Source organism: Cucumis sativus, chromosome 6 (assembly GCF_000004075.3).
Source record: "Cucumis sativus cultivar 9930 chromosome 6, Cucumber_9930_V3, whole genome shotgun sequence".
Lineage (NCBI taxonomy): Eukaryota > Viridiplantae > Streptophyta > Magnoliopsida > Cucurbitales > Cucurbitaceae > Cucumis > Cucumis sativus.
Genome location: NC_026660.2, coordinates 1,004,960 through 1,285,323, shown reverse-complemented (window position 1 = coordinate 1,285,323; position 280,364 = coordinate 1,004,960). Strand labels below are relative to the sequence as shown.

At 31.8% G+C, this 280,364-nt stretch overlaps 33 protein-coding genes, 1 long non-coding RNA gene and 1 other non-coding gene across 50 annotated transcripts; 12 read left to right on the top strand and 23 right to left on the bottom strand.

Annotated features, from left to right (window-relative positions):
- Positions 1-6,286: 6,286 nt before the first annotated feature.
- LOC101203137 (protein ESKIMO 1) lies at positions 6,287-9,725 on the bottom strand. Of its 2 annotated transcripts, XM_011658113.2 has the most exons (6): positions 9,370-9,725; positions 8,637-9,244; positions 8,382-8,553; positions 7,892-8,091; positions 7,649-7,807; positions 6,287-6,858 (listed from the first exon to the last, which is right to left on the bottom strand). In XM_011658113.2, the coding sequence occupies exons 2-6, from the start codon at positions 9,206-9,208 to the stop codon at positions 6,510-6,512; spliced, it is 1,452 nt and encodes a 483-aa protein (XP_011656415.1). In that variant the 5' UTR covers positions 9,209-9,244; positions 9,370-9,725; the 3' UTR covers positions 6,287-6,509. The 2 variants fall into 2 exon arrangements, with proteins under 2 accessions (XP_011656415.1, XP_004138419.1); XM_004138371.3 differs by having other exon boundaries at positions 8,637-9,725.
- A 5,414-nt stretch (positions 9,726-15,139) lies between these two features.
- On the bottom strand, positions 15,140-19,946 carry LOC101216395 (protein SMAX1-LIKE 7). Its single transcript, XM_011658112.2, has 3 exons — positions 18,526-19,946; positions 17,559-17,802; positions 15,140-17,281 (listed from the first exon to the last, which is right to left on the bottom strand). The coding sequence occupies exons 1-3, from the start codon at positions 19,695-19,697 to the stop codon at positions 15,368-15,370; spliced, it is 3,330 nt and encodes a 1,109-aa protein (XP_011656414.1). The 5' UTR covers positions 19,698-19,946; the 3' UTR covers positions 15,140-15,367.
- A 3,525-nt stretch (positions 19,947-23,471) lies between these two features.
- Positions 23,472-29,017, bottom strand: LOC116404794. Its single transcript, XR_004217871.1, has 2 exons — positions 28,600-29,017; positions 23,472-23,954 (listed from the first exon to the last, which is right to left on the bottom strand). It is a non-coding gene; the product is annotated as an uncharacterized LOC116404794 (long non-coding RNA).
- Positions 29,018-36,322: 7,305 nt separating this feature from the next.
- On the top strand, positions 36,323-39,986 carry LOC101203383 (serine/threonine-protein kinase ppk15). 2 transcript variants are annotated; one of them, XM_011658111.2, is made up of 7 exons: positions 36,323-36,874; positions 37,224-38,022; positions 38,258-38,537; positions 38,687-38,794; positions 38,879-39,157; positions 39,256-39,399; positions 39,490-39,986. In XM_011658111.2, the coding sequence occupies exons 1-7, from the start codon at positions 36,583-36,585 to the stop codon at positions 39,664-39,666; spliced, it is 2,079 nt and encodes a 692-aa protein (XP_011656413.1). In that variant the 5' UTR covers positions 36,323-36,582; the 3' UTR covers positions 39,667-39,986. The 2 variants fall into 2 exon arrangements, with proteins under 2 accessions (XP_011656413.1, XP_031743823.1); XM_031887963.1 differs by lacking the exon at positions 36,323-36,874 and having other exon boundaries at positions 37,884-38,022; positions 38,211-38,537; positions 39,490-39,728.
- Positions 39,987-42,016: 2,030 nt separating this feature from the next.
- Positions 42,017-46,896, bottom strand: LOC101216638 (NF-X1-type zinc finger protein NFXL2). The gene is made up of 13 exons (XM_004138515.3): positions 45,709-46,896; positions 45,464-45,577; positions 45,335-45,390; positions 45,016-45,082; positions 44,725-44,817; positions 44,299-44,384; positions 44,034-44,196; positions 43,744-43,917; positions 43,384-43,574; positions 43,203-43,284; positions 42,863-43,069; positions 42,542-42,631; positions 42,017-42,454 (listed from the first exon to the last, which is right to left on the bottom strand). The coding sequence occupies exons 1-13, from the start codon at positions 46,837-46,839 to the stop codon at positions 42,296-42,298; spliced, it is 2,613 nt and encodes an 870-aa protein (XP_004138563.1). The 5' UTR covers positions 46,840-46,896; the 3' UTR covers positions 42,017-42,295.
- Positions 46,897-48,427: 1,531 nt separating this feature from the next.
- On the bottom strand, positions 48,428-53,396 carry LOC101203631 (phosphoinositide phospholipase C 6). Its single transcript, XM_004138373.3, has 9 exons — positions 52,841-53,396; positions 51,770-51,966; positions 51,525-51,660; positions 51,222-51,437; positions 50,604-50,827; positions 50,387-50,504; positions 49,865-50,017; positions 49,698-49,784; positions 48,428-48,920 (listed from the first exon to the last, which is right to left on the bottom strand). The coding sequence occupies exons 1-9, from the start codon at positions 53,171-53,173 to the stop codon at positions 48,624-48,626; spliced, it is 1,761 nt and encodes a 586-aa protein (XP_004138421.1). The 5' UTR covers positions 53,174-53,396; the 3' UTR covers positions 48,428-48,623.
- A 1,518-nt stretch (positions 53,397-54,914) lies between these two features.
- On the bottom strand, positions 54,915-60,204 carry LOC101203869 (DNA replication complex GINS protein PSF3). 2 transcript variants are annotated; one of them, XM_004138374.3, is made up of 8 exons: positions 59,591-60,204; positions 59,166-59,234; positions 57,467-57,556; positions 57,324-57,392; positions 57,144-57,244; positions 56,249-56,341; positions 55,330-55,469; positions 54,915-55,233 (listed from the first exon to the last, which is right to left on the bottom strand). In XM_004138374.3, exons 3-8 carry the CDS (start codon positions 57,521-57,523, stop codon positions 55,124-55,126), a joined length of 570 nt encoding a protein of 189 aa, XP_004138422.1. In that variant the 5' UTR covers positions 57,524-57,556; positions 59,166-59,234; positions 59,591-60,204; the 3' UTR covers positions 54,915-55,123. The 2 variants fall into 2 exon arrangements, with proteins under 2 accessions (XP_004138422.1, XP_031743815.1); XM_031887955.1 differs by lacking the exon at positions 57,324-57,392.
- Positions 60,205-60,345: 141 nt separating this feature from the next.
- Positions 60,346-65,104, bottom strand: LOC101216868 (putative ABC1 protein At2g40090). The gene is made up of 12 exons (XM_011658109.2): positions 64,855-65,104; positions 64,335-64,489; positions 64,120-64,245; positions 63,794-63,889; positions 63,585-63,685; positions 63,364-63,400; positions 62,854-63,072; positions 62,324-62,435; positions 62,092-62,183; positions 61,801-61,980; positions 61,338-61,451; positions 60,346-60,940 (listed from the first exon to the last, which is right to left on the bottom strand). The coding sequence occupies exons 1-12, from the start codon at positions 65,036-65,038 to the stop codon at positions 60,740-60,742; spliced, it is 1,617 nt and encodes a 538-aa protein (XP_011656411.2). The 5' UTR covers positions 65,039-65,104; the 3' UTR covers positions 60,346-60,739.
- Positions 65,105-67,783: 2,679 nt separating this feature from the next.
- On the top strand, positions 67,784-69,658 carry LOC101204114. The gene is made up of 3 exons (XM_004138375.3): positions 67,784-68,224; positions 68,306-68,574; positions 69,437-69,658. Exons 1-3 carry the CDS (start codon positions 67,948-67,950, stop codon positions 69,515-69,517), a joined length of 627 nt encoding a protein of 208 aa, XP_004138423.1. The 5' UTR covers positions 67,784-67,947; the 3' UTR covers positions 69,518-69,658.
- Positions 69,659-71,889: 2,231 nt separating this feature from the next.
- Positions 71,890-77,229, top strand: LOC101217107 (anthranilate synthase alpha subunit 1, chloroplastic). The gene is made up of 11 exons (XM_031886653.1): positions 71,890-72,419; positions 73,839-74,011; positions 74,331-74,520; positions 75,078-75,229; positions 75,408-75,523; positions 75,599-75,845; positions 75,944-76,000; positions 76,079-76,231; positions 76,385-76,465; positions 76,554-76,640; positions 76,890-77,229. Exons 1-11 carry the CDS (start codon positions 72,188-72,190, stop codon positions 77,211-77,213), a joined length of 1,812 nt encoding a protein of 603 aa, XP_031742513.1. The 5' UTR covers positions 71,890-72,187; the 3' UTR covers positions 77,214-77,229.
- A 1,085-nt stretch (positions 77,230-78,314) lies between these two features.
- On the bottom strand, positions 78,315-82,235 carry LOC101217345 (probable LRR receptor-like serine/threonine-protein kinase At3g47570). Its single transcript, XM_031886718.1, has 2 exons — positions 79,213-82,235; positions 78,315-78,943 (listed from the first exon to the last, which is right to left on the bottom strand). Exons 1-2 carry the CDS (start codon positions 81,908-81,910, stop codon positions 78,570-78,572), a joined length of 3,072 nt encoding a protein of 1,023 aa, XP_031742578.1. The 5' UTR covers positions 81,911-82,235; the 3' UTR covers positions 78,315-78,569.
- Positions 82,236-85,040: 2,805 nt separating this feature from the next.
- LOC116404745 (probable LRR receptor-like serine/threonine-protein kinase At3g47570) lies at positions 85,041-88,692 on the bottom strand. The gene is made up of 2 exons (XM_031888111.1): positions 85,995-88,692; positions 85,041-85,669 (listed from the first exon to the last, which is right to left on the bottom strand). The coding sequence occupies exons 1-2, from the start codon at positions 88,690-88,692 to the stop codon at positions 85,275-85,277; spliced, it is 3,093 nt and encodes a 1,030-aa protein (XP_031743971.1). The 3' UTR covers positions 85,041-85,274.
- A 3,424-nt stretch (positions 88,693-92,116) lies between these two features.
- On the bottom strand, positions 92,117-97,300 carry LOC101204600 (endochitinase A). The gene is made up of 5 exons (XM_004138377.3): positions 96,575-97,300; positions 96,326-96,440; positions 94,393-94,504; positions 92,798-93,847; positions 92,117-92,612 (listed from the first exon to the last, which is right to left on the bottom strand). Exons 1-5 carry the CDS (start codon positions 96,768-96,770, stop codon positions 92,355-92,357), a joined length of 1,731 nt encoding a protein of 576 aa, XP_004138425.2. The 5' UTR covers positions 96,771-97,300; the 3' UTR covers positions 92,117-92,354.
- Positions 97,301-106,497: 9,197 nt separating this feature from the next.
- LOC101204837 (arginyl-tRNA--protein transferase 2) lies at positions 106,498-112,117 on the top strand. 2 transcript variants are annotated; one of them, XM_031886714.1, is made up of 8 exons: positions 106,498-106,604; positions 106,997-107,602; positions 107,932-108,142; positions 108,651-108,692; positions 108,949-109,099; positions 109,581-110,717; positions 111,030-111,351; positions 111,543-111,689. In XM_031886714.1, exons 3-8 carry the CDS (start codon positions 108,001-108,003, stop codon positions 111,567-111,569), a joined length of 1,821 nt encoding a protein of 606 aa, XP_031742574.1. In that variant the 5' UTR covers positions 106,498-106,604; positions 106,997-107,602; positions 107,932-108,000; the 3' UTR covers positions 111,570-111,689. The 2 variants fall into 2 exon arrangements, with proteins under 2 accessions (XP_031742574.1, XP_004138426.1); XM_004138378.3 differs by lacking the exon at positions 111,543-111,689 and adding an exon at positions 111,750-112,117 and having other exon boundaries at positions 106,500-106,604.
- Positions 112,118-112,590: 473 nt separating this feature from the next.
- Positions 112,591-115,900, bottom strand: LOC101205086 (protein yippee-like). Of its 2 annotated transcripts, none has more exons than XM_004138379.3 (6): positions 115,343-115,900; positions 115,062-115,216; positions 114,617-114,660; positions 114,149-114,257; positions 113,998-114,053; positions 112,591-112,873 (listed from the first exon to the last, which is right to left on the bottom strand). In XM_004138379.3, exons 2-6 carry the CDS (start codon positions 115,155-115,157, stop codon positions 112,774-112,776), a joined length of 405 nt encoding a protein of 134 aa, XP_004138427.1. In that variant the 5' UTR covers positions 115,158-115,216; positions 115,343-115,900; the 3' UTR covers positions 112,591-112,773. The 2 variants fall into 2 exon arrangements, with proteins under 2 accessions (XP_004138427.1, XP_031742575.1); XM_031886715.1 differs by having other exon boundaries at positions 115,062-115,161; positions 115,343-115,897.
- Positions 115,901-117,265: 1,365 nt separating this feature from the next.
- LOC101217814 (probable zinc metalloprotease EGY2, chloroplastic) lies at positions 117,266-122,614 on the bottom strand. 2 transcript variants are annotated; one of them, XM_011658107.2, is made up of 12 exons: positions 122,313-122,614; positions 122,152-122,221; positions 121,707-121,838; positions 121,142-121,192; positions 120,934-121,047; positions 119,804-119,878; positions 119,607-119,712; positions 119,418-119,511; positions 119,080-119,233; positions 118,371-118,578; positions 117,684-117,844; positions 117,266-117,519 (listed from the first exon to the last, which is right to left on the bottom strand). In XM_011658107.2, the coding sequence occupies exons 1-12, from the start codon at positions 122,468-122,470 to the stop codon at positions 117,271-117,273; spliced, it is 1,572 nt and encodes a 523-aa protein (XP_011656409.1). In that variant the 5' UTR covers positions 122,471-122,614; the 3' UTR covers positions 117,266-117,270. The 2 variants fall into 2 exon arrangements, with proteins under 2 accessions (XP_011656409.1, XP_004138568.2); XM_004138520.3 differs by having other exon boundaries at positions 120,934-121,044.
- An 860-nt stretch (positions 122,615-123,474) lies between these two features.
- On the bottom strand, positions 123,475-127,197 carry LOC101218050 (hypothetical protein). 4 transcript variants are annotated; one of them, XM_031886663.1, is made up of 7 exons: positions 126,947-127,197; positions 125,962-126,141; positions 125,707-125,804; positions 125,469-125,564; positions 125,115-125,216; positions 124,132-124,258; positions 123,475-123,979 (listed from the first exon to the last, which is right to left on the bottom strand). In XM_031886663.1, the coding sequence occupies exons 3-7, from the start codon at positions 125,731-125,733 to the stop codon at positions 123,720-123,722; spliced, it is 612 nt and encodes a 203-aa protein (XP_031742523.1). In that variant the 5' UTR covers positions 125,734-125,804; positions 125,962-126,141; positions 126,947-127,197; the 3' UTR covers positions 123,475-123,719. The 4 variants fall into 4 exon arrangements, with proteins under 4 accessions (XP_031742523.1, XP_004138569.1, XP_011656408.1 ...); XM_004138521.3 differs by having other exon boundaries at positions 123,475-123,994; positions 126,947-127,190; XM_011658106.2 differs by having other exon boundaries at positions 123,475-123,994; positions 125,707-125,772; positions 126,947-127,190.
- A 1,208-nt stretch (positions 127,198-128,405) lies between these two features.
- Positions 128,406-135,047, bottom strand: LOC101205492 (auxin transporter-like protein 1). 2 transcript variants are annotated; one of them, XM_011658105.2, is made up of 9 exons: positions 134,680-135,047; positions 134,274-134,455; positions 133,871-134,056; positions 133,645-133,757; positions 132,540-132,723; positions 132,061-132,158; positions 130,996-131,203; positions 130,657-130,914; positions 128,406-128,969 (listed from the first exon to the last, which is right to left on the bottom strand). In XM_011658105.2, exons 2-9 carry the CDS (start codon positions 134,439-134,441, stop codon positions 128,760-128,762), a joined length of 1,425 nt encoding a protein of 474 aa, XP_011656407.1. In that variant the 5' UTR covers positions 134,442-134,455; positions 134,680-135,047; the 3' UTR covers positions 128,406-128,759. The 2 variants fall into 2 exon arrangements, with proteins under 2 accessions (XP_011656407.1, XP_004138429.1); XM_004138381.3 differs by having other exon boundaries at positions 134,588-135,046.
- A 16,303-nt stretch (positions 135,048-151,350) lies between these two features.
- On the top strand, positions 151,351-153,192 carry LOC101205729 (nematode resistance protein-like HSPRO2). The gene has a single exon (XM_011658104.2). The coding sequence runs from the start codon at positions 151,488-151,490 to the stop codon at positions 152,931-152,933; it is 1,446 nt and encodes a 481-aa protein (XP_011656406.1). The 5' UTR covers positions 151,351-151,487; the 3' UTR covers positions 152,934-153,192.
- Positions 153,193-154,360: 1,168 nt separating this feature from the next.
- On the bottom strand, positions 154,361-154,433 carry TRNAK-CUU. Its single transcript has one exon. It is a non-coding gene; the product is annotated as a tRNA-Lys (tRNA).
- Positions 154,434-154,526: 93 nt separating this feature from the next.
- LOC101205957 (eukaryotic translation initiation factor 3 subunit F) lies at positions 154,527-157,816 on the top strand. The gene is made up of 6 exons (XM_004138383.3): positions 154,527-154,892; positions 155,343-155,422; positions 155,989-156,218; positions 156,686-156,807; positions 156,956-157,069; positions 157,473-157,816. The coding sequence occupies exons 1-6, from the start codon at positions 154,671-154,673 to the stop codon at positions 157,560-157,562; spliced, it is 858 nt and encodes a 285-aa protein (XP_004138431.1). The 5' UTR covers positions 154,527-154,670; the 3' UTR covers positions 157,563-157,816.
- Positions 157,817-167,744: 9,928 nt separating this feature from the next.
- Positions 167,745-169,068, top strand: LOC101218288 (WUSCHEL-related homeobox 7). The gene has a single exon (XM_031887810.1). The coding sequence runs from the start codon at positions 167,998-168,000 to the stop codon at positions 168,388-168,390; it is 393 nt and encodes a 130-aa protein (XP_031743670.1). The 5' UTR covers positions 167,745-167,997; the 3' UTR covers positions 168,391-169,068.
- A 401-nt stretch (positions 169,069-169,469) lies between these two features.
- On the bottom strand, positions 169,470-171,103 carry LOC101206202. Its single transcript, XM_004138384.3, has 2 exons — positions 170,880-171,103; positions 169,470-170,615 (listed from the first exon to the last, which is right to left on the bottom strand). Exon 2 carries the CDS (start codon positions 170,426-170,428, stop codon positions 169,832-169,834), a length of 597 nt encoding a protein of 198 aa, XP_004138432.1. The 5' UTR covers positions 170,429-170,615; positions 170,880-171,103; the 3' UTR covers positions 169,470-169,831.
- A 6,048-nt stretch (positions 171,104-177,151) lies between these two features.
- On the bottom strand, positions 177,152-178,991 carry LOC101218527 (uncharacterized acetyltransferase At3g50280). Its single transcript, XM_004138523.3, has one exon. The coding sequence runs from the start codon at positions 178,927-178,929 to the stop codon at positions 177,433-177,435; it is 1,497 nt and encodes a 498-aa protein (XP_004138571.1). The 5' UTR covers positions 178,930-178,991; the 3' UTR covers positions 177,152-177,432.
- Positions 178,992-202,698: 23,707 nt separating this feature from the next.
- On the top strand, positions 202,699-208,058 carry LOC101206438. Of its 2 annotated transcripts, XM_011658102.2 has the most exons (5): positions 203,284-203,426; positions 203,540-203,582; positions 203,779-203,894; positions 205,856-206,096; positions 206,389-208,058. In XM_011658102.2, exons 2-5 carry the CDS (start codon positions 203,565-203,567, stop codon positions 207,739-207,741), a joined length of 1,728 nt encoding a protein of 575 aa, XP_011656404.1. In that variant the 5' UTR covers positions 203,284-203,426; positions 203,540-203,564; the 3' UTR covers positions 207,742-208,058. The 2 variants fall into 2 exon arrangements, with proteins under 2 accessions (XP_004138433.1, XP_011656404.1); XM_004138385.3 differs by lacking the exon at positions 203,540-203,582 and having other exon boundaries at positions 202,699-203,426.
- A 4,094-nt stretch (positions 208,059-212,152) lies between these two features.
- On the bottom strand, positions 212,153-216,174 carry LOC101218762 (laccase-22). 2 transcript variants are annotated; one of them, XM_011658101.2, is made up of 6 exons: positions 216,043-216,174; positions 215,801-215,952; positions 215,073-215,317; positions 214,862-214,990; positions 212,741-213,661; positions 212,153-212,648 (listed from the first exon to the last, which is right to left on the bottom strand). In XM_011658101.2, the coding sequence occupies exons 1-6, from the start codon at positions 216,130-216,132 to the stop codon at positions 212,518-212,520; spliced, it is 1,668 nt and encodes a 555-aa protein (XP_011656403.1). In that variant the 5' UTR covers positions 216,133-216,174; the 3' UTR covers positions 212,153-212,517. The 2 variants fall into 2 exon arrangements, with proteins under 2 accessions (XP_011656403.1, XP_031742849.1); XM_031886989.1 differs by having other exon boundaries at positions 215,124-215,317.
- A 4,324-nt stretch (positions 216,175-220,498) lies between these two features.
- On the top strand, positions 220,499-223,245 carry LOC101206678 (LIM domain-containing protein WLIM2b). 2 transcript variants are annotated; one of them, XM_011658099.2, is made up of 6 exons: positions 220,499-220,637; positions 221,325-221,550; positions 222,002-222,101; positions 222,197-222,231; positions 222,342-222,431; positions 222,720-223,245. In XM_011658099.2, exons 2-6 carry the CDS (start codon positions 221,416-221,418, stop codon positions 222,927-222,929), a joined length of 570 nt encoding a protein of 189 aa, XP_011656401.1. In that variant the 5' UTR covers positions 220,499-220,637; positions 221,325-221,415; the 3' UTR covers positions 222,930-223,245. The 2 variants fall into 2 exon arrangements, with proteins under 2 accessions (XP_011656401.1, XP_004138434.1); XM_004138386.3 differs by having other exon boundaries at positions 220,637-220,991.
- Positions 223,246-224,703: 1,458 nt separating this feature from the next.
- Positions 224,704-229,593, bottom strand: LOC101206922 (probable sugar phosphate/phosphate translocator At3g11320). Its single transcript, XM_004138387.3, has 6 exons — positions 229,439-229,593; positions 229,138-229,331; positions 227,365-227,838; positions 226,601-226,704; positions 226,254-226,482; positions 224,704-225,245 (listed from the first exon to the last, which is right to left on the bottom strand). Exons 1-6 carry the CDS (start codon positions 229,542-229,544, stop codon positions 225,093-225,095), a joined length of 1,260 nt encoding a protein of 419 aa, XP_004138435.3. The 5' UTR covers positions 229,545-229,593; the 3' UTR covers positions 224,704-225,092.
- Positions 229,594-231,861: 2,268 nt separating this feature from the next.
- Positions 231,862-235,079, top strand: LOC101218990 (O-fucosyltransferase 19). The gene is made up of 8 exons (XM_004138525.3): positions 231,862-232,443; positions 232,535-232,607; positions 232,744-232,814; positions 232,895-232,983; positions 233,073-233,205; positions 233,283-233,515; positions 233,607-234,083; positions 234,418-235,079. The coding sequence occupies exons 1-8, from the start codon at positions 232,075-232,077 to the stop codon at positions 234,647-234,649; spliced, it is 1,677 nt and encodes a 558-aa protein (XP_004138573.1). The 5' UTR covers positions 231,862-232,074; the 3' UTR covers positions 234,650-235,079.
- On the bottom strand, positions 234,911-238,575 carry LOC101207161 (syntaxin-81). 3 transcript variants are annotated; one of them, XM_004138388.3, is made up of 8 exons: positions 238,312-238,575; positions 237,658-237,751; positions 237,304-237,387; positions 236,990-237,094; positions 236,440-236,583; positions 235,770-236,009; positions 235,342-235,473; positions 234,911-235,169 (listed from the first exon to the last, which is right to left on the bottom strand). In XM_004138388.3, the coding sequence occupies exons 1-8, from the start codon at positions 238,404-238,406 to the stop codon at positions 235,026-235,028; spliced, it is 1,038 nt and encodes a 345-aa protein (XP_004138436.2). In that variant the 5' UTR covers positions 238,407-238,575; the 3' UTR covers positions 234,911-235,025. The 3 variants fall into 3 exon arrangements, with proteins under 3 accessions (XP_004138436.2, XP_011656400.1, XP_031742433.1); XM_011658098.2 differs by having other exon boundaries at positions 238,180-238,317; XM_031886573.1 differs by lacking the exon at positions 238,312-238,575 and having other exon boundaries at positions 237,304-237,524.
- A 3,513-nt stretch (positions 238,576-242,088) lies between these two features.
- LOC101219233 lies at positions 242,089-243,498 on the bottom strand. The gene has a single exon (XM_004138526.2). It carries the CDS (start codon positions 243,398-243,400, stop codon positions 242,408-242,410), a length of 993 nt encoding a protein of 330 aa, XP_004138574.2. The 5' UTR covers positions 243,401-243,498; the 3' UTR covers positions 242,089-242,407.
- An 18,771-nt stretch (positions 243,499-262,269) lies between these two features.
- LOC101207404 lies at positions 262,270-265,492 on the top strand. The gene is made up of 2 exons (XM_004138389.3): positions 262,270-263,022; positions 264,810-265,492. Exons 1-2 carry the CDS (start codon positions 262,622-262,624, stop codon positions 265,054-265,056), a joined length of 648 nt encoding a protein of 215 aa, XP_004138437.1. The 5' UTR covers positions 262,270-262,621; the 3' UTR covers positions 265,057-265,492.
- A 4,568-nt stretch (positions 265,493-270,060) lies between these two features.
- On the top strand, positions 270,061-272,660 carry LOC101207651. Its single transcript, XM_004138390.3, has 3 exons — positions 270,061-270,590; positions 270,694-271,077; positions 271,783-272,660. Exons 1-3 carry the CDS (start codon positions 270,282-270,284, stop codon positions 272,434-272,436), a joined length of 1,347 nt encoding a protein of 448 aa, XP_004138438.2. The 5' UTR covers positions 270,061-270,281; the 3' UTR covers positions 272,437-272,660.
- Positions 272,661-275,850: 3,190 nt separating this feature from the next.
- On the bottom strand, positions 275,851-277,112 carry LOC101207899 (17.8 kDa class I heat shock protein). Its single transcript, XM_004138391.3, has one exon. The coding sequence runs from the start codon at positions 276,526-276,528 to the stop codon at positions 276,070-276,072; it is 459 nt and encodes a 152-aa protein (XP_004138439.1). The 5' UTR covers positions 276,529-277,112; the 3' UTR covers positions 275,851-276,069.
- A 70-nt stretch (positions 277,113-277,182) lies between these two features.
- On the bottom strand, positions 277,183-279,533 carry LOC101219470 (UDP-glycosyltransferase 76B1). Its single transcript, XM_004138527.3, has 2 exons — positions 278,656-279,533; positions 277,183-278,174 (listed from the first exon to the last, which is right to left on the bottom strand). Exons 1-2 carry the CDS (start codon positions 279,137-279,139, stop codon positions 277,306-277,308), a joined length of 1,353 nt encoding a protein of 450 aa, XP_004138575.1. The 5' UTR covers positions 279,140-279,533; the 3' UTR covers positions 277,183-277,305.
- Positions 279,534-280,364: the final 831 nt, after the last annotated feature.

Below are 280,364 nucleotides of genomic sequence, written 5' to 3'. Positions count from 1 at the left end.
GTGTGTTGGGTTAGGGAGATTTTTTTGGACCAACCCAAAATTTCGAGTTGGTCGAGTTGACTACCCAATTAACCCAAATAAGATCTTCAACTCAACCCAACCCTCAAAATTCAGAAGCTTATAAGTAAGCTATTTTGTGGGTTGGACGGCCCATAAATAAAAAGTTGTCTGTTGAGTTTGGTTGGGTTTAGGGTTATTTATTTATTTTTATTTCTTTTTATAAGTATATCGTTAATTATTTATTAACTTCAAATGAAGCTCAAATATTAAATATCAAAAATCAACATATCTATTACAAACATTAAAAAAAAAAAAAACATCATAACAATATGTATTATAACATTTATAAGTTGTATTATATATTTTAATAATATTAGAAATTTGAGTTAGGTTGAGTCAATTCATATTTTTAAAATTGTAACCCAAACCCAACCCAATTCGAAAAAAACATTAAAAAACTCAACCAAATCCATCAAAATAAATACCAACCGAAATCAACTTTTACAATTTGAGTTGGGTAGTCCGGGATATTCAGGTTGTTGAGTTATTTGAACATTTCTAGTGACAGCTGACAAAAACTTAGCTTAACTGATATTTATACGTACTTGAGGACGGAGAGATCTTGGATTCTAATATCCCTACCTCAATTTATATTAAAAAAGATATTAAAGAAGAAAGTTGGCAATGGAAATTCTTGATAGGCCTTTTACCTATTATATGCTATGACAACTAAACTAAGTGTATATGTAATTTTGATGAGAGGAAAGATTTTGCACACAACCGTGTGCCTTTGCAAGAAGAAGAAAAAAACAATTGTTGAGCCTTGTCAGAGAGAAGAAAGTACACTAGATGAAATTTTGTTATAGTGTGTTATTTTTTTTTGTAGAGTACTACGAAATTGAATTAATGTTCTTCTTGTTGTTTATTTTAAGTTACTGAGTTGTGGTACTTGAATTCAAATAGTTCTTGCTCGAAATTTATGCAAGAATAAATAAATGTAAAACAGACTAAACAATATGTCTCAAACTCTCACTTCACATGTTAGAGTCATATAAGCAATCAAATCATAAAAAATGTAAATAATAAGACAAAGGGAAAAAGAAGAACGACACAAAATATATATTGGTTTGTTGCAAATTCAGGACTACATACGTCCAGACTTCTACAACTACAGGTTTTACCATGATGGAGATTGAAAAGAAGCCTCTAGCATTTTCAACAATGTTTCTACACTATAAATATTGAGTTTTATATCATAAAACTTGTGATTTATGAATGTTAAACTACTTTATTACTCAATAATTTTGTTATTGGGGTATTTTTCAACAAATTGTTGTTGAACAAGAGATCTCCTCGTTATAGATTTATAATCCAATATACAAGATTCATTGACCATAATATGAGTATTTGAATTTTATGTAGATACATAAATATGAATCAAGTTTGAGCAATAGTCTAAATAGTCTATAGTATAGGAATAAGATTGAGTGTCTTAATTCTAAGGACACTATGAATACGATTCATGTTTTATTTAGTGCAAGTGGAGTCATCACGAGACGCTTATGTAGAGACATGTGAATGAGCGAATCATATGCAATGATATTATATAATAAACACTGGCCATGAAATATTCACTTTTACATTATAACATCACTTATCGTTTAAAACTTTATACTTTTACTTTTGATGACCTAGGTAACTCGATCTTAATCCTTAACTGACTATGAACTCTTATTTACCTTGAATTATCTTTAAATATATATAGGTGATGACAAGCTCAACGATGCTGACCCAATAGACCTCCCATTTTAGGGATAAAACTGAGTTGGTATCTAGGGACATATAGTCCAAAATGGAATTTGCCCTTACCCACTTCTAAAGTTCGTAGAGATCTTGTTTCCTTAAGCGCTAACTCTATGTCTTGAACATAGGGGCTCCACCCTTTCACTAGTTCGAGAGTAATTTTGATTATAGGTTGGACCATAAACCAATTGTTCATTAGAATATCATTAATTTTATAAAGTTATATTATCAATAAGAATGAAACTTTATGTTGCAAAGTGATGTGAATTGACCAAACATCAAACTATTAATTAAATTGTATTTAATCATTTTGATGTAATTTTAGTATTTTCTAGTTTTATCCTTTTTAATAAGATTTAAGTAAGGTTAATTTAGTATTTTCACATTGCATTGAAATTCTACTGGGAAACTATCCAGTATTGCCTTTAGGTTGTTTATGGAAGGTTAGTATTGCCTTTAGGTTGTTTATGGAAGGTTTTTTGGCATATTGAATTTGGAATGAGATTTTCCTCCTAGTTGATAACGAAAATTCATCACAACCTTTGCAATTCTTGATCTAAAGGGTTGCATGCTTGAGCATTCTAGTAAGTATGATCAATTTGCTTGTGAAGTGTTCAAACCTTGAGTCTTATCTCTTGACCTTCGATTAAAAAGTAATTTAATCATTTTCTTTGGATTGTTGTCAAATTGATTTTGGGTATTATAATTTGTTATTAGGGATTCACCAATTGGTTTCTGATTTTCAAATTCTAGGGTTTTCATATCAAAAGCGATTATTAAATACCAATAGTAATAGCCCATTCAATGGTAAAATACTAGGGAAATTGTTAAAAATAGAAAACGGACAAAATATTTACACTTAAAAAATCAAATGTAATTAATTTTATTTTTAGTGATATTTCTACAAATGTTTTGTTTTTTGTTTTTATTGTATTTGTGAAAAAATCCCCAAAATACTAATTAGCAATCAGCAGTTACCATTTGAAAAGGTTGATAATTCAATGTTTTTACCATTTCAAAAAGTTGATAATTCAATTTTTTATCATTATTTATTTTATTTACATTTTGTCATTCATCAACATAATTGTTAAACTTAAAAAGTATGAAAAAATGAAAATTCTGCCTATATTATAATTTTTTTTCTCTACTATTAAAATAGGTATATAGGAAGAATCTTTACAGCTTAGTTTTTCATTTCATTTTTCATAAATTCTCGTATTACCTTTTGTTAAGTGGTTGTGACATTTCGAATGTTGGTGTTTATTTGAAAAATACTAGAGGTAGCGTATGAGAGATAATAGATGTGACTTTTTCAATTTTTAGTTTACATAATAAATTTATATATTTTAAAAATGAGTACAATTGATGTTGACAAGATCGTAACTCTTCAAAATAGAATGTCATATGTGCCATTTGGATGCATCTATTCGGAGTTGAAGTTTTTACGCACATCAAGTGTATTGATTCTTCTAAAATATATGCGACATGTCAATGAAAAAAGAAAAAGAAAATTGCATCAGATGACAAAAAATTGGTTTTAAATTTGTTATTTTTACAATTTAAAAATTGCAAGTGACGTGGATTCTATTATCATAGATTATTTCGTCGGTTTTGCAAACTCCAAAATATATATATATATATATATATATATATGAAAATTTCCCCTGGTTTTAACCAAGTTTTTCTTCTTTTGTTAATTATTATCAATTCTTTTTCTTTATTTATTAAAAAAGACTTTTCTTAGATAAAAACAAAACCATAAATTTATAAATTTAAAGTGGAAAAAATGTAGACGATATGATGATGTGTCATAGTCTTCCTCAACTACTCAATATATGGTCCTAGTCAGCGGTTGGCAAAAGGGAAGTGACGCATCTGGCACTCAAAGTGGAGACCTTTTTATGGGCAAAGGCTTGGGCCGAAAGTGAAACATATAGCCCGGCCCATCTTTCCACCTGGGCCATTTACCCTTTATCTAATTGTCATGAGTCAAAGAATTCAGTGCAAAGCGATAGACATACATTCCTATATGTCCATCATATAATAATATTCAATTAAATTCAAAATTGAACCAATGATTACAATAAAACTCTAAGTTTAAATTCTCCTAAAATTGTAATGACAAACAGAAAAAACTTAAAAGAAACCCAATCTAGAAAGTGTACCTTACCCTCTCATCAACATGGTTTTTGTTTGATTACATAAATAAGATGGAATCAAATCTAAAAACTAAAAACTAATGTTGTAGGTGGATAGAGAAAAAATGAAGAAAATGACTAGTCTGGTCATACGTCCAAAACGACCACTCAGATAAAAAGATATGACCTAACTAAAGACAAAGTTGTGAATTTATAGTCGTCCGTAGGTGCTTCGACGCTATGGGACAACGCTACAATGCTCTAATTTTTTTTTTATTCTATATTCAAGTGTTGCATCGCACTCCCTCCCTTAGTGGCAGTTACGTAATTTTGAGTTTTTTGCCAAATCTCTTCGTAAGGACTCCAAATTGGTCTGTTTTAGCTCCATTTTTTTTTCTCGTAATGCTCTATCTTACCTCTTTGGTGCTTGAAACTGTAAAATAGTCAATTAAGAATGTAAATTCAAGGAACAAACTAAAATTAAGTAGAATATGATATCGTATTTTCAACCTTATTAGATACGCTTATGTTTCATGCCTTTATGAATGTATATGACCTAAGTTTATAAATATGTTTTTAACCATATTTAGTTTTTTTTTTTCTTTTAAAAAAAAATTGAGCTATGCAATGTTTATAAGAAACAAGAGAGTGATTTTTCCATAGGTCATGTGAATGTATTGTCGTAGTGTCAACCTACGGTTGTCAGAGGATTTTAGGCTGAAAGAGGTCATAACAGAAGATTCTAGAATCTAAGCCTAAGTGAGAACATGTATATGTAAATTTTGGTATTAGTTTAGGCCTAGATTAACCCTTGGAAGGTAACTCTATGTGTACAAATGAGTGTGGATATTGCGGTTGAGTTGCTACTGTTGTAGGTACCTGAATATGTGTGAGCTCAGTTTAGCCTTATATTTCCTTTGAATCATGTGTGAGCTATTCTCGATCGTATATTCAACGTGTTTTGTTATGGTGGATCGATATATGGCAAGAGTTTGATGGCGCCAAATACGTGAGCTCATGTTTTATTATATATTGTTGAGATTGAACATGTGTGAGAGCTATGCTTGGCATATTATATTTGTTATAGTTTGTGGTGTTTGAAATATGGATAGTTTTAGTGTCTTTCTAAAGAATTTGTAGATGTTTAGCAATTTGGGATTATGAAATCTCGTTTATGGTTTCACTCTCAAAACTATATTTAAATCTTTCTTATTTAAGTTTTATAAGCTAAGTTTTATGTTATTGAAACTTGCTAGTTGATAGACTTTAGCTCATACTTTTAAATGTTTTTCTTCTCCCCTTAGGTCACGGTCTAGTTTTAGGTGTTCGTTGGACATGACACCACTTATTTTGTAGAGCATTATAGGCATGTGTATTTTGAATGCATCATGAGGATAGTTAGGAGTGGTGATGGTTGTAGCAAGGATGTCTGTTTTTAATCATCTTGTAACTATTTGTAGTGTAGTACTTCAAATTAGTTTGGAAATCTTGCTATATTGATGAGAGAGTGGTGAGACACACTTGATGTTTATTTTGAAATGGTTGAACTTAGAAGTGTATTATGAGTTAGTCTATTTTTTTATGGGAGATTTTGTCGAAATTTTTACATAATTTAATTTTATAAAAGTAGGTTTTGCAAATCTTTGTTTTGAAGAAAAATATTCAAAATGTAACTTCATGTCTCCATCTAGGTTAGAGGAGTCATATGGAATGGTGTGTGACATTTTGATTGAAGGATTCTTGTTTCCACTATAACTTTTCGTGAAGATCGATGTTTTGTTAGAAATTTGATTAAAGCAACTCAATAAAGTTTTGTGATTTTTTTTCCTTTGATGATAGTTGGTGGTGAAAGGGAAAGGAATATCGACAAACAAATTTTAGATTTTTTTTTAGATAATCATAAATTCCATGTGATAAGGATGTTGATCATTTGTGTTTGGATGGTTGATAGTGGTACATCAAATCGTATTCATATTAGTTGTGATTTGTGAATTGTAACTAATGCGAGAACAATGGATAGCTGCTTGATCAGGTTGTCGGATGGAAACTATGTCATTAAATGCAATGGAAAGGTCATCGACAAAGGGATTTGACATTTTAATTAAAGAATGCCTTCTTTATTTTCAACAATGGACGAGCAATTAAATTCCAATACTAACAATTGTATTATGGTGTTCAATTACAAATTCTTTAGTCTCACTTTTTTAATTTAAAATAGTTTATATGCTACACAAACGACGTATATAAATGAAACGTAACTAAAGATGAGATTAAAAGAAAAATAAAGTTGAAAAACCAAGCTAACTGAAACAACTTTCAAAAGAACAAGTGTGTTACCGTAAATATATGCACAATGAAGAAAGGGCTTACGCATGTTTTATTTAGAGAGATGAATGAACTCTTTGCCTTTTATAATAACTCAAACAAAAAAGGGGTAAAATCAACAACAGAAACCCCTAGAAGATTTTCATATGAAGAAGAAATTATACAAAAAGAAAAAGCTTTTAGGAAAAAAAAGAAAAAAAAAAAGAGAATTTAATTGGATGTATGAATTATAATGGAGCAGTGTTAGGAGTCGGAAATGATTCGTGTGTAAATAAACTCGTTCCAGGTGTCGGGCAAGCCAGGCAAACACCAATGGATGCAATCGGCGTAGGTGGAGGGATCGGCCTGTTGGTCGGGGGTCAGCATCTTGCCCTGACGGATGGTGTAAACGGATGTATGTGCATCTTTACGGTATTCGGAGAGAGCGGTGATGTTGATGAAATGGACAGGTACTTTTATTGTTTGTGTTACGTTCATAGCGATGTAGAATAGACGACGGTCCGTTCCCACTTCTAAGGGTGTCGTCATGTTTAGTATTGGCATTGTCTCTTTCGCACATTTTATTCCTTCTGGGTTGTTCCAATCCAAGCTCCTGTGTTTGTTTCATAAACCCAAACACAATTATAATTATTTACAAAACATCAAATTTAAGTTAGACATGGAAGAGAGAGCCAACAAAATTGAATAATTAGCGGAGGTACTTATGGCTTTTTTCAGATTAAAGTTTGTCTTTTTAAAGGATTCTTGTGACTTTTGCAATGATTTACGTCATATTTCTATGGGCTCCACTCCAATCAAATTCCTACTAACTCCAAATTATATGACAAAAAACTGTTTTTAATAAACTATTTAATAATATAAGATGGACTCAACATTAAAGATGAGGTGAAGAATAAAAGAAAGGAAACTTTTCCCCACAGACCACACATAAAAGGAGTTTTTTCCCCTAGAAAAATAATGATTTAATTTAATTTTAGTACTATTGGTATAAAATAACATCTATAGAACAAAATTATTTGTCACCTTACCATTATTAACCCACGCGAATTATTATAAATTTAGATAATTCCCAACTTCTTCATTTTAATTAATTGGTTGAATTAGCTATTGATCTACTCCACTTACAAGTTACACATATATTATTGTAAAACAAAACTAATGATTTGGTGGATTAATAGGCAAAAGCCACAATAATTATGATGTTTCTTTCGCTTCATTATTTTAATTGTACACCAAACGGTATTAGGTATTTTCTTGCGTAAGAATCATTAATATTGGTTAAACAATAATAGGTTGATGGTGTTGTAAAGTAATAAAAAAGAAATTAAATGTTATATTTGTAAATATTTTTATTTAAAAAAAAAGAGAGAGGAAAGAATTACTTGATATGAAGAGGAGACATGCTGCTAAAGAAGACGGTGGTTCGATTAGGGTTCACATTTTCTTCAACCCATTTCTGCCACGTGGTCAATACTCTTCCATAAGCCAACGGCCTCTCAACTTCATCATACTCCGTTGATCCTTCATCAAACGATCCACGCCTATTCACATCAAATTGACAAAAGACTTTCAAAGATATGCTATTTGTGGAGAAGGTTATGTTAATTTGAGAAAGAAATACTTACAGAACTTTCATGGAGAAAGTATTCATCCACCAAATGTAAGTATTAAAGACGAGATAGTCAACATTTTTCCAATTCTCTCCATGCTTATTGATGGACTCAGGCATGATTATACGGTTCAAAATGCTATGCATTTTTGGATCATCAGAATTTGACTCTACCAAAAACGGGGCCCAGTAGAACTCCACTGTAGCATTATAGTCCTGCAACACACATGATCCAAAGTTTTTCTAGTTTCTTGGAAACAGAGTAAACCCAAAGCAATAGGTCCACCAAAAAGATACCAATTTTCAATTACGAGAAACGATTCCTCACTAAAAATCTTACACAGCCCCTGATTTGGTTTGTTTATATCGTTAATTACTAAGATCCGTCCCAATAATTGAACCGCCCGCCGACGATTATGGACCGACTGGAAAACACACTGTTTGAATATATTGAACCTTCAAGACAAAATTAAAGAATTTTAAAGAGAGAGAGAAAGAAATTATACGTCAATTTTGAAGATAGCGAGAGAACCAGTCTTGTTCAAGCTTTTTCTTCCTGGAGGAATCACTGATTGAACCAAACAAACCATGGATTCCCATTGGTTTCTGTTTAATGAATCTCCCACAAACATCAACCTCTTTCCTCTTAGTTTCTCCAGAAGTAATCTAGCTTTGAATCTGTGAAAAAAGAAGCCCGTTGATTTAATGATTGAATTGAAGTATTTGAATCTAAAATCTTTTTAAAGTTTAGTCTGCCTTACTTTGGTAAAGAACAATCTCTGGGTTGCCATCTCCAATTCTGGTAAAGAGAATCCTTTCTTCCATTTCTTAAACAAGTAACTTGCGCTGTGAGAAATTCACATTCATCTTCTTTATACAAAGGATAAGAAGTGTTGTCGAAAACCCAATCCCCGTTGTAAAGATCGCATTCTTCGGGGGGTAATTCAACATCGTCGTCATCATCTTCTTCAAGTATAGGCAGTTGTTCGACCTTTTGATTGCTTTGTTCTTCATCTTCCTTCAAAACAATCGATTTCAAATTAACAGATTCATCCGTTTCTGTTTCTGATTCCGATTCTTCCGAATTCTCCACCTGTTTCGTTCCGATTTGGGATCTTGAGTTCTCCGAAACGTCGGTTTCAATAGCGTTGTGAACAGGGGAGCTCTGTTTTTGAGTCTGTTCTCGAACATCCTCTGTTTTAGAACCGGAAAATGGGAATTCGGCAATAGACTTAACATCTTCATTGTACATGAAAACCCCAAATAGAAAAACGGAGAAAACAACTGCAAATATGGAGAGATTGTTGTTTTTTCGAGCTTTCATTGCCGCCATTTCCGATGAGAAAAGAGAGAATTTACGACGAGATGGCTGCATTCGAGAAGAAGAAGAAAATTAGTAGTGGGTTCGAAGAAGAGAAGGGAGTTGAAATATATCGACGACATTGATTGAGGTTTAGAGAGAGAGAGAGAGAAAAAGAAAGAGAGAAACTTTACGTTGAGAATTAGGTTTTTGTTAGTCTAATATGAGGTTTGGTGAAATGGGATTATCTCAGAAGAAAAAAGAAATGGCTCTTCCTTTTCTTTTCTGGTAGGAAGAGGAGATGTCTTTCTCAGTATTTTCATTTGATTTTCTCTTTTCTCTCTTCTTCAAGTTAATAACTTCAGATAATCTTCTTTAAACAATAGCCATGGAAGAGAGAGAAAAGGGGAGAGAGAGAGAGAGTGAGGAGTGATCTCAAAGTTTAGTTTTTGGGAGATTGTTTGTTCTGAGTTCTTTTTCGAATCTGAGTTAGTGAAATGGATGGGAAAAAGAAAAGGAAGTGAGAAAACAGTTGGATGCTTGCAAGTGAAGTTCTCTCTGTAAAATGTCGAGAACATGGAATGGCTTAAGTAATATTGCTAGCTTTCATCCGACGGCCATACTCTCTTTCAACTTTGGTGGGTCCTTTCAAAATGGAGGGTCCTGATTCTTTTTCACCCTTATCGATGCCAATTTCTGTAGGGGATGACTTTGAACTTCTTACAATAGATGCATGTTAATCTAACTTTACTTAACTCTACTTTTTATTTTTCCTCTTATTCAAATATCATATTCATTCAATTACGTTTTTACTTTATGGAAAACAATAGTCCCAGCAAGATATAGCTATAGAAAGCGGTTATGCAATTTAGTATAAGTAGAAGATTGGATTTTATATGTTAGTAAAAGACAAACCATTGATCATTGAATAGGCTATTTTATCTCTTATATTATGACCTTGTACTTTGCCATCTGGGTGGGTCTCCTAATGGATATGATGTATGATCTTATAGCATGTTGTGGCCACGAGTTGTTGTTGAAATTATAGAGCTTTGGAATTCCTAATTAATGCACCATTTTTTTTTTAAATTTTATTTTAGTGATTTCTATTCAAGTTGTAGGCATCACAAAATTTCCAAATGAAAGAATATATATATAAAAAGTTATCAACTAAATAGGTTAATTTATTGACGTGGAATTGGAAGGAAAAACCAAACTAATGTATAAAACGCGATCTTGCCGTCCTTGAATACGTAGACTATTTGTTTTGTTTTGTGCTCATTATAATTGAAATTGTATTTCATTATTACAAGTCTACTCTATTAATTTTTCATCACATATTCTTTATTATTTAACAATCTTTCACGTTTATCTAATAAGTTCTTTATTTTGAAAAAAAAAAAAAAAGTTTGATAAATCTTTAAGACTTTTCTATCTAAATGATGTATGTTTGATCCCTACAAACACTTCAAATATTTAATATAGTTTCTTATAATAATTTGTTATAGAAAATATTGTATTAGAATATGTTTTTGAGGTTGATAATATACATTTTATGTTAGTTGCATAATTATGATAGTTCAACTTTGACAATTAAAATTTTAATGTGTGATATAGTATTAACTTGTTGGGTTTTATTAAAACTACTGGAGGGAATGATTTTTTTATAGTGTTTAGTTGAGAGTTATAAAGTATGGAAAGTTGTTTAAAGATTCTTAAGACAACGAAATAAATGAGGTTAAGAAACAAGGTCTTATTTATTATATTGGAAGACACAATAAAAAGTCTTTTTATAATAGCTCATTAAGGAGTCAATGCTCATAATAAGATCCTATATGCCTTTTGAATTTAATTTTCTAACTATGCCTCTATGATTGGATGTTTGGAGCTTATCAAATTTTAGGTAGAAATACCTTTTACTTGTCGATAGTAATTTTAGAAATAATAATTAAGTATGTAGTAATGTTTTAAAAAGTTGTAAATATAATAAAGTATACTAGTGATAGACTTCTATTGTTTTTTGGTCTATCAGTGACAGACCAATATTTGTAACATAATCTATCGGTGATAAATTTTTATCATTGATAGACTTTGCAGATTTTGTAATATTTATAATTTTTTTTTTAAAATGTTGCTATATATGTTAATATTTTGAATTTAATTACTGTATTTACAATTATCCCTTCATTCATTTAGAAGAACACGACAAGTGTTGTAAAATTATAAAAAAATGTATGTGAGCTTTAGACTTTGTGATATGAAATTCTTGCCAATTGGATTTATGAACTCACTTGGGACGAGAATTCCTAATTTTCAATCACTAAAATTCTCAAATCAATATGATTCTATCCGTAAGGATTGGCTTTAAACACATATTGCCTTATGATCAACATCTTAAAATAACAACACACATTCTTTACCCCAATATTTGAACATTATATAAATAGGATGATCGATCCCACTTGAATGTATTGCTTTAATTCTAATCTTGAAACGAAGCACAAAGGTTAAAGCTTAAAGATGATGGAGCGGGACAGGGACGGAGATGCCACTCCCCGTCCCCAGCCCCTATTCTACTTTCCATCTCCACAAATTTTACCACAGAAAACGGGGTAGGGATTCTTCTCGGGGATCAGATTGCTGCGGGGAAATATTCTTCAATTTTAATCATGTTTTTGTGAATAATGTATTCCCCGGCCCCGATCCCAAAATGTAAATGGGGTAAAAAATAATCCCCACTCCCTCTCTCATTTCCTGCCTTCATTTGGAGTGGGTTAAATGGATATCTCTATTAAAACTTAATTCATCCTTAAAACTTAAAACAACTTGAAGGTGTAAGTTTTAAAGGTTGATGCATGTTGTTGGAATTAGATTTAGGTCATTGGATGCATTGTGGTTATTGGTCATTACTAGCTAGGATTGTGTTTTGGTTGCCATTCATCATATTGAAGTGTACTCAAAGGTTTTCAGTTCACATGGTGTTTTGATATTCATAACAACTATTTCTAAGTTTAGGATATCTCATTCTCATATATTCCTAAAACAGTAATATATATTTTTGAAGCTTTTGCAAAAGATTCTTCTATTTGTTATTTAGTAATTAATGATGTAGTGCATGAACGTACCAATTACGTTGAAATTGCAGTTATTTGATTGCCACTCTATCCCTTGTGCTCGATCCAAAGTATTAACTTAAATTATGTTTATATGAGTTATGAATTACATTCAATTAATTTGTGCTAACTTTTTCTTTTGTTATGGTCTTTATTGGTGTATAAATCTTAATTACTACTATATTTCTTTAATTTTGTAAGGGGAACTACTTACTTTAATATTCAATAAAGCAGTAAAATAATTGAAAAAAACAAAAATGTTTTTAAAATATTACTATATTTAATTGAGTATAGTTTCATCTAACAAAGTAAAATCTAATTTTTCTTGTTATTGGTTGATAATTAAAAGTTAAAAAGAAGAGAGAAGAGAAGGAAAAAGTTTGAATGAACACAACCCAAATGAAGGTAGAAGTGAATAATATAATGTGAATACAAAGGGGGGTTGGTAGAAGTAAACATCTATATCAAATTAGAAGGTTCAATCTGCCCAAACCCAATGGATATATTAGAGAGAAAAGAAAATCTTCTTTTTTTTTGGGTTTAAGAGTGATGTTATTTTTGACCTCAACAACCACAATGAATGAACAACATTTGATGCATAATTAAGACTCATACATCATAATGATCTATTTTAGGACAAATTTTTATTGGGAAATTATTAGAAACTTTATGTATGAGAAAAGTAAATGCTAAGGAAAGCAATGACCTATTTCTCTTTCTGTTTGACAGAGAGTATTGAGAGATTTTTTTTTGAGTGTCAATCCCATTTCTTTTAAAGGGTAGTTTGATGGTTAAAACATCACTTTTTTTCCAAGCTAAGGCAGCTTTTGATTGGTCTCCTAGTTCTTTTGAAACTCTCATTATCAACTCAACTTTGCATGACAAAAAGTTTGTTCTTGATCTTGTCCTTTTGGTTTCATTTTAATGTTAAAAAAAGATTGTGGATATTTTGAATACTACTAGCTAGCTAGGGGCTACAATGTTGAACTTGAAGTAGATCCTTTTTTTTTTTTAATAAGGTGAAATGTTGTTTGTGTTTTGTGTTTTGAGTTTGGACTTTGATTTTTATATCATACTTTTCTTCATTGCTTTGATTTGCTTCCTTATGTTTAGTGGATGGATAGAATTTAAAAAGAGGTGGAAGTTGAGATGATATGTGGTTGAAGTTTGTTTTGTTAAATGCTATAAAAAGAGGTGGAAGTTGAAAGAAAAGTTATAGCATTTAACAAACTATTTTTTAATGAGTTGAACCAATGGGAATACACAAATACAACAAACCCTTAAATTAATTTAGTAGGGGATAATGAAATTTATTTAAAAAGGAAAAGGAAGTGAAGAAGTGAAGAAGTGAGATAAGAAAAAAGAGATGTAAAGTTGGTGATGAAGCTGTTGGGAGTATGGAATGGAGGTGGAGGTGGAGGTGGAGGTGGAGGCGGACCCCTGGGTTTAAATATGGAGGAATGGTTAGGAGACTTAGGAGACTTAGTTGCATTAATTGTCCACTCAGAGCCTCTGGAGTTTGGCCCATTCCTTACCACCTCATTGCATTCCATTCACCAATAGTTTTGGGAAGCAAAAGGAGGTTGCCTAAAACTCAACATTGCTTTCTATTTTGGACGCAAACTGGGGAACCAATACTAAACCAAACCACATCTACGGTTAATGGACTCTAACCAACTCGGCCCCTGCGACTACCACAGCCCAATCTGGACTCTAACCAAATCTTCCTTTTCCTTTTTTCTTATATCTTTGTGTATTCTATATGGAAGATTGGTGGAGAGTTGGTTCAGTGGATAATTAGAGGAAGCCCATTTACACAGCCCAGCACAAAGGCTGAAATCAAAGGCCCACAACACTCACCATCATTTATAATCCATTAAATATTATTAGATGCTGAAATTAATGTTTAAATGATAAAAACATGATATGAAAAGTTACACTGACAAATTAAACAACACACTAATAGAAAGTCCCCTAAGTATTCTTCATTTGCAAAGATTTTGAAACCATAAGAGGAAACAGTTTGATTTTCTCTTCTCAAAAACCTGCAAAATTTCACCACAAAACACAGCAATAACCAAAATGAACAACAATAACCAACAACATTCAAGTACAATATCATTTGAAATATAAAATGAAAAATAACCAACAACCCTACCAAAATCCAAAATAATTTTATTGACGGGAGGTTAATAATTTAGTAAAAATAATATGGAAAAATGCAATGAGTTAGACTTAAAATTAAGTGTCTAAAGGGGATTTGAAGAAACTTACCATTAAGCTAGCTCTTGGTATGAGTTAGACTTTGCAAATTATTATTTCAAATAATTTATGATTTTATTGAACATTTCCATTTGATCGAAAAGACATTTTGTTTATAGAGTTATCCTAAATACAAACTTGACCATAATGTTCTACAATATTGGATATAGTTTATTTAATGCGAGGGATTAGAGAGTTGAATGTAACCCATTAGCACACTAATCGTGAAATCTCAATAAAGTATATGAATAATATAAATTATTGTAATTTTTAAAAAAAAATTCTTCGAAGTAAAGTGTATAGCTGCCACTATAAGTGTAACTTACTGAATAATAAATAACTATATGTATCCAAGATAACATGGTAGGACATTGGAAGAACTCAAAATCTCATATTAAGAAGTATGAAAGTCGAGTCATTTTCAAAACATAAGAGTGAGAATGTCCAATGAATTAGAAGAAAACCTACTAATTGATATACTTGATGCTTCTATCAAGCACAACGACAATTTGCCCATTATCAACGTTGAAACTAGCTAAAACTCGAAAGATGAAAACAATAAACAGGTTCAATAATCTCTAGTTAATAGTACGTGCAATGCAAATCCTTGTGGAATCCATTGAAATCCAAACATCAAACTGGGGAAAAAATGCAAGCAAAAACAATGGTGAATAGCTAATAACTTGTTGAACTTTCAGCACTCAACTACATATCATATCTTACATAACATAAACTGGAAAAAGAAAACCCAACAAAATTATGGGATTTACAGGCTGAGCAAGGTTTTACTAAATTACATGACACTACATTTTACATCTTAGCTAGAACATGACTTCGGATCGAAAATGATTCTCTGAGGAAGACATACTTCTGCTGTTTTTTCCTCCAATGAAAGCTCCTGATCACATGTAGTAAGTTCGATAATGGAATAAGAAGAGAGTATGTGTGTTCTTTTTACTTCTAAGAATTTTCTGCTTAGAACTTGCTCCATCCAATCATCAACATCTTTGTTCCCATATGAAATATAAGCAGCTGCAAGCAATTGTTCCATGACCATCGAGTCAATTTCAAGCATGTATTCTGGTCCAAACACACTGTGGAATATCTTCTTAACGTCCTTTTGAATTTTCTCAGCAAGACCATCAAAATCAAATGGCTTGAAAACTACTACTTGATCAATGTGGTTACAAAATTCTTGTAACCATGTTTTGGAGATCTCAGAAGTGGAGTCGTTATCAGTCCAATCACCATCAATGTCATGTTGGGGATTCTCTTCAGCAGGCCGATTCAAATCCGGGAATTTGTTTGACGTTGGCGTCTTATTACTCCGTTTCACCATTTCAGATATTTCATGATGATCTGAAGATCCATCTATGACATTGAGCTTCCTTTTGCTCATAAAGAAGGGGTTAGGAGTGCTCTTTCTCTCTGTATCAGAGACCGTCTTGCTTCGGTTTGTTTGATCTCCAAAGCTTGAAGCAACTTGTATGCGCAATGGCCAACTTTTTGCTTTCAAGAGTCTTTTTTCAGAATACTTCAGCATTTGCTTGTTGGGGAAAGTTATTTGATGTTCTGTAATCAAAGACGTTGTCGTTGTCATGAATATCGCATTTTTAATGCTAACTTCTCTTCCTTGCAGATCTGAAAGTTTACCAGTTTGAATAGCTTGTGACAATCTATTTTGATCAAGAAGTTCAGCTTTGTCGACATTTTCCAGCATAACAATGGATAAGGGTTGCTTTCTCAACTCAGCAGCAACGAAATCGAGAACAGTTTTCCCTCGGAATTCTGCACTGTAACTTCTAACTCGTGGGGTATTGGGATTGACCATCCCATCTTGGGAACTCAAATCAACACATATGAACTGATCCTTATTGCCATACATTATCTCAGCAACTGCAATACCAACTCTTTTTTTACCAAACTTATCAGGACCCACAAAGTTGAACCATATGTCTCCCCTCAAATTAGATCCATGGCGTTGGCGTTGGGATATTGTTTGACTAATGATACTCACAGCCTGATCTTGCCAGAAAACTCTTTCCTTGAGCAATCGAAAGAGTGACTTGACATCCATAGCATTCACCTGTCCTCTTTGTTCAGGAGAGCTGGAACAGGACGAAGATGGTGTGAAGCCATTACAAACTCTACCATTAACCAAATCAACATTTGTCGAGCAGCAGCCTGACAAGTCAGATGGAAAGTCTGCACTCTTAGGATTTAATGGTTTCTTCAGCTTATAACTTGTAGGCAAAGAAACTATCCCCAATCCTAAATCTGTTGTCACAGAACCCGCAGATGGGGAAGATGTTCGATTTTCATCGTCCACACTGGAAATGGACAGGCTGAAAGGAGAGTTGCGGCTCCTTAACTCAAGGTTTTCAATTTTAGGTGTTCCTTCCTGAAGTTTGGACAGGAAATTCTCGTTACTCGCCTTGCCAGATAAAGGAAAAGTATTTGATCTCAAGAGAGAAACCTTGGGCAAATCCATGAAGTTTCTGGAGTTCAAATCTGTGGGTGAATCCTTGTGAGATGAAGCACAGGCACTGGTGCTGGAGTTGATGACAGCAGCATCTTCCCTTTTATCTTCAGTGGCATGGAAACCAACAACCGTTGGAAACATGGGTGCTTCTTTTAATGGTGGACCGTGATGAAGACGCTGACATATATTGTCCCATTTCTTTTGGAACCCTGCAATTTTGGCACTCAGTACCAGTCCATCATCTCTGGTCTGCACTGAAGACATATGAACTAGCTTTTACACAAGAAATGTACAGGATTCTCTAAAGTCTAAACTAAACTACACATCCGTCCTTGCAATGGGTTGTTATAAAAATCCTCGATTACCAAAGCACCATGAAGAGTGTGAAATAAACAGTATAGAAATAGACAAGTATATAGCTTCTATCTAAAACAAACATATCTTAGAGCATGAAAAGCACTGTCATAGCATCGGAATACTGAACTCCTTTATAAACTGATAATTGAATTTGAAAGCAAACACTCACCTTTGCATCAAATGCATCGAAGTTGCTAAGCTCAGTCATTTGCATCCAAGAAGGCAGGCTAGATTGGTACTGCTCGGAAAGCGGGGGAGTAAAAACACCCTTTGAAGCAGCAATTACTTCTTCTTCACAGCTTTTGTCACATTGAAGACAGCGAGAAGGATGTTGGTATGAAACATTCAAAGGGATAGTTGCATCAGAAGGTGTGGAAAAGAATCCACCAAGTGGTACAAATGATCCCATCAAACTGTAATGATCAATAGGATAATTTATAAGATCCAAAGATACAATATAATTAAAATGAAACAGAAAATGGAAATTTTAGAAAAAAGATCAAAGTTGGCTTCTTCTCAAGAAGAAAACATCGATATCTGAAGTACTAATTGACTAGTTACTACCTCTTAAGTAAGTTGAATCTTCATCATCAGTATTTATTTAAATTCATATTCATATTAACAATATATCTATGATATCTTAGAAGGAAAAAAAGAGAGAGATCACCATATTTCTATGAGGATTATTATTATTATTTTTTAGTGTGATCAGACTTCTGAGAATTGAAGCGTGATCCGTAAAGTTGGGGTACACTTCATACCAAAGCTTGTAATTAAAAAATAAAATAAAATAAAATAAAAGCCTCTTAAGAGATATGAGACAATTTTTTATATGCCATCAGCAATCTTGTTTTAATCAAATTTTTAAGTGATGCTCCTCCAGAAACCCTAAAAAACAGAAAATTAGACAACAAAACATATGAATTTGTAAATAATTAAATTTCACTATGTGTATGGCAGATTACAACATAAAGAGAAAAGGAGAATGATCCAATAATGAAACAACTGTTCTTCTCCCTACAGGTTGTTATTATATCTGAACTACTCCAGTATTGACTTTTAAGTCCTTAAAATTCATGAACAAGGTCTTTATGAAAAAGTTTAAATCAAGTTCTAAGAAAGATTTAGAGACTAACCTGGACCTGGGATATGATTCAGGTCTAAGAGAAGTGATGGGCAAAAGATGCAAATCCCAATCCTTCTCAATCGAAGGAAATTTCGTTACAAAACTCAAATAAGTTTCATAGCTTGAAGCGGCGCCGATCAGCCAAACTTTATCACCATGAACGTCGACTAACTTTTTCAATTGGCCAACAACATGGCTTGCTCGATCATCAGTAGAATTTTCGCCAACAAATGCCTTCAAATCTCCGAAATTCACTATCAATCCAGGCTTCGGCGATTGTTCAACCATCTGTACAACTTCCACAAATTTCATATTCAAAGACCCCATTTCGGAATTCTCAGATAAATACCTAGAGAAATCGTTCTCAAGACAAATAGTTCTAACACCGGCAAGTTCCTCCGGCAAGAAATTATCGTTTCGTTTCTCAATAGCGTTAGTGAAACCCTTGAGCGCAACGTAAGCAGATACTCCAACAAGCAAGGGATTCCTTCCCCTGTTTCTCCCCAAAACCTCTCCAATTCTGCGATTGTTGTCGTTGTTATCCCCATCGCGAAATCCAGAAAGTGGAAACAAGAAACCCCGGCGATTAGGATCGGAACAATCCATCAAATTACAGAGGAACAAAGGGGGGCCTCTACTACGAGAAGTATAACGAAGAAGCTGAGGAAAAGGGCGAATAATGGCAAGCTTAATTTCGGAGCTCCGGAATCCGGCTTCACCAAAAACCCTACTGACGACAGGATCGTCGAGTATGGAGAGAAGGAAATGCTGGAGCTCGACTTTGACGCAAGCAATGGAGGATTGGTGAGATAGTTGGTGATACAAATGGAAATTCTCGGGCTGACGGCGCTGGTTGGCCTGAGAGCGTTTAATGGCAGCCATGAGGGAGTTGGAAACGGGAGGGTCATCGGAGATTTGAGTGGAAGGGACTCGATCGAGAGAGACGCTGAGACAGAGCTCGAGTGCTTTGAATTGAAGACGAGGAGAATAGGCGGTGGTTTTACGGGCGCGTGCACAGGCGTCGCGTAGGGCGGAGGAAGGGAGAGAGAGAAGAGCGGATATGGCATGAAGCGACGTCGTTTGAGCATGTCCACGGCGGTGGGCCACAGCCACCGCCTCGTCCAGCGCGTGAGCTGCATCTGGTGCTAAACATTGCCGAGCTAAACTTACCGCCGTTGGCATCACCGCCGAGCATACAAATTTAAGATATCAAATTCTTTTTTTTTTTTTAATATTTATTATTATTATTTTTCCTTTTAACAATAATAATATGCAACTTTCTTTTTCTCTTTTTTTTTTATTTTTTATTTTCTGTTTTTGAGAAAAAGAAAAAGAAAAAGAAAAAGAAAGAGCCTCTATCTCACTCACTCTCAGTGTTTCTTGGAGAAGGAAAAGAAAATGAGATGAAATTGTAAGAAGAAGAGAGAATTCCAAATATAAATGAAATGTGTATATATATATATATATACACAATAAAAAAGAAAAGAAAAAGGGGGGATGACGTGGCAAGAGGAATGACAATGGTTGTGAAATGTGGGACCCGAGCAATAAGTGGGGGCCATAGGGATATTGAGAAGGCATTTTGACAACAAAGAAACGCTATAGAGAGGAGAAGGGTTTAGGATGGCATAGATTCTACATATCTTACGCCAAGATCTTTCACTCCCTTTCACTTTTATTTTCGTTCTTTTTCACTTTTTATTTTTTTCTCTAATTAATTTTATTACTATTTCCCTAAAAACAAACCTTTCTTTTTTCTTCTCTTTTTTCTTTTAAACCCTTCCACAAATCCCAAAAATTGCCTCTCATAATTCTAATTACATCCTCACCCCTTCCATAACAACACCTCCAATTCTAAACCGTAATTAAAATGTCTAAACACAAAAGTGATGATAATTTAATATTCTTATATAATCAAATACTATTTGTATAATTTTATAAGTTTGATGGTCCAATTTTAAATTTGGGATGGTTTCTCCAACTTCATTTCTAATTTTGGAAGTTATCAATTATCAAACACTTTTAAAAATAATTTACTTTTAAAAAAATTAGGGAGTAACTGGTTTTAGTTTTTTGAAAAAGTTTAAAACAAAGTTTTTAAAAACTATTTTTTATTTTTTAATTTTGACTAGACTTTTTTAAAATATGAATAAAAAGTAGTTATCGATAAAAAAAAAGATTTAAAAGCTAAAGATAGATTTATAAGCTTAATATTATTATATTTAAGTAGTACTTTAATTTCTTGCTTTTTTTTTTTTCAATCAATTTTCCTATTTGGTTTTTTGGAACATTAATAGATAGACAGTGAAAACAAAATAAAGAAATTTATTTAATGGAAGCAATGCTTGTAAGTTTAATATTTAAAAAACAAAAAATCAAATCTACTTTTTTTTTTTACTCAGATTTTAAATTCTTAAAGCAGTAGTTTCTAAAATGGGAAACTAACAACAAATTATATATCTGGAAGAAAATCTAAGTGTACAATTAACAATAATTTTGACATGACTGAAATCACTTTTCTTTCGAATATTAGATATTTGAAAATTATTAAAATGACTAAAATCACTTTTTCAAATATTAGATATTTGAAAATTATTAAAATGACTAAAATCACTTTTCAAATATTAGATATTTGAAAATTATTAAAATTGATTATAGAAAAATCTAAACTCATTTTAAATTGATTTTTCAATAATTAGTTAGGAAGTGATTGACCCTCATTTTATTCCTTTGTTAAAATACCAAATTTGCCCTTATGTTTAAGAATAAATTTTTCCATTTTTAGATGCTTGAAACCAAACATCAATATGTATCCATAAAAATTAATTTTACAAAGTTTATTGTACTTAAATATCTTTTTTTGAGATTGTTGTATCACTTTCAAACATGCATGGAGTAATTATCAAATGCAGTGACATTAAAATAAAACAGGGTTGACAAAATTAGGGCTAGGCCAAAATAGTTAAGAGAGGGAAGATGGTGACATGATTCTCAATCATAAAAATAAAATCTATTATAACTTAAGTCTCAAACATGAAGTAGAGAGTAATAGCTCACTCTACTCAAACTAAAGTAGAGAATCCAAACGACTGCAGATAATTATCAAACGAGACCTAACATATGAACGAAGAATGATATTAAAGTAAAACACACAGTTAATAGAATTAAGGTGAGGCAACAAAATATCAAAGAGAGATGAGAGATGGTAGTGATTCTCAATCATAGAAATAGTGGTAAGAGAGAGAGAGATGAAAGGAAAGATGGTGTAATGTAATGTATCCACCAACTAAGGGGTGGGGGCCAAGAGGACACACAACATTGGTGAGTCACACTCAGTGTCTGCCTACACTCTTATATAATTTTATTTCACTTTTGATGTTTACTATATTGGGTGCTTCTTCATTGAGTTGACTCACCAACCAACTTGTACCCAACTCGGTATTCCATGTTGCTGTTTATGCCCACTCCCCAACCCACATACACAACACACTATAAAGTTAAACTTAAACTTAAACTAAAACTAAAGTAAAACCCTTCCCTTTCTTTTTTCTTCTTCCTTCATATCATTTCATATCATATCATATTCATATTCCTTTTCACTCCACACAAAATTATTATTCAAAAAAAGCTTGAAAGTGACACAATTCAGAAAGTAACACTCTCAATTCCAACCACCACCATACACATTCCATTCATATGCAACATAGGGTTTAATTCATTTTGAAACCTCCTCTTTTGGAATATGGACCCCCCCTCCTCCTCTCCCTTCTTTTTCTTTCTTTTTCTCCCGTCCTACTCGTCTTAAAAGTGATTCATAATAAAGGCCGACTTAGATATTCTATCACCTAAATCTTACCTTCTAACTCCCTTTATTTATTTACTGTATTCTAGTACACTATACTGAAGGAATTTACTCTTTTCTTTCCGCGCGAAATCACTCCTTGAATTAGAGAGTAACATGTGGGGATGATAATGTGAGAAAGGAAAGGAGGAAGGGGTTAAATTTATAAAGGTGTTTGATTTGATGTGTTTTTTTTGTTCCTACCTGCTTTCCTTTCCTGTGCTTTTATCACTTTTCCAAAACCTTTTCAGTTCCCCTCAATGTACCAAACAACCTCTTCTTAGATCTAACCTTTTTCAGCCAAACTCCCAATGACCAATCCCCCTCTTCTCTCTCTTCTCCATCTTTGCTCACCTTAATCTTTTAATATATATATATATATATATTATTATATAGAGTTGACTCAACCACTCAAATTCTTCATTTATTTTTCCTCTCCAAATACACACACACATATATAAAGCAATGTCATGATGTATGAAAAACAATATTTACCTATGCGTTGTAAACCTGTAACACAAACAGTCTCCTTCAAGATGTTCTTACAATTTAAAAATTAAAGCAGAAAAAAAATTTAGACACTATACAGTCACGAAAATTAGAGCAAGGAAGAAGTTAGCCCTATGTGTCTCAACTTTTACAGAAAGCAAATCTTTAGAGGAAAGGGAAGGAAAATGAAGACCAAAAAACATAATCAATGTAATAAGTTTTTCACTGGAACACGTGGTCTCCCATGAATGGATAAAATTCTAGTGGGCAATACAGAAAAAGTTGTAAGGGAATCGTATCATGTAACTTTTCTTTCTTCTAATTCCGATTTTGTTGGAAGTGAAGAATCAAACCATCAACTTTTGGAATGGTAATTGATGTTTTTATCTATTACACTAATACTATATGTATCATATCAACGACATGAAAAAGAGAGCATAAATACGAATACCAATTACATCAAAAACTGATAACTATAAACAATCATTCAAATATTTTCAAGTCTTGACCATTTTAACTCTCATAAGCATAATTTTCTAAAATACTGACGCATGTGTATCTTTACACACAAAGCACTATGCATAAATTCTCAAAACACATAAATCAAGCCCCCTTTAACCAAAAACTAAGCAAAAAAGGACGGATCCTTATCCCATTAATTGATGATATCTGCTCAAATCTATGAAAAACAATTGATTATAGTTCGCACTTCAAATACAAAGTAATAGCCAATCTCAGGCAGTCCACATGCATCTTTTTGGCTACTGATGTTTGAGTTATTAAAGATGTAGGGCCAATTAAAACAATTATCTCTCTTCCAACAACTCATCATCAAACTCTCAGTCTACAGAATCTCATCCCATAAAGGGAGAAAAAAATCCTAAGCATATAATTTTTGCAATAACAAAGGGTATAACGTATTTTCCACTTTTGCAGCAGTGTACATTTATTCTGCATAGAAGCTAACCAAATATAAATTCATAGGTTCTCTGCTCCCACTAAAGCAATTGGAGAGAAAGAAAGTGTGTGTGGAAGTAATCAGTCTGCGATAGAGATGGGAAAAAGATAGATTCTAGGAATAGAGGATCCACAAGACTTTGCATTATTTTCTGCAAAAAAAAAAAAAGCATTTGGCTTTTAGCTACACGTTGTTTTCTTTTTCTTTTTTCCCTCTTTTTTTTTCATACCTTTTCTGCTTTGCTTCTACCTTGTATCTATGTGCATAATTATCAGGTGTCAATAATTAAGGTAGTCTGATTGAATTTTAAGTACAACTGCCTAAGCAATTGAAATTGAACCCAAAATCACCCAACCAATTAGCTAAAATATTCAAACAACTAATGCTTACTCAGTTTTACTAAAGTTTAAGTAGACCCAAATAGTAAATCCTATTATTTCATTTTTTGGACAAACCAGGACATGGGGATAACAAACGTTTTTGTTTGCTTAACCCAACAAGGGAGCAAGTTTCATTTTATTTCACACACTTCATCATGGGAACAATCTGATTCATAAAACTGGCACCTATTGAACGTCGAGTTGTTATTACTCGAACAGAAAAACCAGGTCTACAAAGTACCACACACCCACAACAAGGAGGAAAAAGAAATCCAAATGAGATCTTCAATACCATAAATTTAAGCATATATGTAAGATAAACAGAAAGAGACAAATATATATAGCCTTGGTAAAGTCTCACAATACAAATACCTACACAATCTGTTCTGGATTCTTGTTCCTGACAATATGTTAACTCACTTGAAAGTTTGGTCATTTTCTCACTGTCCATTCACAAGAAAAGAAATGAAAAGGTTGATCAGGTAGGTTTAACCTGAAGGTTTTACTTATTTAATTCTCTTGAGCTATATCTCACAAAAAAAGCTATGAATTCCCCCTCATGAAACCATATTCTCTACGCATCAGACAACAATAGTGGAGTTGAAAGGACTGAATGAAGTGCTCAAAAGAAGTTTGAGGCTGAAAAGTGGTGGGGGAGGTGGAGGTGGAGGGGGGACTATGCAGATCTGCAGCAGTAGCTGTCATTCATGGCAATATTCAATAATGCCATGTTAAAGGAGATCGAGTGGGGCTGTGAAAATAAATGAATAAATAAATATATTAGAGAAGAAAGAAAGTTGAAAAGTTTGGAGAAAATCCAACAAACACATTTGGATGGACAGTCTAATATCCAACTTCAACTTCATTTCCATATATATGGAGCAGTTAGCTTTTACACAAGTTAGCTGTTTATGTTGATCTTCTATCTGTTTTCTCTACTATAAAAAAAACAAACAAGAATATATTTAGGGTTTCCAATCTTTCATATGTTCGTTAAAGGTATATTGCCGGTGTTCTATCAATTAGATCTTAGGCAAAAGAACATCAGAAATTCTTGGCCTCAATCCCTCCTTTAAACATTTGAATAAATAAGATTTTCAACCAGAAACTGCAAGAGCTAGACAATAAAACGAGGAAAATAAAGTCCCAATTAAAAGAGGGATTAGTTGCTTCTTTAGGGGACCAGAAACACTGCAGAAATTCCCTTTCAATAAATTTCCACTCAACAAATAAAATTAAGAGAAAAAGATGATAGAATTTTATAATATTTTGGGAAGATATTCAACCTTACTCTCACTTTTGCAGTTGAAAACTACATAACATCATTACTGAATAAGCTTTTTCCAATAAAGAGTGATGGGATTTGACTTTCGTCCACTAATGCACAAATATTTTATTCCTCACTCTCATACGTATCTACTTTCTCATTAAAATTGCAAGTGGCCAATTTCCAATTAGTTATGTTATTCAATCAGATTGCCAACTACTAAACGTCTAATTGGTCAATTAAAAAGACAGCTAGAGAGTAATACAAGGTGTATATCTGGTAGTAAATGGACCATTAACAAATGGGAAGGGCAATTATTCGTGCTTATCACACTTTCATTTCTCCATGATCCTTAGTTTCCTATAAATGATACTCGAAATAGCAGAATAATAGTTACTCTCAATTTATTGGCAATAGTTGAACAGTATGGTTAGTGCTGATCATACATTTCTATGTGCATTTCCATGTACTAAGGTCTAAGGTTAATTCTAAGAGAAACAAAAGTCCAAATGTGTCAAACGAACAAGCTGTTTTAGCCTTTCAGTGGGAAAACATTCATAAAAAGCCAATGGTCGTGCAGAAGAATAGGTCCCGATGCCTAAATGAACAAAAAAGAAAGAAATATGATATAAGAAAAAAGTAAGTGAAAATGGCTTTCATATTGAAGTGCACGCTTAGAGGTTTATGAATTTATGGAAAATGAAACAAAGACATCAATCAAGAGACCCGGCGAATAAGCCTTGTAAAATGGAAGTTTCAAGTAGTTCTACAGAACTGCGTTAAGATAAGTATAAAACATTCTACAGGCTAGGTAAACACCAATAAGGAAAAAAAATTGAATCGATATACGTACTGTTCCCTACTTTATTAGATAAACATAGTCCATAAATTAATTTATCCAAATTTGTTCAATAGGTTTTGTCACAATTTTCCGTTAATTATGAATTTTGGTCAAAGTGGCCACAAATATATTCAACCCCGTGTCATCTGAAATTATGCAATCCCAGCACCATGATTTAACGTGCTTGTCGCATAAAGGGTGGTGGATATGACTGCACTCTTTCATTTCCCTTTATATTTTTTTGACACTTGCAGAATTTCTTTGGTATTGTAGTAATTGTTTTGATTCGTAATGCGTTAGGAACAAGGTTGTCATAGTTGGAAAATCCATCTTTGCTATAAATGGATGTTCTATTTCTGACATGACACCAACGACTACAAATTTCATGAACTTTTGAACAGAATAGCCCACTAGGCAATAATGACCGAGCTACAATCTACCCATCAAAACAAGCTTGGGGAAAATCAAGCTTGGTAGTTTTTGGTAAGAAGGGCAATTAGATGCTAGTTCCACCCTTTAGTAATTTCTGACACATAATTACAGCACATACGAATGCCAAAAGTGGTGATAGCCAAAAGTGGTGATAGCCACTACGCCTTAGCCAAAACTCAAAATTACTTGAGCATAAAAACTCAAAATAAAAGAAGAACGATGTGTGGCATGGAAATATAGCTTAGGCGAATTGGCATGAACAACCTTGGCCATTGCATTTAAATAAAAAGACGTAACCTATGACACAAGGATGAGTGTCATAAGATTAACTAGCATTTGTGCCATCAAGTGTAAAACATAGTCAAACCTTGTCTAAGGCAAAAGGCATTGCAACTCCACACCTTTTTTAAAAATCATAAATGACAATGCCAGTTTACTGAAGGGCCAAAGGGCCCCTTTGATTCATTGTTATATATCACAACTCAAAACTAGTTAATTTTTAGCATTTAAACTTAATCCTAATATCTTATTTTGACACAAGTAATTTTATTTTATCAAGTTCGTTCAATAAAATAATCTAGAAAAATTTAAATAAAGAATACAGAAATCAAATCTATAAGTTTTCTAAACTCACCATAATAATTGAAATAGATTCTAAAAGAATTCAATGTTCCACTCAAACACATTTTTTTCTATTCAATGAATATCATGTATATTTGAATCACAACCAAACAAGATCTTAAGCATCACTACTACCCAAACCTGCATAAGGTATATTTTTCTTTTAGTTACTATAGTTGTAAATAATTTGAACAAAATAAACTCCCCCACTTAAAAAAAAGGGGTCAGAAATAACAAAAAGTGAAGTAATAAAGTATATTCCACAAAGCAAATAATTTAGGGTAGAGTTGATTAACCGCACCAAAGCCTAGCCTAATCTCTACATAGAACAGTGGAAGAACCTCTTCCCACTAGTATCTTCTTTTCTAAATTAGTACAGAAATATGCTGGTAGCCTGCTTGTTTGGCCCACCAATGACCCATATGCTTTATAATGCTTCAATCACTACAAAAAAAAAAAGTCTAGCAAAATACTCAATAATATCCCCCCCACCCCAAAAAAAAAAAAAAAAGAAGAAAGAAACAGGAATTTCAATTATGTGATTATGGTATGTGGGGATGGCTATTCCTGAGTAGGAGATGCGTATGACTCTGTCCAAGCACAGGAAGCGATCCCTGGACTGTGGAAAAAGTTTTTTCTTTTCCACGTAAAGAAGAAATTATAAAGTTGTTGAAATTATGGAAGGGAGAAAATTCTTTTAGGAAAAAAAAAAAAATTGAAAAGGGAAACAAGAAGGGGATATTGAGGTGCGGTTGGTGGGTGTCTGAGTGGATTACTTTGTCTTGATCTTTAGATTTTACCATAAATAGTAAATATATGTGTGTTGTGCTTAGTGGAAGAACCTGGTTCTTACTCCATTACCTTCCCTGATTTGGACATACTTACACTTTGAATTCAGACTCCAATTCTTAATAGCGATTTCTTTTCTCGTTTTTCAAAAGTTTTTGCCCACTTCAACATAGCATTTTGAACATAAATCGAACTTTACTTTTCAACTTTCGAAGTAGTAAAGTGAGACAAACAAAGAGACAAAAAAACGAATCAAATAATAACTTTGGTTGAAAAATCCTCCGATTCTAGGGTTAGATATTTCCCTGTGAAATTCGCATATCAAAATTATATTCAATGTTGCAGAGATTTCACATAATTGTATCAGTTAACAGGAACAAGATCCAAGACGCAGTAAAAGCTCCAATCTCTAATTGGATAACCATAAAAAAATAATAATAAAGAAATAACATAAAGACATACTAACCTTCTTGCTTCTCCGGCGGCTTCCATTCCGTCTTCAAAAAATCTCTAATCAACGCAGAGCAATTTGATAGATCAGTTCTAAAAAAAATTCTGTTCAATTGCCTCACGTACGAGTTGGTTAGAATTCATTAGAACACATTTCTTTTCCCTTCGTTCCACAAATGGAAAATTCAGATTTCATCAATTATACAGGTTAAAAGGATAGTATGAGCGCATATATATATATTTAGAAAGCCTTGTTTGAATTGAACATCAATCTTCAACCTTGCTTGGATACCCTCCAACACAATATAAATAGTGATTAACCCATGTTCATACATACAGCTTCTGCAGCAGTTGTTTGAAAGAGGAGAAACTAGATTGAATCCTTAATTACATACATTTTGTTTGGTTACCACCACAGTTATGATCTCTTTGATAATATGAGTTGAAATTGTATATGTTCTTTGGGTCATAGAGACACACAAAGATTTGGACTCTACAAGAAAAAAGTTGCTTAAAATATGATAGAGCCCAGCCCAAGCTTGACATCATGAGTCTATCCCAACTCTAATATTTGGGCTTAGCTTCTTTATTTTCCTTTCGTAAACAAATCAAATACATCATAATCTAATAAATCCTAATAATATCTCCAAGGCTAAATTATTTAGTTTTTTTACTTAAAATATTTCCTTAAAACTTTTTATAAAGCTCAATTGCAATACACACCAATTCGAGGGATAATAAATATCAAACATTTAAAAAAAATTACAAATAGAACTATGTATATCAGTCTATTTATTTGATTGTTATATTTCTAACTACATCCTTCATAGACGTTTCTAAACTATTTTTGGATATAAAAACGGACTAAAAGTTGAAATTTTGAATAGTGTGTCTACGACCTAGAATAAAAGAGAAACTACATATTACCCCAATTTCATGTCACTGCTATTCATATTCAGGTTTTAATGATTATCTAAAATTTTAATGTATTTTTATATTAATTTGAAACATTTATGAAACCTGAATAGTAGTATTGCAATATTTGAAAGAGTAAGTTTATGATGGAAATAGATAGGAAAGGTAGTGGTGTAATTTGTTAATTAATTTATTTTTCTAAAACAGAATAGCAATAATATGAAAGAACCCAAAGAAGAAAAAGAAAGTGAGGGAGTTACATAGAATGATTAAGAGACCCACATGGGGTATAGAGTCAAATCAATGCTCAAAGTAAGGTTATAATGAAGATTATTGGTGTTTCATGTTAGTGTTGAAACTCTCCACATGAAAGTAAGGTGGGTTCTACTTCCCATGTGACCTTCTTCTACATCATAATCTCACTTTCTCTTCATCCTTCATTCTAATTTTACATTACTTAAAAAAAAAAAAAGAATATTATGGTGTCCGCTCTCGAAGTAGATTTCTTTTTTCATCTTCACAATTATTGTAATAATAAATGTGTATTACTAGATTTCAAATTAGATACAATTAAAGTAATTGTTTTAGATATATGTCGAAAAAGTTATATCAAAATAAGACCAATACAGTTTTTAAAAAAATATTTAAAATTTGATAGCATTTTCTTTAGTGTATTTTTTCTTAGTTTAACAACATATGAAAATGAAAATATTCAAATTTATGCCCTCTTGATTGTTGTACGCTTTTAACTAGCTAGTTGAATTAATTGGGTTTAGGTTTGACTTTTTAATAACTATTTTTATTGTATTTTTGAAAAATTAAGCCTATAAACATTAACTTCACTCGTGGATTTCTAAGTTTTATTATCTATTAAGAAAAAACATTTTCAATATCAAACCAACTTTTGAAAACTACTAGTGTATTATCACGTGCAATTACATATGTATTTTTGTATCAATACAATTACACATTTAGTTCTCACATAAATACTAAAATTAGAACATTCATCCAACACAATAATTGATGTATAAGTATGTTCCATTTTTTAAAAAAAAAATAGTAAAGCTTTTTATCTTTTCTTACTTTATCTTTTTTTACATTCTCTAAATCTCTACTAATTGACCGATATAAGAAACTAGTTAAACTAAAAGTTTTTATATAGTAATTATGAGCTACATTTTAACTTTTTCAATTACTAAACTAAAGGATATTGATTAAAATAATATTTGACATATTTATATTTTAAAGTTTACATGTTTCTAAAATATAAATGTGATGTAACTAATTTAATTAGCTATTGTGATATTAGAATTTATTTTATGAGAATCGAGAGTGTGACATATTGATCATTTGTAAGGAATTTTAAGAATTCTTGTTAAGAAGGTTTTCAACGTTTGGACGCATTTTAAAGGGTGAAGAAAAAAACAATATTATTATTTTTATATAATAATGGATTTAAACAAATACATTATTTAGTTATAAATCTATTTAATTGTTTAAATTAATTTAATTATATTTCTTAATTACTTGTTTAGTTGGTCGAAGCATTTATTTATTTATTAAGAAAAAAAGTTTATGAGTATATTTTTCTATTCACACTTCTTAATTAATTACTAATGATACAGACAAATAAATTTATAAATTATTTTTAAATATAACTTTTTCCCTTTTAGCAAATAACTCGTTGCTTTTATTAATTAGAAATGCAATAGTACTTGGAGTATTTATTTAAGAATACCAAACAACTCTTGTAATATATATATATATAAGATGATTTATAAATAAAAATTATTAATAGATATTCGAAAGTTAATCAGTTTTTAAAAAAACATTTATATATGTGATTTTTTTTGGTTTATTAATTACCGATAATTGTGTGGTGTTTTTTTTTTTTTATTCTTTACATTTTTATTTGTCATTTTCTTTAACATTTTTATGTATATTAAATAACTTTCCGAATTTCTCATTTTAAATAGACTTTTACCTTTTAAACTTACTAAATTACTTTTGCATCCATACTTACCATAAACTTCATTTTAAAATTATTGAAGAGTGATTTAAATAAGTTATAGGTTTTTGTTTCAATAATCGTTGAAAAATCAAAGTGTACAGTAAACAAATTGACACAATTTCATAACATTTGTTAATTTTTTAAAACTAATTGTTCACAAATTATCAATTAATTTATATATTAATGTTATTTGCAAAACTTAGATTTTATTGGAATTGTGGAATAAAAAAAATGTGTTATTCCCCGTCAAATTTTGTCCACTAATTTTTTCAAAATAGTGTTATTTTGAAATGAAATTGTCAAAAATAACAAATTTGACAAAATATTCAAAACATATAGCAAAATTTTAAATTATATTAATAATAGATATTTGTATAAGTGACGTTGATAGACAATGACAGAGATTGAATTTATTTTTTATAGACATCGTAGCAAAATTTATTTTTGATTTGTTGTGACATAAATTTTTGAACAACAATTGAAACTTTTGTCAACAACCTTCCTAGAAAAACTATAAACTTTATTAATTACAACTTTTGTCATCATATTATAGAAAATGAACTAAATATTTAAATCAAAATAACGCGTCTCATTCTTGTTGGATAAACTAAAAGTTTAAGAAAGTGAAATTACTTGAATGACAAAAAAAATATTATGAGTTTAGATTATTAGAAAAGTAGAAAGTATAATGAACACACATAAAATATAAACAAATAATATTTTTTATCAACAATTTCTATCTTCGTATCTTATTTTCGAGAGAATTAGTAAATTAAATTTTATAAGATTTTAATTTAAAATATTTATTTATTTTAAATTAGAAAAAGAATATAAATATAATTAATTAAAATGTAGATGGACAAAAACTGTCCAAAATAAACTTTTGGATTCTGGTTTTCTTTATATACTAGAGATATAATTAGAATATTATTTTTTATTAGTCAACCAATCTTCCACAGCTTCCACAACTATTTAAAACATTTGTTCAAGGACCAAAAGTGTTCATTTCAAAATTTGAAGGATCAAGAAATGTATTGTACTCTAAACGTAATATCAAAATTAAACAACATAATATATATATAGATAGATAAATAGATATAGATACAAATAGATAGTTGAAATAAAAAAAACACCCTATAACCAAAAAGTATCAAATAAGCATATTCATTCATGATTCCATCCTTGATCAAGTCAAATTGATTGAACTTTAGAGCTTTGAAGCTTATGAAAGGTATAAAAACGACTTCATATATATCTAAATTCAAATGGTACTAAAAAAAATAAACTAAATTCAACTCTAAAATTTCAAACTATGAAATATAATATATATTAATCCAACATTAAATAATAACATAATGTTTGAACATACATATGTTTTCAAAAATGATTGTCAACCGCATGCATTATTTTTCCATTATATTCAATACTATTCATTGTCTAAAATAATGAAGTATATATATCGTCCATTATAATTTACAAACATTGACTTTAATACATTCTGTTCCAAACGTTATACATCTCATTAAATTCTTTTTCTTTTTGTTATTCTCATTAAATTTAATATTATTGAAATACTAAATGAAATAATTGATACGTCAAAAAAGCCAACATTAATTATTGGCATAGGTGTTGTGAGAAAACTTTCCACAAAAATAATAAATAAATTAAACAAAATACTATAAAGTTAAAAACACAATCATTTATGTGAAAAAATACACTGGATGAAAAATGGTTAAGGTACGTAAAATAAATTTTAAGTATAGTTAACACACCCAAGTTAAAATATTTTTTTTCAGGACAACTTAAAAACCAACAAAAAGAAAAAAAAATAGAAACACAATTGTACTTTTAATATTTTTTAAAAATTCAAAAAAATTAATTATTGATATTTTATTATATTTTATATATCTCTCTCAAGAAACATTATACCTACCGTATGATATTTTAGTTTAATCATATTCGTTCAAGAGAAGGAAAGAATGAAGTGTTCAAAATCTTTTATAATCAAAATCTTTCAAACGATGAATATATGGTATTATAAAATATGAATAGGTAATATTTAAATATGCCTCCAAGATTACAACTTGGAATCTTGCCATCGGCCACTTGTTTGTTTTTATTGTTTTTCTGATTTTAAAAATAGTCAAATAAAAAAAATTAAAAATGGGATAGGGAATCCAAAAGTTTCTATTGAAAGTCCATTAATTTGTTAATCACTTGAAAAAGATGGTTTTATTTACGAGTAAATAGGTTGTACATAGAAATAATCTTTTTGGAGCTAACCCATTCAATAATAATCAGATTATTATTAAATTATAATGACTAAAGTGATAGTCAAACCATGTGATATAATTAATTAATATATGCATTCTCTTTCTTCACATTTGGAGAAGAATCTTCTTAATTTCTCCATCTTTTACTAATATCTAATCTGCAGATTAAATGAGAAAAAAAATACATTTTGAGTAATTGAGTATATAAATATTTATTTAAAGAGTTCTTTTTTTAGTATAAAAAAATTTTCTTTTAGAAAAAAATTCCATCAAACACTTAACTATAAATATAAGCTCGAATTAAAACGAGAAGGAAGTCAACAAGTTTGTTGATCTTATAAAATATCAAAAATTTTAGCAACAACGATTACACTCAACAAAAGAGTGATAATAAAATTACACTAACTTGATTTGTTGTCTCGTTGGTTCTTGCGTACGTATATAAAAGATTTATTTAGAATGATTTAATTTCTTTCTTTATGCATAGTTAAGTCTCATTTGTATTAAACAACTTACTATACATGAAAATTTAGTTGATAGATAATTTTCGTAGGTAGATAAATTGACCTAAAAAAAACTTTCATTATATGTTGTTAAGTCACACGCTCAAATACGCAAGTAAAATATTGAATATGACTAAGAACATAGTTTTTCATATACGTGATGTAGAGGCATTAACATAAATGTGACTCATTAGCTAACACATACTAAGAGTTTACACGTTGTAGAGAATGAATATAATAGAATGTCAAAATGGTAGCGTATGAGATAAATAGTTAGTTTGGCTCACAAACTACCCATGTCGTAATATTTTGGTTCGAGTATTACTTTATCTTTTTGACAATGCACGGTCTTCTAAAATGGACGTAAAGAAAAGGACTCTGGTAGCCAATAATAAATTGACGAAAAAGAAGAAAGGAAGAAAAGAACCAAATAATTAATCCTCAACGCATAATCACATGGAGAAAGAAAATAGAAAAGTGATGTAAAAAAAGAAGAACCATAATGGCCTTGCGGTTGGTGTAATTGCTTCGTCACACCCACCCCCCAAAAAATTCGGTTCCACCTGCTAAGTTATCCTCTTCTCAATTATTCATTTCTCCATTTATTGTTAACTATTAATTCTCTTCACAACTCATTAATTATTATTTTTATTACTCTTCATTTCTCCACGTTCTTAAATAAATTCATGAAAATTTATTTTTATTTGAAAAACCTTTAAATTGGCAATTGAGTTGATGGTTTTAGAAAAGGGATAAAGAAAATTAGTGTTGGTGAATATTATTGAATCAGTTCTAATTTCATTTTCATTTGGTAAAAGCATCATATAGTTGCTGTCTTTATTCATTCATCTAACCTTTGTTTTTTAGATGGAGAGAAGAAGTGGACGCTACAACCTTAATGCTCAAAATAAAATTGGATTTTATGTAAATAAGAGAGACTTAAGTTTTTAAATCTATATGATTGTGTTGTAATTATTAATTAAAATAGTTTTTGTTGTAAAAAAGTTATAATAAATAAGGAAAACATTAAATGTATAAACATCTAGTTGAACTAAAAGAAAAAATATATATAATATTTAAAATCAGCTTATAAAATATATTTTCATTTTCATGTTTATAATAATGATAAAATTTTAGTTAATTTATAGTATAATTAAAATTTAATATTATTGGTTGCATTGATACTATGCCAGTCAAATAATATTCCTATCATTATTGTTTGTTTTTCATTACATTTAACACCATTTATAATGCTAAATACCTCTAATCCAACTATCGTAAATTTGTACTATTCATTATGGTAGACACGTTTTAAAATTAATAATTAAAACTTTCTTTTAGTAGAGATAAGTAAATATTATTGATATTGAATTGTGTTTGAAGTACATTTTTACATGATTATTTTTTAAGAAAATAAAAGAAATTTGAATGTGTACCATTCAAAATAATTTCTAAAGCATTTTTTAAATAATTTACTATAAAAATATTTAAATAAAGGTTAATGTTTTTATATTTAAATATTTTTATAAACATATTTTTTCAAATATTTAACCCAAACAAACCTTTAAAAAAATGTAACTAGGAAAGGAAAGTCAAAATAGGCAAATAATGTTTAACCTGTTTAACCTATTCACTTTGAAATTAGAAGTTGGATTATGTCTAATAGTCAATAAATTAGAGAAAAATCAACAAGATTTTTTTAAAACTCAAATGATAAAAAGTGAGAAAATTTTGAAAGACGTTGAATAAAAGAAGCTTCTATTAAAAGTAAGTGTAAAATACTAATATATATATATATATATATATATATATATATAATTTAAAGATGAAGAATCAAAAAAAGAAGAAGAAAAAGGGAATGGAAAAGTTAAAATAAATTCGGTCCCCAACGACTACTAAATCTTGTCGATAAAAAAATAAGAACAAGCATTAGGCATGTAAGGTTATGATTTGGCCACGTGGAAAATCATACGATGGATAATGAATTTGGACCCAGCAATCAAAACCCCATAAAAACCCAAGGCTAATCACTTTTCAAAGTTGGTACTCTGTAAATCAGCATCGCCTCTTTGATCGCTTCAATTTCACAGAACATTGTAAAAGAAAAAGAAAAAAGGGAGAGAGTGGGGGAGGGAGAGAGAGAGAGAGACAGAGAGATTTCTCTCCAGCATGCAAACTCCGAGTCGACCCAAAAAATTTTCCACTTTTACTAATCCAAATCTTCTGAATTACCATTTTGAGTCGTCTCTCTCATACCCCCACCATCCATTTCTCTCCAATTTTGAGCTTGCTCATCCATGGCGGGTTCAGACGTGGAAGCAGTGCTTGATTTTCTGAAGAAAAATGGGTTTGCAGAAGCAGAGTCAGCTCTCAAAAGGGATGTGGTTGAAAAATCCGAGTTGGGTTCTTTTGATTTTGAGAAATTCTTCTTTCCTATGGTTCCTGCTCCACCTCCGGTCCGAATTCCGTCTACTTCCCGGAAGTTTGCGGCTCTTGCTGACGTCGACGATCGTTCTGGATCGAACTCTGTTTCCTCTGACGATGAGTTTGTTAGCTTGAGATCTTCTACTTCTGATGTTTGCTCCTCTGGTAATGATTTTAATCGAATTGGGTCAGATTTTAAGTTTTGACGGATGTTCATGAGCTTAATTATAAGATTCTTTGCTTGTTTAAGAAATTCTGATAGTTTCTTCAAGTTGTCTTAGTATTGAGTTGGAAGTAGAAAGTAGAAACAGTATCTTGCTTTGCTTTCCTCTGTTGTTTGATCCAAGGTTTGAGAAATGGGGTTTGAACTGATGGGTGAGAGAGAATAATTTCTTAGTGTTCTTGATTACTTGCTTTCATTGTCAAAATACGAAACCCCATGATCTTATGTCACGATTGGGATCTTTGTGTTCTGTTTGGGTATAGATTTCTCAGAAACCCTTTACTGTTGCAGAATTCATCAATCCTTACGGCATTCCTTCAGATTCTTCTTCAGATATTGCCTCCCAGTTCGATACGGCGCGTGATTACCATGAATTTGATTTGCAGAATGACCTGCTTTGGTATGATGAGAAAGAGGATGTGAATTTCATGACACCTTCTTTTGAGGGTCAGGATTTCTTTGGCTGCCCAAGTGAGGATAAGTTTATAATGACTACCGAGAGTGACGAGCAATATAGTAGTTTGTCAGCTCCGGCAAAGTCGATCCTTTGTCATTCAGCTCCATTGAGTGATGAAAGTTTGATTGAGGTTGCAGACCATCCTTACGGTGTCGATAGATACAAGCAACTTGAAGGAAGCTTTGTGGGGCTCTCTGAGGGTTCTGTTCCTTTTTGTAAATGCTGTGTTGCTAATGAAGAGTTTTATAACAAGAAGTCTGCAGATTGTAATTATTTGAATCCCAGTTTTAATGAAATGGATTCAAATGATTTCCAGTTGAATGTAGTTAAGGACATTGCCGCTAACTGTGATTTGGTTCCTCAACGTAATTCTTCAACTGATATATATTCAACTTCTAACTTCATCGAAGGATTTGAAGATCACAATGACTCCCAAAATAAGATCCTTGAGAAAAGTTATTTACTTAATGCAGCCGACAGCTTTAAAGTTGATACTCATGGAGAAGTAGAGGAGGAAACCAATGAATCTGAATCAGGAGATGGTGCTGCTGCTGACGATGAGCTCCCGATGTATTACACTAACGATGATGAATTTGAAGTATTTGATCTGAGAATTATACATAGAAAGAACAGGTTGGCTACATTTTTGTAGAAATTTCCCATATGTTGAGAAACAATGTTTAAATGATTAGGCAGTTGATTGCTCTTACATTTTAAAATGGTGATAGAAGTTGTTTAATTCAAGTGAAGTGAGATTTGTCGCAAAAATCTTCACTTTCTACTCTCTGCTTTGATAGATATTTAAAGCTTGTGTGTTGCAGGTTGATATGTTGCAATGAGTTGTTCTCATGTATTATGCAATCTACAGGACTGGATTTGAAGAGAGCAAGGATTTGCCTATTGTGCTAAATACAGTCCTTGCAGGCAGATACTATGTAACCGAATACCTAGGATCGGCTGCTTTTAGTAGAGTTGTTCGAGCACATGATCTTCATATGGGAGTAGACGTTTGCCTAAAGATCATTAAAAATGACAAAGAGTTTTTCGATCAGAGCTTAGATGAAATCAAACTTCTAAAGCTTGTCAACAAACATGACCCTGCAGATCAGTGCCACATTTTACGGCTTTATGACTACTTTTATCATCAGGTCTGTTTCATCTGTTGCCCTCATACTCCCTTGGAAAATTCGAGTTGGTTTAGTTCTTCTAACATCTATGCAAGCTATTCCTTCCCTTTATACGAACTTTGAGTATTTTTTAACCATGCTCACTCATTCATTTAATTGTAATTTGACAGGAACATCTCTTCATTGTTTGTGAGCTACTTCGAGCAAACTTGTACGAATTTCAAAAGTTCAATCAAGAATCTGGTGGAGATGCTTATTTTACATTCCGTAGGTTGCAGGTATGTTCATTTAAGGCTAGAACGACACTGTGATTTCTCGAGTTAAAAACTTAGAATTAAAGTCTACCGATTTTCTCTCGACAGGTTATCACACGCCAATGTTTGGAGGCATTGGAGTTCTTGCATCATTTAGGAATCATTCACTGTGATCTAAAGCCAGAAAACATTCTTATTAAAAGTTACAAACGGTGCGAGATTAAGGTTATCGACCTTGGAAGCAGTTGCTTTCAATCAGATAACTTGTGCTTATACGTTCAGTCTCGATCATATAGAGCTCCCGAAGTAATGCTGGGTCTCCCATACAATCCAAAGATTGATTTGTGGTCCCTCGGTTGTATATTAGCTGAGCTATGGTCTGGAGAAGTAAGCTTTTCTTTCTCATATCCAGATAAAACTCCATTTCGAGCAAAACCGATCAAGTTTATACATTTTATTTACTTATCTGCTATGTTCTTTCCCAGGTATTGTTTCCAAACAATGCAGTTGTAATGATCCTTGCACGCATGATCGGATTGTTCGGTCCCATCGACCTGGAGATGCTCCTTAAAGGACAGGAGACGCACAAATACTTCACTAAAGAATATGATCTGTTTTATATAAATGAGGTTGGTTTCAGATTCCCTTTGGAAATGTTGAGCCATAATGTTTTGTTTCATCCAAAGAAAATTGATAATATTTGAGAATTTCCATTGCAGGAAACTGATCAAATGGAATTTATCATCCCTGAAGAGTCTTCCTTGGAGGATCATCTGCAAGTTTTCGACCTGGGGTTCATTGATTTCCTTACAAGCTTGCTTGAGATCAATCCAGAAAGACGACCAACTGCGAAGGAAGCTCTCGCACATCCATGGCTTTCGCAGTCGTATGAATAACCATATTGTCATTAATTTTTTTTGAAAAATTATTCATTACTCATCAAATAAATTAAAGAAAAGTAATAAAAAGAGGGCAAGAAAAGAAAAAGAGAAAAAAGAATTGGTTTCTGGTTTTGCTTTTTACATACATGTATATGCATGGAGGTTCTTGAATTTGTATATTTGTGTTTTTGTTGAGTATAGATTGAGCCCTCCTCTTCTTTTTTTTTTTTTTTTTTTTTTTTTTTTGTAAATTTATGGAAAAAAAAAGAGGTAGAGTTGTTTGAAACTTATATCAATTTTGTGATAGAGAAATGAAAGTTTTGGTTTTTGTTTTACTTTTTTGTGTTTTAATTAAGGAACCAAACCTTTTGTATTAGATGATATAACAATATTAGAAAATCAAGAGCTTAATTGCCATTTCAAGAATGTAGTATATTTATTCACTACAATTCATTAAAGACCTACTACATCATCATATTCCTCATCCATAACTAGAAGAGGAATTAAAGGGTTGTAACAAACTACAACTATTTACATTTAATAATTGTGTAATGAAAGATGCAACCCTTTTACACTACCCAATTATATTTGTAAGCATAAGCTAAAATCAATAAATTGATTGAAAAGTTGGAAGAAAGTGAGAAGACGGATATGTAAATTTGAGGGAATAAATGGTTGGCAGGTGCTAAGTGGGAAGGAAGAGGTTTGCATGTGATTTTGGTTCAAAATTGGATTCATATTAGTGTTTGGCAGATTTTGACTCTGAAAACTATGAGCACACAATATAAGTCAAAATAGCATAAAAGCAATGGTGGGTTCTTCCATTATTGGATAACTTTTTGGAAGTAGCAATGCCAATCACCACTGCACCTCACCCTCTCTTCAAATATCAACCTCTTACTTCTACCAATATTTGCTTAAACATATTCATTCATTAAATATTTGATATTTACTATGCTTAACAATTTTAAGAATAATAATGTTGATTAGATTTGGACAGATTTTATATATTTACAATTCTTTAAAAATGTTGTTATATACTTAATTATTTCAAATTCAATGGTTGTATTTGCAACTATATATCTCCAGATATTTCTAGAAAAATTGTAAAAACAAGAAAGGAAAATTGTAATGGACAAACTATTTACACTTTGTAGTAAATTCTAAGTGTAGTGAGTTTTTGTTTTTGGTTTCTTTTTTTTATGTAAATAGTTTGTAATTTTATTATTCTTGAAAAATTCCATCAAAAAAATCAAAACAAAATTTTTATAATTTTTAAATAACTAAGGATGTCTATTATTTATATTAATGATCTTTTTATTTTTTGCAAATTTTTTAACGATATTTTTCGATTCATCTCTTGTCGATATCAAATTTATTGAAATGCAAAAAATATCAACGTATCAGTGCAAATTTAATATTATGACCTCAACCAACCACACTGGTGTTGAAATAAATTTAAGGTAATTAATTACAGGATGTTTTTGTTTTTCTAATTTAATTATTTAATTATTATTGTTATTATTATTATTATTAATATTTAATATTTAATGTTTGCTTAAATTTGAAGTGATTGCTATGGTTGGTGTTAGTACAATAATTTGATTGATTTTGAGTTTCTTTAATTGGGTTTGCAACGTTCAAATAATGAGTTGCCTAATTAAGAAATTGAATATAATTCCTTCATCAACTTGAGAATTAACATTTTTTTTAAATTGCTATTAAAATGGAGTTAAGAATTTCTCAACGGAAGAAGAAAAAAAAGTTAAAAGAAATGATAAGAAAAATGTGTTTAAATTTCGATATCGCAAAAGGAAAAAATATGAAAAAAAATATTTACAAAATATACCAAAGACTTATATTTTATCATTGATAGAGAGTGATATTAGAAATGATACAAAAATCTAGATAACACAAAGATCAAACCAATCCAAAGCGATCATTCGTATATTGGTTTGGTTCGGTTTTTAAGTATAAATTGAACTTCTTGATTATTCTTATATTGGTTTTAAGTATCAAATTGAACATCTTGATTTGTATTTGGAGAACAAAAAAACTATTAATTTAGATTGGATTTGAAAATCAAATCGAACCAATCGTGTAAATATACACTTAAAACTAAAATTTTCATTCAGTATTTGAATTATTAGGAAGCATGTATAACTTTTGTTTAGAAAAAAGAAGACTTTTGTTTGTTCGTGTGTTACTTTATTGAAGTAACCTTGAGAGTTAAAAGATAGATTGAAGTTAAATAAAACTTAAGAAATTTTCTTTCTTGTTTTTTATTTAGTTATAAAAAGTATCCTTAAATGTGAGGCTTGATTCAATTGTAATTTAAACCACAAACAACCCTTCAGGTTTGAAATTTATTTCAAAACCCATGATCATAAAGGGGGAAAGTTATATTATTGTGTCTCATATCAAAGTTTACAGAGCCATTAAAGAACTCATAAAATTTTATTACAGAGCTCTGCTACAAAGCTTTTCCACAAAGAAAAGCTAAAGAATGTTTAGAAACAGATAAATAAATCGTGCTACTATCTACTTTACAAACTCAAATATGTAAAGTTCTTGTGATCTAAACAGAGCAAGTATACTTTTTCCTGGGATGGAAGACTTAAAGGATAGAAAGGACCTTCAAACATTAGATTCGAGGGTATCTCCTTCTCGGTCTTTGATTTTCAACTTCATTCATCCAATCATTTAGCCATAATAGCCCCTTATAACCATACAAGGATATCATGACGACAGCGATCAAGACAACGATTATTAGAAGAATATACTTCAAGGCAGCAAAGAATTTCTGTACACAAGGATTTCCAGTTGAACCAAGTAAGAAACGAACTACAGATGTTATCCATTTTGTCCAGAACTAGGTTAAAGAGAGTACCTGTAGTCTCGAGATCTGCTTAACTTGCTGAGCCGAGTCGCGCCTTCTTTTTCGTTTTGATGCTTGCTTCTTGGTGTCAGGCTCCTTCACCTTTAATCCAAGTAATTGATTGTATTGGAATTGGAATCAGTAATGGGCCATTGCATTTACTTAATACTAAAAAAATAAATAAATCTATACTAAAAGTAAAACCATCGGAGCTTTTATTATTTCAACGGTTCACTGCGTGGATTCTTTCCCAAACTAATTTTTTTAGAGAAAACTGGAACATACATTTAGAAGTCAAATACAAAACTTCTGTACTGGTATGAAAGACATTACCCCGTTGACTTCAGGTTTCCTTTGAGTTAATTCCGACTCAACAGCCTGTAATTTACTCTTGCAATCAGAACCACAAGGTAGAAGTCCATATCCAAATTGGGTTTTCGGTATGTCTTTTGGGTCACGTTCTGCTTTGCGATAAGCTGCTTGCACATCCTTGCACAGCCACTCCTTTTTCAGGGTTTGGCATCCACAACGAACAGTAACCTTTGAAAGATTTCAAATACAATTTGGATGAATGTTGTTAAGGTAACATTGTGCACGCATAGTTATAAAATATTTATATAAATAGATCCTTGTCATTAGTGTTCAGCAAAAGATGAAAGATGTGAGCCTATACCTTTTTTGAACAGTTCTCTGGGGATGGGCAGTCCCCAGGATGACAAGTTTCCGGACACAGATGTGTGCAATAAGGCAATTTTCTGCAATGGCAAACACCCCAATGTTTTTAAGATTTGTTTCTTTATTAAGGAAAACGAAAAAGCAAATTATCACCAACAAGAAATAGTATCATTGACTACCTGTGGCAAGGTCCACTGCACGATCGTATAGTTATTTGCTCTTCCAGAGACAGACTAATGTAATACATACACTCAAAAACATGGACCATTGAACCGCAGTGGCATGAACGTTTTAAAAGCACTTTGCAGGGAGGACAATCTCCAGGATGGCATTTTAAGGGACATGGATGTGCACATTTAGGCTTCCTCTCCTAGGAAAATAAATTTTGAGGATTGAAGAAAACTAATTATTGTAATATAAGACGATAAAGTTGTAAAGCTTTCGTGTTGTGAAAAAAAAACTATGTAGACTTCCACGTCAAAGGTGAAGAAAGGGAAAAACAGAAGATCACACAATATATCAAAAGTGATGATGCCAACCTTTTCACAAGGAAGATTACACTTTTCGCATGGCTCACTCAAGTCTCGAAGGGATGGTGATGGATGTTGGCTCTTGAGTGCATGGCAAGTTTTTGTACAATAATGATTTGTACAGGGAAGAGGATTTCCACACAAATTATCGCAAGAAAATTGTGTACTGTTTGAGCAAACCATCTGAGGAAAAGAAATTTAAAACAAAAAGGCAATGGGGTTATTAAAATCAATTCAAAGGGAACTTGCAAGAAAGTGTTCAAGTTAAAATTTAAAACTCCTTGGAACCTACAACTGACCATTCTATCAGCACCAATGTGTTGACCTATGCATGGTCTCCACACTAATTCTGGGCACGGAGGACATAGAGAACCAGGGGCAGGTTCCTCTGGATGAAACCCCTTCTTTTTCTTTGGTTTCAATGTAAACTCTGGTTTTGGAGGAGGCTTGGGACCATGGCATCTAAATGAAGGAAGGGAGATAAAAAGGTTAAAAGAAGAAAATCACATCTTACCTCAATCATTGTCCAAAGAAAAGATTTATGCATCAAAGCATTTTGCTAACCTTAATTGGCATTTATGCCCACATGAATATTCTTCCTCACAAATTCTTCGACAAGGGGGACAAGCTCCGTAGTGACATTTGTGTGGCTGAATAAAGACATTTAAATTGTCAAGAAAAAAAAATCATTTCCTTAAAGATATGGGAGATAACTGATACTTCATTCATCCATAAAAGCTGTGATTTTTCAGAAAGGAAAAAAGAAAATGCAAAATTACAAAGTATGTTGATGTGGATTTGAACCCCAACCAACTATTCAACCATGCAGAGTGCATATCAGGTTCTAGAATATAGAAGTCAAGTAATATTGTAGCATTGGCAATACAAATATCATGTGAGAAATGATGGTGAGTTATTTATATTCTAATCAGATTCGACAGTAAAACACAAATAGCAAGAAATCAAGTCATATTTGAAGCACAAAATTACCTTTTGACTTAATCTATGATTGCATAGAGGTGAGACAGGACACCGTTTAGGACATTTTGGAGGCTTCTGATCCATCTCAGTTCCACAAGGAACCTAATTTAGTTAGCAATGCAAAACATCTCAATTATTGATCGAATAGATTGTTGTAAAAGAAAATTACGCACGAACTTAGATTTCATTATTTCAGCTCCAAGTTAAATATAATTCACCCAAGAAGATAACAATATAGTATAAAATGAAATAGGATATCATATATCACTTGGTATGAAAATTAAAGAACCAACATTTCACCTCAAAGTGTGTCTCACCACATGCACATGATATCGTTACCATCACTGGACAAGGAGCACAAGGACCTCTGCAGTACCAAATTGATTATTTTCAAAAAGATCATCAATCAAAATAATATACAGAAGAAGAATCATTAGAAAGAGCTTCATGATTAAGCTTCAGCCATTAATAAAGCTCTAATTCATTTCTAGGAAGTAATTAATTTGTTAAGGGAGCATATCTCTTTCAGATGAAAAAGTAATTCAAAATGGTCTTCCAAACATCATGAACATATTAGTACTCTAAACAATCATAACATATAAAGATAACAATGACATACCTATGACATGGGGACGGACATTTGTGGTTCTTACATCGTAGCCTTCTGCCACAAATCTAAAATTATGAAAGGTTAATAATCCTCAGAGATGCAGAACTGAATGTAAAATCCCAAGACAGTAATAGGCACCTCTGAGCAGGGAGGGCAGTCACCATCACAGCAGCGACGTCTACAAGCATGGCGTCCACAGTCTCGCATTCTGTTGCACTTCCTCTCACATGCTAAATCTTGATAACAAGGAATCTACTCTAGACTTAGTTACATTTTAACTTTACCATCTCCAAATTCATTGATCATTAAAATTATAGTTCATTTCAATCAATTTCAAATGCATTTAAAAGTAAATAACAGAAAATTTGAAAAGAAAAAGTTACCTCTTTCCTCAAGCTTCCACACCTGCAAGACTTGAAGACAACAATCCTGCAAGTACCAATACATGGGCCGCGGTGGCATCGCTCTGGACACCTATGGAGGCCACAAGCAAGCATCTTATCACATGTAGCCCCACACAATGGCACAGCAACATCACAAGGCATTCCTTCATACGCTTTTTTCCCACAAGGGCAGGTTCTTTTCCCTTTAAATGGACACTGCCCACATTCTCCGGAATGACACCCTTTATTGCAAGAATGTTTCCCACATCCCAACAGTTTATTGCACTCATCCTCGCACCTAAAACTCCGATCCCAGCATTCCCTCTTCTCCTCAGTCTTCCCACATTGACATTTAAATACACCCTGAATTCGACACGGCGGACAAGAACCCTCATGACAAATCTCCGCACACTTATGCCTACCGCAATCCAACACTTTCGAACAGACATTGTTACAAGAAAAATTCTTAAACCCACATCGGCGAGCGTCCCGAACAGACCCACAATAGCAACTAGCTTGCACTATCTTTGGACATGAGGGGCAAGGCCCGGGGTGGCACAAGAGCAAGCAATGATGACCACAGTTATGTTTCAATGGCCTACCGCACACCTCACCACATGAATGGGGTAAAATCCATGGATCATCGCTTGGTGGATTTTCCAATTTCCCACAGAAACAGAAGTACCTCTTAGGAATTGAAGATTTGGAATACTCGACTCTGCATTTGGGGCAGTTCCAAACAGAGTGTTCATCGGGCTTATCGGGGGAGATGAGAGAGCGTGTGGCAGCTCGAGCAGCGGCTAGGTCGGAAGCTTGGCGAGCCCAACTCTGAATGCAGAAGAGATGAAAGACAGCAAAACAGAGAGAAGAACAGGACCAGGTGGGGTCGGAGAGCCTGATACGTTCGAGGCATATCAAGCAAGACAATGCGCCAGAGGAGGAGGAAGTGAGGAAGGATTGGATCTTAGAGAGGTCGGCGGTTGTAGTAGATCGGCCGGTGAATTCGAAATAGGCCTTGAAAATGGAATCGGAGAGATCGAGATGGCGGAGGGATTCAGATCCGCCGTTGTCATCGTCGGAATTAGAATCAGAGTCAGAGGTGGTCCGCCGATGGTCGTGGGTTGAGATCATCGTTAAGAGTGGGGGAAATTTTGCACAATGGATTGTGTACTTTTTAGTTTTATTTATTCAATTGGAGATACTTATATAGCCCTCCCCTCTCTTTCCATATGATTGCAAAGTGAATAAATTGAATTCAGAATTTGAGAATAAATAAGTGTAACATTTAACATTACCTCAATTTTAAAGTTAATTTTAGGTCTAGGGTTTAACTCACTATTTTGTTAAAAATAAAAAATTAAAATTGGTTCTCATTGCTTTGGGAGGTGTTTTACTTCCTCTCCTCTTGTTGGTCTATGTCAATGCATCTTGGTTGAAGGAGAAAGGAAGAGGTGGCGTTGGGTATATTGTGACGGGATCACCAATGTCGTGTAGTTTCTATGTGGTTGCAAGTTTATCAAAAAAAATTAGGATATAGTCCTACTTGAAGTTGATGCTTTGCTCAATAGTTTTGAAATGGTTAAGATAATGGTCTAACCATAACTCTTCGCTTGAGGTTAAACGTGTTTCTTTTTAAGAAAAAAATGAAATTCAAATGAAGGATATATGTTTGGCAGAGAAAGTTATTAATATTGTACATTTTTGTCCATACTCTCAAGAGGTGGACAAATTTATATATGTCTTTTTTTATTATGTTTTCTTTTTTTTAAAATATTGAAAGATTACTTTTTTTGTCAATCCCTTTCATTCTTGACATAGTGGATTGTAGTATTATCCTCTTGTCATTTGTCATCCCCATTTGGTTCTTTTAAGGTGAATTTTGATGTCATGTTTGAATGAGGACGTGAGTATCGATATCACTATTACTATTCGTGTAATGTCATACTTGCTATGTAGAGTCACTTTTCTTTGACGAGTCATGTAGAGCTTACTAACGTTAATCATGGTCATGTTTAATGGTAATTCTCTAGAGCTCTTAGGGCTTTGGGTTGAAACAAGATATCCATTTTATTGAAATTATAATTGGGTTCCTTTTAAGCAACAATAAAGTCACTGTGTTACTCATGGAATTTAGCTTAAAGTAATTATGTTTAATGCACGCATGCATGTTTTGACATTCAAATGTGACTTAAAAGACAACCTTCTATCACTTTTGTCATGCATATTTGATTTCATCCCATAATTTTTCTTTCCTATGAGTTCGAGTCTCAATAAGAAGGCTAGTTCAATTATGAGATTTAGACTGACCAGTCAAGTCAAGTAATATATATCAACAAATAACCTAGCCAACACCCTACTATCTCAAACATTTGAAACGTCTTCAATACTATCACCGTTGCACATAACTAGAGACATGCATCAAAAGACAAACTTATAAATAGCTTCATTCGAGCACTCAAGAAAGAAGAGTAAGTAATCTCAAAAAAAAAAAATTGATATTACTTCTTTTCTACTTAGCTGACTTAGCCACTTCTTGTACTAACTTAAACATTTGAATGTCAACATAACACATCTCTTGCACAAGTTCGCTCGGAATATCTAGAGAGCAGACTGCAGGAAGTGGATAAGAGATGAAAGCTACCAGAGACCCGCAGCAGAGCCCAAAGCAGACAAGATCCAACCGTAAACATTGTATATTATCAATTATATACTATAACGATTTTGACTTGAAAACCGACATTTTTATTAGCATTTAAACAAACGAGAAATTAATTTTGTTAATTCCACGAAAGAGAGTGGCAGCAGTTCAAAAGAAAAATCCAGTAGCCAAAGAAGGCCAGAGGTAGTGAGGCAGGCAGCTATAATAAGTAATAACACTTGTAATTGAACAAAAATGGAAGGAATCATTTGTTTATTTAATACAAAAACTGGAAGCGCATAAGAAGCCTCACAGACTTGAATTTCTCACCCTTCTTGTCGTAAAGAGGGACAGCACGAATCCCAGGCTTGAGCTCTGATATTGGCAAACATGTCTGCCCACCAAAGTCATCCTTCTCTGACCTGTCGAAATCTCGAACTTCAATTTGCAACAAACCAAGCTCTGGAACTGTCAACGGAAACTTGAACTCTTCGTTCCATACTGGCACCCAATTGTTCTCAACAACCTTTGTCTTCTTCTTCACTGCATCTGCTGGCACCCCAACTATTCGAATCTGCCATTCATTCCACATTCATACCTTCAGTCTAAACCAGCTCTAGGTTGAGACTTTGGAGGAGGTATCTCTCAGGCTTACTTGAAGTTTGGATTATTAAGGTCTCATTTAATAATTATTTACACTTCTTTTTGTAACTATTTGGTTGTTGGTCTTTTTGTTTGGAAAAGTCAAGTCTAATTTCTCTCAATTTTTTACGACGATTTTTATCTTTCTTTGAGTAAAAGTCTTGAATTCTTAGCTAAGTTTCAAAAATAAAAACAAGTTTTTAAAACTACTTCTATTAGTTTTAAAAAATTGGACTTAATTCTTTTTCATGTCCGTGTCTATTCGGGCCAGCTTATTTCAACATCGACTAATCTCACCTGACAACGCATTTGACCCGTTATTTACAGGTACCAAATGAGACTTTATTTTTTTGTTTTTGAAAATGAAGTTTATAACAATACTTTTCACCTCAGTTGTCTACTTTCTAGCAATTTTTTCAAAATTCATGTCAATCTTAAAACTAAAGAAAGTAGTATCTAGTTTCATTTTTGTTTTTGTAATTTGGGCAAGAATTTAGATGTTAAATTAAGAAAGATAAAACAATGGTGAGAACTCGTAAGAGGGATATGTTTGACATCTTCTATTCTTCTAAGCTATTATATTAATGCACTTGGTTATATAAATCTTGACATCCTTGGTTGAATTCTGCGTTATTCCAGAATTAGCAAATTCCAACAGAAGATGGTGAAAAAGTCACGTTGGTGGGAGGAATAAATTGTCAGCACTAACCTTTGTGTAGAAGTCTGGTGGGGAGTAGTTATCAAAATGCGTTTGACTAAAGTCAGAGCTCCATCCATCTCCCAAATATACAGTTACCTGTTGGATAATAACATGAAGGTTAAAACTGATGCCAAGGGAAAACCAAATTTAATTAAAAACCAACACAATTAGCTTACTTTTAATGTTTCCTTCACTGTTAAAGGTCTCTTGGGATCAAAGACCTCATTTTGTGGGCCTTTAAGTAATAGAAAGTCTGGTTTTTTCAAGTAACCACACCCTCCATTGGCTCTAAACATCCCATGCATCAACCACAATGATCTCCCGTAGCCCTGTCGAAGGAAAATAAACAGGTGCTTCATTGGATCATTCCTTACAGGTTGAACAAATAGTGAGCGATATCAAACAAAACAGTTAATTGTATTTCTGTTGCAAAGAACATAGATTTATAAGAAATTTTGTTTAAAATTATCGATTCATGGCCTAATTATCATGTAAGATTGTAACAATTGTAACCTTAATTCAACATTTGAACTCATTCAGAGAACTGTTCTTTTTTCTTGGTGCAAAAGATATATCTGGTTTGCATGCAGCATAATAATTTTAAGTTGTGTAATGCATTTCCTTACTAGATGCTACCAGTAAAACAATCTTGGTCAAAAGAATGTAAAGAGAAAAAATGTCAAGAGGTCAATCAGCACCTGCATGTTTAAAGCTACCATCTGAGCTCCATGTGTCCACCCAATATTTGGCCTGAAATTTGAGGACGTGACACGTGTTCCTTTTGGGTAAACTCTCAAGATATTCCTCTGGGTAAACCTAAAGATCACACAACTATAAGTATCAATCACCAGCAAAAGTAAAGGAAGTTTTTTATGAAGAAACAAATCTCTTACACGTTATAAGTTGAATAGTTACCTTACAACATCAGATCCACTAGAGACTACGGCCTTTTCAAGTCCCTGCTCACTCAAGCTAAGGCGCCTGACCTTGTCACCTTGTACGTTCAATGCATCCTTTAAGCAGCCACCCTTTGGTTTTCCTGCATGGATTGTAATTAGACGTTTGTACTCGAGAGCACCTTGTTGGAACGTTTTTAACTCGCCTACTATGCTTTCGTCATCATCTTGATCACTTTCGCTCTGTCATCAATGAAAAGTGTCAATCAACCCAGTATGTACTTCAGTATAAGAAACAATATGTTGTAAGACCCCTAGTTTTGGAAATAGTAAGATTATTATTATTAGTCTAAATATTTGTTCGGTTATTAGAAGGGTCACATTAATAAGTAGAGAGTAAGTTTGCTAGAGCTTCTAGTTATAAATAGACTATAGAGTAAGTGGGTTGGGAACAAGGTATGAATAACTTTATGTGATTTCCATTGAGTAATTAGGGAAAGAATATTCCTCCTTCAAAAGGATATGGTACACTATAGTTTCTTCTTTGATATTATAGTATAAAAGTTTCTCCTTAGTGTTCTTTGTATTTCATGAGTGTTTTTATTAGAAGGTATCTTGTCTTTCATTCCTCAATCACCTGCTCTTCAGCTTCGAGATCTGGAGTCTCCAATCCTGACGTTTCCTCTTCAGATGACTCTTTTCCATCACTTAAAACCTTGTCCTTTTCAAGGTACTCTTTTGGTGGCTTTGTTGAAATAATTATTCTATATTTTAGGGATTCTGGAGAAGGGAATTCTGACAAGCTCGCTGCCTGAGGATAGAACAATGTATCTCCAAATATTCCAGTCACCATCTGCAAGTAATTCAGAGGGTGAGGAAACAAGAAGCATAAAATCTTTAACCAAAAGTAAAGACAATTATTTTGAGTAGGAAAGAAAACCTCTGCAACTTTAGCTTGAAGGCTAGGAGTAAGATGATCTTCAAGAGTTATAATAACAGGATATGGAGATTTCTCAAAAGCATGTTCTTTTATAGACTTCAAACACTTCAAGAGTGTCACGGGGCTGGTTAAAGTCCTACAGTCATCCACAAAATGGTTCTGTCCAGTGATTTCCTCTTTTAAATTTTAACATCGGCTAATAATTTCATTAGTTGACTTGATGATATTGAATGATCTGCTAGTACCTTCCATGAAGAACATGAACATCATCTTTTGCTGAATTTGGCCATAAATCAAGCTCAACTACCCGCAACCCACTCTTCAAACCTTTTATGATGGGAGCATCGCTACAATCACTACTAAGTTGATTCCCTGTAAGGTAAGAGTTGTGCCCTGTATATATGAAATAATGTGACAATGGAGCACTCATATCATGATGTACCTGTGAAAAGTATTGTTATTACAAGCATTACTGACTGTATGCAAATGATGTTCATTGCAATTGGATTGTTGCAATAAGCAACCTATTGAATTGACAATCTAATCATCTTCAACCAATTGTCTAACCGCATTTATCATCTTGTTATACTCTCCGAGTAACTTGACATGATAAAGTTCTTTAAAATTCTATCATAGTTATAGAGTGGTATGATCCAAACAGAACTAAAAGATAAAAATGAAAAACAAAAGATAGAAGTTAGAAGATAACCCAAGCATTCAATGTATTTGGAACCTCACATCTCTGTAAACTAACTCAATCCTAAAATCATCTGAAAAATCCCTTCCTTTCCTCCTCCACTTATAACCCAATAGCATAATAAACTCCTTCATTAATTACTAATATTATCTTAGTAACATTCCTATCACAGAGTTCGTTGCATTAGTTTATAGCCAAAAGGCTAAATTATAAATATGGTGATGAATATTCAGAGTTATTTACTTACATTGTAATTTGAAAAGTTTCTAAAAGGTATAACACTCAAATTAGCTCGCCACATGACCAGACACAATATGAAAAGTTAAAAAAAAACCTATTTAAAAACCAAAAGAATAGAAGCTAAGCAAGATGATATAACCATGAATGAGTTACCTGCTACAAACTTTTTACAACCTACAAAACTTAGGCACTAAACTTTTAATTTACCCTTCAAATCTGATTACGCTGCTAACTGTACAAAGAAAAGAACGAGAAATGGATAAGAACTGATTCTTATATTCATTTTTTTTCCCCCCACAAAGGCACTATCCAGAACAAATTATTGCAACATATAGGTAAAAACAAAGGAAGCAACAGAGGAAGGGGAAAGAAAGGAAACCTGAGTTTTAATGGGGCCATTGAAATCATCCATGAAGAGATAGTGGAAGAAATCATCAAGGGTGAGACCCTGAACCAAATCATCAGAGGGATTATCCGAGCTTCGTCGCTTGTGCAAGACCTGTTGGAGAATCTGGTCGGCCTCAGATGGGGTACATTCCACATCCCCTTGTTGATCGACAAGAAAACGGAGGAATTGATCGGGCGACATGTAGTCTCGGCCATCGGAAAAAGAGGAGAAGAGATTTCTGACGTCGGGGGGTGGTTCAGCCTCAGTGGATTTGAACTTCCGACTGAAACAGAGAACCTTGTAACTGCTGCATCCACCTTTCATATCGAATGAATGAGAGGTTGAAAGAAAGGAATTCGAAAAGGGGTTTCCGGGTTGAATGAGAAAAATGGAGAGGCAATCCTGGATGACAGAATTGTTGAGTTGAGAGAGAAGAAGGCAAAATTGTCGGGGAGTTGAACGGTGAATCGCACGGCCGCGTCCACTTTTCAAGAGTAGAGAAATAAATCAAAGTTGTTAAGGAAATATTGCGCCATTCCTCACCGCCCATGTGGTTTATTCTTTTGTCTTTTGCATTTGAGTCAACTCCCATCAATTTTATTTATTAATGTCACCAACGTTCTCTCGCTCTTTCTTTATCAAATCAAATTTATCCAAATAATACAAATTTTGTCACAGTCTTAGTTTTTTATTTCATTTTTTAAAGCACTTTTTTTCTTTGTTAGCTGTTAGATTTTTACCATAAACTTTGACAATATAGTTCAAATATGGATTTTCTTGAAAATTATTATCATTATTACTATTCAGAAAATTATTATTATTATAAATACATTGATGAATCAACTACAAGAAGTCTCTCAATAAAAAATGTAACTAGATTGTTCTTTTATCATGTTGTAAACATATAACTTTATTACAAGTGAGATTGTTGACCTTACCATTCATTTGGTATCATTTAGGCCACTTTGATTGATAGTGGATGAAAAAAAATGTGATAGCATATGAAAAGATTGATCTTGTACCATTTTGATTGGGGTTTAGAAGAAGTTTAAATATACTTCATACCCTCATTTGTTTTACTTGAGAATAAAGAATTTGTTTCTTGTATTTATCATAAATATATTCTTTCAATTATTAATTAAGGTATTAAAAAAGTTTCTCATATTAAAATCTCTACATCTTTGTTTTTATTATATATTAAAACCCCTGTGTGTGTGTGGGGTCGTGGAACATTGTGTGCATCCACCATGTTTTGTGAACCTTCAAGAAAAATAGTACCATAGTATAATGTTATTGTTCATTTTTATATATTAGAAAATGAACTTAAAATATGGTGTTCTAATTGAAAAATAAATAGCTAAATCATTGTAAAATAGAAACAGATCTCAACCATGTTCCTTTTTAGTAACTGCAGCATTAAATTATACTTAAAAAAGACTAATTACTACAATTTTATTTTGAAGTTTTCTATAACTATAACCAACAAAATCAAGATTAGGAAGAGTTTTCTTTTGAAGGATATTGTTTTGTAGATATTATACTTCTCAATAAATGAATAGAGAACAATCTAAATTAACACCTTGTTATGTTTTTGGTTTAAGAATCTATCTAAGAAGTTTAATGTTTTTGGTTTAAGAATCTATCTAGGAAGTTTAGATTTGAATGCATATTTAGAAATTTAAGTTTTGATTAGTTTAAGTTATCGCCTAATCATTTGTTTATTTATACTCATTGATTTATTGGTAGATTTCAATGATGTTATTGGTTTTTTAAATGTTTTTTTTCCATTTTGACATTGCATAGAACAAAAGAATTGAAGTGATTGATTTTTGTTGTTTAAATAATCAGTCAAATCTAATTGCATAATTTGAAATTTAACTTATTAAATTTGATAATGTATATTATCCAATAAAAAATTCTAATTCAACACATCTTTTAACGAAGTTGACAAATTAGGATGATGCCATGTGTATGTGTGTCGACCATTGGATTAATTTAATTATTTTGATTTAATTAAATATTAATTTTTTTTTATTAAACTTCAATTAGCCATAAGTCCAAATACTAAATAAGATTCAAATCCAATATAGTTGAGTCCAGGGGTCATAAGAAAATGGAAGGGTAAAAAGTAGTACGAAGAATAAAATAAAATAATAATGATTGTAATTTAATTTATAAAAAAGAAAGTAAACATCGAAATTACTCATGAAATAAATATAAGCAAATTAGGAAAAACTGACTACTTTTCCAGGAAGGGGGATACAAACTTAGTGGCTACTCAGTTGACTTCCTCTTCCTGCTTAGAAAGGATGCTCTCTGGAATCTAGGTCCACCCATTCTCCATTTCTTGAAGGCTGTCATGGAGGATTGAGCTGCTTCATACACTGCACAAAATATGGATTGTTATATTGATTTGAGTTTGAAGAGAATTACTAAATGTGGAAACAAGAGACACACGAAACATCTAACAAATATCTCACTTTTGGTTTCTTCTTTTGACAGAAGTGCCAAATATTTTGAACTTGCAGCAAAGACTGCACTGTGAGCCTTCGTAAGAACTTCCTTGTACCTACTCTTTAACGTTGATAGAAGCCAAGAACCGATTGTTCTATCACCAACCCTGACAATGAAGTTTGTAATGAGAAGTTAGAATAATCCACTTTTAAGTCACCATGAACTACCTCAACTATAATTGATCTATACTCTTGAGCTTGAAGGTTCAAATCCTCGTACTCCGTTGTTTGTACTAATAAAACAAAACAACATTTGAAAGAAAAACGAGAGATATATTTAATCTACTGTGTTCTCTTCCATTTAGGTACACTTAACAAATCTTACAAACCACAATTTGGTACAGCACACCCCAACGAAACAGACATCCTACATGCACTCCAAGGCAACAAGCGCTACTTACAAAATAGTTTAAAATCTGTGCATATTTATCAATCTAAATAAACAAGTTTAAATAGATCGTTTTATAAACAAGTTTAAATAGATCGTTTTATAACAGGATGTCCAACCAACATGCTTAATAAACAAGTTTAAATAGATCGTTTTATAAGTCAGTTAGACTGCAGTAAATAACTAGTCACATCTCCAGATAACCTAATTGTTATGTTTGAGAAATGATTTTTTAAATGCCATGTCTCCAGAAGGCTACTTCTGGCAAAGGTGAAAACAAGTCATGCTTATTAGAGTACAAATGTATTTCAAATGAAAGGGCACATAAACGCTTTCAATTTCAATGGCCATAAGTGTGAGGGCACATAAACGCTTTCAATATCAATGGCCATAAGTGTGACTTCACCTAAATTAATAGGCAAGGCAGCAATATAAAATTTTCTTCTCATAAAAGAATCATGATTTACATCCTGAAGTGTTGGATCTCAGGATACTCACAAAGGTGCAATCTTGCATCCAAATTCATAGAAGAATTGACATCTAGACCGTAGATCAACAAATGCAGCATCAGCCTGAATTTCCAGTCGTGTTCTAGTAAGAGAACAAGAGCACTGGTCAGCTACAAATATCATCATATTTTCAATATATATAAGAATAAATGTCATCATCAGAGTCTTACTGATTCCTTTAATCATGAGATTCTAATGCAGGAAGTTTCTACTAGTAATAAAGTAGTGAGTAAATGGAAAATTTGAGCCACACGAAGGTTTGGAAAACAACACCAAAAAAAAAACTTTTCTTTGGGCGTGATCTCTTATGCAGCAAGTGCGAGCATTCTAAAAGAGATTATATAAACTAATCTCAAAAAGTTTGGAATACGACAATTTCATGACCAAAACAGATCATCAGGACAGTATCAAGGAGAAAAAACCATAACTTTTGTTTTGATAAATGAAATTGGAAGGTAAGGCCATTAACATCATTTGTCTCCCATGTAAATGTAATTCATCAGCAAGCGAAAGGAGTAATGAAAATAAGTTAAAAATAATAACAGGATTAACTTTAAAAACGACCAAATCGAATCTTACTAATGTCTGTACTCTACGGATTCCAATTCACAAGTTCATCCTCAAATAATTAGCAGACCAAAAAAATGCAATCCATGAGACCTACGCACCAGCCAGATGGGAAACAACACAATTACACATAATAATGAATTATGCAATCACAGAATTAGAGGAAAAAGAACAAAAAATCAGTATCTTTTCGTGTCAGCTATTAGGAAATGGGGACATAGTAAATAAAATCCTCCTCTTAAGCTCCCAAAAAATTCCAGAACACCCGAAGTTACTGAAATTATTGGTTGTAGAGCTTAAATGTAGTGGCTATCTACCTTTGGTTAAAACAGGAAGGTAAGGCCATAACTGCCACTTGTCTCAGATGAAGCTCTTGTGCAAGCCAAAAGGGTAGCTCTACTTTGGATCCAGATTCAACCTGAAATTACACCAAATAAGAAAATATAAGTTTTTTATTCAACATTCGTAACATACCTCTACTAATCTCTGGAACTCACAGAATCTGTTTCAGAACTGGGATCAATTCCAACTCCATTAACAGCTTTTTGGAACACAACTGAGACAAGCTGTCAAGACAAAGACTCAATATTGATTTTGCAAGTTGATTAAACTTTATTAGGTAAAAGGATAAGATATTGACCTCTTCCTCTGCAAGAATGTCATCAATATCATAATAACTTGTCATTTCTGAGAGCATTCAACACGTCCTCCAATCCAATGTTCAATACCTCTGCAAGAGATTTACTCAAACTTCCAAATTAATATATTATTTTCAACCATCACCAAGTACTTCTATATTAAATATTTAGTTGGAAATCAACCGTTTCGTTTTTGAAAATTAAGCTTACATCCACTACTTCCACCAATGAGTTTCTTTGTTTTGCAATCTACTTTCTATCAATGTTTTCAAAACTCATGCTAAGTTTTGAAAACTAAAAAAAATAGTTCATAAAATTTGTTTTTGTTTTTGAAAATTTGACTAAAAATTTGAATGTTACCTTAAGAAAGATGAGCATCATTCTAAGAAAAATGGAGAGAAAACGAACACAATGTTCAAAAATCAAATGGTAAGTGTGTAACAGATTATACTTTCCAAAATGCAGACTATAACAACTTACATTACTCGGCAAAAGCAATTACTTGCAAACAATTTCTAAGATAAATTATCAAATTCAAACATTTAAAAATAATAAAATATTTATCAAAATAAATCTTCCGGTGCCTTGTGCCAAAATACTTTACTTCTTCCAGAACAAGCCACTGATCCCGCATTTGCAAACACTTAGAAAAAGCAAAAGACGAGAACAAAAATGTTCCATAAGGAATTCCCACATCAAACTTTGAAATTTATTTTCTTTCATGCAAGCCAAAAATACAAATCCTTGAAAAGCTTTCAAATAAAAACTTCGTTACAATCAAAGCCAATATCTTTCAATTAGTTAACTTTCCTAAACTGAACGTTTCAAACTAAAGCTTTCAAAACCAAATTTTTAGACTAAAACTTCCAAATAAACTTACAACTTCCGCTAGAAAAAAGTTCAAATAGACTTCAATAGAACAAAATTTTCATTAGTTTTAACAAATAAAAACATTCAATCGATCAGTATTTTCAATCAGACAAAACTTCCAATTGATCAATACTTCATTTAGCATAGCTTTCAATCAATCAATTCTTTCATTTAAGAGAGTGGAAAATATGCATAATTGGAGTAGCCCAGACAAGTGTGGTTACCTGTTGGTAACACCAATCCTCTAGTCGTTCAATCAGATTATGTCAATTAAAAATCGACCAGAGTATTCAATTCAACACAATCAACCAGAGCATTCAATACAACTACTGAAATATTCAATACAAAGGAATGCCAAACCACAATAAAGTGCCTTTCTACAAATAAGCTTCAATCAAATCATTTACCGTCTATCCCAAACTTGGCTGCTACATGAGCATACGATCCCAAAACAAAGTTTGGTATATCCAATAGTCCTTATTGAATTGATAAAAATAATCATAAAAAATTGAAACGTAACATGTAATTTCAAACAACAATTTAAAAAAATCTATCTTTCAAACTTTTCAATAACTTTCATATCATATATATCAAAACCAAAAGGTCCAAAACAAACTTACTTTCAATTCTGAAATCAATGGAAACGATTTTATTTCAACTTATCCAGAATGACAAACATACTTTCAAATAGTAAAACCGTTAAAGCATACAAATTAAATTCGATGAATTTCAAATCATACAAAACAACTTCCAAACATTTTTCAAATCGCAATAGTCAAAACATAATTAAACCAAAATTTATCTTCCGGAAAGTATGTGGAGACTACTTACCCCGATCAACGGCCAACCATTCTCAATCCAAAAATTCAATTCCTTGAACAAACGTCAACTTTTAGAAGCCTAAACAATAAAGACAAGGTTTAGAGGCTAGAACTCGGATAAATAACAGTAACCATAATTGAAAGACTGTTCAAGAGAGATATTCAAATCCAAAATCAACCGTAAACCTCAATCGACCATCTCAAATTCGTCCAGAACCACAAACAAAAAATACCCACAGATTGAAGACTAATGTAATATACTTCAATAGAGTTCGAGAGGGTTCAAAGTGCATTAATATTAATTGAACCTTAATCCAATAATTCGAAATTGACCCAAACATAACAATAGAAAAATTCCAAGGACTTGTAGTCTAATTCAAACACCTAAATCTAATTCGGAAGCAAATTAGAGCAAAGTTACTCAGGGAATCCTACCACTGAAGAGCTCCGATCTTAGTTGGTCGGTGTTCGAAAGTGTCCAAACTTGCAGATCGGAACCTTATGGACTGTGGGTAATTCGATTTGAAGCCACACTAAGTGAGGGTAAATGCCGGGGTTCGACAAAAAGAAGAGAAATGCTGCTGCTAACTCGTGCCACCGTGATTCCCCGGCGAAAGGAAGATAATCCAAGTTATCGACACGTGAACCACAAACCTCCGAAGGAAACCAGTCGTCGCGAGGTGGTTCAATTGTCCTCCGAAAGAGAAACTTGTGGGAAAGAGAGAAATCCAGTAGCTCCCGCGCGAAGCATAGGTTTGGGTTTGCTGCGCGGGAAATTTGATTGTTTGATCCAAAATTTTGGGCTCAAATGAAATGAGACCACTTTGTATATTCTTTTGCTGATGTCAGCATCTGTGTAAAATTATGCTTTTACCCTTTAGTTGCACGGTGGCCTGGGCAGTCACCGTTGCCGGAGAAGACGAATGCTCGTCGTCCCCGCTGCCCCTGAGTTTCTGGGAGGTCGTCGCCGGAGAAGAAAAACTAAGCTAGGGAGAATTAGCAGCTGCCATAGAGAGACCGGATGCTTGAAGCCCATGGCCCCCTACGGTTTTCTCTTTTCTTTTCTCTAAATACATTGTTTTTAGGAACCGTGGAAATGGCAAAATTTACTATAACAAACTCAAAATATCTAAATCTCATAGCTATAAAACCTAAATAAAACAAAATTCAAATTGAATATATAAAGTCCGTTCTTTATGAGATAAATTTTATTAAAATTCAATAATAATGATACATTTATAATTTGTTATGAGTTACAATTGTAACTTCTCCAAATCCATAATATACCCCAAAAAAAAAAAAAAAAAAGATTGTCTCTTACAACTGCACTCCCACTCTATAGAAAAATTTGACAAACGATGAATATGTATACGTATTTTCTATCATAATAATTAATATTACAATCTGTCCCGTAAAACACTATATTTCAACTCTTCTTCTTCGCCTGTATAGTCGATCCGTGTTCAAGAACCCAGCAAGAAAAGAACGGGAAATTTGATCACGGAGAGAAAGAATGAAAAATCCTCAGAAAGTGTATGTTGATGAAACTGCTTTTCCTCATGTTAGTACTAAGCTTTCACAGTTTCACCAAAGTAAAGCTTTTTTGAGATGTAAAAGCCATAAAGCAAGCTGCAATGTGAAAAATCGAGCTTCCAACATTACTTCATCCAACCAAGCATTTAGCCAGCATGTCAATGATTTATTTTCGGATAATTTTGCCTCGATAACTGCTTCAGATGATACCTTCCCGATTATGAGGAATGTTTCCAGTGAAGATCCCTGCAACTGTTAACCAAACCGTTTTAATAATACTTTTTTTAGACTATCCGAAAAGTTTTGACAATATTGCTAAAGCTAATGTTACATTAAGAACTATTTTAATTTATTCACAGTTAAGTCAAAACGAGTATAGCTCAATTAGCATGCAAAAATGTTAGTTATCATGAAATTTATAATCTGAATTCAGAAAGTTGTCCCTCTTATCTAGTACTAACAACTGCTGAAACTAGCATAAACACCAGAAAATTGCCGAACAGAACCCTTCCTGTTTCCACCTTAGTAACTGAACTATACTCAAGTTGGCCGAGGAACTTTCACAATGCCCAAAATAAAGTATAATTATTAAAAAGGCTGCATAGAGCTTTACAAAAGTAAATCTTTTTACAAAGAAAAAGCATATTACCAGACAATTGTTAACCGCCCTCAAACAATCATTTGTCTTCAGCATCAACAAGATCACACGTGGTAATTTCCTAAGTAGCTCTGAGATTTGGGGGAAATACTCTGAAGCATACGTCTGAGAAGAAAGAAAGATCATATGCCGTCAGATGGCCAGTTGAGGAGTTTACTAAAGTAACTGCAATCGTTAAAACTTCCTCGAGGAGAGCAAAACTTATGATAAGAATAAGTTACTTCATTTTAAGAGAGTTTTTCCATACTTTCTAGGAATAATGATCGTAACTGTTTCACCAAATAAGTAATAGTGTTTCAGGATGGGTTTTATAAGCCAGCTGTGTAAGAGTATATAAGAACTCCCTTTATTATTTCTCAAAGAAAAGAAGAAAAAAAACTTCCTTTATTATTATTCTTATTGTTATTATTATTATTATTTGTTGGGGTTGTATGTACTATCTAAGAGAAACTACCTGTAATTCTGAACGTTCGTTGTCAGTTCCTTGAATGACTAAATGGTCAACTGCTGGGTCAATGACTCGATTCCAAGGTTTCATAGTAAGAATTCCAGCAAACAATGCATAAAGATCTTCCCCAGCACCCAATTTCTTACTGTTTTCCTTTATTGCTTCAGCATCAGAAAATATTAAAGCCTAACAGTAAGGGAAAGAAAAGAAATAACATCAGATGACAAGCGAAGACAGAGCCATGCTAGCAACATGAATACATTTAGACGACACTTCGATGAATTATGAAGGAAATACCTTCCAAAGGGAAGCATAGTTAAATCTTATGTTGAAGTCAAGATCTTTATACAGCCCATGGTCCAAAAGTACCAACTGTGGCTTCCTCTTGCCTGTGTGCCGACAGAAGAATTGACATATCAACATTAGCATTCCTTTTATCTCCTAAAGAATAGGCTAGGCTACATATTGACATCCCAAGAAGGTTATCGATGGGTTTGGCAAATCAAACGATCATTTAGTAACAGCTCACCAAAGATGTTCCTTTTATTAGAAGGCAAGGGACGGACGAGCAAGTTTGCAGCATGAGGATCACAGTGCACAAATCCATGCTTATATATCATCTCAGCAAATGCATGACTTACCTATATAATAAGTTGAACGTAATTTAATCAACAAGTGACGGAAAACTCATATCATTGATTCATAATAAGGTCAAGGAAGTATTATCAAAGATTTTCAAAGAACGTCTCAATAAATGGTCTGAATTCCAAAACCCGCAATACATCTTCTAGCTAGTCAATCTACAACTGTATAAATATATAAATAAAAGTACAACCCAACTCTAATTAAATTGTATATCCAAACAGTAGATCAATTTTGCGCGGTTACACTCAAAATACTTTGAGGTGCAACATGTTTAAATACATGCAGTTTATAAACCACGTGAAAATATAGGACTGTCAAGTGGGTAAAGAAAGGAACACTCAGTAAACGAAGGCAAAATACATAAATAAGCCTAATTTTCCCCAATAAACAGAATAGTGAAATCAGTGGTCTTACTAATTTTGCAACTTCTGACGGTTGAACTCCAAGCTTCTGAATGGCCTTAACATCATTTATTTGAGCACCATCCATAAACTCCATGGTCAATAACTTTGAGGTACTTAAATTCCAATACACCTTTGGTGCGTACACATAGTCCGCAATATGAGGAGACAGCTTCCGAAAATTTTCCAAACATCTCTCACTGTTCCTGGCCTCGTTTAAGAAATCAAGTTCCTGAGGATGAGATTAAAACGCTGTGTTGGTACTCAGAGATAGAAAGTAATGAAATATGGACATTGATAATCCCGTAGGTTTTTAACTATAAAGTTAATTGTTGTAAAGTCAGTAATTAAACAATTAGGGGGGAAAAGGAGGAAAGTTCGTTGACATCCAGTGAAAACTGAAGAATTCTGGGCAAGAATTTTTCAAGACATAAATGAAAGTATACACAACCAAAGCAAAAGGAGTATAAATGATGGGCATACAACTAAAGGGAGAATAGGAGACAGAGAAAGGAAAACCTACCTTTGGCAAACTTTCACTGATCTCATCAACCAACCACCTAAATCAAAACAAAAAAAGCATTTTTCATCGTAAGAGATCATATATGACCAAAAGTCTCTAGAACAATATTGTTGACAATTGGTACAGAACTTTTCGTCATTCAGAGTAAATGTGTTTATTAAGGACGGGATGCAATTCATCCACAAACCCTTAGAAAGGTCATCAAATGTTCTAGTACTGACCTATAATCAACAGAAGGAAAAAGTCGATATAGGGTGTTCACAATTAATGCAACACTAGCATGATCTGCAGCTGCAGTATCAGTCATATGAGTGTGCTGCACCTGAATATAGAGGGATTATCATTAAACAAAATTGGCTCTCAAAAGTCAAATAAATAAAAAATAAAAAACATGTGAATTCAAGTTCAAATTTATTGAATATAACAAGACCTTCACAGCAACTTTTTGCCCATCATGGGTGCGTGCAACATGCACTTGTGCAAGTGAAGCACTAGCTATTGGAGCAGGATTAAATTCCAAAAAGATCTGCACAAGAGAAGGCTTGCATCATAAGACAACATTTTGTTTATAAGAAACAATAGTGTTAATACAATAGCAATGCGATTATGCAAAACATGATTTAAAAACAGAAGCCCTAACTCATATGTAACACAGTCACGATAACCAGCTTCGGTCAGATTTCAAAACTAATCTTCATTCAACAGAATGAATGCTAAATCTGATTATATCAAACAGGTTGAGCCAAGGAAATATACCTTCTCCGGTGTCATGCCAAGCTCTCTCTTAAACACTTCACACACTTGATTGTACGGGGATACTGGACATTTGTTCAACATATATTCTCTCATTATCTGGACATATTCTTGGGGCACCAAGTACTCCTGCATGATAGTCGAAGTAAGGTAAATAAAGAACTGCAGTTCCATCCTCTTTTTCATCACATACTCAGGGATGTGGATAGAAGGCATACCAACTGACTAATATGTTGACCAAGCTTGATATATATTCCTCCATTTTTGAAGCATAACTCTTGAATTCTACGTGCAGATCTAAGGTGAACTTCATGCTTAACTTTTTCCCTCTCGCTACTCCCTTCAGGAGATCTCCACAATGAATATTCGTAATCTAGAAAAAAAAGAGTGATGCCGATTCAAAAAACAGATTCAGGGGTTTGGTCATATGGATAAATCTAAATCTTACATCTCCGAACATAATGGAATTCAACCCTTGAACAAACTACTCAAATCTCACGAAATCAATGCAAATAATTGGCATACATTCGCATTCCAGCACAAATAAACAAGCATAACAAGCTCAATTCCTATACCACCTTACCAAAACCAGCAATTATTCTTAGCAGTTAGCATACAATTAAGCCTCGGCTCAAAGTTACATAAAAAGTCAAAGAAGTTGCAGTAAGCATGCAATCAATTCCAGTAAAGCCAATGGAATATAAAATTAGGAAGAAGTGGAAACGTGGGGATGCTTACCGACGGCAATGGTAGCAACTGTGAATGAAAGGCGAAGGAGACGAAGTGGGACGGTGGTGCATAGCTTAAGAGCCATAGAAGGGTCGTCGGAGGTGGCTATGGAGGCAGCTGCGGCACCACCGCCTATGGCGGTGGCTGCCATGGCAACCTTCGCTCCGGCGCGCCACAGAGACCTCGCGACCATACTTTAACGCCCTCCGTTTGGCGAATGAATGAAATTCGGTAATTCACTGTGACCAAAATTAAACCGTACCGAATTTTAGGGCATTTTAAACTATTTAATATTTATAAAAATATGGGGAATAATTTAGTATAAATGTCAAAATAAACAGTTTTAAAAATAATAATAATAACAATTTAAAGTAATTTATTAATGGATGTAAGGATAGTAAAGTATGAAAACTTAGTTCTTATTTATTTTTGTAAGTGTTGTACAAGTTCCTCTCCATAAATATTAAGGGTTGATTTGTTCTAAAGAAACAATAATAATAATGATAAATAAAAGTTATTTGATTTCTTTGTATCCATGTCAACTGAGTATTTGATGCCATTGGTTGTTTTTTTCTTTTTAATGTTCCCCCACTTATTTTCAATGTCTTATTCATATTTAGTATGCTTACTATTCTTTTTAATTTTTTAAATTGTTAAATTAAATATATAATGAAGCACGTTAGTGTTCGCACAAGATTTTCGAAAAAATTTGATCCATGAAACTGAACATGTGTTAGTGTTGTACTTGCATTGATTTGATGCGATATGGTTCGATCTTTAAAATTGATGTGATATGGTTCGATCTTTAGAATTTGATGCTCTAATTTTCTCTCGATTGAATGTTTATGTTTGATTTGGAGGAAATAGAGCATGTGATGATGTTCTTGAAGACTTAGTATTGGAAGAAAGTATGTATCTTCAAAGGAACTTCAATATTTGAGCAGTCGACTTCATGATTTAAGGAGTCTTCTAGCTCTTGGAATAATTTTTTCAAAATTTAATTGAGTAAAAAATTTCTCACCCATAAAACTCCTCTAATTAGAGTTCTTTATGGGTTTTATGGACACGAGTCTAGTTGCTCAATGAACCAGAACCATAGATTTGGATCATATTTAGCATTTTGGCTATAAGTTTTTTAATCAATTGAACTCAGCTCAAGTAAATAATATTTAATTTGAGTAAAACAATTAAATTGATTTGAGATTATGATTGAGAACATGTGATGTCATCGTAATGGACTAATTTATGTATTCAATTTTAATTTGAAATCCATGACAATTTTTTTAATTAGTCACAAATTTAATTATTTATATTTTTTATTATTAATTTAGTAAAGGATAAGATAAGTCTCAGAATATCTTATTCAAGAATTATATTAAGTTTAATGATATATCAAATTTGTGTAATTATTTATACCATTCTATATATATTTATACCATTCAATATTTTTTAAAAAATAGAACTCGAAAAAAATCTAAAGTTTTAGAAACATATTATTATCTAAAAACTTACCTTTAAACCATTAAATAAACTTTTAAAAACTATACATGCACTTTTGAAAATTTTCAAAAATAAAAAAAAAGTCGTTCCCTATTTATTTTGCTAAAGATTTGGGGGAAAACACTCTGCCTATCTATTTATTTAAAGAAAATGGAGAAAATAAATCCCTTTTAACAAAATAATCCAATATAATTTTTAGATAAATATCGTTTATAGAATTAAGTGGCTAACTAAATCATAGAATGAAGTATCACGAAAATACTTACTAACTTATTTTTTTCCTCTAAGATCTACCTCACATTAAATATATGCTTTTTTTTTAAAAAAAATATTTTATCTCTAATGTCTAATCTTAAATATAATAAAATTTATTTGTTTGTATTCATCTAAAAAATCACAATTTTATGAAATTTACATTTTATCAATAACTCATCACATAAAGATGTAGGAGATTATTTTGTTATTTAAAAACATATCATTCATAATATTATATATTTAAAAAGAAAAAATATTTCTTCTATCTTTATCACGCTAAAGAAAAAGTATATTTTATTAAAATCATACTAAATTGGTGATATCATATTTTGATTATAAATTAGATGGAAAAAATTAAATATTACGATTTTATAATATAATTATGGAATAAAGATTGAATGGAAAGAAGTGTTTGTGTTTTATAACAACATGAATAAAAAGGATGAAACCTTATAATAAAAATTAAAAAAAATACTACAATTAGTATTGTTAGTTCTAATAGTATAGAGATGTATGTATATTTATGCATTTAATATTTAATTTGTGACTGTCAAACACAACTATGTATATTTAAATTCAAAATAAGTGTCTGAATAAAAAATTTATAAATGGGGTCACTCTCAGCTTGGAGTGATGTGTACTAAAACCTTTCATCTACGTGGATTTTATTTTGTACTCTTTCTTTCCAATTACAAAGGGCTATCTAATAATTAAAATTTTAATTATTATAAATTACCAAAATCAACATTTTAATCCTATAATTCCAGTGGGGTATTTAATTATTTAAATATCATTTCAAATAAATTTAATCGAGAGAAAATTTTTCTACCGAAAACTCAATCTTCGAGAATTACCGTGTGAAAAAAATGAAAAATGGGTATGAAAGAAGGGAGACGGAGAGGTCATCCTCATATGTGGACGACGACGGATCCATGTAAGGGACGGGGACACGTGCCTCCCTTGACTTATCAATTTTTTTATTTTAAATATAATTTTTTTAAAGTAAGATGACATTTTATCCTTTTCTTTAATTGTTTTATTATATGTAAATTACATTTTATGTCAAACCAATACGACCACGTTTTCACTTTTTTTTAGATGTTTTCACAAGGACGTTTGAGTCTAGCCGTTAACTCATTTTTATGTGGAAAGAAAGAACTATAGCATTCCCATTTGATTATTTCCAAAAAAAAAAAAAAAAAAGTTTAATTTGATGACCGTTGAATTTTCCCCAATTCACCATATCTCGAAGTCGTCTTCTCTCTCCCAAACCCAACAAATCCATCACTCTCTCTGCAAAATTCAATCTTCTGCTTAAGAAACCACACCACAATCTCAAAATCAGAGATGGGTTTTCAAAAGGAAGACAATTCAACAAAGATTTTGAGAGCTTTGAAGACCTTATTCTTCTTAATCACTATTCTCTTATCTCTCCTTTTCTTCTCTGCTCCAATTCTTCTCGCCATCGCCGATGCTCTTCTTCCTTCAGCTCTACTCTCCACCCTCCTTCATCCCGATTCCCTTTCCTTCAAATCTCTCTCTTCCCATCTCCAAAACTACCATTTCTCTTCCTCTCTTGTTGACATTCCCCTCATCTCTATTTCCAGATCCGCCATTCTCATCTGTAAGACATTAAAGAAAAAAAAAACAGAGCAATTGAAATCGGCCGAGTGGTTTTAACAGGGCTCTGTTTTTTCTTGTGTAGGTTTTTACAGTTTGTGCAATGGTCCTAAGCTATCTCGAGGGCCATATTTAGCGGCGGTGATGGCTTGTTCTTTGATATCAGTGGCTTTTGTTGCGGTGAAAGCTTGGTGTGTGTTTGGTGAGATGATGACGAGTAAGGGAGAAAGAGCCATGGAAATGGGTCTGTTTATTTGTTCTCTGTTTTTGGGTGTTGCTCATATTGTTGTGGCGTACAGAGGTAGTTGCAGAGAAAGAAGGAAGCTTAGAGTTTATGAAATCGACATTGAAGCTGTAAGAATTTCTATCTTTTGCTTCAAATTTAAGTCTAATTTTGAGATTATGTTAGTTTGTGTAATAATACATTTTTTCTTACTTTCTAATTCATAATGTTGGGGTTAAGTTGAAACTGAGGATCTTAGTTTGGTCCAATTTGAACCGAAAATTATTCTTAATACAGGCAAAAATAGAAAAAAAAAATGATAATAGAAACACGCATTTTCTAAATTACAAAATTAATAAATTTAAAAGTTCATGTCTCTTTTTACCATGGTTGATATCACTAATTACTTGTCATATTTGCGATAGGTAAAAAAGAGGTGTCGTGACTTTTTTTTTAAAATGTTTTTGCAATTTCCTAATCTAATATTTGAAAAATGATTCAAACTTATGAACGATAGGAAATTTTGATTTTTTTAGTCCTAAATGATGAGAAATGTGTTATATATGTTTACTATTTAAATATTCAAAATATTCCTTTTGACTTACTTTCTAAATCAATTTTCAAAATTTGAGAACTAACGATATACATTTTAAAATTTTATGGACCAAATGAATTTATTTTTCTAAATTTGAGCATTGAAAAATACACACTTTTTAAAACTCATAAACTAAATAGGACAAAAAGAGTTAAAACCATTCGAATATATATCTATAAGTTAATGAAAGTCAATCAAAACGAAATGGAAAATGCATTTATCCGTCCTCATCTAAGAAGTGTGTATAAACTAAAATTAAATATTAAAAAATATAGAATTTGAAATTAACAAAACAAAATTTTTATTTTAACCTAACTTTTTTTACTCCTTAAAATGCTTTACAAAAAAACTTTGAATTTTGTGAAACTTGAGTATTGATGTTCTTGCCTTATATGCAGGTTTGGGCATGCCATCAAGGGCTCCTACGTTACAAAAACATTGCTTTGGAAGGAAAAAACTATAATATAAATTCAATGTAAGGCATGTTATGTTACCGATGACATATTGTAAAACAACCAAGACCAGCTCAAATGTCGACAAAGAGCATAAATTTATGATAAAGCCAATAATGTATATACTACTTTTTCAATAGACTGTGATATTTTGTTATATTGATAAAATGTTAGATTAACAAATCTTCAATTTGTAGTGTTGGATAAAAACTATTAGTCCATTGTTTTAAAAAATATTTTTGAACTTTAAAAGAAAAAGATTAAAAGTAGTTAAAGTCAGTATATAAGTAAAATAGTGAATATTTCATTTTAAAAATAATCTTGAACTTTTAATCACACAACAATTCATTACCGAGTGAAGTCAAGATATAAGGAGCAATGCCATAATTTTTCAAGATATTTCAATAATTCTAAATATCCCATTGAAGGATGATCCTGACTTCCTAATTCTAACTTCTAAGCTCTCTTTCATCACACAATTACAACAATCAATCGAGCTCCAACACTACTTTATATGTATATATATATAACACCTAAAAACCAAATGACTTGATCATTCAGGCTTAATCCTAATGAGGCGGCTTGTGTAACCATATCATCTCATTAACAACTAGATGACACACAATCTTGAAGAAGAAAACAAACTTTAGAATCCGCATGATAACCATTTTATTCATATATATATGTGACACGAACAAACAATCAATCAACGTCTACGTAGTCTGTTATAGTCAAATAGAAAAATGAATACCTAATTGATAATTTCATAAACTAATTAAATTAATAATTTTTAGAAGAATTTCCTTATTTTCATCCGTGAGTCTCATTCCACAACCATAAATTGAGAGTAGCTGTTGTTCTAGATAATTGCAATATAAGTAAGGAAAAAAGATTATCACTTCAATCAATTCTTTTGTAGGGTTGTTTTCATCCTCATTAAAAGTGTACTTCTTAAAGGTCGTCTTTCACTTACCCCTTTCTCCTAATATTTAAAATGTAACGCTTTACATCTTTCTTACAAAAAAATGTTTAAAACTTGACCCGCATCTATTAGATAGTGATGTTATATATATATATATTAATATTTATATTTATATGCATGTTGACAGTTTTTTAAGAACGATAAGACAACTATTTAATCCTACCATGTTTTTGGTTATTGATTGAGATTTCATATGATTTTAATACGAATAGAGGTCGCCAACAAACTTTGAATTAATTTGGAGAAAATTTCTTTTAACTCTTTATTATCATCCACTAAGTGATCGTGATATATATGGATTATGAATTGTATGCTAGGCTACACTCAATAAATGTAACTAAAGGCTTTGCTCAATTTTTAGTTAGGAAGGGGTCGATATTGAAAAAGTTGGAATTTATTTCAATCTCAATATCCCATTAAAGTAAATAGGGTAGTTCCACCAAAAAGAAAAGTAAATAGGGGCCATTTCATTAATGATATCAAATAATAAAATATAGATAATATTTTAGGTCTTATTATAATAAATATTTATCATTTACATAACTACACTGCCAAAATGAACATAATTCAACTAACATATGAATGTAAATGTGACAATAACCAAAGATTTGTAATTTAATATCACACTACGCTCTATAATATTAAAAGAAAAATTATAAAATATATGATAACATATTTTGGCTTGTGATATTTAAAAGGCGTTATCTACTTTTAAATGTTTAAATTTAGCTAATTATTAATTCAAACAAGTTTAAGTTTTTATTAACTTTCCCTAAACTATATGTTCACAATGAAATAATTGCCTATATATTATTTTTGCCAAATCCCATAAAAATTTACATCAACATTTTAAAAACTTTTTTTTTTGAGGGAAAAGTTTAATTCAAACTAACCCATTATGATGACTAATGTTAAAATTTATTAAACGTAAAACTGAATTCAAATACATGAGAAATTGTAAAAACCATTTCTAATTTAAAAAGTGTTTAGAATACAATTTTTTAGTATTTAATTTAAAAAATAAGTCATTTAAAAATGAAATTTAAACCGTTTTTATAAAATAAAAGTTTAAATGAAAGAAAAATTATTTTAAATCACATAGGTTTTGAAAGTATACTTATAAATATAAAGAAATATCACAATCTATCATACTAAAATGGACACAAATAGTTTAAATATCTCGTTATTTGATAATATTCTAATAAAAATTAAAATGGTAAGATTGAAAGCTAGAAAGTTGAAATAAAGGTTTGATTTAGATGGGTTATGATCCAATTTTTAAACTTGAAGGATCCAATTTTATAAATAAAACTTTGAGGGTATAATTTACAACTTAAGTATGATTATAGTTATTGAGCAGTGATTTTTATAGGGTTGGTGGAAGAAAAAGTGAAAGGCTAAAACATAATAAAAAAAAGTGGTAAAGCAAAGAAAGAAAAGAAGAATAAAAAAAGGAAGAAAGAAGAACTGATTAACTGAATAATTTGAGATGGTTCATTCATCATCAACCAAAAACTCCAAAAAAACGTCATCAAATTCCTTTGTAGTCTGGACCGTTACATGCAATGTCTGACGTGGAAGAGATGATTAAATTCACATATATATAATTAGGAACCTCCTTAGAACTTAAAGCCTTCAACATTTTTAATTAATCAATCTTTACACTTCCAAGGTCTCTCCCATTTCCCCCACTTTCCTTTGTCCGAAATCTAGAAATGCAATCTTTCATTAACAACCTCTCTCAACCCACCTCTCTCTTCCCCTCCCCCCGCCCCCAACCACCGAGTATTACCTCTCTCCATACTGGTTCCGCCCACAGCACTGCCCGCCGGTTTTTTCCATCTCCTCTTGATTCTCCATTCTCCTCCGGTTGCCGGTCTCCGTCCGTCAAGAGTTTCCCAAGCTTTGTTTCTTCTGCTCTTTCGACCGCAGCTTCCAACTCTTTGGGTAAATTGCTTTTTGTTGTTTCTTTTTCCTATTTCCCTTTTTTTTCTTACAAAATATATTCTTTTTCCGTAAACTAAAGTTTTTTTTTTTTTTTATTCTTTACTCAGATATATTAAATATTTTTTATTACGATAGTTTAGTTTCTATTTAATTTATACGTTTTAAAATGTTATATATTTAGTTCTAATTTTTTTTATTTTAATTTAGTTTTTGATGATATTACATTTTTAATCTCAAATTTTCATTAAGTACTCATTCTAAATAAAAAATTCGAATATCAAACGTAAAATTGTAACATTTTAAAATTTAATAACTAGATTGAATTCAAACCCAAAACTTTACAATCAAATGTTAGAAATTAAACAGAAATTACATCCAAAATCTAGGGACAAAAGATATATTTTATCAAATGTGAGAGATAAATAGAAATTACATCCAAAATTTAGGAACAAAAGATTATTTTGTTATAATTTTTTTAACTTTTTAAATAATGTTTTAATTGATTTTTTATTTCTGTTTGATTAGTTCTTAAACCATGAAAATGTCTAATAAAATTATAACAATTTAGTGCTTTTAAAAATCAATAAGTTGTTTTTTTAAAAAATAAATTAAGTTAGACTTTCTGTGTTGAATGGAAGTTTAAACTTTAAATTTTGATTTGTGGGTTGATTTATTCAACAAATCTATTGAAAAGTTGAGAAATTTGTTATGCACAAGATAGAAAATAATAAAAATTAGAGGCCAATTTGATACTCTTTTATGCAAATTGAAACATTTTCTTTTAGTAAAAATATAAATTAACCCCTAAAAAACAAATTAGTGTCAGAAATACAATTAAATGCTTACAATAAATTTATAAAACATTAAATTATTTTATCAATTTTAAAAAAATATAAATTGGAATAAGACATGGACCTTAGTTTCAAGTCTCTCAAATTTTTATAATAAAAAGTATTTAAAATTAGTATTATTTTAAAACTTTTAAATATGGTATTTTTATGAAGTTGTCATTAGCAATATTTTAATAGTAACATAATTTTGGGTTAACTTAATTTTAATTATTTTCTTTTTGAAAAAAACAGAGTTAACTTAGTTATCAAATACTAAGTCATATAGAATGAGCTAATTTTTACTTTATAGACAATTAATATGTTTCCTTTAATGAAGTGTGGCTTGACTTATTATTAAAATAATAAAAACATTAAAAAAAAAAAAAAACTTGAATTTTTGAAAGTAGGAAAAGAAATCTACTAAAAATCAATCCATCATTCTTTTTAATAATATATACAATTGTTCGAGAAGTTAGTAATTCAGATTTTTTTGACACAACTTTAACATTAAATTATAGTCATAAAAAGGAAAAGAGTGTCATTTCATTGAAATGAAAAATCATCACAGGAATGTCTTGTGTTGTTTTAGGTGTTGAAGCAGCAGAGTTTATAGAAGCATCAAAACATGGTAATTTGGTCCCCCTTTCTCGATGCATTTTTGGCGATCAACTTGACCCAATACTAGCATACCGTTGTCTAGTCAAAGAAAATGATTGGGATTCTCCGAGCTTTCTTTTCGAGTCTGTCGAGTCTAATTCTCAGGTTTGTTTCTACTTGACAATGCTTTTCCACTATTTTCCGTTTTTACCGTCTTATGAAATTGACAAATGAAGAAAACAAAAAAACATAAAGCAATAAAAAATCACGTAGTTCATTAACAATGTGTTATAGATAAGATGTAACTTGGGATTAGAGAGTTTATATAGTCTACTCCCCTTAACATAAATTTAGCAAATACAAGTTAAACGAGATTCTGTACTTGGTTGTTGTTAGCACAAGATATTAGATTTAGGACATTCCAACATATTTTATAACTCCCCTTCTCATTCTCTAGATTTTCATACCATTTTCTTTATAACAGGGTCGTTATAGTGTGGTGGGAGCTCAACCAACTATGGAAATAGTGGCAAAGGAGAATAAGATCAATATTTTAGATCACAAGAAAGGGAGATTGACTGAGGAGTTTGTTGATGATCCATTCACGATTCCAATTAAAATCTCAGAGAAATGGAAACCTAAATCAATTGGTGGACTTCCGGACACATTTTGTGGTAAAATTTGTCCATGTTTTTTTTCTTGTTAGTTTAATGATATCTTATTAAGTATACAGAAGAAATTTTTGGCTAAAAGTGCTTTTTTGTTTATATAATGTATTTGTTAGGGACAATAGACCTTCAGATATCTAGATAATTATATGATATTGTCTACTTTAGACATAAACTCTCATGGTTTTACTTAGAAGACCTTATACTATTGGATATAGTTGTTCTCAATAGACCCGGGATCATCCTCATATCTAGCAAATGTGAAACTTTGATAGTATTCCGAAAGGATTGTATTATGAACATTAAGGATATTTTAAATATAATGTGGTTTGAACTGTTTGTTTGCTTCTAGATTTTGGTTGTGGTAATAAAAACCCTCTACGAAATTGTGACCATCACTGGAGCCTAACAAGTGAATAAATATTTGTTAGCGAGTCAATGACTTTAGAGAGGTTTTAACTTCAGATGTTTTGCTCTTCTACCATGTTAAATACTTGAACTTAGAAACTTAAGTTGTTGGGTTACGGTTATATTAAACACTTGTGGTGTTGGTGTATGAATAGGTGGATGGGTAGGTTATTTCTCGTACGATACAATGCGATACGTGGAGGGCAAAAAACTACCATTCTCAGGAGCTCCAAAGGATGACAGAAATCTTGCTGACTTTCATTTAGGTCTCTATGACGAGGTTGTTGTGTTTGATCATGTTGAAAAGGTGCATATTTGATCTCTTTCTTCTAAACACATATACCAATTCTCATATACTGCTCACTATGAGTCTTATGATTATAAAAATTTGCATCTATTTGATGTTTATCCCAAAATGTATGTCTTCTTATTGATGTGAATGAATTTGCTCTACTCTATTGCTGATATCAAGTTTTGAAACTCAGAAAGTCTGTATAATACTTTGGGTGGAGCTTGATGGATTTTTGTCAGTGGAGAATGCTTATGAAGATGGAGTAAAACGTTTGGACAATCTAGCAAGGAAATTTCAAGATGGTGACCAGTGAGTATAATTGTGCTTCATTTTAGATGACTGTTGAAACATTTAACATCAATTAGTTTGAGTTTTCATTGTCAGTCCAAGGCTAAGTCCAGGTTTTGTCAACTTGAATACTCGGCAATTCGGTCCGTCCTTGAAGAAATCAAACATGACTAGTGACTCGTACAAAGAGGCTGTGCTTCGGGCAAAAGAACATATTCTTGCAGGAGATATCTTCCAGATAGTTCTAAGTCAGCGTTTTGAGTATCGGACTTTTGCCAATCCTTTTGAAATTTATAGAGCATTGAGAATTGTCAATCCGAGTCCATATATGGCTTACTTGCAAGTAATGTTTTCTCTTAGTTTACAAATTTTTAATTCTAACATGTTCTTACCAAGCTATTTTTTTTCTTCATGTTGTTCATGCTATACATTCTTGTCCAGGCTAGAGGTTGCACATTGGTTGGTTCTAGTCCTGAAATTCTTACTCGTGTAAAAAAGGTAACAAATTGTAGTTGTTTTTTCTTTTACTAAGTTGTTTAGTATGAAACATTATAACAACAAATCTTGTTTCAATAGAATAAGATTGTAAATCGCCCATTGGCTGGAACAGTTCGACGAGGGAAGACAGAAAAAGAAGATGAAATGTTGGAGAAGCAGTTACTGGATGATGCAAAACAGTGTGCAGAACACATCATGCTGGTTGATTTAGCTCGGAATGATGTCGGAAAGGTTCCATTTTATCATTCAAAGTTAACTACTATGACATGAGATGATATGAAACAAGGAAGAACAAAATTGTGTTTTCAAAGTTCATATATAATTATGAAAGCTTCGTTACATTAATTTCGGTGTTAGTAACATAAACTAGTGGTGGTGATGTAGGTATCAAAAAATAGCTCGGTGAAGGTAGAAAAACTTATGAATATCGAACGATATTCACATGTAATGCACATAAGCTCCACGGTAAGAATATGGTACCTTCTCATGTAGATGAAAGAAGAGAACAAGAAATTGCACATTAAAGTGATGCAACTATGATTCCATTGTGTAGGTAACAGGAGAGTTACATGACCATCTAACAAGCTGGGATGTCTTGCAAGCTGCATTACCTGTCGGAACAGTTAGCGGAGCGCCCAAGGTTTCTCGATTCGTTTTTTTCGTTACTGTTTGTTTTATAAGTTGCCTTAAACCATTATGTTTTTCTCCTGGTGGTGTCGTTGAGTTAGAAAAAGAGTAAAGAATTAGAAGAAAATGAGTCTAAAACTATAATAGGATCATCTGCCTAAAATTTAATATTTCATGAGTTTTCTTGACAACCAAGTGTTATAGGAACACCTTAGCTAGATCCTTATTTACGTTTATCACCTTACCTGTTGTTGTGATACAGGTAAAGGCCATGGAGTTGATCGATGAATTGGAGACAACAAGACGAGGCCCATATAGTGGTGGATTTGGTACCGTGTCTTTTAATGGTGATATGGACATAGCACTCGCTCTTCGAACTATTGTATTTCCAACATCAGCTCATTATGACACGATGTACTCGTACAAGGATGTGAACCAGCGTCGGGAGTGGATTGCTCATCTTCAAGCTGGTGCTGGGATAGTGGCTGATAGTAGTCCTGAAGATGAACATCAAGAATGCCAAAACAAAGCTGCTGCTCTTGCTCGTGCCATTGCCTTGGCAGAGTCTGCTTTTGTTAATAAGTGATCACTCTTGAGCATGATCTTTTCTCATTATAACGAAAGAATTGTGGCATAAGAGATATTAATTAAAGTGTTCTTTATGACAAATTCACATTCATAATTTTGTTCTGAACTTTTTTATACAAGCAATCTCAAACTCTGTACACTCAAACTATTATAAACAAGCTAGCTTAGCCTTCCAACAAATGTAAGGAAGATCAAACCTTCAGTTCATTACATCTGTATTTGTTTCCCGGCACCAAAACTAGTGTAAGTTTGTTAGTTTGCTGATGTGACCAAACTTCATAACAGAAATGTAAAAGGATTTTACGTTTTTGCACAACTTTCAATGTTCTTTGCATATAAAGGTCTTATGGATTTGGCGTACAAATTTCCTTTATTCCTTTTGTCCTATGAATGAATTTCTAGGTTATCTAGGTTTTAAATATTATCTTTTATCTTTCTCGAAAGATCCTAGGAAATTTAGTCCTTTTTTAGATTCCAGAAGATTTGGCATCTTTGGCTTTTGAACTAATTTGCAGACTGTGGGTGGCTTAGGATATATATACGTAAGCCGAGAGTGAAAAGTACTGCTTGTTTGGATTTCACTCTTTTTGGACTCTTGGTCAACAGTGAGTTTTTCTTGAAAAACTGAGTTTGTATAATGTGTAAGTGTTGAGCACTTGGTTAATGACTTTATAATGCACCGGAGCAAAAAGATTCATATGGTTAGGGGAGCCTAACTTTTAGAGAGAATTCAATGGTGTCTCGCTCAGGGGGAGAATCTACAGGGTGACACAAGAAAGAAGCATGAAGTATTCAATCTTGGGGGAGTATAGATTGAAGACCTAGATTGATAGTTTGGGAGAGTTTAGTCTCTCAAGGCTATTAAGTACAGTCAAAACACTGTACTCATGAATTGTTTTGAATCTCAAAAAATGATCTTTTTGATTAGGATCCCTAAACACTGCACTTGTGAATCATTTTGAATCTAAATAAGTTATCTTTTTTACTAGGCTTAAAACCCCTCAGACGTAGGTGTAGTTGCACCAAACTGAGATACCAACTTGGCTGTCTTATGTTCTCTGCTTCTACTGTTATTTGTTTTGTTTTCTTTGTCAATAAATTTAGTGCTAACGTATAACTCCATATTAACATAATGTTCTTTTTCAAAAGGGATACAAATATATGGTATTTCATATCCATCTCATCTATACATGATTTACCTAAGAAAAGTTTAATGTCGACTCAGATAGCGACACGAGTCTACTAAAAATCATTAACAAAATACGATCTCGGGACATGGTTTTTATACATAAGGTAATGATCAGGGAGGATTGACTGCTTGCTCACTTTTGACAAGGTATTGTGCTCATAAGCCCTATGAAAAAATTTCTCTTGCAAGGCATAGTTGGGAAACAACATCACTGATATTCATTCTCTGATTAGGCATTTGTGTAGAACATGCAACTCCTATGCTGAAAATGGAAAACAAGCAGTCTTTAATTCTGAGCGATTGATTAGCCTCAAACATAAGATTGTTGTTTCCCATTCCATTCAGTTCTTGAATGCCCATTGTTGGATCTGCTATTTCTTGTACCCTTTCAGGTAAGGCTGTAAGAACATAGTTGTTCAAGGTTAATCCATCTTTGAACATATTATCAGTTGGACTCTTTCCAGTGAACATCTCCAACAATAGGATGCCATAACTGTACACATCACCGTATGTCGAAATCTTGCTTCCCATGGCATACTCTACATTTGTTCAGCAACAGTCGAAGAAAGAGTTAGTATTAAAAACTAGTCTTTCAGACAAGTCGTACAAAACTTTCTGAAAGAAAATAAGTTTGAATCTTACTTGGACTCAAGGAATTGAATTTTAAAAATAGTTTTGAGTATAGACTCAAATTTATGGCTTTAGTAGAGTTGATGAAGCAGTGCAAGGAACCATGAAAGCAAGTAGAGCTAAAACATGCATAGAGATAATATATGATCAGCTGGAGAAAAAAAAAGATCCAAATTACCTGGAGGAGCATATCCAACTGTGCCTCGTATGCCAATGGATTCGCTTTCGGTTGATCTATTCTGAAAGGAAGTTTCAGCCATAAATTTTGCCAATCCAAAATCTCCAACATGAGCAGTCATGTCAGCATCCAAAAGAACATTGCTTGGCTTTAAGTCACAGTGAGCTATTGGCATGGGGCTACCATTATGCAGATAATCTAAAGCACTAGCCACGTCAATGGCAATATCTAGCCTTTGCATAATATTTAAATACATTTTCTCCCCTTCTTGGTTCAAATTATCAACTGGATGCAACCACTTCTCTAGGCTGCCATTAACCATGAAATCAAAAACCAATGCCATAAAATCATTTCCTTGAAAATCGACTCCCGAGCAAGCAGAAAGAATTCGGACAAGATTCCGATGTCTAATGTTCTTAAGGGCTTCACATTCTGCCAGAAAACTCTTAGAAGCTCCCCTATGTTGAAGATTGAACACTTTAACCGCAACAACACTTTTATCTTGACTAAGGATTCCTTTATAGACGGACCCATAACCGCCAACTCCAATTAGATTGTCTGGAGAAAACTCATTGGTGGCCTTAAGGAGGTCATTGTAAGACACGGCAAAATAAGAAGCCTTCAGTGATGGACTCAAATCCGACTTATTTTTTTTCTTCCTTGACCAGAAAAAGAGCAGACAACAAATGATCAGAAGGGCGCCGACCAGTCCACTAACAACTGAGATAATTATTTTCAATTTGGTAGTTAACTTTTGCTTTCTGGGATAATCCAAACGGCATCTGGGTAGATTTAATTCATTTATACCATTGCAAAGTTTCTTATTTCCAAGAATTGAAAACGCAGTTGTATTTTTGAACACTCCTTGAGTAGGAACTTCACCTTCCAAATTGTTGAAAGATAAATTCAAATAGCTCAGAACTTCAAACTCCTGCAAATAAGTTGGAATTTTCCCTGACAAATTGTTGCGAGAAAGATCGAGTTCTTCGATACCTCTCAAAGAACTCAAAGACTCAGGTATAGGGCCTTCAAGGAAATTTCCATCCAAGTACAAATCTTCTAAGCTCGTACAAGCACTGAGAGTAGAGGGAATAACCCCGGTTAACATGTTATCAGAAATATGCAAATAACCAAGGTTTACCAACTTGCCCACTTCCAATGGAATGGAGCCAGTCAAATAATTCTCAGACAGATCTAGTGCAATTGATAAAGATGATATACTCAACAATTCTTTTGGTATTGCACCAGATAATTGGTTCTGAGAAAGTGCCAGCATTAGCAAACTTTGGCTTTCTCCTAGACTTGGTGGTATTGCTCCAGTTAAGTTGTTTAATCTTAGATTGCATCTCCCAAGTGCAGACAAGTTTCCAAGAGATTTGGGGATTGTCCCTGAGAGTTTGTTCATGTTCAAAAACAAATCATTCAGTTTATATAGTTTGCCAAATGAGCTTGGTATAGAACCAGTCAATTGGTTTGTCTCCAGTCCTAATGCCTCTAACTGAAAGAGATTTCCAATCTCAGTTGGAATTGTTCCATGGATCTGATTTCGACCAAATCCTATAATCCTGAGCTTTGTAGAGAAGTTGCTTATATACTCTGGTAGTGCCCCACCAAAATTGTTGTCACTGATGACTACAGAACTCAAATTGGTACAGTTAACAAGAGGAAACAGAAAATTCAAGTCATCAACATTCCCATATCCAAGATTGTTTCTATCTATTCCAAAAACCTCTAAATGCCTTGTGCTCGCCAAGCTAGGCACCTTCCCAGAAAACATGTTGTTTGAGATCACGAACTCCTCTAGCTTTGAAGCATTGGACAGTGTAAAAGGAATTGGTCCACTGAATTGATTGGTGTGGATTTTCAAAATCTGAAGGTTTGGGAATATGAAGCCTAAATTTGTGGGAAGCCCACCCTCAAGTTGATTCACAGGTAATGAAAAGATTCTCATAGATGAAATATTGTAGATTGAGGAAGGAATAGTACCTGACAACTTGTTTGCCCCAATAACAAGAGCTGTCAAATTCCTCAGCTGCCCAAAACTACTTGGAATATTGCCATGGAAGTTATTCAAGGTACCCCAAAACCCCCTGAGAGATGACAGATTTCCAAATGTTTCAGGTATTTCTCCAAACAGTTCATTGGAAGAACACTGAAATACTTCAAGCTTGGTTAACAACCCAAGTTCCATTGGCAGCACGCCAGTTAGATTGTTGTTTAACAATCCAATATATTGAAGCTGTGAGCAATTTGATATGGTAATTGGAATTTCCCCAACAAAGTAATTGTTTCTGAAGTCCAATTCTTGCAGCCTGCTCAAGCTGCCTATCTCTTGTGGAATTTCCCCACCAAAGCTATTGTTAGGGAGATTTAATGTTGTAAGGAAACTCAAGTTCCCTATAGAAGGTGATAATTTACCATTGAATTGATAAGAGGGAAGATTTAACTCAGTAACTCTCCGCTGTGGATTGCATATAACACCTGCCCAGTTGCAAAAATGAACAGATTCATTCCAAGAGATGAACAAACCTAATGGATCAACAGTTATCTCAGATTTGAAAGAAAGCAATGCAAGCCTGTCTGTTTCATTTGCTCCAATAGCTGCTGAAGGTAAAGGAAGGTTGAATAGAAGAAAACATATTACAAACAGCTCAAATTTGCAGCATTCCATACAATGGCGATTCCTTCCACACTCCATAATAAGGAAGGATTAAGTTTTTGTGAGTGAAATTCAAGAAAGTGATGGAAATTCAAAAAATGAGGGATTTTAACATTGTTTGTGCTGAATTGAGAAGTATGATTGTGTTTCTCCCATTTATCAAGAACAGAAAACAAGAACCAGTGGGGTTGAGATCATGTTGAGTTGAAGCCGAAAAATTGGAATTTATAAGGATGCAGGACAAAGGATTAGGCTGAAGAATAAAAAATAAAATACTATTGAAGTGTTGAGAAAAAAGATATTACTTAACGTGGTTGAATTGGAGGATTTCAATAAATAATAGCAACAGAAAAGAGCCGCTGCCATAAACCACATTGCTTGAGTGTGAGGGAAGTGGAACAGCTATATGAAGTGCCCCTCATGGTGGAATGATAGTCAATAACCAAACAAATGAATATTTTGTCTCATTAGAATATAAATCTGTCAATTGATGGGAAGATATAGTCGACAAACACCACACACTATATAGCAGATCAGGTTCAATTAACAATTAAAAAAACAACTTTAATATATATATTGATTTCAACTATAAAAATGGATGATTTTTGTATTTAAAGACAACATCAGAAGACAAAGAAACTTGATCTTTCAAAAGTCAGACATTATTTGTCTGTAGAAAAAGTCAATGGCATGAATCATTATTACAATTCCATGCAACATTTTTTTTTTAAATAATAAAATAAAAAGTATTTTGTATTATTATTATTTTATTAAATATTTATTTTTTCTCCAGCTAAGCTTTGCTAGTCAATCATATCTCAAATTCTTTGAGCATTCTATAGATTTATTTGGAATAAAAATCTATCCTTCACGTTCTATAATTTACACTTCAATTACTTTCAATTTGCTCTCAATTATTTTACAAGACTTTATTATAATCTATATAATTTAGTAAATCTTGTTGGTGCAGAGATCTTGTTTAGGTCTGTGGCTCATAGGATTTGTTTGGGGTTTGTGAATGCATTTTGGTCAACTTGTATGAGAGCACGTCTCGGTCCCTTTCAAACCCAACACACCAAGATACCTATAAGTTAATACATAAAGTGTTTATAAAACTGTTACATGTAAAAGAAAATTTTAGCTAAACTATTGGACTACAGTTAAACTTTGTTTGAGTTGGAAATTTAGTTTCTATAGTTTAGATCCCTATAATTTGATGAAACCTCATCAATATGAAAGATAGTCCTTAAAGTAGAATAAAACTCTTATAGAAACTATTTATGAAATTTTTACACGGCATAAGAACTGAATTCTAATTATTACAAACCATATGGACCAACTTTTAACTTTCTCCCAAGTCTAACCTATAAAAACCAAATTTACATTTTAACCAAAAAAAATTTTAAATCTAAGGACCATGTTTTGAAGTTTCTGTGATAAAAACCTTTCCATATGCATATGTAAGAGAGAGACTATAAAGATATTCAACTTATTAGGGATTGTTTGGAAGATTGGAATGTAATCAAGATTAGGGACGTTGGAATGAGTAAGGAAATCAAGGATGTAATAAAAATTGGATTGGAAAGCATTAAAATGATGGAAAAGAGGATTTGGTTGTAAGGTGTGGAAACAAAATAAATTTGTTATCATAAATTGGATCCAAAGCGATCAATCCAAACATAAGCTTTCAATAACATTGCATTGTAAACTCATTCCATTACAACTCCAAACAATGTATGATGTCATGAAGTAAAGTTTAGCATTTTGGGATGGAACAAAGTTTGTGTATCAAAGCTGGATCATAGGTAATAGACTAGAATATATTTATGCACAAATATATATTAAACAACCATTAAGACTCTTAGCGCCTAAATTGACCCGCCATTGAGTTTTATAAGACAGATCCCTAAGCAGCAAGCAATTGACTTTAGTTACAAGTGCTAGTTTATCCTCTATTGTTCAATCGGTAGAACATGAATGTTAGGCCACACACTTATGAGTTTTGGTGTAATAGATGTAAATAAAGTGGATTTGTGTGCCAGAATATGAATGTTCTCATGCTATTCTTGATCATCTTTGATTTGCTATATATTTAAATGATTTAACTCTTGTAAAAAAAAACTCATATCAGTTTGTACAAACAGTCTTCGACAACCTTGAAAGAAACTAAAAACATTAGGTGACATGTTCATGTCATTTGAAAATTTTAGGCTAGGTGATAATTTAGGTTTTGAATATACTAATATTAACGTCGGTTTGGAATGATATTAAGTATTCAAAAAGTGATTTCAAATACTCTTTAAATCTATGTAGAATGGTACAACATACAAGCTCGTAATCGTAATCATGTCAGAAAAAAACATGAAAAATGTGATTAGAGGTATTGTTGATGTAATTGTTTCTACCATCACCATATCAGAGAGAGAAGAGAGAACTGTTAAGAATGTGGATCCCAAAATCAATTTGCTTAAGTCTCAAGCATTTCCACGTACATGTGCCAACATCTTATTTTGCATGTTATAACTCATTTTTTTCTCAAGGCCCATTTCCTCTAATGAACCTATGTAAGAAAGCTTTTCTATTGCCTAAAATTGTAGGTGGTTATGGTTAAAGAAAGACATGGGGGTGGAGTCTATTCTATAAAAGAGGGAGGTGTTTGAAGAAGAAAAAAAGCCGTTGAAGATAATTAAAACTAAGAGCATCGATGTTTTTATTCTTCAGTATTTTAGACTGACAGTAAGCAAACTACAACGTGTATTTTTCTATTTTGGATTATGGGTCAAGGATTTCTCTTGTTTTATTTCAAGTTACTGTGTTGTGGTAGTTGAAGTGATCAAATAGTTTTTGTTGGACTATTTAGGAAGAGTGGTTTGTAAGCGTGAGTATGAGGGATAGTAGAACTTGAAGTGAGTTTGGAACGAAGCAGTATAATTTTCGATGTCGTTCTCTTTTTCTCCTGCACTTTATTATTTACAATTTTATGATCAATTGTTTATTTGGTTCTAACCAATGAAGTGGAAGTTTGAGTTATAATTTAGTTTGTTTCACGTTTATTTATATCTCGCGTAAATTTCCAACAAGGACAATGTTAGTTGGTCAAGAGAGTGAAGTATCTAAAGTGTAAATTAAACAAGTTGATCAGTATATTCTATCTGCAACTCTTTCTCAGTAGGAAAGAAAATAAACTTTGTTGGTCTATAAGTTTTTGTACAACAATTTTTAGTCTAATAGCATCACATATCTATCATATATCCATTGGTTTATCTAAAAACAATCCCAGATTCAAACAAGACGATGTAAATCGACTAAACGAACACGAACAAAGTACAATCTCACGACACAGCTTTGCACAAGCTAGTGATCAGTGAAGCTTCTCAGCCTGCTAATTCTTTTCCAATATATATTATGTTCCCACATTCAAGCCCCTAGAAAAGTTTCCTCTTGCAAGACGAAGTTCGGCAGCAGCATCACTGATATTCATTCTCTGAGTAGGTGCTGCAACAGAACAGGCAACTCCAATGCTGAAAATGCAAAACAAGCACTCTCTAATTCTAAGAGATTGATTAGCCTCCATCATAGCATCGTTGTTACTTGTTTCCTCTAGTTCTTGAAGGCTCATTGTTGGATCTGCTATTTGTTCTACCTGGTCAGGTAAAGCGGAAAGAACGTAGCTGTTCAAGGTTAAGCCATCATTGAACATATCATCAGTTGGCCTCTTTCCAGTGAACATCTCCAATAATAGAATGCCATAACTATACACATCTCCATATGTAGAAACCTTGTTTCCCATTGCATACTCTACATTTGTCATGAACAGTTGAAGAAAGAGTTAATATTTTAAACAAGTTGTTCATATAAAATGTACACATATTTGCTGAAAAAAAAAAGATTTTAATGTGGTCTAGTCCTCAAAAAGAGTTTTGAGCATTATTTACTGATTTAGCCAGGTTGTTGAGCAGTTCAAGGAACCATGAAAGCAAGCAGAAAATATTTAAATAGGTTAGGTTGGTTTGAAGTACTCTTCAAAGTATTCACGTGAACAACAAGAGAAGCATATGGATTTGGATTTTCATTTTATACTGACTCAAAAGTGCATTATCATGTGGGAAAAAAACAAAGTCACCTGGAGGTGCGTATCCAATGGTGCCTCTGATACCAATGGACTCAGTTTCGGTTGATCTATTTTGGAGGGAAGTTTCAGCCATAATTTTTGCTAGTCCAAAATCTCCAAGGTGAGCAGTCATGTTAGCATCCAAAAGAACATTGCTAGGCTTCAAGTCACAGTGAACTATTGGTATGTGGCTACCGTTGTGCAGATAATCCAGAGCACTAACCACATCAATGGCAATATTTAGCCTTTGCTTGATATTTAAACGTCTTGGGCCCTCTTCCTGATTTAAACTACCATCTGGATGTAGCCAATTCTCTAGGTTCCCATTCACCATGAAATCATAAACCAATGCGAGAAAATCATTTCCTTGAAAATTGAAACCCGAGCACGCTGAAAGAATTTTGACTAGGTTTCGATGTCTAAGGTTTCTAAGAGCTTCACATTCTGCCAGAAAGCTTTTTGATGCCATTCTATGATGAATGTTGAACACTTTAATTGCAACAACACTTTCATCCTGACTGAGAGTTCCTTTATAGACAGATCCATAACCACCAACTCCAATTAGATTGTTGGGAGAAAACTCATTGGTGGCTTTAAGAAGATCATTATAAGATACAACAAGACATGAAACACTTGGTAATGGATCAAGATCCAGCTTATTCTTCCTCTTCCTTGACCAGAAAAAGAGCACAACAAAGAAGACCAGAACACTTCCCACCAATCCACCAACAACAGAGACGATTATTTTCACTGTCATAGTTGGTTTCTGCTTTGTGGGGCTTTGAAAACTGCATCTCGATAGATTCAATTCATGTATACCACCACAAAGTTTCTTGTTTCCGATAATGGAGAAGGCAGTTGCATTTTTTAACACCCCTTGTGTGGGAACTTCACCTTCCAGATTGTTGAAAGATAAATTCAAGTAGTTCAAGAAGTTGAAATCTTGAAAATAGGATGGGATTTGGCCTGAAAGATTGTTGCGAGAGAGGTCGAGTTGTTCGATACCTTTCAAAGAACTCAAAGACTGAGGTATGGGACCCTGAAGAAAATTTCCACCCAAGTTTAGATCTACTAAGCTTGTGCAACCACTGAGAGTAGAGGGAATGACCCCAGTTAACATGTTGTCAGAAATATGCAAATAGCCAAGGTTGATCAACTTGCCTACTTCAAAGGGAATGGAGCCAGTCAAAAAATTCTCAGACAGATCAAGACCAATTGATAAAGATGAAATACTCATCAACTCTTTTGGTATCGTACCAGTTAGATGGTTTTGAGAAAGTGCTAGCATCAGCAAATTTTGGTTCTCTCCAACATTTGATGGAATGGCTCCTGTCAAGTTGTTTAACCTCAGATTACATCTCCCTAATGCAGATAAATTTCCAAAAGACTGGGGAATTGACCCTGAGAGTTTGTTCATATTCAAGAACAAATCTCCCAGTTTTTTTAGTTTCCCCAATGAACTTGGTATAAGACCAGTCAGTTGGTTTCTCTCCAGACCTAATGCCTCCAATCGAATGAGATTCCCAACATCAGTTGGAATGGTTCCATGAATATAGTTTCTTCCAAATCCAATAATCTTCAGCTTTGTAGAGAAGTTGCTTATATATTCTGGAAGCATCCCACCAAAATTGTTGTCACTAATGACCACAGAACTCAAATTGCTGCAATTGACAAGAGAAGATAGAAAATTCAAGTCATCAACATCCCTAAATCCAAGATTGTTTACAAAAAGTCCAAGTTCCTCAAGATCCCTCATGTTTGCCAGGCTAGGCACTTTCCCAGTAAACCTATTTTTTGAGATGGAATACACCACAAGTTTTGTGGCATTGGATAGTGTAAAAGGAATTGATCCACTGAATTCATTGGTATGAATTCTAAGGATCTGAAGATCTGGAAAGAGAAGACCTAAATCTGCTGGAAGGCTACCCTCAAGCTGATTGACAGGAAGTGAAAAGGTTCTTATGGATGAAAGGTTGTAGATTGAGGAAGGAATAGAACCAATCAAATTGTTTGCTCCAATAGAAAGAACTGTTAAGTTTTTCAATTGCCCAAAGCTAGTAGGAATACTGCCATGGAAATTGTTCAAGGTGGCCCAGAAACCCCGGAGTGATGAAAGATTTCCAAGTGATTCAGGTATTTCTCCAAACAGTTTGTTGGAAGACAACTCAAGTTCTTCAAGTTTGGTCAACAATCCAATTTCTTTTGGAAGTAAGCCAGTGAGATTGTTCCTAAAGAATCCAATGTAGTGAAGCTCAGAGCAGTTTGATATGGTGATGGGAATCTCCCCTACAAAGTAGTTATATTCGAAGGCCAATATTTGCAGCTTGCTCAAGCTACCAATCTCTTGTGGAATTTCCCCACCAAAGCTATTGTTTTGGAGGTTTAACGTTGTAAGGAAACTCAAGTTCCCTATAGATGGTGATAATTCACCAATGAATTGATAAGAGGGAAGATTTAACTCAGTAACTCTCTGTTGTGGACTGCATTTAACACCAACCCATTTGCAGAAATGAACAGATTCATTCCAAGAGATGAACAAACCAAATGGATCAACAGTTATTTCAGATTTGAAAGAAAGCAATGCAAGCCTGTCTGTTTCATTTCCTTCAAGAGCTGCTGAGGGTAAGGGAAGGATGAATAGAAGAAAACACATTAGAATGAGCTCAAATTTGCAGCATTTCATACAATGGGGACTGTTTCCACACTCCATAGTAAGGATTAAGCTTCTACGAATGAGGTGCAAGAGAATGATGGGAGTTTACTGTAGAGACAGCAACAATTTTGGTGCTTTGAAAGTTTGGAGAGGAACTTAAGGAGTTCATAAGAGATCAATTGCAGAAGATCTAGTAAAAATATGAGGGGTTTTAGTAATCTTTGTATGGGGTTTGTTAGGATTTTTCTTGCTTCGAATGTCTAGTCCTGCTCCCCATTTATTAACAAGAGAGAAAAACTTGAGTTTAGTGTTGAATTGAAGCCAAAAGTTAAGAAATTCTGATGATGTAGGCAAACAGATCACGGTGAAAACTTAATGATATGTTGAGAACGAAAAGGTTTGGAACAAAAGACAAGGTTGGTTTGATTGAAATACTTCAAAACAGCAAACAAAACCAAGAGATATTGAATACTAAATAATATGTTGAAAATCAGCCCTATGATTTGTGAAAGGAACACTTTTGGATATGAAGACTTCCATAAGATTGAGAAAAATAGTTATTAAAAAAATTGAACAAAACAAAGATGTGAAGTTTAATCCTCATCCACTTTGTTCACATTACGAGGACAACAAAATCTCCACTTATTTTCACTTTGAACACGAATCTCATAGCTTTGGTCTCGGAACCATTTGGCATCAACCCCCGATTACTAGAAATCCTCCAATTTTGAGCCTCCTCTCAAACAAATCCCTCAAGTCCCAACCATAAGAGTTTGCTCCAAGTTAAGACACATCTAGTTCTTTGAGGGTCTCCATAAAGAGTATGAATGAGGTTCACTCGTTTCTTTGTTTAGAATTTGAGTATTTCACTTTAGCCAACTAGTTTTAGACCATAATATGGTAGCAATTGACAAAGACAACGATATGATATTGTCCACTTTCAACACAAGTTCTCATAGTTGTGCTTTTGGAACCATTCAAAAGGTCTTATACTAGAGATAATTGTCTTCACTTATATTCTTATGCTTATTACCTTTCTTAACCAATGTGAGACTTTGTTTATACTCTTAACAACCGTTTTTAACTATAAGACTCGTCAAGTAAAATTTATTGAATGGTAAAATATGACTTTTTCTTATTAACTCTTAAGTTTAGATTCAAAATCAGTATGTCAAAATGAATTCGGTTAAGTGGTATTGACATGACTTTCGTTAATAGACTAAAGAAAATCAAAATCTATATCTAGATAAAAAAAAATAGTATAATTACCAAGATTGAGAGTTCATGAAAATTTTGATATTCAGAATATGTCTAAAATTGAATGGAATCCAAAATACCGACATTTATTTCATGAAAATAATATATCATTGGGTTTCTTTTCTAACCATGGTTAACTCAATAAATTATTTGGCCAACTTATTATTATTATTATTTTGTTTGATATATGCATTGACTTAGGGTTACTTCTTAGAATATTAAATGTTCTTTTTAATGCAAAAAATTATATAAGAATTGAAGTTAAATATTCCAAAAAATTTGGGCTAGATGAAACCTCTTTACATCTCTATTTTTGATGTTCTATGATCACAAATTATTTTATAATTGGAAAATTGGAATTATGACTATTTTAGCAATAATAATAAAGGATATAACAACATTTTAAAAAAATTGTAAATATAGCAAAACTATCACAGGTAAACTTGTATCGCTGATAGATTTCATACGGTATATCAGTGATATACCAATATTTGTAACATGGTCTATCGGTGATAGACTTATATTATTGATAGAATTTGACAAATTTTGCTATATTTGCAAATTTTTTAAAATTGCGCTATATACTTAATTAATTTGAATTTAATTGCTAAATTTGCAACTATTCTTTTATAATTTCATTTCTTTAAAAAATCAAACATTCCACAAAGAATTCTTTAGAGAAAAAAAAAATCAAAGATTTATAAACGTAAGGATATCTAGAGTGTGTTAATTTACTGATTTTATATTGGTCAAATATTGCATATGGATTCATTTCAATAAAGTATTAAGTTAAATATATAACACGCATGTAGTGACAACATGTTAATGTTGTAGAAAGAAGATAAACAATAACCATCGATTTATTTAGGTCTTGTTTGATAATTAAATTATTTTATTTTTTATTTTGATTTTGAAAAGTTAAGCTTATAGACATTATTTCTACCCCAAATTTCTACTTTTTACCAACTGTTTAAAAAGCAAACCAAAATTTAAAAGCTATAAAATAGTTTGTCGTTGTTTTTTAATTTGAATAAAAATTTAACCATTGTACTCCCAAGAGATGCAAACGAGAAGAAATTTGGAGAAAAGTAAGCTTAAATTTTAGTTATGATAGGAGAAATTAATTATGTTTTAAGGAAACAAACAATTGCACCAAACATAACTAGAAAGACATAAAGTATGCCAACCTCAATACTTCATTTGTGATTGTATTAACCTAACAATAAATTAATCCTCTAAAATTGGTTAAAAATAAAGAATGTGGTTCTTAATGTTAAATGTAAAAATATTATACGCACACAATATTTTTTTTTTTTACTAAATTTAAGATTAATTAAAATTATGGAAACTAAAATAGAGCAAACTTTTAATTACAGGAACAAAAGTAACATTTAAACCGATTATTAATTATCGTTCATCAAATGTATTTTAGTACAAAAAGATGGGGATTACGCAATTTAGTTGTTCGTTGAATGTTTTTGTTTTCAACTATTCAGTTAGAATTGTTCTTAGTTACTTAATCATACAATTTTCAAAAACGGAAAACAGGTTAGGTACAATTTTCAAAAACGGAAAACTGCAATCAACCATTTCGTTTCTTTTTTCAAAAGAAATTAAACTTATTTTCTTTCCTTTTCTTACGGGAATTTATCAATTTAAGTGAAATCCAAAAACAAAAACAAAATTTTTAAAATCTATTGTTTTTTCAAATTTTAACTTGTTTTGAATACAAAATAGATATCAAAACAATAAATTTAGACTGAGGAAATGTTTGCAAACTTAATTTTTAAAAGAAACTTCAAACACAAAAAATAAAAACAAGATAATTACCCTAAACTTAGATTCTTGGTTAGGTTAAAAGAATTAAATATTAGTTAGAAATGTGTTAATCAATAAATATCCATTTAAAAACATAAATACAACTAAAATTTATTTGCCCAAAGAAAAAAAAATCTAAAAGTAAAGTTTTGAAATTAAAAAAAAAACCTTTAAATAAAATATTTTGAAAGAAAAATCATGGTAAAAGGGACAACTAAAACTATATTACAAAATTATGGTATATTAAAATGAAAAACATTATTTGAATATGAAAATTTGCAAATATCTTATAAATCTTTTGGTTAATTTGAAAATGGGCTATTTTCCAATGGTGACTTTTAATTTATATATAATGAGTTGGAAATTGAATACATTGTGAATAGTTAAGGATATGAGAAGTGGAAACTTAAGCAAGTAGAAAATCAGCGTGTAGAAAATGCGTAAAAGTTCAGCATATAACTTTGTTCCTTCCTCTACCCATACAAAGCTCTGAAATTACATAAATACAACACTCAATCAACTTTACATTAGTCCTAAACACATCATTTTGGTTATCACTTCCACAACTATCATCTTTCCATCATCACCAAAGTTGATGACCAAAACCAACCATTTGATTTATCACAAATGAACCATCATCACCTTCACCTAGCGCACATGCTGCGAGGTGATCGACCCCCTCGCTCGCTGCCAATTTCGTCATCAATTTCATGTGTATCTAAACAGAGACCATTGTTGTTCACACTCATTTCAGAACTAGCGTTGCTACTCGTGGCAAGAGGAGAGTCTGAAACACTGATAGTTCGACTTCGAGATGGCCCGGATCTTACACTATACATTGAAGAAGCTGGAATATTTGTCATTAATGGTCGTAAATTACCTGGAATGCTTCTCCTTATATCCTGATCAAGAAAAGTGAGCATAGTGTTAAACAATGATATGCCAGTAACATTAGACTTTTTAGATAACTTGCTCCTACACCATCTTAAATCACTAATTAATCAAATAACTTAAGCTAATAATCGAATGCAAATTTAATATAATATAGTTGTTAAAAAAATGTTTGAAAACAAGATAGGTAACATACCATGTGTCTTATTGCCATATCCAGAGACTTCTTAGATAATGTTCTTCCAAAGCCCGAGCTATCTGGCGACGAAGACTTTCCAGACAGATTCCCATGAGGTGAAGAATGTTTGTCATCTTGCTTGGGAGGGACCAATTTGCGCATGTTTATTACCCTTTCAACCATTTTAGTCCCTATTAATACCGGACTTATGTTGTCATTAGCTTTAGAGTGCATACGGTTTATTGCAGGGACAGAACCCCCACTGAGATGAATATTGCCATTAGGTGCACGTCCTCGAGACGGAGAGCATGATTGTCGTCTTGGCCTACCGTTTGGAACAGGTTCTACAGAAGAAGATCGTGCACTTGGTGCTCCAGGCCGGCCTCTTGTAACTGAAAGTGGCCTATCAGGAAGTGATGTCCTTAAATTTGGTGGAGCATCAAGAGTGAAACCAGGCATCTCTGAAGGATTCCATGGTCTGGATTTTACTGTTGGGGAAGCTCCTCTCGATGGTGCTTGATTCCTCGACACAGTTGGAGATGGCTTTGAAATTGATGATGAAGATTTGACTAAGGAAACAGGTGCACTTGATGCACTAGATGGTGTAGATGGTCGGCGAGTAGGAGTCGAGGCCCTCGATGTGGGCTTAGGTGGAGGTATGGTAGGTCTAGAAGTCGGTGTTGATGATCTTGCTGTTGATCTTGTTGGAGTAGAAGATCTTGTAGGAACTGAGGACTTGGTAGAGGAAACAGTGGGCTTAGTCATGGTAACTGTAGGCTTGGCTGACGCAGTTGACAGCTTATTTGAAGCTGCTCCAATCTTAGCTGAAGAAACTACAGGTTTATTTGAAGGTAAAGTCGCCCTAGAAGTAGGCGTTGAGGATCTGGAAGGTCTAGATGTTGTGGTTAATGTAGGACGTCCAGTTGGGGTAGCAGGTCTTGATCCAGGACCTCCAGATGATGAAGGTCGACGTATCCCTACACTTGAAGAGGTCAACCCTGGAGAAGAAGCTGGTTGTTTCGAGACCATGTTGCTCCTCGTAGTAGGTTCTTGTTGGAGATTTGCAAGCTGAACTCAAAAAGGTGAAATAACTTAACAACTTAATCATAGAAAGAAAAATCAATAACACAACATTCATAGCAGCTATTCATATGCGTGAGGAATGTTCACAATATTATCAGTTACGAACAAAAACAATTGAAACTTTTAGCCCAGTAGATGTTCCGCTGGCCTATATTGAATGTTGAGTCTATCCAACTTTGCTCCAATTGTGAACAAACTATAACATTAGCAGACACAACTGGGAGCAAAAAAATCATATCTTCCTATTGGAAGAAACCAAAAAAAAAGAAAAAAAAAAGAAAAGAAAAGCACTTTTGTTGCTTATTCTTGAGACATTTAATTTCACGATGAGGGAAAGTGCCGAACTCCAGCTTTGTCCTACTGAACTTCCCAATAAACAAACTTTTCAAAAGGAAAGCAGCATGGAACGTTGAAAATAACTGTTTAGCATCTACAGATCATACACAACTACATCAATGTTTTCAAAAACCAAAGATGTCAAATTTCAATATGAACAACTAATCAAACTCGAGACTTGAGAATAAACTTACTCTAGATTTCAGCACATTGGGACGACCCATTGGAGTAGCATGGCTCATTAAGACCCTTTCTGACTCAGTTTCCAAAGATGGAAAAAGAGGAGTTCCAGGAGGAGTTAGAAGCCTGAAAACAGATCGAGCTCTGGTTAATTTAACTGGTCTAATTGTCACAAAGTAAAGTCATAACCAGTCATAAAACAACCAGTAAATATGCACAAACCACTTTTGAACCCATGCAAATAATTGTAGTAGGCATTCCATTCCTGGAAAAGATACTTTTCACTATTAACATGTGAATCAAAACAGTTGTTTCCAGACAGAAGCAAAAGGTACTTCCTTATAATCTTGTTTGCAACTCCACACCAACCCCATTCCTTTTACCACACGAACATAAAGTTCAAAATAACAAGCAATCAAGCTTACTGGAAAGAGTCTCTTTGGGATCCCCATGATTATAAAGTTTCAATTACCCAAAATCTCAAAACCTATGGCAAGTGGTACCAACATAAATATTATTTTCTTGTTTCCAATAATTGGATCACGAAATCAACATTTTGACAAAATATTCATTGTTTTTTTACATCTGTAATTGTCCGGGTCAGCTTACACACACCCCAATTAACCTCACAGGACAGCCCACTTTAACCCTACAACATTTGGTTATCAAGGAAACTCGTAGCAAAGTAATTCTTAGTTAGGTGACCACTATGGATTGAACCCATGACTTCTTAGCCATTTATTGAGATTGCCTCCTTTTTTACCACTAGACCAAAAGATGGTTAAAATATTGGTTGTTTAATAAGACTTCGTTTTTTTTTAGCATGTGGTTGACAAGACTAACTCACACTCTTTGATCAATCCTATTTGGGAACTGTCTAATCTTACAGCATTTGATTTAATGAAATTAAGATATTGTTGAATTTGCAAGTTAAATGGTAATCATAATCTGAACCTGTGGCTATGACCTCAAAAGCATATAAATCCAGAGATTGAGACTTCCACCCCAGTCAATGTTACTTGTTTCAGGAGTGAAATAGATCATAAATTATAGGAATTTGATGTCTGCATCAAGGGTCCAGATCATGCAGTAATGTATCACATTGAAAATTGAGACCACGCTGAAAGTCACAACTTGAGAGGGAAGAGCCTCTTTTTCCATCCATTTCTACCTATCCTAGTTATATTATTGTCCTCATCAACAAACCTATAACTCAGGGTATAAATCTCATCCATCAGCGTAATATAAACATTTCACAAAATTTTCCATTCATACCTTTTTCATATCACTAAAATAACTCACCAGGGCCACAATTATTTACACCATGGTTCAAAAACTCGGTCCATTCATTTCTCTCAGGTCACTAAATACATTATAGCATAAAAAAGGATTGTGAATTACAACATTGTGGTTTGTACAATTTACGAATAATACCTTAAAGTAATTTTAACTACTCTTATATCATGTCATTTGTTCTCAATGATATTGGTATACATGACACAAACCACGAACCACATGTGTCATTTCAATCAAACATAATAGACCAATAGGCAATTTGACAAATTAAATCAGACACAGACAAGTGGTTTGAACTGCTCCACATTTGCATACTGCTACCATCCCACACAAGAAACAATGACATAAGGAAGGATAAGATCTAACTCATTTCTGGCTTTTTTAAGAAGAGAAACAAATTTTACGGAAGAATGAAATAAACAAAGCAAAAAGACTGGTTTTAACATTCAGACACAATCTACATAACTGTTCTGTCAATTAATTGGTTTAATTAACTTTGTTAACAAAAAAAAAAAAACAACTTGATCTCATTGATTGTTAATTACACCCTATTCAGTTATTCTCAACACTAATACTGATTGGTTCATTCAGGATTTCCATAGGAAATTTTATTTAAGAAACTAAGATGAAAGTGAAAGGTGATAACTTTACCAATCATAATCATTTTTATCATTGTCAGAATTCAGAAAATCATCGGCACCAGTCTTGCGAGTAGGGGCTGGGGTTGCTGAGATGTTAAAAATTGGAGAAGTTCCTGGTTTTGTTGCTGAAAAAAACAGACGTGAAATAAAGATTAATCCTTTTCTTTAGTATCAAAATTCATTCATTTGATAGATAATCAGAATGCATCAAATTTAAAATTCCATAAAGTAAAACCTAGTGGTGAACTGAAATCCATACCTAAAGGGGCATCAAACTCTTCTGCGTTATTAGATAAAAGATCGTTCCTCTCTTTCTCACGCTTTCTCATTTCCAAGAACAAGGCAAGCTCCTCCTCTTTATCTTTCATGACGGATGCCCTTAGTCCTCCAACTTGCTGCCGTTTCACCGGAGCTTGCATTTGCGATTCCAAAGCCCTAAAACTACGATTCATCATCTTCAAGTTTCCTTTCTCCAAAAATTTCAAAAATCACAACCTCTAAAACCAACTATACTCCAAAGCCAAAAAAATCCACACAGTTCATTCACTTCTTCACCTCCTAGAACAAAAACCATACCAAAACATCAAGCTCTGTCAGTGCAACAAAGCACCTAAATGCAAAATCAATTAGATCTGCAACAAAGCTCCCAAACCACAAATACTTGAAAACAAAACCCTAGTAGTTGGATAATCCACATCCAAATCTCCTTCTCCACTGTAAGAGACTCTAAACTGAGTAGTTACAACAAAAAAAAAAAAGTTTTGTAACTCAAAGGAGCAGCAAAAGAAGAGGAGGAGAGAAAATAGAGAGCAACAATCAATAGGAAATGGTTGTAGAATCACTGATTGTTGATCGATCGAGCTGAGAAAATGAAAAAAAGGATGCCGTATGGAGTGCGAAACGGGGAAAAATACCGGTGTGTTTAAGAACAACCATGGCTTTTTTTTTGTGTGTGTGTGTTGCTGTGTTTCCTCTCACTTGAAGTCTACGTTTTCGTGTTGGGCCTTTTAGGTGGGTCAATATTATACTGGATAATCACCATTTTGCCCTTCTCTTTTATTGCACAAAAGGACCTTACTTCTCTATGTTTTGCCAAAATGCCCCTTTGCATTTTGGGAGTTTTGTTTTCTCTCTCTCCCATTTGAAAACGATACAAAGATTCTTTTAAAACTTACCTTTTTAGCTCTAAAGCTTTGAAGAAAATTATGTAAGTTTGTAATTTTTTAGTCCTTTTCAAAATGTATTTTTAAGTTTATAATTTTTTTTAAAGTAGAAAAATGGTATTCCTCTAAAATAATAATAATATTTTTAATTTTATATATCATATAATTATTTTTAAAAAGAAAACTTCTAGGGTCTTTTAAATATATGTAAACACACAAATTGATTTAAAGTAAAAGGTTAATTGTGTGGAAGATTGATAGTTAGGGGATTTTGTGTTGTTGGGTTTGGGAGTGGTTTGGACTGTGGAGTCATGATTTGTTTTTGCTTACGAGTCCTTCTAACATCTCATCTTTTGAAAAGGAAGGGTTTTAAAATTAGACCCTACTCCATTAACCGCCTTTTTAAGTCTCACCTTTTTTCATTTCTTTTTTTTCATTTCTTTTCATATAATATGCAATAAGATATTAATAGTTTTAAATAACATATAGCTAATTTCTTCACCTAATTTGTATTACATTTTAAATTCTTCTCTCCCTAGTTTACCGTTGAAAGATAATATATATAATTTTTTTTAAAAAAAAATCATCCAAATATTTATCCTTTATAGAAAAAAAAGTCTATAATAAAATTTTCACTATTTTTATTATAGAGTTTAAATAGTTTGTTTGTTTTTTATTTTTGAAAAAAACTCAACTATGATGAAATATGGGTTAAGGGTTTGTTATCTTAGTTAATAATAATCGGTGGTTATTATAATATGTGAGTTAAAATAGTCTTTAGATTATAAGAATTTGTGTATTGGTTGGTTGTAGGCTATTTTAGTCAAGGCTATAGTGGTTTATAACTTTTGTAATATGTGTACGAAACAGTAAATACGATAACAAAAAGAGAAAAAAAAAATGATGAGTAGAAAAATAGTAAACAATCTAATAAAGAGTTATTTGAAATAATAATATTGTGGATAGCGATAGTTGAAAATACAATTCGAGCCTTAAACACGAGTGTCCACCGACTCAAAGTTGGGGGCCTAAATCCTTTTCGAATTAGAGAAGTATTGGATGTAACTTTTAAGTTTAAGAAGTATATGTATTACTCACCATAGTAAACATGTGTAGATGTGTTAAAAATGTAACTTTGGTCTTGTATTTTAATTTTTGTTTCATTTTAGTTTATATTATTTCAAATGTTCTAAAAACAAAAATGCTATTTGTAGAAAAAGTATTGATTAACTATGTGTCAACAACCATTTTAATAGGTAAAATGATTGGACATAACGTATCTATAGGCGATTCTTAAAAATGTCTTCAAATTTTAACTATACGAGTATGATAAGAGCATATAAACTTTTTTGTGTTAGTCTATATACTTTTGATCATTTTTAAAACTAGCAAAGAGCACAGTCTTAGAACTAAATTTAAACCTTTGAAATTATTAAACTAAAATAGAATTAAGGTAAGACTCGAGCAAAACTGAAATGGTATTTTAATCAATTAGTTTTTTTTTTTTTTTTTTGAGAATTTCTTTTACAATATCTTACCACTCCTCGATTAGTGGTTAATTATGCATAGTATTGCTTAAATGACATGTCAAAGCTAACATAGCTTAATTGACATAAGAATTTGTTACCCATCAATATCGAGTTTGTGATTCAAATCCACCTACCATATACCTTCTTTTAATCGAAGGTATACATTTTGTGTTAGATTAATTTGATCGTGTTTAATACAATTGAACCAACCAAATAAATATATGTTATATTATTTAATTAGTCAAATTTTGATTTATTTTACTAGTTGTTTTTAAGCATTTGGATTTAATATTGAAATTAGTGGAATTTTTATTTTGTCTCAATTTAAATGGTGTATGATTTTGTCATTAGTACGTGACAATATGATTCATTAATTTTTTTTATATTATTATTTAAAAAAAGGGCAAACCGACCGAACAAAATAGAAAAGATGACAATATAATATTTTAGAAGAATTATTATCCAAATATTCACACTTTATTTATAAACAAACGAAAAGGTGAAGAAGAATAGCATTATATTTTATGTTGCCTATACATTATGCATAGATGTGACATTTATCCAAAACCACCTAAGTTATTTTTCCAATAAAACACACACACTTTTAGTTTCATCCGTTACTTTTACTTAGTATGTGTGGTTCTAATTCTAGGAATAATTGACACCTAATTTTTGTTAAATATAATAATTAAAATTGTTATAATTTATTCTTCTATATTTTATAAACATTTCAAAACTATTATTAAATGCCAATGTGAGCTTAACCTAACTTATATCTCATGTTCTATAATAATTTTAAAAAATTTATTTCAAAATTATCCATCTATTAGAAGTAGGGTTATACACCTCCATCATTAACTTTCTTAGGCCTCTTTCGTTTTCTTTGTCGTTCTTCTCTCACCTTCTCGTCTTCAAGTCGTCCAACTAACCAATTGACTGTTGTTGTGGTCGTCGATTGCTATTTGCTCGTCTGTAAGTCTCTCTCTCAACTCCAGTCAATGGTTGTTATGGTTGCCGTTGTCATTTCTCGTTTGCAATTAAGTTTCTCTCTCTAAACTCCAATTTTGTTACCAGCTTACAAGGATTTAATATAATGGATGATTTTGTATAAAAGTATATATAGGGTGTTTTAAAGAAGAAAAATGGTAAAAAAGATGTAAGGTCATTAAATAGCAATCAATATCATTTGCAATTAAATAGCAATCGATATTAAATTAAATAACAATGAAATGGTAAATCGATATAATTAATAATTAGATAACAATGATCACATCAAATAGTAATCAGACAACAATCAAATAACAATCGATACAATTGATAATTAGTGGTAATCATATGACAATCTGATAACAATCAGACGATAATCAAATGTAGTTCCACATTTTTAACTTGGGGCATTTTGGTCATTCGACAATTTTAATTGGGTTTTGGCTTCTTAATTTGTCATTCTTGCAAATTTTAAAATGTTGGATCATCAGTTTATTCTATATTTTATATTTTGCCACGAGTGGGAGAAGTAAAATCATAAATGATGTTGGGGTTAGGTACTTACGTTTTAAATAGCCATCATAAAATGTACTTTATTTTGTAATGGTAGTTTGAAATAGGAAAATAGGAAAAATAAAAAACAAAAAAAAAATCTTCTTGTTAAGTCTCTAAAGTGTACTTTCCCTCCAAACCTTCTTTGTTTGGTAGCTATATTTTACTAATGGTTTAAAAATTAAAAATAAAAGTAGGGTTTAAAAAAAAGTTGTTTTCTGTTTTTGAAAATTTGCCATTTTTATAAAATAGTTACAATTTGTTTTTAGTAAAATATTTGGGCAAGGTAAGGGGTAATTTTCAGTTTATATAATCATAATAACAAGAGAGAGAGAGATTTTGTTCTAAAAATCCAAAAGATATAAAGCTTTGTCGTTATGTTAATTTATTTTCACATAAAATGGAAATGATAAAAGAAAAATAGGCCAACCAGTTATTCACCGCCACCTGGCTACTATTTCTTCTTCTCTTATTTCCCAAAATTTTGCTTTTCTTAAAAAGCCATTTTTTTAGTCCAATTTTTACAATAAAACAAATTCAGAAGAAAGGAATGCAAACTTTGTATCCCCTTTTTTTGTATTTTCCAATTTTCTTTTTATGATAGAGTTGGTAATGTAGGAATATGGTCTATAATGTCACATGCTTTTTTAACCGCTTACACTTTATTGCAACCTAATTACATTTGAAATGTCCATATCAATTTTACAAAAAAAAAAAAAAAAAGATGGAAAATACAGTTTTTATTTGTAAAAATTATATAAATAAATAAACATTTTATTATTTTCAAATAAGTGAACAGGTCTATTATTTGTATTAGTGACAATTTAATGTTGATCTTTTTGTATTTCGTTGATTTTTCTACTATATAATAGAAATAATATCACTTCATTGAACTCCACAAAAATGTGAAAATATTAACATGTCGATAGAAATTTAATACTATAGTATGTTTATCTATATGTGCCCTTTTGATAATACATATAAAAAATAGAAAATTTTGTCATGTGATAGTTTGTGATTAATACTTAAAAAGAGTGCAAACATGAGATGCACGTAAAATAAATGCAATTGTTCGAAGAGTTGAGATAGGATGTCTATGTCCGAAGAATTCATACGTTTGAAAAGTTCATAGGCTTGTGTTTGGAGTGCAAAAATGTTTTGTTTGAATTCATGTGTTTGTGTTTGGAATACAGAGTTGAGTTCATATGTTAGCGGTGTTAGATGCAATTCTTTGAATTTTAAATTATAATTTGTTTTTTCTACCCTCTTTTGTTCTCGAAACCTTTTCTTCAATAATTCTAACTATCTTTGTTTGAATAAAATATGAAATGCATTTTTTCTTTCTTTTTTTGGTAATGAACTACAATTAATTCACTACATTTCTGGCATTAATTTAGGTAAAATAAAATGTAAAACAAAAGAAAATTTATCATGAATTTCATCGTTTTGTCATTTTCTTCCCATTATTACTTTGTATTTTTCCTCTCTCATGATTTATTTTAAATGAATCTCCCCTATCATCGTAGCAATCAATGAAATGCCACCACATTTTTTCAACAATTCTACATTTGATTTCTCTAAATTTGGAGAATCATCCAAGAACGTATTTCCATTTTCACTAATTGTTGTTTTTTATTGCTATTTGTTATTTTTGTTTGTTTTTTTGTTCCTTCATTCAATACATACTTTTCCAACTCCTTACTTATTTGATATATAAATGCAATTAAATAAAAATATAATAGTGTGTATATATATACGACCAACAAAAAACGAATTTCATGCCTACAAAAAAATATTGGATTGTTGTTGAAGTTGACAAATAGAGGTGGCCATTGCTCTTCTTGGTTGCCTAGGATAAATGTTGGTATTGATCATCAGAGGTGGGTGTCACTTGCTAATGAAGTTGATTATCAAAGGTGATTTTGTTGGAGCATGAAGTTGAAGGTGGTTGTTGAAATTAATTATTAAAGGTAGTTTTCACCCAAGTTTGTAGTTGTAGGTGGCTGTCAGAGGTAGAAATTGGTTGCACGAAGACGATCTTGAAGTTGGTTGCAAGAGTTTGTTGTCAAAGCCTAGAATTCATATTGCGAAGTTAGTTATCAAAGTTGATTTTTGTTGGTGTTTGTTATTGGAAATATAATGGTTATCGAAGCCCAAAATTGGTTGTTGGAATTGGTCATGTAAAGGTGGTTGTCGGAGGTGGCATCGGAGTTTGTCATCGAAGGTGATTGTCAGAACCCAAAATCGATCATCGAAGTTGGACATGTGAAAGTAGTCATCAAAGTTGGTTCTTGAAGTGTGGCAATTGCTTACAAAAACAATTATGCAAACACTTATAAAAAATCTTTACATGACACTTTCTTTAGGCAAGTATTTCTAGCAAAGCAACTCATGGCTTAGTATCAACTAGGAGGCTTAGTATAAACTAGAATGACATTACTATGTTGTGGTAGGGCATGTCCAATACCCCCAACGTCTTTCTTTCTAACTTTAACTCTACAGTGTTGTAGGGCACGCCCAATACTCCTATCATCTCGGTACTCATGACAACATCATTGTCATGGAGTACACTCAACACCGATAATAGAATAATCTTCTATGTGCACATAATTTCATCGTAGTCTCAGTCATGCATCTAGTATCAATCTTAGAAATATAAGAACATTTAACCATGCTTTGCTTTTAAGTATATTTTCTTAAATCTTAACTTAGCTTAACTTGTACTTAGCTACTAAAGCTCTTTAATTTGATGTCATTTTTGCATCATGCTTGCTTAAACATATCTTTAACTTAGATATTTTCATAAACTCAACCTTCAAATATTTTTGCTCAAAAATTTCATGTTCAAAAAAACATGTTCAACTCAAATGCTTTAAAACTTAGATCATGCATGCTTATTTATAAATCTCATCAAACTCTTTCTAAACTTGAAACTCATGCATTGTAATATATTAGTAACTCAAGCATAATTCAAATATTTTAACTCAAAGCATGATATAAATATAACTTAATAAAACAAGTTTAGAAATTCATTTGGAACTCATTTTTTGTCACTCACAAACTTTTGACTAGTTTCTTGAGCTATAGATTTGCCCTATTTCCTTTTAACCTAAAAATAACAAGAAATTCAAGTAAATCCCTTGGGTTTGAAACTAAACAAACTTCCTCAACTTCTTCTTTTCCCTTTCTTCTACTCAAGGGAAATCCATTTTTAGTTAACCTTGTTCTCTTTGAAGTCTTAGTAGTCTTAGCTTGCTCAAAACCACTTCTATAAAGTTCGCTTTAACTCAAATGAGCTCCTGTACAGATTAGACATCTAAATCAAACAACCATTTCTAGTCAACCTTGCTTTCAAGCTTCTTAAACATAAAAAAGAAAGCTTGGACTTACTTGGTGTTGTTGCACTTCGCCTAGAAGGAGTGATGTGCTGAGAAGCCTTAATGCCTAGATTGAATCCTAGGCAATATGCGTGCTTCTTCGCCTTGAATTTTGCCCGATGAAACTTGTATTTCACCTTATCTATACGCTTAATGTCTCACCTTATGTATGATCAGCTCACATGAACTTGTCACGTACTAATAAGTTTGCCTAATGGTTATATCGCCTGGTCAAAACGCCTCTTGTCAATATGTCTACTACAAAATAGAAATTAGTTATGAAAGAAGGCTGAGTTTCTGTAAGACGTTTCGCGACTCCAATCCTTTGTGCAAACAAATTTCAAATGCCTTGTCATCCCCAAGATAAAATAACCATATTCTTTAATTGGTTTTGCACAAAAACCAATCGGAATCTCAACACTCAAATAGACACTATATGTTCGAAAGACTTCACGAAGAAATTTTTTAAGAAAAGCTTTTTCTCTCTGAGTTTTTCTCATGCCCAAAATGAGGAATGAAATGGGTTATACAATGAGGAGGCAAAAGAGAGCCGTTGGTAATTAAATGTGAGGATTTAATTATAAAAACATTTGTAGTTAATATTGAAAAGATTTTGTTGAGAATTAAATGTAAAACAGTAAAAAAAACGTTTGATTCGTTAATTATGTAATAAAGATCATGTCATTTATTATATCTCACATTGCCTAACCATCTTGCCTAGGAAGTCAACGGCAATGAGATATTCTAGCATTTTGCATAGTTAGTATTACCATGTAGTTGTGATCAATATCACATAATTCACAAAATTTCGACAACTCTATTGCTTAAGACTCTTATTGCATAGCTTAGTTCTTATCGAATATTCATAGCATATCCCGTAGTGTTATTGCGTATAGAATTTTACATTGAACACTTGGCTTAGACTTCAAACTCTAACTACCCATCTTCAGCTCAAACTTTCCAAAAACCCCAACTTTTAAGCTATAACAAGGAGAAAACAAGAAATCTAATGTTTGCCCAACTTTTGTTGCTTTGCTTCAATTCACATGACTCAAACCCTCAAGAAGCTTGAATCTTTTCGCAAGCTTCTCTTTCTCAAGCTAACTTTCTTTTCTCTCTCTCAAGCTAACTTTTTCTTCTCTCTCTTCTCTCTTTCGATCTCTTCTCTTCTTTCTCAAGCTTATAACAATCATGTTCAACTTATGCTAAAACCCTTGGACAAAATCTTTTCCAAAACCCTATATGTTACATGCATGTTTTAAGTGATCTCCATTGAGAAAAATTTGAGATCCTCTAAGTTCTTTCACTTTTCTTAGTTGAACATGTTCGAGCTAGTTTCTTTTAGATTGTTTCTTTTTCTGATTATATTCTCAATTGAAAACTATCTCAAGAATCCATCTCCAAAACCTTTTGTCCTTCATCTTAGTCGATAAGCACTTAGATGTTCATGCCTTAGCTCAGGATTAACCTTCTATCTCAAATATCACCCAAGATCACATAAGGTTGCCCAAGATTTCTTACTCAAACACTTTCTGTCTTTCCTCTCGATCGAGCAAGACCGAGTTCCAATATCTTTGTTCAGAGATACCATTTTCGAGATACTTGCTTTTCTTTGCTACACTTTAGGATGTCGTCCCGAGTTGCTTGACTTGTTTCGAGAATCTTTGGACAAACTTTTAGCCTTTCTCAACACTTATCAAGCAAATAAGATAGAAGATGCGGGTATTACAAAGTTGGAGTGAGTTAGTATAATATACCAACTCAACCCCTCAACATATGGTGGGTCAAACAATATATGAATGAATGTATACCAACTCATCTCATGTTGGTATGTCAAACACCCTCTTTAACCTCTTCAATTCTTGACCAACTTCGATTGTAGTGGATTTTTTTATGGCATAAACTATATGAATGAATGTATATTGACTCAAATTGAAAATCTTGCACCCAACCACGTTCTATCCATTAATCTAATTTGTATGTGTTGGAGAATTCAATTTTTGTCAATTGTACGTGTGTGAAGTTGATATTTATTAGTTGCATGCATAGTGTACAGATTTGAAACTGGTTTTTGTATCTGGTTATGATAATGCAAAGTTATTCTTTGGAGTTATTTGAAGTTGTTGGTTTGTGGTTGTGCTACAAACTTTATGCAAGTGATTCGATGTAATTTGTTGTTAAGGTTAGATGCCATGAGTTACTTCATGAAATAAATTTAAAAAATTCAGATTAAAAGTTTGTTTGTGGCTGATTATAGGTTGCATATGTATTAGGGGTCCCAATAATTAACCCAATTTGTTTTTCAAATTGGTATAGTGATCGATGGGTAAAAAACATCAACAAAAATGTATTGCTGATATTAAAAAACCAACAGTAGAAATATATATTCACAAAAAATAAAATACTTTTCTTCACATGCAAAAAGAAAACAACAATAAAAAGAGCTATCTTGATGTTTATAAAAAATAGTTGGTAAACAAAAAATATCAATATTACTTTATTCTGACGCTGGAAAAGTATCAAGAAAAGAATTTTTTTCTTTACTATTTTTTCATCCTAGATGATGGGCAAAAAAGATTGGAAGACTTGATATTTCACTTATTTGACGAAGTTGAGTTATTCACACATGGATATATGCATTTCATTCATATGAAAGAGCTTTTCCCACGAAACGGTTTCGGGTGAGTCGGGTCTCTAAAGTATAATTTCTTGATGGCCAATAACTTCAAGAAAGGGTTTTTAGCGATGTTTTGTCATAATTTTTCTGATTATCAAGTTTTATTGATGTTGGCATTCTTGATATTTTTTGTTATCAAAGTAGACATTTTTTTTACATTTTTCTCCATAAAAAACTGCCAATATTGTAGTATGATGATTAGATTCAATTACACATTTAGTTTTTGAACTTTCATGTTTGCCTAAAAAAAAAAAAATTCTTTCTTATGACCTAAAGTTGCATATTACAACAACATTTACTTGTATTTTGAAAATAATGAAACCTTTTTGTCATTGTGAAAACACATAAGAAAGTGTGAATTGTTCATATACTAACCCTCAGTTGCCATCAATGAAGATTCACAATAGCGATCACACCACAAGTGAGAGATTGAGGAGGAGGAGCAAAGCACAAGTGATAAAGTTAGGAGGAACGTGAATGCGAGAGAGTGAAGGAGAACAAGTCACAACTTACAAGAAAGAACGGAGGAAGAGCACGAAAGATGAAGAAAGAGTCATAGAGTTTTGAGTATTATCCTATGGATGAATTTAGTTTCACACTCGCTAAAATAAGAAGGGCAATGCCATATATATAATTAATACACCTGCCCTAATAGAGTGTTATATTCAAATATTTTCTTAATTTGAAGGGGATGACATTACAATTACAAATACAAAATCGAAATCGAAATCAAAATTCTTTTGTAAAAAAAATCTAAAACAACTTTTGTAAAAAGAATCGACGATGTGTATGAATTACATCTTCTTAAACATAAAAACCTTTGTTTAATAAGTTGATTAAAGTATAATCTGTTTAATAAGCTGACGTTACAATGCTCTTACAAACGAAGGAAGTATTGGAATAGATGGATGTACACTCCACGATCGCCATTGGAGGCTTTGCAGTAGAGAATTGTAGATTATTTCTGAACCAGTTGAAGCTCAATCCTCTGTTTACTTCGAGGTAACCGTTTTTCTTTTCAATGAAGTTTTGAGACTGCAAATTAAGTCGCAAAGATGACGATGATTTATTATCTTCGCTGAAGTAATTTCGTAGGAATATTTCACTTTCAGGATCATTCCAAACGACATATATCTACCCAACCCCTCACAAAAGAATGATCAATTCAATAACTACGAATCAATCAAACCCCTAATTATTAATTTCTTTTCTTTGTTGACCAACCCGGACGTAGCCGTCACGATATTAGTTTTAAAATTCTAATTTCAATAGTTTAAAACGACTCTTTTTACGAATCCGGTGTCTGATTATATGGAAGTCTACTGTTTCAGACCTTAAATTTATGTGGAAAGCGTCACAGAGAAGATAGGGAATATTGACGTTGTGAAAGGGAGTCGGAAATGGCCGGAAAGACTATGAGCGACGCGAGCAGTAGTACTATTGGTGGTGCAGAGAGAGGGGAAAGCGTTGTGTATGACTGTAGAAGACGAAAATCCTCGTGTGGTTATTGCAAATCTGGTTCTCGCGGCAGCATCACTCACGGTCTGATTGATTTTTTATGAATTTCTTGACTTGTTTCTCTGTTACTGTTTCTGGGTTTTTCGTTTCTTCGCTTGCTTCTTTAGTTATTTGATCTTTTTTGGAATTGGTTTGGTGTTTTCATATGTGAGATATGTTGGCTTGTGCTTTTGTGTTGTGGGCTGTGATAGAATTACAAGTTCGTGGGATAATCGTATTGATCAACTGTTGCTTTACTCTTTAATTTTCTTCGTAGTTTCTGTAGGATTGAATAATACATATGAATTCTAGTTTTTTTAGGAGGGAAATCCCACAATATGCGTCTAAAACATGAATAGTCAAGATATTTGTTAGATGATGCGTTCTGTTGTTCCCTAGCTAGATCCTTTAGACAATGTATATAAATTTTTATGTTGCAATCCTAGAATTAGAACCTGAAAACGATTGTTGTTGTCACTGGCTATAGTGTTCCTGATCTTCATTGTGTTGGCTTTTGTTATATACTTATATTTGTCTTTTTTTTTCATGGCAGGTTTATGGGCTCCAGATAATCTTACGGTTGATGATTACCAAGGTTTGTATTACCGGCATTTCTTTTAGTCTTTCTAGGACTTCCTTTCTCTCTGCCATCACAGTTCATGAAGAATTGTCATTTTTCTACATAAAACATTGATCATCCTTGCATATCTATTTATATATTTGAATATGATGCTTGATCAATTTCTGAAACCGGTTCTGGTTATAATGTACTATAGGCTATATAATTTTGTTTAATGTAACTTAAAGGTACATAACTTTTATTTATTAACATATTTTTACGTGTTTCATAGATCTCCTTGATCGTGGCTGGAGAAGATCTGGCTGTTATCTCTACAAACCCGAGATGGAAAAAACATGTTGCCCATCTTATACAATCCGTTTGAAGGCATCTGACTTTGCTCCATCTAAAGATCAGCTACGAGTGTCTAGACGGTTTCAAAGGTGTGATCCTAAAGAATTTTGGTGTATAATTTTCTATTCATGCTCCCCGTAATCTATTCTTTTCTTTCAACATAATGTTTTGAGGTGGAAGATGTTGTCATTATTCACATTTGGATATATTTGATTACTTGAGAAAATTGATCATAGGGGGTCTTGATGAGTTAATGAGTTCTAGTTATAGAAATGAAAGCTTTTCTTTTACATTTTGTTGAATTCGACCTTTAGTGAGGGAAAACATCTTCTCTACGTTATCACAGTGATTTCAAAATTAGACCAGGAAGTAAATACTTTGACCAACATTTCTAGAATGTTAGATAATGCAATTCTTTTGTTCCATTTTAGCAGCTAAGTTATCTATAATTTGTTTGTAAAAGCTTCCTCGGTTTGGATTGCTAAATTTGTGCTCTTTTTCAATGTTAGTTTCCAGTTCTGATTGTATGTGACCTTATTTAACATCTGATGAAGTTTGATTTGACTTTAGGTTTCTAGATGGTGCCTTGGAGCATGACAAATCAGTGGAACAAGTAGAAATTTCAAGTACTTCCGAGGGTGGTAGTCATGCACTTAATGGGGAATCTCACTCAGTAGGAAAGAACTCAATGTCCTTTAAAAATGAAGAAAATGAGGAAGACCGCTTTATGCTTCATCTGTCTGATATGGTTGATGATTCCATAAGGTTATACACCAAAAGCAGTGTTCTTCCCGGTAGCATACAGATTCCAAAAGCTTCTGTCAAAAGGGTTTCCCATGCAAAGAAAAAACTGCTGGTTCAAGGATCAAAGGATATTATATACACCTGCAATGTTGCATTCCAATTGTCTGCCAGCATAAGGCGTGCCCAAGTTGGTGAAATGAAAAATGATAACTTAGCATCATCAGAGAGTAATACAGCAGAAACTGGGTTCATACCTAAAATAATAGCTGAAAAGTTGGTAAATCATTTGAGCCAGGTCGATGGGCTATCCAGTTTCTCAATCAAAGCATGCAATGGACATATTAATTTTTATTCTGATGAAGGTGAAGCTTCCTTCCCGAAGAGTGCTGAAAAGGCTAACATTTCTCAGGAAACTGCTAAAGCCAGAAGTACAGATTCCAGTATGGAAAAGAACCCTAAATGTTCATTACCAAAGAGACGTAAGTTTGAGCTACGCCTGAAAAGGTCCAGTTTTGATCCTGTGGAATACGCTTTGTACAGACGGTATCAGCTTGCTGTGCACAATGATACTCCAGATCGCATATCAGAAGCCTCATATAGGAATTTTCTGGTCGACACCCCCCTCAACTTTGTTCCCTCAACTGGTGATGGTACAGTTCCTCCCTGCGGTTTTGGTTCTTTTCACCAGCAATATTTGATTGATGGAAAGTTAGTTGCAGTTGGTGTTGTAGACATCCTTCCAAGATGTTTATCGAGTAAATATCTATTCTGGGACCCTGCCTATGCTTTCCTATCTCTGGGCAAGTATTCAGCCTTACAAGAAATAGAATGGGTAAAACAAAATCAAATGCATTGTGCCAGTCTTCAATATTATTATCTTGGTTATTATATTCACAACTGCGGAAAGATGAGATATAAGGCAACATATCGGCCATCAGAGCTTCTTTGCCCTCTCCGTTACACGTAAGTTTCTCTGGAGGTGGGGGATTATTGGAGTTTGATTTCTTTACTTAAAAAGGGTGGGGATAAAATTAATGTCTAGTTTTCCCCAGTAGCATGAGTCAGTTTAGGGGTTTTGTTTAGTAATTCCTTAATTTCTATGGCAATTGATGTTAGACGAAAACCAAGAGTAACAGACCGTAACTGCAACAAATGAGGTTTAGAATTAGGAGCCGTTAGGGAACTAGAAGTTATTCAACCATAAATAACTTGTTCCTACCAATGATGACTGATGAGTCACTTCAAATTTGACCCATGAGCTTTGTATCTCCTCAGGTGGGTTCCATTTGATGCTGTGAAGCCATTGCTCGATCAAAAGTCTTATGTAGTCTTATCAGATTCTTCACTCCAACAAAATGGGGAATCATCACCACTTACCAAGGTACCTAATGATATGGAACTTGAACACAATGCTGATTTCCCGGAAGAACCAGATGATGTTAATATGGATGAGGATGGGGAAATGGCCGAGGCTTACTCGGATAGTTCTGATGAGGATTTGGACTCAGATAGCAATGGCCTGGCCTCCTCTGACACGGAAGATCGAGATGTCACAAATATTTTAATCGGCATAGGCGACTCCCGTATGAGATATAAGGTATATACTATCATTCTGTTATTAAGATGTGCTGTGCTTAAATTCCTTACCTACAAGTTCATGTTGGAGAAACAAAAATATTTCATACCAATTACCATCCTCATGTTGGTTTGGATATTGATCTTTCCTGTGTGCTTGTATCTAAAATTGTACTCGCTTGGTTGATTTTATTTCCCTTTTTGAAATAATAGTTGTTTCTTGGCATACCAATGCAATGAAATTTCCTTATGAAGAAATAAATCCAATGCAAGTACTATGTTCTGGTTTTGAAAAATCATTCAAAACCACTATTACACAACAGAAGTACTCCATCTGAACTGAGAACCCTTGATTCATTATGTTGATGTTATAATCTCTACTGTTTTTTAATCCTTATTTTTGTCTTTCTTACATGAAAGGATATACAACAAGCCATCTCTTCCTCTGGAAGGAGTTACTTAGAAAATCAGCTGATTAGATACAAGAGAGTGGTTGGTAAAGAGCTTTCGGAAAGGATAGTTTACATACTTCGATGACTTGTAAATGCTACACTGTAGACTTCGATTTTTGAAGTTCTCTGTGGGCACTTTCTGTTGATTGTTTATACATTTGCTGTCAACTATATTCAAAATTACATTGCAGACAGTTGAGGCATTTGAGTCCTTCCAGTTTCCTTTTTCCATGTCAAATGAGGAACGTTTTTTGGAGTTATACCTGAGTTATACCTGAGTTATATATATATACATACAGTTAGATATCAAAGAGGTGAAGCAGTATGATTTTGGCATGTGCTACCCTTAAGGATGGAAGTTTTTTTGTGAAATTTGTTTCTTATGAATTTTGTTGGAGGAAAATGGTGATTAAATGTTTATCTGAGAACATTTCAATTGGTTTATTAAACAATTTTTGTTGTTGATAATACAAGTTCAATTAAGACAATACGAGTTCATGTTAGTTTGAGTATTAATTAACCATATATTTTAACAAAGAAGAATTCCCCTTTTTTGAGTGGTCAGATTGTAAATTTCTTATTTGACCAATTATAAAATCAAGTTGATTTCTTAGCCTACTTTCAATTCGCATTCTTAACAACGCCGGTTTTCAAATTAAAACAAAAACATGAGTTTTTTTTTTATTACATTCTAATATATCGATACAATATCAAATTGAAAAATGAACAAACATTAGGGGGAAACTGATAGATTTAACCCAAAAGAAGACAAATTTGATAAAATAAAAAAAAAAGGAAAATGGAAAACATATCATGGTATCGCAAAGTGATATTGAATATCAAGTTAAAGAAGAATGACAGTGAAATGTTTTGAGTTCTGTTACAAATAGCAAGCAAGTAAGCCGCTTGCTTGCTGAAATGAGGAATGACAGATGAAGAATATGAACATTGGGTGTGTAGTATATACAGTTGGAATAATAATATCATCATCATCAAGCTTCATCTGCATCACTTCCTCCACCATGGGCTGTTTCGTGACTATGAGTATGACTAACCCAATAACTGGTTCCACCAGGCCCTGAAACCTTGAACCTGTTCATCAAACAGACAAATGCTGAATCCCTACTTCCATTTTCACCTTACTTCTTTAGATAACTTGTGCTACATATACTACTTCATTGCCCCTTCTTTGGTGTACCTAATCTATAAACTTCAATGCATCCAGACCTCTACTTGTTTTTTTTATAGAAACAATTTTCATTGATAAAGAATGTGCGAGCATGCAAAAAACCAAGCCTAAAAAAGAGACATTCCTCTACGAGAAGGGACTCCAGCTATCAGAAATAATGCTTATAGAATAGTTACAAAAGGTCTTTGAAATCGAGGTCCACGCGAAAAAACATCATAGCAAATAAGAAAGCAAACCTCACTAGAACTGCTTAATGCTTATCCTTCTAAGAGAAAATATTCAATGTGATGATACAACAATCTTGGGATGGTTATACTTGAAGACAAGATCTTTCTGAAGAGGTCAATATGGGATTCTTATATGGTTGAAACTGCATTATGCTTAAAATTGAAATTTTGAAGTGCTCTAATGAAGATATATATATCTATATTTTTTATATATCTATTTGAGGACAAAAGGTCATTTCTAGTCTCTTTAGACCAAGATATGATTTTAATTAGTCCTCCTCGAAACTTAAACTTCAATTATTTAAGATCTAAAATTTTGAAAGTTGTTCTAAATAGTCCTTTGGCAATGATATGATATGACGGGTTAACCAAAAGTGAAAAGGATAAACACAAAATGAGATAGCAAAACTCTTTTATACCATGCCTATAAAATATATAGTCCTTAAGCTATGCCAAAGTGAGTTTTGCTACGAACTCCTTTCTTGAGGTTGGAGGTTCAATCCCTCATCCTATAATTGTTATACTGAGACATAGACTGTTAGCTATTACAATTGTCTCACGATCTGTCGTATGATATTTTAGTCCAAATGATAATATGATAACTGTTCAGGAAACCATGTAAGCATTTTTCATAGAATCAAACTTAAAGGGTTAACTATAGACCGAATATGATCATTTCCCAGAAATGGACATTTTAGAGCAGCTGCTTCAAGTCTTTAAAGTAAAAATTCAAAGCAACTTACTGGAAAATATTAAGTCTCATTTGATCTACAATTGTTCATTTATGTACATTTACTTACCTCTCCAGTACCGATTTCCCTTCTTTGTACTTCTGATTTTTCTCAAAGGCAGTTTCCTGAAGTGAATGATCAAAATCACCAAAAGAAGAGATCATTAATAAGAACATAAAATCATAAAGCTTCTAAGCTTTCCTGACTTATGTTATCTTACATATGTCCATCCCACAATTGATCCACATCCAACACAAAAGATATCAGCAACAGTATGCATTCCCGTCATCATCATTCTCGTTTCTTTCACTCCAACAGAAACATTCACTCTGTTAAAAGGGGGGAAAATGAAGATTAGTCTCAATTCTTTGGAGTACAAACTTCATTCAATTTTATGCATTTAAAGGATGATGAACGTTCACTTCTAAAATGACCAACACATTCACTTGAATTATACAAAAACGAAAAACCATAGCAAGGGAAGAGCAGCATTACACAGGAAGTATTGAATTCCAAAATTACATCTTAAAATGAAAGAGCAGTCAGATAAAATGAGAAAAAAGGGGACTGAACAAGTCAGGATTCGACCTTTATCCCCATTCTCTTAGTTTATCATTGGGAAGAAACAAAGGAGATTTAGGATCACAAACATTTGGCCCAATAACTATTATCATCCAGGAAAACTTACACTTTATTGAAGAGGTAAGCTTTTCCATGTCTGCTTTGGAAAGACTGAATCATAGAAACACAAGAAAACATTAGGTCAGAACACTTTCCTCCAATAGTCCAACGACATTCCTACAATCATTAAATCTGAAAATGAATATTCAAAGGGTAGAGCCAACAAAGAGCATTAACATAACAGAACCAATATCCATACTCAATCAAATTTCTAACTAAAATTATAAATCATCAAGTACTTCTCAACCCCCAAGAAGAAACTTGGGGATTGGGGGTGATCCATCCGATAACAACCACAAATCAAAACAGTCAAACATCATATTGTTTTTATCATATTAAAGGGTCAATCAATATTATCAACACAGCAGCAAAGTGTATAAAGTCATCAATGAACAATCCATAGAAGAAATCAGATCAAAAATCAGAAACGAGCAGTTATTGTATATCAAAACCTTGGAAACGATGTCCTCATAAAGTGCAAGATGGGTTCGGCAGTGTTTGCAGCTATAGATCCTTCCTTCAAGGTTCACAACGAACAACCTCCCCATGACTCTGAAATCTCATCAAAAATTGGAAAGGGGGAAATGGGTAACCAGAAATCGAGTTGCTAAAGAAATTAGAAAGAAGAAATAGAAGAAGAAGAGGAAGAATCAAGTGGGGAACAAGGAAGAAATGAAAGAAAAAAAAAAGAGGGAAATGAAGGAAAATGAAGAGAATCAAAAGCAAACTTTACCTATCTTCTTGTGGGTTAGTCGCAAGTTACAAGAAATGTGGACAGAGAAGTTTGGTCACGTCTCGCTAATTATAAATACCACTTTCTCTGGAAAAGACGGTACCTTTAACGCGATACGACGTGGATGCTAATGCAATCAACTTTTCAACTTCATTATTCCACTTGGAATTTTATATTATTTTTCTCATTTGGGTTTTTGGGTTCATGTCTAAATTCTACTCAATCATCTCCATTCCATTGCATCGAGAGAACACAGCCATTTTCCAACTATCAGAGGAAAGCTATGGTCAGTAAGACCATTTATGAAGTGAAATCCATGGAGTTGACTGCTGTCGGCGGCTGACGGCGGACGGAGAGCGGCGCAGACTGTGAAGTGTTGAGAAAAAAGAGGAATCGAAGCCATCGTCGTTGATAAGGATCTCTTGAACCAGCGAAGTCAGCAATGGCCCCAAAGGATTCGTGTCCTCTCTTCTCTCTTTCTCCAAAAAAGGAAAATGTATTATGTACGTAAAAGGTAATTAAAGCAAATCTAAGCAAATGAGTTCCTCTCTACTGTGTTGATTGTTTTTTCTTTCAAGTTTTCTTTGTAGTTCAAATAAACAAAATTACTTAAGTTAACCTCTCAGCATAATCTAATCTAATTTTGATCAATTGAATTATACTTGATTTCTATCATGGTTTAAAATCAAAGGCACCCATCAAGTAAAAGTCACCTTTCATTTTTCTTCTTCCCATCCCTCATTTATTAAACTAAAAAGACATGAAATGGAAAATTTTAAAGAATATTTTTTCATTGAAAAATGTATCAAATGCTATTTATTTCTATAGTGTAAAGATGGATGTCCGCATGCCTAGCATTTCTATAGTATCTTTAGACAAAAGCATGTCTAATGATTTAATAGTTAAAAAACAAAAGATAATTATACCAAAGGCATGCTTAACAATTTAATAGCTAGAAAACAAAAGATAGTCGTACACAACTTGTCTATCGAAATGTGAAACGATATCTATGATAATAATGTCTTAATGATACCCTTTATTCTTTTTTTAGTACTATAGTTGCAAGGATGAAAATCAAACCTTCGACCTTATAATAGAAAATTATGTCAATTACTATTAACTAAACTTTCATTTATAAAATACTCTTTATTCTTAACTTAATGTAACTAATTCTTTTTATCATTTCAACAACACATGAAATTGATTTCGTGAGGCAGCATAATACATGGTTGAAACATTTTACTTTATAATGAATTTAATTTAACATAAATGGTTGATTTACAAAGAGTAAAAAACGGTTGAAATTAGGATCCACATAGCCTGAAAATTTAGAAAAACTACGTTTCATAATGATAAAGTCATAACCATGGTCCATCTGCATACCTCCATTTAATGAACAAATCATCTTTAGGGAGGGAAAAAACACCACCCTAACTTCCAGTGGTCTACCAAACATTGATAGAATTCATTGACTTTTCCTATTCTCTTATGTAGGTAAATTATTTATCAGCTAACAAAATTGTGCAGGCATCATGAATAGGTTTAGTGACAGAAAAGAATCATGATATAATAAAACTTAGAAGAAATGAGTTCAATTCTTAATAGTCACCTACTAAAATTCAATATTTCATGAGTTTCTTTAGCACCTAAATGTTGTTGGGTCAGGCAATTGTGACTTGAGTGAGGTACGCACAACCCTACAAAGTTTTTTTCAATGTTGACTATTGATTTGAATTATAGTGCATTGTAAATTTTGTGTATGAAAATGGAGTTAACTAATATGGAAAAGAAATGGAATTGGGGGGATTCTTCTAAGTTTTAAGTAGCTACCAATGTACATTTAAAGTAGTTAAAATAAAAGGGGTGGGGGGTGGGTGGGGGGGGGGGGGGGGGGGTGGGGGGGGGGGGGGGGGGGGAGGCCTCTAACATCAAAAATTTGAGATGGCTTCTCCTGAAAAGGGGAAGGGGAATGGTAAGCAAACCAGCAATCCTAAAAACAAAACTAGAACTCCAAGACCAATATACTTCTCATCAGGATCAGTGATTTCCTCGGAAAGTGGAGCAATTGGACCCCTTTGTAAGAAGAATATCAAAGCCACCCAATAAAATGCTACATCACTAAACAGAGAGGCTAGTCCTAGAAGAACAATTGAGACGCCAGTGATTCGAGATGATGCCTGTTTAAAATGAGAGCTTGATCAGCAAGTCATATTTTATATACTTCTTTCTTCGTTATCACTACTAATTTCAAGGGAGGACATTAGGGCATTTGATTTCAGATCGAAAAGTTAACTATATTAGAGGAAGATAGCAGACAGCAAGTGAACTTCAAACTACGTACCTTTCTTCCCCATATTGAGAAGGCAATTCTCCCACCATCAAGCTCTCCAGCAGGGATGCTGTTGATGGCATTTATGAGAAGTCCAGCCCAAGCCCATATCACAAGAGGGTTCAGGGATATGGGAGTTCCTTCCTTAAGGGCATCGCCCAAAAGTAGCTTTGCTGAGAAATGGGAAAGATAGCATAGATGTTAAATGTCTGTACCCAACCAGAGAGCAGAGGGGGGAAAAGAAGTAATTATGTTTATTTGATAACATGTGGTCACAATTTCTTTACCATGGCTTTAATCTTTCCTAATAAAACATTTGAATTCATAACTAATGTTAAAAAACAAAAACAAGCTTAGAAAAAACTTTTTTTTTTTCAAAACTTGGTTTGAATTTTGAAAATATTCCTTAAAAGCAGATTAAAAAAAAAAAAAAGAAACTCAGTGTTTTTAGTAAAAAATGTCTAAAATCAAATAGCTACCAAATGAAACCTAAATTGTCGATGTGGATGATGCTCATACAATTTTGTTATTTTTTTGGGAAACTAGTGAAGCCACATGATCCGCCCACCCAAAATTTGAACTTTGAAGATGTAAAAGAATTAGTTTGTGATATATAATTAAATTTTCCTTCAATCACTGGCTTTTAGGTGAATTGGTGGTTTAATAATCTTGGTAAAGATCCAAAGAAATTATGATTACCAATACCACCGGCAAGAAATGACTCATGAAACACAGAAGCATCAACGATGACTCCAATGCCATCACTAGGTGGCAAGATGAAACCTAAAATGTAAAGAAGGAAGCCCACGGAAAACCCAGCTAACGGTCCTGCTAATGCCACCTTGAGCAGATCTTCACGCTTGGGTACAATATTTAGGATCCGTGTGATTGCACCAAAAGAGCCTATCTGCCACCAAAACAGTTCATTAGATTCGTAGATATATTTGGTCAGCCTTCTGCACAAGTTGAAAGGCATAGAATGGAGGAAAAACAACTAAAATCCGCTAGGAACATACGTTGGACATTATGGTTGAGGAGATATAAATAGTGGAGAAGCTTAGGCTGAGAGCTATAAGGGAAAAATACAGAAATTTTGTCTAAGCCAGACCCAAGATTTTGCATATTTTTTTGTAACTCTACCTTTACAGGGTATTTGGTACTAGGCAGTATGCTGATAAAAGTAGTAGTTTGGTTTTAGCTGAACAAAAGTTTTTCAAACAAAAGCATAGATAATATCAATATTACAAAAAGAATCTAGCCAGTTAAATTCAATAAAATCATCCACAAGCCAGTCTCCGGCAAGGTTGCCTCGTGCAAGAAGACTGATTTGCTGGACAGTAAAAAAACATAACGTATATAGCAAACTATTGATGATTAAAAAAACACTCGAGGGAAAACCATATATCACCTGCCAACTAGGAACAAAGTATGGAATTCCAAACTTAACTCCCGCATCTCTTGCAACTAATATATGGCCGAGTTCATGCACTCCTAAAACAAGTGCAGTTACAAAAGCACCAGGCAGTCCATCTTTAAGCAACTCAAGATTATCAAAAGTCGATCTGCCACAAAGATAATAGATCTAAAAATCCAAACGAGTAAAATAAGTCAATGGGTTAAGAAGCGGCTATAAAAACATTCCTGACTAGATAAAATGCTCTAGAAGACATGGAAAAGAAAATTTGTACAATAGAAGCAGCAGATGCCTAAAGAGAAAAATGTACACATAAAGGAAAACTTTCATACAGTAAGTTGGATTGCAATGCAGGAACATTTCGGAGAAGTAGCGTAAATACAGTAACCAGGCCAAAAGCGGCAGCAGCAAACCATTCTGGGACAGCTGCAAATTTTTAACCTTAATGTGAATGTCATTATTCTTTCGACCTTTCAACTCCCACAAGGGTAAAATACATCAACCACAAACCAAACATTCACCTGTCGTCTCTGGTTGCAAGGTCTTTCGTGGAACAACAACAGCCACAGGTTTATCATCCTCTGGATTAATTAAAAGAAAAAGCTTATATACATCCCCAAATGTATCCTGTATAGTTACCGAAATATCAAGTAAGCAATTAATTACTTAGGAACATTTAAAAATCAGTAAATAATACCAAATGCAGACATAGAGATACCTGCATTCTCCTTGTTATCTTTTCATAGCTCTTGGCAGCCTCTCCTCGCAAATTTCCTTTAAACAAAACTCCACCCTAGTAGAAGTAGCAAAAATAGAAAAGAAAAAAGAATCACAAGGTTTATACGGTAAAAGGCTAGGATAATCATATCTGGACATCTGAGTCATTTTGTCCGCTCTGTCTTAAGTACTTTTATACGTTGGTGAGGACCTCACAATGAAAAAATAGAGAGATATCCCAATTTTTATAGGATATATATGTTACATCTCTTGTTGTCAATTGGTTTTGAGATAGAATCATATGTTTATCTTATATGGTATCAAAGTTCATCAAATCCTAAATTGGTATTTAGTTCAAGACATTAAAAATTGACCCAAATATGGTGTACCCGAAACAACACTATCTTAAGGAGGCATGTTGAAGATACCACATTGGAAAGATGGAGAGACCACACAGTCTTTATAAAATATTTGGTTACTCCTCTTGTTAATTGGCTTTGAGATCGAACCTCATGTTTATATGATAATTGATTTTGATATACATCTACATCTCTTCTTTTAGTTATTCACATATTATATTCAATACAAGATATTGGTTACAAGTTCTATTTGAGGTTTCAACCGTGTACGAAATTTTCAAATGTTTAAAGATTATAGTATTATATCAATGAAAAATTACAAGGTTTTAATAAAAACATCTGACATAAGCAAACAATTACTTTTTAACTTAAAGTTTCCTTCTTTTTCGGATAAAATTAACTAATGGAAAAGATAAGAATTAAAAAAATATCTAGAACTAGAGTAAGATAAAAACTGATGTATTGAATATAATTTAAGTTCGTTTCTTGTAAAAAAAAACGATGTATATAATAAATAGAAGAGAGTAAGTAAACTGGTACTAAAATTATGTTGGTGGTTAACATGTGATGATTGTATAATTACAAAGATAGGAATATATACCTGGACTAATTAACAATTCTAATGGTAGTTAATAAACACTATTCATCAAAGTTCGTCTAACTAGCTCCATTCCAGCACAACCCCCACTTTCATATTAATTATAAAACTTCAAAGAAAAGTAGAAACCTGCGAGGCATGAATAAAAAGAGTGATGATATAGAATCAAATCACCTCGTATGGATCCTGACTTGTCACAAAGAAAGTATCGAATCCAAACACTTGGTTCTTAAGAATTTCAACTGTTTCTCGTGGAATTCTGAATGATTCATCCAGTTGTTGTGGCTGCTTGAAATGTTATCAAATAAATAACAGATGAGGTAGCACGAAAATTTTCCTTTTACTCTGTTACAAGAAAAATACAGCAATAAACTATAAGTACCTTTAGTCCTGGAAGTGGAGATCCACTAGCAACTTCTACATTATCAATATCCTGTTTCAAAGTTTAAAAACACTTCAAATACACTGAGGTCACAAACTAATTTTGTAACCACCCCTTCTCTACAGGGCTGACTTTTTAAAAGAAAAAATCAAATGAGAAATGAAGAATGTTGGAGCAAAAATGGCACCCAAAAGAAGATTTGGTCTTCAAAATGAAGTGTTCATATGCCGGCTTCTGATAGAGAGACCAGGATAAAACCTTCTATGTTATATTAATTACGACAAGTGAATTATATGCACTTCCAGTGTTGGTAATTCTACTGTATATAGGACTCCGTATACACTCAGGTGCACCATGGAATAGCTTTGCTGGCTTCTGTTGGAAAAAGCCAAATTTTGACTTTCTTTACACAAACATCATTTATAACTCATCACCAGGTAAAAGCATGAACGTCTATTTCAGTCGGCTGTAGCTACTCAAGACTCAAGAGCACTTTCTAACGACAAACTGATTTTCAAGCTAGTTTCTTTATGTATAAGGTTTGCAAGCAGCTAGAAATACATACCTGGATGTCACCTTGGTCCTTATTTTCTACAATATTGACTTCATCGACAGCCTGAGAGTCAAGCTGAAATTTATCTTCTGCGGCGGAATCAGAGAAAGATGGCTGATCCCCACCTTTGGAGTCATCTTCTTCCTACAAATTGAGGTATAGTTTCTTTAACCCGTCTAACCATTCACAAGAATGACATGAAATATTAATCTAATTATGCCACTAGACAACGAAAATACACACTCCTTTGTATTAAAGCAATGATTGTCCTAAGCTTTTGAGTTGATTAGAGATTTAACATGCATCAATCCTATGCTCAAAAGCCTGTAATGACATTTTCTCCCCGATTACTATTGATTTCCACTAGTTAGACCTACTATCAAAATCTCAAACCTACAAGTGAGGGATGTGTTAAAGCAATGATATTATCAAATTTATTGAAACCATCAACGAATACCTTATCATTATTCCCATCTGGTTCAGTCTGTGTTTCAGTAACTTTACAAGCAATCCCTCGCTTCCCACGGCTACCAGTAACATAAGAACACAAAGCAAACCGAATTCAATACACTTACATCCCTACATTACAAACCTCAAATTAGAAACTAAGAAAACTACCTGGAAACTTGACAGAGCTTGAGGCTGCTATGACGAATCCGTTGTTGGTCCCTAAAGTTAGTAAACGGAGCAAAACAGGGATTGAAACGCATGTAACAGCAAGAGCTGCACTGAGACAAGGGAAAAGAATTCCCGCGAAAAGCTGCAGGTAAATCCATTGAAGAAAGTAGATGCGAAATTGCTGAAATTAAGTCAGTAGATTAAAGAAATCCATTGATATGAATTGAAGCTATCGAGGAGATGGATTGTAGAACCAAAATGAATTATCCGGAAAAACGAAAACGAAAATTAGAAAAAAGAAAAAAGAAAAAAAAAAAAAGGTGGGGAGGGGGGGGCAAAGTCGTAAAATGGTGGAAATGGAGGTGCCTTATAGTTAATTACATATTTGCTGGGGATTGAATATGAAAATGGATTATACGGAGGAATTAAGGAATAGATGAAATTTGAAATATAGGGAATCTGAACTACGAATTATCCCTTCGCACGTGTGTGTTATTATTGAGTGGATTAAAGACTGTGAGACCTTTTCACAAAAAAATCTTGTGGCCTATTTTCTAATTTTGTATTTATTTTGGGGGGCAATTTTGGGAATATGGAAAGATTGTTGTATTCATCCAAACGAAAATTAGTTTCATGCAATTTCCCTTGAAATCACCCTCAGTTCAAATACAATAGTTATTATATTTAATTTCAAACTTAGTTTTTCTTGTGTAGTTTTGTAAAACGTTTGTAAATAAGAGTTTTATAAAAATTAAATTCTATTCTTTTTGTCCCGAACTAAATGAACCTCAAATTTATTATATGTTTCGGGTGGGCAACCCTTCTATAAACAAGATTTGGATATATAAAAAATTCATACTTTTCTTTTTGTAACAATTTGACTATAATAGTAGAGTGTATAACAATATTTTAAAAATAATTGCAAATATTTGAAATATGAATGATAGATTTCTAAAAGTGTTATTATATATTTACATTTTTTCTAGAAGTCCGTCATTAATACATTATATTTACATTTTAAAAAATATTAACTTCGAATTTAATTGTTATATTTGCAAATGTAATTATGAAAAATAAATAAAGTAATACTTTGTCGAAAAAATAGATCACCTATGGTAAATCACGTATGGTCTATAATTTTACCTTCTCACACGAGATCAAATGGATGGAAATTGTTGACACTTTTCAAATTGAGATAAGAGTGAGCTACATTTAACATCATGCTCATAATAATCCATCACCACCAATAACAAAACACTTCTTTTGTGGGCAATTCAACAAAAAAGGCTTGGAAGCTACTTCAAACGTTACCCTAACAGACAAAAGAGGGTGAAACTACCATTTACACTTTCACCTATCTACTCCCCTCCAGTAATCAACATCCAACCACCCAAATAAAAAAGAGACTCATGCTTCTGCAGGTTCCACATCCCAACGCTTCTTTCTTTTTTTCAGTGCACCAGCTATGAGTAACTTGGCAAGCTCTTCAGGCAAATGATCTGGGGTTAAGTACACGAGATCCTCCTCCTTGTCGTCCTTACCGACCCAGCCATGATAAGCTTTTCGCCTTCGTATTTTGGGGGTATATGCAGGTAAAGACTGATTAAAAGTACTCCTAAAATGATCATCGTCAACAGAACCTTTATTGTTCCAATAACTTTCATCTCCTGGAAATAATGTATCTGAAACACAGTAAGGTTACAAGTTTAAGGCAGCACCAATCGTCAAGTTTACAACTAAACTCGCTAAATTACATGTGAAGGAATTTTGTAGTTATAGAACGATGGTAATCTTTGGTAAGGTATGGAAAACTAGTTACCTAAATCATTTGCAGGCAATGCGGCTGTGGTCATTATAGCTTCATTTGAGGGAGTTACATCGGTAGCACTCAATGAACAGCCAGCTACTGAGGTGTACTGATGATCTACTCTTTCATTATCATGAACCTTCAGAAAATGGGCATTCAAACGTGAAAAAACTGAAGAAATAAAACATTGGAAAAAAATACAAGGTGTGCATTATTCTGATAATTAGTCAAGTCAATCATGCTGCTACCAGAGGGGTGAAGTTTAAAAAGATCACTCATGACTTGAAAAATAGGATCAACGGGCTCACGGGAGAAAAACCAATTCTCTAAACAGTTCAACATAACGACAGTCATTTTCATTAACATTTTGAATTTAAAGTGGCCAATTGAACTACAAACACAATTCCCAGCTGGCACGAACCGTAGAAATATTATGTGATTAGAAGCTCAGCTTAAAGTACTCCCAAGTAAAAGAATAATAAAAACTATATGCATGAGCAAATGTCGCGCTAACTGCCAACAATTTGACAAGAACTAGCAAAAGGAGTGGAGTTGTGCACTCTGGGGAGTTGGGAAGTCGTGTGCCCACTGTATAAGAAGTCAATAAAGCAAAAGGCTGATGGCTGTGAATTATGGAGCCACAAACTTCTGAAGTTGAGGCTGAACTTCACTCCCCAAGTCCAACTCCATGGGCTAAACAGCTCCTTTGAAATTTTGAATTCGAGTTTCTTTGGAGCTAAATATTTCGATTCTTATTTATATAAAAACACAGTCCGGTGAGTACCTTTCCATCTAAGAAGGATGCCTAATACTAATAGTTTACTAAAAACTACAGAACAAGCAGTTTCTTATACCCAACACAACAAACATCAATGGTTCTCTGATGGGATCGTTAATCACCCATAAACTGTATGGAAAGGTAAAGAACGTGTGCATGTCAAGAACCAAATGCAATAAAAGTAGCCTGAAAATCACAAGCTTGGGGAATAACTAACCACTTCGATTGCACCCTCATTCTGCTTCTCGAGAAGGCTATCGATCAAGAGAGCATAAGAGCCTTCTTCAATGAATACCCACCCGTCGTCTCCTCCATATACCTAAAGAAAATTCTTCACGTGATGCATATGTCGCAGTGATTGCATGAAAATCAAATTGAAGTAATGAAACAAAAAAAAATTCAGGCAACACCCATAAATAATGACAAAACCAAACTGAATATAAAAAAAGGATAAAGTAATAATCATTCTTTCTTGTTTAATGACTTGAAAAACATACCCACTAACAGCCACAGAAGAAGCACATACACAAACAAAACAATAACAATAACAGAGAAAATCTGAAAAACCTACATCGAGGAGCTCCTTGACCGTGTCACGCACCAACTTTGGAGGAAATCCAAACTGCTTCATAGCATCGAGCGCAGCATCAATTCGTAAGTTAGGCCTCTAAAATTTAAATTGAAGAGAGCCAGTCAGAAGAAAATTAAAATATATATACTATTACCATCTACAAGAGAGCAATTTGCAGAAAGCTCTTTTAGAGAGAAGAAGGAATCAACAAAAAGGTCAAATAAATAAAAGAAAATGCCTTTTTCCTTCGCAGTCTAGGAGCCATTTCTGGACCTTAGAACCCAACAAATTATCGTCAAAGAAGCTGCAACTCAAAAAAAAGGCTTTCTCATTTGACTGAAAACCCAAGAAACAGAAGCAGTTAGGTTACTAAGAATCACATTACTCCATCTGCAACACTAAATTCACCCAATAAACATAGAGAAGAGAAAGAATAAAAGGAAAATGTGTTCAAAAGAAACCTGAAAATCACAAGCTTGGAGAATAAACATACCTTGAGAAGCAGAATGGGAATACGTCAGTATCAATATGAAGAGAAAAGGGGAGTGACTTTTTATCAGATTGAGAAAGGAAGGAGATGCTGAGGATCCCACGTGGAAAATTCAAGGGGCTTCTTCACACTCCTTATAAGATAGTTGAGCTACTCTTCTTCTTATTGCCAATTAGGTTAAAGCTGAAACCCCATGTTATCATAGTATTAGAGTTCATAAAGCCCAAACAAGTATTTGGTCTAATAAAAAGAAATTGTGTTCCAATAAAAAATAGTGAACCCAAAAGAACAACCATCTTGGAGGCACATTGAGAATCCTACATTAGAAAATTCAAGAGACCTCAACTCCTTATGAAATAAATAAGCTACTCCTCTCATTGCCAATTATTTCTTAGATGAAACCTCATGTTCAACAAATAGAAGAAGGGCAGTGAAAACTCATACTGTTTTTTATAAGTTTTCGTTCTTGAGTTGTTTGTACAATAGTGCTCCTACAAGTTAGAACTCTTCCTTCTTCCATCCCCATCCCTCCATTGCGCTGCAGCTCGTTTTTCAACTAATCTAATGCAACAATGCTCTCATAGACTAGGGTTCTTCCTCCCTGGTGCTCGCACTACTTCTCACTCCAACACTCACTCTGAGCTCTCATTACGGAAAACGGCATTAACCATCCAAAATGACGGTCATCCGCACAAAAAAGAAGAAAAAAAAACGTTCTATCCTTTCCCCTGTCTCTCTCCTCCCATATTTTACTCTCTTTTTTTTTCAAATTGCGGCTGACTTCCTCAAGTATAATTATAGACATAAACAAATAAACATTTGTACCAAATTCTTGATTTTCCTTCCCTATAACAAACAATCTACGGCCTAACAACAAAAAACTCAATTTAAAGCCAACAAAGATTTCCCCACCACAAGAACAACAAAATTCATTATTGGGTCAATAAAATAAGTCCATTTAAATACCTCTGTAATAGAATGAAATTACCTGAAAATTGAAATATCAGCAAACAAAACAACAATGGGGACCGATGGTTGAACCAGAAAGCTTTTCAACGGGGAGAGTCCGACGAGAGTCACTTTTCCGAAGTCGACGCAGTTAGTGCCGATGTTAGCAAATGAGAGGCAGAAGCACTCAGCTTCTCCGATGTGGACGTCGCGGTGTCAGAGTGTGACGAGTCGAAGAAAGTCCAGTGCTGCGGAGGAAAATGAATACGAATAGACCCTCTGGGTCTGTGCTGAAACAAACTAGATTTGAGTCGGTCGGTCAATAATGCGAAAACCGAACCGAATTTTCCCCGGTTCATTTCACCCATTAAATTTGGGGAACATGAACCGCTGGCGAATTACGCGCCAAGGGAGAACGACTCATTTTGTTCAACCGTTTCTTTTTTCGCTTCTTCTTCTCTTTCTTTCTTTTTTTTACATTTTTAATTAACATTTCTCAAGAGATTGAATCAAGGCTTTCTCTTAATTGATTGATACATCTATAAAATTTAAATTTTGATATAATCCGCATTTCAATTTTGATGTTAATACTAATAGGTACTGTATCATTAATGGATGATTTCTTTAAAAAATAATTAATCAATCAGTTTACGTCTATTAATTTTCATCTTTTAACTTTTCAATCTATGTTTGGAGGTCTAACTTAGTTAATATAACTATTATTTGGCCATAACTAATATGATTTGAGCACGAACTATTTTAATTTAGGTTACAATTGTTTGTGTTTGAAGTACAGAGTATTATAATAAGACAATAAAAAATGTTTGCTACAAAGTATTATAACAAGACAATAAAAAATATTTTATAGCATGGTTAACATACCAATTTAGCTACATTATTTCCCGCCATACAAAAAATGTTAGACATAACTTTTTTAGGTACAAATTAGTTTTTTTAAAAAATCTAGACCAAGGATGACTATGATATTTTAAAAAATCCTATTGGTTAAGTTAATCTTTTTTAGTTCTTATACTCTTAAAAAGTAGATTATTTTGATATTTCATTTTTATTTGTATTTAATTTGAGCAGGTACTAAAATAGTCCAATTTTAAAAGTTTAGGGACTAAAATGAATTAAATTTAAAAATAATACAGGAACAAAATAAACCAAAATTGTAAATACACAGTCAAAAATAACTATTTCAAAAACAAACTGACCAAAACAAACTAAAGGCAAAGTTGAAGACCAAATTAGTATGATAAGGTTGATGTTTAAAAAATGGGTGCATTGAAATTTATACATGCTGATTAAATGCAACCATATAAATATTACATGTCAATTATTTTTACCAAGATTAGATACTAACTATAGACAAAGAATTGATTGGTCAGTAAAAGTCACTGATACATGTGTTTTCTTAAGGTAAAAATGGGCATAATTTGGCTAAATGGATAAAACATCATCTTGAAACCAATTAAGTAAAATAGACAAACAAAAAATGCAAAGCTCAAAATGGACAGTTCCATTTATGTTCCCTAATACAGAAACATCCTTGAAATACTTTCTAAAATTAGTCAGAGAATAGCACTGGTTTTTAGTTTCTCGAGGAAGTACATAACAAAAGAGTGGAAAATGGGAGAAAGATGGTTTATATGCATCTAAGAATAGACTATCCAATGTCACATATTTGCATTAAAAATTAATAATGAAAATAACAATGAAACAAACAAACATCATATTGAGAAATATAAAGAGACTGATCATACAAGATTTGACTGATTAATATCCATATCTGAAGGGACGTTTGATGCTCTCTGTGTATCCATTGTATATTCATATGGTAGATGGAGAAATCAATGATGAGGAATTGCTGGGCCCTGAGGTGGACACTGGTAGCACTTAGCAAAAAGCCCAAAAGTGTCAACTTGCTTGATGAAATTGGCCATGCTAGCCCACCCTCCAAATCCAAACCCAATGACCAGGACCCAGATCACTATAAAACTGTTCACCACATACATGGCTGCCCAACTAGGTAGGAAAATTGGAAGTTTCTCAACAGCATTCTGCAGCCAAAATATACATTTGCCTAACATGTCATACTTGCAAAAAAAAATAGTGTGTACCACTCATCATCTTCATTCATCTAAATACAGGGGCCTTCAGTTCCAACTTTTGCACAATTATAGTAACTTTTATAGCTCTACATTTATCACTAAATTTCAATCAACAAGATTGGTGGCAATCAAGGATCAATGTTAGAAGGGTCCCATTGGATAAATAATAAATTGTTCAATGGGACTAATGTACAAGCAGAGTGAATAAATTAATTTATTGTTTCTAACAAAATCCACTAATATGCATGTTACAAACACTAAAGTGTGAGCCTCCAGCTTTTCATTTGATAATTTCTCATCCCATTGAACTCCATACTTGTTATACACATCCTATGGCATTAATCTAGAAGTAGGGGTGTAAGTGCAGACATGTGAAGTCGACTCTTGACCAAAAAAATTGATGTCAAACTTGTACCCTTAATTTAATAAAACATTATATATAACAATTGTACCAATATCGAAACCATAAACCAAACCTACATTAAATTATCGACTCCAAATTGATCCATACAAGCAAAAATCAATTTAAAAACGACAGAACTTATCCAAACTAAATTGGCTAATCATTCTTAGTTGTATTCAGTTTCGTTTAGCATTCCAAACAAGACAAGAGTAATTATGATTAAAAAGCTGCAAACTAGTTGGCAAAAGTAGCCTCAAAAGCAAGATACTTTGGTTTGAAAGTAATCTAAAAAGCCTAAAACTTCGCTCAATTAGCCAACACATTGGACCTATCCTTCGTCCGTACAAAGGAAAAAGGTGCAATATTTGGATTGTGAAATAGGGTACAACATACAACAGGAAGAGTGTGTTTGAATGGCCCAACTTAGTCCAAGATGTGGCTAGCAAGCACGAAGAATTGTGACGAAAGCAGATAACTGAATGAAAAGGAAACAATACCCACTCCCATGATGAAATGTTTCATGAAATTTCAAATGCTAGTCATTATAACAAACAGTGGGGCTAAAATGGCTGTCTATTGAAACTCACTTACAGCTTAAATCATACAGCTGGAACCACATCCACAAAATGATAAGAGATGAAAGGACCAACTCTCTTTACGAAACTTTCACTGTTAACATTTGTACTTTGGTGACACTATATTGGGGACCTGGTAGTACGATCAGATTATTATATCTCAACATGTCTAGCATTCTGACTCTTTGGTACTGATTCATATCATATAAATGTTTTCATCCATTCCAAGAACAAATAAGATAATAATGTACAGAGAAGTAGAAATTGAAGGTTAAACTTTGAAGCTCAAAAGGATAACAAACAGAAAATTCAACCAGACATTTTTAACCCAAATGGAAGAAATAAGCATATGATAAAAACAGCACAAGAGTGAAGACTTAGCAAGGAATGTTCTGAAATCTGAGCCAAGTTTGCATTAAATATTCAATGATTCAGCTAGCAGCTTAGATTGCCTAATTAATGGAGATTTAAAGAAAATCAACCATGACCCAGCAATGATATGGACAAGAAATGAGGGCAGATTGAATGCATCAATCAAATAATATTAAACTTCAGCCTTCAGGACGAGAATTCGACAATGCCAGTTGGATAAACGCGTATTAGGTAAAATATAATTGAAGCAATGAAACAGAAAGATGAAAGGGGAAAGGCAATTTACCTGTCGGGCAGAGGCAGATCTGAAAGTGAGCATATGGGCTAAAGAAGGGATGATGTAGACGGTGAAGCTAACCAGAAGAGCCCCCACCGCAGAGTTAATGGGTCCAAAAAAGGGGAAAATAATGGCCAAAAACCAAATGGGTATCACAACAGGTAATCGGGCAAGCGCTCTAAGACACATGCTCTTTGTTTCATGCATTCCAATCACTTTCTCCCAGACGAAATACAAGGGCGTAGAAGCAAACCCAAATGTTATGAACTGCACACCAAGCGTTCGACGAAATGCGTAAGTGAAGAAAAAGAAAAAATGAAATGGAAATTTGGAACGAAATGAAAAAACCTGGTGAATAAGCATCAAAACGACGGCGGTGGTGCGCCATCCGTTGGTGGGAAGAAGAGAAAAGGCGTTGGAGTGGGTGAGAAGTTGGTCGCCGAAAGCCCAGTAGACGGCGGTGGCGGAGGGGATGGTTAAAGTGAAGACGTAGAGAGTAGCGATCAGATAAATCAATTTGAATTTTCGTGGCTTCCACATCGCGTCCATTATTTCCCTGCCCCGCCAAAATTTTTTGCTCTTCATTTTTTTACTAATTTTAAAGTAATATTTTTCTATATTTTTAAATATTTTTTTAGAAGTTTCTCATTTAAAACAATTTTTTATTTTAAAACTTCTCATTTAACTCAACAATAATAAAAATTAGACCAAACTAAAAAAAAAAAAAGCATTCATCTATAAATAAATAAATAAGTCTTGAAGGGATGCAACGATAATTTAAAAAAATAGTGATGATCCAAATTTAGTCTCATCAATTTCTACTTAAAAGGTAGTTTTAAAAGTTTCTATTGAAACTGAAAATATGTGATACTTTTGACACAAATGACAAAGCCGGAAACTTTTGAGATATAATACATAATAGTTTAACATAAATTTTATAAAATGGAAGATTACTTTTTTACGCCACTTATTTTAGAATAAATTTTTAAAAATATTTTACTTTATTTTGTTTTTTTAATTTTAATACGTTACATTTTTAATTATTAGTATAATAGATATTAAAAAATTAGAATCACCTAATTGATTAAGCTATATACATCTTTTTTTTTTTCAAAATGTTACATGATCATAAATAAGAAAGGGACCTACAATCTATAAGAATAAATATTAATAGTGTTACCTATATATATATATATATTCTAGGATACCTAGGAATATAAAATATATAACCTAAAATCTATTTATTATAATTTTGACTTTAATAACCTTTTAGGCAGTAAAAGGAAAAGATTAAAAAAGAACACTTAACTTTTAGATTCAAATTCAAACCTCCATTAATAATGACCTAAGGAATATGATTGACAAATGGGGTTTGTAAATAATGTAAATTTGTTGAGAGATAAAAAGACTCACACAGTGACAGCATGGCCACCAAAAGTGTAAAGTATGTTGGTTGCCCCAGTGAAGTACAGCACCATTTTGGTTGGCCCAGAATGTTGCACCCCCTCAACCTTCAACCATAATCAAATATAAGAATAGTTTACCAAGTTTTTGTAGGGGATGACTCAATCTCAATCTCTAAATCAACAAAATTTAACATTCTCCTTACGTCATAGTATATCATCGCTTTTCATATAGTATCATATTAGAGATGACACCATGTCAATCATAGTCAATCTATCGCGATCTTCATTTCCCATACTTTGACGTGTTTTTGTAAAAGTGAAGATCGTGATAGATATGGTTATTCTTAACATATAGGTACTGTATGAAAAGTGATAGTATGTGTTTTTGACGCAAGCATGAGGCTAAATTTTGTGAGTTTGTGAGTAGTGTGATTAATTATTTAGGAAGTTGGGAGATAGAGAAGTGATTTTGATGAGTGAAGAGACCTGGCCATGAAGAAGAGAAGCAATGGTCAAGTACCAAGCAGTGTAAGTGGTCATTCCAAGGCCAAGAAAAGACCATATTCTATAGTTGTGAAAAGATGGTATAAACACAGTTGTAGCACAGCATGCTCCAAATATATATGTCCATGTCCTTTTGTCTAATTTGTCATTTATGTAATATATGTTGCTGCCACATTCAACAACAACACATCAATCAAACCCAACAAGTAAAACACATTACTCTAATATTATATCATCATTTCACTTCACCTTTTTTTTACTCTCTTTTTTCCTCCTTATTAATTTTAATTACATTCCAATTGGATCTTTCCAACTTTACATAAAAAAACAACTATATTTCAATCATTCATATCTATATTAGATAAGTGTCTACAACCCACGTAACCATATAAGTGTCTTGAACCCACATAATAAGTGGAGTGGCAAGTTTCGTAATTCATTTTCGACTTTTGTTAAATATTTGATAGGCTAAATGTTTTATTTTAAAAAAAAATCTTTAAAACTTTTCATTATAATGGGGAGCTAAGTTGATTACTATTATAATTTGTGTGAGTTATAATAGTTCGTTCTTGTAGGAAGATTATTTTAGTTTTTATGTTTGGAATATATTACTTTAGTCTAGAAAATAATAAACATTTTAACAAAACATAATTTAAAATAGTGATATTGTAGCTAATTTTATATTATAATAATCGAAAACAACAACTATCGCATTTAAATTTCAAACGTAGAGTGAATTATAACAACTCACTCAACAAGAAGTTTAAACACTTCCTATATTTTAAAAGATGTCATGTTATCTTTGACATTTCATGAAAGAAGATTCAAATTACATTTTGAATATAAGTGTGTCCAAATATTATACCAAAATCGAGTTTGGAGCAACATGCTACAGCATTTCAAGTCTCAATTTTCTTCAAACTTTTTAACAAATTTCAACTCTAGTTGTAGTTTTAGAAACAAAAGGCAAGTCATTTCAAAAAAAAATTATTTTCCAATTTAGGTTATGTGACATTAGATTTGTTAGGTAGGAAAAGACATTTTAGGGCTAAATAGAGAAGAAAGAGATATGGAGTGACATAAAGACCTTGCACAAGCAATTAGCTGAATAACAGATCCAAAGAGGAGGAAAGTACAGTTGAAAGCCAATCCAACAGCCTTCCAATATGGACCCAACAACCCATCCAGCACTTCAAACCACTGAACCAACACCAAAAAAACATAAAACGATACTTTTTCAAATTACTTCCAATCAATGAACAATGTGTTGTTGTTCTAAAGTTTTTATCTTTTTTTTTTCTGTACAGTCTAACCTGAATCACATGGTTCTTGAAACTGACATTCTCCTTTTCCTTTCGACTTCGATACTCGACGTAAAGAATACTGATCAAGTATGCAGTCCAGCTCCCAATAATCCCATAGAACACTTGAAATATGATCCCTGAGAGCATACCCAGTTGGGAAAATGAGTATGGCAGAGTCAACAAAACTTGAGCTACCTGTAAAAATCAAAAACAAAAAGAATTCGTTACCAAATTGACAAATAAAGATAAGCAGAAATAAATAACAGGTTACATTATCAGATGGTTAATTCTGATGTTTGTTCCAGACGTTAGATAACAGATTTTAGGTATAGGAAGACAAACTTTTAACACACATAATAGAAAACAAAGGGAAAAAAATGATGGGTTTTGGTGAGAAATAAAGTTTCAAGACCTGATTTGATGCACAACTAAACCAAGCATCATAAACAGAGCCACCATGCCAGAGTAAGCTTTTAAAGCTCAATGGAGATTGATTTCCCTTCTCTTCTTCATCTCTTTCAATTGATTCATTCATACTTTGATTATTCATCCCTCCTTCACCCTGTTTGGAGGTTGCCATTTCTCTTGACAGATCTACAGAAAAAAAAAAAAAAAAAAGAGTTTATAAGAAAAAAGGAGAAAATTTTCGAGTACCCAAATACGGAAAATGAAAACAGAATCAAATAATGAACTGAAAAGAGTAAAAGAATAATAAAAATGCAATACCTTTTTATGGTAAAAACGATTAATTAAATAAAATAAACGTATGACAGTTTCACAAAATCAATGGCCTCTCTGTTTTTTGGAGTGTTTCACACCTGAAGAATGAAGAAAGCCGTAGTAAATTTAAAGGCACAGAAGAACATCAACAGTATCTTTGAATTCAAAATTTCGGCTGTCTTAATTTTTCAGCTCTCTCTCTCAAAAGAAGAAGAAACTGCTTCAGGTTTTGGCAGTTTCTACAAAGGAAAAATAAAAAATAAAAAGAACGACCCAACAAAGAGTGTAAAAGAAAAGAAGGTGACAGTATTTAAGAAGCATGGAAATAAGACTTTGTTTTTTACTATTGGGGGATAATTAATTTTGCCAGTAAAAAGGTGTTTTTTTTGCTTTAAATCATGTCAAATTATTGATCATTATGAGACAGACTCAAAAAAAAAAAAAAGAAAAAAAAAAAAGGGAATTGAATGGGAAAATGGGGTTTGTTTGGTTTGTAGTTTGGTGAGGGAGAGAATAAGTGGTTTAAGGGAAAAAAGCAAAAATGATGAGTGAAATTTTTGGTGTAATAAAGAAACAAAGTTGGAAGGAGATGGTGATGTGTAAGGAATTGTATACACCAAAAGAGGAGACATAAGTCTTGCTTGGTGATGGGTTCTTTTCTTTGTATCAATGTGGGAGAGACCCTAAATCCATGTGTAATGTCTCTCTTATTCATCACTTTTTTTCAAGTCACCAAAAGTGCTTCTTTTTCCCTAATTTGGATATAGTTTAACCGATAACTTATCCATTACATTCATCAACCTTGAACGTCCTCTAATGGTTTACTCCTCTTTTTTATTTAGTTTAATGCATTAACTACAATGTTGAGATTTGTATAATAAGTTTTGATTATGTAATACCGTAAATTATTTGAGTATAGTTCAACTTGCACAATTTTTGAATTATATATCAACTTTAAGATCAGTGATTCGGTTACCCATCCCACATATTGTCAAAAAAAAAAAATAGCATAGACCGTGTATCATATATCAAAAGCTTCAAGGTTTGACTCTCACTTCCACGATGAACTTTAAAAAGAATTGTAAATGTACTCATTTAGTTTATATATAGATGGTTTCAAATAATGTTGAAGATATAGCAATTTATATTAAGATAAGACACTAGCTATAATACTTTTTTTAAAATTGAAGGTTAAATTTCTCAAGCTCACGATAATGTTCTAATTATTGTATGTTTTACGTAGACATGTATTTAATTAATGACTCTTTTTCGTTGATAACACGTTACGACTCACCTAATTGAATATGAATGGTTTAAACATTATATCAATTTCTAAACAAAACTAGTGATGTGATTAAAAATTTGTAAAATAATAAGTATATGTTAATAACAAGTTATTTTTTCCTTAACAAAACATTAATGGCAAATTCAAGAAGCTCTCTTAGATTAAACTTGAAAGAAGCAGAAAGGGTAAAACTCAAATTCATCCATTAAAACAATTTAATAGTTAAGCTTAGTTAGCATCCCATTTAAAACATTAATACATCCTAAAAGACTAAGAGAAGTAAATAATATATTTATGTGATAAAGCTATATTTATTTTGGTCGTATTTGACCATTTTAGCCTTGGAGCCAAACATCCCATGAGTGATCAAAACAAAGAAAAAGAAAAAGAAAAGGCACTTTCTTCAAGATTCTATGATATTTCATCACTTTTCCAACAATGGCACCTTCTCTCACAATCTCCGTTGCTCTCTCCATCAATAATTATGTGTGCTCATTAACATCATTAACATATATATATTTATTCAACAAGCTTTATGTTGAATCTTAATTTCCCTCTCATTAATTCCCAATGCTATAAAAATAAAGATAAACAAAAATGGAACTAATCAAATTCAATTTGTATTTTCTTTTTTAAATAAAACGAACTTTCAAATTAAAAATTTTATTATTCATTTTTCGTAAAAGAAAAAGCAGGTTAACTTTTATAAATATAATAAAATACCAGACTATTTACCGCTTACATAACAAAATAAAAAAGTTCATGATATTTTCATAAATTTCAAGTTTGAGATTGTTTAGATTTGCTACGAGATCGTTTAGACTACGTAGAATGGTACAAGATCATTTATATGTAACTAATTAATTGTGAAGTACTTTTGTTATTGACGTCGTAGGTTTGTGGATTTTTTTTCTTTTTAATGTTGTTACACGCTTTGTTTTATTTCTAAAAAGATGATAAAAGAAATATGAAAGTAAAATAATGATGTTAGTCAACAAATTTTCATTGGAAATGAAAAGAAAAATGATGTGAAACAAAAAAAAAAGTAGGATTTTGTGTTTAAGAAGGTTTTGTTTTGGATTTTGTATATTTGGTAGGATGGAATTCTTAGATTACAATCTAATAGATTTTGCTTTAATTGATTTTATATTAATTATTTGAATGAGATTAATGATTGCACACAATATTGTATTATTAATTGGATTTGTTTTGCTTCCTTCCCACTATACCAAAGGATCTCTCTTGGAAAGCAAAAAAATTTATTAAATAATTGATTATCCAAAGTTGATTTTCTTTCTTTCTTTCTTTCTTTTATTTAATTAAGCCATATATTATAATAACATTTCATTGGTGACTTTATGCCGAAGAAAAACAATAAATGAGTTCAAATAATTAGCAAAATAGAAAAAGTGTACAAGATTAAAGGTTATCAACTTTCGTTTAACGTCTCAACATTTTCTTTTACATTTTCAAATATACAACCAACAAATTATTTACCAACTATAACAAAAAAAATCATCCAGTTTTCTTTGGGATATTTTGATTTTTTTGTTATATTTTTTAAATAGTTTCTATCTTTTACTATTTATGACAATTTCTTTTTTTTTCTTGTTGAAATAATATATAGGGTTCGATACTAATTTGGTTGGAATTGAAATAAAAAAAGCTTAGCATTTGTTATTGGTCTAGAGGTCAAAGATTTAATATACATGCAATTTTAAATAGAAAATCTACCTAGCTTTTTTATCATTGTAAATTTAAGGCTCGCTCTAAAAAAGATATTAAAGTAGATTTATTGTAAAAACGAGTTGATAGAGTGTATTATTGATCAAAAGGTATGTGATATGAATATTTCATTCCATTTAATATATACTAAGGTATTACCGCGTGTCTAAGCACCAAGTCTAAAATGTGTATCGTGCTCAGTGGCATGAAAAACAATAAATGAATCAAGAGATTTTTGGAAGTTGTTGATGAAAAGATCATTACAGTAGTCTAAGCACAAGGCAATGAGTCTTGGTGTTGGAAATGATTTATGTTCTCGGCGAGAAGGATATAAGGCTAATATGTGTTGTGCGGTTGAACTTTTATGAAATATAGCTCTAAATGATTTATTTAAAATCTCACTAAATCTTTTGACTTGTGTTTTAAGTTTTTCCTTCCCAGGTGACAAGGCAGGTAAAAAGGGGACGATATGAGTATGTTAGGCAAGGAAGCTTGCAAGGCATTTAGTATAAGTTGTTATAATTTTGTATCATGAAAATATGTATTTTATGTTGTATGCTAAGGGTAAAGTTAATAAAAGAACTTGCTTGTTGTTCTCTTTTTGGTGCATTATTAGATTTTCTATTCGCTAAATGGTTAAGATAGCGTTAAGTACTTAAGTGGACTAAGCGATATGACCAAGTTTAAAAGGTTTAATCCTAACCACATTACGTACCACGTTGCAAACTTTTAAAGTTGTGACAGTAATGCATCATTACAATTTTTTTTTTCTAACTAAAATTAGGATATTTGTTTCTAAAAACAACACAAATAGAATCTTAAAATCTAAAAGGAAAAAGAAAAAAAAAAATATATATATATATATATAACCCTATTAAATCCAAAATTAAAACTAACGTATAAATCAACATTAGGAATACCATTTAAGTTGGAGAGTGTGAGTTATGGTTATTTGAAGAGCTTTGACAAAAATGATTAAATCTCCCCCCATAAAACGGAAGGTACGACAGTATAATAAGGTATTTATAATCAGGGGTACGGTTGAAGTATGAGAGGGATGAAGGAAAAGAGTACTATTGAAATAGAGAGGCAATACACACACACACATATATATATATTAATGGGTAGAGGCCGGTGGGGAGAGTACCGACGTCAACGTTGGTACTGATATGAGTTTAAATGAAATATAATGCATTAATGTGTTTCCATCAGTTACTTAAAAGGGATAAGGCTTTCATTTGGGGAAGACAAAAAGCACACCAACTCTGTTCCATTTTAAAAAACTATTTATCTTCTTCCTCTTCTTCAATTATTTCTTCTCCTCTTCCTCTTCATTTCAACTTATTTATTGCCCTTTACTCCTTTCTTTTTCTTTTTAGTTCCTAATCTCTACACTTTTTTCCTTTTAAAGAAAAATAAAAACTTAGAAAGCTGTCGACTCCACTAAATCGCACAACCACTTGGGAGAACCACGAACAAGAAGTCCACGAATTGCCTGCAAGCAACCTTATTACAACTTCTAGAGACATAAGTGAGATCTACAATATTGGTACTAGTTATTAACGCAAGAGCTTCCTCATAAATGACGCCATGGATCGAAGTGTAGCCATTTCAAACCAAACAATATTCGAAAACCACCCTCCCCAGTCCCCAATGAATCTCAGCCCTTCGAGAAGAGTCATCATCTCTCCAACTTCAACATTTAACCACCCAACTCTAAACAGAGACGCTTCCTTTGTCGTCACAAATTACACTTATAATAAAGTTTTAAGAAGGTTTTAATATTGAGATCAATAAGATCTTGAAAGTCTTGAAAACTTCCGATCCTTAATTTTCAAGGCTTCAAACCTTCATCACTTTCTTATTAGTTCTTTCAATTTCACTAGAATAAAGGTGAGAAGACCTCTTTTTTTCATGGGGCCTTACATTGGCTTGTGCCGAGTTGTTCTTTTTAAAGAAAAATTTAGATAGAAGACAGAAGATTTTACCCATCTCAAAATCTCAATAATTTTCTAATTAAGATTTCAAACATTTTAAATAATCATTTATCTCTCACGTTAATTACAAATCATATATATTTTTTGAATTATGTAATAATATATAACTTACTTATCATCAATCTTAAAACTTACTTATTTAATCAATTAAATATATAATTATTTTTCTTATATTATATCATTTATTAGATATGCAAATTAATTATAGTATATACTTTAGTCAAATTTGGTAATATTATATTGAATATTTTCCACAAAGAGTAACGTATTTGTCTTAATTGCACATTGAACAAAGGTTTTCTATCTACAGTTTACTACTTATTTTGTCTTTCACCGTTTTTCCATCCACTTTCTGTTGTATTTCATTCGATTTATATCTCATCTTCATTATTTTTCTTTTCACTTATCTGATGAATACATATTTCAGTTCAAGTTTTCAATAAAAAAAATCCACTATAAACTTTCGTGTCCATGCTAGTGACTCATCGTGCATATTTCAAATATTGTTATTATATGATCGTTATATATTCATGCATATTTGCAAAGAACCAAAAATGCTATTTGTTTCTTTTTTTTTTTTTTTCTCTTTTTATTCTTATCATGGAAAGCCCATGAAGAAAAGAACCAATATCCATTGCTGAGCAAGATTATGGGCCAATCATCCTTCTTTGGGCCTTGACATAAGGTTAGTTTACTAAAGCCCAATCGAAGTGTGGTACAAATATATTATTATTATTATTATAGTAGATTTTTTTTAAGGATGGTTTGTTTAGTATATCAACTTATCAAGTGAGGTATTAAAACATCAAATTTATGCTCTCACTCTAGCTTTTTGTTTAAGTGATTTTTAGACTTATGTTATATTTAATGTTTTATGGAATTTATATGCTTTTATTATTTTCATATATATAATTTATGAATAGTGATGAAATGGTATCGTGTGTGAACAATAATGCACCATCATTCTAACACATCAGATCACGTGATTGCACAAACAATATAAATATCACTATCTATCAATCCAACCGTTTAAAATTATAATCCTCACCCACTTTTTATATTGAATTCATTATTTAAAAAATTAAATTTTATATACATAATATATGTTATATTCTAAGAAATTTGAACAAATGACAAACCTTTTAAAGATATTTATAAATGTAGTAAAGTTTCATAGTCTATCAGTAATAGACGATGATAAACAGCAGCAACAATGTCTTAGCATCTATCAATAACATTTTATTATATTTATAAATATATTGGTTCATTGTGCTATCTTTGAAAACTAACCCTAAAAATTATGTCTACATTACACTTTTAGAACTGTGTTGTCCCTATTGTGTCCCTAACCTTAGATAGATTTGACACGATCGTTTTTACGACCTAACTGCTTAACAATTAGTCTCACATATAAGTGCAATAAATATTAAACCCTAAACTCTAATAATAATTGAGTTTGTGTTATTTTGAAGCCTTAATGTGATCTCAACCATAAACTTCTATTTAAAACATATGTATTTACAGTTTAATTTATAATCAAAATGGGTGTAGGATCAATATCTTAAGACATTCAAACTTAAACTAATTAGATGTGATTAGAATTGAATCTTAAAAGATGTATTAAATTTAAAATACTAATTAATGGATAAACCATATTATAATTTATATTTTCACATTGAAGGGGTAAAAATAAAATTTGCTTCTAAGTCACATATGGTTTCCAAATTTGCCACAAACTACAAAATTTGGAATATTAGTCTAACTTGATGGGGTTGAAATTTGGAAAAGTGGAACATCATTACAAAATCTAATATTTGATAACAAAGAATCTTATCCAAAAATCTAAATATTTATTATCAACAACAAATTTCCTCCTCTAGTTATATTTTCTTTTGATTTTTCTTCATCTATTCTAGAAGAAGATTAAGATGATGTATAAATTCAATTAATTAATTTGAGTTTGCGATGACCCATAAGGAAGAAATTGGTATATATACATATTCCCTATGATATGCTCTTTTCATTCCAACCACTCCCCAATATATGGTTTAGGTTTCAACTAATTAATTTCACCTTCTAATTCACTCTACAATATCTCCTTCATCCAAATTAATGTCTCAATTTTATGGTATTATTCTGATCTATTCTATCCAGCTTTTAACATATAATTGTTAGATAAATAAATATACGCATAAATATAACGATATACACATATGTGATTATTTGATAAATATGAAAAGTTTTCTCTCGAAATATATCATGTTTGTACCTATCTTTTAAAATAGTATGATATGATTTATTTTAAACATACTACGGTAAGATTTTGCTATAACTAAAAAAAATTTGAATGTTGTTATATACTTAATTGTCCTAACAAATAGAATAAATCTGTAAAATATTTATGGCCCATAAAACAATTTGTGAAAAAGCTCAAAACTCCATATTTATCATTAATGGTTTATAATAATTTTTTCAATTCCGATTCTTCCTCTTCGTGATTTTTTCTTCATTATTTTCTATTTTCTTCTTTATGATGTTTGAAAGTATTATTTCTTTTCATCATCTTTCCTCTCCTTTTCGACAATTTTAAACTATCAAATCTACCAAAAAAATGGTTGAGATTTGCCAACCCAAATCAAAAAAATTATTAAAAAATAGTCTAGATTTAAATTTAATCGTTTAATATGAGAAACTAAACGTAAGGGTCAGGTTGGAAACGTTATTGTTTTCTGTTTCTATATTCATTTTTTAAGAAAACAAGTTTGTCCCGATTCCATTTCTTAATTATTTATAAATGAAAAAAGAAAATGAAGATTTTAAAAAAGGTTTGGTGTGGGAATTGAAATTGTTATGATTTTGGAATGAAAAGAGAGGAGTGGGATAGACGTGAACATACAAATTCACTCAATTTGAAAGGAAAAGAAGAAAAGAAGAAAAGAAGAAAAGAAGAAGAAGATAAGGAAAAAGAAGGTGAGGAAAGAAGAATTAAAAAGAAAAAGAATGCCTCATTTTGGGGCGCAACCATGGGTTTGGGTGTCACCAAAATTCGGCGCAACGCCACCCGTTTTGATTTTTCAATGCTCTTTAACCAAGTAGTCAACAAAACTACACGCCTTCGCCTCCGCCTCCGCATGTTCTGCTCCATCACTCTTTTCTTTTCTTTTATCTTCCTTCTCTTTTTCCTCATTCATATTAAATACGCACTCACAAAAATTCTTTTTTAATAACTTTATAACACCGACCTGATTGTCAACATAAAATCAAAGACTCATCTTTTTATATTATTATTATTATTATTATTGTACATTCTTCTTTAAATCTTCTTAATATTTGGATCATCAATGATTATATGTTTACAAATAACCTTCAAGTATAACTCATCAAAACAACATAATATATATATCCCCAATAATACCCTTTCAACACTATATTTTACACCTCATTTTCTACTCATTTTCCACTTTAGTTTTTAAATTTTGGCTTACTTTTTTTAAACTATTATTGGAAAAGAGGTATATAACAATTGAATAAATTTAAAAGTAGAAGAAACTAAAAAATAAAAATTAAATGGTTATGAAATATAGATCTTAGTATTTTGTTTTAATTTTTTCTGTTAAAGAAAAAGGATAAGGGTGTTTTTAAAAATCTATTTGAAAATAAAGTTTGGTTTTGAAGGGAAATGGACAAATAAAGGTAGATTTTAGGAAAAGTGGTAATCAACTATCAAAGTTTTATGTCAAATTCACTTAATCTAATATTTGTTAAAATTTGAACCAAACCTATTTACCTACTTTTGTCCTTGCCTAATTCTATAACTCTTTCCTTTTTATTTAAACAAAGAAAACCCATTTCCTTTTAATCTTAGTTTTTTCTAAAAAAAAATATGTAGGAAGGATTCGAAACATCAATTCAAATATTCTAATCTTCTACGATATTGATCTCAATTGAGTCAACCTCATGTTGGTCCTTTTTAATCTTAGTTATTTCGGTTTTAAGTAAGAAAAAGTTAGATAGTTATAGAATGTAGATCTAAACTTTTAGGTAAGTTTAACTAATTATGTTTTTTAGTATTTTTAATCACGTTTGTTAACAATGTTGGTTCCACTTCCTTTATTTATTTTTGTTGGATTGAGTTATTTTGATTCTACTCTTTGTTGTTCAATTTGGATTGGTCCTATCTTTCTCATTCTTGTTTGTGGCGGTTGGTTTTGATTTTTTATTTTGTATAGGTTGGGCTTTTTGTCAGTGTGCAGCAAGTGAAAGTGATATAGAGAAACTAAAAGCGATATTGGTGAATTGGAGATCACGATGAGTGTATCTCTCATGATATCAATTTTCTACAATTGTGGTTGAAGGGGTTTTCGCTGAGAAATGTCATAGATGATCAAGTGGGAATTTAACTGGATTATTATTACTTGGTTGATTTCAAATTCAAGTGTGGCAGTTATAGTGATATTTATTCTAATTCATGTATTAGTATATCAGTATCACTATGTACATCACGTCGAGTATATGTGATGATGCTAGTACTGTAGGCCATTATTATGTAATCATGAATTATTTCATGTGGCAATATATGATCTCTTACTGTAGGTCATTATTACTATCAGTCTAGTGTTCTATGCTTTTACTAGTTATTTTAATTGTTCTTTCAGTTATTAACTTAAGGTGTCAAGTTAATTGTTACTTCGTTTTCAATGTGTTTGAATTTTGAAATGTTGGTTTTTTAAAATGTCACATGTCAAAGTTTTTATTTCTTATAAGTACATATAATTATAACATTGATATTAGTCTTTGGTTAAAAAAAAATGGAACGTCATGAAGACTAAAGATATTTGTTATCTTTCTTTTTCAAGTCAAAATATATTGTTAGATGTCACTTACAACATCTTTCACAAAATCAATATCTACAAGTTAACTATCCATCCACATTATTAATTTTCATAAATGATTTATATATAATATCACGTTTATCCCATTTCAAACTTTAAGATTAAAATGAGACTTTTTAAAAATTTGTTGATATAATCTAGACATATAACACCATTTAAGAGCCTATTTCCATATGGGATCATCCAAATGAGAAAGTTATGAATTTAAATTTTTGGTAATTGCATTTATTTTGTCTTCCCTGTTAGAAAAGAAACCATAATCCTGATCTCTAAAGGTGCATTATTATGAATTAATGTATAGTTTGATAACAATGCTAAGTCTCAATCTAAACAAATATATAAAACCATGAAATCTCTTAATTTTAAAATGAAAATTTGTCTAATAAATGTGCAACATCATTTACTCATAAATAGAGTTAACATTAGCATTACATATTAAATAAAATCACAATTAAAAGCCTAAAAAAACAATTATGTTAAAAGTGTGAATGAAAATGATTACAAATATTATAAGTGAATGTATATTATTATATAGTTGAAATAGATTAAGGAGGATTTATGGGATAAGTTGGTGAGCTTTACAGTCTGTATAATTACACTAATTAAGAAAATTAATGTTATAATTAATAGTAGCCGCCAAGTAAAGGCAAAGTTACTGTTTCAATATTAAATTGTGAATGGTTCCTTTACAACTTACAAGACGTGGAAGCCAACACACCAATCTTACACGTGGAATGATCGTGGTGAGCCGTTTGGCACCGGCGGTGGTGTATGATGTGTCCGCGTGTGAGACGACAAGTGGGCTTCATTTTCAGTTGGCGGACCACGTGATTACCATGCCACGTGTGGGGAACCTAACATGCGTGATTTGTGAATGTGATTAGTTAGTTGGAGGGAAGAAGGCGAAAATTAACAAAAGAGAAAAGTATTATTTGATGTAGGAAGGATCCGAGTCAGAGATGAATGGAGGTAGAAACTTTCTGGATTCCAAGTCAGCAGTAATGGCGAATAGGGGATTGACAGGTGGTTTTAGTGGGTGTAATATTTAATTATTGGCAGTGGGCGGTAAACGCGGGGGTGATGGAGACGCAAAAAGGGCACGTCGTTTTAATTTTTAATTTAGGAGTAGAGGAAAAAAAAGGTTACCAATTTCCAATGGGAAACCAATGTCCATTCTTTCATCAATACGTTGGATATGTATGAGGATATATTTGTCCATCCCTTTTTTAATCCCTTTTTAACATTTACGTTAATTAACACTCTTTTCTTCTCATTTTTCTAAATAATAATAAATAAATAAAAGTAGTCTCTACATTTTAAATTTTAACTTCTAATTACTCAACCAACTTTCAAATCCATAATAAATTCATTTTTATATTTTAGAATTTGTATGACACGTGAAAAATAGTATTATCAATTAATGAATGTTTCTACCCATACATTTATTGAATCTTGTATTTATTTTAAAATTCTGAAAACATAGTTATGTAATAATTATTAGAAAAATTATTTTAAATGACTAAAATATTAAAAATGTTTATAAATATAGCGAAATAAAAATAAATGGGTGCTTTGTTATATTTTAAAATAGTTCTAAAAATTAACTATTAATTTTATCTTCATACAACTTTTTTAAAAATAAAACTAAATTTTTATTACAAACAAAATTTTTTAGTCAATAAATTATTACAAATTTAAATCACATGATTATCCATTACACTTTTAAAAAGTATTTTCACCAAAGTCTAAATGACTACAAATATTCTTTAACCTAAAATCAAATATAATTCATATTTGAAAAGAGTGAGAATTAAACTCAAAACTTATCCTTAACAAATAACAAAACAATAAGTATTACTGTAAACTCAATTTCATTATCCTCTTATCTTTTATATATGTTGAGTAGTAAGTATTTGTTACATTAGGTTGTTTACTTATGTTTCTTTTGTGTGTATTTTGCTTTTTACTTATATATTCTTGTAAAGATAAACTAATTTAATTCAAAATGTTGATCTCGAAGGATTTTGTTCTTTTAAAAGAACAAAATCAGTACGATGTCATTGCTAATCGTGGTTGCTGGTTGCTCGCCAAAGTTTACACAAACTCAATATCTTAAATATACACATCGAAGAAATAAAAAGTATTTTAAAAAATAGTATTTTTACGTGCTCATCACAGTTATCTAAACTCGTGCTCTTTCAATCAGACGACAACAAAGTCTATGCTTGGATTGAAAAAGTTTCTACTTCCACCGCAATCATAATTTGGAACCTCTTGTCTAGTTATAGAGACAAATAAAAAATTTACACTTTAGAACTACTTCTTTTCTTTGAAAACGTTTTCTTAATTTTTCGTATCGACTACAGCAAAAGCATAAGGAGATGTTTGGAGCAACGACTATCTTCATACTAGCTATAATAACTACATGTGCTAATAACACTATTTCAAAACCATCATTTGCTAGAGTTATAACTAGTTTACATTCATTATTTTTTTTTATTTTCTGCTACAATATTTACTATTAATTTTATTTTCCAAACAAAAATACTTTACACCCCAACACTTATATTATTATAATTTAAACTAAAATATTTTACACCCTAAACATATAACTTATTATAATTCAATTACAATACCAACTTCTCCCACAAAACAACTCCTAAAGTCATTCTCAACAATATATTGGTATTGAAGTGAGTATAGTATATAAGTAATTAACATATTCTATTACTTTGTATTTGAATGAAATATTTTTTTATATAATGTAAGTTTTGTTGATAAACCTCTACATATATGATATTATTATATTTCTTTCATATAGTATATTTATTTTGTGACATAAAACGACCGTATAAGAGATTTGTATTGGAAATCATATCCAATTCTCTTTTAGTTATAGTTATCCAAAGGAATTTTTGTTTGATAAGAAATATAATTGAAATGACCTTTTTCTTTTTCTTTTTCTTAATTGGCAAACAATGGTTAAGAGTATTGGTTTTTTGGTATGAAACTAAATTCTCAATCATGTGGCTACCTTTTTTCTATTTTGACATGACTAATAAAGTTCATCTAATTTTGCCACTTCTTTGGGGGAACTCATCAGATTTTTTTTATCTTAACATTATTCCATTTTTATTTTCAAGGAATGGATCAAATCAAACTTTGTCAACAAACTACTTTTTTTACACTTTTTTTTTTTTTGTAAAAGAAATAAAATAAAAATACTAGATTTTTAAATAGTAATAACAACAATACTTTTAATTTAAAATTATAAATAACTTTTGGTAGTCAAAGATTTAAAAATGAAAGATCAACTTTACACTACTTTAATTATAAAGGCAAATATTTGAATCGAATTATATAATATATAGACGTGTGGTTGTAATTAAGAAACTAACTAATACATATTTAACTCTTAATTACATTTGACCATTCATTTAAAATTAATAAAGCTTAATTACAGATTTAGTAATTAAAACTGCATCAGGTTTCTATTTGTTTTTCATCTTTGAATTTTTAGCTGTTCTTAAACTTTTGTTTATTAAAACAAGAACTATATATATAGGTTTGTTAACTATTTTTTTCTTTTTGGATTTAAAAAAAAAAAACAAAATGTGTTTTTTCGAAAGCTTCTTTTTCTGTTAATTTTGAAAACTAATTTATTGTTCAAAAAAATAAAGTGAATTAGTTTTAAAGAAAAATAATTTTTAAAAAGATAAAACATCAAACAAATATGTTACCAAATAATCTAGAGGCACCAAATTAGATTTACTTGTGTGGAACAAGATCAAATCTATTTTAAAAATATTGAATTTTTCAACCATTTATTAGGTATAAAACGAAAATTTTAAAATTTTATTAGAAAGAAAATTTTCTTTATATAAATTATTCATTAGTTTCCGATAATTATGTCAAAAGACTTTTAAGAAATATTATGTTTTACATTTTATTAGTCAAATTTGAATGGAGGCCACACCCCATTAGACTCATCAAATGCAAATAGGTAAGAAAATTGTTTGGATTGACTTTAAAAAAAATGATTAAAAAGTCATTTTTATTTAAATTTCTTTTAAGGAAAGAGTTCTTAGAGTTATTCGAGTGATTTCTATAAAACTATTATTTTTTAGATCGAAAGAGGGCGGTCGAGCCTTAAATACCATAACATGCGACACAAGTATGAGATTGTCTATAACCTAAAGGGTCGATGGAAGCGTAACAAGTGAAGTTTGTATTGGATTGATGATGACGGAAGTGGTCGAGCCCTTGAGGAGATTAGGTTCAGCCAAACATATGGGCAAGTCCCATGTCCGGTCATCACCCTCGGCCACATAAGAACAACTAGTCGTGCATGGGATTATCAGTAACATTACCCAAATGAAAACCAAATATATATAAAAATAAAAGTCAAGGTCTGTTGATGATAACGCAAACTTATTTTGATCCTATCCATATATACATTTTCATAATGGATATATGCTTTAATTTATGTTTTGAAAAGACCTTTCTTTAAAACCAAAAGAAAAAAAGAAAATGTGTTGGAATGTGCATTAGGTATTCCGGCAAAAGAGGAAAAGGCCTCACCTCACCAACTTGTCCCTATAAAATTCCATTAACTAATTTAACCAAATCCATTATATAAAATACTACTCTATTTTTACCTTTCAACAATATCACAATATCATTTTCATTTTTAACCAATTAGAACTTTAGTCATCTTTACAAAATCTCAACATATATATCAGAATTAATATCAGCTTTATATGAATATATATATGTATATATGTTTTAAAGGAGGCTACTTTTGGTTGTAGGTAGACAAAACCGAAGAAGAATATCCAAAAGTGTGGATTACAAAGATAAGGAAAAGAGAAAAAGAAAAAGAAGGAGAAGATTTAGAATGAATACAAGTTAGTCCGGCCAAGCAAAGGAACCTTATTTAAAGTGTAAATTAAAGGATATGTATTCTAATATTACTTGGCCAATTAATTGACCAACCAATTTCATTCTATGCTGCTGCCTTTGCCTTTCGATGCTCTTTCTTTCTTCCTTTTCCTTTTTTTTTATTTATTTGGCCGTTTTCCCCATGAACATTCAAAAGCATCCTAACATAATTAACAAACACCTATCCATCAACCTATCTTCTATTTTTAAATATAACAAAATAAATTAAAATATTTATAAAAATATAGTAAAATATATATGTATTATGATAGACATAATAGTCTGTTTTGATCTATCATTGCGATATTTTATTATATTTGTATATAATAATATTATTTAGAATATTAGAATATTTTTAAATATCGTAAAATAAACTAATACAATATTTTAAATTCAATCTATAATAGATAAAATAGGAACAAAATTTTATTTTTATAAATATTTTCTACGATTATGCTATTTATAATAATTTTCTTAATTTTTTAATGAAAAAAGTTAAATATTTTGGGGACTAAGTAGTGTTTTACTTTTTGGCCTTTTTCTTTTGACTCACATGCAATATAAATTTTTTTCGGGAGATTTAATTTCAATTTTGATTAAAAAGAGAGAAAAAAGAGGTTTACTTTGGAAAGTATTATTATTATTATTTGAAAGACTATGTTTAGTTTAGTCCATGAAAAGTTAGAAAGCAATGTTATGTATGATGATGATTTCTATTGTTTCTAACATTAATTTTGTGTCCTAATATTATTCACATCCACTAAGCCTAATAGTCTCATTTTAGGCTTATGTCAATACCTTAGTTGACCAAAGCACACATCATCCATTCCAATTTGACTTTAATAACAAGTTAGGTTTTTAGTTTTTTGTTCTCCAAATTTACGTTTCTTCCTCTTCGTTCATTTTTTATTCTACCTTTTCTATCTCACAACAAAACATTCGAATCTATAGTTAAATCCAAGAAACACATGATAAACTTCTCCAAATTGATTTAAAATTTATAAATTAAAGTAGTGTTTATAAGCTTCATCTCTTTTAATAAAAAAACAAACAATAGTCAAACCCAATAATTTATATAACAATACCGGAAGTTGAAGAACATTATTTTTTTAAGTACAATAATGACATATTAAGTTAAGGTATTAAATTTAAAATATAATATATGAAATAAAAATGATCTTTAAAAGAGAACAAATTTTGTGAAGTAAATCCAAAGAAATTCATCATACCAAATATATATATATATAATTTAAAAGGAAGCAAAATGAGATTTGAATATTTATATAATTAGTTAGTTAGAAGTTTGGTTAAAAGTAAAATTAAAGATAATTAGAAAGATATTTAATAATTAAAATGCAAATTACAAAAGTTAGTGAAAGAAATTAGAAAGAAAAAAAAAAAGAAAAAAAGAGCGGCCAACTGTGAAAGGAAAGAATTGAAAATAAAAAAACAAAGAATGGGATGTGGTCAACTAAAGTTGAACGTGGAGGCATAATTGGAGGAATAAACCGTAAACCAAAATATTAAAAATAGAAAGGAGAGAGGTGGCAATAAAAAAGTGGGTATGGGAATGGGAATGAATGGGCTTCCATTTCCATATCCATTTCCACGCGGGACATTGAACTATGAAAACAGTCAAACACACCAAACCCCAAACACTCCTATTCCAACCATTTCCATCCCCCCCTCGAAATTTCCTTCCTTTTCTTTTCTTTTCTTTTCTTTTTTTCTTTTTTCTTTTTTAATTTTTAAATTCCCCCATTTGCTGGGATTCTGGATAAGCTTCACACCTTCATCCACTATTTTCATTTTTCTTTTCTTTTCTTTTCTTTTCAAATCAAAGGAAACTATTCCATTTTTAAATATATTTTTCAAATTTGGTATTTTCCATTCCACGCGCTCTTACCATTCCAAACACGCCTTTCTCTCCTTCAAAATTATACTGCCACCTATAAGTATCCTTCTCCCTTCTTCATTCCTTCTTCAAACTTCATAATTCATCTTTTTTTTTTTCTTTCTTTCCAAAATTGCGATTTTTTACTTCCAAATTCGATCTCTGACCAGAGATGGTTGATTTGGGTTGGAAGGCAAACATGGTTTCCTCCGACAAGACTACCACCGCCACCACCACTAAATCCTCTAAGGTCATCCCCATCCTCAACAACAAGCTTAATCTATCTCTTCCTGTTTCCTTCCGTTCTTCTGAGCTCTCAACTGCTTCACCTTCCTCTTGTTCCTCATACGAACACTACCTTCGTCTCAATCATCTCAGGAAGTTATGGAGTTCTAAGGAGTTTCCTGAATGGAGGAATGAGTCCGTGTTGAAGCCGGGTTTACAGGCTTTGGAGATTACTTTCCGCTTCATATCGACCGTTTTGTCTGATCCACGTCCCTATGCGAACCGCCGGGAGTGGAAGAGGAAGCTTCAGTCTCTTACCACCACTCAGATCCAACTCATTGCTATGATTTGTGAGGACGACGAAGAGGACGGTGAATCACGCGGTAGAGTTCCGATTGTCGATCTCAGTTCATCAGACGGTATGATTACTCGAGACGGAAGCTCCGCGGAGGTTTGGAAGATTCATGGAGAAGCTACTGTTGTGAACAGAACGAGTGAATCCAGTCTTCTTCCTCGACTTGCGTCATGGCAGAGCTCTGAAGATATTGCGCAGTTGATTCAATACTCTGTTGAATGTGAGATGAGGAGATGCCCGTACACGTTAGGGTTAGGGGAGCCGAATTTGGCTGGGAAACCAAATCTTGATTACGATCTAATTTGTAAGCCAAACGAGCTTCATTCTTTGAGGAAGAGTCCGTACGAACAGATCGAAAATTACGAGAATCAAACGGTTTACACAACGCACCAGATCCTGGAGTCGTGGATTTACTCGGCGCATGAACTTCTGAAACGAATTGAAGAGAGAATCGAGAAGAAGGATTTCGCCGGAGCTGCGAGAGATTGTTATATGATGGAACGGATCTGGAAGCTTCTACAAGAGATTGAAGATCTTCATCTTCTAATGGATCCGGATGATTTCCTAAAGCTGAAGAATCAATTAGCGATAAAATCACTTCAAGAATCAGAAGCGTTCTGCTTCAGATCGACGACGTTGGTAGAGATTACAAAGCAATGCAAGGATCTGAAGCACAAGGTGCCGTTGATATTGGATGTGGAAGTTGATCCAATGGGGGGACCAAGGATTCAAGAGGCGGCGATGAAATTGTACAGCGAGAAACAAGAGTCGGAGAAGATTCATCTTCTGCAAGCTCTGCAAGCGATTGAATCGGGGATAAAGAAATTCTTCTTCGCATACAAGCAAGTTCTGGTGATGGTGATGGGAAGCTTAGAGGGGAAGGGGAACCGAGTTGTGGTGAGTTCGAACTCGGATGATTCATTGAGTCAGATATTTCTGGAACCAACTTATTTTCCGAGTTTAGACGCTGCTAAGACGTTTCTTGGAGATTTACATGGTGTTTTCGGGTCAGATCGAAGGACCCGGATGAAGATTTAGAACGACTCGGGTTGACCCAGTCAACACACAAATGTTGACTTTGGTTCTAAATTTTTATTTTTATTTATATATATAATTAGCTCTGCATCCCATCCCCCAAAAATACATCAGATTAAATTAATTGTTTTTATCATAGAAAGGAATGTAAAATCTTTATATTGGTTGTATAATCACATTTTAAAGTTTTGCCTTTTCTTTTATTCAACATTTGTATTTATTAATCTAATTTAATTCATACTTAAATTACTGATTCATTCAACTTTATTCACACCAAATTAAAACAACTCTAAATTTTACTTTTGGTTGAAATATAAAATTATTGGTTTACTATGAAAATAAATTACTTTTTTTCAAAAATAAAATAGTTAATTGGATGTAGATATCAAATTTTGTAATTTAACAAAAATCTATACAAAATATCTTCCACTTTGAATCAAATTTCATATCCGATCAACTTTTAAAACTTTATTCTAATCTTTGGATTTTTCTTTTTTTTTTTTTATAAAAATACCCAAAACATTAAAAACATGGAAGTTCACAATAAATAACAAGTTAAGGTATAAAAACCTAATGAGACTGTTTACAACAACATTCTCATAAATTGACAAAGACAACTTGTATGTATAAATTGTTTATGTATATACTTTAAATGATGGTTTTTCAATTAGATGAAAATAATAATAACAAAATATTAATTTTTAAAATAATTATAAAACAGTATACTTATTCAAATTTATATATTATTTGGAGTAAATTTCAAAGATCAAATTAAAAGGGAAAGGAAAAACTTCCACAACAGATGGCAGGAATAAATGCACCAAAATCCCTAATAATAAATTGATAAAACATTCTTGATGCAATTATTATAAAACTAATTAACTAAGTTAAAATGAATTTAACATAATGATAGTGGTGTGTTATATTTCAACTCGTTTAATTTTATTTGTCTAACCTTAATATCTCTGGCTAAAAATTAGAAAATAATCATAATTTAGAAAGTAAATAAGTGAATAAATTTCACAATTTAAAATAAAAAGTGCTATAGATAAAAAGAATTTTACATTTACATTAAATTGATTAAAATTAATATTTATTAAAGATATAAAGATTTAAATTGAACTAACTCGATAGTGATAGTATTTAAAAAAAGAGAAGGACCTAGATTAGCATATTAAAATGGCAACGTAATTTAAGGGTAATATTGCCAATTGAGAACTTTGTAGCTAATGATTAACGCCAAACAAATTAGTTTCGAAGAAATCAACGCCAAATAAAATTACTTAAATAATGAGGAGTTTAAATCGTCTAAAATTATTGTTATTGTTATTTATTTTTGGTTTTAATCCATATTTAGTTCAAAATTTAAGCCTTGTATTTTGAATTTAATATTGGACAAAAAAAAGAAAGGAAAGGAAAAAAAAAAACAACGCCCACCGTGGGGCTCGAACCCACGACCACAAGGTTAAGAGCCTTGCGCTCTACCAACTGAGCTAGACGGGCTTGTTGAAGTAATGTCTAAGAATTTACATTATATTAGAAAACACACATAGTTGAATGAAATGGGTAATTCCAATAGGCCCAATAGATTAGATTTACTGATTTAGTGACCCAATTGTTAAACGTGTCTTCTTCCTAAAATTGGAGGCAAAACACAAACCCTAGCATCCGCTTCTGCTCCTTCATCGTTTCTCTCTGCAATCCATTTTCACGGAGCTAGCTAAAATCAAGCTTCAACCAATGGCAACGACCGAGACCACAGTTTTGCAATTTTCACACTCTTCTAACACTTTATCTGCCAAGGTTCATCCTTTGGTTATCTTCAACATTTGTGATTGCTATGTCAGGCGCCCCGACCAGGCCGATCGAGTCATTGGTACTCTTCTTGGCTCGGTTTTACCTGATGGAACTGTTGATATTCGTAACTCTTATGCTGTTCCCCATAACGAGTTCTCGGATCAGGTAATCCTCCCTACTCTCCATTCAACTTATCTCTTGTGTTTCCTTCGAGTAATTGTTTCGGCAGTCACTTGTTTTTGGCGTTATTCGTTTTTTATTTTAGTCGTAATTGAAGCCCTAGTTTCTGACGATTGATTTCTTACTCTCTTCTGTAGGAGAAATTAGGGTTCCCTGCCTTCTTTCTCTTCTTTATTTCAAATTGGTTTCTTCGATTATATTGTACTTTGTCTAAATTTCTTAACGATTTATGCAATTTGACTTATTCGAGGGAATGTGAATATTTAAAAATTCGGTTGTTGTACATTATTTGTTTTATTGAATTTGAATGATATATTATGTTCGACTTGCTAGTGATGATTATCATTTGTTCTACAAACTTGCAATAAATTTGTGTATTCTAAATTCACAATTCCACTCTTTCATACCCAATTTTCGTTCTTTTTATCTGAACAGGTTGCGCTGGATATTGACTATCATCACAATATGTTAAGTTCACATCAAAAAGTTAATCCAAAGGAAGTTATCGTTGGATGGTAAAGCCGATCCTTCTTTACTTTGTTTGTCAGCTTAAGTTTATTTTTAGGATAAGAAGTTGGCTATCATTAAGAGGACCAAAAATTTCAGAGTTACAAAGAATGACTAATTACCAGAGCCCAACACGAGAAAAAACAATATTATCCAACAAATGAACGGGCCTTGAGTTCTTATTCTACTCATCTTTATCAACTACAGTTAAAGTGCCTTTTCTCATTTCCAAAGCTTGTTTTTGCAACTACTGCTTGTTGCTGCTTTGGTTTTGGCCATTGGCCTCTAGTTTTCTTACCTTCCCAAATTAATTTTTTTTCTCACTAGGAGGAATTTGGCTGGTAACTTTTTTTTTTTTGTTTGTTATTTTTTTTAATGCCAATATAAAGATCTCAAAGTCCTTTATTGTTTAGTTTCATCTCATCTATATTACACCTGGTTGATGATTTGAAATTGATTTTTTGCTCGTAAAGTTGCTACATAGTCCATCCAATGTTCTTGTGATATTAAATCCTCTTCAACAGCTTATGTGATAGACATATTAGAGTGTCTTATACATGATGAATACTGACAGGTACTCCACTGGTACGGGAGTAACGGGTGGCAGTGCATTGATACACGAATTTTATTCAAGAGAAGTTGCAAACCCTATTCACCTTACTGTTGATACTGGGTTTAAGAATGGTGAAGGGACGATAAAAGCATATATCTCTGTCAATTTGTCCCTGGGAGATAGACAGCTTGCTGCTCAGTTTCAAGAAATTCCTTTGGATCTTCGAATGGTCGAAGCTGAGAGACTTGGATGTATGGATTTAATCAATGCTTATGTTTTACTTTCATTCTTGAATTGTTAAAGCTGCAATCTCATCTCATAGATACTTATTTCAACCTCTTTTTATCGACATTTATGCATACTCAAAGTTTTAGGTGAGTCGATGTAAAGTTGCCTCATTGAGCAGCTGCATGAAATAGTTGGTCTTAAACTGTATTGAATATTCCCCGCTTATGGGAAAATAGCATTATCTTGGTATGAATCAACTTTTAACATTTCTATTTTTTTAGCTTTGCTGGTGGAACTTAGCATGGAAAATTCTTATCTTAATCTGTATTCTAGTTGCTAATGTATAGTGACGGATATGCATCATTATTGTTTTTGTGAACTTAGCTTGTGTTTGTTTCTTAAGCCTGTCCAAGCCATTTCAAAACTCTTTTCAAGTCAGTTTTTGTATATTCCTGCAAAGCTCCAGTACTAATGCAATTTGTGATGGCAGTTGATATTCTGAAGACAACTTCTATTGATAAACTGCCAAATGATTTGGAAGGAATGGAAGCTTCAATGGAGAGATTGCTTGCCTTAATCGACGACATTTATAAATATGTTGATAACGTTGTGGTGAGTTGTGTGGGTCTCCAATTGACTATTGGCTTCTGGGGTTCTATGAAAAATGAAATGTTTCTCATAAAAAACAATAAGACTAGCATCCGAGTCTCCAATTTTGTTATGAATTGTCTTTTCTTTGCTTATGTTATTACTCTCTCAGGAAGGGCACGTTGAGGCTGACAACACGATAGGGAGATTTCTAGCTGACACTGTAGCATCTCTTCCAAAACTGTCGCCAGCTGCTTTTGATAAGCTGATGAATGACAACGTGCAGGTAAGCTTATTTTGTTATACCTTGTATATTATGATGCTATAAGTAGAGCTGTAGAGGCTGTGATGTGAATTAAATATCAACACCTGTTTCATAGCCACCTAAGCTTACAAACATTCCTTACCCTAATTGATTTCTTTGTTTGGCCATCTATATTTAGGAGTATTTTCAAAATCCAAGTTTAACTTTTGAAAACCAAAGCAAGCTGTGTTTAAAAAAACATGGTTTTGTTTTTGGCTGTTTATGAGGAAACAATCCCGTTTTTTAAAAAGCTAGAAACAACGCACTCGGCGTAAACTATTTGAAGTTGATCCTGATTTATGGTTAATCCAAGGAAATCTGAACCTTAAAATGAAAACCATGGGACTGTTTGATTAATTTATCCCTTATTTTCACCCTTTCATAGGACCATTTGCTGTTGCTGTATTTGTCAAGTATTACCCGGACACAGTTGAGCTTGGCTGAAAAGTTGAATACCGCAGCTCAGATCCTGTAACTTCATCAACCAGCATAGTTGAAATTTTCGTGTTATTTGTTTGGTGATTGACCAAAATCTAAGAATATTCGGATACTTTGAATGAGCTTACTGTCAAGATTCTTCTTATACTGCCTGCTTTTGTGGAATATGTTGTCTAGTTTTTACTTTACTACCATTATTAACATCAACAATTTTCCCCTATACTCCGTATTATGTTTGCCACAAACCTTTCTTATCTTTTGCTTTCTAGTACAGTTCATTTTTTGAGGCAACAATTTGATTTACTTCAATTTTCTACCTGATGATTCTCTTCCTATTGGGAGTAGAAACAAAGCAATAAGGAATGAAGATATCCTTTTGAATGTTTATATGTAATGATGCGTGTATATATAATCAAAGGTTAAAGAAATGGTGATATACCTGGGATATATCTTCAAATGAAGGTATCCAATATTTTTTCTCGAAAAATTGAGAAAGATCCAAAGTATTGTTGACATCTTTTCATGGATATTACCAGGATGAGTTCCAATAGATGTTGATATATGGTGAAATTTTGTAGACATATTTCAGGTATAGTTTGTGGATATTTTGTGACTTCCATTTTCTTAATTGATCAAAATTTCCATCTCAACTTACCAATTAAATCTTTTCATGAATCAACATATATCAAATTATTCTCTCAATTTTTAGTCTAAGATTTACTTTCATTAAATTAATTTTATAGTAAATAAAGTATATTAACCTTAATGCTAATTGAAACCTTTTTTTTTTCACATCATCCCAAAATAAATAAAGAAATAAATAATAATAATAACAAATAATTTGAAAAACGACCTATTAAATTTTCATCTATTCCAAAATATTTATAATGAATTTTTAGATTAATGTACTATTCAAAATTTTATTTTCAAGAAAATCAGTTCAAAAAAATGATCTGCTATATATATTGGTTAGGTATGTGTATCTCTATGATGCTTCAAGTTATGATATCTAGATCCACATGTTGCTAGTTTTGCAAAAGATTTACGCATTGATGAGGAGGTAATAAATAGTAATTCAACTGGTGATGTTGATTCTTTTGAGCGACACATGCGTGTTGCATACTATCACACAAATACTTTAAATTAAAGCAACAATTAGACCAAGATCCACAAAGTAATGGTCAACAAAATGAAGGTGACGATGATGGTGATCATGATGGTAGTTAAAGTAAGGATAGAGAAGATGGAGGCTCAAGCACGACACAATACGGAAGGATGTTTAGCAATACAAAGAACTTACCCCATTCACCGGAGAATCTCAATTCATGCATACCACACAAGACACTGACCACAGCCATCGAACCGGTGGACCAAAAATTGGAGGAATAATTCATAGAAGGTCCATGCATGATGATGCTCAAGTTGATGCTAACTCACTAGTTTTGAGTATGGAGGAGATGAGTTTGAATAGTTAATATGGACATCGACAATATGTCTATTACAGTTAGTAATTATGGTTATTCTCACAGTAGCTATAATCTTTCAAGTGATTATGGTTCCTATGGCTATATTGATGGGTGTAACGTATCAGTTTACCTATGAAAACCACAATTTCGACGTAAAAGTCATGAAGACTTAAACTTAGACTCAGCCCCTATATTATTTGCATTCTTCAGAGCATCTTCATTTCGATGGAACATGGTTTGATCCAAGGTCTCCTTCAATTGGTAGCGTTGGGGTTGATGTTGATACTCACATATTGCCATGCTTCTAATTATATTAAAATCTCTTAGCATTATTTGACCTGAGAACAATATTACCATTACCAAATAAATTATGCTAATGCTAGGTGTGAAATCCGTGTTTTAAAGTAGGGAGGTTGTAAGAAGGAAGCTAATTAAGTATAAGAACTACACGTTCTAAGGTGAAACAAGTTAAAATGACAAAGTATAAGAGTGACACATTCTGAAGAAGCAGCATAGGCGATGCAAGGAAGGAAATTATGCGAAGTAAAGCTAGGAGTTGTGCTAAGTCAAGTTAACGCGAGAAGGGACGTTTAGTAATGCACTTTGAGCTAAGCGAGGAAAGCCATACAAGGAAAGGGAGCTTCATTAAATCAAATTAATAAGCTTCTTACATGTTGAATTAAAGTTAAAGATGTTTAGAGAAGATGTTAAACCTATACGTGTAAGGCACCAAGTAGGAGCTAACAAATTAAGATGAGATTTACAGATGACTAATCCAATTTAGAATTAGTATAAATAGGCCTTGAAAGTTCAAAGAAAGTTATAACAAATTTTAAGCGTTGAAGTTCTGTTAGAAAGACATGAGGCGAGGAGAAGAAGAGAATTAAGAAGGGGGTTAGGAGAAAACGTAAACTTTTGTGAGTGGCCCTTCTAAAGAGAGAACAAAGTTTTCTAAAAGTTTGATGCAAAGTATATTACATGTTGTAATCAAATTTATGATTTATATGAAGAGCATAACTATTTGAAAGTATGTTTTGAAGTCAAAGTATTTCATTTTATGATGCTCGTATAATATGCTTGATGTAGGTAATCCGCACATAAGAGTCAAGGCAACAATGTGTTGGAAAAGGTCCACATGGCGAAGAGAATGTTTGAATGCACTAAGACGTCCTCATTCAAGCTGATCGCCTGAGCAACGATAGTTGAATATGCAATCTCCAGGGATGCTGTTGATGATCCGTGTCATCACAGTTGTCTATGTGTGAGGGTGGTTCAATGTTCTGGCGAAAGGAATAAGTAGAGGCTAATGTGGTATTTATTGCTTTTAACCCATGATGAGATGTTGTGATATTGAACTTGCAAAATAAATTTGAACATGTACTTGTATTTTCCAAAGGTTCTCAATGTCGCTCAGTAATCGTTAGGTTTATGTTTTAAGTTTCCATTCTCCAGGTAAGTGAGGCGCTAAGACCATTAAGAAAAGGCGAGTTGTTGTAAGCCAGGCATTAAGACATGCCTTAGGAGCTGTTTGTAGGCGTTGAGAGCTCGAAGCTTTAGTTTTAGCTTTCTTTAAAGTCAAGCTTTGTATGTGTACCAAGTTGCTTAAAGATAATAATAAAGTTGTTTAGTTATTTTGAAGTTTAAAATATTGTTATTAAGAAGTTTTTAAAGTTTAAGACTGGACGTTCTGGCGTTTCGTTTCGAGGTGCTGGTTGAGTTTGCACCCAGAAGGCAAGGAGGGAGAAAGCGTTTCAGGTGGGGGCGTGACACTAACTAGGCTAGTACCTCCTAGATCATCTTTTTACCATTGAATATTATATTGGACCTTCACTTTGTTTGACCTAACCTTTATCAAAATATTTAGTTCATATCCATCTTTTCGTCTATAATTCCATTATCAATCATATTTGGCTATTTATAAATTAAAGTCATAGTTTATTACTTGAACAAACTACTTCTCAAATTTCAAGAGAAATTGACAAGATTTTTATACATTTTTGTGATATCCATGGTTTTTCCAAAAATATCTAAATACTCATTCATTTATCCTTCAATACAAGTTGTAAATATTTATGGATATTTTAATCCTTGTATATCATATATATATATATATAAAAATATAAGTTTATCGTTAGTATTCTTATTCATGGAATAAAATGATTTATTCTTATTTTTATAAGAATTAGATAAATTAATCAACTAGTCTATCCTATCGTCCCACCTTTCTTGAAACAATGCCAAGTAAAGACTAAGAGCATAAAATTTTAAAAAAAAACTAAGCCAAAAATGTTAAACAAAAGCAACTAATTTTTAAAAACTTAGTTCTGTTTTTTTCATGGGAGTTTTGCTAGTAATCTTTGTTTTTTAAAATGTAAATTATGGTAAGAATTTGAGCATTTTTATCATAAATTGGATTACTTTTAGACTGATTTTGGGAATGTTATTTGGATGGTTGGGCAATGGATTAATTTTTGGAGTGATTGTAAATATTATGAATAATTATAGTTAGTAACAATTTTAGGGATAATAATCAAGTGTATATCAACATTATTTTTAAAAATTTGTAAATATAGTAAAGTTTTTGAGTGATAAATGAATATGTGCAATATAGTCTTTCAATTATAAACTCTCACAAATTTTACAATATTTGGATTGTTTTTCAAATGCGGTAATAGACCAAGGGCGACTTGCTCTGACCAAGACTCCACTTTTTGCTCTGTCCATAGAGCATATGGATTTCCCAGGTAGATAGACGAAAAGAGGGAACAAAGAGATAGAAATAGGAATTATAGTAGCATTGGAAGAAGGGTCCCTACTTGACAAACCATTTCAATAGGACGAGTGTGCCATGAGTCATGACCATGGAAGTAATGAAAAAGAAAAAGTTATTTAGTTGGACCATTCTACTCGAGATGTTCAAGTTGAGCTTCTCTAGAGAGGATGATACGCTAAAATGAAAATGCTCGGAATGCATACTGAAAAGATATCAAAGAAGTCGACCATTAATGACTAGTTCGTAGACCATGAGCAGTCTGATCAAATAAGGGGTCAGATCGCTGGTAGAAAATGAAAGAAAAGCGAACTTTCAGTTCGGAGCCTAGCTCTAACTACTTCTTTACAAGTGATCACTTCATGAAGTGATGTACTTCTTTTGGTTTGAAAAGAAATGGCAAGTTGAAGTAGCGGATCGTAGTTAATTTAAACCAATAAATCCAATACACATGTAGTACAACCATTTTGATCAATTTGAATAGGTCGGGTCTCTTGAGGCAAGGTACATATGGTCGACTCTTCAGGTGTCTCAATGCATGATAAAAAGAAAAGACGAATTCCAATCACAACAAGCCGACGATCCGAGGAAATAAAATCGAATTATCGACCTGATTTTTGCCTCCATGGTGATGTCGCCAGATAATCAAGTTGCACTTCCTTTAGATAGGTAAAAAGTGAGGGTAGAGGTTAACTTTGGAATCCCTGGGCTTTGTTCCCAAAACTTCCTTTCCCTCCCCGTCCTTTACACGTCTTTTGAAAGCCACAACATTCACATAGAGGAGTATTTGTATAAACATGCTTCTCTAGTCGAGTTGATCTTGATTCATTCTTATCTCTCAATAGCGCAACAGAGAACTCATGACTTTGCGGATGGAGAGAGATTCAAACCCACAATATTTCTATCAATACTTTGATTTTCAAGATCGACTCTTTCAACCACAAACAAGTATGGGAACTGTTCCTTTCGTTCAGTAAAGGAATACAATCATTTCAGAATTTTTTTTTAGTAGGAATATGAAGATGACTTTTCTCAACTCTGTTAAGTGAAACGTAGTGAGGAAGAAGGAAAAGAACAACTTTAAAAAGACCAAGTGAAGTACTTCTCAAGACTTTTATTTTCTTCTTACTTATCATCGTCTTTTCGAGCGTATTCTTGAGTAGAGAGGGCCATTATCACAGGGAGTAGGAACATATGACAAACCGCCATTGAAATCAAACAAAGATATTTGGTACGTGAATGCAAATAGTAAAATGCTAGTTGTGTTTACAGGTTGCGTGCTTATCAAAGTAAAATCTATAGGCTGTTTGAAATTGTTAAACTTGAAGGAAAATACTCTTGTTTTATTGAGATTGGCACATTAATCATTCACAACATGATTATGACTTTAGATTATTTGGAACTACTAAACTTGAAAAGAAACACTCATGTTTGTACTAAGAATTGACACATGATCATTCATATCCTGATTTTTACTTTATAATACTGAAATTTAAAATACTGTTTAAGTTGATTTTTATGTTCATGTATAAGATGATACAGTTCAATTTGAATTACCAATAGATGGATCTCACATAGTTAATTAATGATTTGGAGTTTGACTTTCTCTTGAACGCTTACTGGAAGTTTAAGCAGGCATTTTGCACCAAATTATGGTCATTAACAAGAGAGTAATATTAACACTACTATAATATATGCCCACAATGACGTTGTGTTTGTGACAACCCCAACAAGCTATTGATTATGTAATTCATTGCCAACAACACTTTACCTCAACGTAGGAGGCTTGACTGAAGACGACCACTGTGTGACACATGATCTTTATTTATTTAAGTGTAATGATATATTTTTAACTTTCAACGTACTTTTATTTAAACTACTATTACATGGTTTATTTTTCTATGAACAACAAAAAAAAGGCAATATCATGTACCTATACACGATTTTGTGCGTACTCATGTTCCTTGTAAGCGAACTTATTAACCCTAAAAAGTTTGTGGGAAGACAAAATGACACATGTGGAAGCGTATGATTAATTAGATAACTGTGATTCCTTTGTGACAAAAAGAAAAAGAAAAAGAAGAGTTATAATAATAATATGTAAGATCAGAAGAGAACAATGAGGATTATGGGTTTGCTTTTCCTGATTTAATTAAACGTTGTCGTCTTAGAAATCATTAGTGGGTTTATTGCTTTCTTTTTGTCTCCCTAATTTACAATTCCATGTTTCTCAAATCACTTCTCCACTCCCCCATCCCCCACTCAACTAATTCACATTTCTCTCTCTTTTTTTTCTTAATTAATCATATTTTAGAACTATACTATAATATTGGCAGTTAGGTCGTCCTCATGAATAATAGTTTAAGGTCCTTTCTATATATATATATGAATGTATGTAATAGAAAATCTATTAGATATAAAAGTTAGGCTGATTAATTTCTAAAAGTAGGACTTTAGAAGAAAAACCACCTCCAAATAATATAAAAGTGAAATCATGATAGAAAAAGAAGCAAAAAAGAATACTTTGAAGATAGAAAAAACACAGTGCAGTTGAAAATAACATATAAGCAAAGTAAAGAAAGAAAACTTAAAATCTAAAAAGTGAATTCATGGAAGCATAAAGAAAATGGATCATAAACCTTAAACTAGTAATTGAAGTAAAATTATATATATTTACAAAAGCAGTACAATAATAAGTTGAAGAAAAAAGGAAGAATAGAGGGGGTTGTAGTGGGGAGTAGTCAGTAAAGTAATTAGAGGCGTGCCCTAATTTCCAGCTTAAGCCTTTCTCGAATCTCACTGATTAACATAATCCCCCAATTAATACTCTTTCTATTTCCACTCTCCCAAACTTCATTATTCTCTCTTATTTTAACATCCCATCACTCTAAACAAATACAAAAAGACCACCCTTCTCTATATCTAATTGTTTTTTCTTTTCTTGGAATCATAACCTTTGATATTCTCTCCTCCTTATTTTACCAAAACAAATATAATTAACTTCGACTGAAATTAACTCAACCGTACCTCACACGTTCTTTCAGTCTAGAAGTTAGAGGTTTGATGTTCCACGTTGTAATTGTTGTACTCCAACAAAAAGAAAAGAATTTAATTACTTTTGTATGAAAAAATTGACATGTACATGATATATTCTTACTTGAGATTTTTATTATCTTTGTTAATTAAAGTCAATTAATGTTTGATTTTCATTTGTGTTCATTCTAACTCAAAAGATGATAACAAACGAAAAACACTAATACTACTCTTCAACAATAATAATGTATCTCCCACACAACTTTTCTTGAGTTCTTAAATAGTCGATAATGAAACAAGTAAATAAAAGAAAGTAGTGTTTATAAGCCTAATTTTAAAGGATCAAAAGATAATTAAGATACAAACTGATGAGGTAATCGAAAAATAGGTAAAAACATGCCTCCTCGCATGCAACAAATTCACCTTTCCATATTTTACGTGATCTCTTTTTTACTTTTTTACTGGAATGATAATCTCATATAATAATAATAGAAAAGAAAATTTTGTTTTTGGGGTTTTGTATGGTGTAATGTAGACAAGAAGATAGGACCATTTTAATGGCACTTTTAGCGATGTATGGATTTGGAAATTCATTTTCTCTTCATTCTTTTTGTTGCTTTTCAAAAACATAAATCCAATCCTGGAAGACTGTGAATGTTTTTTTTTTTTTTTCCCTTTCTTTTCTTTTTTAATAATTGTTTATATATAATTTTCAAAATTTCATCATTTGTAAGTTTAATTAAAAATAAAATTAACAAACAAATATATGTTTTGTTAATTTGATGTACTCTCTGTGTTGTGTATGTTGTTCTTGTAATGTGTGAATTTGTGAGTATTCCTTTACAATTATTTATGATTCTTTCTAGTACAAATAAATTGATTTAATTTTCTTATGTTTTACAAAGCAATATATGTATATTTATAGTATTGAAAAAGAAAATAGACAAAATCAAAATGGTTGTAATACATTTTTTTAATTAAAAAAAATTACAATGCTAGCTTTTGAATCACATGTTAGAATATGAAGGTGTGTAAAATAATGAATACAATAATAGATTTTCATGTGCAACTTGTTCTAAATATAGTTAGACTAAAAAGACAAAACAAAACAAATTAAAAGTGTAAAAAACAAATAATTAATTATGATAGAAGTGCTCAAAATTTTGTAATAAATTAGGTCAAAATAATGACAAGACCTTGAAGACAAAGGCATGTTCATTGAAATTGAGCTTTGTAGAACAAAGAGTCATTTGAGTTAAGACAAGAGGCTTATGACAAAGTAAAATCCAAACTAAATATTAATAGTTAATATCCTCTTTTTCGTAACATTGGTGGCCTTTTATTTTCCAAAAGAAAAAAAGAAAAAGAACATTGGTGGCTTTTGTTGTCTCTATGCTTATGTTCCCACTGATCTCTTTTTTTTTTTTTTTTTTTTTTTTTTTCTGATTAATTTAAAATCCCACACCCAAATTTTCATACATCCTTTTGGCCAAACCTTCTACTTTTGGTCAACTTAGTATCTTTGTCAGTCTCTTTTTAATCACAACCCTCCAACACACATTCAGACAATCCTCTTATTTACTTTGACTTTTCATTACATACTCCCTCATTTCTCTCCTCCATTTCATTTTGTAATGATACCCACCATTTAAATGGACTTCTTTGTAAACATCACCCAATTTTTCACATTTCTAGTAGCCCTTGTCTTACATTATTTTCAAAATAAATAATTAATTACCGCCTATTAGAGTGTGTTGGTTATGCACTATTCATGTGGGTTTAGAGAAGTAAGTGTCACTATGAGTCATGAGAGACTAAGAAATATTATAAGTGAAACGAGCAAAGGGGAGCGTCGCAAACGTGAGAGAATGTTGAGAGAAAGAGCCCTAACATATTAGAGAAACTATTATGCATAATAGATTAGTTGAAATGAATGCAAGCACAATGAAAGAAGGAAGAAAACCCTAGTAATTTAAAACAAACTAGAGTTTAATATATATAATTAACATACAAGGGCAGAGGATAAAACTTAATTATTTTTATAATTTAGGGCAAATTAAAGAAAGTTGCAACTGCAAAATGGAGACCATGAAGACATAAAATTCCATTTAATTAAATCTTTCCTTGAATTATAACCAAAATTATGTGAATTAGTATCAATATTGGTTTAGAGTTTAAAGTTAGATCACAGCTAGGTAGGTACTACTACTAGGCATATGAAGAGAGTACTTAAATATTGAAATATTGGTGTTTTAAATTATGTGGGAATAGTTTTGTTAGGACAAGAGTAAGTGCATGCCTTACTGAAAAACACCAAAGCTAATAAAAAAATGCATTCAAATACGTGAAAAATAGGAGTTTGATCCATGAGACTCAAAATCCCAATTATATTAATATTAAGTGATCTCACAATCAATGAAACTTGCATCTTTGTCTGCTCGGTCACCCAAATTTTTCACCAGTGGCAGCTTTTGCGCATGTCTCCTCTCTCCATTTTCCCTCATTTCCATAAATAAATCAAACTAATTCACTTCAATCTAATCTCTTTCTTTCCCTAAATTCAAAGCATCCTTATTCATAACACAAACAAACATAAACATACAATCCAACAATTAACAACTAAACTTATCAAAATTTTAACTTACAACTTCTAACATAATATCCTCCATCCATTTTTCTTACATTTTAAAACAACGTTGATAGACTTCTAGTATGATATATCACCAATAGATTCATAAAGAAATTTTCATATATTGTGTCATACCTACAAGTAATTTACGTCTTACCGCTATATTTGCATTCGCCCCAACCTTTTGGTTACATTCTATCATGACATTTTTGTTGGCTGCAAGTTTATAAAGAGATGTACACGATAGTAAACAGTGGCACTAGAAGAAAGTAGAGTAGTATATATAGACAATATATATTTTCATAAATATTGGTGTAATGTTATTGGATCTTATATTATATAATTCATAAATATTATGGACATAATTGATAAGAAAGGACCACAGAATTATAAATTACATTCGCCACCTGAACTATATATATATATATATATATATAAAAGTATTGTTTTAAAGAGGGAGCAGAGTGTACTTTTTCTGACTTGCACAAGGCTTTGTTTCTGAGAAGAGAAGTTTCAGTTTCAGTTTCAGGGGGAAGAAAGAGCATTGGTGTTGTTGAAGAAGAACAATAAAAATATGGAAGATGGGGTTTGTTCTAGAATATATGTAAAAGGGGGAGGAGGATGCAGCGGAGAGAGCGGTGGTGGAGGCGGAAAAGGGAGTGGGAGTAGCAAATGTGGAAGATGGAATCCAACAGCAGAACAAGTAAAAGTACTGACAGAACTGTTCAGGTCAGGGCTTAGAACTCCGAGTAGTGATCAGATTCAGAAAATCTCTCATCATCTCAGCTTTTACGGCAAGATTGAGAGCAAGAATGTGTTTTACTGGTTTCAGAATCATAAAGCACGTGAGCGACAGAAGCGTCGCAAACTTTCTCTTCCTCAACAACAACATTTCATTCTTCCACCTTCTTCTAACCTTCAACGTATGTTTGTTTTTCACCTCCTTTTTATACCTCAATTCATTTGACCTCACTTTCTAACTGCGCTTATAAGCACTTAAAAAGTCGTTTCAAACTGGCTCACTCTATTATATGACAAAGCTCGAAGGAGTGTTTTAATTGTTTCACTGATTTGGTTTTCCGGTTTGAGCAGATTTTGCAGATCAGTCAATGACGAATAAAGGTATAATGGATCAGTTGGAGCCAGAAAGAATGATGAAAACTCTTCAACTTTTTCCATTAAATTCTACCATTGATGAAACACAAGGATTACCAGAGGATCATCATCAGTATAGAGTAAATGGGAAGCAGTATGAGGATGCAACGGCTTTCACCTACAAAATAGAGACAAAAATGGATCATCCACCATTGGATCTTCGTTTAAGCTTTCTGTAGATCACCAGATTCATCATCAGTAGTAGACGTAGTGTTCAAAACTTATGGAGATTATCATTGAATTCTAAGGTTATTGTATTGTAGCAAGTTAAGGCTTTAACTAATTTAAATTTTATCTTATTCTATGTGTTTTATTTCTGGAGAGGAAGGACTAAAAAAAAAAAACTTCGACATTCTCAAGTGCATGCTCAAGACACGTAGATTTATTGTTAATCAGTGAATGTTGGAAATTGGGAAATTCAAATTGGCCTTTATCACGAGAAACCAATGTGTGGATTCAATGCTTCGGAATTCATAAAATTTTCAAACTATTTTTGTCCAAATATTTGTCACTCCTTGGTTTTGCTTCCTTATTATTCAATTCGATTCCATTTCCCCCCCTTCAATATGTTATCCTAATTTATCTTATTGGTTTCCTCAAATAATACACACACACACACACACACACATATATATAGGTATAATATACTGCAAATTAAACAATGACATTACACGATCTACCTCCTGTTATATATTTCCTCCCTTCTACATGCAAAAGAACCAATATGAATATAACATATTAAACTTTTGGGTCTGTTGAGATGATTTAACAAGAAATTGATAGTAATTTATGAACCAAATTGCAGTTAAAAAATTATTAAACATTAAAATCGAACTCATAGGTATAAGCTAAACTATATGACAATAATTCTTTGAAAAGAAGAGCCAATAGTTATTTGAGGATAAGAATCTATTGCTCCACATTACTGTACGAAGAATATTATGTTCGGTTAAAAATAACTTACTTGTTTCGTCATCGACCACTCTGTTACTATGGAAGTAAATGGCTTAGAATGTTTTGTTAACAAGGATAATAATAAAATTTCCATTTCCAAGTTTTTATGTGTTTCTACGTCCCGTTTTGAGACCTCAAAAAATGAACAATCTTTCAAGAAAAACCAGTTAGCTCTGGGTTTGAGTTGGTTTGGATCTTCACTTAGTTTCACACAAGCTTCATTCTAATCATGGTTAGATCACCCAGGTTCGGGTCTATAAGGTAACATGGATAATAATAAACAGCTGCTTTTCAAAGGTTTAATCTTCATTGTCATCAGGTTTTACTGATTGCTCAAACGAAGCATCCATTATAACACCATCCATTATATGCACAAGAACATCCTTCTTCTTTAAATCCACCATTTCAGACCTTACCCCATTAACAACAAGCCTCCCATTTCTGTCCTTGGAAATGTTCAACGTGAATCCAGAAACAGCATCATATATAATCTCACTCCCGTAATCTACCAACGTCGAATAAATAGTTCGAGGAACAGCAGAGAAACCTAATATTCTAGAAATCACGGCGTAGGTGTCGTCCATCTTCTCAGTACTTGTGAAACTTTCATTCACTCGTAAACTCAATTCACGCTCGAAAGCCTTCTCCGAAGGAATAAAAACAGTAAAAGCAAGATCCTCAGGCAACATTTCGATCATCATTTCTCCAAACTTGCCCAACTCATCATCTTTTAGAACCTTTCTAATCAATGAAACCTTATCCCTGGCTCCAGCCTTAACTCCTACAGTTAGCTCTGGAAGTCTTAGTGTTGTAATGAGTACAATAAGTACGCAACAAAGAGAGAGGATCATAAAAACGAAGGCAATTGGGTTCTTTAGAATGAAGCTCCTCTTCATCTTCTGTGGTTCATTAAGCTGCAACGATCTTTATTTCCTCTCTTCCACACTATGCATGTTAAAATGCAGGGTAAAAAGGAGGATCAGAGTTTCATGTTCCCAACCAATTTCCTTGAATATGTAATACCGTCTTCACATCAAGCAAAACACTACCCAAATCTTCAATTGATTATATTTATCATGGAACCTGAAAAATTAAAGCCACCGACTCTAAGTATTGCGTAACTAACATCAATTTCTAGACGACTTTCTGTATATAAACTAGAAGTAATTGATCTAGGTTGAGATCGACGTTTGTTGTGAACTGCAATTTGTTCATACACAGTAACATTAATTTCAAGAGATGAATTAATGGAGTTTTGTCTCTTTGGCCAGCGCGTACACAGAACCAAACAAGGGAAGTAATTAATAAGAGAATTAAAATTGTAGAACGAAGACGAAATGAAATTACCTGAAGCTGAGTTATGGGAAGTATGAAACTCCGATTGGAACAGCCACAGTCCGAAGCGGATTTACTTTCCTCCATCATCAAGAATTAACTGGTCACTGATTACGAGGAGATCCACGAGATCTGAAGCTCCACCAACGAAGTAGAGGTCGTAAACGTCGTAGTTTCACCTTCGAATCGCTGCACCACCAATGAGGTCAATTCACGGTCCTATGATTCGAACCGGAACCGACGCCCAATTCAATGGCCTCTTTGACAGATCTGTTATGGGCTTTGGGTCATTCTCAAATGGCCTATTAGCCCAATTACCATTTACTTTTGGGGCTTTAACTAAGAAAGCCTTAAAATAGTTTACCATACTACATGGTTGGCCAAATTTTCCTATAATTTTCACACAAAATCCTAAACGGCTTATATTTTAGAAAAATATAGGGCCTAATTGACAAATGTATCCATATGTATTATTAATTTGATTTAAAAGAATAATAATAATAAATAGAAATGTGGACCGACAACAAGAAAAATCAGGGACGTGGATTACAGTTTAGGAAATTCGGAAAAGCACAAGAAAGTTTCTTTCTTCGACAATGACACTCTACTCCTTCCATTCTATTCACAAAATATTTCATCTAGTAGAAGATTTGGTGAAATCTTGACGATGAAGAAGAACAATCTCGATGGCCAAGTGAATCAGTGAACTTTCGACACATTTTTGGGAGAAATTTCAGGTTAGTAAGAATGTACATTTCGTATCAGAAATAGATTAGGGTATATTGAGTATATTGGAAATATTCAAATAATATGTTAATTAATCGCAAAAAATGTTTATGTAGATTGTAAATGCGAAAAAATTAGGGTTTCTTCAGTTTTAAAGTACCAAATTTCAGCCGTTGAAGATAACTTCGTCTCACACTAATGAAGATAAAAATCGCTTAGTATATTTGAAACATGTAGTATTTTATTTAGGGTTTAGATTTATATATGATGTGTTAAATAAACATGCATTCATATTTACATATGTTAAAGTAAAATCGATCATAATATACAGTGAAGAAAATGGTTTGAAGAAGTAAAAACTTTTTTGGATCAAGGACTAGGAAGATCAAATCAAACAAGGATGATCTGATAATTATTGATGATGGAGATGTATATGTTATATTTTGTGTTGTAAGTTGTTTTTGTATTGATGAGGCATAGGTATATTATTTGTTGCAGAGATATATGAATTATAATTATATCGTATTCGTATATATTACCTATGATGAAAATAATAAGCTCTTCTAACTCTCAAGATTATAGAGTGAGTTATGTGCAAGAACTAAGGGACTACAAACTTCTACCGTCAGTGTTTTCAGGTGATAATGACTATGATTTAAGCGGACCAAATGGAACACAAATAGTTCTATACGATGAGAATAGAGTAGTGAAAACAGATAGTTCTAGAAACATCTGAGAAAAAATGCCTAAAATGCCTAGACATGGTAAAGAGGTATGTTAATTTGTATATATCATAATATATGTAGTTATTATGTTATGATATGAGGTATATATTAAGAAAACATTTTATTTTGTAGAAAAATGATGGATCTAAAACTATTGACGTACATTTTGTGAGGAAAGATCCGACTCTAATGAAGTATATTATTTTCGCACCAAATTTATTTTGGATTGTATGTTTGTGAGGTATATTTTAAATGATATTGTACAAAATAATGTACCAATTGCTAAAAAAATCATACAAATAAATTAGAAAGGGCAAAAGAAAAATAAATCAATCTAAGTGGAAGGAAAAATATAATAAAAAGGAATAAAAAGTCTGAAGAAAAAAGTAGTGGAAGAAGGAGAAGAACAAAACAGGGGGAAAGAAGTGAGGAGAAGTTTGAAGAAGATAGAAAAGACATAGAAACCAAAAAGGCATGTTATTTATTATACATATACCGTTTCATACATACACCAAATTATAATTTACATTATTAAATGATATTGACATTTTATTATGTATCAGAAAGTTAGAGTGGAAAAGAAAAGTGTAAAAAAAGGGTTGCAAAGGAGGATGTATATGAGATATTTATGATGTTATTTCATTTATATTGTGTAATATGTGATATATAATATGACATATGATATACACTGTTAGTATCTTAGGTCACGGTTTGTGTACATTTTCAATGACTAAAAAAACTAAAAGATAGAACAAAGTCAAGATGACAAAGATCTACTTCCTTGAAAATTTTGGGTATTATGTTCGGATAGATTCAATCAAAAAACCCATAAAAACCCCTTCAACCCTAGCATTTGGCATTGCTGAATTTGCCTTTCTCTTTTGGTTTGAGCGTGTGAAAGTGTACCATTTTTTTATTGATCCTTCAATTTTCTGCGCAAAAAGAGTGGATGATAGGAATTTGTACATACTTAACTAGGTTATTGACAACCACCTAGAGTGAAATGACCTTGTTGAGAGAGTAGTTGACGATGATTAGGTATTGTATTTAGATTATAAATGCGTTTGTCAATATTTTGCTAAAAAAATTATTATGTTCACGTTTCGCTAAATTTTCATTTAGATAAAATAATTTTGAGTTTTGGTGAAATGATAGGTTAATAAGTTTTTTCTTTTTTTTTTTGGCAAAAGTGTGCCACGGCTCTATTTTAATAATATACAAATTATTAGAATACAATGCATTCTTTTTCATCATGAGATTGCAATCTAACAAATATAGGAAAAAAATGTGCCAAAATTTTCTCATGGTATTAGAATTGATGGTTTTACACTAGATTTGATTTGTTTCAACACTTCTTGAAAATATTTGATTTAGTCGCTTTTTTTTATAAAAAAATTATTTAACCACCTTTCACATCATTTTGATTTTAATTTATAAGAGATCTATAGATTTTATTTTATCTTAAATAATTCTACTTCATTCAGATATATATTGATTGTTTATTGCTTTTTATCTAAAAACATATTAGTATATCAATTTAAACTTTTGTAATTGAAATAGAAAGTTATGAGATTTAGCCCATAAATTTATGTGGTTTTTAAATTACATAAAATATTGTTTCTTTTATAAGCAAGAGATTGTTGAATATATCTTTCACACTTTTCATATAAACTGAAGCTGCACTATTTTCTGCTATAAACAAAAGTTTTAGGTTTCGTTTTTCCTCTAATTTTAATTTTGATATCTAATAAATTAGATTTATAGGAGAATGAATTAAAATATTTTTAGTTTTCAAATTATTTTTTTAAAAAAATGGAAAAGATAATCTAAGTTAAATGAAGATATATATTTGTTTATTAAATAAATTTTGTGAGTTAAAATTAAGAGAAAATAATAGTAAAAAGAAAAAAAGCCAAAAGTTAACCTAACTATAGTTCGGTCTTCAGTGTCGTCATCCCCCTCTCCTCCTCCTTATCCTCATAGACGTCGCCGTACGTCATGGATGTTTCTCTTTTTCTCATTCACCATCTTCTTCTCATTTCCTCTCTCTCCTCAGATCTCTTTTCTGCCAAGTCTCACCCATGAACAAAGTTCTCCATCGCAAGCTTTGCTACCGTGTGGTCGCCGCCCGTCAGGGTATCGCCCAACAGTGTTTAAGACAGTATGAGATTGTATTGTGGTTTTCGTTAAACCTTTGGTTTCTACGATTATGGGTTGACTTTGATTAAATTACCCATAGATTTGGGGTTTGGTTTGAATTTTAACTTATTTCGGTTGAGGAGCATCATCGTGAAGATTCCTGCTCCGATTGGGTACAATAGGCTAATACCACAAATATTATAAGCACATGCCCCAAGCGAATATTAGATCATACAGATTTTGTAAATAGTCCCATACTACCATCTTGAGGGATAAGTAATAATATTTTGTGAGTTCAGATAAACTCAACACATGGTGTACTAATGGAGGCTATGAAGTGTATTGAGATTCGACACTAGATAAACGTAAATGTTCTTGCACAGGGTTAGCACAAACTAAATGCAAATTTGAAAAAAGCAAACTTGATAAGATTGAGTACACCCAACATAAATCATTGTATTGTGATCAATAGTAAGATCCTGGAGTAAACATTGAACCTATGGTTTATCAATTCATATTACAAGCACACAACATAATGATAATGAGAATTTGTTCCTTCATATCTTATAAGACTAGAAGAGTATCACATGTGGCAATTTTTAAATTGGGGATATAATGGAATAATTATCTAATGTGTAATCCTGTCATAATTGTTGATATAACATTTTTCAATTGGAGAATAAATACCATGCATCACCATTTATACAAGTATTAGTTGTTTATTTATTTATTTATTTTTAATTTAAATCTATCTCGTTGATCTTACAATCATAAAAAAATAACGATTTAAAAAGATGTAGTAAGAAATTATTATACAACAAATTATATGATTGGATGGCTGCAATGATCTTTGTGGCGATAATACCACACTAACATTTTCTGTAAGCAGTGCTGCATACACAACATCTAAATAAATTGAATACTTAATTGTTAAGTTTTACACACTAAAACTTTACTTACTTTTTTAATGTTCTTTTCTTGAACAATTCGTTAATTAATGTATTTTTTAACAAATAATGCATCCAGCTAATCGATTAAGAAAATTGCTCTAATTTCTTAAATAGTTTCTTAGATACTCATTTTGACTCATTTCAAACAATTCTGGGCTATTGTTCTAATTAACCTAAGGATCTAATGGATAAGGGTGATCAACGGTTAGTCGAAATTGGTTTTTCGATCAAACCGACTCCGACCGACCACAAGTCATATGGAAATGGCGAAACCAATCCTGACTGCTCCCAACAAAATCGTAGATCGGTCAGTTGGTTTTCTCAACATCGAAATCAAACCAATCTCTCTCTAACAACACAACAAGCAACCTTATTTTATACATAGAACTTACTCTGTCGGAGATTCGAGGATGTCGAGACTTGGAAGAGAGAAAGAAGAGGAAGCGGTGTTGAAATATTTATATATATCAGAATGTTGAACAAAAGTGAATTGATGAGTCGTGACGAACCACTGCAATGAAAAAAATTTCGACCGACCGTAGTGCTAAACTGCTAACTGTGTTGTCGGTTGCTTCCAAGGTTAATACAACTTTTATGTTCTAACGTGTACTCGTCGGCGGAACAAGAAATAAAAACAAGAACCGGAAGCTCAAAATTGAGTGAAGTGGAAGTGGGAAGAGGAAGAGAATTGGGATGGAACAAAGATTGTGTTTATTTTCTTGTTATGAAACAAATGAGAAATTGGGCTCAATTAATTATAGGAGAGGAACTCCAACTAGAATCTGAAAAGGATGATGGACAGAAGGAAGAGTGTGCAGAACGGAAACTGTAGGTGACCAACGAACGTCCGAGCAAAAAAAGTTGGATTGATGTGGACCGAACACATGTATGGTGGAAGATACCTATGGGGAACTAAAAATATTTACCAAAAAAGATGGAACAAGTAATAAAAATTATTTCCTTTATTCGCGCAAGCACGGTTACTCGAACCTGTCCGACCGGACAAAGGGCGACGAAACCAACCATTGTTGCTAAAAATCGAAACCCACAGCAGTTTGCCCTTCCTCTGACCAAAAACTTCGGTTAGTCGTTTGGGTTTTTTGGCCTTCCTGCTCACCGCTACTACTAACGAGTGTAAATATTAACATTTTTCAGCTCATTAGCATATATGTGCTTTAATCCATAGACCACATGAGAGCTAGCTAGCCCTTAGAAACTGGCTGCTCAATTTTTTTTTTTTTTTTTTTGTTGAATCAGCTAATTCTTTTTAACAATTCATTTAATTTTTTTTCCATTTAAGGAAAATTAACTATAAAAAGCATTAATATGTGTAATCTATCCACTGGATATATTCTCCTGAAACTATGTTATCATGTATATATTAAAGAGTTTCAAAAACCAATCCTCCTTCCAGTATTTCTCGCCACTTTTACCTACTCGTAACAAAAAGTAGTGTAATTAATTGTAATAAGATTTCATTATAGAATTAATCGATATTGGGTTTTTCTTTACAGTTACCATTTTCTCACTTAATTTTCAACTGCAATCCTATGAATGTTCAATCAGATTTGTGTACTTTGATTAAACTTGGAAGTTGAGTCTCATATCATCAAAGCTAATAGGAGTTGAAAGCTCACTTTTGATATTAGTTTGTGAAGGGGAGTAAACATATACCCAATTCAAAAAAATCTGGATTCCTTGATAAGAAAGAAAAGAAAAACAAAAAAGAATAAAGAAGAAAAGGTTAATAAAAAAAGATTAGAATTATTCATTTCTGAAAACTGAACTGAGGTGATGTATCATCATCACTCATAATCCAACACGAACAGTCTTGATGAAAAATCCGATTATTATAAAATTTTCAATATTTCACAGAAAAAACAAGCTTCTTCGTCTTCATATAATAGTTTCATTTTCCACAGAAGACACACATACATATATTTATCATCATCATCTTCTTCTTCATCCTCACCGTTATGCCATGGAAGGCCGAAATTTGCACAAACTTTCTACTAAATTTACCTTTTAATTCGACGAAGTAGACGAAACATATTGCATGAATTCCCAATCTGATTCAATCCCCGCCATAGTTTCCGGAGCTAAAACCACCTCCAAATCAACGCTTCCACCGCTCTCTCTACTAGGAAACGCCGAAATCTTCCCGTCGAACTTATTCGCCCGTCCACTCCTCACCGCCAACGGTCGTCCCCATCCGAAATCGTTCTCATACATCGGAAATCTAGGAGAACTTCCCATCGTAATCGACGCACCATCGGCGTTCCCCAGTGGAAAGACCCTCGGATTCCCCTCCCAATCCTCTACAAACCGCCGCACCATTCCATTATCGTGCGCCATCACGTTCTCGTTCAACTTCTCAGCGCACCACCGCAGATCCCGAGAGAGAACATCGGCGGCGGAAGCGTACGTCGGAACACTCTGAATTGCATTACCGAAGTAGTAAGGATCCAACTTCGGCTCAAGCCGGTGACGACAGTTCACCGCCATACGAAAGGTTGTCATTTTGTTGGGTGGGAGTTTTCTCGCTCGTGTTACTGACCTCCATAACAAGGCGCAAAGTGATTGAAACGACGATATCGTTGTGTTTGGGATCTCCTCGCAATTCGCGTTTTCTTTCGAAACGGTGTCGTTTCTGTTCCAGCTGTCTTTAATGGTCCCTACTTTTCCGTTATTTTGACAGTACTTATCATTACTTTGCTTCCCCATAATCTCCACGGCCGTTACCGTTAGCTCCCCGTTATCGATTAATTTCTTTTCATTCGTTTTAGCTTTCAGTTTCAAAATTGCTTCTCTACTGAAACTAAATATTCTCTCCCGTAACGGTACATCCCCGGAGAACGTAACTTTAGGACCACTCGACGGCAGTCGGAGGACAGTCGGAGAAACAAGAACACAATCACGCAGGAAATCCGGTGACGGAGTGATAGCGAGTTTTTTAGTCGTCGTTGTCGATTTACACTCCTCGGCAAATGTGTTGAAGAAATTCCAAAAGGAGGTACCGTCGGTGACAGCGTGGTTAACGGAGCAGCCAATGAAAATGCCGTCGGCGAGGAAGGTGACTTGAACGGCCATGATTGGATTAAAATGACCGGCGAAACTAACGGTTCGATCAAAAGCAAAAAACTCCTTGAAGCAATCAGGGACATCGCCAGGAGCGAGAAGGTCACGAACGAAAAATTCACCGGCATTGGTGTGGATGAAGTCGACACCAGCGTCGTTACATTTGATGTAAACGTAACCATCGTCGTCAGTGACTAAACGACCGGCGAGAGGAGGAAAACGAGAGAGAGCTCTGGAGAGACTGCATTTGAGACGCTGGATGATAGAAGTGGCGTCGAGATTATTGGAAGTAGTGAAGAGACAGCCTTTTTGGATATAGTGACAGGAGAGCATGGGGAGATCGGAGACGGAGAGTTGGAGGTCGGGGAGGGAGGAAGGTTGATCGGGGAAGACAATGCATTTAGAGAGGAGGAGCGGAGAAGAAGAGGGAGTTGGAATTGGCATTTTCTTTTGTTTGAGAGAAATAATTATGAAGTGAATTTGTGAGTGTGGAGAAAAATGAGCGGCGGAGAGGGGTATTTATAGGGGAGAGGGTAAAAAAGAGACGAAATTTTGGTTCATGAACTTGCGGTTTTTTGTTATCTGTGTCGTTAAGGGAACTCTTTTTTTCTTTTTTTTTTTTTTTTTTTTAATGGACTGATTTCGTTGTCATATTATTTATTATTATAATATGGGTTAAGTATTATTCCTTATTTTATTTAATGGTTGATTCCTGTTCTTAGGGATGAATTTTTGATATATATTCAAACAATATTTTCTATTCTCCATATATTCAAACAATATTTTCTTATTAATACAATTTGAAATTTTACCATGTTTTGTAATTTTTACTATTTACAATAATTTCTTTTTATTAATGTTCAAATTCTAAAAAAAGGAAAAAGAAGAACCTCTATATACTATAAAGAAATTGGTAGAAAAATATGGATTCTTGAGAGATTTATATCTAGTGTGATATTATGTCCAAGTAACCTTGGAAGTCAAGTTAATAGAGATTTAAATTAGAGTTGAAGTAAGATAATTATATGAGAAAAAGCTAGAGTTTTATATTAAAATTATTTGTTGTTGAAGATAAGTTTGAAACTAAGACATGCATGGTTGGGAGGATCTTTTGTTAGAGATTGGAGAGATCGGCCTTTGAATTTTTACGAGAAACATGATTTATTGTTTTCGCTAATCAATTGGTATTGAAATGCAACAAAAAGAATAATAATGAATGTGTAATTATATAAGTAAATGAAAGAATTTAAAAAACATGTATATGATTTTGTAGTTTAGGATTTGATATAGAATCCTTGACTTGGGCATATTGGAAATTAAAATTTGGATATTAGAAAGATCTGCATGAGATTTTTGCTTGAAATCTCAGTGAGTATCTGCCTAATAGAGCCAACCTTGGACTTCACAATGATATCTCTATATATATCTCTCTATCTCTCTATATTACATCCAAAGATCCACTTTGCCTCCTTAACTTAAACTTAATTTTCTTATAAACAAAATAAAAAATAAAAATACCCATAATCCCTTGATCTCATATGATCTCATTTTCCAGATCTTCTCAATATATAAACTCCTATTATTGCATGCATTTATTTATGATTGGAAAATAATGATAATAGAATTTAAAAAGAGAAAATGAACAAGTGCCGCCGACTATTTACTCTTCTGTAAGTTGGCTGTCATTCCCCAAATCCCCAGATGGGGGTGTGGCTTTTAATAATTATTATATATAATTATAAACAATCAATCAAGTAGTAGGGTTTTTATTTATTAAATTATCAAACTCTTTTAGTTTCTCTCTCTCCTTTTGTCTTAATCAATCAATTAATTAATTAAAGAACTAGAGGGGTTCATCCATTTTAGATAATTAATTAATTGTGTACAAGTGCAACCCAAGCTCCAAGTTCATATAATAATAAGGAGGAATATAAATTAAAATAGCTCAAGTTCGAGATTAATGCAATTTATAACATATGGTCGGTTCATATAATTATATATGCATCAATGATTCATCCCTGCAAAGCCGGCCTTTTATTGGTCGGTTCTTTGCCAGTGATACAAATATATGAATCTATATATATATACACTTAGGGGAGTATACATGATTAATTACCCCGGCTCACATAATTATTAGCGTATTATTAATATTATATTTACACACACAAAAAGAAAAAAGATTAAGTGCTATGTTTTGGGTCTAATGTTTCAAAATATTCTCCATTTGTTTCTTAAATTTTGGTTTTAGTTAATCATACTTAATATAGTTTTATAAAATTAATTTTTTAATAATTATAATTAATTAAGTTTCTCTATTTTATCATGAATAAGATTAATTTATAATTAATTAAGTTTTCCTATTTCATACCAGCAGTAATACGCCACATCCCATCATAACTGCAATAGTGCTAATTTTTTCTATAAAAAAAATTCAAATTTCAAGAAACTTGATTGAGTTTAAAACTCAAAATAAACTTGACTAAGAGAATTCACACATTCCCGATCTTGAAAAAGCTTTTTAAATTTATATATATTAATAAGAAATCTTCCATTTTACAAATGAATCGTAACAATTTCAAAGTCAAACGTGTTTAGTTTTGAACAAAGCTTTCAACAATTTTAGGTTAGGTATAAGATTCTTAAAATTTTTGTATGAATTATGCATGTGAAGGTGAATAAAAACAAAACAAAAACAAAATCTTTATTCTTCAAAATAATTAAAGACAATGAAGCATAATGTGTTGTCCAGTCACCCAAGGATATAGTTGAAGCTATCTGAATTTCGAATATTGGACTTGAAACATTAGGGTAAAAAGAATTTTGGTGGACTAGAATGAGATAATTATAATGTAAAATAAAAAGACTTATTTTATTTTGACAATTTTCAAATCTACCCTAACTAAGAAATACTTAACATTTGGATACTTTAGTTAAGAATAAAATATGGAAAGTAGAGCCTATGCTTAGGAATCAAATACGTAGTTAATTTGAATATTAAAATGAGAGTATAGAAAGAGAAAAGGCAAATGTGTGAGAAGTTTATAATAATATAATGGTTTGACTTGAGGAAGAAGGTAAGGGTTGTGATTTTAGATATACAATGTTTAATTATTGTTCATATGGATAGTAGTATATAATTTAAAGTTAAGAAAGAAAGGGTGTACTAGGAGTGAGGAATTAAATTATAAAAAGAAGAAGAAGAAGAAGAAGAAGAGGAGGAGGAGGAGGAGAGAAATGAAAAGGGAATCGTGTCATTTAATCTGCCACGTTTAATGACAGTTCAAGAACAACAAGGCGCAATGGGGGAGAAGCTCTCACAATTACTTAGTTGCACTGAACCTTGACCATAATAATATATATTATATGTATCAATATCTATTTTATCATTCCCTTTGCCAGTTCTAACCCAACTGTTTGTATCTATTCATTTCATCCTCCCTCTCTCACCTTTCTCTACTTACTATTCACCTTTCTCTCTCTCTCTCTCTCTTCCAATCTCACCCTTACTCGATCCTCTCCATCTTGGAGTACACACTTAGACACTTGTCTCTAAAAATTGCGAACATCAATCTTCACCTCTGCTTATTATTTATAAAATATTTAACGTATTACTCACATTTTCCTACATAATAAAAGATGGTGGATTTTAAAATTGAATTAGTGGAACTGTTGGAATACCCTCAATTTTGTTACTTGAATGACCAAGTATGATTTGTAATTTGACATATTTAATTATTTTTAGTTTACTTGCCATGGTACGTCTACAGTTTAGGGAAGTACACATTATATATATAACCCTTTAACTAGACTTTATTATTTTGTATTATATAACATTTGTTTTTTCAAACCTACGTTTTATATTTTTTTAATTTGTCATTTTTATAACATTGACATAAATTAGAACCACACCACCTGAAATAGAAATATCATACTCATTAAGTAAATTTTTTTAAAAAAATGTTTGTTTATAATCTTTTTTCTAATTATGATATCAAAATTGAAAATATAAAATGAATTTTGAAAAATAAATAAATAACTATTGTCCCATGTTTCAATTTAGATAATACGAACCTCTTTTATTTTTTATTATGATATTATCCCAAGTTTTCAATATATTTTGTGTTAAATTTTCTGAATAATCCCGATTCTATGTTCTTTCTTTTATTTTGATTTTAGAAAAGTATCTTATTAATTACCATGGTGAAGGATTTAAACACGAAACTTCTAGTCCTCAAAAGCTTATCGATACCATCGTTAAGTCCATGATGACTCTATATTTTAATTTTTTAAACAAATTAAGTTTATAGCATGAAATATTAGAGTTTATTTCTATTGATCGTGATTAGTAAAATAAGTTAAAATATTTATAACATATAGCAAAATTCTAGACTCTATTATTGATAGATTCGGATGGAATATTACAGAGAGTAAATATTTTTTGGAAGTTTTCTATTTTTAATAATTTTCCTTATAAATTTTGAAAGGGCAGACATTGAAATATCAAAATTTTGCATGCAGAATTTGCATTGAACTAAGTGGAATTTGAAAAAAGAAAAGAGAAGAATGATGATTGTGAGCGAAAGAAACCTACATTCTTACATTTTTGGAACATAAATAATGAATAGAGATGTAAGGCACCAAATTCTCAACTTAACTATTAATTATTAGTGGACTCTTTTTGTCTCACATTTAGAGTAAGAAATAACCGCCCTCGATTCATATTCACAAACGTAACATTTTTTTTTATATAACTTCTCCTTGTTACGTGTAATGAGTGAATTCTTCTCTTCCATTTGTTGTCTATCCAAAGCTTTCTTTATTTTAAAAAATAATAGGATCTCACCATTTTTTCCCCTTTTTATATGCTATCTATTATTGTCATTTTACAATAGGAAAAAATAATAGTGAACGCCATTATACATTATTTACTTTTTTACTCTAAAGGACAAATCACACTATCGTTGTTAAATCATCATATATTCTTTTAACTTAAAAGGTGACGGTTTATTATTATTATTACTAAAAGTAGAAAGCAACTCACAATTATCTATATTATTTAAAGTATAGGAGAGATGGTTGGACATTAGAAGTTAAAATGAGCCTAACTAAAGTGATATTCATATAGATAAAGATGATGATAAAAAAAAATCTTAACTCTATTTTTTTGTAGAAACAAGATTGTGTCAACAATTATTATAAAAGCTAATTAAAAAATTAATCAATTACGTGTAATTTTTTTAAATTTATTTTGTTAATTACTTAGTAATATTATAAATTATCTCAAGTGTGTGGTTACATACAAATATATAGTACGAAATAAGTGATGAGGACCCAAATATTTAGACAACTAAATATCGACACATGGCATAAACCACAAACTTTATCAAAATACAAAATGAAAAATATTTTTTTCACAAAAAGAAAAAAGAAAAAAGAAAAAGGAAAACGACATGTCGTTGGGTGTGCGTCAAATCTTAATATTACACAATATATATTTGGATGTCGTATTCATTCTTAGAGAGGATGACGGGGATTATTCCCTTTTAGAAAAGACAAGTTTTCAATGTCTATTTAAAATCATTATGTGTTCTTCTACGGCTTCATCAAACTTGGGGATATTTTCGTTTTCTTTTTCTCTTCTCTTCTCTTCTTTCCCATTGTCAACTACTTTTGGTATCCAAAGTTTGAAGAATATTGTATTTTCTTTTAGGATACTAAAATCTCTACGTATCTCTACAATGATCATATGCTATTGTTTGTTTTGACTATAAACTCGACCTAACAATATCAATGGAGATGTGATTGTGTACGATGGTTATCTCTCTAATTTTCGTACTAAATGTAGAAACTTGTTTGTACCTAAGCATAATAAAAGATTAATTTTATTGATTTATTGGAAAATGCAAAATTGAATTTTGTATTGTGACTAGATAAAAAGAAAAAATACCACAGGTATGTATATATAAAAGTATGAGACGATATTTTTAATACGAAGTTTGTGTCTAAATTAAAGTAGACAATATCATATGTAAAAAAAAGTTTTCATTATCCACCCTCATTAGTAAATAATGCTTATACTCAAAGGTACAATTTGGAAGATGTGTGTTTCTACCATTTTAGTTTTAGATGTGAATTCATATTTTATATATTAGGAATGACAAATCAACACTATATGATATCAAATACATGTACGTTTTAACGAAAAAAATTAAATTAACTTTGTTACCAATACACTATTAACACAATAATTAAAAAAAAAAAGTGACAGTGAAGAAAGTTCATTTTTAAAAGTACAATTAACCAAAATGAGAGATCCATGCTAATACAATTTTATGTTTACAAAGCTCAAATTAGCATTCCTTTTTGGTTGAATTAATAATAATTTATGATAGGTATGATGAACTTACTGTTTAAGATGGGATATGTCTTAAGCATCACGAATGTAGTTTATAACTTAGATAATAATTTAATATATAGCATCGATGCAATAACGATGGTGGGATTGTTTGATGAAATTTAAAAATTGGTTGCCAAAAAGAATTTAAAATTAAAGTTCAACCAAACAGACGGTAAAAAGATATAAATTTAAAGGTCATTGTTGTTGGTTTTCGTTTTCTTCATTATTATTTTGTTGGCTATGAACGTTTGTAATGATGAATATATTCTTTAGATCAATAGCAACTATATATTATGGGAAGAGTCTCATTTCTTTTAATGGACGTGGAGATATTCAACCCTAAACCCTAAGAAGAGCATCTCTTTAATTTCATAGATTTCTCTTTTTCCTTTTTTCTTTAGAAAAACAAATATAAGCCCAACGACTAGAAATGTTCTTTCTAACAGACATTTTTTAAATTGACGTGACAATTTGATAAAAGGAACAAATACCCTAGCTTTTATGTGTGCATATCATGTAATACATCATCATTTTGTTAAACGACCTTTTGATCATGTATATCTCAACAAAATTTATGTAATTTAATCCATTTTTAAAAGATATGACTCACTTATTATGACATATAAAGTTTTGGACGAAAGTTCAAACTATATATGTAAATATGAGATGTCATGATTAAGTGCAATGTACACGAACAAAACTAGCTACTAACTTGTGTCATCTCGCAATGTAAGTCAATGTAGGATAAATATATCCGACCATTAGAATATTTTAATAATTTTTTCAATATTTAGTCATAATATGCATGTATTGTATCCATTTTGTATTCCAAGACAACATATTCAATAATGTACTGCTTGAATTGGTTTGGATTAAAATGATAGATTAAAAAATAAAATAATATCATATCAGTATAGAAATATAAATATGAAGGTTGGATAATATATAAATAAATAATAAGAAGGATAGAGTTAGGGGCATGGGAGTTGATGTTTGCCACCTCAAAGATGGCGACCAGAGCAATGAATCTTCTACAAAAACAAAGAAAACAACAAGACAAACTCACTTTTTAAATTCTTATATATTTGTATAATTATTATATCTTTCTCTAGTCTTTGCTTGGCCTCAAAATAATAGGACATGATTTCATCTTTTTGTTTTGTATGACTATGTATGCTAAGTAATTATATATGTATTTGTCCCATGCCATTCATAAAATATATACACAATTTAATAGTTTCCATATCTAACACTCTCTTTTTCTATGTTTATATATAATTTTGAAAATAACGTCTTGTTTGTATCAGGAGGGTTTATATGACGAAGTGTATTAAGTTGAATCCTCTATATATAAGTTGTAACTAAATCATATTTATTATAAATTAATTTTTGTTTAATAATCATTTAATTTTAAAAATCTGATGTGTATGTTCCCATAGTTTTCATTAACATTTTAATTCTCATACAATTTTAAAAAAACAATAACAAGTTTTTTAATTTTTTTTTAGTTATTCATAATTTGAGTTAAATTGTAAAAACATTTCTAATATATAGAAAACATATAAGTAAGAAAAGCATATTCAACACAATTATTTCTAAATATAGAAAATTACATATAAGCAAGAAAAGCATATACAACACCATTATTTCTAATTATGCACTTCATATTCCAAATTTCCATATAACACAAAGTCCAAGTGGTTAGGAAAACTTAGGTTGACTAACAAAGCAGAAGCAATAATATAAGTTTTAAAAATTATATTTTATTTTAAAAAAGTTTGTCACATCCAAGCTTGTAATTTTATATTTTTTTTGTAATAATACATAAATATGATTGCAATTCAATATTTTTTATACGTTAAAAATCACTTTTAATCCCTAGACATTTATCAAAATAACAATTTAGTTTATAGGCTTTTATTTGTAACCATTTAATATTTGTACTTTCACTTTTGTAACAATTTAGTTTATGAAATCTACGACGCAACCATATATATTATCTAAACTTTAAAGTTTGTAATGCTTTAACCCATATTATAAAAATGAGTGTTAAAGTTGAATGAAATTTGTTACATGACTAAACTAATAAACTCGATGATGATATATTGTTTACATATTGCTATTATTTATTTTGAAATAGGAAAAGGGGAAATGGGAAAGATTATTGTTTTTGAAAATAGTAAAAGCCCATTCATGGCACCTACTCTATTAGTGTCGTTTTGATGGTCTGTTTTTGAGAAGAAAATAAAAAGATAAAAAATAATGATTTGCATGAATCCCACTCAACTTCAACCCATTTGCAAAGCAAAGCACCAACATGCTATCGTCGTTTTAAAAGTTGACAAACCAAATCAATGAAATAAATACAAAACAAAAAAGTATAAATTCCTCAATGTGCCAAAGAAAAAGAAACAATATATATTAATATTTAGAGAAGGGATATATTCGGTGTTATGTTCTTTGAATTAGGCCGTTTGGTCATACCCTTGGGCCCATTTCCCTTTTTTTCCCCTCCACTTCTCTCCTTTGATAGCTTCATTCCTTCTACTCTCTCCCCCCCCTATTAATCAATTATATCCTTCACTTTTCATACTTATATATATATATTAATATCTCTTATATATATTTTAAAATCTTCATAAAACATTACAAAAAATAACATTTATATTATATAAAATCATAACTTAAAAAGAAAAATTACTTGAATTAGAAAATATGGATGAGTATTTTAACCCAAATTAAATTTTGTTGATGAGGAGTGTTATGTATATTGTGGGAGTGTATAATATATGAAAAAAAGAAAGAGAGAATAAAGTTGGGGGGAAGGGGAGGGAATAGGAATATAAAGGTAGTTAGGTAGTTAGAGGGGAAAAGGAAAATAATGTATGGGATAGATTATTTTAATTTCTCATCCTTCATTTATTTGAAACTAATTTAAATTTTAATTTCAAAAATTGGTTGCCAATTGGAGGCGTCTGCTCCCCATGCCCCTAACCAACTTGAACGCTGTCGTTTCATGTCGTTTTCCCTCTTTTTTATTTTTTATTTTTTTTTAATTTCCTTTTTTCTAAAATAATATATAATTTAATTTAATAATCTCATTTAGGATCTCCCGCCTATTTCGTACTCAGTACGGCTTTTATTTCTTTTTAGTTTTCTTTTTTTGTCTTTTAATTGTTTTATTTTATTTCTCAAATTTCTAAATGCAATTAATCTATATCATTTTTCAAAATTTGTTCTCTTTTCAGTATTCCCACCTTATAATTATATATTTTACTTCTTTCTATCCTTTTCTATACATACATACATTAAATATATTAAACTCATTCTTAATGTTTTAATACATTTTTTTTTAGGTTTAGTTGGTTTAATATACTATAATATTATTGCAATTTGGAAGTGTCTAAATTTGAATTCATCCGTTTTGAAAGAAATTTTCTTATAACATTATCTCTAAATTTTATAAAATCATTTCATTCTAAATTAATTCAAACTCAACTTTGAAATTTCAAACATGATAGTGAGTGTATATATTCATTATTTTTCTTAAACTTATTTTTATTTAGGTATTTGACTAGAAAGAAAAAAGAGAACTTATTATCAAAGTTGTATAATATAGACTTTTCACGATTATCATAAAATAAAAAATAAAATTTTAGTATAACTAGGTTATACATGTTTTTGTACCATTAATATTTCATTAACATCTTAATAGAGAAATGTGCCGCATGGTACTTCATTTTTTTATATATAATTTTTGTTATTTGTGTGTAAATGTAACCTAAGTCGTATCTAATCATTATTCTTATTATAATCAACTTTCGACAAAATAGAAAAATGTGACGAAGCAAACTAAAGAAAGGTTTGAGCTAAAACAAAGAAGGAAACAAAAGAGAAAGGAAATGATTGTAAACACACTTTGTAGTGTTTTAATTTAACACATGAATTGAGAATTAAGGATGATGGGAAAAATGAATGTTGAATAATGGTGTGATGAAACATTTTGTTTGCTTATGTGTGTGGGAAGAAAAGAAAGCTAAAAAAGAAAAAAAGTTTAGGAAATTAAATTAGACAAAAAGAAAGAAAAAAAAGGAATAAAGTGAGAAGAAAGGGCAAATCCAATTGAAGCATAAATATGTTGAAGATATGATATGGTATAGAGATAAAATTAATTAAAACAAGCTATAATGGCCAACCAATAAGAATAAGAGAAAAAGAAAAGAAATCATATCATGGTTTAAAGTTGAAAAATATTTTGAGAATTTTGGTAAGTTTTTTTTTTTTTTTTTGTATTTTTGTAGAACATGATGAATTAATAATGGTGGAGGAAGAAGATGTCCACTCCCCTTAAAAGGATTTGGTTATGTGCATCTAATTAATTTCCCCAAACTTCTTCATTATCATCTCCTTACCCTCAACTGTCAAATCAACGTTCTTTTCTTCTTTCAATTTTTACCCAACAATCAAGATAAGTATTACAATCTTATTATATATGTATATTGATTTGTATATATAATAGTTAATGCAGTAAAACATTTAAGTATATTTTTTTATTAAATTTAACTATATACTATATGTAGCCAGAATTTTAAGTTAGGGACACATTTCTATATTATAGGATTTGATGTTTAACCCAATGAAACTCTAAATTAGTGTTTATAAACGTGCACAATAGGTTGTACAAGTTTTTATTTTGCCCCTATCTCCATGTGGGTATGTCCCTAGTACAAGTTCATATGAACACATTGATATAATATACAAATTATATAATTTCACCCTAATGAGCAAAATTAACACATACATGTTCCTTACAGATCATATGTCATCCTTTCCACATTCCACATTCCACCTAAAATGCTATTGTCTTAAAATGTGTTTATTATCATGTGTCACTTCCTTGGCAAATGTCTTGAAAATACTTACTTAGTCATGTAATTCACTCATGCTTATCAAATTATCTATAAATAGAACATTTGAAGCATTTGTAAGACGTATTCGGTAATTGTGTATTGAATTTGCCTCTGTATGGCTCTGTCGGTGGTACTAAACATTCACTTCAAATTTAGTTTAAGAAATGTTCTCTACGATGATTTTGATGAATCACATGTACAATATATATAAAATTGATTACTAAATAGATGAACTAATAGCACTTTAAGTGGAAGGTAACAAAGATGTTTAAGGTACAATTTAACGAAGTTGTATTAGATAAATACGTGGTTCTATACATATCTTATAAGTCTATTAGTTGTTGGAACAAATACACTTCAACAAGAACAAAATTCAGAATCTAATGAAAACCAACAAAACCAAAACAATTGAAACAACTACAAAGGAACATGCATAAACAAAATTTAGAATACAACAACGACAAATAAAATCTGCAAAACATAAACCCGTGAGTGGCTGAGTCGCGGACCACACTCTGTTTAGGATGTTTTATGGCTCTACCAAGGATACAAGTAGATTGAAAATAATGTCACGATGTCTCTAGGATAAAACAACCTAGATCTCGTCTGTCTTGATTGACACACTCCTGATTATGCTAAAAAAATCCAAGAAAAATGAGAGGTATATATTTTTTCACGTAGATCTAATCAACCTAAGAGAATATTTATAGACTTCGTAAGGCTTTTGGTTTCACAAAAAAATAGAAGAAAAAAAATTAATTAAAACAAATAATTTCAATACTTTTTAAAATCACCCTTAAACGTGGCGTAGATATAAAATCCTAAGTATAGGATAACACTCATTTTACATCTTAGGTCCCTTCAACCTCAAATTTGTTTGTGCTTTTCAAATTAATTCATAGGCACATAATATATGAACCATAAGTTGAAATAGCAATTATTGACCCTCCAATTCAATTCCAAAAGAATAAAAAGAAGATAAACTTCGTGGACTTGTCATTTCTTAGGAAGACTTCGACTAATAATCTAAAATATTAATAAATATTTTTTAATAGAACACTTATATCTAATCTACGTTATGAATTATGTATAAAGCGAGTACTGTTACAACATTGTATCAATATCACAATTGAATGATCTCCTTTTAAAAATAATTACATCACACCATACTACACCACTAAAATAAATTATATTGAAGGAAGTGATTGAATTCATAAATACACTGAAATGAGTTGAAACATTTCACCATCATGTTAATCGGTGTTAATGTTGCAATTGATATCCATAATTTATAGTCTTATTAAGATATATCCAAAATAGGCATATGGTGTTTGATTATAAGGAAAAGGAAAAGGACATGAGAAAGAAAGTCTTCCATTGAATTAAATTCAGGTGGGGAATTAAATAATAATAATAACAAAAGGAAGATTATGGTGTGGTGTGGGCTTAGTTTTATAGAACAAAACAATGAATCTCTTTTTTTTTTTTTTTTTTTTTTTTTAAGGACAAGGGGCAATGGACTCCAAAATCATTTAATATCTACTTGTACTAAAAGTTAGCTCTAAAAATGATGTTAAAGTAAAATATGCAACAAAAGGGGACCTCTCCATATATGATGTATAATGAATAACCTATATGGTGGTGCTCCATTATTGTTTAAAGGTGGGGGGACACATTTCATTTTTGTTTCCATTCTCACTTCATGCATTCTCTTTTCTGAAGTTGATGGAATTGAGTTCAATCACTTTTTAATCCTAATTTAATTGTTCCACTCGTAAGTTTTTTCAAACAAATAATTAACCCTTATTAAAAATCACCCAGTCATCAAAAATTTATACCCAAACAGATCGCACGACTTGGGTTCAGTTCCTTGGCTTTCTCTACTACCATTTTGTTCACTTCATTTTTTTCCACTTTTATTTATTTTTATTTTATTATAGTAATTTTTACGATGTAATTGCAAAAATATTTTCGTGTTTTACACTTCATTCTCACAAAAAAAAAAAAAAAAGTTGAAAGTTAAAAACAGGAAAGGAATTAAATTATTTATTAAAAAAAAAATACTTGTTGATTGCAATGAAAAAACATTAAAAAAGATGTTCTCCTAATTCTCTGTCTCCTCATTATCTCCATAATATAAAGAAACTCACACATGGTAATGTTTGGATCTTATGGTTGAAGACTTGAACTGTTACATTCATAGGTTAATTATTTGGTCTTATTTTAGAAGACAATTGCTCGTGACACGTTGAGAACCATAAAGAAAACAATAAGCTTCAAATCATTTTACAAATTTGTGCATGTGACATTAATTTTAAGTTAAGTTGGATTTATATTGTAATTGAGAATAGCCTCAAAATGTAATTAATAACTCTATCAACGGTCATGTTACAAAAAAGAATATGAAAAGCACATTCTGTAGCCCAATTATATGATGTAGGCCAACAAATGAATCAAGTCCAAGTGCACAAAACACAAATCTTTAATTAAGTGGAATTTATATCTCAACTCATTGCCACACTCATACATTTGCGTTAAACACTCCTACAATCAATTAATAAGGAGGTGACCAGCTTAAAATTTTCAAACTCGAGAAAATGTGATTTTATCAATTTTGAAATCACTTAGAGAGATTTAAATGATTAGAACAAACTTCAAATTCCCCCTAACTTTAGATATTTTCACTTCTCCCAAAACCAACATAGCTCAACTAAAGTCTAAAACAATGCTTGTATTATAAATATTACCCTCGATTCCACCCTATATGTGAATTACTTTCTAAAGATGGGAGAAAACCATGAAAAACAAACCCAAGGCCCAAATCCAATGAATTCTTTTCAAAAAGATATTGGACCTTTTCTAATGGGCTACGGTACTTTTTGGGCTTTCATAATTTGTTATCAAATGGTGGGCTGTCTTTAATGCAATTACATTTCAGGCCCTCGCCCCTCGTCGATCATTTATAATGATCAAATAAAAGGCAAAATTAAAGGTTTTGGACAAATAGCGAAAAATAAATAAAAAATTATAGAAGTGGAAAAATATGGATAAGTAATGAAGAATAAGAGTGTGAAATTGTACAAAAAAAAACTCACACTTGCATTAAAACATCCCATAATTTAGAGAGTTTTTAAACCATTAAAAAAAACACCAAAATACACTATAATTATACCAAATACCACAAAAACAAATATAAAAAGAGTTAGACAAATCATTATTAGAAAAATAAAAGATTTTATTTATTTTTTTACCATTTTCCAACATGGTTGACATTTTTGTATTTATTTGGCATGATTCATAAAAAGCAAAGGAAAAGTTTGTTTTCTCTTCTCTTCATTCTTTTGTTCATGCAAAATTTCCTTTTACTTTACCTTTCGTTCAATCTTTTGTGATTTCCAAAATCAACATTCAAGTTCAACAATGGAGTTAAAGATATTTGAGAGAATAGAAAGAAAGCAAAAAGTCTAGTGTGCTAGGCGTTGTGATTTGACGAGGACAAAAAGTCTACTAGAGAAAATGGATTGTGAGATGTTGGACCATAATGAATTTGTTACATGTACTTTTGCATGGGTTTTCATTGTAAATATGAGCCTTCATTATTTGTTGAAAAAAGTTTTGAATTTTGAAGTTTTGGGCAACTGTTTTTAAAACGAACGAAGAAAAAAAAAAAAAACTCTCAAGCCCCAAAACCTTTAATCTCATGAATCCATTTTTTTTTCCTATTTCCATCTTTTTCTCTCTCCCAGTTCTTTCATCCAACCGATCCTACAACTCGGTTCTAAGTACAGAAGATAGTAGGACAACTTAATGGTTGTTCGAACAAATATCAGAGCTTTGAATGTAAGTATTCTCAAAACCCACATTTCAATTTATTTTTGGTTTAGAATTTACTCATTAATTAAGTGCAATTATGGTAGAATTTCGATTCATTTTCCGTCGTGCATGTCTAATTTCTATCAATATTTACACTCTATAAAACATTTTCGAAAATGAAAAAAACTCACAAGCCCGTAATGGAAAATACAAAAAATACCCGCAATTAATTGGCATCTAGCACACATAATATATTTGGGAAACAAATGCGTAATATATTGGGAAACAAATGCGTAATATATTGGGAAACAATTGTTTGGATTTAACTATTCTTTTCTACACGATCATTTAGATTTGATAGTTTTAATTTGGGTAGTCAAATTTCAACGATTTTTTTCAAAAAAATTTGATACACGATCGTTTATATTTGAAAAACGATCATTTAGATTTGACTATTTTTGGTACGCAATCATTTACATTTGACAATCCAATATTTGAAAGTTTTTTTATCACGATCTTTTATATTTGACACATGATCTTAAACAACAAAATAACAGTTTGAAATTTTTTTTATAAAAATTGCAGAAGAAGAGAAAAATATGATGGAAAGAAGAAGAAAAATTCAAGAATAATATGGAAAGGAAGGGCAAACGGAAATGTTGGAAATGACCATCATTGTACTGTTTTCTAATTGATATTTCAATGGAAATTGATAATTATCATTATTTATTTTATTTTAGAATTATAATAATTATTCTTTATATATATATGTTGAAATTTTTTGTCTTAAAACTCGTAGTTTGTAATCATATTCTGTTCAATAAAGTTGTTATTGAGAAATTAAATATTATAATTTTAAATCCAATAAATCAAGTTCCAAGGCTATTTTTGAATAAACTTAAACTTTATGTGTAAACATAAACGTGGATCAAGTTCGAGTGTATAGCCTAAATAGTCTATAGTATATGAATAAAGGTTTGGCGCCTTATTTAGAGCGGCCCACTTTGTAGTACAAACGAGGTGATCCTGAATCGTTCATGTAGAGACATGAAAGTGGGGGCATCCTATGTAAAGTGTTTACATAAGACTGAACCATGAATTAGTCTTTTTTACGTTATAACACCGTTTACTGTTTAAAACTGACTATCTCGATTATTGATGACCTAGGTAACTTAATCTTAATCCTGAGTTAACTATGAACTCCTGTTCACACGAGATTATCCTCAGATCTGCATAGGTGAGGGCAGCTCATCAGCGTTGGCCCGCGCGCCCGACTTAAGGAGCAAGATGTAATCTTGGGGGTGAAACGATATTTTGACCCAGCCAAGGTTACAAGCAACCTGTGAAGGATTAACTTACTGATTATGGTTTTATCAAATGAACACAAATATATCTATAGTGAGGAGAGTGCAACTACGGGACTTTAGTGGAATGACCCGTTAGTTAACGAATGTTGATTAACTCGGTTTAAAAGAGTTTAGCTAGTTAATCTTGAATCGTTGGAGCCCATGATCTATAGGTCCATTAGGTTCCCCTGCTAGCTCATGTGGATTAAACTTAGAATAGTGTGATGAAATAAGTCGAATTGTTTGAATTGGGAGAAGAAAGAGAAACCGACAAATATAATGATATAGTCGTCGATCTTCTAATTAGAAATAGAGCTTTATGTTTTACATACTATAAGTATGAATGCGGATTCATACTAAGAAGCTCATAATTGATGGAATTGGTCAAAATGTTGACTTTTGACTTTGAAAAGTCAAACTTTGACCGGCCTTATATTCAGATGTGATTTGAATTTTGAAAAAATGAATGCGGATTCATGCTCGGGAGGTTGGAATTAGTCAAGATGGACAAAATGGTAAAAGTCAAAATATTGACTTTTGACTTAGAAAAGTCAAAGCTTGACTTTTGACTTGAAATATCTAATGACCATTTTACTCTTGGACTAAGTTAGTGGGAAAATCCAACATTTTGTTGGATAATCCCACTAACTCTTAGTGGGATATGTGGCTATATGAGATGTAGACACCTAGCCCACTAAGTTCCACTAATTGTTAGTGGAACATTAGGTGTTGAGATTTGACCAATTAATTACATGCATTTTTGCATGTATTTAGGTTATAAATAGGGGTGTTTTCAAATGATTGAAAACTTTTGCCTTTTTTTTTATCATTCTCCAATATCTCAACCAAGGAAAAAACATTCTACCTTCCAATCCCCTTTTATCTCCATTACTTTCTACACCAAATTGGGTCCCACAACCCGGTTGTTTATCCAGAGGATAGTAGTTGAGTGTTAGTGGTGGTATCGGTTTGAATTGGTAAGCAGGTATCGAAGTTTTTTTGAAAGCTTCAAAGGTAATATTTCCTAAAACCCTAATTTGATTGTTTTAGGGTTACATGTTAATTATGACAATTAGTGTAGAAATTCGATTCTTTTTTTCGCTGTGCATGTCTTAGTTCTATCAATATATATATTGTGTAAAGAATTATGATTAAAGAGTTCAATTATTCTTCTTGCAAAATCCTATTCTTTCCTCTGATTCTTTGAGCAATTATTTTCCTTTTTGATTCCATTCTTAACTCAAGCGTGTGCACGCATGAGTTGGAAAAGTTATGTTAACATTCGAGAGCAATCAACATAAGCGATTTAACATCGATGTCACGCCGATTTTTGCTTTTAGGGCAGTGTTTTGACACGACACAACTATGATCAACATTTGTTTTTCCAACAATCTAAAAACAAAATTATCAAATGTTGATCATATATGAAAATTTATGTTTGGATGTTAAATATAAAATTTCAAGATATAAACACAATAAATAAAGATATAAAGTTCAATCAAATCAAAATACATAGTTTTATGGTGTGTTTGGATTACATCTTCAAGTGTTTAATTTCTAAAATAAGTTATTTTAGATAAAAAAAATCTAAAGTGTTTGGAAGTCACTCAAAATAGATTTTAAAGTGTATTAATTTTCAACCATTTTTTAAAAAATAGTTTAAACAAAAATTAGTTTCTTGAATAACATTTTTTTAATTCAATTCAAATGGACCACTAATATGATTGGATTTTTTTTAAAAAAATATAATTTATACAAAAGTGACAAAATAACATAAAATAGAGTAGTTTTTTTAATGATTTTATTTAAGAATTAAAGGGAAAAAATATATATATTCCATAATGGGAAGCATTAGATGACAAAAAAAAAAAAAAAAAACTCATAACACCTTTATTTTTCATATTGCAAATTTGGTAAATATGATGGTAATCAATGATAATCAGATGATCATCTGCTTTTAAATTGGTTATTTCTGAAATTTTGAAAATGTAAGTATGATGAACTCTAATATCATAATTTCATTTTTGTTATTTTTATAAACTTCCTTTTCATGGTCGATTTCTTGATTGAAGGAAAATATCATCTTAAATAAAAAAAATTATGTGTATGCATGGAACACAATTTTATGGTTCTTTAAAATCTCTTTGACAAGTTTTGTGTATTTTTTTCATCTAAATTTGATAAGTAAAATTTGAATGTTGTTTTCTTGTTAGGATCTCAAATAATAATCTTTTTACCGTAACTAAATCTCTCTTATTATTTAAATGTATCATTATCATATTGATGGTATAGGAGTATTTTTAAACTTTTTAAAAAAGATTTAGAGTTAATTTTGCAATTGTTAGATATTTAGAATTGGCTATGTATTTGGTGAAAGTTTTTTGAGTTTGGTTCTTAGATTGTTTTAGCGATGTCTCATAAGATAATGTCTCTCAACATGTTACTCTTCCAGATTTATTTTTTCTTAAATTTGAACAACTATGAGTTTTTTTTTAAGGTTTCTTTCCTTGTTTATGCTTTAGAATGAAGTTGTTTTCCATCTTCGGGCTGTAGTATTTAAGAGTTAGAAGTTATCTTGCTAGCTAGATTTTTTTTCAGTCTTTTTAGTCTATTTTTATGGAAAATTTTCATCTTGGCGGTGGTAATTGGATGGTATATGTCAATCTTTGTGATGATGATTTTGTTGTAGATAGATGTGTTTGAGATCGTCGTTGAAATGTACTTTGTGTGAATGTTGTCTTGATTTTAGGGGAGCCGAAGATAACATTGCTTGAGAAGGGATTCTCAAACATAGGGGAGTTTAAGTTCAACAAGTGAAGTGATATTCACTAGAGAATGGAAATATTACTATTGAGAGTGAGTCTCACACTTATGAAAAGCCTTAACTAACGTTCACTAATATTCTTGTAATTGGAAGATTTAAGTTCGTTGAAAGGGTGAGATGATCCCATATTCAAATGAGTCTAAGTTTGCTATTTTTGCAATTTTGAAAATGCAAGTGACATAGATTCTATTATCCTAAATTTTTGTTTACTGTTTTTTTTTTGTAAACTTTCCTATTAAAATGGATCAAACTTGTTCAAATGTTGTTATTTTTATATTGCTTATTGTAATCTAATTTTTTTTTAAAGATAATCACAAAAATGTAAATGTCTTTTTATAACATGCTAAAAAAATTGTCTTTTTATGACTATGACCGTCCCATGGCTTGCCCGAATATTCCTTTTATGCAAAAGAAAAATACAACAAAACACTTATTCCTCCTTTTTCCCCCCTCTCATCTTTTTAACTTTATAATATGATATTAGAGGTAACTGTATTTGAATCATTTAAAATTTTCCTCAAAATCAAATTTACTCCATTCTCTAAAACTTTGGTTTTTTTCTTCTTCTTTTGTCCATTTGCTTAACTGAATTGTTAACGACTTAACGTATGCAAATTAAGATGTAGCTATTTTTCCTTTTTACTTTCCTTCATTTTTTATATTTTATCTTTATGATGATTAAATATATCAATGTTCTTTTAATTTATCTCACCAAGTAAAAAAGTAAGTTGAGAATCGAGAGCAAGAGCAACAAAATGTTCAAAATACAAAGGTTAATACGATATGTTTATATAACATTAGTTTTTAAGGGTTAAACGAATCTAATCTTAGTCCTTTTTTTAGGTCATTCGTAAGAAAATATTTTATTATTTTGGAGAAATCAAACTGATTGTGCATTTTTAAGGTAGACTAAAACATGATATTAAAATGGCCTAAATTATATTCTTTTATGCCTAAATCAATTATTCATTTGAGTTTATTTCATATAAGCAAATATTTATATATTTAGAAGTTCAACCTAAACACATCATTATAATAACAATCAAAACATTTAATAAAACATTATTATTTTGACTTTAATTAATTCTGAAGTAGAAGTAGTTTTTGTTTTTAAAATATTAAAATAATAATAATAAGAGGTTTTTAAAAAATAATAATCACTTCATTAAAATAATCATTAAAAGATAATTTCTTTAGAAATGTTAAATATATATATATAGTCTATTTTGCTATTTTTAGCAATTTTCTAATAAAATAATAATAATAACAATAACAACGATAAAATTTCTCCATCTATTTTCACTTTATTTTATACTCAAATTATGTGAATCGTTAGTTGCTTCTAATTTTCTTTTCCTAAAGTTTTTATAATCTCTATTTCTAACTTTATTTATTTTCTTCCATTTTTATCCATTTCCCCACTTTCTCTTTCTAACATTTTAAAAATATTCCTAACTTTTTTTTTTTATATATATCTTTTACGTGTTCACTTCCCCTTTATTTTTGTTTCTCTACAATTTTTGTATGGTTTGTTTTAACTTTTTCCTTCCTTTGGTTTTGTACCATTTTAGTAACTTCTTTTCTTTTCGCTTTAGTAACTTACACTTCTATTTTTTGCACTCAACTTTTTTTCTTAAAAAAAAAACTTTCATCAAACTATTTATTTTGTGTTTGAAATTTTAAACCAACCACTTTATTGCATAAGATTTAAAATATAGTTTCAAATGTTCTTTCTTAGTTCAAATTCAAATGAACAAAAAAAAAAAAAAAAAACTTAAACTAGTTTATAAAGACAAAATTTACTGATATATCACTCAACACTTCTTCCTTCTCCCTTCTTCGCCTCCCCCATCTCTCCCGCTCCTCTTTTCAAATCTCAAAAAAAGAAACTTCAAAACTAAAATATACGAAAAAAGAAAAATTATCCTATCAAACAACTTTTGATCATCAATGGCAATCGAATACTAAAAAAAGAAAAATTTTGAGAAGTGAAGAATAAAGGAGGAAAAGGAGAAAAAATGTCACATCAATAAAATTATATAAAAGTTGTATATACATTTAAATTTGGTCCTATACAATTATTTTTCATTTTTTCATTTTTTTTGTTAGTCAACTAACCACCAACTTTAACCCAAATATTCTTTAGAACTATTTTTCAAACTTTTAAAATTAAAAGGTAGGTTTTAAAATCATTATCGACAAAATAGATGGTAAAGTTTAATTTAAATGACCAAAATTTTGTTTTTCTCAAGTCTTTACACCCCTCCATGTATCTAACCTTTTTTTTTTTTTTATCATTTTATATTTAACTTAATTTTTTCACAATAGTTTCGTTTTTATATTAGCTAAATTACAAGTACAAATTTAATTGGAGTAGCATAACTATAGACCTCTATAGATAATACATAAACACGATCGTTGATTACTTTTAGTGTTTTAATTTAACTCCTTTACAACTTGTGTGATTTAATTCTTTACAACTTGTGTGATTTTAGTGGTTAAAAACATCAAATTAGATTAGTAATTACGGAATTAAAATTATTAATTGAATTATACATTTACCATGGTTAAATTATATAATGTTGCCCCTTTAAACATAAAACAAAATTTGAGTAAAGTTATTTGTACAATTTTTTAAAAAGTTTAACCAAATAGCATCATAGTTCAAACTAAGACATCTATTTAATTATTTTCTTTAATAGATCAAATGTCACCATGAAAGTGGGGGTAGAAGGGGGTGGGCTAGCTAGGTCGGTTTGGCTTATTGTACCCTTCATTGGTTTTGCCTTATATTGTAATTAGAGGGACCTACTCCAAAGAGAAAAAAAATGCTTATTAAAAATGAAAAGAAAATAATAAATAAATATGATAAATTATTTCAAGTAGGAACAAATTTAGAGAAAATTTTAAAATCTATATCATTTCTAATATTTTGTTATATTTAATTTAAAAGTCAAAATTAATTTTATGTCCCTTAGTTCCTCATGTTTAAAAATGACTATTTACCCTTCAAGTTTTTAAAAATAAAATTAAAACGTTGGAAAGAAATTTATAGAAGATATATTTAGAGTTTCTAACCTAACAACAATTTTATAGAATTAAACTTAAGAACTAGGCTAAAAGGGGTCCAACAAACTTTTACATGTATGAGAAATTAAATTAAACTAAATAATAACATAACACAATCTTAAAAGTAAAACACAAATAACAAAATATTAAATGTTCCAACACCCCTCTTCTTTTGTTCACTCTCTTCCTCCATAGCTAAACTATTTGAAAAGCCAAAAGCCAAAAGCCCAAAAGCCCAAAAGCCTAAAGCCAAAATAATAATAACAAAAAATAAATTAGGAATTAAATAAATACTTAAGCATCTAGTCAATTTATTTTGTTCAAGTTTAATATTCTTCTATTAGAGTGACGTTTAAAACCAAAATTTGAAGAGTTCGTGATAAAAACAAACGATTTGAAACATCATAGGCTAAACATATTTACTTTTCAAAATTCAAGGACAGACTAAAAATATATCTTTTCTTATAGTATCAATTTAAATAATAAATTATCAATTTATAACTTTAAAGATTAAACACACTTTTTAAAATTATTACTCATAAAAAGGTTATTTTCCTCTAATTTTAATTTTAAGTTTTATCAATTTTAATAATAAATTATCAATTTACAACTTAATGTTAAATTTACGTTCTCTAACGTTAGGGTTTGGAAGTGTTAGTCATTTTAATTACTATTTTAATTATTTTATGAGACACAACACCAATAACAATAACTTTTTTATCATGCATTCAATAAGTTAAATAAATTTACTATGTGAAATTGATAATTTTTTTAAAAAAAGATGGACTATTTACTCTCTATGCAAACATAAATATTTGTCCATTTTTATCTTTAATTCTATGGATTTAATAGCCATTAAATAGTATTTGGTTTGTTTTTTTCTTGCACTAGAGGAAAATTAGTAAAAATAAAGTATACAAAGATAAGATATATGAAGCACATTTCAAATTCTATATAGAAGCCTAAAACTCATAAATTTCACTTAATTTCATAACAATATTATAATTAAAATAAAAGTATAAAAATCAGAAGAGTATAGAAAATCATATATATTTGCTCGTGTACCCGTTAAAGGTTAAACATCAAATCCTTACACAAACTTAACCTCATTTAAAGAATTCTTATGTTATTAATCTGATATCATGTACTTTTGTGGATTAAATTAATTTTTTAAAGGTTAAATATAGAGCATCTTTCGTGTGTTTGTTTTCAATAAACCTTATATATAATGTCGTATATTTAAACTTATCGATATTGGTATCTTATCTCTAGTTTGATTTGTGATGTATTTTCATTTTTACTTTTAATAAAATATATAAAATAAAATTTGAATGATCATTTTGTTTGTTTTTAGATCTTGTCTTGAAAAATTGTGGAGGTGAGATATACGATTGTATTTTCAAATTCATAACTAAATATAAATTTTAAAATTTAAAATGGAATTAAATGTATTTTTGAATACAATAAAAAAGAAGAATTTGTTGGAAGTCTTTTAAATGATTTTGTATGGTTTTATGAAAACAATAATTTAAATAATACTCAATTATTGGGGTAGTAGAATAAGAAAATATAAAAAAAGAGAAAAAATGGAAGATTGTAACGTAATTTGTTGTTGGTTCGTCAGTGTCTGGTGGCCAACGGGCGTTTGCCAGTTTCACGGATAAGAAATGACGTGGAAGGTGGGCCCGTAGGGAAAACGCTGGATGGATTTCGGATGGCCGTAAACCCTACAATCCTGTGGGGCCTCGATGACGTGGGCTTTATGCATTACCCACCGGATCTTAAACCGACTTACTATTCTCTATTTATATATTACCCTTGAAGTCCGCAAGGCAGGTCCGTTTTACCTCGCGCATAACAAAATATCTAACCCTTTCTATATATGTCGGTCATTGCAACATATCTTCCTTTCTTCTCTTCTCTTCGTTTTTCCTCTCTGGCAATTGTAACTGCGATTCCTTTCTAACGTTTCCTTCCCATCTACTTTACAATCCATTCGTCTTCTGATTTCCAAAATTTTCTCAGATTTCTGTTTCTTCTTCTTTATTTTCTTTTACCATTTCTTTCCTGGTGTTTGAGGCTTTCGGATTCATTGGATACTCAATTTCGCTGCGTCGAGGAGCTCGGGGATTTTGAATCTACCGGCAGTAATCTTGAAACTTCTTTTCTATATTCTCATTGCACGAAGACTATTGCGTTTCTCGATGTCAAACCCTAGAAAAGAAGAATCGATCGCCAGGAACGTTAACGATGCCGCCGATCGTGATAACGTTGAAGAATTCGCTGACTCGTCTCGTGTTGGCGGTGCCTCTTCTAATGTTGTTGAGGTTTCTGGAGGTTCGCATGCTTCGACGAGGGAGATTAATCTTACGGAGCGGCTCACTGATATAATTGTTGATGAAGGAGATGGCGATCTGTTGCTTCAACACAGCGATCGGGAAGATAGGGTTATACGGTGGCTTCAGGCGCTAGATATGCAAGTTATGGGCGCTTGTCGGGCTGACGAAAGGTTGAAGCCGTTGTTGAAGATGACTACGTCTAGCGGCATAGCGGAAGATCGTCTTCTTGCTCAATTGAGTCAGGTTTGTGCTTAAATATGTATTGATTATTCTAAGTTTTAATATATGGTGGATTTTTAATTGTCAACGATCGTTCGCTGCTTTATATTCCATGCTCGTTCTGCGGTTCTGCATAGGACTCCTGGTGCCGATGGAGATGTCATGGAATCTGTATTTGGCGTGAGTAAAAAAGATTGAACGATATTTTTCTTTCAATTTCATTTTTCGTCGCTTCAATTTGGTGGTTTCCCCCCTCTCGGTCTAGATTCTGTTTCAATCTGTATTGCTGCTGGTTATGGGTTTTTGCAGTGTCTAGTTCTGCGTCTGTCATTTTTCCTTTTCGCTGATGTGATCCACCTCCATTTTTGTAACTCAGCATTTCGAACCGGTTGAAGTTGGCATTCTGGCTAGGTGTTTCTGTATACCTCTCGTCTCTATTCGTGTTGGAAAAATTGACAAGCAAGGAAGCCTCCTTTGTCCTACGTCCTCTAGGTAATGATGTCATGCGATTGTTTGTGCTCAGGCTTATTCTATTATTCTTGAATAATATGAAGACTGCTACTTTGATCAGAAGCGAATAACTAAGAAAGGAATGCATATATTTACTTCTTCGTTTCTATCTCTACTTTTTGAGCATTTATTAGTTAGGTTGAGAACACTGTAATAGTGTATAGGTCGAGGGGATGAGCAATTTTTTTCATGCCACTTGACTCTGCCAATGTTTAAATTCTTTTGATTCTGTAGATGCCAACTGTCTTTCATTTTCTAAATTGCAACTTAAAATGCTATAATTTGCAATATCCATTTATAATCCAATCTCTTCATATAAGATATTTTAAGACCTGGCACCATCGTTTCTATTTGTTAGTGTGTAGGATTTTCCTGTTTAATGCAAATGTGGACTCCGAGTTCCTTGTCCTGTTCCTGTGTAAAATATAGTTTCTTGCTTGACTTTGTCATTTATATGACTTCAAATTGTTGCTTTACTAATACTACTTGACTAGGTGATTGTTGGGACAGTTCTTATGCAATTTTTTAAAATAAAATCAGTGCTACTTTTTTCATGGTGTTGCCTTCTCCTTTTGTAAGAAATGCTGAGTGTCTAACTTGTAGTAATTGTGCACTTTCACATTAGTACACATCTTTGTTTACTTCATATTGCTCTGCAGCACCACCTGATGAATCAAATATGATAACAATTGCTACACCAACATATGTAGCCCCTATGCTGCCCCTGGGGTAGCTTCTATGTTTTCTTTCCTCTTCCTATGTATATGTGTCTTCTCGTGACTATATTTCTACATCTAGCCTATAGATCATTTTTATGGGGATGGGGTCTAATTAGGATTCTAATTAGAAGTTCTTTTACTTCTATGGTATAACTGTAATCAGTGGTAATTTATAGATTTAGGACTCTACATGTTAGCCTACTAATAGCAACAATGTTCTTTCTTCCAAATAAATATATCTTTTGGTTTGTAGGTAATGTGGGCGTTTTCTATTATGATCTCTGAATTATGAGGAAGTAAAGGTAGTTTCATGCTCTTGTACTATAATAACAGCTTGCTTCTGTTTTCTAGTTGTGTAGGGTTACAACATATAATTAAAATGGGATTATTGGAATGGGTGCTATCTGTGCTGTACTTTTGTCCTAACTGTTCCGAATGCGTTCCCCTGTCCATCTATCTTAATGTTTTTTCAACGTATGCTGAGTCCTTTTGTATCTGACCAAAGTGTTTGGGAGCCTAACTGTTTGTTCTGATAAAATGTAGCAATATAATTCTTTCTTGGAAGACGTTATATTTTTATTTTTAATTATTTGGTGCTGATTTATATTTATATTTGTACTTAGTATAGTGTCATATTAACTCTATGAAATGATGATGTAGAAAGATTTTGTGTTATTTTTAATTGTTAAAGAGGAATCAGATTTGAGGTTTTGATTTAAAGTGAATTACTCATCATTTAATATTTAACAGCGGAACATCTTAACTTTGTCAGTTTGAACATTTTTCAGCATGTCAAGTGTTGGTATTTTTCTGCAATTGTCTTTAGCGTTACTTTTTTCTTTTGGTAGTCAAGTTGAAATTTCCAGTCCTTTTGATTGGAACCTTGCTAATAATGATGGTGGAGAATGTAGTCTATGGTCTACCTAGCATTGAAGTGACAAGTTATTTCAATTGCTAATTGATTTTAGATGGTGAGAAAATTTCAAATGTTTTTGGGGATCTGGTTGTAAATAAATGAGATAGAGTAATAGACTACGTATTCAAGTCTACTATCTGATTCTTTTATCTCAGAAATTTATGAATATTTTTCGTTTTTGTATTTGACACACTTTTTTTCTTTTAGTTCCTCAGTCATTTAGATTTAACTGTTAAGGTTTTGATTGATTATGTAAAATTGGATTTTTTATGCTTCTAAAATATCTTCTATTTGGTCGATCATCACAGGGGAAACTTAAATCTAATGGTTGTACCATCATCCGACTTTCGACTGTCATTCATTGGGGATAATGGCCAAGTAGAGAGACTATTCACTCTGAGTAGCAGATCGTCAAGTGCTTCCGTTACAATTGAGGAGATTGGATCTGATAATTCTGGCCGTTCATTTGTTATTAAAGCGAATGATCAAAATATTTATTTTTGGTGCTCAGAGAAATCAAAGCTCTTGGGAACAGAACTACTTGTGAAGGTATTTCTACTTCTGTATTTAGCGTAATGATAAGTAGTTTTTTTGTTTAGGGTACAGCTTCAGTAAGTAATGAACATTTTCTATTGCTCCTCACTCATGAAAACAACTTGTTGGAAAGGGAATCATGTGAAGCTTTTATGTGGTTTTATTTCTTCATGAGTTGTGGTATTGTTATGAATTGACACTATTATTTTGATGGTTTCCTGATGGTTATCACTGGATATATATCTAGAACAGTTTTGTGCTTTTGTTTGGTTGCATATTTCCTTATGTCTCTTCCCCTGTATCACAGATGAAAGATTTACTGCAGAGAAGGCCTTCTATTTCTGAATTAACTGGAATCAGTGAATCACGTCTTGGTTGCTTTGCAACACGCCTTCGTGCGTATCTCGTGGAGTCAACTGTTGCTAACCACCATCCGGCAAGTTCTGCAGACTCACACTCTTCAGCAGACAACATTAGAGAACCATCTCATTCATTATCTCATTTTGGACAACCGTCTGCATCATCAAAATCTATGCGGTCAAGGTATTCCAGTAGTCCAGCAATTAAAGCAAATTCTACACACCAGGGAAGTCTAAGCCCCAGGTTGAATTCCTTTAAAGAAGGCCTGCCTAAGACGTTGCTTTCTCTGAGAGATGCTGCTAGGGAAAAATTCAGGAGGCGTGGAGAGAACTTGGCTTTAGACAACCATATTGTAGCATCATCAATTTCCACCGATGCATTTTGTGTTAATTCTGAAACTCAAACCGTTGATTCAAATTGCCCATCATCTCCAACAAGCTTTTTGGAATCATTGGGAAAATTAGCCACTCCAATTCCTGGAAGTTCATCTCATGCCCCTTGTGTGGTTTCACCTCTCTTTACGCCGTACTATTGCTGGTGTCCTAGTGCATCCTCACTTCTGCAGCGAAGGGAAGAACCTTCTCAACTTCCTATCCCATCCGTCACTGCATCTTCTCTTCCGCCATTTCCTTCGCTGTTACCAGCCTCTACACCATCAAACTTATCGGTCCCAATATCACCTTTAAATCTAGTTGATTCTCCGTCGGTGGATTTTCCTGCACTATTTCCAGAGCCACTGGTTCGTTTGCCTCTGAATACCTCTCAGCAGATCCCAACCTTCACTCCTTTGTTCTGCGACCCTATTGTTCATGTTCCTGTAATTGATGTTTGCTCTTCAGGTCCAGGCTACCTTGTTAGTGCTGGTCCTACCATTTCAACCTCCATTCCACCACTACATCCTAAACTCGTGAATCCAATGATACCTACTACTGATGTGGAAAAGGATGCTAGGGAGACATTGCGTCTTCTCATCAGCAGTTCAAGCCAGGGTAACTCTCAATTGATGAACGTTCTCCCAGTTGTTCTAACAGATTCTGAAGCAAACCAAAGTTTATTTTTGACTGGAAGCCGTGGTCTCTACAGTAGTGCTCGAGACATTGATGCAATTGCAAGCAGCATTGCTTCTCTAGGCATTGTGTCACTTTCAGGGCAATCCACAAGTGAGCATGTGGGGAAAAGATTCAATGTTGATGGTTTGAACGACCATTCCGATGACAGCAGTGATTCAGAAAGTAGTTCTTGTTCGGATGGGGATGATGTACTTTCCCCTTCTCACTCCAACGAAAGGAAGTCTGGTTGATAGAAATTTTACGTTCATACATTCATTTCTTCTTTTGTAGATGTTGGTCGCTTTTGTTGCCATCTGCTAATATGTAGATATGTTCCCATTTGTATTTTGAGTTATAGTTAGTTTAGTTCTTCACCAAAAGAGGTTGGTGAGTTCGTTTTTTTTCTTTTTTTTTTTCTGTTCTGTACGCCCCTAGTTTTATATTGCTTTAGTGTATGGTTATGTTTCATTTGCCTCCTTATTTCGTTCTTGCGCTGGATTACTCTCTATGGGTGCATGTGATTTTCTCTTTGTTCACAAATAAGAAGGCTAATTATTTAGGTTTAAAACGTAGTATTCGGTGTTAGGGGTATTATGCACTTTGTAATACGGAGAAGTGGAAATCATTTTATTACTCGTTTGATCATATCATGGCTATGTTGGGACTAATTTGAATTTTTGGGTTAGTTGGATTCTGAAGTACTTTCAACCAATCCTAAAATTATGGATCGGATTATTGGGTTTTATAACTTTTTTCCTTCTAACATTTGTTAAAATTAAAAAAACATTATAAAATATCTACATGTAAAAAAAAACATTCATAAAAGTATAACATTAATTTAAAAAAAGATGTTTCAATACTTTGAAAAATTGGAAGGTGCAACTTTGTGACGGATTAAGGTTATTTTGTTGGTTTGCCCTTTGAATTTGTGTCTCAACATTTGATTGAAAATTTAAATGATAAGTATAAGAATGACATGGTAGTTGCTTTGTCACCTAGATCGAACATATGGTGAATAAACGTTTCTAGAAATGTGGAAAAATATTTTTGTATTTTCTAATGATTGAAGAAAATATTTAAATGATGTTGGAATAGCACGGTGGTCTCGTGTCCACTGCCCATGAAGACGATATAACAGGATGGACAACAAATAAAGCTTGAGTCCATGAATTCTATATTGAAAGAACTTGGAGATTTGCCTATTATTGCTTCCTTTCTTGAACATGTGAGAGCCTTATTACAACATTGGTTTTAGGAGTGTTGAGAAGGAGGCGTAATAATTATACCGAAGAAACAATTGCTTCATTTCTTGAACATGTGAGAGCCTTATTACAACAATGGTTTTAGGAGTGTTGAGAAGGAGACGTAATAATTTTACCGAAGAAACAAGAACGAGCTTTAACAATGTAGGTCAATCTAATTGACTGTTACCAACTCCATGTCAAATAATTAGATAAGGAGGAGGTTGGAAATCTTCATATTCAAGAGTGCACTGGTAAGAAGTTTCAAGCTGACCAACCACCATGTTCACATGCCATTACTGCAGCACGAGATCACAATATTTACATTTGTAGTTTAGGTCCTAATTATTACACTAATGAATGTTTGTTAGCAACATATTCAAAAATCTCGTTTACCCAATTGAGAATCAGTTAGATTGGAAGACAAGTTAAGATTATATGCATATGACTGTCTTACCTCCGAAAGTAGTCAACAGAGTTGACCGACCAAAGAAAAAGAGGATTCTAAGTGTCAGTGAAGCTCTCAAATTGTATAAGTGTAGTAGAGAAATACGCCACAACAGATTGACATGTACCAATCTAATTACATACACCAAAAAGTCGAGCATACAAGATTAGTAATTAAATCATACATGTCAATTACGAGAAAGTTCTTTTTGTAGTTAGATTTATGGTTCCTTTTAGCCCTTTAGTTTTCCTCTTTTTTTTTTTTTCTTTTTCTTTTCTATCTAGTTTGTAGACACCAAAACCAAAGACAAGTGTGATTGAAGAATCAAATAAAAATTATAAGTATATTTTATATATTTATAATATTAACTATTTGAGGTGACCTATCATAAATGGATTTATAATTTCTGCTATGAAAAAATATGTTTTCCTAAATTCTGCAAAATTAAAGTTGCCTCGAGATAGCCCCAAGCTGAAACCTGAAACTTGAAACCATTCACAAATCTGAAACCTGTATTTCTAAAGCTGAACATGAACTTTTTCACAAACAATGAAACCTGTATTCCAAATACATAAATTCACAATAGTAAATATGTTCTTCAGATTCATAAGCCCAAAAATTACAGGGGTATTAATTCCATGATATTCATTACATCAATTGATTTGTGTACAGGTTTCACAACATACATATACAACTCTTACAGATTTTGCAATAAAACTCAATACACATGAGTGTTGGTCCATAATTGAAACACCAATTATTTTCTAAAGTACTACATGTTTTCTTAACATAATGAAACTAAATAAAAATACATATTCAAAATATTTAATGGTGAATACGTCGCAATCACTTTTGTTTTGTTGCAGTGGAATGGAGCCAACTTACTAATGATTATCGTGGACATTTAATGGAGAGTAAACGTAATCAACATTTGTCCAAGAATCTTGAAAGTACTCTTTCGATTCGAAGACATAATGAACCAACTGATACTCTTCATTTCTATCAAACGACCAAACAAGTGGTTCTTTTTAATACATTCCTTATATCAGGACCACTTTGTAACTCAAAGTCACTTCAAAGAAGAAAAAAAAATGTATATGTATTTATGTCAGACAAAAACACAAGAAGACAACCTTCAAATGCAAGAACGTAAATAAAGTAGCATAACAAATAAAAACCATGAAGATTGTGGTGAAGTTTTGTTCAGAAAGAATCCCGACTGCCTTAATCTTCAAGTGAATGGAAAAGGGCATCCAAATGTTGGAAAAAAAAGTAAGCACTAAATGAAGTTTAATATGTTCGAAGATGGTGAATATATATCATGCCCTTCAATTTTGCAATATATGATTTTATACTTGTAAGTTGCTTTTCAACAACAGTTACTTGATATTTAAGATTCCTAATAGCCTTTTTTATCTTAGACTTTGACTTCTGTTTCCTATGTTACTCAATTCTCGTGTCAACAATGTTAAATGGGTGGAGTTCGTCAAAAGGTTCAATTGAACTAATTATCATTTGCTCCTCTTCAGGTGTCATCTCAATGGAAAATGAACATGATTAAATGTTATGATATTTCTAAGAGCGATACTAGATACATGGCTAAGATTGAGACTGAGATTATAATGATATTATATGCACATGAAGATTATCTTGTTGTCAATGTTGAGTATACTCCATGACAATGATGTGGTGGTGAGTTTTAGACGTGTCTCACTACAACAAAAATGATGAGAGTATTGGGCATTCCCTACTACATCGTAAGGTTAAGGTCGAAAAGGAGGACATTGGGTGTACTGGGCATGTCATACCACAACATAGTAAAGTCAAGCTAGTTGTTTCTAAACCATGAGTTGCTTGGCTATAAATACTTAACCTAGAAAAGTAGTTTATAAGATTGTATTATATGTGTTGCATACTTGTTTCACTATCTTGCCTTGTTTTAAAAGATGTCATTGGAGTTTTATAGCCATCCTTTCAATATTTAATTCTCTTATAGGTAGAGATCGTAGTTTTGATGCTTGTTAAAGCTCCGTTTCTGCTAGGAGTGTGATTGGAATTTATATGGCTCATTTCCTGCATGCATGTAATGATAATTTGTAATTAAACTAATAAAATACTTGGTTGTCGTTGTCTGGTATAGACTAGTATAAGAGTTTTGTTTTGATTTTTAAAAATAGTGTTGTCTGGTGGGGACTGTGAACTTCATTTGTGCTTTTGTCTATACAAGACTATTGAGCAGGTTGGGTAAACCTAAAGATGTTTTGCAAAAGATTTAATTTATTGTTTATTCCTATACATTTTTTCCTTCTTTGGGCTCGGTAGGGTTTGATAAAAATGACATTTTCTTTTTGTCGTGCATGTTTAGGGCTAGTTTTCTCATTTAAAATGAGTGTGCATTGTGAGTCTTAAGCTTGAAGATTGACTAAGCCTTAACTTCATGTATTGCAATTAAAAAGCTTATTCTTTTCTGGTTGTGATTTTGTTCTAGCCGTCAGGAGGCATAGTTGAATCGTAATGAATGTAGCAAATCACAAAAAGAACTCGAAATGAGTTTTTCGTGTTGTATTGAAGAGGCCGATCAAATTTTGAAAAAATTTTATATTATAAATTTGAGAGATCTCAAACTTAGTGAGAGGGTAAGTTGAGACTGACTAGTTTTAAATGAGTCATTAAAGAGAGTCTATTAGATAAATATTTTATTATAATTATCAAACATTTTATATAGGGAAGTTTGTTTGATGAAGCATACAAAATCATAGATATAGGTGATATTGCACCGAACTTGATTCATCTATAAGTATTTCGTTTTCTTTCGAGTTTTTGTTTACTGTTAAGCAATTATTTGTAAATAAAGCAACATCATATACTACATTTATATTTCGTGTTAGATACATTCTATTGGATTAGAAAGAAATATATTCATTTGAGAAAAAATGTCATTCTAAATGTAAGGGTAGGAAATGACAAAATCACTTGTTACGGCCTATACTAAAGAAATATATTCTTTTGAAAAATGTCAATTTGATATTAAAAAACTTACAAAATGTGGTATAGGAAACGACAAACTCACTTGTTACGTCCTATTCATTCAAATCCTCTGTTCCATTTTGAGCTTAAAGAAAACCCCTCTGAAATATAATTCGAAATAATACACCAAAACACAACACATTCTTCATTCTCAACCCTTCTCTCTCTCTCTCTCTCCCTCTCTTTTTCGGTTTTTTAAAATCTTTTTCATTCTTTTGATTTTCTCACACAACACAACGAGAAATCAATCCTCTCCCCTTCACCAAATTCTAAGCTCTGTTTTCAATCCTTCTTAACAAAATAGAGAAATCCTAACATTGAGGGAGATCACTCGGGGGCGGCGGCAAAGATTCATTGGGACCTTCTCCATTTTCCACTAAAAACGCCATTCTTAATCCCCATGTTGTATGCACTTCCAAATGGCAATGCAAAAACCAAACCCCTGCCCACCAAAAAAAAAAAAAAAAAAAAATGAAATTCAGAGCCAAAAACCATAACAAAAGGAAGAAACAGAAGAGCTAGATTTCTTTTCACCTGGGTTATCTGCTCTGAATCTTATGGCAATCCACCCTCCATTTGGCACACCAAAAGTGTTCCTCTCAACTGGGTCAACAAGATTAAACCCTTTCCAATCCTCGATCGGATCGAAATTTCCCAATCCCGTTCCGACGATGAATACATTGAATCCGTGTAAATGAATAGGATGACTCTCTGGAGCAATCACAGCAGTGTCTTGGAGCACCAATTGAACCGTCGAGTTAAATCGCAATCTATAAACCTTTGTTCCATTTGAAGTCTGATTATTTGTAGGTGGCTTACCGGTATAATCGTAAACAAACGGTGGATTTGCCGGAAAATCATCTGTAAAAACCCCTGGAATGTTGTAGTAGTGAGATTGAAGAAGTGAAATTTGGGGCATTAAGAACGTTACATTATTAACCGCCGCCACAAGTCTCACCCCATTAACACAAGTTTCACAAGGATTAACCCCAACTCCAACTGTGAAAAACAGATTATGGTCGATGAACAATGGAACTTTTGCTGGGTATTCCTCTGAATTGAGACTTCGTAAAGAATCAGTGAACTGATTCGTTAAAAGAGTTGAATTTGGAGGAGGGATATGTGTGAAAACAATTGGGGAATTTTTGGGAGTTCGTTTGTAGCGAAGAAAAGCTGTTGCCGTTAAGTTATCGATTGCAACAGGGGCATCCATGAAAGGGGAAGCTGCGATTAAGTATTTTCCGATGGGTCTGTGAGCTCTAACAAGAGCGTTTGTGGTTTGACCTGGGCTTATGAATATGGTGTTTGTTTTGAAAGGTTTAGTGTAAGAAGCATCGACTTCAACAATGGTGAAATGATGAGATGCGATTTTGAAGAAGAAATCTTCGTTTAGAGCTGCGTTTATGATGCGAAGAAGATAAGTTTTGCCAGTTTCAACGTGTAATGTGAAGCCTCCTGCAACATTCATCATATTACGTTACAAAGTGAATATCTTTTAACTCCATGACAAAAGCTTCATAATTGAAAAACAATTTTAGTTCCCTTTCATAGTTTTTTTTGCTTTTTAACATCAAGTTTATTCTCTCTATGATTTGCATAATTCATAGACATGCTAGGCAAAATTTAAAAACAAAAACAATGTTTTATAAACTACTTATTTCATATTTTGCTTTATAATCATTTCATCTTTTTTTATTTTTAGTTTTGAAATTTTAATTATTTTAAAAAATATTTATAAACCTAGGAAAGTTTTAGAATATCACACAACCATCTATAGAAATTAAAATTTTGTAATATTTTATAAATATATATTTTCATTCATTTTGTTATATTTCATAAATATATTTTTTCATTCATGTTGTTATATTTAAAAATAACCCATTAAAAAATCAATCTTTGAGTTTGAGATAGGCTAAAGAATCAAAATTGATAAAATGATAATAGTCAAATTTGAAAAACAAAACCAAGTTTTATAAGTACTTCGAATATTTTCATTCATTTCGGTATATTTGAAAACAACCCTTGAAAAATCGTTTTTTGGTTTGGAATTGGCTAAAAATTCAAAATAGATGAAATTATAATAGTCAACTTTAAAAAATAAATCAAAGTTTTATAAACTACTTATTTCATGCTTTGCTTGATAATTTTTTTATTTTTTTTTAGTTAGGAAAAATTAAGCTTATAAGTACTAACTCTATTGTTTCATAATTTATTTTCTACCTGGAAATATTTATAGGCATAGAAAAATTTTAGAATTTTTCGATGATCTACATATAGAAATTGATACTTTTATTGATGTTTGTCAATGTCTTGAGATAATAGACACTAATACGAATCTATTAATCTCGATAGAAACTAAAATTTTCTTATATTTGAAAACAACATTTTAAAATCCTTTGAAAACAACATTTTAAAAAATGGATTTTTGGATTTGAATTTGGACTCAAATTCAAAAATATATAAAAGCTATTATTAGAAATAGAGTGAAAATAGACTTAATTTCTAAAAATAAAAAACCAAAAACTAAATAAACTACTTTTTTTTTTTTAAAAAAAAAAAATAGAGATGAGCTAAAATTTAAAAAACAAAAAGACCAAATAAATATGGAATGGGTTCTTAGAATTTTTTGTTTTCAGGTGTTGGTTTGATGATCACTTTTAGTAGCGCAGCCGGGAACATGGCCAGGGTGGCCATTGATTGTTTGGGCGTCTGATACGTTGGGTGGCTGGCCTAATTGTGTGCTCTTGTTGACCATAGCTTCCACATCCGACTTCCACCATTCGCCTAAATACAACAAAAGACAAAACATATAAGGCATATAACTCAACAGTTAATACATTTGTAATTAACAAAAAACCCAATTCACCTAAAATAATGGTTTTTTGTTTATATGGATGGGGAAAGGGATAAGGAACACCATGCTTGGGGAAGATGACAATGGCGCCATGAACTGTGGCTCTAATCCAAGAGAAATGAGCATGCCAAAGAAGGGTTCCTCTTTGAGAACTTAGAGTGAAATTGTAGACATAGTTTTGGCCTGGTTGAATTGGACATTGTGTGATATATGCAGGTCCATCTGCCCATCCGCTTCTGAGTTGTCGTACCCCATGCCTGCCATATATGTCATTAGAAATGAGACATATACTACCTTCTAAAAAATTAAAAGGTTATGTTGCAACATAAATGACATTGAAAAGCAAAGAAAAGATGAACCGTAAAAAAGGACGCAAATATTTATGTTGTTTGATAGCTATGAAAGAGTTACAAATGGAGTAACGACTAGATTTTTCTTTAAAGATGATAACGAGCCTTCACCACAAAGCAAAAAGAAAAGCTTCTAAACCGTTGATACCGTGAACAACATTGTAAATGGGCAAGACCTTATTCCTCAAGCAGTGATTTTGATTGAGACAAGACACTTAATGTAAAGGCTACAATACATACATGTAATAAAGACCTTATTTGGGAGGGGATAGCATGAGAGAGCTGGAAAATGTAATAAACTAGAGAAATAGCACAAAAGATAATAATGATAAATAGCACGGATAAGACTTCAAACTCAATGAAATATTTAAAGGTTATGAAAGTTGAAACCAATGGATGGTGAGATTGTGGTTAGCTCTGTTGGTGACTCTAACAATGACGGTATCATCCTCTCTAGCGTAAAGAGTTGGTCCTGGAAACTTCCCATTGACGGTCATAATATCCTTCCTTCCACAAGCCTTCCTTTCATTCTTCAACAAAACCTGCACAAACACACTTTTGACAGTTACAAAATTTGTTTTGGTTTTAGCCTCCAAAGAAATGAAGAAGGAATGAAAGTTATATAACTTAACTATGAAGCTATAATGACGGACAAGAGACTCAACCACAACACCGCAAGACAATACTATCAAAAGAGTAATAAAAACAATAATGCATCTCATAATTCCTCTCTCTGTTAATTTCTAGATAAATGGATAATCTTGAACAAAAAAAAAATTGGTTGAAAGAACTTTTTATAGAGGAAGAAATTTGAGTGTCATGTCATGTCTTTTTAAAATGGTAGGTGAAAATATAGAATCAAACCCATATTGAAAATTACTTTTGTTTGGTTTTCTTGGATGTTACACAATGACATAATGTCTTAAAGACCATATTATTAATGTTAATGTCCACTTGAAACTTACTTCCTAGCTGTTCTTTTACTCCATTCTGTGAAAGGATTATCATCAAAATTTTGCTGTACTATTTTAATTGCTAAAATCATCATTTTGGAGGTCAACTATTCAAGAAGGTGCGATGATAATTATAGTTAAATCATAGATTGTATATGAAGGAGTTTTAATAATTGTGTGTTTAATGAGTCATTTATTTAACTGAAGAAATTAATCCACACTTTTGTTGATGAGGAGTATCTGAGGAATTTATATGGAAGGTTATATAGTCTATATAACTACACATGAAATAAGAGAAAATTATAACCAAGATCGCGAGTTGAGTTGAAGGTTACTTAGTTGAGAAAGAACAAGGATTGTTTGTCATCTTAATTAATATGTCTAAGTTTTTACAGCTTGTGAAGCAATCCCTTATTTTTATACAAGTCTCAAGTCTCTCTCTCCCCTCTTTTGAACTTCAAGGGATTAAGTTTGTGATTTAACTACCACATCAATATAATTGAAGAAAAAGACTTTTCTTTCTTTCTTTTCTTTTCTTTTCTTTTTTCTTTTTAACCCCTATTTCTAATTTCTAATTATTATGTTTTAAAATTGTGAGAAAATTATACTTTTTAGTTCATTAATTTCGTAATTTGTTTCAAATTGATCCTTAAAGTTACGTTTAAATTCACAATTGAAAAGTTAACAATCATTTAGGAAAATGTTTGTTTCTTAAATGCCACATTAGTGAACCAATAACTGCTGTAGTTTTGGGTGCCTATGTTTTCTGTCAAAACAAAATGTTCTTTTGTATGTCAAACTTGTTATGCCTTGATAAACAAGTTTTATTCGAAAAATATATTTGCCATCTAGTGTATATACATTTTTTTGCATCACTTTCCTTTCTGCCTTTCCCAAAGGTTTATTTCCGCACAAAAGCTTTCCTAACAAGGATCTTGATATATATATGGTGTGATGGACTAATCATTAAGCAAGTATTGAGTTTGACAACGGTAAAATTTGTTAGCAGATGTGATGTCTTTATGTTTATATGGTTACATTTCCTCCTTCTGTGTGTGGTAATAGCTTTGTGAATGGAGTGTGATGAGTTTGATGTAGGTAGCCATTTAGACTATGCTATAAATTTGTGTAAAAATGGTTACATTTGAAACATAATTGTTATATTGTTGTTAGGGAGACCTAAATTGTTTTTCTTTCTCTCTCACACTTATTGGTGGAAGTTGAGTAGTCTTTTACTTAGAAGTAGCCTAGATGAGTTAGTTTGCTTGGATCTCAAATTTGTGCTGGAGGTGAAGCATTGGTTCAAGTGAATGGATCATCTCATACTTAGAAGGAGCATTGTGTTGTAAGTGAGTTAGGAATTTGACTATTTGTGAGTCTTTGTTTAGTATGGCTAACATAAAAGCATTGAATTGGCATTGCTGAACTATTTCAATTACTGAACTTTTCTTTCCATTAGCAAATTCTCCCTTGCACACACATCAATTTGCACTCGACTCAGTTTATTCTATTACTTCTTGTTATTTATTGTGCTAAAACATTATGTCTAATAATACATATGTGATAGGGTAATTGTAATTGATAGTCATTGAAGTTTGATATTCGCCAAATTTCTCATTTCGTATATGAATTGGCACTTACCATTTAGGTGGACTTGGACCTAATTACTTTATGGACTTGAACTTTTAACTTGAGACTAAATTTTCACCACGAACTTAAATTGGGTTATGTCCATCTATAATTTTCATTATGGACTTGAGCTTGTGTTTTGCATAATTTAATTTGTCAAAATTTTAAATTCAACCATAATTCATTTGATGTGCTTTTAAATATATTAATTAATTAGTTTTAAATGAAATTTTCATAAATATAACAAAAACATCCAAATATTTATAATAGATGTAACAAAATTAAAAGGTCACCAAATTTTTTTAAAATTTTTCAAGTTTGTCATTTCTTTTTATTTTTTCTCCAATTTTTCTTACCATTTCCATTGTCTTTTTTTTCTTTTATTTTTTTTTCAAACCGTTATTTGGTTTAAGATCGTATACCAAATATAAAATGTCTACCTTTCTTTTATTTTTTTCAAATTGTTATTTGGTTGTCTAGGATTGTATACTAAATATAAAAAATCTTGGTACACTTGAATAAAAATAGTTGGATATTAATACACATTTAGATTTGACTACAACCATATCTAACAAATATAAACAATCTTCGAAAAAATAGTTGAGATATTGACGACCGTGTACCAAATAATCTTGAAAAAAAGTCATTTAGCCAAATATATGACGCACTCGAATGATCAATTAATCGCGGGTCATTTTTTGTATTTTTCATTGTGGACTCATGATTTTTTTTTTGTTTTTAAAATTGTTCTATACAATATAAATATTTTACCATTTTGTTATATTTTGTAAAAGACCACTTGTTTTAATTATAAACTATGCAACTTTTAAATATTTACCATTAAAAGTATAATATATTTTTTATCAATATATTGACTGATATTTATTATTTAATTTTATGATTATCAAACTTAGTTTCATAAATTAAATACCAAACAATCTTTTTTCATGAAATCGTATAGCATTGTATGATCAAACACATTTATGTTTGGTTCGTTAGACATTCTATTATCATAAATGGTAGAACAACTATTTATATAGTAGATAGATATCTAAAGATAAGGGACAATATCGAACATGAAGATTTCCACTCTGCCCATTTTATATATAATGTAAAGTATTATTGTTAGTATATAAACACACAACTGTCTTCATCTTTCCATTCTTTCTTTTATATTTATTCCTTCCAATTAAAAGTTAGATATTTTCAACATCCATTTGACTTTTCATTATAGTTGGTTCCATGTTCAATATTATTCTCTTCCATATTATTTTTATTAGAAGCTATTAATAAATAAAAATTGAAATGCATATTAAAATGTAAATCCTTAAATACCTTAACCTTCACTTCTAATTGATCCAACCTATTAGTTGATAATAAACATTTAGAGAATTTGGGATTAATAGTTTGATTTTCATCCCATAATTAAAAGCATTCAAAATCGTGAATTCTTTGTAAACAAAAATGAGATCTATTGTGTTAGACTTTTATTTAATGAAGTCATGATATTTTTGTATAGGTAAAAATTGACTAACAAGGTTGATTTATTTTTCTTTAAAACTAATCAAAAATTTAGTTCAATTGACATTTAACGGTGTTGCATTCATAATTCAAATCCTCTACCTCAATTATTGTAATAATAAAAATAAAAAATCTTCAACATTTTATAAAAGTTTTAAATTAGTCCATTTAAATTCAATAATAAAAGTTTGATAAGGATATTTGTGCATATGCTTTTAAAATATTTTTATTCTTCAACTACTTTTATGTATAATAATATTGTTTGAAAGTCACTAGTGCATTAGCTTTCGTTATACATAAAATACAACACGATCAAACTAGCTACTATATTAAAAAAAAGTTCTTAAAGTACTTTATTCTCCTCCCCTCTTAATGTAAACAACCTTGAACAAAATAACCAAGAACATAATCTAGAACTTTAATGACCAAAAAAAAACTTACAAAATACAAATTATAAATCCCTCGTGAAACAACTCAATTTCTCTAACTAATTTGAGTTTAGCTTTAGAATAATTTTGTCTAGAAATTGAAGATTCAATTGTATTAAATATTGAGATGTTTGCCGTGTTAGTACTTATCATCCCATTTTATACTTTTTGGTTTCATTTTTTGCATGGAAGGAAAGAAACAGACAAAATCAATTAAGTTGATATTGGGAAACATTAAATGGAAAATTAATTTTGAAATGGAAAAGTAAAGTATCTTAATAAGCTAATTTATTTTTGAACTTTTAAAAATATAACATCATGAACATAAACACAAAAGTTTAAGTCATTAATATCTTGACCGACTATGTCTCAAAAGAAAAAAAAATCTTAACTAACTAAACTATCATACAATTTTAATTCTTAAAAGTAAAAAAGTCTGTTGCAAAGCTGGAAAAACAATAAACATGAGAAGAAAAATGAAGAAGTGAAGAACATACATATATGTGTATATATGTATATATGTATACACATATGTATATTATACTATATATAATGGATGGGGTCCAGGTTGAAAGGGTCAACGGTTGAATATTTTGGGGGTTACAGCGAAGAAGGAAGAGCCATGGCAATGGCGTCTGGAGGAGGCGCGTGGTGGTAACAGCTATAACTCAGTGGTTGAAGAAGCCAAAATTAATGGTGGGTCACAATTCTTTCTTGCCAACCTGATCTTTATCTTCTTTTCTGTTCTTCCTTTTTAATTATTTCTTCTAATGCGTTGTAATCAGATTACATTAATCAATAAAAATCTTTCTTTAATTTTTCTCTTTATTATTAATCCCAAATTCGAACATAAAACTCCCACTACGCTGCGCCAAAAAGGGGGTCCAATCCAATCCCTTTACTTGTTTTTCTCTTCTTCCCTCGATCTTTCTTCCTTTCTCCTCTCGACCCTTTCCCCACCTTCGATTTCTCCCACGAATTCGCTTCTGGGTTCTTTGTTTTGGCCCTTTTCGTTTACAGATCCACCGTTTTTCCAAGTTCTTATCTCAGGTTTGTGATTTTAACTCCGTTTTGTTTCACATTTCCAGCTCCCAACTCCCAAGATCACGATTGATTTCTCGTCTTTAAGATCTTTGTTGTTAAACAGTGTTGGTTCTGGGTGCGTTTATTGGCTTCAGGTTCATGTTTGTTTTGTTGGAATATCATGATCTAATCTTGAATGGGATCGGGAGTTTAAGTTAATCTCTCTCTGGTGGATTTTTTATTATTATTATATTTTTTTTTTTTGCATTTTCTTCTTCATGAAACAGAAGTTGATTTGAAGGGTATCTGTGTTTAGTTTGATTAATGTAGTTTTTTTATGATTGTGATCTAACAAAACAGAGAAAGGAACTTAGGTTTGAGAGTTGGGGATTGCTTGTCATCTTGATTGGTTGGGTGAAAAAGGGTCAGATCTAATTCCAAGGGCTTAGCTATGTCTTTCATTGGCACACAACAAAAGTGCAAGGCCTGTGAGAAGACTGTCTACCCTGTAGAGCAGCTCTCTGCTGATGGAGTTTCCTACCATAAATCTTGCTTCAAATGCAGCCACTGCAAAGGGACCCTAAAGGTATTGCTTTGTATGTTTTGAGTTGGATTCTCATCTTTGAACCAAAGGGTTAAGATATATTTATTCTTTTGTATGTGTTTTAGAAACTCTGATAGCTATACCATGTTAATTGACAACTAAATTTATAAGTTTAAGTTTATTGGTTATAATGCATATAGATATTCTTATACACGTATTCTTGATATGCTTTCTGCTCTTGCCAAACTAATTTTTAAAGGATATTTGATTGTGGTATTAACCTCTGCCTCAAGTATATCTATCACAACCTACATATCAAATGTTCCCAAGTATAGTTTAACTGTTCAAAGGAGGTAAAATATTAAATACAATAACTCCTGATCTTGATTTGAACAATAGCAAGAGATTTTCTACAAGGATTGGATGGTGGTTTTTATTTTAAAGATGGAACTTTATCTTACTGTTTATAACACTGGCCTCTGCTTGCCTTCAGCTGAGCAATTATTCTTCAATGGAAGGTGTTCTGTATTGTAAGCCTCATTTTGAGCAGCTCTTCAAAGAGACTGGCAATTTCAACAAAAATTTCCAATCACGTACGTTTTGATCTTCTTTCAGTTAGATTTATGTTTCACTTCGCAAAAATTTTGCTTTCACATGTTTAATTGTTTTTGAGTGTTATTTTCAACAGCTGCCAAGTCAGCTGAGAAGTTAACCCCAGAGCTGGTAATTTCCTGTTGTAATCAATTGTAATTTGATATTTGGGAGCTCTCTCCAAGTAGATAAAATTATGCTGTGTATTGCCTCTGATTCTTGTAACCACTAACATGTTGCAGACTAGGTCACCTAGCAAAGCTGCTGGCATGTTTTCTGGTACTCAAGACAAATGTGCTACTTGTGGCAAAACTGTCTATCCATTAGAGAAGGTAAACCACCTACTGAGATCTTGACAAATAATTCATTGTCCCCTTCTTCCCCTTCAACAAAAGGAAGAGGGAACATCTGTTGGAGCAGACTAATTAGTTGGGTTCAATGTTAAAAATATTTATAAGTTTTGCTATAAAGCTGTGATACAAAATTTGAACAGTGTCATTTGGGATCAGTGAATATTCTTAGTTGCATACATTCAAATATTCATCTCATATTACTTTCAGAAAAAACAGTAGATAGTTTTATAGAGGATTATATGAATTTGTTATTAAAAATACTTGCAGGTAACGGTTGAAAGCCAATCCTATCACAAGTCCTGTTTTAAGTGCTCTCATGGAGGGTGTGCTTTATCCCCATCAAACTATGCAGCATTAGAGGGTATTCTATATTGCAAACACCACTTCTCTCAGCTTTTCAAGGAAAAGGGAAGCTACAACCACCTGATCAAGTCTGCATCCATGAAGCGCTCCGCTGCCCCGGTTCCTGAAGCTTAAAGTTCCAATTCTTATATCATCATCATCATTCACGGTTTCGGACTTAACTCTCTATTTTACATGAATGTGTTTAACTTAAATTTTTATGGTATTGAGATGGGAAAGAAGGGTAAAGGAAAAATATATATGTTTACCATCATTTCGGCTCATGTGTTTATTTGGGCAAACTGTTGAATTTGATCGATATTTGAGGTGCAAACCTTATATATTGTTTTCAGGACTTGCATATTTGCATGTTTTGAGCATTATGCATTGTGTTTCCGTGCACGAAAAAGTATTTATGGCGAGAATAGGAACTCTCTTGATCTTGCTGTAAGGTTTTTTTTTCATCCTGTAGCCCAAAAAGCTGCATATTGAGTACCCAACAAAAAGAGATTTCTCTTCTAATGGACACCATAAGGTGGGATGAAACATATTCTGGAATGATTTTTTCGGCAATGTGATATTATGATATATGGGAACTAACACGTGATCATTGAATATATACCATGGAGTGAGATTTGATTATAAAGACCAAGCTGCAGATATTGTGGGCTAGAAATAAAATGTGAAGAAAAAGGGAAAGTGTAACCACAATTTTGTGAGGGAAGTGAGTGATGCCATGCACAAGTTAATGCTAAAAAATGATTTTAAAAGTGAGTTAAAACAAACAAATTTATTCTAATCAAGCTCTTTTTTTCAGTAGACATTTTTGTAAATAATGAATAAGGGTAAATCTCAATGGCCAGTGTGCATAATTTACTTAGGGTTGGTTTGGAATAACTTGATAAAAAAATATTTTTAAAAAATACATGTTTTTTTAAAAAACTCCTGGAAAAGAAAACAAGTGTTTGACAAAAAAAAAAAGTGTTATTAGGTAAAAATTTGTTTGATTTGTAATAGAGTAGAATATATATACACACATACACATATAGAATTTGTCCGTGGAGCAGTTTGACAGTTCGACAATGATCATCGAGGATGTTGGTTTAAGGTGAATGGAACAGTCACTATAAAATGATAATCAGATGTTGACCGATAATAGTCACAGAAAAATGATTGACAAAAGTTGACCAATAACAATTATCACAAAACAACAAAAAATAATAAGTCAACGATCACAGAAAAATGACCAACAAAAGAAAAGTTGATAGGCAACCGTCATGAAAAAGGAAATTGGCCATGGGTGAGGATAGTTGAAAGTGTTGGCTGGATTGTTTCATACACATTAAAGAGTTTAGGTGATGGTGAAACAATCAAACATATCCAACCGAGTAAGCCTTTATTTTGCGTTGTTACCAAGAATAGCATCATCATTGTCATTCTCATTGACCAATTAACTTTGAAATATTTCTATTTTTGCTATTTGGACGAACACTTTTAAGTCTTTTAACATTTTTGAAAAAGTGATTCTAAAAAGTTTGTGCAAGCTGCCAACCTAGTATAATTCAACTAATACTCTTGATCAAAAAGTTAGAAGTATGATTCTACTCAATACTCAACCTCCCTCAATACTCCAACCTCCATGTGCCATCGAACTCAAACAAACAAAAAAATGGCCATATGTTAAAATCATGGGGAAAAAGCTTATTAGTTTTTAGAATTATTTGTTTATTTGCTGGTGCTTTAGCTCTACATTTCCCCAATTGGTTCCAGATTTCCCTCTGATCCTTATTTTTTCTGTATTATTGTGAACGTCAAAGCGTCACCATTGAAATCAAGTTTGAATTATGAGAGAAAGTGAGCCTAAAGCGTTGGCAGGAGGGGCTGGGAGAGACAGCAAGAGAGTGATGGTTTTTTTTTTTTTTTTTTTTTTTCATTAATTAACAAATATAACAAATGTTAATAGAAAAATGATTGTGTAGCCATCCAATTATACAATGCCTTCTCCTGATCCTGAAAGAATGATAATATTCCTCCATAGCTCAACCTGAGTTACAGACTTACGTTGTCTCACTTATTTTGAACTTTCTATTCCTAAACTATTCCCCCCTTTGTTGCTAATACAATATAGAAGAAGCCTTTTTTTTCTATGCTTCTGAGTAAAAAAAAGGCAAACATAAAAACAAAGGGCAAAAAATTTTATGGCACTAATAAGCATTGGTGCCCTTTGCTGCAAGTAGATTTCCCATTTGATTCGGAAACAAAACAAACAATGGCAACTCACTTTGAGTTTTGGTTTGGTCAACTTTTATTTGCTCGTTTCTTTGCTTCGCTGTAGAGAATGACTCCCATAACTGTGAGTGTATAACCGAACATTCCGGTAACAGAGACAGGGTTTCTAAAGATTAAAATGGAAACAACGACAGCTACGGCTCCTTTTGCATTTCCTAGTACCTGAAAGAGACAGAAAAGAAATGAGAATTCTTAGAACATTCTGAAGGTACATGTGTGTACCTGACATTGATAGGACATCTGTATTTTTCTACAAAATGACACGGTTGCTGCAAACAAACGCATAGCCCTTTAGCGTTTTATTTGTCATATAATTGGCAGAAAAATGGGGTATATCAATGCTTGACTTGAGGCTACAAAGATATGATCATCAAGTTAATTCTCGTTTGATACTTGTATTTCTAATCACTAAATAATGGTTACCTACTAAGTTAAATATTAGGGTTAAGAACATTTCAAGGCCTTTAAAAACTGTGGGATCTAACAATACTCACAAACTAAAGATCAAAGTTTAAAAAATATGGAGGTTGATCCCTACAAGTGAAATCCTTTTACCCACGCTAGGTCATTAGAAAGTAGGTGAGTGGTTATAAGAGGAAATCAGAATAAGTTCCCCCCTTCATTCGATATGAAAAAATAAGTCCCTACAGATGAGCAATTGAAAACCATCTGGGACCTGCCTCAGCAATAGGATAAAGCTAGGACAGTTGCCCAAATACAAACAACTAATCAAAATAAAGACTTGACAAATATTTCAGATGATTAAATTTACTATACTATTTTTATCTGCTTATGCTTTTAATTTATTAAAGCAGAAGATCTTGATTTCAAATTTTACAATCATAGGGAGAGAGCCCCATACACAGAAAAAGTACTACGAATATAGTGAATAGTTAAATTCATCACAATTTATTAGTTTATAAGTAAAACCCTTTGCCCACTCACAAGGAACCTGAATAATCATGTTTCACTTCAACAATGCAAATTCTTTTTGTTTTTTTTTTTTTTTTTTAACAATGCAGTCAATCTCAAATCAACCAAGAATATAGAAAGTTAAGCCGTGAACAAGTTCGTCTTTTTTAAAGATATGATTCCATATAAATTAACTTCAATCCAGGCATATTATGAACAGTAGCAAAGCATCAGCACACAACCAAAATGGAAATATACCTGAAGGGTCAGCGCACTGGTGTGTTTCGTGACCAGAAAATTGGTCAGGTTTACAAAATATGCTAGCGACGAATTGAAAAGAAGGTACCAGATGATCTTGATATCATCTCTAGCAAGCGCTAGTGTGATACCAACCACATTATGTTCCATGATAAGTGTTGCAGGAAGCAAGAAAACAACAGCCATAGGAGCCATATACAAAAGAAGATTCATGGAATTCAACTTCTCTCTGTATAAGATCAAAGGCCGTATAGGAACATTAAATGTTAGAAATTTACCGTTTAAAAAAGAAAAAAAGAAGTACAATGATATTAAATAGAAGAGTGAAATTTAAGAAATATCCATACCCATCTGCAGAAAGCAAAATTCCTTGAAGTACAGATTTGAGAGCTCTTGCAGCGGTAGCTGCAACACATATCAGAAACCCAAATAGATGGAAGCTTGGTTCACCCTGTTGCCATGATAATAAAATGTAAGAGACAAAGCATGTGCTCTCTTTAATTTCATACTATATTGACAATACAATAGAACAAAATGAAACCAGATAAGAAATTGAGAAACTTAACACTGTTAAAAGACTGATTAAATAAACACAAACACACACGGAGCATCAATTTTATCTTACCCTTATCCAACAAACATAAAGACTAGGAATCTTCATTAAACTCACACAATGAGCTAAGAAACAATCTCAGCTCAAGTCCAAATATATGATTACCGAAACCCCATGTCGAAATAGTAGTTTTCCACTCCCATAACGATATACCCAGGCAAAATTGTAAAAAGTGGAAAATAAACCTTCTACTTCCACTCCCATAACGATATACCCAGTCAAAATTGTAAAACGCGGAACAGAAAGCATCTACTTCCACTCCAGAATACATACGTACATCTTTGGGTATAGTGGAAAGAGCGCAACAAACGGTAGGTATTAGGTAAGGAACTGTTTCACCGTTAAAACTACCAATTTCAAGTCAAACAAAAAGAATAAGAGCATTAAATTCCTCATAAAGAACCCCATAATTGAAAGTAATAAAACAGGACAGCAATTAGGCAAGCAAAGAATAAGAAAGAAATTAGTGGGAAAATAAAGAAAAAGAAGAGTTCATACCCCGCTGGCAATGATAACCCCAGTGACGACAGGAATGAGCGTGACATAAGTGAGCCAAGCCTCCCGCTTCAAGGTCATCAGGTAAGCAAAAACAGCGGTGAAAAAGGGGGTGGTGGCTCCAATAGCTTGGTTGAAAGAGACGGGAAGATAACGAAGCGAAATGTTACCAAAGACAACAGAGATGCAGAAGATGAAGCTGAGTGCAGAGATCTTAAAGAATTGAACGCGAGATCGAATAGTCTGGAGAGGAACGAGCTTCAACCAAGCAATTGCAATGTAGCTGAGCAAAGAACAGGCGGTCATGTGGCACATGGTGAGGAAGATCGGGTACTTGAAACCATAGTTGGAGAGCAAATACTTGTTGAGCAAGAGAACCCCAATGTTGGAGGAATACCAAGCGGCAACAAGGCCGATCGTGAAGAAACGACTCGTACCCTTCATTTTGGGAGGTGGGTATTGATGACAAGGCTGAGTCTGTAAATAATATCAAGGAAAAATCGAGGACTAAGTTAAGTGAAGAAGAAGATGGTGATGGTGATGACGATGGAGGGATCTGGGCATTGGAATGTATGAGAGGAATGGATCAATAGAGAATGGGGTGAGTGAGTTTGTTCGAAATAATAAAGAGAAAAGTGAAGTAGAAAGGAAGCGTTAAAGGAGAAAGAAAGAAACAGAAAGAAAATGGAAGCAGCGTTAAACTGGTGTAAAGGTGGAGTTTTGAGGATGACCTCACCGATGAGGAATCACTCTCTCTCTCTCTCTCTCTCTCTGCAAATCTCTCTCTCTCCACACAAAGAGAGAGTTTTTAAAGCAATAGGAAAATGCGTTGAGATTGTGACCGTAACTTACTCTTTTCCTATTTCTCTTCATTTTGTTACTGATTGCGTCTTTCATATTAATTTTTTCTTTTAGTTAACTCACACCTTCTATATTAATTTTGTTTAACTACATTTCTATATAAAATCTACTCAATTTTTAAATTTTATTTTATTTTTATCCATCTACATAATTTTGTTATATTTATAAATATTTTCTAACAGTTTTGTTTTTTAAAATAATTTCTCCAAGTCTATTAATATATATTAATATAAGTTCACTTAGATAGATTTTATTGGCTAATTGAGATCAAAAGCTATAGTTTGGAGTATGTCCAAAATTCTACCATTAAAGTCATTGCTTGTGAGTGCAGTTCTACCATTGATTACTTTACTTAGATAAACCATTTAAAAAAAAATGCAATTAAAATATAGGCTTCTAAAAGAACAACTAATAACATGACAAACTCATTCTTTAAGAAAAATGTGAAATGACTTTTTTGGTAATGTCATGGTTGAGTGAAGTTATGAATATGTGTTTGATCTATTTTTTTTTCCTTATCCTCATTCTTCTTCTTCACCACCTTCAACCAAATGTAATGTTAGATAAGCCAAATGGATGGATTTTGTTTTTTCAAAAAGTCAGTATATATAAACACACCGGAAAACATTTATATTCAATTTTCTTTTTCTTTTTCTTTTTTTTTTTCTTTTGAGAAAATCTATAGAATATATAAAGTTTTATTTTTATTTTGCGGGTCTTTGAATAAGTTATAAAAAGTAATTGCAAACTTAATTGAGAAGAGTGTGGGATATGCAAAATTTGGAGTTGACCTTACTAAAAGGCATCATCAGCATCTGAGAAACGTAATGGTGAGGAAACAAAAAATAAATAAGGATCATTTGAAATTATGGAGAGAGAAAGGTTGGGGATTGCTGCAAATTGTAAGTTACTAACCTGTTTGTTTGGCCATGTGGAAATCCATGCCAGCGGTTGACCTTTAGATATCTCAGCAGATCCGCCATAACTTCCTGCTGTTGAATTGGAAGCTCTAATTTTTCTAAACCCACTATTGCTTTGAAGCAATGATTTATCCCACACATGTTGTCTTGAACAACAAATTATCTTTTTCCTCCATCTCTGCTCCCTCCCTGTAACACCCAAAATGAAAATGGCTAACAAATCAACATATTGAACACCCAAGAGAAACAGAGGATCAAGACACAATGACTCTGAAAACACAAGTTATGGAGGAAACCATTGAAAGGGGAAAGTATTGGAGATGGTGAAAAGATTAAGATCTGTGTCATCTGTTGAAATGAGGACAAATTTTTGGAATTGAAGCTTGAAAAAAGTTGAACCATCGGCCGCGTGATCGTATACGTTTTCAATAGGCTGATTTGAATGGAAATCTAAAAGGGAATTTGCAACGAGGAGAACTGAGGGTATCACAAAATCCTATGGAATATTCACTATAATGTGGCAATAATGACGACAAGGATTATGGAGGGAAAGGTGGACCCTCCTCATAAACTAACAATATCATGATGAATTTAGGCAACATTTCTCGACAGATTCGAAGTGGGAGCCAGTCTTTTGGAGTTCGGATGGTTTGGTAAATAATTGAAAAAAAGACAAGAACTCTTTTTCCTTGGCTTTACAATTGGTGTTCTTTTTCCTTTTAAGATCATCACATAGCAGGAAGGCAGATGAATTGGAATCTGAGACATTTTAGATGAGATAACTAAAATATTATAACCTTTAAGTTATATACTTGCACTTTTATAAACTTAAATCATTTGAGCTGTAACAGACCTAGTTATAAACTAGCACAACTCATTGTTAAATCTGAAGAAAGAGGACAAGCAAAAACAATTTGAAAAATGAAAAAGTTACCATACTTTTAAACATGGTGGACTTATTTTAGATTGAAGTGATACCAACTCTATTTGATCAAACTTCTTCGTTTCTTTAGATAAGAAACAATTTCTTCATCGACATAATCAAATAAAGCACCTAAAAGTGAGTACAATAGAGATTTCCAATTTCAAAACTAAGTAAGAAAGAGTAAAGTGTTTAAAAGCTGTAGACAGAACCAAGTCCATAGAACTATTCAAAAACCGCTCGCTCTAAAAGGGTGCTCGAAAATGGACTACCAAACTGTGTTCTTAAAGTTCTAAACCCAATTGACCTTCATCCCTTCTGATCTACCTTCCTACAATTCCTTTGCCAATCTCGTTGACAAAGGGCAACACTTTCTAAGTCATGAACTTCGTACGGGTATCAAAGCATCTTAAAAAATCAAACAGCATAAATGAATAAGTTCAAAAAGAAAAAAAAAAGAGTACAGAGGATTCCTAGTATTCCATCTCCAACTGCTCAATTCGAAGATCTCACAAAATAAACAGACTCTTGTTTTGCAATTGAAGTAACTTCCGTGTTCACTGATGCCATCAGGAAGGGATTAAGAATATTATTAGAGTGATTATTTAATTAGCTAAGATTCCAACATCATAAACCATAAAAATATATATATATATCTATTTAGTTTACTATGAAAACAAATACTAGTAGTAATATCCATAACTTATTTGGAAAAAGAAGCGATAATTATTAATCGAAAATTTGATCAAATTGTTTGATTCATTTTACTTTATTTTAAAAGGGGTTCGCTTTCCATTTAATTTTAATTTTAAGTTGAGTTTATATTTTAGTTTAGTTTAATTAACATCAAAAACCAAAGTAAGTATTGAGAAAATGAAGGTTTTGAGTTGCCCCATCTTTTGTAGCATTTTGTTTCTAATTTCATTTGATTTATATATTTTCCTCATGAAGGATTTGATAGTATACAATTACTTTATGCTATCAAAATACTTTAACCTTCCACCTTAACTTCATCAACTCCAAAGTTTAATATGTATTCCTGGATCAACCTTTATAATCTATTTAACACCTTGTTAAATTTATATATACTCAACTAATAATTACAAATTTTTTTTTATCAATAATAAGCAATCACAAAATAATCATAACCACCTAATATTATATATGATCTAGAAATTTTGTGGACGAAAGTTTAGGACGTATTTCACAAATATCGGTCTACTTTTTAACCTAATATGTAGCTAGTTTCTCCATCTAATTTCCTTAGGTATACACTACATTGTCCTTCAGCTTTTTCTTTTTTCTTCATAAATATTTACTTGAATTAATTGGTTGGAATATCTTCTATTTTTTTTTTTTTAACCACCCAATATATGTCTTTTAAATACGAAGGAACATTATTCAAACTAATTTAAATTTATAGAACTCGTTTTTAACTCATTCTTTATAATCACAAACTGATAGACAAGAAATGTTATATTATGATTCAAGTTCTTGTAACTTATATTTCTATATATACAATTCAAACAAAAGACTCCAAAATTTTGATCAATCTGGCTTATTAAAAGCACAAGTGATTTTTTATTTTAGTTTTATTCAAGCTAGGAGGAAATAAAATTCTACCAACCATTAAATATCCATAATTAGAAGAGATCACATTTAGCAAAATGCAAAAGTGTTGAATTGTACATAATAATGAATTACTAATTAAATCGTAAGGGAAATTGAAGAACAAAAAAAATGGTGGAAACATGGGATGATAATGAGCAACTCAAAAGCCTTTGTTATTCCTCAAAATTCGGTTCCCATAATTTCCCCACAACCATTCAAAAATTAATAATAATTAAAATAGAAAAGAATAAAATTAAAAAATAAAAAATAAACCGTCAAATCCTTTTCTCTTCCATTTTATAACCATATTTTTGGTTCTATATTTTTTGACATGTCCACCCTCTAAACCAAATTTCATGCACACGGAAGATTCAACCTTAAGAAAGCCTCTTTCAATTCATGACGAGAAGAAGGGTGCTCGAATTCGATCACGAGGATGGTGAGAAACTTGGCGGTGTTGATGTCGACGTCGTTAAACATGTCACGTCCTTCCGCCGTCATGTTCATCCACACTTGCGGCGGCCAGGATTTTATGCAGTTGGCTGCTTGATGCTTTTGGCCTTTTCAACCATATCTTTGTTTGTTAAGTTCATGTTGCTTAATTCTTATGAAGAAATGGGGGTTATGATGGGGAAGGATCGAACTAGAGGTCGTGCTGCTAATTTCATTGTTGTTCCTCAAAAGACTATGTACCAAACAAACAATGCTTTGAGCCAAGAACAGGATGTTTCTGCTGATCTTGTTAAAACAATCCACCCAAAGCTTCAGGTTACAATATTTTGTCGTGCCCTTTTCCAATAATTGTTGCCTAATGTTTTTGTTGTAGTCTAAAATTTTACCATTGGTTTATGGTAGTTAGGTTTCAGAGATATGGAAGGAACCAGAAAGCGAAGACTATTACAAATGCATTAATGTAACAAAGAACGAACCATGTAAGTAGAGATATCCAGGGACAAAGAAGTCATCTCATTTTTCTTCTTTTAGTTAAATTTATTGTTGAGTATTTTATTTGAACATATTCATTACGACATAGTCACATTTTAAATATTTGTTATGTGTTAATAACAGGGAGTGATGACGAAACAAAGGGCTACCTTCTCGCTCGAGCCAATGGTGGATTGAATCAGATGAAAACTGGGGTCTGTTTCGTTTTCATTTTTTATTCAAAATGTATAAGTTTTTATTGTTAGTTTGTTTGCTTAATCATAACTATATGCAGATAAGTGACTTGGTTGCTATAGCAAAACTCATGAATGCAACTCTTGTTCTTCCTTCTTTGGATCACAAATCCTTTTGGACCGATCCGAGGTAGTTTTCGTTAGCTTTTTAGAGTTACTTATAATCAAAGATAAAAACTATTTTGAGTTATTTAATTATAAGAATGTCATTTTCCACAGTGATTTTAAAGATATCTTCAATTGGCAAAACTTCATTGATGTCTTGAGGGATGAAGTTCATGTATTAGAGTCTCTTCCCTCAAAACTTGCAAGTATCCAACCCTTTGATACTGCACCAGTTTCTTGGTCCAAGGTGACATTGATTCTTTCATTCTCTCTCCCTCTCAGTTTTAAAAAAAAAATGTCATTCTAAAGTGTTGATATATGCAGCCTCGATATTATAGAGTACATATGGCATCCTTGTTGAAGCAACATAAAGTTCTCCGCCTGACCCATACAGATTCTCGATTAGCCAACAATGGTATCGCAGAACCGATTCAGAAACTACGATGTCGAGCAATGTATGAAGCTTTAAGGTTCAATAACAATATTGAACAGCTTGGAAACAAGCTAGCTGAAAGACTCAGAAGTAATGGAAAACCTTATTTAGCTTTGCACTTAAGGTAAGAAAAAGACACAAGTTGGCTGCAGCTACCGAGACGGAGAATCCCGAAAGTTCAATATGTTCCTGATAGCAAATATATTTGATTGTAGATATGAAAAGGACATGTTGGCGTTCACAGGCTGCAGTCACAACCTTACTGAAGAGGAAGATGAAGAGCTGATGGACCTAAGGTTTCACGTAAGACACTGGAAGGTTAAAGACATAAATGCTACCCAGCAAAGACTACTAGGGGAATGTCCCATGACACCAAGAGAGGTAGCTGTCTTTCTTGAGGCAATGGGGTATCCTTCTGATACAAATATCTACATTGTTGCTGGCAAGATTTACAGCAAGGACGGGATTACACCACTACAAGATAAGTATCCAAATATCTTCACGCATTCATCTTTGGCAACCGAAGAGGAATTGCAGCCTATGCAACAATATCAGAACCAGTTGGCTGCTTTAGACTACGTTGTAGCAGTAGAGAGTGATGTTTTTGTTTACACCTATGATGGGAACATGGCTAAAGCTGTCCAAGGTCACAGGAGATTTGAAGGGTTTCGGAAAACTATAAGCCCTGACAGGTATAGAGATAGACAGATCAATAGTCTAAATCCAAATAAAGTTAAAATAAGGAAGACACAAATACTAAATGAGAATACTAAAATCCTAAATTAACTAAATCCTGTCAATTGAGCCAGTACTCCTTTACTAGTACTTTCGTGAGATCTCTTACAATGGGTATGGTCGCCAAAGCAAAAGTCCAAAAGTAACTTGGTCTCAAGTTCTTAAAAGGAATGTGACAGCTAGAGAATATAAGTCTACAGGGTGCAATAATTTCAACCCAATGAAAACTAAAAGAAAAAATGAATTAGAAAAGCGCTTTTGTAGCAATCTGACGATATCATCTATTTTCAGGACAAGCTTTGTGAATTTGATAGACCAATTGGACAGTGGTGAGTTAAGCTGGGAAGTGTTTTCTTCTAAAGTTAAAGAATTACATAAAGAGAGAATGGGATTACCATATCCCAGACGCCCCGGGAAATCTTCAAAACTGGAGGAAAACTTCTATGCCAATCCGTATCCTGGTTGCATCTGCCACAAGTCTGATGATGAGAGGCATAGCTCGAAGAAGGGAAGCAAGTCTTGAGGCTGAAAAAAGTCATACACGGAAAGACAATGGTTTGGTACACTTGGTCAGGAAAACCTCACACTTCAGCAACTACAAGTGAATGCAGGGAATTTCGAGAAATTGAAGTGGCAGATGGTTCGCTCCTGTATTAACTGGCAAATGAAAAGCCAGTCTTCGAGTAGATTAGTTTCTTCATGGAAGATTGTTATACGATCCCCAAAAAGAAAAAGAAGACATTTACCTAGGAATTCACTTACATTGTAACTATTTGAATCTGTATATGAAAGAAAAAATTTGCAGTAACAAAAATGTTGTCTAAATTCCATCAGTGATTTCCGCATTTTTTTCCTTCTATATGAACGTATAACATAAATGTGATACAACAACCGATCCCTCAACTGTACCAATCAAGAAAGAGAATTGAAAAAGTGAGCACAAATAGAAAAAGCAGAAGGAAGGTTCTGCTGCTGCTATTCCGCTGAATTGCTTGGGTAAGTTCTTTATTACCAAGCTCGACATTCTTCGTAGCTTCAACGGCCTAATTAGTAAGTTAAGAAAAGAACACAAATAGGTAGTTTAGTACTTATAAGAAACAAGAATAGTGCTCAACTTAATTTCATTATGAGAGAATTACAAAGGAATTGCAATAACCGTTGAGAGTTGAGAGATAATATGAAGAGAACGAGATAATAAGAATGGAAAATGCTGACCTGTTCATAAAGATGTTCAATTTGTTGTGCTTGCTGCAAAACGTGTGTAGACATAAGGTGATTTAGAGCAGACATCTCTACCATCTTAGTTTCTGTTTCTTGGACTGCGTCAAGAAGACTAGTTAACTCAACCTACAAATTGGGAAGAAAACAACCAAGTTCACAACTTTTACACATCAAGAAGAAAGCTGGATTCGACAAACAAATGATCCAACAACTTTTCCAAAAATTTTCACATCCCTTTAATCGATATAGTTTAAATTCCCTTTGCTGCAACTTGGAGACATCTTTTGCAATCCCATGCTGGCCCCTTTTGGACCACTTTGGATTATTTCATTCCATTAATAAAATATCTTTTTTTCAAATAAATAAGTAAATAAGTTATAGAACTCTCATCAAAATCTGTTTCGCCTCCATATTTTGATTACCTGAAGTGCACGAGTTTCATCATCTAACAGTTGTTGGGCTCGGACAGGTTGATGCTCAAAATTATCAGGTTCCCTCAGCTCTGTGTTATTATACTCAGGGGTATTGGCGGAACGTGGTTTATTTACTTGGTTTAGTTTTCTTCTTGGTACTGCTTTGCTTATGATATCTTGAAACCGAATGGCTCTTAGCTTATCAAATTGTGATGTTACCGAATGGAGTTTCTCACTCAAAATTAGAACCTGAAATCAAACAAAGAAAACTTCAAAAGGTAAGAAAAATAATACCGCTAAAACAACGTATGCAAAATCTTTCACTAAAAGGATGTCCCTACTATCTACATTTGGGAAAGATGAAGACTAACAACCTCTTTTTAAGAAAGACAATCCAACCAATAGTGACAGCCCTGAAGGAGCCCAGGACTTCGGAATTTATAAGAAATATGGAGAATGCCAATGCTAAATATTTAATTCATAGAGTCTAAGCGGGTAGAAGAATGAGAGAGTAGAGAACGTAATGGGGTAAACAATTTCAAATTAATTTGAATTGTCAACAGGGCAAAAAAATTCAGTGACTCGGTTCTTCCTCAAGTAGGGTAAGTAGTTTGGAAAAATGTGCAAGGTAGCACAAGTGAAATAAACTAGCAAATAAGAACAGAAAGACGACACTCACCACCCCATGTTTGTGCGCAATGGTATCAGCATTAGAATCATCAGTCCTAGGACCAAGCCATCCTTTGGAGTGTGCATCATCCTCGTTAATGCTGTTTTTTAGGATATCAAGTTGTTCTTGGCATGCTTTGATGAAGGCAGCTACCTGCTTATAGTACAGTTGTAAGTAACATATTTACATATTCACATTACTTTATGGAAATACAAACAGACAATAAAGTATTCAAAACAAAATTCAATAAAGTTCATATTAAGCTATTGACATCACAATGTGCCAAGAATGAAAATTATTTTATTAGACTAACCAATAAAGGAAAATGTATATGTGGGAAGAAAAAATGGGAAGGAAAAAATCGTCGACCACTTCTACCTTCATAAAAATCGTACCAAATGAATTATAACTAAGCTAATCCATAGAACAAAGTGTGTCCATGATTAAAAATTATTCTTTCTAGACACAAGTTTTAGCAATCTTATTATTTCCATATAGACTGGATGAGTGGTATTTTTATATCGTACTTAGAGATCTCCCAAGTAGATGGATAGCTCACCTCATGTTCAATATTGTCTCTCTCTTGATCTGTTGTGCGATACATGTCCACATAGTCCTTCTGATGTTTCAACATGAACTCTTCAAGAGCACCAATGCTTTCAAGCTGATTCGAGACAAGTAAAAAAGTCAAACAAGATGGCTGCATGTAAATTTATGTTTTCTGTTTCACTAGTGTCTGAGAAAATCTTTTTCACACATTGGGAAGTCGCAACTCATTAAACAAACCTTAAAAAGAAATAAGTTTAAGATACAACTAAGTTCTCAAGAGAAAAAAAAAGGAATACCAAAACACTTCAATATTGATAGTTCTACCGTTTTCAGGGCAGCTTTGATGAAAGGTGACCTTTGCCGAGGTTTCTGAATAATGAAAGATGCCATAATAGCTGCCAACTTGGACTGAAGAATCAATGTACTTAACATCAGGACGTCTCAAGAGAAACACTAAAACATTAGTAATTGATAACAAGAGTTTCTTGTTGTGGCAGCACACGAACTACACTCGAGGTTGATGCTGATAAGACATCTTCAATGAACTAGGACACATATAAAGCAATTGTAATCCACGCATCTCATGCTAAACAAGCTAAAATTTTTCACCAGAAATACATGATCCAAATTTCACATCAACAAGCATTAAACTATATACTTTAAAGAAAGCATACAAACCTCATTATACCCTAACGAAATAGCACAGTGCCGCACAACATCTTTGAAATCTTCAGTTCTATCCCTGAACTTCGCCATTCCCTTCTCAAGGAAGCTGAAACCATGTTGATCAGTTAAGAAACCACGAACTACTTGAATGAATATAAAAGAAATATTTGTGAGAACTGTCGCCTCAATTAAGTACCAAATTGAAATTGAAATACGGTTATTTAGCCTTATATCTTCCAACCCAGAAGACTAGGACTAATACCGGAAAGTGAAAATTCTACAGCAAAAATCAAAATAGAAGTCCAAAGGTGACTCAGTTCCCTTCAAACTATACGGCATCATAAATTTAGTCATGGAGAAAAAGGATTACGTAAAGAATCATACAAAATGGAAAATAAAAAAATAAAAAGAGAAAAAACATGAACATATTGATATACTAAATAAATTACAACATCAAATTCTGAAAAACCATTAAACAAAAGACGGAGAATCAACAGCTTGTCTTAGCCTAACGATCGGAAAATTGGAACTCACATTGTTGATCTCCACAGAGACGAAATGAAAGAGAAAAAGAACGGGAAAAATATAGAAGATTCAAGTACGGAAGGTGCTCATCCAATAAGAGACTCAAAATTGGAATTGTTTGAAGTGAGGAACGAAATTCACCTCTCAGATCGTGAAAACAATGGGGGAAACGAAGGATTCTTCTCAAGAACTGTGCACGGTTCCGTTCGGATGAACCAATGAACCAAACCGAACATGTTTTATATTGTTAACCGGCGGAGTTTTAGTGGCGGTCTGAAATTGGACCGGGTTCGGATTTGGCACGAATGTCAAGAGTTAAGCCGAGGACCAAACCAGACCAAACCAAATGTTTCAAAAGTCCATCACTTTGGTTGGTTCGATCCTTTCTTTTGGTTCAATTCACACAAACAAGTACACTCCACAATACTCATCTATTGTAAGACATTTGATTAATTTGATTAATATATATTAGAAACTATGGCAGAATTAGTGATTTTGGAGAAGGTAGAAGATGACAAATATTTTAGAGGTTTTTAAAATGGATTTATTGTTTGAGGTCAGAATTTGTAATTATGCCTAGGTCCCACTCTATCATCCAGATTTAACTTTCACAATACAGAAAAACTTCTGAATGTAGCCCTTGGCCACCATTTATTGTTATCTCATTTACCTAGTTTGATTTTGTAAGTCCACTTTGTTGATTGAGTTCCTGAATAGAAGGCTTTGAAATCAATGACCATGTTTGATTCTTTTGCAAAGAGAACAACTCTGCTTCCATAGAATCCTTCTGTTGTTTCTTCGAATCAGATACAATTTTCTCCTCAAAAGTAAAAGGCTTTGCTTCAATACTATCAGTTTCACAAGTAAAAGCATAAGCAACTAAATCAACATAATCGTACCTCATAGGAGCATGTTTCACCCTCTGAACCATGTCACGAGTATGCTAATATTTATGCAGGTCATTGTTACTTGAGCTTTCTTCTCTGAAAAATCTCTCATCAATCAAAGTCATCTCCTATTGAGACTATACACCATAAGATTCAGACTATTGTGTAGCCTCTATCTGTGAAGCTAGTGGTAACCGATCACTAGACACATCTAAGCCAACTAATAGTCGTACTTCATAATCAATTCTAACATCTGTCACAACATGATCAACCATTTGTTTTTTTTTGTTTTTTTTTGTTTTTGTTTTTTTTTTTTTTTGCTCTGATGTCATAGCAGCAAGATTTATAAGCATAATCTGATCTACCTAATTCATCAAGAGATATTATATTACATTTGAGTTCGGGAACAAACCTCACATTTGTAAGCTTTTTTATCATCTCATCATGTGTTGCAATTTGAATTGATCCAATTCTCTTGACATCACAAGTACCGTTATCACCCAGTAAGACATTTCTCCCATCATTTTTCTGAAAGTCAATAAATAAAATTTTGATTAGGAGTCATGTGATACATGCACCCTGAATCCATGATCCAAGCATCTTGCATATCCCCATGAGACACCATCAACATCAAGACCTCTATTGAATCATACCCATTAGTAATATTTGTTGCACTAGACTCAGTTGCATGCTTGCTACTTGATGCTTCCTTGCTCTTATTCAAATGGCAATGTTTCTTAAAGTGTCCTTTTTTATGACATATGAAACACTTTCCAGCTTCCCCCCTTTAATTTCATCTCGGAACTCTTCTCTTTGCCTTTCTAACTCTTTTTGTTACTTTTTCCTTTGGCCATGAGTAACTCTTCATCCTTGCATTCTTTCTTAATTTTTGAGATTTCTAGTCTTCAAGGCATCCAACTCTATATTTAGGGTCAATGAAATCTCGACCATATTTAATAGATGCCTTTAACTTCTAGATATGTTTCTGATAATTAATTTAAAAGAATCGTTGCTTGATTCTCATTCGGCATCTTCTCACTGATGTTATTGAGACCAACTATAATCTTTTGAAATTCATCCAGGTTCTCTTCTAAGCTTTTACCTTGGTTCATCTTATATCCAGATAATTTTTCCTTTAGATATAATTTATTTCGCAAGGACTTTGTCAAGTAAAGACTTTCTAGCTTTTTCCACAACTCCATTATAATAGTAGCCTCATCCACTAGCCTAAGCACTTCATTTGAGAGATACATAAGAATCACCGAATAGGTCATTTAATCCATATACTTTTTCGCATATTTGTAATAGTTTTTGGAAAGTTCTCTTCATCTAAAATTGTGTCGGCGTGTTGGTCGTCGTCCAGTGAGTCAAATGGCTAAGGGGTGGCTTGGTGGTGGCGTTGACTGAAAAAGAGGAAGAGAGGAGTGAGATGGGGCAAGAGTATTCAAGAATGGGAGGGGAAGGTTGTGTCGTGCAAAATCTAGATTTTCCTTTTTTTACTAATAATATTGAAAATGATCAAATTATCTTTCACTTCAAATTCAACTTACTTTTTGCCACTAACTTCATTCTTTTCAAATACTTAATAAAATTTCAAAATATCTTCCAAACTAAATTTGTTCCAAGTTTTCTTATTAAAACAATTCATTCTTAAAAAATTAACAAACAGATTTAAACTTGTTTTTTACGGCTTAGAAAATATTAATATAAATAAAAAGATAATGGAATAAGAGCTTACACTTATCGCTTGTTAGAAATTACTCCAAGCTCTGTAACCACTTGGTATAAATTTTCTGCACTAGAGACGAGAGAACACAATGCCAAATTAAAATGCAATAGTTAGGGGCCCGTTTGGTAACATTCTCCTTCTCTGTTTTCTGTTTCTGTTTTCAATTTTTAAGAAAGTGTGGTGTTTGGTAACATTCTTTGTTTATCGTTCTAAAAAAAATAGAAACGTTTCCTATTTTAAAATGAATTATTGGGAAAAGAAAATGTAGATTCTCATGTTCCTTTTCTAAATTATTTTTATTGGTTTCATTTTCCTTTTCTTTTGTCTCAATTATTTTTATTGGTCTGTCTCAATTATTTTGGTTTCATTGTTGTTTTTAACAATTATTTTTCTATTTCTATTTTCCATTTTTTCACTTGATTTCTTTCTTCCTTCTCTTATTTTCATATTTTTTTCCAAATAACCCCTCTCCACGTGTTTTCCTTTTTCTTCCTCTTATCCCCATCGTCTTCAAATAATCACTGTCTTCCTCTTCCTCTCATCGTCTTCGCTATCTTCCTCGCCGCTTCTCATTTTCTTCCTCTACACGACGTCTTCCTCTTCACCAGATCTAAGTTTTCCTCTTTCTCTTTGGTGGATATGGGTTTTCGTTGTGGGTTTTCGGCATAGGTCTTTGTCTTCCTATTCGTCATGGATTTTAGTCCTCCTCTTCAGTGTGGGTTTTCATTTTTCTCCTCGTCGACTTTGTCTTTCAGATCTTAATCTTCATGTTGATCTCCATAAGATTACTAGATGACATTTCTATGTAAGTTTGATAAAATGAGTGAGATAGTGTTTAATTGAATTAGATGTGAATTAGATAGTGTTTAACTATTTTTGTTAAGAAATTTATTTATACAAAAAAAAAAAAACGATGTGTTAAAATATGTGAATATAGAAAGAGTGTTTCGAAAGAGTCTTTCAACATCGATATTAATTGATAACGATTTAGGTGTTGTTTGATAACTATTTTTTTTTTCATTTTTTATTTTTAAAATTTAAGCATATAGATATAAATTTTACCCTTAACTTTCTTAATTTGTTATTCACATTTTATCATTTGTTTTTTAAAAATAAAAAAGAATAGTTTTAAAAAAGTTGTTTTTGTAAAATTGAGAGTTTAACTTAGAATGAAATAAGCTTATCATCAAACAAAGACCTGCATTTTCTGGCAACAAGAGGATGGAGTTTATCATTTGAGAAAGAACAAAGTCAAAGGGGAAGTTTATAGATCATCTATGCAACACAAATGCGAATCAATTCTCATGAAAATACATTGTTATTCATTAATTAATTCCTTTATTGGGTTAAATCAAGCAATAGCTTTTGAATTCAATATAATAAAACTAACTTAGATACAAGTCATCCCAAACCTCACCCATGTTTAATTTAAACTACAATACCACAAAATATTAATACTTGAGAGTGTGTTGGTTCATCTTCATAATAAGAAGAAATTAACCCATCAAACAAGCGAAGAACAGCCAAATTATCAAAAAGAAACATACACTAATTTCTCCAAAACAAAAACAATAAAAACACAAACACTTTTCAAATGTTTGAATATAGTCTCCAAAAACCTTCATCCTCTACCTTCAACATCTTTAAGTCCTTCCTCTACAACTACACTAACCTTCTCATATTGAAAATCCACAGATTGTGGCTCACCTCCAAATATGGCATTTCTATTACCTGCAATTGCCCACATAAACAGTACCAAAAACGCCATTAACGCACCACACCCAGTTCCAAAGATCACCCAAGCAAAAATGGTAAGTGGGTAAGAATGATTCTGTTCATCAGAACCCCGCCGCGGATCCACCGGCAAAGAATGCATCCATTTGTGAACATTTCTAACACCAAATCGCCAAGAAAACACTCTGCTCCACTCACTTGATTTGCTATTCCACGAACTTAATCCCACAAACACTTCCCTCCCACCGCATTTAATCCCCAAATCAATTGGGTATTCCAATAAAGAATCGTAAGGCCTAGATTCCCCATATTTACTCAACCTGATCTCCACCATTTTCGAGTCGTAATCGACCCATGATGTAAATTTCCCCCCATTGTTCGGCAAGAGAATCCCCCTCTCCGGTTTCACATACCCATCACTCAAATTAGCAGAAACAAACTGGATACTGTGAACCCATTTCTCCGGAGAAACCTCGTCGGGAAAAACGCCTCCGGGGAAGAGTGAAAGAATGAGGCCGTCGCCGTTCTCCGGCGAGACAGAGAAAGTGAAATGGGTATTAAACGAGGTCGATTCGTGAATCGTTAGAGGTTTATTATGCAGGAGAAGGCCGAAGCTGGAAGCGATGGGGCGGGTTAATTTGACAAAGGAAGCACCGCCGTGGAGGTGAGCATCGGTGGAGACGAAAGCGGCGTCGCCGATTAGGGAAAGTTGGGGATCGAAATTGGGTTGTTTTGGGAAGGTGAATGAAGAAATGGGGTGGAGAAATTGGAAGAGGAAAATAGAGAGAAGGAATTGAGAAGAGAAATGAACCATTATTGCAAAGAAAGTGAGTGGTTGAGCAGATCTATGTCGTTGTTCAGACTGAAAGAACAACAACATAACATTCACGGGATACAGAAAATGGCGTGGTCTTTTTTCTTATTATTATTATTCTTTACTCTTTTTTTTCTCGCTTTCCCCTCGGCTTTTTAGCATTGGGTTCTCTAATTTTAGGGGAATTTTACCATATTCATCTTTGACCGTATATCATCTTTTATCTTCAAAGCTTTAATGCAAATTCTACAGAGAAAGCAAGCCGTTACCACATCGTCTGAAACTTCTTTTTCTTTTTTCAGTTTTGGTAAATTACTATTTTGAGTAATTTGACGTTGATTCCATCAATCTAGTTTCTGAAGTTTTCATTGTAATACTAATTCAAACTTTTAAACCATTCCGAACTAATAGTTCTACCCAATCAAAAGTTTTAAGTAATTACGAATATAATGTGTGTAAATCTAGGTGCAATGGTTTGGTCTGCTTTGGTTTGGTTCTTTTTCTAAAATTGAACCGTCCGAATCAACCAAATGAGATACATTTCATCAGTGTCGTCCTTCTTTACTATTCACAGTTTCTATTCCTCTCTACAAAACTCTCCAACTTCTTTAATGGTTTTGCTGATCTTCATTTTCCATTTCCGCAGAATAATCCTAAAACCCCAGTTTCTATTCCTTATAATTGCTTCCTCTGCAAGCGCTTCTCCCAGGCCTTCACTTAGGACCTCCACTAATTCCAATCCCAAAGGCCTACTTCAGACTAGTAGTGTTAGAAGCGGTTTATTTGGAATTATGTGATGAAACTTTTGTTTTCATGTAATGTGTTTTTTACTTTTTGGGGTTTTGATACTGAGACATTTTGGGTTTTCTCTTAAGTTTCTGCTAAAATAGTTCATCTTTTAGTTTTTTGTTTGGGCTAGAAAATATATTAGTTCTAGCCTAAAAACTAAAAAATATTCTACCACTCGTCATTTTCTAAAAGACTTTATGATCCTTCACAGTTACAAACATTCCATCAACATATTTATTCTTCACCAACATTTTATCATAAGCATAGAACCATCTTTTGATTGTATAAACAATGGGATAAGAAAAGTCGCATTTCTTTGACTTTGTTCTGCCTCTTGAGATACAGCCATTATTTTAATAACTTGATCATATAAACAATACAAAATTTAGTTATTTACTCCCAAAGTAAACAACCATGTATTAAATTTGAACGATCGTGTAGTACATATATACGATCATGTAGAACAACTAATTTTTTTAACCTAGACTAAACGATCTCCTAAATATATGTTTAGTACTTGGGCAAGACCATTTATTTTGAGTTAAAATATCGTTTAGTGTGAAGTTAAGAAATCGTTCAAGCTGTGACGACCGCTAACCCATGAAGACATTTCTTGATTAACGGTTAAAATAAACAAATTCAATGGACATCGAAAATATCTTTGAAAATTCTTCTTGAGAATAGAGTTGAAAAAAGGTAGTTTAGACAAAATACGAGTAATGAAGAAGAATGATAAGCATTGAGAGAAACTTATAAGAGTGAAGAGACGTTTGAAGAGAGAAAGTGAGTGAGAAGAAAAATAAACAAATGAGATAACAGATGTTTGGGATTCAACACCCTTATCTTAAATCATAGAAGTAAAAAAGATATTTCGCACATGTTATTTGGCGTTGTTCCACGTGTTCTAATAACAAAAGTTTTATACGATGGGTCAATTATTTACAAATGATCACACATTGTTAACTAAGTGATTGTTCAGCGATTACCAAGACATTATTATTAGATGATCATCTAGTAAATATTAGTTGATCACTTAGCATTAACTAAATGATTATGTTGGTATTTGGTCGATAACAGTTTTTTTTTTTTTGAATAACTTTATATGAATTTTTCAATTGTAACAAATTGTCAAAATGTTCCAGTAAAATGTACAAACTTTATGCATTAAAGGAGTTAGTTAGAGAGAGAATAAGAAAAACCTTCCATTGAGGATTAGAATAGTGAAGGGTAAAGATGTCAAACTCACGTGACAAAAAGGTAATTGATAATAAAGTTTTTAGACATTAGTAAAAGTTTTAAATTTTTAGGTTATCAAATGTGTAAACAGATTGAGTTAGGTTGTGAGGCATTCTCAACCCAACTTATATTTTTGGATTGGTTGGGTTGGCAACCCGAAATAAGTTTTCAACCCAACTCAACCCGTATAATATGAGTTGGGTTGAGTTGTTGTCGGGTTGTGTATTATTATTATTATTATTTTGTTTCTAAAGTTTAGTGTTTGTAAATTGAGAAGAGGAGATGGATGGCTGAGATGTGAGAAACTGAGAAGATGACACAGATGGCACGGGATGAAGAGATTGAGAAGAGAGGAGATGCATACATAGACGCACACTTAAACCTAATTATTTAATTTTTATTAAATAAATAAATAATAATAAAATATATAATTTATATATTTATATATTTATATACATATATTATATTAATTCAGGTTCGGTTGGGTTGACCCGAATTTTTCAACTCTTCCAACTCGAGACCTAATCCAATCCGAAAAAGATCAAAATTTTCAATCTAACCTAATCCAACCTACATTTTAAACTAACCAAATCCAACTCATATAATATAGGTTGGGTTGTCGGGTTATTCAGATTATTCTTACCCTATTGATTAGTGTGTGAAATTAATTTTTGTTGGAGCTCTTTTGTTAGGTTTTGTAAGAAGAAAGGGGGTTAACGAACTGTCATCTAATGTGTTTGGATTACATTTTTGAAGTGTCTAATTTAAAAACTAAGTTATTTTGGAAAAAAGAAAATTTGAGTGTCTGTGTTGAATAAGAAATTTTGGACCAATCACAAATTGTCATGTTATTTACTAAATTAATGACAAAAAAAAAATACAAATAATTGAATTTAGAACTAATTAAAAATTGACATGTGTCCCTAATTGAAATTGAAGACATAAAATTGTCAATTTTGATGATGCCTCGTGTTTTTATTATGTGTGCTGGATCAAATTAATTACTTTTATCAAATGAAATAGTATTTAATTGGGCTAAAGTTCAATTGAGCCAAAAATTAAGTTTGATATAATTTAAATCTATGTGGTTTGGATCTGGTCATCAAACAGGTCCAAGCCCATAAAGCCCAACTCTATAAACAAATGAATTAAAGTCGAGAGACAATCCTCTCAACAACGAGAAGCTCACCACCTTCAAAGATAGATACAAGCTTAGCTTACTTTCAAGACTCCAACTTCAAGATCGTACTCCGCTTTCTCAAATCAAACATATACATTCAATCGATAAAGAATAAAATGATCAAATACTATGTATCAAACCATATTACATTAAATCAACACAAACACACCATAAACATAAGTTCAACTCCACAATTTTAAATTTCTCCTAAAATCTGATGTGTTTCACTCAAAATAGTTTTTAAATAAATTTAAAAAAAAAAAACATTTTTTCACACGATGATCAAAACAGCCTCTTTAATTATGTTAGTCCATAATGCAATTTTGATTATAAAATAATAAGAAGAAGTAAGGTTTCACTGTAAGGAGATTTGAATAAATTTAGGGATAAATGAAAGTTGGATTTGAGATTGCATAGATAGAAGAGAAATAATATGATAACTTTTAATACTAAATTAAAGTTTAGTTTAATCGAGGGAAACATGTTATATTAAGATTTTGAATTCATTCAATTTTTATGGATGTCTATTAATGATTTGATACAAAACTTATTAAGACAGAAAATAATATAGGTGTATGTATACTTACATTTCCAGAAATGAAAGTGTAAATTAAGGAATAGAGTATTTAAACGCAAATTGAATAAGAAAAAGAATAAAAATTAGGGAGAGATAGGTAGAGGCATTAATGGGGTTTAAAAAGTCATTGTGATTCCATTGCTTAGCTCGAGGCTTTAAAGGGGCAAATAAAATAACAAAATTTAAACTAAATAAATAATGGTCCTCCAAAATTTTCAATACAAAAATAAATAAATAAATGAATCAATCAATCAATCTCATCTCTTTATAATTTCCAACTGCCTTGGATTTGTCTAACAATTTTAACTTCTTGAAACTTGAAAGCATGTGCCTTTTCTACTCCTTCCCCCCCTTTCAACAAACTAAACCATCCCTATAATTTGTCATCTATTTTTCATAATCCAAAAGTTACCAATTAAAATAAAACACATTAATCTCATTTTTTTATCTCAGAGCTATTAAACTAATTTTGCTTCAAAGAAAATTTTGAAATGCATCAAACAATCATTAAATTTAAAACTAACTCTATACAATGTTTTTTATCTACTAATTTCTCCATATGTTAATAACTTTTATCTCAACAAAATTTTCAAAATAAGTTGTGTTATTACAATTTGACTATCAATTCAACCTTTTTTTATATTAAAATAATAAAAATTATTGTAAGAAATTTCATATTATGAATATTTAATTTTCAAGAACAACCAAAAGAAATTACACCTATGATCATTTTTCTTTTATTTTTCTAAAATTAAGTTTATTTTCTGCTGTCTAGAGGTGAGATTTGAGTTTTTATCAAAATTAAAAAAGAAAGAAAAAACAAAATTTTGGAAGTAAATTACAATATTTAAAAAAAAAAGAAAGAAAGAAAGAAAGAAAGAGAAAACAAATGGGTAGCAAAGAAGAATACCTTAATTAACTTAACCTTGAAATTTGAATAGCTAGCTATAGCCATCATCAAGAAGCTATTATCCCCTCAGTATAACTTTAATGATCTGTTAATGATTGTTAAACAAGAATATGCTAATGGAATTTTCAATTTAATTTATAAAATTATTCAAAGTCTAGAATCTGTAACCTACAACTCAAAACTTTCAACTAATATTTCTCTCATAATTGATCAAATATTAAAATAATTATAAATGCGAGAAACTTACTGGAGAAGAGGGTTGTGTCATGATAGAAATGATCTCCGGCATGGCGGTGAACGGCGGCAATAAAAAATGACACTGCAGGAGGAATCCAAAGAGATGGCATGATCCAAATTCCATAGCAGAAGAAGGTAAAAGAAAACATGAAAAGGTCAAAAAAAAAAAAAAAAAATGCTACAAAGTGGGATCAATGCGATCCCTTTGGATGCTTCCTGAAGTTGCAGTAAATTCCACCATATGTATTCAACAAAAGAGAGAAAAAAAAAAAAAAAAACTCTCTCTAATTCTTTGAGAGGAATATGGTAATGAGAGGGAAATATGACAAATGGATGGTTATGTATATGTATATATATCTATATGTAAAGATGATGGAAGAACGCTTTGACCAGATTTTCTTTGGGATTTTTCTTTTTTAATTTTGTTTAAATAATGTTTGGTACTATTTAAAAATGATGGAATATATATATATATATTAAAGGGATGGGAACTTAATAGCAATTATAACAGACCACATTCTACACATGAAAGCCAGAATTTTATATTTAGAAATGGGTCCCTTTTATAAATGTAGTTTTGCATTTTTATTATTTGGGTTTAAATATATATTAAAGGGTTAATTTGGAGACACACACAAATCTTATAGTATTCTGCAAAAGAAAAAAAAAAGACATATTGAGATAAATAATCTTCATACACTTATATATCTATACTTATACATCTATATCATGAGATGGATGTTCGACTCATACCAAAAATACTATGTGCACTGTATGTCACCTATTTTTTAGCTTGATAAGGTGATGGATTGCGAAATTGACAATGCTATTTATCTTGTCATACTCACAAGAGAGACGAGTAAGACTAAAGGTGAATATGCATAGTTTGTGGTATAGACTATCAAGGTATTTAATCCCTTGATTTTGTGTACTAATTCCTTTATTTTAGTTTCTACGGAGTCAATTGGAATACCAACTAGAAATGATGGAGTGGGTAAGTTATAACCTATAATTAAATATTGTAAATTTTATTTTAGAAAACTATTTGTTACAATATTTAGTATATAGTATTTACTATTTTTCTTTTTTTTTTCTCTCTTATATTCTTTGTAGCATTGTTTGTTATTTCCTACATATTCACGTACAAATAGTTTACCATCCAAACACACTATATATAATCTATATTTAAATGGTTCACACTCCAAACACTAATTAATTATTATAACTCACTAATCATAATAACCATCTCAATTTTCCAAACATGTCTATTTTAGTTTTAACTCTAACTTTGGTTTATTTGGGTGGAAAGAAAATGATTTAAAGTTAAAAGTAGATTTAGGAAAGTAATCACTTAAATCTATTGAATAATAAAATTAAATTGATGGGTTTGTACGTATTATATGGCCCATTTTTGTTCTCTTCCCATTCCCTACATTTGCATATTTTACTCATCATGATTGCGTTTAGATTAGTTGGTTATATAAAAAGCTTAATTGGGTGATAGTCGAATATTGTCCAGAAATTCGCTTTTTCTTCAGAATATATTTATATATATATAATAAAGTTACTTTTATAATCTTGAGAATAAACTATTTAACAAATTCTTTTTTCAAAGTTGAACATTTTTTATTTATTTCTTTTAGCACAACAGACGAGAGGAGAGAGGTAGAGGTTTCTTTCTTTCATTTTTCTTTAAGTATATCATGTATTAGACAACGAAAAAAGAGAGAACATTTTAAACTTTGTTTCAATTTTTTTTTTAAAAAAAAAAAAGAAATAAAATGGAGTGGAAGTCCTCTAGAGAGAACATATAGATCACTCCATTATTTTAGGTTATCTCTACGCAATCTTTAAGAATCCGTTAAGAATATATATAAAAAAGATGGTGAAGAAGAAGAAGAAGCAGCAGCACCAGCATTGTGTTGATTAGTGGGCGGGTTGGATGATGATGTGGTGCATAAAAGGCGCCCACATTGCAGCCTTTTTTAGGGTGCCCTATAGTCCCCACCACACTTCTTTTTCCCTTCCTCCCTCCTACATCATGCTTGTTCATGCATTCTATATACATATATACATACTGTACCACCGTTAGAACTTCTAGGGACCAACACCTCCATTTTTATTCAACTAAACCTTTCTTCTTCATGCCTATTAATACTCATCCACATACTATTACTACCATACCAACCACAATGTTAATAATAATGGAAACTTTGGGACCTAAATTTGACACAAAATACAAAGTAATGGATGACAATTTTAGAGATAATAATCAAATGATGTACACCAATATTTTAAATATTGCAGAATCTTTCACTGATAGACCTTTTTTTACTAATATTTTGATTCTGGTTACTATGTTTACAACTATTCTTAATTTTTAAAGTTCAGAATTTTTTTTAGGATGCAAAATTAAAAGTTTAAAAACCTACTCATCATTGGTTAAAAGTTCAAGACTAAATTCATAATTTGAACTAAAATGTAATCAAATGTGTTAACAAGGGTAGATGTCAAAGATGTAATTGTTAGTCTAATTAAGTATAACTCAACGAGTAAAAATGTACATTACAATTGAGTTTTTGTTTTTTTTCATTTGAATTTATAGACTTAGCAACATGATATTAATTATATTTCAAGAAAAAAAAGTTTGATTTTGATGATAGATGATGAAAGTGAAGTTGAATGCAAGAAATGTCCCTCATATTGGAACCAATGGATGTTTCTTCTCAGTATTTGTAACCCATAAAGTGTAGCAAAAGGATCTTCAAATTCGTAACCATATAATCTTTTAAATAGTTTCCTCCATTCAGATTTTTCACACACAAACATATATGGTACATATGTTCTCCAATACATCTGAAGTGCTTTTTATTCTTTTTCAACATTTATATTTTAAAAAAATTTATGGGGCAAAATAATATTTCATTTTAACCTTAAATAATCATAGTATGAGTAAACATCCCTTTTATAATGACTAAATATGCCTCAATATTTCAATTTCGTCTTTATCCTTTTAACATGTCATATCAAAATGAACACTAACCAATCAATTAGTATAGTATTTATACTATCTAACTCTGCATATCGTTCAAAATAAAATCTTAATGTATCTAATGACGTAGATTAATGAATGAATATGAACCGTAGATATTTAGAGAGAACAAGTGAGGTGAGAAATAGAATTAAGCTATAAAATGGGTACAAAGATTGGTCCTAAAAGTTCAATTGTTGTGGGTTATTAAAGAAAGCAACTACTTTGGTATATAAGAATTAAATTGTAGGTGTGTTGCTTGGTGCTATTGCATGCTTTTATTGGGAGTGAGTAATGGCCTTGGACCACGGCTACCGACAGCAATGAGAGGGAGAAATTGGTAGGGATTTTTTAGGTGGAAAATATTTTCTTATATAAAAAAAATCCAACGTTCAATCTCGAGTTGGTCGATAGTACAAATTTTTATGTCAATTAAGCTATATTGATTTTGATTTGGTTTCTCTCTTTCCCTTCTATACTATAAGTAGTTGAACCCTGATTTTGAGGTTTAGGAACATTACAAGTAAAGTAATACCTTTTTATTTTTGGCTTTTCATTTCACTAATTTCTTTTTTCTTTTCGTAGTAATGTTTTTCTCGTGATGGTTATTCATATTTATGCTAACATCGTAGTCAATTTCTTTTTAATACAAACATATTTATATAAAAGTTCAAAAATCTCACAAAAGAATCTTAGCTAACTTTTTTTTCTATATCGAGGATATATATAGATAGAGACCAATATGTTGAGAATGTGAATGTATGACTATGAAAGGTACATGAATTTGTAAGTAATAAATGTTAAACATTTTTCTATTGATAACATGTACCATAGCCAAAAGGTAAATTCACATGGGATGATTGTTAATATTAAGTGTTGTTTGGCCTACCAACTTCTTAATTTGATGTAAACAACTCAACTTCAATAATAAACATTATTGAAACTTACACATTCATCGAGTAATTTCATTTTCTATTTTTTACATTTATCAAAAAATCATTTCTCTATATCTATTTTTTCACATTTATTGAAGAGTTTCATCTTTATAAAAATCTACACTCCAAAACACAAACTTACCTAACTTTAATGTACCCACGAAATATCTTCACAATGATATGATGATGTTGTCTAATTTGGGCATACACCATCATAGTTTTACTTTTGGTTCCACTCTAAAAGAAATAAATCTAATTGATATAGTTGTTCTCACTTATATATCCAATGATCATCCTCTTATCTAACAATTGTGAAACTTTGGTCACATTTTCGATAATCTCACCCTTGAACAATTGGCCTACTTTCAAGGCTCTACTACATTTTGTTCAATGACATGACTAAGTTAGAGGTATGACTGACTATGGTATCACTAGTTACGACAACAAATCCTTCAAATATTTCTACAAAATATGATATCTTTCACTTTGAGCATACACTCTCATAGCTTTGCTTTTGGTTTCACTCCAAAAGGAGTCATACCAATAGAGATATAGTTGTTCTAACTTATGTACCTCCAATCTAACCGACGTGGAACTTTGATCACATTTCCAACCTAAAGAACAACATCGTTAGAAGTTTATTATAAACATAACAAACATTTTTCATAATTAATGTATAACTTTTGGATGATGGAGTCGGGAAAGAATAAATTCTAAAATAAAAAAGTGATTCCATGATTCTAATATGAGTCAAAGACATTATATTAAAATAAGTAAGGGTATAAAAAGAGATGGAATATGAGAGAAAGAGGATTGAAAAATGTGAACTTTAATGTATATGATAATGATGAAGAGATGATGTAGAATGGTTGATAATGAGTTGAAATATTTGAATTGGGGGGGGCTACCTTAGGCTTAGATTTAGGCTTAGGCAAAAAAGATTTAAAGCAATATAATAAAATAACACAATATTAAAAGGCAAATAAAGCAAAAGCTTATAGGCCCATTTACATTTTGTTTTCTCACCTTAGGCACATGGATTTCAATATGCCTCACATGGCCTCAATTACCTCTCTAGTACTCTCTCTTTACCCTACATCTTAACTATACCAACATTAATCTTTATTATTAGCTATCAAAACATATATATATTATTCAACAACTTTCAATTTCCTTCCATGCTTCTTCTTTTTTAACTTACACATATAATCTCACTCTCTTCACTTTTAACCTACTTTCCATTTCTATTACTCCTTTCTGCTCTTTTATTTAAATTTATTTATTTGAAATAGAACTTTTTGATTGTTGATGTGACAATATTTAGCTTTCCTCCAAAATGTCAAGATTGGAAGCTCTCTGTGTTAGAGAAGAGGATTTGTTAGTTCAAGTATAAAAGTTTGAATTTTTGATTTATTTTCTTTCAAATTTTTAATGTTAGTTTTCACTTTTTAATTGGAGTTAATGGTGTGGAGAGAATTGGAAGTAATAATTGGTAAAAGGTAATGAAAGAACAATAATTTTGAAAGGGAGGTATTTTCTTTTTAATATTGAAAAAAAATGATAATATAAGGAGGAGGCATGTGAAGTGAAATGTGAAGCATGAAAGCATCTCAATTAATAATTGTGCTTCTTCTTCTTTCTTTTTGTTTTTAAATTTGTATGTTTTTCAATACCTAAAATGTGTACCTATGCACATAGGCATATAACCAAATCTAAGAATGTTGTGAATTCATAAATTGACAATACATCATCTTTTGGCTTTTACTATATTTTTCATAATTTATTATTTAATTTAATATCATTTTCTTTTATAATACTATTATTTGAATAGTACTACTTCAAATATTTCAATCCATCACTCTTGCTACCTCAAACCAACCAAATTTTATATTAATACTCCATACTCTTCTTTTATATACATATAACAATTCAAGAAAATAAATATCATTTTGTCAACTCTAATATTGTTTCTGTCACATCTTTTGATTTCTACCACTTTTATTGTAATAAAAAAAAACTGTTATTAAAAGAATTACAAATAGAAAAATCAATCGAAAATAAACTATAAGAATCTCGGTCAGTTATATAATTTATCCATGATTGACTTTTACTACTATATGATTTATCACATATAGACTTTAAAGGTTGGATCTAAATTTTATCATATATACAAATTAAATTTGTTTTTCATTGTGCTCTATTATTTTATATTTTGAGTCGGGTTGTTATAATCTCAATTGTCCTATGTTGTGATTTTAATTTTTAAATCATTCTTTTAATGATTTGAAATCATTGTATTAAAAAAGTAAAATTTTAAAATTAGTAAAATATCAAAACTATTTACAACATATAGAAAATGTGTAGTCAAATTTAAGATTTTTTTTTTTTTTGCTATATTTTATTTATTTATTATTTGTTCCCTACAAAGAGAAAAAGTAAATGAATCTTTGTTAAATGTTGTGAAGACAGATAATTTAGAAAATTAGTATCATATATATACATATTGATACTATATGATATGTCCAAATACGTGACAGATACGTAAAATATAGTATCGTACTTTTTAAGTAAATCAAATATGTTTATCATGTTTTATATACATGAAGAGAATACGTCAATCAATTTGTACATATATACATATGTAAGGGTAACGATAAAAAAATAGAACATTTGACAAAATATTTACACTTCATAAAAGAATCAAGTAATTAATTTTATCCTTTAATAGTTTTGTTATATGGAGGATAAATAGTTCGTCAATTGTTCTATTTTTAAAAAATAATAACATATAACCTATAGGTTATTTAATTTAATAAAAATATTTAAAATTACTCATTAAAGAAGTATATATATATATATACCATAAAATCAGAGGTTAAAAAAGTAGGGAAATTTTAATATATAGAAAAGATTGAAATTGAATAGCAAAGATCCGCAGTAGCACAACGGCAATTTCTCATCTTTGAAATCCAGGTTCAAATCCCGGCTGTGGAAATTTAATTTTTTTAAAAAAATAAAGAGTAAACACCTAATTGTTGGGGTGCAAATATATGATATAAAAGTAAAATTTTCTTTTTCAGATTATGTGTAAACATGATGTTAAAATACATTGTATTTGGAGTGCAAGGAACGAGAGACCTTGAAGTTAAAAAGACTAAAATGACAAATTGAACTTGGAATTTGAAATCAAAAGTACTACAGAAACCAAATGGTAAATAAACTAAAATCGAAGTGTCACGAGAATAATCGGTTAAAAAAGTTGTTGAAGCCACGATTTTGGTATAAATTTTAATATTTTGGAGTAGTTTGTTATGTAACATTTTTGTGGTTCTCACACACTTATCTCTAATATTGGGCTTAACTTTTTGTTGGGCTTGATAGCATAAAAAGCAAATTCCGCAGCCAGGATTTGAACCTGGATTTCAAGAAGTTGAAATTGCCGTTGTGCTACTGCGGATCTGTGATTTCCATTTAGTTATCTATGGTTTTAGACCAAAGTCAAAAATTAATTAAATAAAATCGTGTCTATCAAAGTGGGAACTAAGCTTTTCATCGTATATGATATTTTTTCGGTTAACGAACTTAAATTTGTGTAGAGCGGATAAATGATTAATTAAATATGATATTTTTGGGTTGGATAAGATTGCATATATCACTCTAAGTTATATCATATTTTCGAATTGTTAGAATAATTTTTTTTAGAATTCATAATATATTTATGTTAATGGCAATTTGAATTCTAAATTTTTTCACCCTTGAAATAATGGCTAACATAATTTCAACAATTTCATTATATGTATTAATAATTTTTTTTTCTATAATTCATAATATATACACGTTGATAACTATTTGAATTTAAATCTTTTCTCATACTCCTAATAATGGCAAACATAAATTCAACATTTTCATATTATTTATATTCTAAAATATTTATAGAAAATTTAAATTTTAAAGTCTTGAAAATTGCAATTTACATACGTAGGTTCAGTACGTTAGATACAGTATAATTTACATATACATTACTTATCTCATGAATAAACTACTCAAACCATAAATTCTATTTTCTAGAATTCAAATACACAGTTCTTAAAAGTTACAGTTAACTGATGATAACAAACAAATCCAATTTATTCATAACAAAAATATATACATCTCATTGATGATAACATAATTAATTTATTTCACGTAGTTAGAGTTACAAATACCCTATAATTGGGATTCACCATTATTAAAATTTAATAGTAATTCATTATAACAAACATATACCAAATATACAGTACTATACCATTTTCATATGGTCTTCTTCTTTTTTCTTCATTTCATCATATATAACTCTTTCATCGATTGACCTTATCAGCATGTTGATTTCTTTTCCAGTATCCTATGTGCCCTTACAATTATGTACATTATTCCCTATTACAATTATGTACGCATGTTAGTTACTAAGATGTATTCTAAACATTATGAATAGGTTATCTATATTTAGTTCTTTTTTTTATTTACACTGTGAGTCATCTCCCTCTTGTCTTTGGGTGGTTGGTGTTGTTTTTTATGTGCTTAATTTAGTTTGTCCACCATTTGGTCCTCCGAAAGTTTGGCTCCTATTCCGAGCAGTGTTTTCCTTTCCTTCATCGTCAAGATTGTCATCTTTTTTCCGAAGCATTTTTGGATTGCTTGATTTCAAGTTCAGTTCGTCATCTTGGTCTTTTTGTTTCTTCTCTTCTTCTTTGTCCTCTTCTACCCTGTCACGGTGCTCTTCAAGGTCTCTTATTCCATGCATTCCAAATATAGTGTACTTTTATTTTAACATCCTGTTATATGTACACATAATCAGAAAAGAAAAAATCAATTTATATCACATGTTTCTCATATATTTTTTAGTCTCTTGTGCACCCGAAGAACTAGGTTGTTTACTCTTGATTTCTTAAAAAATTATGTACAATTTGTTTCCTAGTTCTTCAAACTTTCTATTCATTTACAACTCCAAAAATTTAGAAAATTCAAGAATACCTTTCATTTGTTTGAATATATTTAATTTGTTCTATTTGTTTTATTGCTTATTTCCTTTTTTTTTTTTCTTAATTTAACAAAATCGACTGATTGGTCATTGAATCATAATCACAGTTGTCTAGCTAACCAAAATTTATAATAATATAGAATTAAGATTTTCCAAACATAGTATATGTGTATGAAAGATGACAGATTTGGAACACACAAAAAGGTAAAAAATTTGGTCATCATAGTATCATTCGCTTGGGCATATGATAATCTATATATCTCAAATACATTATATTTGAATAGCTCAAAAAATGAGACAAGATATTGGAAGTAGCACGAATACGTATATTTTGCAAACAACATTCAAATTTGGTAAATTTTAACTAAATATGTTATATTATTGCTGGACAATATTGCATCAATCTTCCCTGTAATAATTGCAAGTATATCTACAAGATTTTGAGGTTAGTTATATTTTAAACAATTTATTAAATAATACATGATAGATATTTTTAAAAACAATTTGAATTTAAATTTTATATATTTTCTCTAAAATAATTTCAAATATAAATACAATACTTTCAACATTTTTATATTTTAAAATTTTATTAAATAATACATAATATATTTTTTTTTATTTAATTGTAATTTAAGTTTAAATTTTAGAATAGTAATTATGTGTCAATGGTATTTTTTCAATTACTTGAATTTTCTTTTTTTAGGTTTCATTTCCAAAGAAAAGTAGAAGATGAGGCGCAAGAACAAAACAGAGCATTTGAACAAACAGGAACTTGCTCTTCAAATGTTTGAAACCTTCTTTAACCATACGTTGAATGCTTTCTTCAATCGATTTGAGATTTTAGAGCGGACAAATGGAATAAATGTGGGGAAGAATGCTTTTTGGAGGAGGAAAATGGTGAAGAGATGCTTTTGGAAAGAATACTTTTCGATTAACAAACTTAAATTTGTGTAGAGTGGAAAAATAGTTTTGGGTGGAGCAACTAACCTAAATTAAAAAATTGGTGGGTGTCAAAGGGGAGATTTGAGAAATTGGGCTTATAAGACGAAGCCCAGTTTGAATCGAAAATAGGGAAAAAAAAATAGATTTCCACAGCCAGGATTTGAACCTGGGTTTCTAAGAGAAATTGCCGTTGTGCTACAGTGGACCTTTGTTCTTTAATTTGAATTGCTTTTATATATTAAACTTTTATTACTTTTTTCAACCTTTGATTTTATGCTATATTTCTTTTAATTTTTAATTCTTTATTAAATTAAGTAAGCTATAGGTTATATATATCTATATAAATTCATTGGCGTATCCTCCTTACGTTTCTCGAAAAGGATTAACGTATTTAATTTTTTTTTAAGTAATATACTTCATTTTACGTATATATCATGTATTTGGACATATCACATCATTATCAAATATGTATATGATACTAATTTTCTCATTTATCTGCGCTTCATATAGCATTGAACAAAATTTCATTTACTTTTTCTAAAAACGTGCACATTATCAATTTGTAATTATCTTTTAAATTACTAACCAAAATTATACCAATGGACTAAACTCATAAGTAAAAAAAAAAAAAACAAATTAAATAAATCTTCATATACAAATGGTGTGTATAACTCAACTAACATAGTATTTTACACTCAATTAACCTAGTGTTTGTATTATCAATCACAAACTTAAAGGTTCGATTCTCATATCCCAATTTTAATTACCGTTATATCTTTGTAAAAAAAATAACTTATAGAAAAAAATAGAAGATTCGATTACTTTGTAATAGATAAGATTTGAACCGGAGATTGTAAAGAAGGGCACAACCACTATACCAAATGCAGAATATAGTAAAATTAACGCATTATTTAATATATATTGTAATCTGACACTTCAAAATTAATATTAAAATATAAAAACTAAAAATGTGAGGAGAGCACGTGTACCCTTTAATAGATCCGCCATGATAACAAATATGAAGTGAAAAAGATTTGATTAGTTTTAATTTGTTTTCCTAATTACATTCCAAACTACATTTTACACAAAACAAGAATTCTTCTTTTTTTTCTTTCCTTTATTTTTTTCAAAAACTAATCTAATGATCTTAAGAATAAAAATTTTAAAAAAATATCCATTTAATTCACATTCATTAAAGTAGAAAACTTTCAAAAATAAACATACCATTATTGATTTAAAAAGGTTGAGTTGATGTGTCTATTAAATGTGCATTTATTAATGTTTGATTGAGTAAAATTCTTCCAAAGTTGAAGATATGGCCATTTGAAACAAAATTTAATTAGTTTGCATCAATGCATTAATTAAATTTCACACTAAATGATTAATGGTCATACCTTGGTACTAATTGACATTTAAACTCAAAATTCAAATCATCCTACTCTCTCTTCCCTTCACTTACTAGAAGGGGAGAGCAAAACGACATGAATGTATCATTTATTTTTATATTTAAATAGTTTTTTAAATATAATAAAATAAATTAAAATATAACAAAATTTTAGAATCTATTATTGATAGACACTAGTAGATTTCTATCGAAGTTATCATTGATGATATTGATAGATTATGAAGTGATGTCTATCGAGTTTATCATCGATAGAGTGATGTCTATCATTGATAGATTAAAAAATTTTGTTATATTTATAGATATTTTTAGGAGTTCCACCATTTCAATTACTTTTTTATTAAATTATTATGTTTTTATAAACGTTCTTGTGCTAAAAATGTTTTTAACCTAAGAATAAGATGATGATGTATACCAATAAGTACTATCCACAAGAGTAATCTCAATTCAAGTAACGTATTTAATTCTTAATTTATTTCGTTAAGATATTATTTACCTTTCTAAAGATTAATGGTTTAAATTTTTTTGAAATTTTCTATCATATAACAAAAAAAAAAGTTAGAAAAAAACAATTCATAACACTTTTTTGTTTTTTGTCTATTGCAAATATGACAAATGACAAATGATATCATATGACTATTTTAAATTTACTACTTTTACAATTTAGAAAATATAGTGATATCATAATTTTTTTTTTGCTATTTTGTAAACGTTCTTTAGAATTTTATTGTCGATTACGTTTTCTAAATGTTCGAGGTTTACTCCACTTTAGTTTCTATATACAAAAGAAAAAGAAAGATTATAGAGTAAAAAATGAAAGCGTTGAAATTGTTGAATGATAATTGTATTAGATTAAGTTAATAATCATATTAATGAGAGATTTTATTAAACACAAACAAAAAAACTCAAGTTGTTTGAATGGTCAAATTGTACACTCTTTTGAGGAAAATTTATGACTCATTTTATTGAGCCACTAATATTAAATGGCTACTCATTGGACTAAAAAGAAGAAGACACAACATGCCTATAGTTTCAATTAAAATCAATATCATATTTTTTCAAATATTAAATTAATGTGTACTACCATAGGGAACCAAAAACAAAAAATAAAACACAATTAATTAAAACATTTTTTAGTGCAACAACACAATTAACATTAGAGATTGAAATTCTTACTTCTTAAAAGGGAGGTTATGAAATTTTATTCCAACATATAACTTAATGTATTTGAGTATAACAAATCTATCAATGGACATTTCACAATAACTATGTAAAAAAAGAAGAACGAGACTATAATTTAATTTAATAAAATACAATGTGTTTCATAAGTGTAAAAAATGTTTTGGAAATGTAAATTAGAGTAATATTAAAATTCCAAAGAATAATTCCCAAAGGAAAAAAAAGAATATGTGGGATGATGATTGATATTATTTTTGGTTATTTGAATGCATCTCAACTTGTATGTACACTATTTTTGTTTTCTTATTGTTATTATCTTAAATATTTGGTTAATTTTTATAAACCAAACGAACGACGAAATATTTACCGTTCGTATCACAAATTGAAAAAATTCCAATGTTTCATTTTTTAAAAAAGTTCCATATTTTACATTCTTTATCATAATCTTTCTTCTGCAAACTTTTTTCTTTCCATCGTATTTTTCTCTTCCTATCCAATTTTTAAAAATTATTTTCATTTGTCTTCCTTTTCATATTATTTTTTATGCCTTTTTTTTAAATAGAAAGAAAACTATATTTTAATAAATGACATTATATCAATTTTCTATTCCGTTTTGTGTGTATCTTCGACTTTTTCTCTAAAATCATCAAGTATCAACTTATCGTAAGACCAAAAATATATTTCAACCTAAAAGCAAAACAAAGATAAATGATAAAGATTAGTTACATCAACATTATATGTTTAACTGATTTTCTTTTCTAATCTAAAAGTATCCAACTTGGTTTTAATAGTTTAAGTTTTAAATTTCTAATTTAATTTTCTACAATTGTTTTTTTTCTTCCTAACGCTAATATTTAGTTTACATTTAACGTGAATATAACTTAATATTTAGTTTAAGCATAAACTTTTAATCAAGAAATTAAAAGATTTGAATCTTTCAAATTTTAATTTTACAAAATATTACAAGTGATTGATTTAATTAATTGACATCCAACCATAGTTTACATTTCATCGTTTAAATTAGGTAGTCAATTCTCAAATTTTTTTTCAAGGTTTTTTTTTGTAGATTTGGTACACATAGTTTATATTTACCTATTTTTTTTTTTGTAATGTTTACTTATAAATTAAAAGTGAGATACTTTTTTTAATTTTATTTTAAATTACTGTTAGTTGTAAAAAAAGAACCTAACTCTTATGTGATCAAAATGTATTAGTACATAGTTTTCAAGTTTGTAATTGGAATCTTTGTATTCAAGTATATTGATAAAATAGTTGCTCATAGTAAGTTTAAATTGTTCTAATTGTCCAATCATTTAAATACATTGATCGACATAATCTGAACTAAGGTCTGGTAGGGGTAGGGGTATTTGTATTGTTTTGGTTGTGGTTGGGAAAATGAAAGGTTGAATGAAATTTTCTTTGTTTTGTAAACAATTTGTGATGTAATTTTTGTGTCAAAAAAGATTTATATTTCCCTTCCAACAATGATTTGGATGATCACGTTTTCTACTTTTTCTTTTTGAGTGAAGAAAAAAGAAAAGGAAAAAGAAGAAGTTGAATGATGCTCTCTGCATTATGCAGTCCAAAAATTGTCTCCAAAATCTTTCGTCGTCTTCTTCCTCTCTGCAACAACTCTGTTTTTTGCTGCACATCGCCACTGACACCCCAACAAAGCCGCTGAAACAGGGGACACCCACCACTCTTTCTTCTTCTACTTCTCACTCCATTACTCATTAATCATCACACCCTAAATCAAGTTTTTTCCTTCATGGGTCTCCTTTCTCTCTCCCCCCATTCTTCCTTTTCGCCTCACATACCCATTACATGAGGATTCTCTTTCTGGGTCTTTGCGATGACGACCGTCCAAGCCTCCCACGTTGTCGCAATGGATGTAGAACAACACCAACAACGCCCTCGCACTGACTCCGATGATGTGCGGCGGTGTTCGGTCCACTCCAGGGCTGACATTCTGGAGGAAGATGGGGTGGCGGTGGCGGCGGCGGCGGCGGTGGAGAAAAGAAGGGGATCCTCTGTGTCGGAGTGCTCTGTTGAGATGGATCTCGAATGTGGGTTGGCTGAGATTAAGGTACATTTGGCGAAAATCGAGAAGGATTGCAGGATTTGTCATCTGAGTTTGGACGCTTCTAATCATGAATCTGGAATCCCTATTGAGCTGGGTTGTTCTTGTAAAGATGATTTGGCTGCTGCTCATAAGCACTGTGCTGAGGCTTGGTTCAAGATTAAGGGCGACATGTAAGTTTTTTCAAATTGAATGACACCTAATGTTTCTTGCTTTCAAGTTCACTTCTTGTCTTCATTTACTTTTCAATTCCTTGGATATAATGATTGATACCACTATAAACATACCTGGAATCTGGAATACCAACCTTGTTTTCTTCGATTTAATCTTGTAGTTCAAATTTCCCTATTCCTCATGGTGTTTTTGTTTTTATTTTAGCGTTCCCTTTTCTCTTTTCTGACTACTCTTGAAGTTTGTCTTCTACTTAAAAGTTGTGGACCTGTGGTTGACTTCTGTTACTCTTGGTGTTTTAGTAATGTTAAAGAATTTGGGTTGTATTTGTGTTTGATCCTGTCAAGATAGCCTTCTTTGACTAAAAAGGACTAATTCCTGACCTTGTGTCTGCAAAACAGCTTAATCCAAATGCTAAAGAATTGAGACTATGTATTCATTTTTATTTTTGCTTCTGCCTTATGAAATAGTGGTGCCGTTATAAATCCTCGGCCTTTTTTAGGATCCACGTATTCGTTTCCTGTTAAAGATCAAAGCCAAAACACAATGTGTTTCTTTGTAAAAGAAGTTGGATTTTGCATTGGACGATATGAGACCGATTGGAGGTGTTTCTTGATGTAGAACTTTTGCCTTCTGTCTTGTAGAAAAGGCTTATTTCTTTAGCCTATAATTTGCTTGCTTTAGTTGGATGTAATATTGATTAGAGCACATTTTCTTAGCAGAGTTCAAATGTTTGAATATTCTTTTTTCAACATATTGTGTCCTTTTTGTTTTTGCCTTTCTGGTCAACTTTAGTGTGAAGTTTGAAACAGTGGAAAAAAAATTCATAACCTTTGCTGCATATTCTTTATTACTTCATTGCATGATGTTGGTATCTACAAAAATATATGGAATCAACATTTATTCCTAAAAAGACCAATCAGTGAGATTCTTTGTTTCTTTTTAACCATTCCTTTATCAGTTCGAACTGTCCTACAGAAGATGTTACAAAAATTAATACAGACATTATTTATGATACAATATAGAAAGGTTTTGTTTTGAGTTTTAAACATCTTTCTTCGAGGTTTAACCTATATTTACATCTCCACAAGTTCCATGATCGGCATAGCTGTCAATATTCATGTCATCCCTTGTTCAGAATGATTTATACTTGTATGCACAAAGATAGAGTTTCAGTTTGAGGTTGATTGTTATTTCATTTCACCACTCTCAAATCACCATTCAAGACTGTGAAGCTAGTTTGGCTGTCGAATAATTCACGGTATCGAACATGTGAGATACAATATTTGTATGTGATTATTTCCTCATTCATTATACTGCAACCTGGAGTAAGTATGGCTATATGAAACCTCTTTCCATTTTCAAGTTTGTTGATTGATTAAAGCTTATTACATACAGATGACGGTCAAAAGGGTGTGTAGACTGTAAGAAGCTAAAAAACTATCTTCACTCTATCTTCTGCATAAGTTGAACATATTTTTCCCATGATGAATACAGTGAGCATATTGAAAGAATTGAATCGTAATAGTTTGGTTTGTGAAGAACTTTATTCCATTTGACCCTGCTATGAACCATATATAGTTTGGCCAGGAAAACTTTTCACTATTAGAGAGTGCTGTATAACTAGAAAACTTGTTTGTGATTCATGTTATTCTATTAGCTGACTATGGTGTATAAAGAAATTTGAAAGTTATGTTATCTGGAATATAAGACGAGGGAAAAAGCAAATACTGTTCAAACTTGGAAAAGCTCAACAACCTTGCACTGATCCATTTGTAATTTGTTACAGCACATGTGAGATCTGTGGATCAATTGCACACAATGTTACTGGTACTTATGAAGCCGATTCAACAGAGCAACGCAATGAACCAAACGAAGCAACAACAGCAACTGCTACAGCTGCTATCGTGATGCCACCACACTCTACAGAGGCACGAAACTTCTGGCAAGGCCACAGGTTCCTGAACTTCTTACTCGCCTGCATGGTTTTCGCCTTCGTCATATCATGGCTATTTCACTTCAAAATACCCTCATAATTATGGAAAAGAAAACTATATTTGAAAAGTAGCATCAAAGGCTTGTCGAAAATCTTCATCGTCCTCTCTTCATTCTGCAATGCCTTCACTGAAACAAGCTCGAAAGATCAACTAGATTGCACGGTTACCGGCTTGGGATTGTGATTACAAATATTCTGTTAATATATATTAGTATTAGAGAACCTTGGAGGAAGAGTTTGGCTTTTGTAACATGTAAGATGTATAATGAAATTGTTTGTTAGTTTATATTGTATTATTGGGCTCAGCCTAGCTGGATTGGCCATCTCAATTGTTCGTGCTGTTTGTCTCTTGTCGTTTCATTGTGGATAATTCTCTGTTGAGATTCCGACATGTAGTTCCTTCTATAACAACAAAATCGGATTTGGGTCTCCAAATAATGTATGTTAAGAAAAAAAGGCAGAAATGTTTGATCAAATCAAATATCATATAAAATATTTTGCATCTAAAGCAACCTCCATTGGTTGATATCTTCAAAGCCATTATTCACATTTTAAGGTTCATTCATTCATGTTCTTGGTTCATGTATCATGTTCAACAAGATCTAAAACGATAGAAAAAAAGTTAGGAATAATATATTTTAGGCCCCCATTTCATTTAATAATGATATTCTACTTTGTTTCTGAATACTATATAACAAAATGTGTTTTGATATAAAAAATATATATATAAGGATGTGAAAATTTTTGTTTTTGTTTTTTTTATCCCCAAGATGTGACCAAAAGATCTAGTATCATGTTCTATTATTGAGAATAATAATGGCATACCTTCTTCTACATTATTTGGGGTTAATCTAAATTATTTCATAACATTATTATTGAATGTGTGATCTATTCACAATTTTTCAAATTCAATAGGTTCTAAGTACCTTAATTTATGGTCTATGATTTCTTTTAAAGTTATTATTATACAACTAAAAAAGCGACTTTTACGAGTGTAAACAATAAAAGTATATAAATGAGTGCAATAGTAAGTAATTCTTTTATTTTGTTTTTGAAGAATGGTTGAAATAATATGCTAGCAATGGAGGAATTAAAAATGATAAAATTCCAACCATCAGGCACCAACTAACATAGAATAAGACTTAAATTATTTGTTTACATTGGCTGTTTGGTGTTAAATGATTAAGCTTAAAAGAAAATTCTAATTTAACATCAAAGTTTTCTTTAAGAAATTCTCTTGATAAGAAATTTACATCAAAGTACATTTGTAGGAAGGGAAGAGACGTGTTATGTTGAATTATTTTAGGAGTAAAGAATAATTTTGGACAAAAATTGTAATATGAAAAGCAACTTTTGAACGCTTTATTAACATGAAAACAATTGAAATGAAGAAAGTGCAATACAACGATGAAAATGGACTTCAGTGAAGAACATAGATAGAATTGATAGGGTTGTGAATCGGAACATGATTAAATTAGATAAGATTGGAATTAATTTTCTCCCCTTTTTTTTTTGAATTTAAAGAGAAAATTATTACTATGTATTGTTATTTGAATATTGATCAAAAGGGCATTGGTTGCTGCAAAGAACATGGCGTGATTGGTGGTGACTCTTCCTATACTCTTATGTCCCACTTTGTTACATACAAATTTCTTTTCTTTTTTTTTTTTCTTTCGGGCATATTTATAATATGTAAATTAATAAGTACTTCAGCTTCAGGTGTTTTTAATTTGATATTATTTGGTTCATTTTCTCTCTTTCTTAGTAAGTGGTTGGTCACTCATTTCACAAACCCTAACAATCAAATTTAGATTAATTATAAATTTATAATTGGACAGAATCATTTCATGATCAACATTAGTATGTGATTAATATTGTACACGTTTTAAAATATGTTATTAAAAAAAATAAGAAGAAATTAAAGATGACATGTTTTAGAAAAATTTGATACCAACATCCTTATTACCAATTTAGTTCTAATAATATGGGTTAATTTTTGTTAGTTCAACACTAAATAAATAGGGTGAGTAGCTTTTTTAAAAAAAATCTAAAATACACATGTTTTCTTGCTTAAAATCAATTAAATTATGCTTCTACTCACAATATTAGTTTTAATCTGTAATATTAACTATTTCTTTTTTTAAGGTAGGGTAGGGTATTACATTTTTTTCCGACTTCTACTTGGTTTTAAACTTCATACTGTTACATTTTTGTGAGGAAGTTTTGAGCTTTATTTTAATTTAATATTTAGATTTCAAAATATTATAAATTTATCTTTTATGATTTGAGTTTTGTTTTAATTTGATTCATGATTGGATTTATATTTTTAGCCTCAATTTTTCATTGAACACTTAACACTTTGAAAACTTAAGGTTAAAATGGTAATACTTTGAAAACTAAGAAATTACGAATTAAATAGAAATTAGAGTAAGAAATAGAAATATTTTTAGATACAGTAAAATAAATCATAAATTAAGAAAAAATTTACTATTATTTGATGATATTTATAAAAAATAAAATTTTACTATATTTTTGTTTAAGAAAAATTCAAAGAGTTTTGTCTATTTATAATAATGTAAAAGAAATATAGGGTAAAAGAAAAAAAAATAGTTTAGTGGTTTTTGTAATAGCAAAGGGATATTTTTATGATTTGTGGAAAGAGATGAATTAATTAATGGTTGAATCTTGAATCTTTTACCTAAAAAATATTGAAGTAAAAAGCAAAAAGATTTTAACATGGGGAATGAAACAATGAAAGGAAAAAGATTCCACAAAGAAGAAAGAGTAATCGATTCGACACCTCACACCATACCTTATTATCATTATTAGTTATTAAAAAGAAAGAAAGAAAAGTATAGTCCAAAAAGCATCTGCCCTTCGTATCAGATTTTCCATACATTAGAACGTGCACACCATTATTGATCCCATAAAATAATTCATTTAATCAATTTATATGCTATATATGAATTTCGAATTCTCATCATATATACAATACACCATAGTTTAAACCATTAAAAAACTATATATTATATTTACATATAACAAAAAATTTATAATAATTTTAGATTACGGTTTGTGTTTGTAACCACTAACCAACGGTGCATTCCCCAAACTCATATCTAAATTGATGTCGGCCCTTTGCTGTGGCGTCGGGTGTGCATCCATAACCGACATGTCGGTTTAGCTTCAAAGATTCTTAGGGGGATGTTCTTCATATCATCATCTCTTAATTTCTTATCCACTTTTTCCCTTTCTTTCTTTTGGTTTATATGAATCAAATTACATTTTTAATGTCAACTATTTTCTCCCTGCTCTCTGAAAATTGGCAAAGTTCCTTTTTTGCTTTGTATTTTAAGTTTTCTTTCAATTTAACTATATGCAAAAGCAAGAGTGGGATGGAAGGGATTTCATTTGCTTAATTAAACCTATCAACACAATGTTTGACTTTTTTTATTTAATGAATATGAGTTCATTAGACTTCAAGTTTGGAGTTTTTTTTTTTTTTTAAAGAAAACAATTACATTTTGGAATTTGATATGAAATGGTTGATATAAAGTACAACAGATGTGTGTGTGAGATAGAGTTTAGAAATGTTTCAAAAATAATTGTACATTACTTTTTTGTATATATTTTCGATGAAATATTATTATAATGTGCTACACAAGTGTTGTTTTTCAAATATTAGAGGCGTTATATTAAAAACAATTTTAAAATAAAGCGATACTTGAGTGCATCGTCCTGAGATCTCCTCATCTTTATGTATCTTAATACTTTTCTTATAAAAGGAAAAGTACGTCAAATTATGATTGAATAATTTGGTGGAATTGAATATATAATTTTTTTTATCAAAACAAGAAATAAAAAGAGGATTCTAACGCCATTGACAACAACAAATCATCTTTCTTTCTTCATTTATGTTAAGTTATTAAAAGAAAAACTTGTTAATAATGCACATAATCGAGTTGATAATTTGGGGTGTGATATATATACACAATAAGTAGGTGAGATTATGACCCAATTTAATTAGAATTTTTTTAAAAAGTTCATATCTAATTAGGAAAAAAAACGAAAATAAATATAAAACATCCAACAAATTTCCATTACAGGTGAATGAGTGATGACACATGGAACATAAATTTCAAAATTATGTGTGCAGTGTATATATACTTACTCATAGGAATAAAACAAAACTAAAACCACATGAAATTTCAAAATAAAAAGAGGGAAAGAAATCAAAATATATAAATTACATTATCCTTTAAGGAAAAAAACAAAACAAAACTATTTATAAAAGGATTATGAAATTTAAAAGCACAAGATTTTTTTTTTAAAAGGTCAACATAGCAGTTGGGGAAAACTGCATTTAACAAAGAGGAAGCCAGTTCATGAATGTCTATTATCAACCTTGGAAAAAAAGGGTCATAGTTCGGTTGAAAAGGAAGTAACTTGACAAATAATACACTTGTATAATTATAAACCAAACTAATAATAATGCTTAATACTAATTGTAACAATAATATATTACCTTCTAATTTTGACTCGGGAATTTCTGTCTTAATTTCAATCTAATCACTACAGTTTGTAAATGTTTGTATTTGTATAATTTTTGGTAAAAACCTTATAAATCCATGTACAAGTAACCGATGGAGGGTATATGAAATTAGACTTTGTTAGATACTCATAAATGATAACAAAAGAATGAAAGAGACATTATTTGTGGACACAGCTTGCAGCTCTACTACCATGGTGTGTTCTTCAATTCAAACCCCAATAGAAAGCTCTTACTATGACTTTAGGATGTGATTAATAAGTGCACCACAAAACAAAATTTATAACCACGAATAAAAATAATACAGTACATTAGAAAAGTCTGGATAGAAACACTATTTTTTCTTTTTTTTTTTTTATAATTTGTAGGCTAAGTATTTATTTATCGATTAATAATAATAATAATAATAATGTAAAAGGAAAGACATCCGTGGGGATAGGCCAATTTAAATAGTAAATTACGAACAAACTAAGTTTCCAAAGAGAGAGAGAGAGAGAGAGAGAGAGAGAGCGTGCAAACACGACATGTACAAAGCGGACCACGTTACATTGAGGGTCCATGGTCGGTTGGTATTCCATTTCTTCCTAATTTTTCTTCTCTTATTATTCTTCTCTTTTATTTCACTTCAAAAACTCTTCCCTTAATAACATAACAATCTCTCTACTCTCACACACCCAAATATCATCCCTTCATCCTTTCTTCTCTACTTCTCTCCAATGAGGAAGCTCTGCCCTAACTTTGATCGTGAATATGGTCTCGACACCGTCCTCGAAGTCCCCATCCCTGAAGAGATGTTTTCTTCCAACACCACCAAAACTCACGCCATTTCATGGCAAGCCATGAAATCTTGGGTTAAATCTAATGATAAATCATCACATGCTACTTCAATCACCTCATTGTTTGGAGGACGAAACGCTGAGATCCAACTATTACTAGGCGTTGTGGGAGCTCCATTAATTCCACTTCCCATCACTTTTGATCAACAACAACCCATTAATCGTAACAACATCAAAGACAACCCAATTGTAATATACAAAATCTCTCAACTTTATTCTTTCTTTTTTTTTTTTGAACTTATTATATGAATTTAATTTAATTTAATTTAACTTAATTTAATTTTGTATATAGGAAGCGTCAATGGCGAAGTATATAGTGCAACAATATGTGGCGGCGGTGGGAGGAGAACATGCGTTGAATTGTATTGAGAGTATGTATGCGATGGGGAAAGTGAAGATGGCGGCGTCGGAGTTTTGGTCCGGTGAAGGGAAGGCGGCGGTGAAGGGGAAGAATAATGGAAAAGGTGGTGGTGGTGGTGGTGGCGGTGGCGGCGGTGGAGAGATGGGGGGATTTGTGGTTTGGCAGAAACGACCAGAGTTATGGTGTTTGGAATTGATGTTAGGGGGTAGTAAAATTAGTGCTGGGAGTGATGGGAAAGTGGCTTGGAGACAAACTCCTTGGCATCATTCACATGCTTCTCGTGGCCCTCCTCGCCCCTTGCGCCGATTCCTGCAGGTTTCAATTTTTTTCGACTTTTCCAATTCTCTATCTAATTCCTTATTTCCTCATCTTTTCGACGGTTCAAACATCATTTTAACCTCCCCCACCCTCCACCAACCTTTTTAATGTCTCCATTTTTAACCTAATCCACCCTTACATAAAACTGATTTTGGACGGATACATTTTAAGTTGTACTAATCTCGTGCATCTTTTTCACTAACAAAAGAAAATGAAAATTATTATTAAGTTTTGTCTTTTTCCTTCTATAGTGAATGATATAATAGTTGTGTTTCTATTTCTAAGAATTTGTATTTTTCCTGTCCACATACATATTACTTTCTTTTTAGTGATTAAAAAAGATTAGTAGAGTTTCAAATGTTATGTTAAAAAGGTATAGCCTTAGCCAAACAACAAATATTCTAAAGAGAATTAAATTCATTGAATCCAACAGTTTTTTTTTTGCTTTCCATTTATTGAATCTTCCTCAACACAATTGAAATGTTGTTATCAAATATATATATAAAGTATTTAATCTGTTTGCATTAATAGTCATACTCATAGACAACCCATATCTTTATATTTCAAAACTCCATTCTAAGTAAACTCATAAAGATAGCATAAAAAATGGAAAAACTATGTATGGGCCATAACATGTCTTGAATGTTTCCATATTGGGTCGAAATGGGCTTTAGTGACATGAGGAAGTTTGTGTTTTTTCAGGGATTAGATCCAAAATCGACGGCAACTCTGTTCTCAAACTCAACCTGCATCGGCGAGAAAACGATCAACGACGAAGATTGTTTCATTCTAAAACTAGAAGCTGAATCTTCAGTTTTGAGAGCAAGAAGCAGTAGCAGCGTCGAAATAATCCGTCACACAGTTTGGGGATATTTCAGCCAAAGAACCGGCCTCTTGGTACAACTAGAAGATTCACATCTTCTCCGAATCAAACCCGCGGGATCTCGGAACGACAATATTTTCTGGGAAACGACAATGGAAACGCTAATTCAAGATTACAGAACGATCGACGGCGTCAACATTGCACACGCCGGAAAAACGACGGTGTCACTTTTCCGATTTGGGGAAACGGCGGAAGGGCATTCAAAAACGAAGATGGAAGAGTATTGGGAGATTGAAGAAGTGGATTTTAATATAAAGGGTTTGTCGATGGATTTCTTTTTGCCGCCGAGTGATTTGAAGAAAGAGGAGGAAGGAGTTGGTCTGATTACGACGAGCAAGGGGAAGTTTCCGTTGACGATGCGGTGTTCGGGAGAGTCGAGGGGTTTTTCGTCGAGAGTGGCGGCGATTGATCAGAGTGAAGACGAGGAATCGGAAGGGAGTAATGAGAGTGATAATGAAGATGAAGATTTTTGAATAATTGTATTGGAAAAAGGAAAGAAAGATTAAAACTAATTTTTTGTTGGGAATTTGTACATAATCAATCCATGGTTAATATATATATTATAGATATGGGGCATGGAGTTTTTTACTAATTAGAAAGGGCTGATGTATTGTTTGTTGTTTTTCAAAATAATTGTTGTAATTTTAACCCATAACTATGGAATAAATATATATCCTTCTCTGTAGTACTTCAAACATCCGCAGTAGCACTTTGGCAATTTCATTTGAGTTGAAATCCAGGTTCAAATCCTGGCTGTGGAATACAATTTTTTTGCTATTTTCGTTTATTTACATCTTAGATTATTACAATTTAATGTCTTTTTTATAAGAAAAAAGAAAAACTCATGAAGCTATCTTTGATTTTCTTGATTCTAAATCCCCCACAATACACGAGAATATAATTATGTTTTGTATCGCAATTATCTTGTATGCATTGAGGATAAATGATAGAAACAATGTAAATTTATATTTCTATTCAATTCTTTACCTTCTAATTTAGGCAAATTATAGTTGTAATTTGAACCAATAAGTTTGAATTTTTTGTGAAATAAATTTTAATGTATAACGTTTTAAAATAAAAAGGAAAATTGATCAAAAGTTTCATAAGTCATTTGTTTCTTTCTGATAAATATGTGTTTGTCTTTATATTTTTGAAAAAATCATAAAATTAAAATGTGAAATAGAAGTGGAATTTTATTGTATAGAGCTAAATATAAATCCTTTGTATAAGGTTTCAAAGATCCGCAGTAGCACAACGGCAAATTTCAAATGGTTGAAATCCAGGTTCAAATCCTGGCTGCGGAAATATTTTTTTTGCTATTTTCCTTTCATTTTATTTAAGGTTGGGCTTACAAAAAGGCAACATAGGCCCAAAAAGCCCATTTTTTTGTATACATTACTGTGTTAATCAAAGTATGCAGGCCATTTGGATACGAAGATTTGCTTAATTTTTCTTTTTTACTTCTAAGTTTAGTTCATTGTATAGATTTGATTAGTATTTATAGAGGTATTACAAATCAATAATGCACACTTTTTTATATATTTAAAAAGTAAATGGAACTTCATTAAATGTTATAAAGAACACATGATTAAGAGAATTAATATCATATACATATTTGATACTGATATGATATGTTCAAATACGTGACATAAATGTAAAATAAAGTATCTTATTTTTTAAAAAACTAAAAAATGTTTATACCTTTCCAGATACGTGAAGAGGATACGCTAATTAATTTTTACATAACTTTGAATGAGTATTTATTGTACTCTATGTTTTGATAATATATATATATATATATGTATGTATGTATGTATGGATGAAAAGACCTCACTCACTGGATAATTTCGTCTAACATTTTCCTTGTTTTGAATTGTTCTTTCTCCCCCTCTCTCACCCCAGGTAGCGAGGCACATCCAGCTTTTGTCCTGTCATTCTAAATGGTTGACATGCTCTCCTCTAATCTCATCACCTATTTGTTTTGGTTGTGGCCACTATCTTTTCGCAAGCATTGGAAGTTAGGTGAGATTGGTAAGAGTTGAGTTTATTTATAATATAGCCTTTGGTGTAACGATGAAACACATATGTCCATGTACTTTACTTTTACCATCAATAAAAGAATCGCATGCAGTTGGTCTTCCCAATTGTCTTATCTTTACTTGAATTTGTTCTTTAGGTTTCTTTACTTACTAGACGTTCAATGTATATCATGTGGTGTGTGGTACCCGTTGAGGGTCTAGGCAACATGTCTCCCCTAGGTCATGAAAAATATTTAGGACACAGTGTGACATTACAATCTATGTTTTGTATCACAACTATCAAAATTGGCAAAACATAGATTGTCGAACATCTTGATGGCAATTTGAAAATAGATGGTTTTATTCAATACTAAGCAAGTTTTATGTTTTGTTCATTCGTGTTTCCAAAACAACTTTTAAAAAAACGCGAGAATTAAAACAATTTGAAATATAAATATAAAATGTTGGTTGTTTTTCAAGATTATATGCATAATTTTAACCAATAACTTCGAAGATTTTGTGGAATAAATTTTAGTGCATAACGTTTTGAAATTAAAAAAAAATGGTAACATTTGATATTTTGATATGAATATCTGTTTAAATGTTTACTTTTAGTACCATTTTCATTTTGGTCTGTATTTATAGGGCAATTACAATGCAATATTTTTTTCTTTTCTTTTTGTCTAAAATTTTAACTTTGAATCAATTTTCTATTTGATTTTGCACGTGTTTCATCATCTACAAATTGAAATAAGAGTTTTAAAAAACTTTATTTCGTGTCATCAAAACAAATTTCATTTAATAAGTTTTTTATTTTTTATTTTTAAGTTTTTTATTTGAACATGTTTTTCTTTTGTTTTTTTTTAATAATAATATAATTAAAACTAAAAGCACTAATAAAATAAAATGTAATGAATTTTTTTAGTGGTTTTTTTATTAAGGGTAAATAATTTGTTTTATTATTATTAATTTTTGAGGAAACTCATTTTTTTCTATATTCAACAAATAATGCTGGGATTTTCTTGGAATAAATTTTATTGTGATGTTTTAAAATTAAAAAATGGGTACATTTTCTTTTGCAAAGATAATGGTAATTAAACTTGGAGAACCCAACCTTTAACTTCACTGTATATATTTTAAAGATTCTATTTTGTTATACAGAAATCCGCAGTAGCACAACGGCAATTTCAACTTTGAGAAATCCAGGTTCAAATCCTGGCTGCGGAATTCAATTTTTTGCTATTTTCATTTCATATTTACATCCATCTTCGGCTTAAGCTTAGTTATTTCAGTATTAAAACATTGGATGGTGGAGTCGAGAAGAGCATCAAATACGACGTTTTTTTGCACAATTTGGGACATATAAATTTTTGTTTAAAGGTGTTTGACAGTCAATTTTGGTTTAGTTGCTTGTAATACGTTTAGGATTGAAAATGATAAGGTCGACTAGAACTTATCAAAACTATTAGTTTTGGGACCTTATCACAGGTAAAACACAATGTACTCCACAATTTAAGAAATGATACTAATAAAAATAAAAGACAAAAAATACTGGTTAAGAAATATACTTCGACACTTTTTTTTTTTTTTTTGTTCATTAAGAGAATGATTTAACTACCATTTGAAAAAATGGCAGTAAAAATTGAAAATAAAACAACTCTTTCGTATGTACTGTTCGCCCATAGAAATTGATGATCTCATTAGAAAATAGTGAAGATGATTAAAATGGAAATGAAGAGACTATACCTCCAATTCCAGAAATTCAGATATTTTTGGAGTGGCACTTAAAAAGAACCCTAAATTTAGAATTAACCAATTCTTTCTCTTTGACACATAATTATTCTATAATAAACAAAAATTAAAAAAAAAAAGAAAAAAAAAAGACAATAACATACTTACATAATAATCTTCACTGTATCTCTTACAACATCTGTTTTTCATAATTTCTTGAAGCATTAAAAAAACGAAACATCTGTTTTACATAGTTTCTTGAAGCATTAAAAACCAAAAGCATTCACTTCACACTTACATTACATGCACTTCATTATTTAACCTTTACCAAAACCATGCACCAAACACACACCAACTCTATCCTGCAATATCGATGGCCTTAACTTGTGGCCTCCTCGCCTCCTGTTTAGGCACCATCACAGTCAACACTCCGTTCTCCATATTCGCTTTAATCTCATCCATTTTTGCATTCTCCGGTAGCCGGAACCGCCGCATGAACTTCCCCATGCTCCGCTCCACTCTGTGCCATTTCTCATTCCTCTCATCCTCTTCTTTGCTCCTTTCCCCACTTATCTGCAGCACTCTCCCTTCCTCAACCTCCACTTTCACTTCCTCCTTCTTCAGCCCTGGCAGATCTGCCTTGAATATGTGAGCCTCCGGCGTCTCTCTCCAGTCGATTCGAGTGTTTGCAATTGCCGCTGTTTCGCCGGAGGTTTGAGGGAATTGCATCCCTTCTATTGGATCCCATATTTCTAGAGAGAATGGATCGAACACGTTGCTTCGTCGGCCGCTGAAAAAACTTGGGATCAATGACATTGTTTTTGAATTCAACGATTTGGTAATGGCTTCTTCTTTAAACGGTGATCAAACCAAGAGGTCAATTTATAGTGTAGAATGAGATTTGTTTGATATGGGAAAATTGTACAAGTGTCCTACATGTGTCGGATTTGATGTCTACTTGTCAATTCCCTTTACATGCCAACTCTTTATACTTTCTGTTTATCGCAAAAATCTTAAAAAGAAAAAAAATAGACTTCATAGTCACCCGATATCAATTTTTTAAGAAGGAATAAACCTAGTTTGATGATGTATTTGTCACACATCTTAATGTTTAAGTAAGGGATATAACGTGGACATAATTTAAGCTATCGTGTCTGAAGTATTCCAATGATTAACCTAAGTTTTGGAGTTATTTTAGGATAACTCATATAACCCATATCGAGTCAAGAATATAGTCTTAATTAAAGTTTTGGAGTGATATACGTGAAACATGCTCCATTCACAATCTTACTAAGATCAACTTTAGTAGTGTATTGTTTGAAGTTAAGCATGATAAATTTTAATATGAACCAACTTTATCTCAATGCTTATTTTGATTGGTGCTAAAATCTAGTTATTTTTGTGACTTTGTTACTTGTATTCTTAGTTTATGTCCGATGATATTTTTAAAAGTAAAAATGACTCTTAACATTCTGAATTATTTGTTTGTTTCTCCGTGAATGGATTATCACCAAGTAGACAAAACGAAAACTCAAGTTATGAAGCCAAAAGAATAATTCATCATGGTTACATCCCAAATTCCCACTTTATGATTTATTTTTGAAGGATAAAATCGACTAAATTCTCTAATGAATTGAATGAAGAACCACCTTCCTTGATACAAGAATCAGCCTTCTCCTTCAAATCCATAATCCTTTTCATAATTTCACCATCTTCCCTCTCTGCCATTAACTTCATAATCCTCTTCTCAATCACCCCTCTCTCCAATTTATCCCCCAACATCACTCCAATTCTCCAAACATGAGTCACATATCTAGCATTACTCTTCTGATCTCCAAAACAAGGATAACACAGCATTGGAACCCCTTCACATAAACTCTCAATCGTGGAGTTCCACCCACAGTGAGTCCAAAATCCCCCAATCGCCGGATGCGCCAACACCTCTCTCTGCGGTGCCCATTTCACGATCAACCCTCGTTCACCCAACATCTCCTCGAACCCTTCCGGCAGCCGCTCGAGCCATTTGGATCCACTGACCATGCCAGGGCGGACCACCCACAAGAAAGGGTGAGTGGAGTTGGCCAAACCCCAGGCGATCTCCAGGAACTCGTGGGGTTGGAGGGTGGCGAGAGTGCCGAAACTGACGTAGAGGACGGATTTGGGGGGTTTAGAGCTGAGCCAAGAGAAGGAGGGGTGGTGGGATTGAGGAGAGAGTGGAAGGTGTTTGTGAAAAGGTCCGAGTGGGAAAATTGGGATTGGGGAGAAGAGATGCTGGCAGTTGAGAAGTGATTCGGGTTCGAGGTCGTGGAAGGAGTTGAAGATGACTGCGGAGGAGGATTTGGTTTGAATGAAGATGGAGGTTAAGAGTTGGTCTTGGAGATGTAGGCTACTGTTTTTCAACGTCGGCAGGTCTTTGAATCTGAGGTGTGGTAAATGGGGTAATGGATCTTCCAGATTTGTTTCTGCAAAGTTGATCAATTTAGACATTAATGTTATCTTGCAATAGGAGGGATTAGTTTGTTTTCGTAGTAACTAAAATTGGCTGCGTAGACATAACACAACACTGAAACAAAGTATTTCAGACCTCAACTTCAAACTTTTTATTTCTTATGTAAATTTGTTACTGTTGAGAAGTTGTACAAATGATTTAATTTTGCTTACAATGATGTCCAATATTAACAACTCTCTCCAACCTTCAAACGGAAATCAAGTTTGTTTACAAGTGTTTAGTTGCTAATTAGCTTAGGGTAATGATAAAAATTGAACTTTTAATCTCATATGGATGTTATAGTTTAAACCATTACATAAATTTGAATGTCAAATTCGAACAAAACTTTAATAATCACCTAAGTAGAGAATTCAATTTTTAAACTTAAAGAGTGTATAATTGAAAGGAGGGGATGGAGACAAGAAATAGCTAAGATAAGAAATAAATGAAAGGACCTGAAGAAGGCAAGGAGTAAAATGGACGCAAAGCAGGGAGAGCAAGCATTCCCAAAAACGCAGAAATATTAGCAGTTCTCAACACAATTCTTGGAATCCCAAACTCATTAGCCACATCCTGACTGAAATGCCAATGAGCATCGGTTATGAGGCACCCAATTTTGTTGGTGCCTTCCCCCACCAGCTCTGCCACGCACTTTCGAAACGGCTCAATCAACTGCCTGTTCAACAGAATTATGAGCTCTATAATTCCTTCAATGCCTACGCTGTAGGTTTCGGCATGGTCGGGTTCAATGGAGCGGAAGGTGAAGTTGGGGTTGTTTGAAGGTTGGAGAGAGCTGAAATGTGTTATGTGTATGATTGTTATGGAGAAGGCTTTTGAATAGAGCATTTGGGCAAGGTGAAGCATCGGGTTTGTGTGGCCTTCTAATGGAAGAGGAAAAAAGATTACTCTCATTTTTCCCTCTTCTTTCTTTTCTCCCATATTTCTTGCCTTATGCTCTCTGCTTTCAGCAACATTCACTTCCCATATGTATAAATTGGAATTAAAATTTTTTTTCTTTTTTTTGGAAGGTGAGGGGTAAAATGGAAACAACTGTGCTAGAAATTCAAGGTTGGATTAGATATCAAATTTTAGCAAACTCAAATGTCAAATATATGGGAGATATGTTTAATCAACTCAAACAAAAACTCAAATGTCAAAAAGTGGTGGGGTGAGTGATTCATGGTTCCATTGGTTCTACTGTTGGGTTGGTTTAGAAAGATATTTTTTGAGTGACCAAACATTGGGTTCCCAAACATAAGGAAGAATATAAAGGGAAGAACATGTGAGTGGAGAGAATTGGAAAAGAGGAGATGGTGGAAGAAGTTGAGAGAAGTGATAGAGATTGATAGGTAGTTCTCAAAAAATAAATTATTCTGAATTATTTTTGTTCATCGCCAAATATTTAACAAAGAATATTTAAAAATAAAAGAAAATGAAAAATAAGTCCTAAGTTATCTAAAACAATTTTTCTTAGCTATACAAAAATAACTTAAGAAATAGCAACTCTATCCAACTGGGCCGAATAATATATATATATACCTTTGGATCTCAACTCTTCATAAGGACATTTGGGTTTGTATGTTGAGGGCATTAGAGTTTTATTTCTTTTTAGAGTAAGGCCCAAAAGTGGTTGAGGCCGAAGAGGAAAAGGGTTTGTTGAGACTTGAGAGCCCACCCAATATATCTTTGTATGTGAATGTAAAAGAAATGCATAACACTTAATATGTTACAAATTGTATTCAACCAACCAAACAAATTTTGGGAGTGATCAAACTTCTTGATGCATCCATGTTTCATAGGGATTAAAAGATAAACAAAGGTAGATTTGTTGGTATCTCTAACCATCCTGTTATCGGAACCCATGTGGTGAAGGAATAGAAATTTATTTTTTATTCAACATTTATTTTTTTCTTTAAAATTGAATGGTCGACACTTCATTTTCATATATCCATTTTTTTCTCTTAATAAAAAAATTGAATTATTTCCCTTATGTGTTAAAGATTTAATACATTAACGTGATCATTAAAAAAGTCTTGAGCTAATTGTTCTAGTAGGCTCGACCTTGAGGCGTTACAAATCTAACCTCTATATAACAATGTTTCCACTAATCATTTTGACATATCAAAAAACCATATCTCACAAAGTTCTCTCCATCACTTGTTTT

Bases quoted from the DNA above. Each gene is read 5' to 3' on its own strand.
- LOC101203137 (XM_004138371.3), bottom strand. From the start codon at position 9,250: ATGCAGCCATCTCGTCGTAAATTCTCTCTTTTCTCATCGGAAATGGCG. The intron at 8,092-8,381 runs GTATAATTTCTT...TGTGTGTTGCAG, and splicing joins TCGCTATCTTCAAAATTGAC to GACTATAATGCTACAGTGGA. The intron at 6,859-7,648 runs GTAATTCTTTCC...AAACAAACACAG, and splicing joins ATGTCTCCTCTTCATATCAA to GAGCTTGGATTGGAACAACC.
- LOC101216395 (XM_011658112.2), bottom strand. From the start codon at position 19,697: ATGCCAACGGCGGTAAGTTTAGCTCGGCAATGTTTAGCACCAGATGCA. The intron at 17,803-18,525 runs GTTAGTCTCTAA...TGATCATTACAG, and splicing joins GAATCATATCCCAGGTCCAG to TTTGATGGGATCATTTGTAC. The intron at 17,282-17,558 runs GTGAGTGTTTGC...TCTTCAGTGCAG, and splicing joins TCGATGCATTTGATGCAAAG to ACCAGAGATGATGGACTGGT.
- LOC101203383 (XM_011658111.2), top strand. From the start codon at position 36,583: ATGGCGGGTTCAGACGTGGAAGCAGTGCTTGATTTTCTGAAGAAAAAT. The intron at 39,158-39,255 runs GTAAGCTTTTCT...GTTCTTTCCCAG, and splicing joins CTGAGCTATGGTCTGGAGAA to GTATTGTTTCCAAACAATGC. The intron at 39,400-39,489 runs GTTGGTTTCAGA...TTTCCATTGCAG, and splicing joins ATCTGTTTTATATAAATGAG to GAAACTGATCAAATGGAATT.
- LOC101216638 (XM_004138515.3), bottom strand. From the start codon at position 46,839: ATGATCTCAACCCACGACCATCGGCGGACCACCTCTGACTCTGATTCT. The intron at 44,818-45,015 runs GTGAAATGTTGG...TAACTAAATTAG, and splicing joins GTGGTGAGACACACTTTGAG to GTTCCTTGTGGAACTGAGAT. The intron at 43,070-43,202 runs GTATAGGCTCAC...AATCTTTCAAAG, and splicing joins CAGAGAACTGTTCAAAAAAG to GTTACTGTTCGTTGTGGATG.
- LOC101203631 (XM_004138373.3), bottom strand. From the start codon at position 53,173: ATGAAAGGTGGATGCAGCAGTTACAAGGTTCTCTGTTTCAGTCGGAAG. The intron at 49,785-49,864 runs GTAAGCTAATTG...ATTATCCAACAG, and splicing joins CAGTGAAGGAAACATTAAAA to GTAACTGTATATTTGGGAGA. The intron at 48,921-49,697 runs GTTAGTGCTGAC...AATGAATGGCAG, and splicing joins CACCAGACTTCTACACAAAG to ATTCGAATAGTTGGGGTGCC.
- LOC101203869 (XM_004138374.3), bottom strand. From the start codon at position 57,523: ATGCTCTCAGAAATGACAAGTTATTATGATATTGATGACATTCTTGCA. The intron at 57,393-57,466 runs GTCAATATCTTA...TTGTCTTGACAG, and splicing joins ACATTCTTGCAGAGGAAGAG to CTTGTCTCAGTTGTGTTCCA. The intron at 55,234-55,329 runs GTGAGATATTTG...TATTTTGTGCAG, and splicing joins GTCAAAAGAAGAAACCAAAA to TGTATGAAGCAGCTCAATCC.
- LOC101216868 (XM_011658109.2), bottom strand. From the start codon at position 65,038: ATGGTCGCGAGGTCTCTGTGGCGCGCCGGAGCGAAGGTTGCCATGGCA. The intron at 63,073-63,363 runs GTAGGTTTTCCT...TCTCATCCTCAG, and splicing joins TCAGTGAAAGTTTGCCAAAG to GAACTTGATTTCTTAAACGA. The intron at 62,436-62,853 runs GTAAGACCACTG...CTTATTATATAG, and splicing joins CGTCAGAAGTTGCAAAATTA to GTAAGTCATGCATTTGCTGA.
- LOC101204114 (XM_004138375.3), top strand. From the start codon at position 67,948: ATGGGTTTTCAAAAGGAAGACAATTCAACAAAGATTTTGAGAGCTTTG. The intron at 68,225-68,305 runs GTAAGACATTAA...TTTCTTGTGTAG, and splicing joins CAGATCCGCCATTCTCATCT to GTTTTTACAGTTTGTGCAAT. The intron at 68,575-69,436 runs GTAAGAATTTCT...CCTTATATGCAG, and splicing joins ATGAAATCGACATTGAAGCT to GTTTGGGCATGCCATCAAGG.
- LOC101217107 (XM_031886653.1), top strand. From the start codon at position 72,188: ATGCAATCTTTCATTAACAACCTCTCTCAACCCACCTCTCTCTTCCCC. The intron at 74,521-75,077 runs GTAAAATTTGTC...GTGTATGAATAG, and splicing joins ACTTCCGGACACATTTTGTG to GTGGATGGGTAGGTTATTTC. The intron at 76,232-76,384 runs GTTCCATTTTAT...GTGGTGATGTAG, and splicing joins CTCGGAATGATGTCGGAAAG to GTATCAAAAAATAGCTCGGT.
- LOC101217345 (XM_031886718.1), bottom strand. From the start codon at position 81,910: ATGGAGTGTGGAAGGAATCGCCATTGTATGGAATGCTGCAAATTTGAG. The intron at 78,944-79,212 runs GTAATTTGGATC...GAACAAATGTAG, and splicing joins AGTTGGATATGCTCCTCCAG to AGTATGCCATGGGAAGCAAG.
- LOC116404745 (XM_031888111.1), bottom strand. From the start codon at position 88,692: ATGGAGTGTGGAAACAGTCCCCATTGTATGAAATGCTGCAAATTTGAG. The intron at 85,670-85,994 runs GTGACTTTGTTT...TGACAAATGTAG, and splicing joins CATTGGATACGCACCTCCAG to AGTATGCAATGGGAAACAAG.
- LOC101204600 (XM_004138377.3), bottom strand. From the start codon at position 96,770: ATGATGAATCGTAGTTTTAGGGCTTTGGAATCGCAAATGCAAGCTCCG. The intron at 94,505-96,325 runs GTAAAGTTATCA...ATCTGTTTTCAG, and splicing joins GATAAAAATGATTATGATTG to GCTTCTAACTCCTCCTGGAA. The intron at 93,848-94,392 runs GTAAGTTTATTC...TTTTGAGTTCAG, and splicing joins CCAATGTGCTGAAATCTAGA to CTTGCAAATCTCCAACAAGA.
- LOC101204837 (XM_004138378.3), top strand. From the start codon at position 108,001: ATGGCCGGAAAGACTATGAGCGACGCGAGCAGTAGTACTATTGGTGGT. The intron at 110,718-111,029 runs GTAAGTTTCTCT...GTATCTCCTCAG, and splicing joins CTTTGCCCTCTCCGTTACAC to GTGGGTTCCATTTGATGCTG. The intron at 111,352-111,749 runs GTATATACTATC...CTTACATGAAAG, and splicing joins ACTCCCGTATGAGATATAAG to GATATACAACAAGCCATCTC.
- LOC101205086 (XM_004138379.3), bottom strand. From the start codon at position 115,157: ATGGGGAGGTTGTTCGTTGTGAACCTTGAAGGAAGGATCTATAGCTGC. The intron at 114,661-115,061 runs GTTTTGATATAC...TCTATGATTCAG, and splicing joins ATGAGGACATCGTTTCCAAG to TCTTTCCAAAGCAGACATGG. The intron at 114,258-114,616 runs GTAAGTTTTCCT...CCCTTTTAACAG, and splicing joins GCTTACCTCTTCAATAAAGT to AGTGAATGTTTCTGTTGGAG.
- LOC101217814 (XM_011658107.2), bottom strand. From the start codon at position 122,470: ATGGATTTACCTGCAGCTTTTCGCGGGAATTCTTTTCCCTTGTCTCAG. The intron at 121,839-122,151 runs GTATTCGTTGAT...CTCAATTTGTAG, and splicing joins CAGATGGGAATAATGATAAG to GAAGAAGATGACTCCAAAGG. The intron at 119,713-119,803 runs GTATCTCTATGT...GTAACTATACAG, and splicing joins AGATAACAAGGAGAATGCAG to GATACATTTGGGGATGTATA.
- LOC101218050 (XM_004138521.3), bottom strand. From the start codon at position 125,733: ATGGCTCCTAGACTGCGAAGGAAAAAG. The intron at 125,565-125,706 runs GCATTTTCTTTT...TTTAAATTTTAG, and splicing joins CTAGACTGCGAAGGAAAAAG to AGGCCTAACTTACGAATTGA. The intron at 123,995-124,131 runs GTAACTAGTTTT...ACTGTGTTTCAG, and splicing joins ATTGCCTGCAAATGATTTAG to ATACATTATTTCCAGGAGAT.
- LOC101205492 (XM_011658105.2), bottom strand. From the start codon at position 134,441: ATGGCAACCTCCAAACAGGGTGAAGGAGGGATGAATAATCAAAGTATG. The intron at 131,204-132,060 runs GTGAGTCTTTTT...TTGGCGGGGCAG, and splicing joins GGTGGCCATGCTGTCACTGT to GGAAATAATGGACGCGATGT. The intron at 128,970-130,656 runs GTAAATTGCCTT...TTTTGGCTGCAG, and splicing joins GATCTGCCTCTGCCCGACAG to AATGCTGTTGAGAAACTTCC.
- LOC101205729 (XM_011658104.2), top strand. From the start codon at position 151,488: ATGGTTGATTTGGGTTGGAAGGCAAACATGGTTTCCTCCGACAAGACT.
- LOC101205957 (XM_004138383.3), top strand. From the start codon at position 154,671: ATGGCAACGACCGAGACCACAGTTTTGCAATTTTCACACTCTTCTAAC. The intron at 155,423-155,988 runs GTAAAGCCGATC...GAATACTGACAG, and splicing joins AAGGAAGTTATCGTTGGATG to GTACTCCACTGGTACGGGAG. The intron at 156,808-156,955 runs GTGAGTTGTGTG...TTACTCTCTCAG, and splicing joins AATATGTTGATAACGTTGTG to GAAGGGCACGTTGAGGCTGA.
- LOC101218288 (XM_031887810.1), top strand. From the start codon at position 167,998: ATGGAAGATGGGGTTTGTTCTAGAATATATGTAAAAGGGGGAGGAGGA.
- LOC101206202 (XM_004138384.3), bottom strand. From the start codon at position 170,428: ATGAAGAGGAGCTTCATTCTAAAGAACCCAATTGCCTTCGTTTTTATG.
- LOC101218527 (XM_004138523.3), bottom strand. From the start codon at position 178,929: ATGCCAATTCCAACTCCCTCTTCTTCTCCGCTCCTCCTCTCTAAATGC.
- LOC101206438 (XM_004138385.3), top strand. From the start codon at position 203,049: ATGTCAAACCCTAGAAAAGAAGAATCGATCGCCAGGAACGTTAACGAT. The intron at 203,427-203,778 runs GTTTGTGCTTAA...TTTGTAACTCAG, and splicing joins TTCTTGCTCAATTGAGTCAG to CATTTCGAACCGGTTGAAGT. The intron at 203,895-205,855 runs GTAATGATGTCA...CGATCATCACAG, and splicing joins CTTTGTCCTACGTCCTCTAG to GGGAAACTTAAATCTAATGG.
- LOC101218762 (XM_011658101.2), bottom strand. From the start codon at position 216,132: ATGAGATGCATTATTGTTTTTATTACTCTTTTGATAGTATTGTCTTGC. The intron at 214,991-215,072 runs GTGAATTGGGTT...TGTTGTATTTAG, and splicing joins ACAAAAAACCATTATTTTAG to GCGAATGGTGGAAGTCGGAT. The intron at 213,662-214,861 runs GTGATCATCAAA...TGAATGTTGCAG, and splicing joins TCCCGGCTGCGCTACTAAAA to GAGGCTTCACATTACACGTT.
- LOC101206678 (XM_011658099.2), top strand. From the start codon at position 221,416: ATGTCTTTCATTGGCACACAACAAAAGTGCAAGGCCTGTGAGAAGACT. The intron at 222,102-222,196 runs GTACGTTTTGAT...TATTTTCAACAG, and splicing joins CAACAAAAATTTCCAATCAC to CTGCCAAGTCAGCTGAGAAG. The intron at 222,232-222,341 runs GTAATTTCCTGT...AACATGTTGCAG, and splicing joins AGAAGTTAACCCCAGAGCTG to ACTAGGTCACCTAGCAAAGC.
- LOC101206922 (XM_004138387.3), bottom strand. From the start codon at position 229,544: ATGGTTCAACTTTTTTCAAGCTTCAATTCCAAAAATTTGTCCTCATTT. The intron at 229,332-229,438 runs GTTTCCTCCATA...TGGGTGTTACAG, and splicing joins AATACTTTCCCCTTTCAATG to GGAGGGAGCAGAGATGGAGG. The intron at 226,483-226,600 runs GTATGGATATTT...GATCTTATACAG, and splicing joins ATTTTGCTTTCTGCAGATGG to AGAGAAGTTGAATTCCATGA.
- LOC101218990 (XM_004138525.3), top strand. From the start codon at position 232,075: ATGACGAGAAGAAGGGTGCTCGAATTCGATCACGAGGATGGTGAGAAA. The intron at 232,815-232,894 runs GTCTGTTTCGTT...AACTATATGCAG, and splicing joins TGAATCAGATGAAAACTGGG to ATAAGTGACTTGGTTGCTAT. The intron at 232,984-233,072 runs GTAGTTTTCGTT...CATTTTCCACAG, and splicing joins TCCTTTTGGACCGATCCGAG to TGATTTTAAAGATATCTTCA.
- LOC101207161 (XM_004138388.3), bottom strand. From the start codon at position 238,406: ATGTTCGGTTTGGTTCATTGGTTCATCCGAACGGAACCGTGCACAGTT. The intron at 237,095-237,303 runs GTAGAACTATCA...GTCTCGAATCAG, and splicing joins TCAAAGCTGCCCTGAAAACG to CTTGAAAGCATTGGTGCTCT. The intron at 236,584-236,989 runs GTGAGCTATCCA...TACTATAAGCAG, and splicing joins GAGACAATATTGAACATGAG to GTAGCTGCCTTCATCAAAGC.
- LOC101219233 (XM_004138526.2), bottom strand. From the start codon at position 243,400: ATGTTGTTGTTCTTTCAGTCTGAACAACGACATAGATCTGCTCAACCA.
- LOC101207404 (XM_004138389.3), top strand. From the start codon at position 262,622: ATGACGACCGTCCAAGCCTCCCACGTTGTCGCAATGGATGTAGAACAA. The intron at 263,023-264,809 runs GTAAGTTTTTTC...AATTTGTTACAG, and splicing joins TTCAAGATTAAGGGCGACAT to CACATGTGAGATCTGTGGAT.
- LOC101207651 (XM_004138390.3), top strand. From the start codon at position 270,282: ATGAGGAAGCTCTGCCCTAACTTTGATCGTGAATATGGTCTCGACACC. The intron at 270,591-270,693 runs GTAATATACAAA...TTTTGTATATAG, and splicing joins ACATCAAAGACAACCCAATT to GAAGCGTCAATGGCGAAGTA. The intron at 271,078-271,782 runs GTTTCAATTTTT...GTGTTTTTTCAG, and splicing joins CCTTGCGCCGATTCCTGCAG to GGATTAGATCCAAAATCGAC.
- LOC101207899 (XM_004138391.3), bottom strand. From the start codon at position 276,528: ATGTCATTGATCCCAAGTTTTTTCAGCGGCCGACGAAGCAACGTGTTC.
- LOC101219470 (XM_004138527.3), bottom strand. From the start codon at position 279,139: ATGGGAGAAAAGAAAGAAGAGGGAAAAATGAGAGTAATCTTTTTTCCT. The intron at 278,175-278,655 runs GTCCTTTCATTT...TCAACTTTGCAG, and splicing joins TTACTCCTTGCCTTCTTCAG to AAACAAATCTGGAAGATCCA.